We start from the raw sequence: 288358 nt of genomic DNA, 5'->3' as shown, positions 1-288358 counted from the left end.
AGGTATCAAAGGTTTCGGGGAGAGTTTCCAAGATCATATCTATTTTGGTCTCCCCATCAATCTCAGATCCAAGAATCTCCATCTCGTTGAGATAGCTAATGATCAGCATCATATGATCTCTAACGGGAGTTCCAGCCTTCATACGACAGTTCATGAATTGTCGGACCGCTTGTTGCCTAGCTTGACGTCCTTGCCCTCCAAACATCTCATGGAGATTGTAGAGCATATCGGTGGCAGTTTCGAAATCACGATGTTGTTGTTGCAACACATTGTTCATCGATGCCAAAATATAGCATCTCGCAATCTCATCGGATCGAAGCCAGGCCGCCAGGACGTCTTTCTCCTCTTGCGTCGAATCATCATTCGTTTGAGGACAGGGGGTGGTGAGAACCCATTTGTGCTTGTCGACAGTAAGGACTATGTCGAGGTTACGTTTCCAGTCGACGTAATTGTCGCCTTCGAGTTTATTCGAGGAAAGAATTGTTGAGAGAGGGTTGAGAGACATATTGCCTATAACAGTTGAAACAAGTTTATGATTAGTCTTTGGTTTAGGATTTAAGTTTTATTAAGACTTTTGTAAAACCCAAAGGTGTTATAAACCAAACGATAATTTACTCCCTCAAGAGAAGGCCGCAAAAAATCTCCTTTTATAAGTAAATGACACATCATTAATGCTAAGCCAAGATGTCAGTACATCATTTCGACTAGCCACCTTGTAAATTGGTTTGATCACTCATATCCTTTCGCAGAGCCTTAAGGAAGGATACTAGGGATTGAGCCTAAGTGTGCAACCAACCACTTAGTCCAAAAGATCAGCTTTGAAAAACAATCCCCCAAGGGGAGGCCTTGCCATCATTGCATCACTCTCGGACGTAGCTCATTGAGCAATGATCGAAGCAATAACGCCTTGGAGTACTCACATTTAAGTGAGGGTCGCAAGAGCGGCTCTTAGTCCCACGTTATTGCATCTTTCACTAGTGTTGGGGATCGCGGGTTACAAACAACGAGTATAACCCTCCCACTTAGTTTTTGGAGTTGGTTCATCGACTCTTTTAAGTTCGGAAACAGATTTCCCAGTTAGAGAGCGACGGAGCGGACAACTAGAAGAGAATCCTAGATCGACATGTTCAGAGCAGTATTAGTGCATAAAGGCACAAGGGACATACTCGATCTTTTCCTATTTTCTATTTCGGGAAAGTGCGTGAGGGAAGTGTGAACTTCAACTCACTCGAACACTTGAAAGTTTGAGATTACACATCTTTTTATTTTTCGGTTTTGTCTACAAAGAGACCTCCCACTCAAAATTTCAAGAGCATATAGATTTTGAACATATGTGATATAGATATAGTTTTGAAAACATTTTGAAAATTTATTTGATTTGGATGACAAAATATTTTCAAGTTTGAAAGTGAAAACGGTTTTTCAAAATTCAAACTAGTTTTGTAAAAATTCAATTTCAATTAATCTTTCAAAAAAAAACAAAACTTTTAATCTTTACACATCATGTTTATAATCATATGAAAAACATTTTTGCTCAAGAAAGTTTTCTCATTAGAGTTCTATAACTCATGGTAGTGGGGTTTGAAAATCCGGATTTCTAAAAAAAACTGGAGTTTCAGACAGCCGCGCACCTCGGAGTAAAATCGCCATAACTGGCGGCTCCGATGTCCTTTTGAGCCGAAACCGGTGGCATTGGACAGAGGACAGACAGAGCTTTAATTTGATTCAAGAATCATTAAATTTCGATTTCTGAGCAGAGAGTTATGCCGCTTTTAATGCGGGTTTACATTCCAGCTCGAAGAAAAAGAAATAAATTAAAGCTTTGTCCTTTTAGGTGCGAAAAAGAATCGAGTGTAACGGAACGTTTTATGAGGTTGTTTAAAGCTTTTATTTGTGTTTTATTAGCAGGGTAATAACATAGAATAAAAGAAATAACAACATGCATAAAACGATTCAAGTAAATAAACGAAACTAGCAAGAAAATAAAACTAGTCACAAAATTTTACTCGAAAATTCTCAAACCTTTAAAACACGTTTTTCAATATAAAAAATTAAAAACTTTTAGAACTGATTCTAATGTGTTTTAACATCATCCCAAACTCATAGAAAATCAACATGGTTTTTAATTTAAAGGCAAGAGCAATAAATTAAAAAAAATCTAAGATTACAATTCTAACTTGTCACAAAATTAGTAAACTTTCGAAAACGATTTTCAAGCTCATAATTTTAAAAACATGTACATGCTAATCTTTGACCATAGCTCTGATACCATTTGTTGGAATCGATCTAGGGTTTAAGAAAAAGATTAAACGCTTCGCAAAGCGGCGGAATTTTAAAAATTTTCTTTTTAAGTAAAACTAGTTTTTACTAACCTAGACAAGAGCATATGCATGTAAATAAAAACTAATATGAGCTATAAAAGTTACTAACCTTTTGATGCTTGAACGTTGATGAGCCTTTGGAAGGTTGGCAACGTTCGTCTCCCCTCGCAGCACGTCTCTCTTTTCTTTCCTCGGCACCTCGAGCAACCACGAAAGTTTCTATCACTAAATCACTCGAAAAGAAGGAATTAGTGAGTGGGCACTTTTAAACACTACGACTTGAGAACGAGTCTCGAAGTCGCAGAGCTAAAGACTAGGTCGAGTGAGGACCTAGGTGCCAAGACAAGAGAAAACCGAAAATAAACTAGAGAGAGAGAGAAGAGGACTTCGGCCAAGTTCTAGAGAGAGAGTCTCTCAAATCTCTTAAACTTGGATGAATGAATTGTGAGGAAATGGGGCTCCTATTTATAGGAGAGGTCTCACCTTCAATAAGGTAGTTTCCTCTTCTATAGAATATCACATATTCATGAGCAAAAATCCTTCATTTCCCATTCCTTGTTGGGCGCCCAAGGCTGCCTCCTAGAGGCAAGGATTTGTTTCCTTTTTTGTTCCTTGGCTTTCCCTTTTCTCACTTGGCCGAATTTCCCATTGCATGTGTGGGAAATTTGTTTCCTCTTTTTCTTTTGGCAAGTATCTAAATACATTTATGCACAAAATAAACTCTCTTTCCTTGGGTATTATGGGCGCCCATTTCACTTCTAGAAGGAGCTTCTAGAAGCTTCTTCATTTATTCATGAGAACATGAAAAAGGCCCATTAAGAGTTTTCAATAAAATTCTTATGAAATGAAATTAATTCACAAGGCCCAATTAATCATATTATGGCCGAGTGACATTAAGTCATCAAATGAACTTGTCAAAATTTATTGACATCCATTTCATCCTTATGTCTCAAAAGACAAAAATACCCTTTTAACTATTTTCGTTCTTGTTTTGGCTTAGCTTCCAGTTTAACTATTCCTATCGATGTGATTCGTGACAGTGACCTCATGGACCCAAATGAACAAAGCTTTAGCTAAACACTTGGACTCAAAAGTTCACAAACCTTTTCCAAGTTTAGCTTAATGCCAACTGACTCCACTAAAGAGCTGACACTGAAAATCTCTCGGTTCAAATGAATTTATTTTCTACTCAAGAATTCGACCTAATTATGATGAGCGGATCCACTGAATATTATCTATGTTTACCCTTCATGAATGTCATCAGCTAGTCGGGATTTACTAAATTACCATTTTACCCTTCTAGCTGTTATTTCCTCAACTCCTTTGTCGCTTGTGAATAAGTTAGAAACAATGTATTGACGAGGAGCTAACAAGTCACATTGTTTCATCCAAAAGAGTCAGGACTCAATTTGGACACTGGCCAGTTCATTTATTCACACTCCAAGGAACAAAGCATGAGGTGACATACATTGCATTTCAGCAATCTTGTACATGAATTCCATATCTATGAGAACTTCACAAAGTTACTCATGACAGACTCACAACTTAGTACTTCACCAATAGGCCTTGTTCGGAATCACATAGTGAGTCCGAACTTTGACTTTCTCAAATGAGAATACTAAGGTGTGAAATGGCATGTCTCATTTCAGGATTAAGGTAAGCATGATGCAATTCATACATAGTGACTTCGAGACATAAGAGGTTAAATGGTTTGTTCTTATCTTGTCTCTAGAAGTGCACTGGTCAATTCAGTACCTTCGGAAGGTACCTAGAAGAACTATAGAGTTCCTAACTCTCAATGCCTCATAACCAGACATCATAGATTCTTCTAACAATCATACTGAGGTCAATAGTCCTTTGACCCTAAGATTGCGAATATATCGTTTTAAGCAAACTACGAAGAGTTTGTTCATGCAAATCTACATTTGTCTCTTCGTAAGTTGTTAAGTTTGTTTATGGACTAAAAGACTATGGTTTTATCATAAAGCTTCAGACAAGGAAGATTGAATGAACGTTTCAACTTTATTAATGAATGAATAGGCAATTACAAGCAAGAGTCTTCATGAGACTTTATTACATCAAATGTTCAAAATAAAGACTACAACCCTTCTTGTGGGCACCATTGACAACAGACCGGACGGGCCTTGGCCGGCCGGGAGGTGGCGTTGTGATTTTGCCATTGTCGATCGTTGACGGGCCGACAACATTAGCCCCCTGAGTTTCCGGTCGAGCGTGGCTCGAGTGGAAACTCAAGAATCACGTTGACGCGTGGACTTTAGACGAACACTCTCGAGTTCGCGAGTGCGTCGCAGAAAGGCTTTTAACGCATCGCGAGGGATGGCTTTGGTGCGTCACGAGGGACGACTTTGGTGCGTCGTGAGGGACGGTTTTTGTGCGTCACGAGGGACGGCTTTTGCGCGTCGCGAGGGGCGGCTTTTGCGCGTTGCGAGGGACGGCGTTGCGTGTCGCGAGGGAGGCTTTTGTGCGTCGCGAGGGACGGCCTTTGTGCGTCGCGAGGGATGACTTTTATGCGTCGCGAGGGACGACTTTGGTGCGTCGCGAGGGACAGCTTTTGTTGTCTTTCTTTTTACGTGCCTTATGTTCTCGACATACTATCGTAATCGATTCGCACGGTTTTGTCGGTGCGCGTTTTATTTTCTTTACTTGCCGACGAGGGCGTAATCGATTTGCGTGGCTTGGCAGTGCGCACCTTATTGTCTCGATTCACCAATGAAGGCGTAATCGATTCGCACGTCTTGGGGGCGCGTGGCTTATTTTCTCGACTTACCAACGAAGGCGTAATCAATTTGCACGTCTTGAGGGTGCGTGGCTTATTTTCTCGACCTACCAATGAAGGCATGATCGATTTGCACGGCTTTATTGTGCGTGGCTTATTTTCTCGACCTACCAATGATGGCGTGATCGATTTGCACGGCTTTATTGTGCGTGGCTTATTTTCTCGACCTACCAATGATGGCGTGATGGATTTGCACGGCTTTATTGTGCGTGGCTTATTTTCTCGACCTACCAATGACGGCATGATCGATTTGCACGACTTTATTGTGTGTGGCTTATTTTCTCGACCTACCAATGACGGCGTGATCGATTTGCACGGCTTCATTGTGCGTGGCTTATTTTCTCGACCTACCAATGATGGTGTGATCGATTTGCACGGCTTTATTGTGCGTGGCTTATTTTCTCGACCTACCAATGACGGCGTGATTGATTTGCACGGCTTTATTGTGCGTGGCTTATTTTCTCGACCTACCAATGATGGCGTGATCGATTTACACGGCTTGGGCCCCGGGGGACCTTGGTGTCACATTCGTGTGACCAGGTTTTCCGTGGACGCTGGCTAGACCAGTTTCGTCTGGTGGGCGCAGGCCTCTGAAACCCATATGTGACGGCCTTTCGGCGCGCGAGCTGGGCGGCGAGCGTGACCATACCATCTTATGAGCGTGGCACCCTTGGGTGCGCGTGTCATGTGATAGGCGGGGTTAGGTGTAGACTTGATCCCCCGGCGAGTGTGGCACCTTAGTGCACTGGTCGCGTTTTCGGGTTGAGTCTCTTAGGTCGAGTCTTGTGCCCTTGTGAGCGTGACGCCGTGGCGCGCGTGTCACGTTTGGGAACACAATTGGCCCATTCTTTCTCTCACGAGAGCGTCGTGGAGCGAATTTTGGTGCACCGTTAGGGGCGACTTGAGCACGTCGTCAGGGATGATTTTTGCTACTTGTGGGAGAGCATTTAGATTTATTATTGAGTCTTGTGAGTCTCCGGCTGGATGGTGACTCAGGAAGTTATGTGTTTTCGACACGAGGACTTTCAAGTCGATTCGTGGGTTTTAGGGCTCAACTTAAGGAATAGGCTCGACTTGAGGAGTCATGTGTAGCGTCGCCAAGAGGACTTATCAGTCGACTCGTGGACTCGGAACTCAGTTCGAGGAGTGAAATTAACTCGAGGAGTTACGTGTGGAGTCGGTGCGAGGACTTATCGGTTGACTCGCGGACTCGAGACTCGACTCGAGGAGCAAATTCAACTCGAGGAGTCATACTTGTAGAGTCAATACGAGGAGTCATCAGTCGACTCGTGGACTCGGACTTCAACTCGAGGAATGAACTCAACTCGAGGAGTCATGTGGAGTCGGCAGGAGGAGTAGTTAGTCGACTCGTGGACTCAGACTTCAACTCGAGGAATGGACTCAACTCAAGGAGTCATGTTATGAGTCGGCGGGAGGACTTATCGGTCAACTTGGGGACTCGAGACTCAACTCGAGGAGCGAATTCAACTCGAGGAGTCATGTGTGTAGAGTCAATACGAGGAGTCATCAGTCGACTCGTGGACACGGACTTCAACTCGAGGAATGAAGTAAACTCGAGGACTCATGTGGAGTCGGCAGGAGGAGTAGTTAATCGACTCGTGGACTCGGACTTCAAGTCGAGGAATGGACGCAACTCGAGGAGTCATATCTAGAGTCAGCACGAGGACTAGTTAGGAAGCTCGTGGACTCTTGACTCAACTCGACGAGTGAACTCAACTCGAGGAGTCATGTGGAGTCAGCACGAGGACTTATCGGTCGAATCATGGACTCGGGACTCAACTCAGGGAGTGAACTCAACTCGAGGAGTCATGCAGAGTCGGCACGAGGATTTATCGGTGGACTCGTAGACTCGGTACTCAACTCGAGGAGTGAGCTCAGCTCGAGGAGTCATGTGTAGAATCAGCACGAGGACTAATTAGTCGACTCGTGGACTCGGGACTCAATTCGAGGAGTAATGTAGAGGCGGCACGAGGACTTATCGGTCGACTCGTGGACTCGGGACTCAACTCAAGGAGTGAACTCAACTCGAGGAGTCATGTGTAGAATTGGCACGAGGACTTAGCGGTCGACTCGTGGACTCGGGACTCAACTCGAGGAGTGAACTCAACTCGAGGAGTCATGTAGAGTCGGCACGAGGACTTATTGGTCGACTCGTGGACTCAGGACTCAACTCGAGGAGTGAACTCAACTCCAGGAGTCATATATAATCGGCACGAGGACTTATCGGTCGACTCGCGGACTCGGGACTCAACTCGAGGAGTGAACTCAACTCAAGGAGTCATGTGTAGAGTCAGCACGAGGACTAGTTAGTCGACTCGTGGACTCGGTACTCAACTCGAGGAGTCATATAGAGTCGGCACGAGGACTTATCGGTCGACTCGTGGACTCGGGACTTAACTCGAGGAGTTATGTAGAGTAGGCAGGAGGACTTATCGGTCGACTCATGGACTCGGGACTCAACTAGAGGAGTCATGTAGAGTCGGCACGAAGACTTATCGGTCGACTCGTGGATTCGGGACTCAACTCGTGGAGTGAGCTCACTTGAGGAGTCATGTAGAGTCGGCAGGAGGACTTATCGGTCGACTCGTGGACTCGAGACTCAACTCGAGGAGTGAACTCAACTCGAGGAGTCATGTGTAGAGTCAGCACGAGGACTAGTTAGTCAACTCGTGGACACGGGACTCAACTCGAGGAGTGAACTCAACTCGAGGAGTCACGTAGAGTCGGTACGAGGACTTATCGGTCGCCTCGTGGACTAGGGACTCAACTCGAGGAGTGAACTTAACTCGAGGAGTCATGTGTAGAGTCAGCATGAGGAGTAGTTAGTCGACTCGTGGACTCGGGACTCAACTCCAGAAGTGAACTCAAATCGAAGAGTCATGTAGAATCGACACGAGGACTTATCAGTCGACTCGTGGACTCGGAACTCAACTCGAGGAGTGAACTCAACTCGAGGAGTCATGTAGAGTCGGCACGAGGACTTATCGTCGACTCGTGGACTCGGGACTCAACTCGAGGAGTAAGCTCACCTCGAGGAGTCATGTAGAGTCTGCACGACGACTTATCGGTCGACTCGTGGACTCGGGACTCAACTCGAGGAGTGAACTTAACTCGAGGAGTCATGTGTAGACTCAGAACGAGGACTAGTTAGTCGACTCCTGGACTTGGGACTCAACTCCAGGAGTGAATCAACTCGAGGAGTCATGTAGAGTCGGCACGAGGACTTATCAGTCTACTCGTGGACTCGGGACTCAACTCGAGGAGTCATGTAGAGTGGGCACTAGGACTTATCGGTCGACTCGTGGACTCGGGACTCAACTCGAGGAGTGAACTCAACTCGAGGAGTCATGTAGAGTCGACACGAGGATTTATCGTCGACTCATGGACTTAGGACTCAACTCGAGGAGTGAGCTCGACTCGAGGAGTCATGTAGAGTCTGCACGAGGACTTATCGGTCGAATCGTGGACCCGAGACTCAACTCGAGGAGTGAACTCAACTCGAAGAGTCATGTGTAGAGTCAGCACGAGGACTAGTTAGTCGACTCGTGGACTCGGGACTCAAGTCGAGGAGTGAACTCAACTCAAGGAGTCATGTAGAGTCGGCACGAGGACTTAATGGTCGACTCGAGGACTCGGGACTCAACTCGAGGAGTCATGTGTAGAGTCAGCATGAGGGCTAGTTAGTCGACTCGTGGACTCGGGACTCAACTCGAGGAGTCATGTAGAGTCGGCACGAGGACTTATCGGTCGACTCATGGACTCGGGACTCAACTTGAGGAGTGAACTCAACTCGAGGAGTCATGTTGAGTCGGCACGAGGACTTATTGGTCGACTCGTGGACTCGGGACTCAACTCAAGGAGTGAGCTCAACACGAGGAGTCACGTAGAGTCGGCACGAGGACTTATCAGTCAACTCGTGGACTCGGGAATCAACTCGAGGAGTCATGTGTAGAGTCAGTACGAGGACTAGTTAGTCGACTCGTGGACTCGGGACTCAACTCGAGGATTCATGTAGAGTCGGCACGAGGACTTATCGGTCGACTCGTGGACTCGGAACTCAACTCGACGAGTCATGTAGAGTCGGCACACGGATTTATAGGTCGACTCGTAGACTCGGGACTCAACTCGAGGAGTGAACTCAACTCGAGGAGTCATGTGTAGAGTCAGCACGAGGACTAGTTAGTCGACTCGTGGACTCGGGACTCAACTCGAGGAGTAATGTAGAAGCGGCACGAGGACTTATCGGTCGACTCGTGGACTCGAGACTCAACTCAAGGAGTGAACTCAGCTCGAGGAGTCATGTGTAGAATCGGCACGAGGACTTATCGGTCGACTCGTGGACTCGGGACGCAACTCGAGGAGTGAACTCAACTCGAGGTGTCATGTAGAGTCGGCACGAGGACTTATCGGTCGACTCGTGGACTCGGGACTCAACACGAGGAGTGAACTCAACTTGAGGAGTCATGTAGAGTCGGCACGAGGACTTATCGGCCAACTCGTGGACTCGAGACTCAACTCGAGGAGTGAACTCAACTCAAGGAGTTAAGTGTAGAGTCAGCACGAGGACTAGTTAGTCGACTCGTGGACTCGGGACTCAACGCGAGGAGTGAACTCAACTCGAGGAGTCATGTAGAGTCGGCACGAAGACTTATCGGTCGATTCGTGGAGTCGGGACTCAACTCGAGGAGTGAACTCAACACGAGAGTCATGTGTAGAGTCAGCACGACGACTAGTGAGTCGACTCGTGGACTCGGGACTCAACTCGAGGAGTGAACTCAACTCGAGGAGTCATGTAGAGTCGGCACGAGGACTTATCGATCAACTCGTGGACTCGGGACTCAACACGAGGAGTGAACTCAACTCGAGGAGTCATGTAGAGTCAGCAAGAGGACTTATCGGTCGACTCGTGGACTCGGGACTCAACTCAAGGAGTCATGTAGAGTCGGCACGAGGACTTATCGGTCGACTTGTAGATTCGGGACTCAACTCGTTGAGTGAGCTCAACTCGAGGAGTCATGTAGAGTCGGCAGGAGGACTTATCGGTCGACTCGTGGACTCGGGACTCAACTCGAGGAGTCATGTCTAGAGTCAGCACGAGGACTAGTTAGTCGACTCGTGGACTCGGGACTCAACTCGAGGAGTGAACTCAACTCGAGGAGTCACGTAGAGTCGGTACGAGGACTTATCGGTCGCCTCGTGGACTCGGGACTCAACTCGAGGAGTGAACTTAACTCGAGGAGTCATGTGTAGAGTCAGAACGAGGACTAGTTAGTCGACTCCTGGACTTGGGACTCAACTCCAGGAGTGAACTCAACTCGAGGAGTCATGTAGAGTCGGCGCGAGGACTTATCGGTCTACTCGTGGACTCGGGACTCAACTCGAGGAGTCATGTAGAGTGGGCACTAGGACTTATCGGTCGACTCGTGGACTCGGGACTCAACTCAAGGAGTGAACTCAACTCGAGGAGTCATGTAGAGTCGGCACGAGGACTTATCGTCGACTCATGGACTTAGGACTCAACTCGAGGAGTGAGCTCGACTCGAGGAGTCATGTAGAGTCTGCACGAGGACTTATCGGTCGACTCGTGGACCCGAGACTCATCTCGAGGAGTGAACTCAACTCCAAGAGTCATGTGTAGAGTCAGCACGAGGACTAGTTAGTCGACTCGTGGACTCGGGACTCAAGTCGAGGAGTGAACTCAAGTCGAGGAGTCATGTAGAGTCGGCACGAGGACTTAACGGTCGACTCGAGGACTCGGGACTCAACTCGAGGAGTCATGTGTAGAGTCAGCCTGAGGACTAGTTAGTCGACTCGTGGACTCGGGACTCAACTCGAGGAGTCATGTAGAGTCGGCATGAGGACTTATCGGTCGACTCGTGGACTCGGGACTCAACTTGAGGAGTGAACTCAACTCGAGGAGTCATGTTGAGTCGGCACGAGGACTTATTGGTCGACTCGTGGACTCGGGACTCAACTCAAGGAGTGAGCTCAACTCGAGGAGTCACGTAGAGTCGGCACGAGGACTTATCAGTCGACTCGTGGACTCGGGGCTCAACTCAAGGAGTGAACTCAACTCGAGGAGTCATGTGTAGAGTCAGTACGAGGACTAGTTAGTCGACTCGTGGACTCGGGACTCAACTCGAGGATTCATGTAGAGTCGGCACGAGGACTTATCGGTCGACTCGTGAACTCGGAACTCAACTCGACGAGTCATGTAGAGTCGGCACGAGGATTTATCGGTCGACTCGTAGACTCGGGACTCAACTCGAGGAGTGAACTCAACTCGAGGAGTCATGTGTAGAGTCACCACGAGGACTAGTTAGTCGACTCGTGGACTCGGGACTCAACTCAAGGAGTGAATTCAACTCGAGGAGTCATGTGTAGAATCGGCACGAGGACTTATTGGTCGACTCGTGGACTCGGGACTCAACTCGAGGAGTGAACTCAACTCGAGGAGTCATGTAGAGTCGGCACTAGGAATATCGGTCGACTCGTGGACTCGGGACTCAACTCGAAGAGTGAACTCAACTCGAGGAGTCATGTAGAGTCGGCACGAGTACTTATCGGCCAACTCGTGGACTCGAGACTCAACTCGAGGAGTGAACTCAACTCAAGGAGTCAAGTGTAGAGTCAGCACGAGGACTAGTTAGTCGACTCGTGGACTCGGGACTCAACGCGAGGAGTGAACTCAACTCGAGGAGTCATGTAGAGTCGGCACGAAGACTTATCGGTCGATTCGTGGAGTCGGGACTCAACTCGAGGAGTGAGCTCAACTCGAGAGTCATGTGTCGAGTCAGCACGAGGACTAGTGAGTCGACTCGTGGACTCGGGACTCAACTCGAGGAGTGAACTCAACTCGAGGAGTCATGTAGAGTCGGCACGAGGACTTATCGGTCGACTCGTGAACTCGGGACTCAACTCGAGGAGTGAACTCAACTCGAGGAGTCATGTAGAGTCGGCACGAGGACTAATCGGTCGACACGTGGACTCGGGACTCAACTCAAGGAGTCATGTAGAGTCGGCACGAGGACTTATCGGTCGACTTGTAGATTCGGGACTCAACTCGAGGAGTGAGCTCAACTCGAGAGTCATGTGTCGAGTCAGCACGAGGACTAGTGAGTCGACTCGTGGACTCGGGACTCAACTCGAGGAGTGAACTCAACTCGAGGAGTCATGTAGAGTCGGCACGAGGACTTATCGGTCAACTCGTGGACGTGGGACTCAACACGAGGAGTGAACTCAACTCGAGGAGTCATGTAGAGTCGGCAAGAGGACTTATCGGTCGACTCGTGGACTCGGGACTCAACTCAAGGAGTCATGTAGAGTCGGAACGAGGACTTATCGGTCGACTTGTAGATTCGGGACTCAACTCGTTGAGTGAGCTCAACTCGAGGAGTCATGTAGAGTCGGCAGGAGGACTTATCGGTCGACTCGTGGACTCAGGACTCAACTCGAGGAGTCATGTCTAGAGTCAGCACGAGGACTAGTTAGTCGACTCGTTGACTCGGGACTAAACTCGAGGAGTGAACTCAACTCGAGGAGTCACGTAGAGTCGGTACGAGGACTTATCGGTGGACTCGTGGACTCGGGACTTAACTCGAGGAGTGAACTTAACTCGAGGAGTAATGTGTAGAGTCAGCACGAGGACTAGTTAGTCGACTCGTGGACTCGGGACTCAACTGCAGGAGTGAACTCAAATCGAAGAGTCATGTAGAATCGGCACGAGGACTTATCGGGCGACTCGTGGACTCGGAACTCAACTCGAGGAGTGAACTCAACTCGACGAGTCATGTAGAGTCGGCACGAGGACTTATCGTCGAGTCGTGGATTCGGGACTCAACTCGAGGAGTGAGATCAACTTGAGGAGTCACGTAGAGTCTGCACGACGACTTATCGGTCGACTCGTGGACTCGGGACTCAACTCGAGGAGTGAACTTAACTCGAGGAGTCATGTGTAGAGTCAGAACGAGGACTAGTTAGTCGACTCGTGGACTTGGGACTCAACTCCAGGAGTGAACTCAACTCGAGGAGTCATGTAGAGTCGGCACGAGGACTTATCGGTCGACTCGTGGACTCGGGACTCAACTCGAGGAGTCATGTAGAGTGGGCACTAGGACTTGTCGGTCGACTCGTGAACTCGGGACTCAACTCGAGGAGTCATGTAGAGTCGGCACGAGGACTTATCGTCGACTCATGGACTCAATGACTCAACTCGAGGAGTGAGCTCGACTCGAGGAGTCATGTAGAGTCTGCACGAGGACTTATCGGTCGACTCGTGGACCCGGGACACAACTCGAGGAGTGAAGTCAACTCGAGGAGTCATGTGTAGAGTCAGCACGAGGACTAGTTAGTCGACTCGTGGACTCGGGACTCAAGTCCAGGAGTAAACTCAACTCGAGGAGTCATGTACAGTCGGCACGAGGACTTAACGGTCTACTTGTGGACTCGGGACTCAACTAGAGGAGTCATGTGTAGAGTCAAAATGAGGACTAGTTAGTCGACTCGTGGACTCGGGACTCAACTCGAGGAGTCATGTAGAGTTGGCACGAGGACTTATCGGTCGACTCGTGGACTCGGGACTCAACTCGAGGAGTGAACTCAACTTGAGGAGTCATGTAGAGTCGGCACGAGGACTTATCGTCGACTCGTGGACTCGGGACTCAACTCGAGGAGTGAGCTCAACTCGAGGAGTCACGTAGAGTCGGCACGAGGACTTATCGGTCGACCCGTGGACTCGAGACTCAACTCGAGGAGTCATGTAGAGTTGGCACGAGGACTTATCGGTCGACTCGTGGATTCGGGACTCAACTCGAGGAGTCATGTAGAGTTGGCACGAGGACTTATCGGTCGACTCGTGGACTCGGGACTCAACTCGAGGAGTGAACTCAAATCGAGGAGTCATGTAGAGTCGGCACGAGGACTTATCGGTCGACCCGTGGACTCGGGACTCAACTCGAGGAGTGAGCTCAACTCGAGGAGTCACGTAGAGTCGGCACGAGGACTTATCGGTCGACTGGTGGACTCGGGACTCAACTCAAGGAGTGAACTCAACTCGAGGAGTCACGTGTAGAGTCAGCACGAGGACTAGTTAGTCGACTCGTGGACTCGGGACTCAACTCGAGGAGTGAACTCAACTTGAGGAGTCATGTAGAGTCGGCACGAGGACTTATCGGTCGACTCGTGGACTCGGGACTCAACTCGAGGAGTCATGTAGAGTGGGCACTAGGACTTATCGGTCGACTCGTGGACTCGAGACTCAACTCGAGGAGTGAACTCAACTCGAGCAGTCATGTAGAGTAAGCACGAGGACTTATAGTCGACTCGTGGACTCGAGACTCAACTCGAGGAGTGAACTCAACTCGAGGAGTCATGTGTAGAGTCAGCACGAGGAGTAGTTAGTCGACTCGTGGACTCGGGACTCAACTCGAGGAGTGAACTCAACTCGAGGAGTCATGTAGAGTCTGCACGAGGACTTATCGGTCGACTCGTGGACCCGAGACTCAACTCGAGGAGTGAACTCAACTCGAGGAGTCATGTGTAGAGTCAGCACGAGGACTAGTTAGTCGACTCGTGGACTCGGGACTCAATTCGAGGAGTGAACTCAACTCGAGGAGTCATGCGTTGAGTCGGCATGAGGACTAGTTAGTCGACTCGTGGACTCGGGACTCAACTCGAGGAGTCATGTGTAGAGTCAGCATGAGAACTAGTTAGTCGACTCGTGGACTCGGGACTCAAATCGAGGAGTCATGTAGAGTCGGCACGAGGACTTATCCGGCGACTCGTGGACTCGGGACTCAACTCGAGGAGTGAACTCAACTCGAGGAGTCATGTAGAGTCGGCACGAGGACTTATCGGTCGACTCGTGGACTCGGGACTCAACTCGAGGAGTCACGTAGAGTCGGCACGAGGACTTATGGGTCGACTCGTGGACTCGGGACTCAACTCAAGGAGTGAACTCAACTCGAGGAGTCATGTGTAGAGTCAGCACGAGGACTGGTTAGTCGACTCGTGGACTCGGGACTCAACTCGAGGATTCATGTAGAGTCGGCACAAGGACTTATCGGTCGACTCGTGGACTCGGAACTCAACTCGACGAGTCATGTAGAGTCGGCACGAGGATTTATCGGTCGACTCGTAGACTCGGGACTCAACTCGAAGAGTGAACTCAACTCGAGGAGTCATGTGTAGAGTCAGCACGAGGACTAGTTAGCCGACTCGTGGACTCGGGACTTAACTCGAGGAGTAATGTAGAAGCGGCACGAGGACTTATCGGTCGACTCGTGGACTCGGGACTCAACTCAAGGAGTGAACTCAACTCGAGGAGTCATGTGTAGAATCGGCATAAAAGGGATTATCGGTCGACTTGTGGACTCGGGACTCAACTCGAGGAGTTAAGTCAACTCGAGGAGTCATGTAGAGTCGGCACGACGACTTATCGGTCGACTCGTGGACTCGGGACTCAACTCGAGGAGTGAACTCAACTCGAGGAGTCATGTAGAGTCGGTACAAGGACTTATCGGTCGACTCGTGGACTCGGGACTCAACTCGAGGAGTGAACTCAACTCAAGGAGTCAAGTGTAGAGTCAGCACGAGGACTAGTTAGTCGACTCGTGGACCCGGGACTCAACTCGAGGAGTCATGTAGAGTCGGCACGAGGACTAATCGGTCGACACGTGGACTCGGGACTCAACTCAAGGAGTCATGTAGAGTCGGCACGAGGACTTATCGGTCGACTTGTAGATTCGGGACTCAACTCGAGGAGTGAGCTCAACTCGAGAGTCATGTGTCGAGTCAGCACGAGGACTAGTGAGTCGACTCGTGGACTCGGGACTCAACTCGAGGAGTGAACTCAACTCGAGGAGTCATGTAGAGTCGGCACGAGGACTTATCGGTCAACTCGTGGACTTGGGACTCAACACGAGGAGTGAACTCAACTCGAGGAGTCATGTAGAGTCGGCAAGAGGACTTATCGGTCGACTCGTGGACTCGGGACTCAACTCAAGGAGTCATGTAGAGTCGGAACGAGGACTTATCGGTCGACTTGTAGATTCGGGACTCAACTCGTTGAGTGAGCTCAACTCGAGGAGTCATGTAGAGTCGGCAGGAGGACTTATCGGTCGACTCGTGGACTCAGGACTCAACTCGAGGAGTCATGTCTAGAGTCAGCACGAGGACTAGTTAGTCGACTCGTTGACTCGGGACTCAACTCGAGGAGTGAACTCAACTCGAGGAGTCACGTAGAGTCGGTACGAGGACTTATCGGTGGACTCGTGGACTCGGGACTTAACTCGAGGAGTGAACTTAACTCGAGGAGTAATGTGTAGAGTCAGCACGAGGACTAGTTAGTCGACTCGTGGACTCGGGACTCAACTGCAGGAGTGAACTCAAATCGAAGAGTCATGTAGAATCGGCACGAGGACTTATCGGGCGACTCGTGGACTCGGAACTCAACTCGAGGAGTGAACTCAACTCGACGAGTCATGTAGAGTCGGCACGAGGACTTATCGTCGAGTCGTGGATTCGGAACTCAACTCGAGGAGTGAGATCAACTTGAGGAGTCACGTAGAGTCTGCACGACGACTTATCGGTCGACTCGTGGACTCGGGACTCAACTCGAGGAGTGAACTTAACTCGAGGAGTCATGTGTAGAGTCAGAACGAGGACTAGTTAGTCGACTCGTGGACTTGGGACTCAACTCCAGGAGTGAACTCAACTCGAGGAGTCATGTAGAGTCGGCACGAGGACTTATCGGTCGACTCGTGGACTCGGGACTCAACTCGAGGAGTCATGTAGAGTGGGCACTAGGACTTGTCGGTCGACTCGTGAACTCGGGACTCAACTCGAGGAGTCATGTAGAGTCGGCACGAGGACTTATCGTCGACTCATGGACTCAATGACTCAACTCGAGGAGTGAGCTCGACTCGAGGAGTCATGTAGAGTCTGCACGAGGACTTATCGGTCGACTCGTGGACCCGGGACACAACTCGAGGAGTGAAGTCAACTCGAGGAGTCATGTGTAGAGTCAGCACGAGGACTAGTTAGTCGACTCGTGGACTCGGGACTCAAGTCCAGGAGTAAACTCAACTCGAGGAGTCATGTACAGTCGGCACGAGGACTTAACGGTCTACTTGTGGACTCGGGACTCAACTAGAGGAGTCATGTGTAGAGTCAAAATGAGGACTAGTTAGTCGACTCGTGGACTCGGGACTCAACTCGAGGAGTCATGTAGAGTTGGCACGAGGACTTATCGGTCGACTCGTGGACTCGGGACTCAACTCGAGGAGTGAACTCAACTTGAGGAGTCATGTAGAGTCGGCACGAGGACTTATCGTCGACTCGTGGACTCGGGACTCAACTCGAGGAGTGAGCTCAACTCGAGGAGTCACGTAGAGTCGGCACGAGGACTTATCGGTCGACCCGTGGACTCGAGACTCAACTCGAGGAGTCATGTAGAGTTGGCACGAGGACTTATCGGTCGACTCGTGGACTCGGGACTCAACTCGAGGAGTCATGTAGAGTTGGCACGAGGACTTATCGGTCGACTCGTGGACTCGGGACTCAACTCGAGGAGTGAACTCAAATCGAGGAGTCATGTAGAGTCGGCACGAGGACTTATCGGTCGACCCGTGGACTCGGGACTCAACTCGAGGAGTGAGCTCAACTCGAGGAGTCACGTAGAGTCGGCACGAGGACTTATCGGTCGACTGGTGGACTCGGGACTCAACTCAAGGAGTGAACTCAACTCGAGGAGTCACGTGTAGAGTCAGCACGATGACTAGTTAGTCGACTCGTGGACTCGGGACTCAACTCGAGGAGTGAACTCAACTTGAGGAGTCATGTAGAGTCGGCACGAGGACTTATCGGTCGACTCGTGGACTCGGGACTCAACTCGAGGAGTCATGTAGAGTTGGCACGAGGACTTATCGGTCGACTCGTGGACTCGGGACTCAACTCGAGGAGTCACGTAGAGTCGGCACGAGGACTTATGGGTCGACTCGTGGACTCGGGACTCAACTCAAGGAGTGAACTCAACTCGAGGAGTCATGTGTAGAGTCAGCACGAGGACTGGTTAGTCGACTCGTGGACTCGGGACTCAACTCGAGGATTCATGTAGAGTCGGCACAAGGACTTATCGGTCGACTCGTGGACTCGGAACTCAACTCGACGAGTCATGTAGAGTCGGCACGAGGATTTATCGGTCGACTCGTAGACTCGGGACTCAACTCGAAGAGTGAACTCAACTCGAGGAGTCATGTGTAGAGTCAGCACGAGGACTAGTTAGCCGACTCGTGGACTCGGGACTTAACTCGAGGAGTAATGTAGAAGCGGCACGAGGACTTATCGGTCGACTCGTGGACTCGGGACTCAACTCAAGGAGTGAACTCAACTCGAGGAGTCATGTGTAGAATCGGCATAAAAGGGATTATCGGTCGACTTGTGGACTCGGGACTCAACTCGAGGAGTTAAGTCAACTCGAGGAGTCATGTAGAGTCGGCACGACGACTTATCGGTCGACTCGTGGACTCGGGACTCAACTCGAGGAGTGAACTCAACTCGAGGAGTCATGTAGAGTCGGTACAAGGACTTATCGGTCGACTCGTGGACTCGGGACTCAACTCGAGGAGTGAACTCAACTCAAGGAGTCAAGTGTAGAGTCAGCACGAGGACTAGTTAGTCGACTCGTGGACCCGGGACTCAACTCGAGGAGTCATGTAGAGTCGGCACGAGGACTTATCGGTCGACTCGTGGACTCGGGACTCAACTCGAGGAGTGAGCTCAACTCGAGAGTCATGTGTCGAGTCAGCACGAGGACTAGTGAGTCGACTCGTGGACTCGGGACTCAACTCGAGGAGTCATGTAGAGTCGGTAGGAGGACTTATCGGTCGACTCGTGGACTCGGGACTCAACTCGAGGAATGAACTCAACTGGAGGAGTCATGTGTAGAGTCAGCACGAGGACTAGTTAGTCGACTCGTGGAGTCGGGACTCAACTCGAGGAGTGAACTCAACTCGAGGAGTCACGTAGAGTCGTTACGAGGACTTATCGGTCGACTCGTGGACTCGGGACTCAACTTGAGAAGTGAACTTAACTCGAGGAGTCATGTGTAGAGTCAGCATGAGGACTAGTTAGTCGACTCGTGGACTCGAGACTCAACTCGAGGAGTCATGTAATGTCGGCACGAGGCCTTATCGATCGACTCGTGGACTCGGGACTCAACTCGAGGAGTGAACTCAACTTGAGGAGTCATGTAGAGTCGGCACGAGGACTTATCGTCGACTCGTGGACTCGGGACTCAACTCGAGGAGTGAGCTCAACTCGAGAAGTCATGTAGAGTCTGCACGACGACTTATCGGTCGACTCGTGGACTCGGGACTCAACTCGAGGAGTGAACTTAACTCGAGGAGTCATGTGTAGAGTCAGAACGAGGACTAGTTAGTCGACTCGTGGACTTGGGACTCAACTCCAGGAGTGAACTCAACTCGAGGAGTCATGTAGAGTCGGCACGAGGACTTATCAGTCGACTCGTGGACACGGGACTCAACTCGATGAGTCATGTAGAGTGGGCACTAGGACTTATCGGTCGAGTCGTGGGCTCGGGACTCAACTCGAGGAGTGAACTCAACTCAAGGAGTCATGTAGAGTCGGCACAAGGACTTATCGTCGACTCATGGACTCAGGACTCAACTCGAGGAGTGAGCTCGACTCGAGGAGTCATGTAGAGTCTGCACGAGGACTTATCGGTCGACTCGTGGACCTGGGACTCAACTCGAGGAGTCATGTATAGAGTCAGCACGAGGACTAGTTAGTCGACTCGTGGACTCGGGACTTAAGTCGAGGAGTGAACTAACCTCGAGGAGTCATGCGTAGAGTCGACTCGTGGACTCGGGACTCAACTCGAGGAGTCATGTAGAGTCGGCACGAGGACTTATCGGTCGACTCGTGGACTCGGGACTCAACTCGAGGAGTGAACTCAACTGGAGGAGTCATGTAGAGTCGGCACGAGGACTTTTCGGTCGACTCGTGGACTCGGGACTCAACTCGAGGAGTGAGCTCAACTCGAGGAGTCACGTAGAGTCGACACGAGGACTTATCGGTCGACTCGTGGACTCGGGACTCAACTCGAGGAGTCATGTAGAGTCGGCACGAGGACTTTTCGGTCGACTCGTGGACTCGGGACTCAACTCGAGGAGTGAGCTCAACTCGAGGAGTCACGTAGAGTCGACACGAGGACTTATCGGTCGACTCGTGGACTCGGAACTCAACTCGAGGAGTCATGTGAAGAGTCAACACGAGAACTAGTTAGTCGACTCGTGGACTCGGGACTCAACTCGAGGATTCATGTAGAGTCGGCAGGAGGACTTATCGGTCGACTCGTGGACTCGAAACTCAACTCGACGAGTCATGTAGAGTCGGCACGAGGATTTATCGGTCGACTCGTGGACTCGGGACTTAACTCAAGGAGTGAACTCACCTCGTGGAGTCATGTGTAGAATCGGCACGAGGGATTATCGGTCGACTCGTGGACTCGGGACTCAACTCGAGGAGTGAAGTCAACTCGAGGAGTCATGTAGAGTCGGCACGACGACTTATCGGTCGACTCGTGGACTCGGGACTCAACTCGAGGAGTGACCTCAACTCGAGGAGTCATGTAGAGTCGGCACGAGGACTTATCGGTCGACTCGTGGACTCGGGACTCAACTCGAGGAGTGAACTCAACTCAAGGAGTCAAGTGTAGAGTCAGCACGAGGACTAGTTAGTCGACTCGTGGACTCGGGACTCAACTCGAGGAGTCACGTAGAGTCGGTACGAGGACTTATCGGTCGACTCGTGGACTCGGGACTCAACTCGAGGAGTGAACTTAACTCGAGGAGTCATGTGTATTGTCAGCACGAGGACTAGTTAGTCGACTTGTGGACTCGGGACTCAACTCCAGGAGTGAACTCAAATCGAAGAGTCATGTAGAGTCGGCACGAGGACTTATCGGTCGACTCGTGGACTCGGAACTCAACTCGAGGAGTGAACTCAACTCGAGGAGTCATGTAGAGTCGGCACGAGGACTTATCGTCGACTCGTGGACTCGGAACTCAACTCGAGGAGTGAGCTCAACTCGAGGAGTCATGTAGAGTCTGCACGAGGACTTATCGGTCGACTCGTGGACTCGGGACTCAACTCGAGGAGTGAACTTAACTCGAGGAGTCATGCGTAGAGTCAGAACGAGGACTAGTTAGTCGACTCGTGGACTGGGGACTCAACTCCAGGAGTGAACTCAACTCGAGGAGTCATGTAGAGTCGGCACGAGGACTTATCGGTCGATTCGTGGACTCGTGACTCAACTCGAGGAGTCATGTAGAGTGGGCACTAGGACATATCGGTCGACTCGTGGACTCGGAACTCAACTCGAGGAGTGAACTCAACTCGACGAGTGAACTCAACTTGAGGAGTCATGTAGAGTCGGCACGAGGACTTATCGTCGACTCGTGGACTCAGGACTCAACTCAAGGAGTAAGCTCAACTCGAGGAGTCATGTAGAGTCTGCACGAGGACTTATCGGTCGACTCGTGGACCCGGGACACAACTCGAGGAGTGAACTCAACTCGAGGAGTCATGTGTAGATTCAGCACGAGGACGAGTTAGTCGACTCGTGGACTCGGGACTCAAGTCGAGGAGTGAACTCAACTCGAGGAGTCATGTAGAGTCGGCACGAGGACTTATCGGTCGACTCGTGGACTCGAGACTCAACTCGAGGATGTTGTCAATGATGCCCACAAGAAGAGTAGTAGTGTCTATTTATGTACATTTGATGTCATATAGTCTTACGAAGACTCTTGCTTGTAATTGCTTATTCATTAATAAAGTTGAAACGTTCATTCATTCTTTCTTTGTTTGAAGCTTTATGATAAAACCTTAGTCTTTTAGTCCATAAACAAACTTAACAACTTACGAAGAGACAAATGTAGATTTGCATGAACAAACTCTTCGTAGTTTGCTTAAAACGATATATTCGCAATCTTAGGGTCAAAGGACTATTGACCTCAGTATGATTGTTAGAAGAATCTATGATGTCTGGTTATGAGGCATTGAGAGTTGGGGACTCTATAGTTCTTCTAGGTATCTTCCGAAGGTACTGAATTGACCAGTGCACTTCTAGAGACAATATAAGAACAAACCATTTAACCTCTTATGTCTCGAAGTCACTATGTATGAATTGTATCATGCTTACCTTAATCCTGAAATGAGACATGCCATTTCACACCTTAGTATTCTCATTTGAGAAAGTCAGAGTTCGGACTCACTATGTCATTCCGAACAGGGCCTATTGGTGAAATACTAAGTTGTGAGTATGTCATGAGTAACTTTGTGAAGTTCTCATAGATATGGAATTCATGTACAAGATTGCTGAAATGCAATGCATGTCACCTCATGCTTTGTTCCTTGGAGTGTGAATAAATGAACTGGCCAGTGTCCAAATTGAGTCCTGACTCTTTTGGATGAAACAATGTGACTTGTTAGCTCCTCGTCAATACATTGTTTCTAACTTATTCACAAGCGACAAAAGAGTTGAGGAAATAACAGCTAGAAGGGTAAAATGGTAATTTAGTAAATCCCGACTAGTTGATGACATTCATGAAGGGTAAACATAGATAATATTCAGTGGATCCGCTCATCATAATTAGGTCGAATTCTTGAGTAGAAAATAAATTCATTTGAACCGAGAGATTTTCAGTGTCAGCTCTTTAGTGGAGTCAGTTGACATTAAGCTAAACTTTGAAAAGGTTTGTGAACTTTTGAGTCCAAGTGTTTAGCTCAAGCTTTGTTCATTTGGGTCCATGAGGTCACTGTCACGAATCACATCGATAGGAATAGTTAAACTGGAAGCTAAGTCAAAACAAGAACGAAAATTGTCGAAAGGGTATTTTTGTCTTTTGAGACATAAGGATGAAATGGATGTCAATAAATTTTGACAAGTTCATTTGATGACTTAATGTCACTCGGCCATAATATGATTAACTGGGCCTTGTGAATTAATTTCATTTCATGAGAATTTTATTGAAAATTCTTAATGGGCTTTTCTTATGTTGTCTTGAACAAGTGAAGAAAATTCTAGAAGCCTTTTTCTAGACATGTTGGGCGCCCATAATACCCAAGGAAAGAGAAAATATTTTGTGCATAAATGTATCAAGATACTTGCCAAAAGAAAAAGAGGAAACAAATTTGCATGTAGATGCACTAGAGTAATCGGCCAAGTAAGAGAAAGGCAAGGCAAGGAACCAAAAAGGAAACAAATCCAAGCCTTCTAGAAGGCTGCCTTGGCCGTGTGGAATAAGAGGGAAATGGGCAATATTTGCTCATGAATATGTGATATTCTATAGAAGAGGAAACTACCTTATTGAAGGTGAGACCTCTCCTATAAATAGGAGCCTCATTCCTCACATTTCATTCATCCAAGTTTAAGAGATTTGAGAGACTCTCTCTCTAGAACTTGGCCGAAGTCCTCTTCTCTCTCTCTCTAGTTTATTTTCGATTTTCTCTTGTCTTGGCACCTAGGTCCTCACTCGACCTAGTCTTTAGCTCTGCGACTTTGAGACTCGTTCTTAAGTCGTAGTGTTTAAAAGTGCCCACTCACTAATTCCTTCTTTTCGAGTGATTTAGTGATAGAAACTTTCGTGGTTGCTCGAGGAGCCGAGGAAAGAAAGAGAGACGTGCTGCGAGGGGAGACGAGCGTTGCAACTTTCCAAAAGCTTCTACAAGGTTCAAGCTTCAAGAAAGGTTAGTAAACTTCTAGCTCATATTGGTTTTTAATTACATGTACTTGCACTTGTCTAGGTTAGTAAAAACTGTTTTACTTGTAAAAGAAAATTTTTAAAATTCCGCCGCTTATCGAAGCGTTAATTATTTTCTCAAACCCTAGATCGATTCCAACAGAGGAGTCATGTGTAGAGTCAGCATGAGGACCAGTTACTCGACTCGTGGACTCGAGACTCAACTCGAGGAGTCATGTAGAGTCGACACGAAGACTTATCTATCGACTCGTGGACTCGGGACTCAACTCGAGGAGTCATGTAGAGTCGGCACGAGGACTTATCGGTCAACTCGTGGACTCGGGACTCAACTCGAGGAGTGAGCTCAACTCGAGGAGTCACGTAGAGTCGGCACGAGGGCTTATCGTTCGACTCGTGGACTCAGGACTCAACTCAAGGAGTGAACTCAACTCGAGGAGTCATGTGTAGAGTCAGCACGAGGACTAGTTAGTCGACTCGTGGACTCCGGACTCAACTCGAGGATTCATGTAGAGTCGGCACGAGGACTTATCGGTCGACTCGTGGACTCGGAACTCAACTCGAGGAGTGAACTCAACTAGAGGAGTCATGTAGAGTCGGCACGAGGACTTATCGGTCGACTCGTGGACTCGGGAGTCAACTCGAGGAGTCATGTAGAGTCGGCACGAGGACATATCGGTCGACTCGTGGATTCAGGACTCAACTCGTGGAGTGAGCTCAACTCGAGGAGTCATGTAGAGTCGGTAGGAGGACTTATCGGTCGACTCGTGGACTCGGGACTCAACTCGAGGAATGAACTCAACTCGAGGAGTCATGTGTAGAGTCAGCACGAGGACTAGTTAGTCGACTCGTGGACTCGGGACTCAAATCGAGGAGTGAACTCAAATTGAAGAGTCATGTAGAGTCGGCACGAGGATTTATCGGTCGACTCGTGGAATCGGAACTCAACTCGAGGAGTGAACTCAACTCGAGGAGTCATGTAGACTCGGCAGGAGGTCTTATCGTCGACTCGTGGACTCGGGACTCAACCCGAGGAGTGAGCTCAACTCGAGGAGTCATGTAGAGTCTGCACGAGGACTTATTGGTCGACTCGTGGACTCGGGACTCAACTCGAGGAGTGAACTTAACACGAGGAGTCATGTAGAGTCGGCACGAGGACTTATCGGTCGACTCGTGGACTCGGGACTCAACTCGATGAGTCATGTAGAGTGGGCACTAGGACTTATCGGTCGACTCGTGGACTCAGGACTCAACTCGAGGAGTGAACTCAACTCGAGGAGTCATGTAGAGTCGGCACAAGGACTTATCGTTGACTCATGGACTCAGGACTCAACTCGAGGAGTGAGCTCGACTCGAGGAGTCATGTAGAGTCTGCACGAGGACTTATCGGTCGACTCGTGGACCCGAGACTCAACTCGAGGAGTGAACTCAACACGAGGAGTCATGTGTAGAGTCAGCACGAGGACTAGTTAGTCGACTCGTGGACTCGGGAGTCAAGTCGAGGAGTGAACTCAAATCGAGGAGTCATGCGTAGAGTCGGCATGAGGACTAGTTAGTCGACTCGTGGACTCGGGACTCAACTCGAGGAGTCATGTGTAGAGTCAGCATGAGAACTAGTTAGTCGACTCGTGGACTCGGGACTCAACTCGAGGAGTCATGTAGAGTCGGCACGAGGACTTATCCGGCGACTCGTGGACTCGGGACTCAACTCGAGGAGTGAGCTCAACTCGAGGAGTCACGTAGAGTCAGCACGAGGACTTATGGGTCGACTCGTGGACTCGGGACTCAACTCAAGGAGTGAACTCAACTCGAGGAGTCATGTGTAGAGTCACCACGAGGACTGGTTAGTCGACTCGTGGACTCGGGACTCAACTCGAGGATTCATGTAGAGTCGGCACAAGAACTTATCGGTCGACTCGTGGACTCGGAACTCAACTCGACGAGTCATGTAGAGTCGGGACGAGGATTTATCGGTCGACTCGTAGACTCGGGACTCAACTCGAGGAGTGAACTCAACTCGAGGAGTCATGTGTAGAGTCAGCACGAGGACTAGTTAGCCGACTCGTGGACTCGGGACTTAACTCGAGGAGTAATGTAGAAGCGGCACGAGGACTTATCGGTCGACTCGTGGACTCGGGACTCAACTCAAGGAGTGAACTCAACTCGAGGAGTCATGTGTAGAATCGGCATACAAGGGATTATCGGTCGACTTGTGGACTCGGGACTCAACTCGAGGAGTTAAGTCAACTCGAGGAGTCATGTAGAGTCGGCACGACGACTTATCGGTCGACTCGTGGACTCGGGACTCAACTCGAGGAGTGAACTCAACTCGAGGAGTCATGTAGAGTCGGCACAAGGACTTATCGGTCGACTCGTGGACTCGGGACTCAACTCGAGGAGTGAACTCAACTCAAGGAGTCAAGTGTAGAGTCAGCACGAGGACTAGTTAGTCGACTCGTGGACCCGGGACTCAACTCGAGGAGTCATGTAGAGTCGGCACGAGGACTTATCGGTCGACTCGTGGACTCGGGACTCAACTCGAGGAGTGAGCTCAACTCGAGAGTCATGTGTCGAGTCAGCACGAGGACTAGTTAGTCGACTCGTGGACTCGGGACTCAACTCGAGGAGTGAACTCAACTCGAGGAGTCATGTAGAGTCGGCACGAGGACTTATCGGTCGACTCGTAAACTCGGGACTCAAATCGAGGAGTGAACTCAACTCGAGGAGTCATGTAGAGTCGGCACGAGGACTAATCGGTCGACTCGTGGACTCGGGACTCAACTCGAGGAGTCATGTAGAGTCGGCACGAGGACTTATCGGTCGACTTGTGGATTTGGGACTCAACTCGTGGAGTGAGCTCAACTCGAGGAGTCATGTAGAGTCGGCAGGAGGACTTATCGGTCGACTCGTGGACTCCGGACTGAACTCGAGGAATGAACTCAACTCGAGGAGTCATGTGTAGAGTCAGCACGAGGACTAGTTAGTCGACTCGTGGAGTCGGGACTCAACTCGAGGAGTGAACTCAACTCGAGGAGTCATGTGTAGAGTCAGCATGAGGACTTATCGGTCAACTCGAGAAGTGAACTTAACTCGAGGAGTCATGTGTAGAGTCAGCATGAGGACTAGTTAGTCGACTCGTGGACTCGAGACTCAACTCGAGGAGTCATGTAGAGTCGGCACGAGGACTTATCGTCGACTCGTGGACTCGGTACTCAACTCGAGGAGTGAGCTCAACTCGAGAAGTCATGTAGAGTCTGCACGACAACTTATCGGTCGACTCGTGGACTCGGGACTCAACTCGTGGAATGAACTTAACTCGAGGAGTCATGTGTAGAGTCAGAACGAGGACTAGTTAGTCGACTCGTGGATTGGGACTCAACTCCAGGAGTGAACTCAACTCGAGGAGTCATGTAGAGTCGGCACGAGGACTTATCAGTCGACTCGTGGACACAGGACTCAACTCGATGAGTCATGTAGAGTGGGCACTAGGACTTATCGGTCGAGTCGTGGACTCGGGACTCAACTCGAGGAGTGAACTCAACTCAAGGAGTCATGTAGAGTCGGCACAAGGACTTATCGTCGACTCATGGACTCAGGACTCAACTCGAGGAGTGAGCTCGACTCGAGGAGTCATGTAGAGTCTGCACGAGGACTTATCGGTCGACTCGTGGACCCGGGACTCAACTCGAGGAGTCCTGTATAGAGTCAGCACGAGGACTAGTTAGTCGACTCATGGACTCGGGACTCAAGTCGAGGAGTGAACTCAACTCGAGGAGTCATGCGTAGAGTCGGCATGAGGACTAGTTAGTCGACTCGTTGACTCGGGACTCAACTCGAGGAGTCATGTGTAGAGTCAGCATGAGGACTAGTTAGTCGACTCGTGGACTCGGGACTGAACTCGAGGAGTCATGTAGAGTCGGCACGAGGACTTATCGGTCGACTCGTGGACTCGGGACTCAACTCGAGGAGTGAACTCAACTGGAGGAGTCATGTAGAGTCGGCACGAGGACTTTTCGGTCGACTCGTGGACTCGGGACTCAACTCGAGGAGTCATGTAGAGTCGGCACGAGGACTTTTCGGTCGACTCGTGGACTCGGGACTCAACTCGAGGAGTCATGTAGAGTTGGCACGATGACTTTTCGGTCGACTCGTGGACTCGGGACTCAACTCGAGGAGTCATGTAGAGTCGGCACGAGGACTTTTCGGTCGACTCGTGGACTCGGGACTCAACTCGAGGAGTCATGTAGAGTCAACACGAGGACTTATCGGTCGACTCGTGGACTCGGGACTCAACTCGAGGAGTCATGTAGAGTTGGCACGATGACTTTTCGGTCGACTCGTGGACTCGGGACTCAACTCGAGGAGTGAGCTCAACTCGAGGAGTCACGTAGAGTCGACACGAGGACTTATCGGTCGACTCGTGGACTCAGGACTCAACTCAAGGAGTGAACTCAACTCGAGGAGTCATGTGAAGAGTCAACACGAGGACTAGTTAGTCGACTCGTGGACTCGGGACTCAACTCGAGGATTCATGTAGAGTCGGTAGGAGGACTTATCGGTCGACTCGTGGACTCGAAACTCAACTCGACGAGTCATGTAGAGTCGGCACGAGGATTTATCGGTCGACACGTAGACTCGAGACTCAACTCGAGGAATGAACTGAAGTCGAGGAGTCATGTGTAGAGTCAGCACGAGGACTAGTTAGTCGACTCGTGGACTCGGGACTCAACTCGAGGAGTTATGTAGAAGCGACACGAGGACTTATCGGTCGACTCGTGGACTCGGGACTCAACTCGAGGAGTGAAGTGAACTCGAGGAGTCATGTAGAGTCGGCACGACGACTTATCGGTCGACTCGTGGACTGGGGACTCAACTCGAGGAGTGAACTCAACTCGAGGAGTCATGTAGAGTCGGCACGAGGACTTATCGGTCGACTCGTGGACTCGGGACTTAACTCGAGGAGTGAACTCAACTCAAGGAGTCAGCACGAGGACTAGTTAGTCGACTCGTGGACTCGGGACTCAACTCGAGGAGTGAACTCAACTCGAGGAGTCACATAGAGTCGGTACGAGGACTTATCGGTCGACTCGTGGACTCGGGACTCAACTCGAGGAGTGAACTTAACTCGAGGAGTCATGTGTATTGTCAGCACGAGGACTAGTTAGTCGACTTGTGGACTCGGGACTCAAGTCGAGGAGTGAACTCAAATCAAAGAGTCATGTAGAGTCGGCACGAGGACTTATCGGTCGACTCGTGGACTCGGAACTCAACTCGAGGAGTGAACTCAACTCGAGGAGTCATGTAGAGTCGGCACGAGGACTTATCGTCGACTCGTGGACTCGGGACTCAACTCGAGGAGTGAGCTCAACTCGAGGAGTCATGTAGAGTCTGCACGAGGACTTATCGGTCGACTCGTGGACTCGGGACTCAACTCGAGGAGTGAACTTAACTCGAGGAGTCATGCGTAGAGTCAGAACGAGGACTAGTTAGTCGACTCGTGGACTGGGGACTCAACTTCAGGAGTGAACTCAACTCGAGGAGTCATGTAGAGTCGGCACGAGGACTTATCGGTCGACTCGTGGACTCGTGACTCAACTCGAGGAGTCATGTAGAGTGGGCACTAGGACTTATCGGTCGACTCGTGGACTCGGAACTCAACTCGAGGAGTGAACTCAACTCGAGGAGTGAACTCAACTCGAGGAGTCATGTAGAGTCGGCACGAGGACTTATCGTCGACTCGTGGACTCAGGACTCAACTCAAGGAGTTAGCTCAACTCGAGGACTCATGTAGAGTCTGCACGAGGACTTATCGGTCGACTCGTGGACCCGGGACACAACTCGAGGAGTGAACTCAACTCGAGGAGTCATGTGTAGATTCAGCACGAGGACGAGTTAGTCGACTTGTGGACTCGGGACTCAAGTCGAGGAGTGCACTCAACTCGAGGAGTCATGTAGAGTCGGCACGAGGACTTATCGGTCGACTCGTGGACTCGAGACTCAACTCGAGGAGTCATGTGTAGAGTCAGCATGAGGACCAGTTACTCGACTCGTGGACTCGAGACTCAACTCGAGGAGTCATGTAGAGTCGACACGAAGACTTATCTGTCGACTCATGGACTCGGGACTCAACTCGAAGAGTCATGTAGAGTCGGCACGAGGACTTATCGGTCAACTCGTGGACTCGGGACTCCATTCGAGGAGTGAGCTCAACTCAAGGAGTCACGTAGAGTCGGCACGAGGGCTTATCGGTCGACTCGTGGACTCAGGACTCAACTCAAGGAGTGAACTCAACTCGAGGAGTCATGTGTAGAGTCAGCACGAGGACTAGTTAGTCGACTCGTGGACTCCGGACTCAACTCGAGGATTCATGTGGAGTCGGCACGAGGACTTATCGGTCGACTCGTGGACTTGGAACTCAACTCGAGGAGTGAACTCAACTCGAGGAGTCATGTAGAGTCGGCACGAGGACTTATCGGTCGACTCGTGGACTCGCGAGTGAACTCGAGGAGTCATGTAGAGTCGGCACGAGGACTTATCGGTCGACTCGTGGATTCGGGACTCAACTCGTGGAGTGAGCTCAACTCGAGGAGTCATGTAGAGTCGGTAGGAGGACTTATCGGTCGACTCGTGGACTCGGGACTCAACTCGAGGAATGAACTCAACTCGAGGAGTCATGTGTAGAGTCAGCACGAGGACTAGTTAGTCGACTCGTGGACTCGGGACTCAAATCGAGGAGTGAACTCAAATTGAAGAGTCATGTAGAGTCGGCACGAGGATTTATCGGTTGACTCGTGGAATCGGAACTCAACTCGAGGAGTGAACTCAACTCGAGGAGTCATGTAGACTCAGCACGAGGTCTTATCGTCGACTCGTGGACTCGGGACTCAACCCGAGGAGTGAGCTCAACTCGAGGAGTCATGTAGAGTCTGCACGAGGACTTATCGGTCGACTCGTGGACTCGTGACTCAACTCGAGGAGTGAACTTAACACGAGGAGACATGTGTAGAGTCAGAACGAGAACTAGTTAGTCGACTCGTGGACTCAGAACTCAACTCCAGGAGTGAACTCAACTCGAGGAGTCATGTAGAGTCGGCACGAGGACTTATCGGTCGACTCGTGGACTCGGGATTCAACTCGAGGAGTGATCTCAACTCGAGGAGTCATGTAGAGTCTGCACGAGGACTTATCGGTCGACTCGTGGACCCGGGACTCAACTCGAGGAGTGAACTCAACTCGAGGAGTCATGTGTAGAGTCAGCACGAGGACTAGTTAGTCGACTCGTGGACTCGGGACTCAAGTCGAGGAGTGAACTCAACTCGAGGAGTCATGTAGAGTCGGCACGAGGACTTATCGGTCGACTCGTGGACTCGGGACTCAACTCGAGGAGTCATGCATAGAGTCAGCATAAGGACTAGTTAGTCGACTCGTGGACTCGGGTCTCAACTCGAGGAGTCATGTAGAGTCGGCACGAGGACGTATCGGTCGACTCGTGGACTCGGGACTCAACTCGAGGAGTGAACTCAACTCGAGCAGTCATGTAGAGTCAGCACGAGGACTAGTTAGTCGACTCGTGGACTCGGGACTCAACTCGAGGATTCATGTAGAGTCGGCACGAGGACTTATCGGTCGACTCGTGGACTCGGAACTCAACTCTAGGATTGAACTCAACTCGAGGAGTCATGTAGAGTCGGCGTGACGACTTATCGGTCGACTCGTGGACTCGAGACTCAACTCGAGGAGTCATGTGTATGTTGGAATTGATCTAGGGTTTAAGAAAAAGATTAAATGCTTCGTGAAGCGGCGGAATTTTAAAAAATTTCTTTTCAAGTAAAAACAGTTTTTACTAACCTAGACAAAGAAGCAAGTACATGTAATTAAAAATCAATATGAGCTAAGAGTTTACTAACCTTTCTTGAAGCTTGAACTTTGAAGAAGCTTTTGGAAAGTTCGCAATGCTCGTCTCCCCTCGTAGCACGTCTCTCTTTCTTTCCTCGGCACCTCGAGCAACCACGAAAGTTTTTATCACTAAATCACTCGAAAAGAAGGAATCAGTGAGTGGGCACTTTTAAACACTACGACTTAAGAACGAGTCTCGAAGTCGCAGAGCTAAACACTAGGTCTAATGAGGACCTAGGTGCCAAGACAAGAAAAAATCGAAAATAAACTAGAGAGAGAGAGAGAGTGGATTTTCGGCCACACTGTCTAGAGAGAGAGTCTCTCAATCTCTAACTTATGTGGAATGAATAAAATGAAGGGAATGAGGGTCCTATTTATAGGAGAGGGGTTGGCCTTGGAAAGAAGTAGTTTCCTTTTATTTCCAAGCCTTTATGAGCAATCTTTTATTACCCATTCCTATCAATATAGGCACCCACCTCATATAATCCACAAGGGATTAGTTTCCTCTTTTGTTTCCCTTCTTGGTTGCCTTGGCCGATTCTCCTTGTTTCCTCATAGAGGAAATTTGTTTCCTCTTTTTCTGTTGGCAAGTATCTTGATACATTTATGCACAAAATATTCTCTTTCTCTTGGGTATTTTGGGCGCCCATCTCTCATCTAGAAGGAGCTTCTAGAAGCTTCTTCATTTGTTCATGACAACATGAGAAAAGCCCATTAAGAATTTTCAATAAAATTCTTATGAAATGAAATTAATTCACAAGGCCAAATGATCAAGTCATGGCCGAGTGACATTAAGTCATCAAATGAACTTGTCAAAAAATTTATTTACATTCATTTCATCCTTTGTCTCAAAAGACAAAAATACCCTTTTGACTATTTTCGTTCTTGTTTTGACTTAGCTTCCAGTTTAACTATTCTTATCGATGTGATTTGTGACAGTGACCTCATGGACCCAAATGAACAAAGCTTTAGCTAAACACTTGGACTCAAAAGTTCACAAACCTTTTCCAAGTTTAGCTTAATGCCAACTGACTCCACTAAAGAGCTGACACTGAAAATCTCTCGGTTCAAATGAATTTATTTTCTACTCAAGAATTCACCTAATTGTAATGAGCGGATCCACTGAATATTATCTATGTTTACCCTTCATGAATGTCATCAGCTAGTCGGGATTTACTAAATTACCATTTTACCATTCTAGCTGTTATTTCCTCAACTCCTTTGTCGCTTGTGAATAAGTTAGAAACAATGTATTGACGAGGAGCTAACAAGTCACATTGTTTCATCCAAAAGAGTCAGGACTCAATTTGGACACTGGCCAGTTCATTTATTCACACTCCAAGGAACAAAGCATGAGGTGATATACATTGCATTTCAGCAATCTTGTACATGAATTCCATATCTATGAGAACTTCACAAAGTTACTCATGACAGACTCACAACTTAGTACTTCACCAATAGGCCTTGTTCGGAATCACATAGTGAGTCCGAACTTTGACTTTCTCAAATGAGAATACTAAGGTGTGAAATGGCATGTCTCATTTCAGGATTAAGGTAAGCATGATGCAATTCATACATAGTGACTTCGAGACATAAGAGGTTAAATGGTTTGTTCTTATATTGTCTCTAGAAGTGCACTGGTCGATTCAGTACCTTCGGAAGATACCTAGAAGAACTATAGAGTCCCCAACTCTCAATGCCTCATAACCAGACATCATAGATTCTTCTAACAATCATACTGAGGTCAATAGTCCTTTGACCCTAAGATTGCGAATATATCGTTTTAAGCAAACTACGAAGAGTTTGTTCATGCAAATCTACATTTGTCTCTTCGTAAGTTGTTAAGTTTGTTTATGGACTAAAAGACTAAGGTTTTATCATAAAGCTTCAAACAAAGAAAGAATGAAAGAACGTTTCAACTTTATTATTAATGAATAAGCAATTACAAGCAAGAGTCTTCGTAAGACTATATGACATCAAATGTACATAAATAGACACTACTACTCTTCTTGTGGGCACCATTGACAACAAACTCCCACTTGACTCAAAGAAGATGTGAGTAGTCCTACATGCCTAATCCCTCTCGAAGTTGGTCGAAGACCATGTTCGCTAGGGCCTTGGTGAATAGATCTGCCAGAGATTTACTTCACCTCCACGTCTCCGCGTTGCGCGATCTCTCGAATCAAATGGTATTTCCTCTCAATATGCTTAGAGCGCTTATGGCTTCTAGGTTCCTTTGAGTTAGCGACAGCCCCACTATTATCACAATAAAGGGTCATGGGCTCGTCGACATTTGGAACAAGTTCCAAATATTTAAGGAATTTTCTAAGCCATACAGCCTCTTTGGATGCTTCACAAGCAGCCACATATTCTGCTTCCATTGTGGAGTCAGCAATGCAAGATTGCTTAATACTCCTCCACACAACAGCTCCACCATTAATGATGAACACAGATCCCGAAGTGGATTTCCTGGAATCCTTATCCGCTTGAAAATCGGAGTCAGTATATCCCGTCATAGTCAGGTCAGTACCTGAGTATGTAAGCATCAAGTTCCTAGTTCTTCGAAGATACTTAAGAACATGCTTATCAGCAATCCAGTGCTCGGGTCCAGGGTTGGATTGGAAATGGCTAACTACGCCAACGGCGAAACATATATCAGGTCTAGTGCAAAGCATAGCATACATGAGGCTTCCTACGGCAGAGGCGTAAGGAATTTTCCTCATGTCTTCAATCTCTTGTGCAGTCTTGGGAGACTGGTCCTTAGAGAGTGAAACTCCATGCCTAAAGGGTGTTTGGCCCTTCTTGGAGTCTTGCATCGAGAAGCGATCCATCACCTTATCAATATAAGATGCTTGAGAGAGCGACAGATTCTGGTTTTTCCTATCTCGAAAGATTTGGATTCCCAGAATGTATGCGGCTTCTCCTAGATCCTTCATATCGAATTGCTTTGCCAGTCAGACCTTAACCTCAGATAACTTACCCACGTCATTACCAATGAGTAGTATATCATCGACATATAGTACCAGAAACACAACTTTGCCTTCGTGTATTAACTTGTAAACACAAGGCTCATCTATTGACTGTTCAAAGCCGAAGCTCTTTACAGTTTCATCGAATCTAATATTCCATGACCTAGATGCTTGCTTTAGTCCATAAATGGATTTAAGCAACTCACAAACCTTGGTCTCTTGACCTTTATCCACGAAACCGTCTGGTTGAGCCATGTAAATGCGCTCGTCAAGATTGCCATTCAGAAAGGCTGTCTTGACATCCATTTGCCAGATCTCATAGTCGAGAGCTGCAGCTATGGATAGGAGTATGCGGATGGATTTAAGCATCGTGACTGGCGAGAAGGTTTCTTCATAGTCAATCCCTTCTTGTTGGGTAAAACCCTTCGCCACAAGTCATGCTTTGAGCGTCTCAACGTTCCCATCAGGACCCTTTTTCATCTTGTATATCCACTTACACCCTACGGGTTTAATCCCTTCAGGAAGGTCTACAAGTTTCCAGACATTGTTGATATACATCGAGTGCATTTCAACTTTCATGGCGTCAAGCCAAAGGTTTGATTCAGAACAAGCCATCGCTTGGCTATAGGAAACAGGATCATCCATGTCAGAGACGGCTACAAGAGAGTCTCCATAAGACATGTACCTGTCAGGCTTTTGAGTAGCCCTCCCACTACGTCTAAGTACTACTTGACGAGATTCTGATGAGTTAGGTTGTGTTTCAGTTGGGGTAAGAACAGTTCTTACAGATGAGGTAGAAGCTTCCTCACCCAACTTTTCTTCAAGCACAATTTTGCTTCTAGGTTTTGCATCCTTCATGAAGTCCTCCTCAAGGAAACGAGCATTCGTGCTAACGAAAGTCTTATCGTCCTCGGGACTATAGAAAATGAAACCTTTGGTTTCCTTTGGATATCCTACAAACAGGCACAATTCTGACCTACTAGCCAACTTGCTAGTCTTTTGCCTCAGCACGTGTGCAGGGCAACCCCAAATTCGGATGCGGCCAAGATTCACTTTACGGCCAGTCCATCGTTCATAAGGAGTACCAGGAACCGTTTTAGACGGAACTTGGTTCAGAATCTAAGCGGCTGTTTCGAGGGCATATCCCCAAAGGGAAAGCGGGAGTGATGAGTAACTCATCATTGATCTAACCATCTCCATCAGAGTTCGGTTTCTTCTCTCTGACACTCCGTTTTGTTGAGGTGTACCAGGTGCGGTAAGCTGAGAAGCGATACCTTCTTTTTTAAGAAAGTCATCGAACTCTCCAGACATATACTCACCACCTCGATCAGATCGAAGGGTTTTGATCACTTTGCCAGTATGCTTTTCCACTAAAGCCCTAAAGACCTTAAATACGTTAAAGGTCTCGGATTTGTGTTTAAGCAAATAGACAAACCCATATCTTGAGTAATCATCAGTGAAGGTAACGAAGTATTCGTATCCTCCACGTGCCTGTTGGCTGAGTGGACCACATACATCAGAATGTATTAGTTCCAGCAACTCAGTGGCTCTTCGACCCTTATCAGAGAAAGGTCGCTTACTCATTTTTCCTTCTATGCAGGATTCACAAGTAGGTAGTGAACCTATTGCAGAGGCTTGGAGTGGACCATCCTTCACAAGTCTCTTAATCCTATCTAGACTGATATGACCAAGTCTTAAGTGCCAGAGGTATGTTGATTTTGTTAGATCGGAGGATTCAGAAAGTTTGATCCTCTTTGGCTCCCTAATTAGATCGTTATCTATTTCGGTGTCTAAAAGAGAAGGTTGAGTGGGATAGATGTAGAAAAGAGCATTCTTCATACATGCATCAGTGACTAAAGAATTATCAGGAAACGAAATACGAATTCCATTCTTTATGAACTTTAAACAATAATCTTGCTCGAGAAGACGAGCAACGGATATTAAGTTCTTCCCAAAGGTAGGAACAAAATAAACATTATTCAAGTTTAAAGTGCGGTCTTCAAAAGACAGCGTCACGGATCCCACAGCCTTCGCAGACACCAGGCTCCCATCACTCCATTTAAAACAGAACTCGCCTTACTCTAAGCTTTTGGTTTTCTTAAAACCATTTAAGGAACAACTAATATGGTTAGTAGCAGCGGAGTCAAGAATCCACGTTGATACATTATCAGCTTCTAAGCATGCTTCGGTAACTAGTACAATACTATGTTCCTTTGCTTTGAGATTGGCAGGACAGTTCTTTTTATCGGCCTTGTGAGGTCTCTTCACAGTTCCAGAGGCGGAGGCTTTTTGCTCAGTAGCATGTGCCTCTCCTTGATTCCTCTTTCTCTTAGTGAGACCTACAGCAGTGTGAAGTTCCTCCATAAGCTTGGTAACAGTTTACTCTAGCTTGTTAATGGAGTAGTTCATCTTGAAGGTATCAAGAGATGCGGGGAGAGTTTCTAAGATCACATCTATGACATTCTTCCCATCAATCTCAGATCCTAGGATTTCCATTTTACTCAGATGACTAATGATCAATATCATAAAGTCTCCAACAGGAGTCCTAGCCTTCATGTGGCAGTTCATAAACTGTCGGACTGCTTGTAGCCTTGTTTGACGCCTTTGCCCTCCAAACATCTCAAGGAGATTGTAGAGCATGTCAGCGGCAGTCTCGAAGTCACGATGTTGCTCTTTCAGCATATTGTTCATAGATGCCAAGATATAGCACCTCACAATCTCATCGGATCGAAGCCAGGCCGCTAAGGCGTCATTGTCCTCTTGAGTTGAATCATCATTCGTCAGAGGAGGACATGGGGTGGTGAGTACCCATTTGTGCTTGTTAACGGTAGGTATTATGTCGAGGTTACGTTTCGAATCTACATAGTTTTCGTTTTCGAGTTTGATCAAGGAAAGAAAGATAGAGAGATGGTTGAGAGACATATTGCCTATATATGTTGAAACAAGTTTATGATTAGTCTTTGGTTTAGGATTTAAGTTTTATTAAGACTTTTATAAAATCCAAAGGTGTTATAAACCAAACGATAATTTACTCCCTCAAGAGAAGGCCGCAAAAAATCTCCTTTTATAAGTAAATGACACATCATTAATGCTAAGCCAAGATGTCAATACATCTATTTTGACTAGCCACCTTGTAAATTGGTTTGATCACTCACATCCTTTCGCAGGGCCTCGAGGGAGGATTACTAGGGATTGAGCCTAAGTGTGCAACCAACCACTTAGTCCAAAAGATCAACTTTGAAAAACAATCCCCCAAGGGGAGGCCTTGCCATCATCGTCTCACTCTCGGACGTAGCTCAATGAGCAATGATCAGAGCAAAGCGCCCTTGAGTACTCTCATTTAAGAGAGGGCCACGAGGGTGACTCTTAGTCCGGTGACACTTGCACTTTTCATTAGTGTTGGGGATCGTGGGTTACAAACAACAAGTATAACCCTCCCACTTAGTTTTTGGAGTTGGTTCATCGACTCTTATAAGTTCGGAAACAGATTTCCTAGTTAGAGAGCGACATAGCGGACAACTAGAAGAGAATCCTAGATCGACATGTTCAGAGCAGTATTAGTGCATAAAGGCACAAGGTACATACTCGATCTTTTCCTATTTTCTATTTTGGGAAAGTGCGTGAGGGAAGTGTCAACTTCAACTCACTCGAACACTTGAAAGTTTGAGATTACACATCTTTTTATTTTTCGGCTTGTCTACAAGGAGACCTCCCACTCAAATTTTCAAGAGCATATAGATTTTGAACATATGTGATATAGATATAGTTTTGAAAACATTTTGAAAATTTATTTGATTTGGATGACAAAATATTTTCAAGTTTGAAAGTGAAAACGGTTTTTCAAAAATCAAACTAGTTTTGTAAAAATTCAATTTCAATTAAACTTTAAAAAATCAAAACATTTTAATCTTACACATCATGTTTATAATCATATGAAAAACATTTTTGCTCAAGAAAGTTTTCTCATTAGAGTTCTATAACTCATGGTAGTGGGGTTTGAAAATCCGGATTTCTATAAAAAACTAGCGTTTCAGACAGCCGCGCACCTCGGAGTAAAATCGCCATATCTGGCGGCTCCGATGTCCTTTTGAGCCGAAACCGGTGGCATTGGACAGAGGACAGACAGAGATTTAATCTGATTCAAGAATCATTAAATTTCGATTTATGAGCAGAGAGTTATGCCACTTTTAATGCGGGTTTACTCCAGCTCGAAGAAAAAGAAATAAATTAAAGCTTGGTCCTTTTTAGGTGCGAAAAAGAATCAAGTGTAACAGAACGTTTTAAGATGTTGTTTAAAGCTTTTATTTGAAAAAAGAAACTAAAAAGACAAAGTAACTAGTCACAAAAATTACCGAAATTTCTCAACCTTTAAAACACGTTTTTCAATATTAAAAACTTTTAGAACTGATTCTAATGTGTTTTAAAAAACATCCCAAACTCATAGAAAATCAACATGCTTTTTAATTTAAAGACATGAGCAATAAATTAAAAAAAATCTAAGATTACAATTCTAACTTGTCACAAAATTAGTAAACTTTCGAAAACGATTTTCAAGCTCATAATTTTAAAAACATGTACATGCATATCTTTGACCATAGCTCTGATACCATTTGTTGGAATTGATCTAGGGTTTAAGAAAAAGATTAAACGCTTCGGGAAGCGGCGGAATTTTAAAAAATTTCTTTTCAAGTAAAAACAGTTTTTACTAACCTAGACAAAGAAGCAAGTACATGTAATTAAAAATCAATATGAGCTAAGAGTTTACTAACCTTTCTTGAAGCTTGAACTTTGAAGAAGCTTTTGGAAAGTTCGCAACGCTCGTCTCCCCTCGCAGCACGTCTCTCTTTCTTTCCTCGGCACCTCGAGCAACCACGAAAGTTTCTATAACTAAATCACTCGAAAAGAAGGAATCAGTGAGTGGGCACTTTTAAACACTACGACTTAAGAACGAGTCTCGAAGTCGCAGAGCTAAACACTAGGTCTAATGAGGACCTAGGTGCCAAGACAAGAAAAAATCGAAAATAAACGAGAGAGAGAGAGAGGATTTTCGGCCACAATGTCCAGAGAGAGAGTCTCTCAATCTCTAACTTATGTGGAATGAATAAAATGAAGGGAATGAAGGTCCTATTTATAGGAGAGGGGTTGGCCTTGGAAAGAAGTAGTTTCCTTTTATTTCCAAGCCTTTATGAGCAATCTTTTATTACCCATTCCTATCAATATAGGCGCCCATCTCATATAATCCACAAGGGATTAGTTTCCTCTTTTGTTTCCCTTCTTGGTTGCCTTGGCCGATTCTCCTTGTTTCCTCATAGAGGAAATTTGTTTCCTCTTTTTCTTTTGGCACTTATCTTGATACATTTATGCACAAAATATTCTCTTTCTCTTGGGTATTTTGGGCGCCCATCTCTCATCTAGAAGGAGCTTCTAGAAGCTTCTTCATTTGTTCATGACAACATGAGAAAAGCCCATTAAGAATTTTCAATAAAATTCTTATGAAATGAAATTAATTCACAAGGCCCAATGATCAAGTCATGGCCGAGTGACATTAAGTCATCAAATGAACTTGTCAAAAAATTTATTGACATTCATTTCATCCTTTGTCTCAAAAGACAAAAATACCCTTTTGACTATTTTCGTTCTTGTTTTGACTTAGCTTCCAGTTTAACTATTCCTATCGATGTGATTTGTGACAGTGACCTCATGGACCCAAATGAACAAAGCTTTAGCTAAACACTTGGACTCAAAAGTTCACAAACCTTTTCCAAGTTTAGCTTAATGCCAACTGACTCCACTAAAGAGCTGACACTGAAAATCTCTCGGTTCAAATGAATTTATTTTCTACTCAAGAATTCACCTAATTGTAATGAGCGGATCCACTGAATATTATCTATGTTTACCCTTCATGAATGTCATCAGCTAGTCGGGATTTACTAAATTACCATTTTACCCTTCTAGCTGTTATTTCCTCAACTCCTTTGTCACTTGTGAATAAGTTAGAAACAATGTATTGACGAGGAGCTAACAAGTCACATTGTTTCATCCAAAAGAGTCAGGACTCAATTTGGACACTGGCCAGTTCATTTATTCACACTCCAAGGAACAAAGCATGAGGTGACATACATTGCATTTCAGCAATCTTGTACATGAATTCCATATCTATGAGAACTTCACAAAGTTACTCATGACAGACTCACAACTTAGTACTTCACCAATAGGCCTTGTTCGGAATCACATAGTGAGTCCGAACTTTGACTTTATCAAATGAGAATACTAAGGTGTGAAATGGCATGTCTCATTTCAGGATTAAGGTAAGCATGATGCAATTCATACATAGTGACTTCGAGACATAAGAGGTTAAATGGTTTGTTCTTATATTGTCTCTAGAAGTGCACTGGTCAATTCAGTACCTTCGGAAGATACCTAGAAGAACTATAGAGTCCCCAACTCTCAATGCCTCATAACCAGACATCATAAATTCTTCTAACAATCATACTGAAGTCAATAGTCCTTTGACACTAAGATTGCGAATATATCGTTTTAAGCAAACTACGAAGAGTTTGTTCATGCAAATCTACATTTGTCTCTTCGTAAGTTGTTAAGTTTCTTTATGGACACAAAGAAAGAATGAAAGAACGTTTCAACTTTATTATTAATGAATAAGCAATTACAAGCAAGAGTCTTCGTAAGACTATATGACATTAAATGTACATAAATAGACACTACTACTCTTCTTGTGGGCACCATTGACAACAGCGTAGAGTAAGCATGATGACTAGTTAGTCGACTCGTGGACTCGGGACTAAACTCGAGGAGTCATGTAGAGTCGTCACGAGGACTTATCGGTCGACTCGTGGACTCGGGACTCAACTCGAGGAGTGAACTCAACTCGAGGAGTCATGTAGAGTCGGCACGAGGACTTATCGGTCGACTTGTTGACTCGGGACTCAACTCGAGGAGTGAGCTCAACTCGAGGAGTCACGTAGAGTCGGCACGAGGACATATCGGTCGACTCGTGGACTCGGGACTCAACTCAAGGAGTGAACTCAACTCGAGGAGTCATGTGTAGAGTCAGCACGAGGACTAGTTAGTCGACTCGTGGACTCGGGACTCAACTCGAGGATTCATGTAGATTCGGCACGAGGACTTATCGGTCGACTCATGGACTCGGAACTCAACTCGGGGAGTGAACTCAACTCGAGGAGTCATGTAGAGTCGGCACGAGGACTTATCGGTCGACTCGTGGATTCGGGACTCAACTCGTGGAGTGAGCTCAACTCGAGGAGTCATGTAGAGTCGGCAGGAGGACTTATCGGTCGACTCGTGGACTCGGGACTCAACTCGAGGAATGAACTTAACTCGAGGAGTCATGTGTAGAGTCCGCACGAGGACTAGTTAGTCGACTCGTGGACTCGGGACTCAACTCGAGGAGTGAACTCCAATCGAAGAGTCATGTAGAGTCGGCACGAGGACTTATCGGTCGACTCGTGGACTATGAACTCAACTCGAGGAGTCATGTAGACTCGGTACGAGGGTTTATCGTCGACTCGTGGACTCGGGACTCAACTCGAGGAGTGAGCTCAACTCGAGGAGTCATGTAGAGTCTGCACGAGGACTTATCGGTCGACTCGTGGACTCGGGACTCAACTCAAGGAGTGAACTCAACTGGAGGAGTCATGTGTAGAGTCAGTACGAGGACTAGTTAGTCGACTCGTGGACTCGGGACTCAACTCGAGGATTCATGTAGAGTCGGCACGAGCACTTATCGGTCGACTCGTGGACTCGGAACTCAACTCGAGGAGTCATGTAGAGTCGACACGAGGACTTATCGGTCGACTCTTGGACTCGAGACTCAACTCGAGGAGTCATGTGTAGAGTCAGCATAAGGACTAGTTAGTCGACTCGTGGACTCGGGACTCAACTCGAGGAGTCATGTAGAGTCGGCACGAGGACTTATCGGTCGACTCGTTGACTCGGTACTCAACTCGAGGAGTGAACTCAACTCGAGGAGTCATGTAGAGTCGGCACGAGGACTTATCGGTCGACTCGTGGACTCGGGACTCAACTCGAGGAGTGAGCTCAACTCGAGGAGTCACGTAGTGTCGGAACGAGGACTTATCGGTCGACTCGTGGACTCGGGACTCAACTCAAGGAGTGAACTCAACTCAAGGAGTCATGTGTAGTGTCAGCACGAGGACTAGTTAGTCGACTCGTGGACTTGGGACTCAACTCGAGGATTCATGTAGAGTCACCACGAGGACTTATCGGTCGACTCGTGGACTCGGGACTCAACTCGAGGAGTCATGTAGAGTCGGCACGAGGACTTAGCGGTCGACTCGTGGACTCGAGACTCAACTCAAGGAGTTAGCTCAACTCGAGGAGTCATGTAGAGTGGGCACAAGGACTTATCTGTCGACTCATGGACTCGGAACTCAACTCGAGTAGTCATTTGTAGAGTCAGCATGAGGACTAGTTAGTCGACTCGTGGACTCGGGTCTTAACTCGAGGAGTCATGTAGAGTCGGCACGAAGACTTATCAGTCGACTCGTGGACTCGGGACTCAACTCGAGGAGTGAACTCAACTCGAGCAGTCATGTAGAGTCAGCACGAGGACTAGTTAGTCGACTCGTGGACTCGGGACTCAACTCGAGGATTCATGTAGAGTCTGCACGAGGACTTATCGGTCGACTCGTGGACTCGGGACTCAACTCAAGGAGTGAACTCAACTCGAGGAGTCATGTGTAGAGTCAGTACGAGGACTAGTTAGTCGACTCGTGGACTCGGGACTCAACTCGAGGATTCATGTAGAGTCGGCACGAGGACTTATCGGTCGACTCGTGGACTCGGAACTCAACTCGAGGAGTCATGTAGAGTCGGCACGAGGACTTATCGGTCGACTCTTGGACTCGATACTCAACTCGAGGAGTCATGTGTAGAGTCAGCATAAGGACTAGTTAGTAGACTCGTGGACTCGGGACTCAACTCGAGGAGTCATGTAGAGTCGGCACGAGGACTTATCGGTCGACTCGTTGACTCGGTACTCAACTCGAGGAGTGAACTCAACTCGAGGAGTCATGTAGAGTCGGCACGAGGACTTATCGGTCGACTCGTGGACTCGGGACTCAACTCGAGGAGTGAGCTCAACTCGAGGAGTCACGTAGTGTCGGAACGAGGACTTATCGGTCGACTCGTGGACTCGGGACTCAACTCAAGGAGTGAACTCAACTCGAGGAGTCATGTGTAGAGTCAGCACGAGGACTAGTTAGTCGACTCGTGGACTTGGGACTCAACTCGAGGATTCATGTAGAGTCACCACGAGGACTTATTGGTCGACTCGTGGACTCGGGACTCAACTCGAGGAGTCATGTAGAGTCGGCACGAGGACTTAGCGGTCGACTCGTGGACTCGAGACTCAACTCAAGGAGTTAGCTCAACTCGAGGAGTCATGTAGAGTGGGCACAAGGACTTATCTGTCGACTCGTGGACTCGGGACTCAACTCGAGTAGTCATTTGTAGAGTCAGCATGAGGACTAGTTAGTCGACTCGTAGACTCGGGTCTCAACTCGAGGAGTCATGTGTAGAGTCAGCATAAGGACTAGTTAGTCGACTCGTGGACTCGGGTCTCAACTCGAGGAGTCATGTAGAGTCGGCACGAAGACTTATCAGTCGACTCGTGGACTCGGGACTCAACTCGAGGAGTGAACTCAACTCGAGCAGTCATGTAGAGTCAGCACGAGGACTAGTTAGTCGACTCGTGGACTCGGGACTCAACTCGAGGATTCATGTAGAGTCGGCACGAGGACTTATCGGTCGACTCGTGGACTCGGAACTCAACTCTAGGAGTGAACTCAACTCGAGGAGTCATGTAGAGTCGGCACGAGGACTTATCGGTCGACTCGTGGACTCGAGACTCAACTCGAGGAGTCATGTGTAGAGTAAGCATGAGGACTAGTTAGTCGACTCGTGGACTCGGGACTAAACTCGAGGAGTCATGTAGAGTCATCACGAGGACTTATCGGTCGACTCGTGGACTCGGGACTCAACTCGAGGAGTGAACTCAACTCGAGGAGTCATGTAGAGTCAGCACGAGGACTTATCGGTCGACTCGTGGACTCGGGACTCAACTCGAGGAGTGAGCTCAACTCGAGGAGTCACGTACAGTCGGCACGAGGACTTATCGGTCGACTCGTGGACTCGGGGCTCAACTCGAGGAGTCATGTAGAGTCGGCACGAGGACTTATCGGTCGACTCGTGACTCGAGACTCAACTCGAGGAGTCATGTGTAGAGTAAACATGAGGACTAGTTAGTCGACTCGTGGACTCGGGACTAAACTCGAGGAGTCATGTAGAGTCGTCACGAGGACTTATCGGTCGACTCGTGGACTCGGGACTGAACTCGAGGAGTGAACTCAACTCGAGGAGTCATGTAGAGTCAGCACGAGGACTTATCGGTCGACTCGTGGACTCGCGACTCAACTCGAGGAGTGAGCTTAACTTGAGGAGTCACGTAGAGTCGGCCCGAGGACTTATCGGTCGACTCGTGGACTCGGGACTCAACTCAAGGAGTGAACTCAACTCGAGGAGTCATGTGTAGAGTCAGCACGAGGACTAGTTAGTCGACTCGTGGACTTGGGACTCAACTCGAGGATTCATGTAGAGTCGGCACGAGGACTTATCGGTCGACTCGTGGACTCGGAACTCAACTCGAGGAGTGAACTCAACTCGAGGAGTCATGTAGAGTCGGCACGAGGACTTATCGGTCGACTCGTGGATTCGGGACTCAACTCGTGGAGTGAGCTCAACTCGAGGAGTCATGTAGAATCAGCACGAGGACTTATCGGTCGACTCTTGGATTCGGGACTCAACTCGAGGAATGAGCTTAACTCGAGGAGTCACGTAGAGTCGGCCCGAGGACTTATCGGTCGACTCGTGGACTCGGGACTCAACTCAAGGAGTGAACTCAACTCGAGGAGTCATGTGTAGAGTCAGCACGAGGACTAGTTAGTCGACTCGTGGACTCGGGACTCAACTCGAGGATTCATGTAGAGTCGGCACGAGGACTTATCGGTCGACTCGTGGACTCGGAACTCAACTCGAGGAGTCATGTAGAGTCGGCACGAGGACTTATCGGTCGACTCGTGGATTCGGGACTCAACTCGTGGAGTGAGCTCAACTCGAGGAGTCATGTAGAATCAGCACGAGGACTTATCGGTCGACTCGTGGATTCGGGACTCAACTCGTGGAGTGAGCTCAACTCGAGGAGTCATGTAGAGTCGGCAAGAGGACTTATCGGTCGACTCGTGGACTCAAGACTCAACTCGAGGAATGAACTTAACTCGAGGAGTCATGTGTAGAGTCAGCACGTGGACTAGTTAGTCGACTCGTGGACTCGGGACTCAACTCGAGGAGTGAACTCAAATCGAAGAGTCATGTAGAGTCGGCACGAGGACTTATCGGTCGACTCGTGGACTCGTAACTCAACTCGAGGAGTGAACTCAACTCGAGGAGTCATGTAGACTCGGCACGAGGGCTTATCGTCGACTCGTGGACTCGGGACTCAAGTCGAGGAGTGAGCTCAACTGGAGGAGTCATGTAGAGTCTGCACGAGGACTTATCGGTCGACTCGTGGACTCGGGACTCAACTCGAGGAGTGAACTTAACACGAGGAGACATGTGTAGAGTCAGAACAAGAACTAGTTAGTCGACTCGTGGACTCGGGACTCAACTCCAGGAGTGAACTCAACTCGAGGAGTCATGTAGAGTCGGCACGAGGACTTATCAGTCGACTCGTGGACTCGGGACTCAACTCGAGGAGTGAGCTCAACTCGAGGAGTCATGTATAGTCTGCACTAGGACTTATTGGTCGACTAGTGGACCCGGGATTCAACTCGAGGAGTGAACTCAACTCGAGGAGTCATGTGTAGAGTCAGCACGAGGACTAGTTAGTCGACTCGTGGATTCGGGACTCAAGTCGAGGAGTGAACTCAACTCGAGTAGTCATGTAGAGTCGGCACGAGGACTTATTGGTCGACTCGTGGACTCGGGACTCAACTCGAGGAGTCATGTGTAGAGTCAGCATGAGGAGTAGTTAGTCGACTCGTGGACTCGGGTCTCAACTCGAGGAGTCATGTAGAGTCGGCACGAGGACTTATCGGTCGACTCGTGGAGTCGGGACTCAACTCGAGGAGTGAACTCAACTCGAGGAGTTATGTAGAGTCAGCACGAGGACTAGTTAGTCGACTCGTGGACTCGGGACTCAACTCGAGAGTTCATGTAGAGTCGACACGAGGACTTATCGGTCGACTCGTGGACTCGGAACTCAACTCGAGGAGTGAACTCAACTCAAAGAGTCATGTAGAGTCGGCACGAGGACTTATCGGTCGACTCGTGGACTCGAGACTCAACTCGAGGAGTCATGTGTAGAGTCAGCATGAGGACTAGTTAGTCGACTCGTGGACTCGGGACTCAACTCGAGGAGTCATGTAGAGCCGGCAAGAGGACTTATCGGTCGACTCGTGGACTCAGGGCTCAACTCGAGGAGTGAACTCAACTCGAGGAGTCATGTAGAGTCGGCACGAGGAATCGGTACTCAACTCGAGGAGTGAGCTCAACTCGAGGAGTCACGTAGTGTCGGAACGAGGACTTATCGGTCGACTCGTGGACTCGGGACTCAACTCAAGGAGTGAACTCAACTCGAGGAGTCATGTGTAGAGTCAGCACGAGGAGTAGTTAGTCGACTCGTGGACTCGGGACTCAACTCGAGGATTCATGTAGAGTCGGCACGAGGACTTATCGGTCGACTCGTGGACTCGGAACTCAACTCGAGGAGTCATGTAGAGTCGGCACGAGGACTTATCGGTCGACTCGTGGACTCGAGACTCAACTCGAGGAGTCATGTGTAGAGTAAGCATGAGGACTAGTTAGTCGACTCGTGGACTCGGGACTAAACTCGAGGAGTCATGTAGAGTCATCACGAGGACTTATCGGTCGACTCGTGGACTCGGGACTCAACTCGAGGAGTGAACTCAACACGAGGAGTCATGTAGAGTCAGCACGAGGACTTATCGGTCGACTCGTGGACTCGGGACTCAACTCGAGGAGTGAGCTCAACTCGAGGAGTCACGTAGAGTCGGCACGAGGACTTATCGGTCGACTCGTGGACTCGGGGCTCAACTCGAGGAGTCATGTAGAGTCGGCACGAGGACTTATCGGTCGACTCGTGGACTCGAGACTCAACTCGAGGAGTCATGTGTAGAGTAAACATGAGGACTAGTCAGTCGACTCGTGGACTCGAGACTAAACTCGAGGAGTCATGTAGGGTCGTCACGAGGACTTATCGGTCGACTCGTGGACTCGGGACTCAACTCGAGGAGTGAACTCAACTCGAGGAGTCATGTAGAGTCAGCACGAGGACTTATCGGTGGACTCGTGGACTCAGGACTCAACTCGAGGAGTGAGTTTAACTCGAGGAGTCACGTAGAGTCGGCCCGAGGACTTATCGGTCGACACGTGGACTCGGGACTCAACTCAAGGAGTGAACTCAACTCGAGGAGTCATGTGTAGAGTCAGCACGAGGACTAGTTAGTCGACTCGTGGACTCGGGACTCAACTCGAGGATTCATGTAGAGTCGGCACGAGGACTTATCGGTCGACTCGTGGACTCGGAACTCAACTCGAGGAGTCATGTAGAGTCGGCACGAGGACTTATCGGTCGAGTCGTGGATTCGGGACTCAACTCGTGGAGTGAGCTCAACTCGAGGAGTCATGTAGAATCAGCACGAGGACTTATCGGTCGACTCGTGGATTCGGGACTCAACTCGTGGAGTGAGCTCAACTCGAGGAGTCATGTAGAGTCGGCAAGAGGACTTATCGGTCGACTCGTGGACTCAAGACTCAACTCGAGGAATGAACTTAACTCGAGGAGTCATGTGTAGAGTCAGCACGTGGACTAGTTAGTCGACTCGTGGACTCGGGACTCAACTCGAGGAGTGAACTCAAATCGAAGAGTCATGTAGAGTCGGCACGAGGACTTATCGGTCGACTCGTGGACTCGGAACTCAACTCGAGGAGTGAACTCAACTCGAGGAGTCATGTAGACTCGGCACGAGGGCTTATCGTCGACTCGTGGACTCGGGACTCAAGTCGAGGAGTGAGCTCAACTCGAGGAGTCATGTAGAGTCTGCACGAGGACTTATCGGTCGACTCGTGGACTCGGGACTCAACTCGAGGAGTGAACTTAACACGAGGAGACATGTGTAGAGTCAGAACAAGAACTAGTTAGTCGACTCGTGGACTCGGGACTCAACTCCAGGAGTGAACTCAACTCGAGGAGTCATGTAGAGTCGGCACGAGGACTTATCGGTCGACTCGTGGACTCGGGACTCAACTCGAGGAGTGAGCTCATCTCGAGGAGTCATTTATAGTCTGCACTAGGACTTATCGGTCGACTCGTGGACCCGGGATTCAACTCGAGGAGTGAACTCAACTCGAGGAGTCATGTGTAGAGTCAGCACGAGGACTAGTTAGTCGACTCGTGGACTCGGGACTCAACTCGAGGATTCATGTAGAGTCGGCACGAGGACTTATCGGTCGACTCGTGGACTCGGGACTCAACTCGAGGAGTGAACTCAACTCGAGGAGTCATGTAGAGTCAGCACGAGGACTTATCGGTGGACTCGTGGACTCAGGACTCAACTCGAGGAGTGAGCTTAACTCGAGGAGTCACGTAGAGTCGGCCCGAGGACTTATCGGTCGACTCGTGGACTCGGGACTGAACTCAAGGAGTGAACTCAACTCGAGGAGTCATGTGTAGAGTCAGCACGAGGACTAGTTAATCGACTCGTGGACTCGGGACTCAACTCGAGGATTCATGTAGAGTCGGCACGAGGACTTATCGGTCGACTCGTGGACTCGGAACTCAACTCGAGGAGTGAACTCAACTCGAGGAGTCATGTAGAGTCGGCACGAGGACTTATCGGTCGACTCGTGGATTCGGGACTCAACTCTTGGAGTGAGCTCAACTCGAGGAGTCATGTAGAATCAGCACGAGGACTTATCGGTCGACTCGTGGATTCGGGACTCAACTCGTGGAGTGAGCTCAACTCGAGGAGTCATGTAGAGTCGGCAAGAGGACTTATCGGTCGACTCGTGGACTCAAGACTAAACTCGAGGAATGAACTTAACTCGAGGAGTCATGTGTAGAGTCAGCACGTGGACTAGTTAGTCGACTCGTGGACTCGGGACTCAACTCGAGGAGTGAACTCAAATCAAAGAGTCATGTAGAGTCGGCACGAGGACTTATCGGTCGACTCGTGGACTCGGAACTCAACTCGAGGAGTGAACTCAACTCGAGGAGTCATGTAGACTCGGCACGAGGGCTTATCGTCGACTCGTGGACTCGGGACTCAAGTCGAGGAGTGAGCTCAACTCGAGGAGTCATGTAGAGTCTGCACGAGGACTTATCGGTCGACTCGTGGACTCGGGACTCAACTCGAGGAGTGAACTTAACACGAGGAGACATGTGTAGAGTCAGAACAAGAACTAGTTAGTCGACTCGTGGACTCGGGACTCAACTCCAGGAGTGAACTCAACTCGAGGAGTCATGTAGAGTCGGCACGAGGACTTATCAGTCGACTCGTGGACTCGGGACTCAACTCGAGGAGTGAGCTCAACTCGAGGAGTCATGTATAGTCTGCACTAGGACTTATTGGTCGACTCGTGGACCCGGGATTCAACTCGAGGAGTGAACTCAACTCGAGGAGTCATGTGTAGAGTCAGCACGAGGACTAGTTAGTCGACTCGTGGACTCGGGACTCAACTCGAGGATTCATGTAGAGTCGGCACGAGGACTTATCTGTCGACTCGTGGACTCGGAACTCAACTCGAGGAGTCATGTAGAGTCGGCACGAGGACTTATCGGTCGACTCGTGGACTCGAGACTAAACTCGAGGAGTCATGTGTAGAGTAAGCATGAGGACTAGTTAGTCGACTCGTGGACTCGGGACTTAACTCGAGGAGTCATGTAGAGTCATCACGAGGACTTATCGGTCGACTCGTGGACTCGGGACTCAACTCGAGGAGTGAACTCAACACGAGGAGTCATGTAGAGTCAGCACGAGGACTTATCGGTCGACTCGTGGACTCGGGACTCAACTCGAGGAGTGAGCTCAACTCGAGGAGTCACATAGAGTCGGCACGAGGACTTATCGGTCGAGTCGTGGACTCGGGGCTCAACTCGAGGAGTCATGTAGAGTCGGCACGAGGACTTATCGGTCGACTCGTGGACTCGAGACTCAACTCGAGGAGTCATGTGTAGAGTAAACATGAGGACTAGTCAGTCGACTCGTGGACTCGAGACTAAACTCGAGGAGTCATGTAGAGTCGTCACGAGGACTTATCGGTCGACTCGTGGACTCGGGACTCAACTCGAGGAGTGAACTCAACTCGAGGAGTCATGTAGAGTCAGCACGAGGACTTATCGGTGGACTCGTGGACGCAGGACTCAACTCGAGGAGTGAGCTTAACTCGAGGAGTCACGTAGAGTCGGCCCGAGGACTTATCGGTCGACTCGTGGACTCGGGACTCAACTCAAGGAGTGAACTCAACTCGAGGAGTCATGTGTAGAGTCAGCACGAGGACTAGTTAGTCGACTCGTGGACTCGGGACTCAACTCGAGGATTCATGTAGAGTCGGCACGAGGACTTATCGGTCGACTCGTGGACTCGGAACTCAACTCGAGGAGTCATGTAGAGTCGGCACGAGGACTTATCGGTCGACTCGTGGATTCGGGACTCAACTCGTGGAGTGAGCTCAACTCGAGGAGTCATGTAGAATCAGCACGAGGACTTATCGGTCGACTCGTGGATTCGGGACTCAACTCGTGGAGTGAGCTCAACTCGAGGAGTCATGTAGAGTCGGCAAGAGGACTTATGGGTCGACTCGTGGACTCAAGACTCAACTCGAGGAATGAACTTAACTCGAGGAGTCATGTGTAGAGTCAGCACGTGGACTAGTTAGTCGACTCGTGGACTCGGGACTCAACTCGAGGAGTGAACTCAAATCGAAGAGTCATGTAGAGTCGGCACGAGGACTTATCGGTCGACTCGTGGACTCGGAACTCAACTCGAGGAGTGAACTCAACTCGAGGAGTCATGTAGACTCGGCACGAGGGCTTATCGTCGACTCGTGGACTCGGGACTCAAGTCGAGGAGTGAGCTCAACTCGAGGAGTCATGTAGAGTCTGCACGAGGACTTATCGGTCGACTCGTGGACTCGGGACTCAACTCGAGGAGTGAACTTAACACGAGGAGACATGTGTAGAGTCAGAACAAGAACTAGTTAGTCGACTCGTGGACTCGGGACTCAACTCCAGGAGTGAACTCAACTCGAGGAGTCATGTAGAGTCGGCACGAGGACTTATCGGTCGACTCGTGGACTCGGGACTCAACTCGAGGAGTGAGCTCAACTCGAGGAGTCATGTATAGTCTGCACTAGGACTTATTGGTCGACTCGTGGACCCGGGATTCAACTCGAGGAGTGAACTCAACTCGAGGAGTCATGTGTAGAGTCAGCACGAGGACTAGTTAGTCGACTCGTGGACTCGGGACTCAACTCGAGGATTCATGTAGAGTCGGCACGAGGACTTATCGGTCGACTCGTGGACTCGGAACTCAACTCGAGGAGTCATGTAGAGTCGGCACGAGGACTTATCGGTCGACTCGTGGACTCGAGACTCAGCTCGAGGAGTCATGTGTAGAGTAAGCATGAGGACTAGTTAGTCGACTCGTGGACTCGGGACTAAACTCGAGGAGTCATGTAGAGTCATCACGAGGACTTATCGGTCGACTCGTGGACTCGGGACTCAACTCGAGGAGTGAACTCAACACGAGGAGTCATGTAGAGTCAGCACGAGGACTTATCGGTCGACTCGTGGACTCGGGACTCAACTCGAGGAGTGAGCTCAACTCGAGGAGTCACGTAGTGTCGGCACGAGGACTTATCGGTCGAGTCGTGGACTCGGGGCTCAACTCGAGGAGTCATGTAGAGTCGGCACGAGGACTTATCGGTCGACTCGTGGACTCGAGACTCAACTCGAGGAGTCATGTGTAGAGTAAACATGAGGACTAGTTAGTCGACTCGTGGACTCGAGACTAAACTCGAGGAGTCATGTAGAGTCGTCACGAGGACTTATCGGTCGACTCGTGGACTCGGGACTCAACTCGAGGAGTAAACTCAACTCGAGGAGTCATGTAGAGTCAGCACGAGGACTTATCGGTGGACTCGTGGACTCAGGACTCAACTCGAGGAGTGAGCTTAACTCGAGGAGTCACGTAGAGTCGGCCCGAGGACTTATCGGTCGACTCGTGGACTCGGGACTCAACTCAAGGAGTGAACTCAACTCGAGGAGTCATGTGTAGAGTCAGCACGAGGACTAGTTAGTCGACTCGTGGACTCGGGACTCAACTCGAGGATTCATGTAGAGTCGGCACGAGGACTTATCGGTCGACTCGTGGACTCGGAACTCAACTCGAGGAGTCATGTAGAATCGGCACGAGGACTTATCGGTCGACTCGTGGATTCGGGACTCAACTCGTGGAGTGAGCTCAACTCGAGGAGTCATGTAGAATCAGCACGAGGACTTATCGGTCGACTCGTGGATTCGGGACTCAACTCGTGGAGTGAGCTCAACTCGAGGAGTCATGTAGAGTCGGCAAGAGGACTTATCGGTCGACTCGTGGACTCAAGACTCAACTCGAGGAATGAACTTAACTCGAGGAGTCATGTGTAGAGTCAGCACGTGGACTAGTTAGTCGACTCGTGGACTCGGGACTCAACTTGAGGAGTGAACTCAAATCGAAGAGTCATGTAGAGTCGGCACGAGGACTTATCGGTCGACTCGTGGACTCGGAACTCAACTCGAGGAGTGAACTCAACTCGAGGAGTCATGTAGACTCGGCACGAGGGCTTATCGTCGACTCGTGGACTCGGGACTCAAGTCGAGGAGTGAGCTCAACTCGAGGAGTCATGTAGAGTCTGCACGAGGACTTATCGGTCGACTCGTGGACTCGGGACTCAACTCGAGGAGTGAACTTAACACGAGGAGACATGTGTAGAGTCAGAACAAGAACTAGTTAGTCGACTCGTGGACTCGGGACTCAACTCCAGGAGTGAACTCAACTCGAGGAGTCATGTAGAGTCGGCACGAGGACTTATCGGTCGACTCGTGGACTCGGGACTCAACTCGAGGAGTGAGCTCAACTCGAGGAGTCATGTATAGTCTGCACTAGGACTTATTGGTCGACTCGTGGACCCGGGATTCAACTCGAGGAGTGAACTCAACTCGAGGAGTCATGTGTAGAGTCAGCACGAGGACTAGTTAGTCGACTCGTGGATTCGGGACTCAAGTCGAGGAGTGAACTCAACTCGAGTAGTCATGTAGAGTCGGCACGAGGACTTATTGGTCGAATCGTGGACTCGGGACTCAACTCGAGGAGTCATGTGTAGAGTCAGCATGAGGAGTAGTTAGTCGACTCGTGGACTCGGGTCTCAACTCGAGGAGTCATGTAGAGTCGGCACGAGGACTTATCGGTCGACTCGTGGAGTCGGGACTCAACTCGAGGAGTGAACTCAACTCGAGGAGTCATGTAGAGTCAGCACGAGGACTAGTTAGTCGACTCGTGGACTCGGGACTCAACTCGAGAGTTCAGGTAGAGTCGACACGAGGACTTATCGGTTGACTCGTGGACTCGGAACTCAACTCGAGGAGTGAACTCAACTCAAAGAGTTATGTAGAGTCGGCACGAGGACTTATCGGTCGACTCGTGGACTCGGGACTCAACTCGAGGAGTGAGCTCAACTCGAGGAGTCATGTATAGTCTGCACTAGGACTTATTGGTCGACTCGTGGACCCGGGATTCAACTCGAGGAGTGAACTCAACTCGAGGAGTCATGTGTAGAGTCAGCACGAGGACTAGTTAGTCGACTCGTGGACTCGGGACTCAACTCGAGGATTCATGTAGAGTCGGCACGAGGACTTATCGGTCGACTCGTGGACTCGGAACTCAACTCGAGGAGTCATGTAGAGTCGGCACGAGGACTTATCGGTCGACTCGTGGACTCGAGACTCAGCTCGAGGAGTCATGTGTAGAGTAAGCATGAGGACTAGTTAGTCGACTCGTGGACTCGAGACTAAACTCGAGGAGTCATGTAGAGTCATCACGAGGACTTATCGGTCGACTCGTGGACTCGGGACTCAACTCGAGGAGTGAACTCAACACGAGGAGTCATGTAGAGTCAGCACGAGGACTTATCGGTCGACTCGTGGACTCGGGACTCAACTCGAGGAGTGAGCTCAACTCGAGGAGTCACGTAGTGTCGGCACGAGGACTTATCGGTCGAGTCGTGGACTCGGGGCTCAACTCGAGGAGTCATGTAGAGTCGGCACGAGGACTTATCGGTCGACTCGTGGACTCGAGACTCAACTCGAGGAGTCATGTGTAGAGTAAACATGAGGACTAGTTAGTCGACTCGTGGACTCGAGACTAAACTCGAGGAGTCATGTAGAGTCGTCACGAGGACTTATCGGTCGACTCGTGGACTCGGGACTCAACTCGAGGAGTAAACTCAACTCGAGGAGTCATGTAGAGTCAGCACGAGGACTTATCGGTGGACTCGTGGACTCAGGACTCAACTCGAGGAGTGAGCTTAACTCGAGGAGTCACGTAGAGTCGGCCCGAGGACTTATCGGTCGACTCGTGGACTCGGGACTCAACTCAAGGAGTGAACTCAACTCGAGGAGTCATGTGTAGAGTCAGCACGAGGACTAGTTAGTCGACTCGTGGACTCGGGACTCAACTCGAGGATTCATGTAGAGTCGGCACGAGGACTTATCGGTCGACTCGTGGACTCGGAACTCAACTCGAGGAGTCATGTAGAATCGGCACGAGGACTTATCGGTCGACTCGTGGATTCGGGACTCAACTCGTGGAGTGAGCTCAACTCGAGGAGTCATGTAGAATCAGCACGAGGACTTATCGGTCGACTCGTGGATTCGGGACTCAACTCGTGGAGTGAGCTCAACTCGAGGAGTCATGTAGAGTCGGCAAGAGGACTTATCGGTCGACTCGTGGACTCAAGACTCAACTCGAGGAATGAACTTAACTCGAGGAGTCATGTGTAGAGTCAGCACGTGGACTAGTTAGTCGACTCGTGGACTCGGGACTCAACTTGAGGAGTGAACTCAAATCGAAGAGTCATGTAGAGTCGGCACGAGGACTTATCGGTCGACTCGTGGACTCGGAACTCAACTCGAGGAGTGAACTCAACTCGAGGAGTCATGTAGACTCGGCACGAGGGCTTATCGTCGACTCGTGGACTCGGGACTCAAGTCGAGGAGTGAGCTCAACTCGAGGAGTCATGTAGAGTCTGCACGAGGACTTATCGGTCGACTCGTGGACTCGGGACTCAACTCGAGGAGTGAACTTAACACGAGGAGACATGTGTAGAGTCAGAACAAGAACTAGTTAGTCGACTCGTGGACTCGGGACTCAACTCCAGGAGTGAACTCAACTCGAGGAGTCATGTAGAGTCGGCACGAGGACTTATCGGTCGACTCGTGGACTCGGGACTCAACTCGAGGAGTGAGCTCAACTCGAGGAGTCATGTATAGTCTGCACTAGGACTTATTGGTCGACTCGTGGACCCGGGATTCAACTCGAGGAGTGAACTCAACTCGAGGAGTCATGTGTAGAGTCAGCACGAGGACTAGTTAGTCGACTCGTGGATTCGGGACTCAAGTCGAGGAGTGAACTCAACTCGAGTAGTCATGTAGAGTCGGCACGAGGACTTATTGGTCGAATCGTGGACTCGGGACTCAACTCGAGGAGTCATGTGTAGAGTCAGCATGAGGAGTAGTTAGTCGACTCGTGGACTCGGGTCTCAACTCGAGGAGTCATGTAGAGTCGGCACGAGGACTTATCGGTCGACTCGTGGAGTCGGGACTCAACTCGAGGAGTGAACTCAACTCGAGGAGTCATGTAGAGTCAGCACGAGGACTAGTTAGTCGACTCGTGGACTCGGGACTCAACTCGAGAGTTCAGGTAGAGTCGACACGAGGACTTATCGGTTGACTCGTGGACTCGGAACTCAACTCGAGGAGTGAACTCAACTCAAAGAGTTATGTAGAGTCGGCACGAGGACTTATCGGTCGACTCGTGGACTCGAGACTCAACTCGAGGAGTCATGTGTAGAGTCAGCATGAGGACTAGTTAGTCGACTCGTGGACTCGGGACTCAACTCGAGGAGTCATGTAGAGCCAGCAAGAGGACTTATCGGTCGACTCGTGGACTCAGGGCTCAACTTGAGGAGTGAACTCAACTCGAGGAGTCATGTAGAGTCGGCACGAGGACTTATCGGTCGACTCGTGGAATCGGGACTCAACTCGAGGAGTGAGCTCAACTCGAGGAGTCACGTAGTGTCGGAACGAGGACTTATTGGTCGAATCGTGGACTCGGGACTCAACTCGAGGAGCCATGTGTAGAGTCAGCATGAGGACTAGTTAGTCGACTCGTGGACTCGGGTCTCAACTCGAGGAGTCATGTAGAGTCGACACGAGGACTTATCGGTCGACTCGTGGACTCGGGACTCAACTCGAGGAGTCGTGCATAGAGTCAGCATAAGGACTAGTTAGTCGACTCGTGGACTCGGGTCTCAACTCGAGGAGTCATGTAGAGTTGGCACGAGGACTTATCGGTCGACTCGTGGACTCGGGACTCAATTCGAGGAGTGAACTCAACTCGAGCAGTCATGTAGAGTCAGCACGAGGACTAGTTAGTCGACTCGTGGACTCGGGACTCAACTCGAGGATTCATGTAGAGTTGGCACGAGGACTTATCGGTCGACTCGTGGACTCGGAACTCAACTCTAGAAGCGAACTCAACTCGAGGAGTATTGTAGAGTCGGCACGAGGACTTATCGGTCGACTCGTGGACTCGAGACTCAACTCGAGGAGTCATGTGTAGAGTAAGCATGAGGACTAGTTAGTCGACTCGTGGACTCAGGACTAAACTCGAGGAGTCATGTAGAGTCGTCACGAGGACTTATCGGTCGACTCGTGGACAATGGACTCAACTCGAGGAGTCACGTAGAGTCGGCACGAGGACTTATAGGTCGACTCGTGGACTCGGGACTCAACTCGAGGAGTCATGTGTAGAGTCAGCACGAGGACTAGTTAGTCGACTCGTGGACTCGGGACTCAACTCGAGGAATCATGTAGAGTCGGCACGAGGACTTATCGGTCGACTCGTGGACTCGGAACTCAACTCGAGGAGTGAACTCAACTCGAGGAGTCATGTAGAGTCGGCACGAGAAGTTATCGGTCGACTCGTGGATTCGGGACTCAACTCGTGGAGTGAGCTCAACTCGAGGAGTCATGTAGAGTCGGCAGGAGGACTTATCGGTCGACTCGTGGACTCGGGACTCAACTCGAGGAATGAACTTAACTCGAGGAGTCATGTGTAGAGTCAGCACGAGGACTAGTTATTCGACTCGTGGACTCGGGACTCAACTCGAGGAGTGAACTCAAATCGAAGAGTCATGTAGAGTCGGAACGAGGACTTATCGGTCGACTCGTGGACTCGGAACTCAACTCGAGGAGTGAACTCAACTCGAGGAGTCATGTAGACTCGACACGAGGGCTTATCGTCGACTCGTGGACTCGGGACTCAACTCGAGGAGTGAGCTCAACTCGAGGAGTCATGTAGAGTCTGCACGAGGACTTATCGGTCGACTCGTGTGTTGTCAATGGTGCCCACAAGAAGAGTAGTAGTGTCTATTTATGTACATTTGATGTCATATAGTCTTACGAAGACTCTTGCTTGTAATTGCCTATCTATTCATTAATAAAGTTGAAACGTTCATTCATTCTTTCTTTGTTTGAAGCTTTATGATAAAACCTTAGTCTTTTAGTCCATAAACAAACTTAACAACTTACGAAGAGACAAATGTAGATTTGCATGAACAAACTCTTCGTAGTTTGCTTAAAACGATATATTCGCAATCTTAGGGTCAAAGGACTATTGACCTCAGTATGATTGTTAGAAGAATCTATGATGTCTGGTTATGAGGCATTGAGAGTTGGGGACTCTATAGTTCTTCTAGGTATCTTGCGAAGGTACTGAATTGACCAGTGCACTTCTAGAGACAATATAAGAACAAACCATTTAACCTCTTATGTCTCGAAGTCACTATGTATGAATTGCATCATGCTTACCTTAATCCTGAAATGAGACATGCCATTTCACACCTTAGTATTCTCATTTGAGAAAGTCAAAGTTCGGACTCACTATGTGATTCCGAACAAGGCCTATTGGTGAAGTACTAAGTTGTGAGTCTGTCATGAGTAACTTTGTGAAGTTCTCATAGATATGGAATTCATGTACAAGATTGCTGAAATGCAATGTATGTCACATCATGCTTTGTTCCTTGGAGTGTGAATAAATGAATTTGCCAGTGTCCAAATTGAGTCCTGACTCTTTTGGATGAAACAATGTGACTTGTTAGCTCCTCGTCAATACATTGTTTCTAACTTATTCACAAGCGACAAAGGAGTTGAGGAAATAATAGCTAGAAGGGTAAAATGGTAATTTAGTAAATCCCGACTAGTTGATGACATTCATGAAGGGTAAACATAGATAATATTCAGTGGATCCGCTCATTATAATTAGGTGAATTCTTGAGTAGAAAATAAATTCATTTGAACCGAGAGATTTTCAGTGTCAACTCTTTAGTAGAGTCAGTTGGCATTAAGCTAAACTTGGAAAAGGTTTGTGAACTTTTGAGTCCAAGTGTTTAGCTCAAGCTTTGTTCATTTGGGTCCATGAGGTCACTGTCACGAATCACATCGAGTAGGAATAGTTAAACTGAAAGCTAAGTCAAAACAAGAACAAGACAGTTTTACGAAAATTGTCAAAAGGGTATGTTTGTCTTTTTGGACATAGGACGAAAAAAATGTCAATAAATTTTTTTGACATTGTCATATGATGACAAATGAAATAAATATTACTCAGCCATATTAGTGTAATTGGGCTTTGAGGATTAATTTCATTTCATAGAATTTTACTTGAAAATTCTTAATGGGCTTTTCTTATGTTGTCATGAACAAATGAAGAAACATCTAGAAGCTCCTTCTAGAAGCTCAAATTTCGTCCAACCCAAGGAAAATAAGGCTGAATTTCGTTCATGCCATAGTGGGAAAGAGAGAGTTTATTTTGTGCATTGATGTATGAAGATACTTGCCAAAAGAAAAAGGGGAAACAAATTTCCTTAAGAAGGAAAGTGCATTTTCGGCCAACTAAGAGGAAATCAAATGAGGAAACAAATCCTAAGCCTTCATGAGGCATGTTGGACGTGCAAGGCAATAGGAAAAGAGGAAACTACCTTTTGAAGGTAATCCTCCTCCTATAAATAGGAGCCTCATTCCTCACATTTCATTCATCCAAGTTTAAGAGATTTGAGAGACTCTCTCTCTAGAACTTTGGCCGAACTCCTCTCTATCTCTCTAGTTTATTTTCGATTTTGTTTTGGCACCTAGGTCCTCATTTGACCTAGAGTTTAGCTCTGCGACTTCAAGACTCGTTCTTAAGTCGTAGTGTTTAAAAGTGCCCACTCACTGATTCCTTTTATTTCGAGTGATTTAGTGATAGAAACTATCGTGGTTGCTCGAGGTGCCGAGGAAAGAAAGAGAGACGTGCTGCGAGAGGAGACGAGCGTTGCAAACTTTCCACAAGCTTCTTCAAAGTTCAAGCTTCAAGAAAGGTTAGTAAACTTCTAGCTCATATTGGTTTTTAATTACATGTACTTGCACTTGTCTAGGTTAGTAAAAACTGTTTTACTTGTAAAAGAAAATTTTTAAAATTCCGCCGCTTACCGAAGCGTTAATTATTTTCTCAAACCCTAGATCGATTCCAACAAATGGTATCAGAGCTATGGTCAAAGATTAGCATGTACATGTATTTAAAAATATGAGCTTGAAAATCGTTTTCGAAAGTTTACTAATTTTGTGACAAGTTAGAATTGTTATCTTAGATTTTTTTTTTAATTTATTGCTCTTGCCTTTAAATTAAAAACCATGTTGATTTTCTATGAGTTTGGGATGTTATTAAAACACATTAGAATCAGTTCTAAAAGTTTTTAATTTTTTATATTAAAAAACGTGTTTTAAAGGTTTGAGAAATTTCGAGTAAAATTTTGTGACTAGTTTTGATATCTTGCTAGTTTCTTATTTTTACTTGAATCGTTTTATGCATGTTGTTATTTCTTTTATTCTATGTTATTACCCTGCTAATAAAACACAAATAAAAGCTTTGAACAACATCTTAAAACGTTCCGTTACACTCGATTCTTTTTCGCACCTAAAAAGGACCAAGCTTTAATTTTTTTCTTTTCTTCGAGCTGGAGTAGACCCGCATTAAAAGTGGCATAACTCTCTGCTCAGAAATCTAAATTTAATGATTCTTGAATCAAATTAAAGCTCTATCTGTCCTCTGTCCAATGCCACCGGTTTCGGCTCAAAAGGACATCGGAGCCGCCAGATATGGTAATTTTACTCCGAGGTGCGCGGCTGTTTGAAACTCCAGTTTTTTAGAAATCCGGATTTTCAAACCCCACTACCATGAGTTATAGAACTCTAATGAGAAAATTTTCTTGAGCAAAAATGTTTTTCATATGATTATAAACATGATGTGTAAGATTAAAATGTTTTGTTTTTTTGAAAGTTTAATTGAAATTGAATCTTTACAAAACTAGTTTGAATTTTGAAAAACCGTTTTCACTTTCAAACTTGAAAATATTTTGTCATCCAAATCAAATAAATTTTCAAAATGTTTTCAAAACTATATCTATATCACATATGTTCAAAATCTATATGCTCTTGAAAATTTGAGTGGGAGGTCTCCTTGTAGACAAGCCGAAAAATAAAAAGATGTGTAATCTCAAACTTTCAAGTGTTCGAGTGAGTTGAAGTTCACACTTCCCTCACGCACTTTCCCGAAATAGAAAATAGGAAAAGATCGAGTATGTACCTTGTGCCTTTATGCACTAATACTGCTCTGAACATGTCGATCTAGGATTCTCTTCTAGTTGTCCGCTCTGTCGCTCTCTAACTAGGAAATTTGTTTCCGAACTTATAAGAGTCGATGAACCAACTCCAAAAACTAAGTGGGAGGGTTATATTCGTTGTTTGTAACCCACGATCCCCAACACTAATGAAAAGTGCAAGTGTCGCCGGACTAAGAGTCACCCTCGTGGCCCTCTCTTAAATGAGAGTACTCAAGGGCGCTTTGCTCTGATCATTGCTCAATGAGCTACGTCCGAGAGTGAGACGATGATGGCAAGGCCTCCCCTCGGTGGATTGTTTTTCAAAGTCGATCTCTTGGACTAAGTGGTTGGTTACACACTTAGACTCAATCCCTAGTAATCCTCCCTCGAGGCCCTGCGAAAGGATGTGAGTGATCAAACCAATTTACAAGGTGGCTAGTCAATGTTGATGTATTGACATCTTGGCTAAGCATTAATGATGTGTCATTTACTTATAAATGGAGATTTTTTGCGGCCTTCCCTCGAAGGAGTAAATTATCGTTTGGTTTATAACACCTTTGGATTTTATAAAGTCTTAAACAAACTTAAATCCTAAACCAAAGACTAATCATAAACTTGTTTCAACTTAAATAGGCAACATGTCTCTCAACCTTCTCTCGTTCATCCTTTCCTCGAACAAACTCGAAAACGAAAACTACATAGATTCGAAACATAACCTCGACATAATACCTACCGTTAACAAGCACAAATGGGTACTCACCACCCCGTGTCCTCCTCTGTCGAATGATGATTCAACTCAAGAGGACAATGACGCCTTAGCGGCCTGGCTTCGATCCGATGAGATTGTGAGGTGCTGTATATTGGCATCTATGAACAATATGCTGAAAGAGCAACATCGTGACATCGAGACTGCCGCCGAAATGCTCTACAATCTCCTTGAGATATTTAGAGGGCAAAGGCGTCAAGCAAGGCAACAAGCAGTCCGACAGTTTATGAACTGTCATATGAAGGCTAGGACTCCTGTTAGAGACTTTATGATACTGATCATTAGTTTTCTAAATAAGATGGAAATCCTAGGATCTGAGAATGATGGGAAGAATGTCATAGATATGATCTTAGAAACTCTCCCCGCATCTCTTGATACCTCCAAGATGAACTACTCAATAAACAAGCTAGAGTACACTGTTACCAAGCTTATGGAGGAACTTCACACTGCTGTAGGTCTCACTAAGAGAAAGAGGAATCAAGGAGAGGCACATGCTACTGAGCAAAAAGCCTCCGCCTCTGGAACTGTGAAGAGACCTTACAAGGCCGATAAAAAGAACTGTCCCGCCTATCTCAAAGCAAAGGAACATAGTATTGTACTAGTTACCGAAGCATGCTTAGTAGCTGATAATGTATCATCGTGGATTCTTGACTCCGCTGCTACTAACCATATTTGCTGTTCCTTGAATGGTTTCAAGAAAACCAAAAGCTTAGAGGAAGGCGAGTTCTGTTTCAAATGGGGTGATGGGAGCCTGGTGTCTGCGAAGGCTGTGGGATCCGTGACATTGTCTTTTGAAGACCGCACTATAAACTTGAATAATGTTTATTTTGTTCCTACCTTTGGTAAGAACTTAATATCCGTTGCTCGTCTTTTTGAGCAAGATTATTGTTTAAAGTTCATTAAGAATGGAATTCGTATTTCGTTTCCTGATAATTCTTTTGTCACTGATGCATGTATGAAGAATGCTCTTTTCTACATCTATCCCACTCAACCTTCTCTTTTAGACACCGAAATAGATAACGATCTAATTAGGGAGCCAAAGAGGATCAAACTTTCTGAATCCTCCGATCTAACAAAATCAACATACCTCTGGCACTTAAGACTTGGTCATATCAGTCTAGATAGGATTAAGAGACTTGTGAGGGATGGTCCACTCCAAGCCTCTGCAATAGGTTCACTACCTACTTGTGAATCCTGCATAGAAGGAAAAATGACTAAGCGACCTTTCTCCGATAAGGGTCGAAGAGCCACTGAGTTGCTGGAACTAATACATTCTGATGTATGTGGTCCGCTCAACCAACAGGCACGTGGAGGATACGAATACTTCGTTACCTTCACTGATGATTACTCAAGATATGGGTTTGTCTATTTGCTTAAACACAAATCCGAGACCTTTAACGTATTTAAGGTCTTTAGGGCTTTAGTGGAAAAGCAAACTGGCAAAGTGATCAAAACCCTTCGATCTGATCGAGGTGGTGAGTATATGTCTGGAGAGTTCGATGACTTTCTTAAAGAAGAAGGTATCGCGTCTCAGCTTACCGCACCTGGCACACCTCAACAAAACGGAGTGTCAGAGAGAAGAAACCGAACTCTTATGGAGATGGTTAGATCAATGATGAGTTACTCATCACTCCCGCTTTCCTTTTGAGGATATGCCCTCGAAACAGCCGCCTACATTCTGAACCAAGTTCCGTCCAAAATGGTTCCTGGTACTCCTTATGAACGATGGACTGGCCGTAAAGGGAATCTTGGCCGCATCCGAATTTGGGGTTGCCCTGCACACGTGCTGAGGCAAAAGACTAGCAAGTTGGCTAGTAGGTCAGAATTGTGCCTGTTTCTAGGATATCCGAAGGAAACCAAAGGTTTTACTTTCTATAGTCCCGAGGACGATAAGACTTTCGTTAGCACGAATGCTCGTTTCCTCGAGGAGGACTTTATGAAAGATGCGAAACCTAGAAGCAAAATTGTGCTTGAAGAAAAGTTGGGTGAGGAAGCTTCTACCTCATCTGTAAGAACTGTTCTTACCCCAACGGAAACACAACCTAACTCATCAGAATCTCGTCAAGTAGTACTTCGACGTAGTGGGAGGGCTACTCAAAAGCCTAACAGGTACATGTCTTATGGAGACTCTCTTGTAGCCGTCTCCGACATGGATGATCCTGTTTCCTATAGCCAAGCAATGGCTTGTTCTGAATCAAACCTTTGGCTTGACGCCATGAAAGTTGAGATGCACTCGATGTATGTCAACAAAGTCTGGAAACTTGTAGACCTTCCTGAAGGGATTAAACCCGTAGGGTGTAAGTGGATATACAAGAAGAAAAGGGGTCCTGATGGGAACGTCGAGACGTTCAAAGCACGACTTGTGGCAAAGGGTTATACCCAACAAGAAGGGATTGACTATGAAGAAACCTTCTCGCCAGTCGCGATGCTTAAATCCATCCGCATACTCCTATCCATAGCTGCAGCTCTCGACTATGAGATCTGGCAAATGGATGTCAAGACAGCCTTTCTGAATGGCAATCTTGACGAGCGCATTTACATGGCTCAACCAGACGGTTTCGTGGATAAAGGTCAAGAGACCAAGGTTTGTGAGTTGCTTAAATCCATTTATGGACTAAAGCAAGCATCTAGGTCATGGAATATTAGATTCGATGAAACTGTAAAGAGCTTCGGCTTTGAACAGTCAATAGATGAGCCTTGTGTTTACAAGTTAATACACGAAGTCAAAGTTGTGTTTCTGGTACTATATGTCGATGATATACTACTCATTGGTAATGACATGGGTAAGTTATCTGAGGTTAAGGTCTGGCTAGCAAAGCAATTCGATATGAAGGATCTAGGAGAAGCCGCGTACATTCTGGGAATCCAAATCTTTCGAGATAGGAAAAAACGGACCCTGTCGCTCTCTCAAGCATCTTATATTGATAAGGTGATGGATCGCTTCTCGATGCAAGACTGCAAGAGGGGTCAAACACCCTTTAGGCATGGTGTTTCACTCTCTAAGGACCAGTCTCCCAAGACTGCACAAGAGATTGAAGACATGAGGAAAATTCCTTACGCCTCTGCCGTAGGAAGCCTCATGTATGCTATGCTTTGCACCCGACCTGATATATGTTTCGCCGTTGGCGTAGTTAGTCGTTTCCAATCCAACCCTGGACCCGAGCACTGGATTGCTGTTAAGCATGTTCTTAAGTATCTTCGAAGAACTAGGAACTTGATGCTTACATACTCAGGTACTGACCTGACTATGACGGGATATACCGACTCCGATTTTCAAGCGGATAAGGATTCCAGGAAATCCACTTCGGGATCTGTGTTCATCCTTAATGGTGGAGCTGTTGTGTGGAGAAGTATTAAGCAATCTTACATTGCTGACTCCACAATGGAAGCAGAATATGTGGCTGCTTGTGAAGCATCCAAAGAGGCTGTATGGCTTAGAAAATTCCTTAAGTATTTGGAAGTTGTTCCAAACGTCGACGAGCCCATGACCCTTTATTGTGATAATAGTGGGGTTGTCGCTAACTCAAAGGAACCTAGAAGCCATAAGCGCTCTAAACATATTGAGAGGAAATACCATTTGATTCGAGAGATCGCGCAACGCGGAGACGTGGAGGTGAAGTAGATCTCTGGAAGATCCATTCACCAAGGCCCTAGCGAACATGGTCTTCGATCATCTTCGAGAGGGATTAGGCATGTAGGACTACTCACATCTTCTTTGAGTCAAGTGGGAGTTTGTTGTCAATGGTGCCCACAAGAAGAGTAGTAGTGTCTATTTATGTACATTTGATGTCATATAGTCTTACGAAGACTCTTGCTTGTAATTGCCTATCTATTCATTAATAAAGTTGAAACGTTCATTCATTCTTTCTTTGTTTGAAGCTTTATGATAAAACCTTAGTCTTTTAGTCCATAAACAAACTTAACAACTTACGAAGAGACAAATGTAGATTTGCATGAACAAACTCTTCGTAGTTTGCTTAAAACGATATATTCGCAATCTTAGGGTCAAAGGACTATTGACCTCAGTATGATTGTTAGAAGAATCTATGATGTCTGGTTATGAGGCATTGAGAGTTGGGGACTCTATAGTTCTTCTAGGTATCTTGCGAAGGTACTGAATTGACCAGTGCACTTCTAGAGACAATATAAGAACAAACCATTTAACCTCTTATGTCTCGAAGTCACTATGTATGAATTGCATCATGCTTACCTTAATCCTGAAATGAGACATGCCATTTCACACCTTAGTATTCTCATTTGAGAAAGTCAAAGTTCGGACTCACTATGTGATTCCGAACAAGGCCTATTGGTGAAGTACTAAGTTGTGAGTCTGTCATGAGTAACTTTGTGAAGTTCTCATAGATATGGAATTCATGTACAAGATTGCTGAAATGCAATGTATGTCACATCATGCTTTGTTCCTTGGAGTGTGAATAAATGAACTGGCCAGTGTCCAAATTGAGTCCTGACTCTTTTGGATGAAACAATGTGACTTGTTAGCTCCTCGTCAATACATTGTTTCTAACTTATTCACAAGCGACAAAGGAGTTGAGGAAATAATAGCTAGAAGGGTAAAATGGTAATTTAGTAAATCCCGACTAGTTGATGACATTCATGAAGGGTAAACATAGATAATATTCAGTGGATCCGCTCATTATAATTAGGTGAATTCTTGAGTAGAAAATAAATTCATTTGAACCGAGAGATTTTCAGTGTCAACTCTTTAGTGGAGTCAGTTGGCATTAAGCTAAACTTGGAAAAGGTTTGTGAACTTTTGAGTCCAAGTGTTTAGCTCAAGCTTTGTTCATTTGGGTCCATGAGGTCACTGTCACGAATCACATCGAGTAGGAATAGTTAAACTGAAAGCTAAGTCAAAACAAGAACGAGACAGTTTTACGAAAATTGTCAAAAGGGTATTTTTGTCTTTTTGGACATAGGACGAAAAAAATGTCAATAAATTTTTTTGACATTGTCATATGATGACAAATGAAATAAATATTACTCAGCCATATTAGTGTAATTGGGCTTTGAGGATTAATTTCATTTCATAGAATTTTACTTGAAAATTCTTAATGGGCTTTTCTTATGTTGTCATGAACAAATGAAGAAACATCTAGAAGCTCCTTCTAGAAGCTCAAATTTCGTCCAACCCAAGGAAAATAAGGCTGAATTTCGTTCATGCCATAGTGGGAAAGAGAGAGTTTATTTTGTGCATTGATGTATGAAGATACTTGCCAAAAGAAAAAGGGGAAACAAATTTCCTTAAGAAGGAAAGTGCATTTTCGGCCAACTAAGAGGAAATCAAATGAGGAAACAAATCCTAAGCCTTCATGAGGCATGTTGGACGTGCAAGGCAATAGGAAAAGAGGAAACTACCTTTTGAAGGTAATCCTCCTCCTATAAATAGGAGCCTCATTCCTCACATTTCATTCATCCAAGTTTAAGAGATTTGAGAGACTCTCTCTCTAGAACTTTGGCCGAACTCCTCTCTATCTCTCTAGTTTATTTTCGATTTTGTTTTGGCACCTAGGTCCTCATTTGACCTAGAGTTTAGCTCTGCGACTTCAAGACTCGTTCTTAAGTCGTAGTGTTTAAAAGTGCCCACTCACTGATTCCTTTTATTTCGAGTGATTTAGTGATAGAAACTATCGTGGTTGCTCGAGGTGCCGAGGAAAGAAAGAGAGACGTGCTGCGAGAGGAGACGAGCGTTGCAAACTTTCCACAAGCTTCTTCAAAGTTCAAGCTTCAAGAAAGGTTAGTAAACTTCTAGCTCATATTGGTTTTTAATTACATGTACTTGCACTTGTCTAGGTTAGTAAAAACTGTTTTACTTGTAAAAGAAAATTTTTAAAATTCCGCCGCTTACCGAAGCGTTAATTATTTTCTCAAACCCTAGATCGATTCCAACATCGTGGACTCGGGACTCAACTCGAGAAGTGAACTTAACACGAGGAGACATGTGTAGAGTCAGAACGAGAACGAGTTAGTCGACTCGTGGACTCGGGACTTAACTCCAAGAGTGAACTCAACTCGAGGAGTCATGTAGAGTCAGCACGAGGACTTATCGGTCGACTCGTGGACTCGGGACTCAACTCGAGGAGTGAGTTCAACTCGAGGAGTCATGTAGAGTCTGCACGAGGACTTATTGGTCGACTCGTGGACCCGGGATTCAACTCGAGGAGTGAACTCAACTCGAGGAGTCATGTGTAGAGTCAGCACGAGGACTAGTTAGTCGACTCGTGGACTCGGGACTCAAGTCGAGGAGTGAACTCAACTCGAGGAGTCATGTAGAGTCGGCACGAGGACTTATCGATCGACTCATGGACTCGGGACTAAACTCGAGGAGTCATGTGTAGAGTCAGCATGAGGACCAGTTAGTCGACTCGTGGACTCGGGTCTCAACTCGAGGAGTCATGTAGAGTCGGCACGAGAACTTATCGGTCGACTCCTGGACTCGGGACTCAACTCGAGGAGTGAACTCAACTCGAGGAGTCATGTAGAGTCAGCACGAGGACTAGTTAGTCGACTCGTGGACTCGGGACTCAACTCGAGGGTTCATGTAGAGTCGACACGAGGACTTATCGGTCGACTCGTGGACTCGGAACTCAATTGGAGGAGTGAACTCAACTCGAAGACTCATGTAGAGTCGGCACGAGGACTTATCGCTCGACTCGTGGACTCGAGACTCAACTCGAGGAGTCATGTGTAGAGTCAGCATGAGGACTAGTTAGTCGACTCGTGGACTCGGGACTCAACTCCAGGAGTCATGTAGAGTCGGCAAGAGGACTTATCGGTCGACTCGTGGACTCGGGGCTCAACTCGAGGAGTGAACTCAACTCGAGGAGTCATGTAGAGTCGGCACGAGGACTTATCGGTCGACTCGTGGACTCGGGACTCAACTCGAGGAGTGAGCTCAACTTGAGGAGTCACGTAGAGTCGGCACGAGGACTTATCGGTCGACTCGTGGACTCAGGACTCAACTCAAGGAGTGAACTCAACTCGAGGAGTCATGTGTAGAGTCAGCACGAGGACTAGTTAGTCGACTCGTGGACTTGGGACTCAACTCGAGGATTCATGTAGAGTTGGCACGAGGACTTATCTGGTTACTCGTGGACTCGGGACTCAACTCGAGGAGTGAACTCAACTCGAGGAGTCATGTAGAGTCGGCACGAGGACTTAGCGGTTGACTCGTGGACTCGAGACTCAACTCGAGGAGTTAGCTCAACTCGAGGAGTCATGTAGAGTGGGCACAAGGACTTATCTGTCGACTCGTGGACTCAGTGTTGTCAATAGTGCCCACAAGAAGAGTAGTAGTGTCTATTTATGTACATTTGATGTCATATAGTCTTACGAAGACTTTTGCTTGTAATTGCTTATTCATTTAATAAAAAGTTGAAACGTTCATTCAATCTTCCTTGTCTGAAGCTTTATGATAAAACCTTAGTCTTTTAGTCCATAAACAAACTTAACAACTTATGTCTCGAAGTCACTATGTATGAATTGCATCATGCTTACCTTAATCCTGAAATGAGACATGCCATTTCACACCTTAGTATTCTCATTTGAGAAAGTCAAAGTTCGGACTCACTATGTGATTCCGAACAAGGCCTATTGGTGAAGTACTAAGTTGTGAGTATGTCATGAGTAACTTTGTGAAGTTCTCATAGATATGGAATTCATGTACAAGATTGCTGAAATGCAATGTATGTCACCTCATGCTTTGTTCCTTGGAGTGTGAATAAATGAACTGGCCAGTGTCCAAATTGAGTCCTGACTCTTTTGGATGAAACAATGTGACTTGTTAGCTCCTCGTCAATACATTGTTTCTAACTTATTCACAAGCGACAAAGGAGTTGAGGAAATAACAGCTAGAAGGGTAAAATGGTAATTTAGTAAATCCCGACTAGCTGATGACATTCATGAAGTGTAAACATAGATAATATTCAGTGGATCCGCTCATCATAATTAGGTCGAATTCTTGAGTAGAAAACAAATTCATTTGAACCGAGAGATTTTCAGTGTCAGCTCTTTAGTGGAGTCAGTTGGCATTAAGCTAAACTTGGAAAAGGTTTGTGAACTTTTGAGTCCAAGTGTTTAGCTCAAGCTTTGTTCATTTGGGTCCATGAGGTCACTGTCACGAATCACATCGATAGGAATAGTTAAACTGGAAGCTAAGTCAAAACAAGAACGAGACAGTTTTACGAAAATTGTCAAAAGGGTATTTTTGTCTTTTTGGACATAGGACGAAAAGAATGTCAATAAATTTTTTTGACATTGTCATATGATGACAAATGAAATAAATATTACTCAGCCATATTAGTGTAATTGGGCCTTGAGGATTAATTTCATTTCATAGAATTTTACTTGAAAATTCTTAATGGGCTTTTCTTATGTTGTCATGAACAAATGAAGAAACATCTAGAAGCTCCTTCTAGAAGCTCAAATTTCGTCCAACCCAAGGAAAATAAGGCTGAATTTCGTTCATGCCATAGTGGGAAAGAGAGTTTATTTTGTGCATTGATGTATGAAGATACTTGCCAAAAGAAAAAGGGGAAACAAATTTCCTTAAGAAGGAAAGTGCATTTTCGGCCAACTAAGAGGAAATCAAATGAGGAAACAAATCCTAAGCCTTCATGAGGCATGTTGGACGTGCAAGGCAATAGGAAAAGAGGAAACTACCTTTTGAAGGTAATCCTCCTCCTATAAATAGGAGCCTCATTCCTCACATTTCATTAATCCAAGTTTAAGAGATTTGAGAGACTCTCTCTCTAGAACTTTGGCCGAACTCCTCTCTCTCTCTAGTTTATTTTCGATTTTGTTTTGGCACCTAGGTCCTCATTTGACCTAGAGTTTAGCTCTGCGACTTCAAGACTCGTTCTTAAGTCGTAGTGTTTAAAAGTGCCCACTCACTGATTCCTTTTATTTCGAGTGATTTAGTGATAGAAACTATCCTGGTTGCTCGAGGTGCCGAGGAAAGAAAGAGAGACGTGCTGCGAGGAGACTAGCGTTGCAAACTTTCCAAAAGCTTCTACAAAGTTCAAGCTTCAAGAGAGGTTAGTAAACTTCTATACTCATAATAGGTTTTAATTACATGTACTTGCTCTTTGTCTAGGTTAGTAAAAACTGTTTTTACTTGAAAAGAAATTTTTTAAAATTCCGCCGCTTCCCGAAGCGTTTAATATTTTTCTTAAACCCTAGATCAATTCCAACACTCGGGACTCAACTCGAGGAGTCATGTGTAGAGTCAGCATGAGGACTAGTTAGTCGACTCGTGGACTCGGGTCTCAACTCGAGGAGTTATGTAGAGTTGGCACGAGGACTTATCGGTCGACTCGTGGACTCGGGACTCAACTCGAGGAGTCATGCGTAGAGTCAGCACAAGGACTAGTTAGTGGACTCGTGGACTCGGGTCTCAACTCGAGGAGTCATGTAGAGTTGGCACCAGGACTTATCGGTCGACTCGTGGACTCGGGACTCAATTCGAGGAGTGAACTCAACTCCACCAGTCATGTAGAGTCAGCACGAGGACTAGTTAGTCGACTCGTGGACTCGGGACTCAAGTCGAGGAGTGAACTCAACTCGAGGAGTCATGTAGAGTCGGCACGAGGACTTATCGGTCGACTCATGGACTCGGGACTAAACTCGAGGAGTCATGTGTAGAGTCAGCATGAGGACTAGTTTGTCGACTCGTGGACTCGGGTCTCAACTCGAGGAGTCATGTAGAGTCGGCACGCGGACTTATCGGTCGACTCCTGGGCTCGGGACTCAACTCGAGGAGTGAACTCAACTCGAGGAGTCATGTAGAGTCAGCACGAGGACTAGTTAGTCGACTCGTGGACTCGGGACTCAACTCGAGGATTCATGTAGAGTCGGCACGAGGACATATCGGTCGACTCATGGACTCGGAACTCAACTCTAGGAGTGAACTCAACTCGAGGAGTCATGTAGAGTCGGCACGAGGACTTATCGGTCGACTCGTGGACTCGAGACTCAACTCGAGGAGTCATGTGTAGAGTAAGCATGAGGACTAGTTAGTCGACTCGTGGACTCAGGACTAAACTTGAGGAGTCATGTAGAGTCGTCACGAGGACTTATCGGTCGACTCGTGGACTCGGGACTCAACTCGAGGAGTGAACTCATCTCGAGGAGTCATGTAGAGTCGGCACGAGGACTTATCGGTCGACTCGTGGACTCGAGACTCAACTCGAGGAGTCACGTAGAGTCGGCACGAGGACTTATCGGTCGACTCGTGGACTCGGGACTCAACTCAAGGAGTGAACTCAACTCGAGGAGTCATGTGTAGGGTCATCACGAGGACTAGTTAGTCGACTCGTGGACTCGGGACTCAACTCGAGGATTCATGTAGAGTCGGCACGAGGACTTATCAGTCGACTCGTGGACTCGGAACTCAACTCGAGGAGTGAACTCAACTCGAGGAGTCATGTAGAGTCGGCACGAGGACTTATCGGTCGACTCGTGGATTCGGGACTCAACTCGTGGAGTGAGCTCAACTCGAGGAGTCATGTAAAGTCGGCAGGAGGACTTATCGGTCGACTCGTGGACTCGGGACTCAACTCGAGGAATGAACTTACCTCGACGAGTCATGTGTAGAGTCAGCACGAGGACTAGTTAGTCGACTCGTAGACTCGGGACTCAACTCGTGGAGTGAACTCAAATCGAAGAGTCATGTAGAGTCGGCACGAGGACTTATCGGTCGACTCGTGGACTCGGAACTCAACTCGAGGAGTGAACTCAACTCGAGGAGTCATGTAGACTCGACACGAGGGCTTATCGGTCGACTCGTGGACTCGGGACTCAACTCGAGGAGTGAGCTCAACTCGAGGAGTCATGTAGAGTCTGCACGAGGACTTATTGGTCGACTCGTGGACCCGGGATTCAACTCGAGGAGTGAACTCAACTCGAGGAGTCATGTGTAGAGTCAGCACGAGGACTAGTTAGTCGACTCGTGGACTCGGGACTCAAGTCGAGGAGTGAACTCAACTCGAGGAGTCATGTAGACTCGGCACGAGGACTTATCGGTCGACTCGTGGACTCGGGACTCAACTCGAGGAGTGAACTCAACTCGAGGAGTCATGTAGAGTCAGCACGAGGACTAGTTAGTCGACTCGTGGACTCGGGACTCAACTCGAGGATTCATGTAGAGTCGACACGAGGACTTATCGGTCGATTCGTGGACTCGGAACTCAACTCGAGGAGTGAACTCAACTCGAAGAGTCATGTAGAGTCGGCACGAGGACTTATCGGTCGACTCGTGGACTCGAGACTCAACTCGAGGAGTCATGTGTAGAGTCAGCATGAGGACTAGTTAGTCGACTCGTGGACTCGGGACTCAACTCGAGGAGTCATGTAGAGTCGGCAAGAGGACTTATCGGTCGACTCGTGGACTCGGGGCTCAACTCGAGGAGTGAACTCAACTCGAGGAGTCATGTAGAGTCGGCACGAGGACTTATCGGTCGACTCGTGGACTCGGGACTCAACTCGAGGAGTGAGCTCAACTCGAGGAGTCACGTAGAGTCGGCACGAGGACTTATCGGTCGACTCGTGGACTCGGGACTCAACTCAAGGAGTGAACTCAACTCGAGGAGTCATGTGTAGAGTCAGCACGAGGACTAGTTAGTCGACTCGTGAACTCGGGACTCAACTCGAGGATTCATGTAGAGTCGGCACGAGGACTTATCGGTCGACTCGTGGACTCGGAACTCAACTCGAGGAGTGAACTCAACTCGAGGAGTCATGTAGAGTCGGCACGAGGACTTATCGGTCGACTCGTGGATTCGGGACTCAACACGTGGAGTGAGCTCAACTCGAGGAGTCATGTAGAGTCGGCAGGAGGACTTATCGGTCGACTCGTGGACTCGGGACTCAACTCGAGCAATGAACTTAACTCGAGGAGTCATGTGTAGAGTCAGCACGAGAACTAGTTAGTCGACTCGTGGACTCGGGACTCAACTCGAGGAGTGAACTCAAATCGAAGAGTCATGTAGAGTCGGCACGAGGACTTATCGGTCGACTCGTGGACTCGTAACTTAACTCGAGGAGTGAACTCAACTCGAGGAGTCATGTAGACTCGACACGAGGGCTTATCGTCGACTCGTGGACTCGGGACTCAACTCGAGGAGTGAGCTCAATTCGATGAGTCATTTAGAGTCTGCACGAGGACTTATCGGTTGACTCGTGGACTCGGGACTCAACTCGAGGAGTGAACTTAACACGAGGAGACATGTGTAGAGTCAGAACGAGAACTAGTTAGTCGACTCGTGGACTCGGGTCTCAACTCCAGGAGTGAACTCAACTCGAGGAGTCATGTAGAGTCGGCACGAGGACTTATCGGTCGACTCGTGGACTCGGGACTCAACTCGAGGAGTGAGCTCAACTCGAGGAGTCATGTAGAGTCTGCACGAGGACTTATTGGTCGACTCGTGGACCCGGGATTCAACTCGAGGAGTCATGTGTAGAGTCAGCACGAGGATTAGTTAGTCGACTCGTGGACTCGGGACTCAAGTCGAGGAGTGAACTCAACTCGAGGAGTCATGTAGAATCGGCACGAGGACTTATCGGTCGACTCGTGGACTCAGGACTCAACTCGAGGAGTCATGTGTAGAGTCAGCATGAGCACTAGTTAGTCGACTCGTGGACTCGGGTCTCAACTCGAGGAGTTATGTAGATTCGGCACGAGGACTTATCGGTCAACTCGTGCACTCGGGACTCAACTCGAGGAGTGAACTCAACTCGAAGAGTGATGTAGAGTCGGCACGAGGACTTGTTAGTCGACTCGTGGACTCGGGACTCAACTCGAGGAGTGAATTCAACTCGAGGAGTCATGTAGAGTCAGCACGAGGACTAGTTAGTCGACTCGTGGACTCGGGACTCAACTCGAGGATTCATGTAGAGTCGACACGAGAACTTATCGGTCGACTCGTGGACTCGGAACTCAACTCGAGGAGTGAACTCAACTCGAAGAGTGATGTAGAGTCGGCACGAGGACTTGTTAGTCGACTCGTGGACTCGGGACTCAAGACTCAACTCGAGGAGTCATGTGTAGAGTCAGCATGAGGACTTGTTAGCCAACTCGTGGACTCGGGACTCAACTCGAGGAGTCATGTAGAGTCGGCAAGAGGACTTATCGGTCGACTCGTTGACTCTGGGCTCAACTCGAGGAGTCATGTAGAGTCGGCACGAGGACTTATCGGTTGACTCGTGGACTCGGGACTCAACTCGAGGAGTGAACTCAACGCGAGGAGTCACGTAGAGTCGGCACGAGGACTTAACGGTCGACTCGTGGACTCGGGACTCAACTCAAGGAGTGAACTCAACTCGAGGAGTTATGTGTAGAGTCAGCACGAGGACTAGTTAGTCGACTCGTGGACTAGGGACTCAACTCGAGGATTCATGTAGAGTCGGCACGAGGACTTATCGGTCGACTCGTGGACTCGGGACTCAACTCGAGGAGTGAACTCAACTCGAGGTGTCATGTAGAATCGGCACGAGGACTTAGCGGTCGACTCGTGGACTCGAGAATCAACTCGAGGAGTTAGCTCAACTCGAGGAGTCATGTAGAGTGGGCACAAGGACTTATCTGTCGACTCGTGGACTCGGGACTCAACTCGAGGAGTCATGTAGAGTCTGCACGAGGACTTATCGGTCGACTCGTGGACTCGGGACTCAACTCGAGGAGTGAACTTAACACGAGTAGACATGTGTAGAGTCAGAACGAGAACTAGTTAGTCGACTCGTGGACTCGGGACTCAACTCCAAGAGTGAACTCAACTCGAGGAGTCATGTAGACTCGACACGAGGGCTTATCGTCGACTCGTGGACTCGGGACTCAACTCGAGGAGTGAGCTCAACTCGAGGTGTCATGTAGAGTCTGCACGAGGGCTTATCGGTCGACTCGTGGACTCGGGACTCAACTCGAGGAATGAGCTCAACTCCAGGTCTCAAGTAGAGTCTGCACGAGGACTTATTGGTCGACTCGTGGACCCGGGATTCAACTCGAGGAGTGAACTCAACTCGAGGAGTCATGTGTAAAGTCAGCACGAGGACTACTTAGTCGACTCGTGGACTCGGGACTCAAGTCGAGGAGTGAACTAAACTCGAGGAGTCATGTAGATTCGGCACGAGGACTTATCGGTCGACTCGTGGACTCGGGACTCATCTCAAGGAGTGAACTCAACTCGAGGAGTCATGTGTAGAGTCAGCACGAGGACTAGTTAGTCGACTCGTGGACTCGGGACTCAACTCGAGGATTCATGTAGAGTCCGCACGAGGACTTATCGGTCGACTCGTGGACTCGGAACTCAACTCGAGGAGTGAACTCAACTCGAGGAGTCATGTAGAGTCGGCACGAGGACTTATCGGTTGACTCGTGGATTCGGGACTCAACACGTGGAGTGAGCTCAACTCGAGCAGTCATGTAGAGTCGGCAGGAGGACTTATCGGTCGACTCGTGGACAAGGGACTCAACTCGTGGAATGAACTTAACTCGAGGAGTCATGTGTAGAGTCAGCACGAGAACTAGTTAGTCGACTCGTGGACTCGGGACTTAACTCGAGGAGTGAACTCAAATCGAAGAGTCATGTAGAGTCGGCACGAGGACTTATCGGTCGACTCATGGACTCGTAACTCAACTTGAGGAGTGAACTCAACTCGGGGAGTCATGTAGACTCGACACGAGGGCTTATCGTCGACTCGTGGACTCGGGACTCAACTCGAGGAGTGAGCTCAACTCGAGGAGTCATGTAGAATCTGCACGAGGACTTATCGGTCGACTCGTGGACTCGGGACTCAACTCGAGGAGTGAACTTAACACGAGGAGACATGTGTAGAGTCAGAACGAGAACTAGTTAGTCGACTCGTGGACTCGGGTCTCAACTCCAGGAGTGAACTCAACTCGAGGAGTCATGTAGAGTCGGCACGAGGACTTACCGGTCGACTCGTGGACTCAGGACTCAACTCGAGGAGTGAGCTCAACTCGAGGAGTCATGTAGAGTCTGCACGAGGACTTATTGGTCGACTCGTGGACCCGGGATTCAACTCGAGGAGTGAACTAAACTCGAGGAGTCATGTGTAGAGTCAGCACGAGGACTAGTTAGTCGACTCGTGGACTCGGGACTCAAGTCGAGGAGTGAACTCAACTCGAGGAGTCATGTAGAGTCGGCACGAGGACTTATCGGTCGACTCGTGGACACGGGACTCAACTCGAGGAGTCGTGTGTAGAGTCAGCATGAGGACTAGTTAGTCGACTCGTGGAGTCGGGTCTCAACTCGAGGAGTCATGTAGATTCGGCACGAGGACTTATCGGTCGACTCTTGGACTCGGGACTCAACTCAAGGAGTGAACTCAACTCAAGGAGTCATGTGTAGAGTCAGCACGAGGACTAGTTAGTCGACTCGTGGACTCGGGACTCAACTCGAGGATTCATGTAGAGTCCGCACGAGGACTTATCGGTCGACTCGTGGACTCGGAACTCAACTCGAGGAGTGAACTCAACTCGAGGAGTCATGTAGAGTCGGCACGAGGACTTATCGGTTGACTCGTGGATTCGGGACTCAACACGTGGAGTGAGCTCAACTCGAGGAGTCATGTAGAGTCGGCAGGAGGACTTATCGGTCGACTCGTGGACTCGGGACTCAACTCGTGGAATGAACTTAACTCGAGGAGTCATGTGTAGAGTCAGCACGAGAACTAGTTAGTCGACTCGTGGACTCGGGACTCAACTCGAGGAGTGAACTCAAATCGAAGAGTCATGTAGAGTCGGCACGAGGACTTATCGGTCGACTCGTGGACTCGTAACTCAACTTGAGGAGTGAACTCAACTCGAGGAGTCATGTAGACTCGACACGAGGGCTTATCGTCGACTCGTGGACTCGGGACTCAACTCGAGGAGTGAGCTCAACTCGAGGAGTCATGTAGAGTCTGCACGAGGACTTATCGGTCGACTCGTGGACTCGGGACTCAACTCGAGGAGTGAACTTAACACGAGGAGACATGTGTAGAGTCAGAACGAGAACTAGTTAGTCGACTCGTGGACTCGGGTCTCAACTCCAGGAGTGAACTCAACTCGAGGAGTCATGTAGAGTCGGCACGAGGACTTACCGGTCGACTCGTGGACTCGGGACTCAACTCGAGGAGTGAGCTCAACTCGAGGAGTCATGTAGAGTCTGCACGAGGACTTATTGGTCGACTCGTGAACCCGGGATTCAACTCGAGGAGTGAACTAAACTCGAGGAGTCATGTGTAGAGTCAGCACGAGGACTAGTTAGTCGACTCGTGGACTCGGGACTCAAGTCGAGGAGTGAACTCAACTCGAGGAGTCATGTAGAGTCGGCACGAGGACTTATCGGTCGACTCGTGGACTCGGGACTCAACTCGAGGAGTCGTGTGTAGAGTCAGCATGAGGACTAGTTAGTCGACTCGTCGACTCGTGGACTCAGGACTCAACTTGAGGAGTGAGCTCAACTCGAGGAGTCACGTAGAGTCGGCACGAGGACTTATCGGTCGACTCGTGGACTCGGGACTCAACTTAAGGAGTGAACTCAACTCGAGGAGTTATATGTAGAGTCAGCACGAGGACTAGTTAGTCGACTCATGGACTTGGGACTCAACTCGAGGATTCATGTAGAGTCGGCACGAGGACTTACCGGTCGACTCGTGGACTCGGGACTCAACTCGAGGAGTGAGCTCAACTCGAGGAGTCATGTAGAGTCTGCACGAGGACTTATTGGTCGACTCGTGGACCCGGGATTCAACTCGAGGAGTGAACTAAACTCGAGGAGTCATGTGTAGAGTCAGCACGAGGACTAGTTAGTCGACTCGTGGACTCGGGACTCAAGTCGAGGAGTGAACTCAACTCGAGGAGTCATGTAGAGTCGGCACGAGGACTTATCGGTCGACTCGTGGACTCGGGACTCAACTCGAGGAGTCGTGTGTAGAGTCAGCATGAGGACTAGTTAGTCGACTCGTGGAGTCGGGTCTCAACTCGAGGAGTCATGTAGATTCGGCACGAGGACTTATCGGTCGACTCGTGGACTCGGGACTCAACTCAAGGAGTGAACTCAACTCAAGGAGTCATGTGTAGAGTCAGCACGAGGACTAGTTAGTCGACTCGTGGACTCGGGACTCAACTCGAGGATTCATGTAGAGTCCGCACGAGGACTCATCGGTCGACTCGTGGACTCGGAACTCAACTCGAGGAGTGAACTCAACTCGAGGAGTCATGTAGAGTCGGCACGAGGACTTATCGGTTGACTCGTGGATTCGGGACTCAACACGTGGAGTGAGCTCAACTCGAGGAGTCATGTATAGTCGGCAGGAGGACTTATCGGTCGACTCGTGGACTCGGGACTCAACTCGTGGAATGAACTTAACTCGAGGAGTCATGTGTAGAGTCAGCACGAGAACTAGTTAGTCGACTCGTGGACTCGGGACTCAACTCGAGGAGTGAACTCAAATCGAAGAGTCATGTAGAGTCGGCACGAGGACTTATCGGTCGACTCGTGGACTCGTAACTCAACTTGAGGAGTGAACTCAACTCGAGGAGTCATGTAGACTCGACACGAGGGCTTATCGTCGACTCGTGGACTCGGGACTCAACTCGAGGAGTGAGCTCAACTCGAGGAGTCATGTAGACTCTGCACGAGGACTTATCGGTCGACTCGTGGACTCGGGACTCAACTCGAGGAGTGAACTTAACACGAGGAGACATGTGTAGAGTCAGAACGAGAACTAGTTAGTCGACTCGTGGACTCGGGTCTCAACTCCAGGAGTGAACTCAACTCGAGGAGTCATGTAGAGTCGGCACGAGGACTTACCGGTCGACTCGTGGACTCGGGACTCAACTCGAGGAGTGAGCTCAACTCGAGGAGTCATGTAGAGTCTGCACGAGGACTTATTGGTCGACTCGTGGACCCGGGATTCAACTCGAGGAGTGAACTAAACTCGAGGAGTCATGTGTAGAGTCAGCACGAGGACTAGTTAGTCGACTCGTGGATTCGGGACTCAACACGTGGAGTGAGCTCAACTCGAGGAGTCATGTATAGTCGGCAGGAGGACTTATCGGTCGACTCGTGGACTCGGGACTCAACTCGTGGAATGAACTTAACTCGAGGAGTCATGTGTAGAGTCAGCACGAGAACTAGTTAGTCGACTCGTGGACTCGGGACTCAACTCGAGGAGTGAACTCAAATCGAAGAGTCATGTAGAGTCGGCACGAGGACTTATCGGTCGACTCGTGGACTCGTAACTCAACTTGAGGAGTGAACTCAACTCGAGGAGTCATGTAGACTCGACACGAGGGCTTATCGTCGACTCGTGGACTCGGGACTCAACTCGAGGAGTGAGCTCAACTCGAGGAGTCATGTAGACTCTGCACGAGGACTTATCGGTCGACTCGTGGACTCGGGACTCAACTCGAGGAGTGAACTTAACACGAGGAGACATGTGTAGAGTCAGAACGAGAACTAGTTAGTCGACTCGTGGACTCGGGTCTCAACTCCAGGAGTGAACTCAACTCGAGGAGTCATGTAGAGTCGGCACGAGGACTTACCGGTCGACTCGTGGACTCGGGACTCAACTCGAGGAGTGAGCTCAACTCGAGGAGTCATGTAGAGTCTGCACGAGGACTTATTGGTCGACTCGTGGACCCGGGATTCAACTCGAGGAGTGAACTAAACTCGAGGAGTCATGTGTAGAGTCAGCACGAGGACTAGTTAGTCGACTCGTGGATTCGGGACTCAAGTCGAGGAGTGAACTCAACTCGAGGAGTCATGTAGAGTCGGCACGAGGACTTATCGGTCGACTCGTGGACTCGGGACTCAACTCGAGGAGTCGTGTGTAGAGTCAGCATGAGGACTAGTTAGTCAACTAGTCGACTCGTGGACTCGGGACTCAACTTGAGGAGTGAGCTCAACTCGAGGAGTCACGTAGAGTCGGCACGAGGACTTATCGGCCGACTCGTGGACTCGGGACTCAACTTAAGGAGTGAACTCAACTCGAGGAGTTATGTGTAGAGTCAGCACGAGGACTAGTTAGTCGACTCATGGACTTGGGACTCAACTCGAGGATTCATGTAGAGTCGGCACGAGGACTTATCGGTCGACTCGTGGACTCGGGACTCAACTCGAGGCGTGAACTCAACTCGAGGTGTCATGTAGAGTCGGCACGAGGACTTAGCGGTCGACTCGTGGACTCGAGACTCAACTCGAGGAGTCATGTAGAGTGGGCACAAGGACTTATCTGTCGACTCGTGGACTCGAGACTCAACTCGAGGAGTCATGTAGAGTCTGCACGAGGACTTATCGGTCGACTCGTGGACTCGGGACTAAACTCGAGGAGTGAACTTAACACGAGGAGACATGTGTAGAGTCAGAACGAGAACTAGTTAGTCGACTCGTGGGCTCGGGACTCAACTCCAAGAGTGAACTCAACTCGAGGAGTCATGTAGAGTCGGCACGAGGACTTATCGGTCGACTCGTGGACTGGGGACTCAACTCGAGGAGTGAGCTCAACTCGAGGAGTCATGTAGAGTCTGCACGAGGACTTATCGGTCGACTCGTGGACTCGGGACTCAACTCGAGGAGTGAACTTAACACGAGGAGACATGTGTAGAGTCAGAACGAGAACTAGTTAGTCGACTCGTGGGCTCGGGACTCAACTCCAAGAGTGAACTCAACTCGAGGAGTCATGTAGAGTCGGCACGAGGACTTATCGGTCGACTCGTGGACTGGGGACTCAACTCGAGGAGTGAACTCAACTCGAGGAGTCATGTAGAGTCGGCACGAGGACTTATCGGTTGACTCGTGGATTCGGGACTCAACACGTGGAGTGAGCTCAACTCGAGCAGTCATGTAGAGTCGGCAGGAGGACTTATCGGTCGACTCGTGGACTCGGGACTCAACTCGTGGAATGAACTTAACTCGAGGAGTCATGTGTAGAGTCAGCACGAGAACTAGTTAGTCGACTCGTGGACTCGGGACTTAACTCGAGGAGTGAACTCAAATCGAAGAGTCATGTAGAGTCGGCACGAGGACTTATCGGTCGACTCATGGACTCGTAACTCAACTTGAGGAGTGAACTCAACTCGGGGAGTCATGTAGACTCGACACGAGGGCTTATCGTCGACTCGTGGACTCGGGACTCAACTCGAGGAGTGAGCTCAACTCGAGGAGTCATGTAGAGTCTGCACGAGGACTTATCGGTCGACTCGTGGACTCGGGACTCAACTCGAGGAGTGAACTTAACACGAGGAGACATGTGTAGAGTCAGAACGAGAACTAGTTAGTCGACTCGTGGACTCGGGTCTCAACTCCAGGAGTGAACTCAACTCGAGGAGTCATGTAGAGTCGGCACGAGGACTTACCGGTCGACTCGTGGACTCGGGACTCAACTCGAGGAGTGAGCTCAACTCGAGGAGTCATGTAGAGTCTGCACGAGGACTTATTGGTCGACTCGTGGACCCGGGATTCAACTCGAGGAGTGAACTAAACTCGAGGAGTCATGTGTAGAGTCAGCACGAGGACTAGTTAGTCGACTCGTGGACTCGGGACTCAAGTCGAGGAGTGAACTCAACTCGAGGAGTCATGTAGAGTCGGCACGAGGACTTATCGGTCGACTCGTGGACTCGGGACTCAACTCGAGGAGTCGTGTGTAGAGTCAGCATGAGGACTAGTTAGTCGACTCGTGGAGTCGGGTCTCAACTCGAGGAGTCATGTAGATTCGGCACGAGGACTTATCGGTCGACTCGTGGACTCGGGACTCAACTCAAGGAGTGAACTCAACTCAAGGAGTCATGTGTAGAGTCAGCACGAGGACTAGTTAGTCGACTCGTGGACTCGGGACTCAACTCGAGGATTCATGTAGAGTCCGCACGAGGACTTATCGGTCGACTCGTGGACTCGGAACTCAACTCGAGGAGTGAACTCAACTCGAGGAGTCATGTAGAGTCGGCACGAGGACTTATCGGTTGACTCGTGGATTCGGGACTCAACACGTGGAGTGAGCTCAACTCGAGGAGTCATGTAGAGTCGGCAGGAGGACTTATCGGTCGACTCTTGGACTCGGGACTCAACTCGTGGAATGAACTTAACTCGAGGAGTCATGTGTAGAGTCAGCACGAGAACTAGTTAGTCGACTCGTGGACTCGGGACTCAACTCGAGGAGTGAACTCAAATCGAAGAGTCATGTAGAGTCGGCACGAGGACTTATCGGTCGACTCGTGGACTCGTAACTCAACTTGAGGAGTGAACTCAACTCGAGGAGTCATGTAGACTCGACACGAGGGCTTATCGTCGACTCGTGGACTCGGGACTCAACTCGAGGAGTGAGCTGAACTCGAGGAGTCATGTAGAGTCTGCACGAGGACTTATCGGTCGACTCGTGGACTCGGGACTCAACTCGAGGAGTGAACTTAACACGAGGAGACATGTGTAGAGTCAGAACGAGAACTAGTTAGTCGACTCGTGGACTCGGGTCTCAACTCCAGGAGTGAACTCAACTCGAGGAGTCATGTAGAGTCGGCACGAGGACTTACCGGTCGACTCGTGGACTCGGGACTCAACTCGAGGAGTGAGCTCAACTCGAGGAGTCATGTAGAGTCTGCACGAGGACTTATTGGTCGACTCGTGGACCCGGGATTCAACTCGAGGAGTGAACTAAACTCGAGGAGTCATGTGTAGAGTCAGCACGAGGACTAGTTAGTCGACTCGTGGACTCGGGACTCAAGTCGAGGAGTGAACTCAACTCGAGGAGTCATGTAGAGTCGGCACGAGGACTTATCGGTCGACTCGTGGACTCGGGACTCAACTCGAGGAGTCGTGTGTAGAGTCAGCATGAGGACTAGTTAGTCGACTCGTCGACTCGTGGACTCGGGACTCAACTTGAGGAGTGAGCTCAACTCGAGGAGTCACGTAGAGTCGGCACGAGGACTTATCGGTCGACTCGTGGACTCGGGACTCAACTTAAGGAGTGAACTCAACTCGAGGAGTTATGTGTAGAGTCAGCACGAGGACTAGTTAGTCGACTCATGGACTTGGGACTCAACTCGAGGATTCATGTAGAGTCGGCACGAGGACTTACCGTCGACTTGTGGACTCGGGACTCAACTCAAGGAGTGAGCTCAACTCGAGGAGTCATGTAGAGTCTGCACGAGGACTTATTGGTCGACTCGTGGACCCGGGATTCAACTCGAGGAGTGAACTAAACTCGAGGAGTCATGTGTAGAGTCAGCACGAGGACTAGTTAGTCGACTCGTGGACTCGGGACTCAAGTCGAGGAGTGAGCTCAACTCGAGGAGTCATGTAGAGTCTGCACGAGGACTTATCGGTCGACTCGTGGACTCGGGACTCAACTCGAGGAGTGAACTTAACACGAGGAGACATGTGTAGAGTCAGAACGAGAACTAGTTAGTCGACTCGTGGACTCGGGTCTCAACTCCAGGAGTGAACTCAACTCGAGGAGTCATGTAGAGTCGGCACGAGGACTTACCGGTCGACTCGTGGACTCGGGACTCAACTCGAGGAGTGAGCTCAACTCGAGGAGTCATGTAGAGTCTGCACGAGGACTTATTGGTCGACTCGTGGACCCGGGATTCAACTCGAGGAGTGAACTAAACTCGAGGAGTCATGTGTAGAGTCAGCACGAGGACTAGTTAGTCGACTCGTGGACTCGGGACTCAAGTCGAGGAGTGAACTCAACTCGAGGAGTCATGTAGAGTCGGCACGAGGACTTATCGGTCGACTCGTGGACTCGGGACTCAACTCGAGGAGTCGTGTGTAGAGTCAGCATGAGGACTAGTTAGTCGACTCGTGGAGTCGGGTCTCAACTCGAGGAGTCATGTAGATTCGGCACGAGGACTTATCGGTCGACTCGTGGACTCGGGACTCAACTCAAGGAGTGAACTCAACTCAAGGAGTCATGTGTAGAGTCAGCACGAGGACTAGTTAGTCGACTCGTGGACTCGGGACTCAACTCGAGGATTCATGTAGAGTCCGCACGAGGACTTATCGGTCGACTCGTGGACTCGGAACTCAACTCGAGGAGTGAACTCAACTCGAGGAGTCATGTAGAGTCGGCACGAGGACTTATCGGTTGACTCGTGGATTCGGGACTCAACACGTGGAGTGAGCTCAACTCGAGGAGTCATGTAGAGTCGGCAGGAGGACTTATCGGTCGACTCTTGGACTCGGGACTCAACTCGTGGAATGAACTTAACTCGAGGAGTCATGTGTAGAGTCAGCACGAGAACTAGTTAGTCGACTCGTGGACTCGGGACTCAACTCGAGGAGTGAACTCAAATCGAAGAGTCATGTAGAGTCGGCACGAGGACTTATCGGTCGACTCGTGGACTCGTAACTCAACTTGAGGAGTGAACTCAACTCGAGGAGTCATGTAGACTCGACACGAGGGCTTATCGTCGACTCGTGGACTCGGGACTCAACTCGAGGAGTGAGCTGAACTCGAGGAGTCATGTAGAGTCTGCACGAGGACTTATCGGTCGACTCGTGGACTCGGGACTCAACTCGAGGAGTGAACTTAACACGAGGAGACATGTGTAGAGTCAGAACGAGAACTAGTTAGTCGACTCGTGGACTCGGGTCTCAACTCCAGGAGTGAACTCAACTCGAGGAGTCATGTAGAGTCGGCACGAGGACTTACCGGTCGACTCGTGGACTCGGGACTCAACTCGAGGAGTGAGCTCAACTCGAGGAGTCATGTAGAGTCTGCACGAGGACTTATTGGTCGACTCGTGGACCCGGGATTCAACTCGAGGAGTGAACTAAACTCGAGGAGTCATGTGTAGAGTCAGCACGAGGACTAGTTAGTCGACTCGTGGACTCGGGACTCAAGTCGAGGAGTGAACTCAACTCGAGGAGTCATGTAGAGTCGGCACGAGGACTTATCGGTCGACTCGTGGACTCGGGACTCAACTCGAGGAGTCGTGTGTAGAGTCAGCATGAGGACTAGTTAGTCGACTCGTCGACTCGTGGACTCGGGACTCAACTTGAGGAGTGAGCTCAACTCGAGGAGTCACGTAGAGTCGGCACGAGGACTTATCGGTCGACTCGTGGACTCGGGACTCAACTTAAGGAGTGAACTCAACTCGAGGAGTTATGTGTAGAGTCAGCACGAGGACTAGTTAGTCGACTCATGGACTTGGGACTCAACTCGAGGATTCATGTAGAGTCGGCACGAGGACTTACCGTCGACTTGTGGACTCGGGACTCAACTCAAGGAGTGAGCTCAACTCGAGGAGTCATGTAGAGTCTGCACGAGGACTTATTGGTCGACTCGTGGACCCGGGATTCAACTCGAGGAGTGAACTAAACTCGAGGAGTCATGTGTAGAGTCAGCACGAGGACTAGTTAGTCGACTCGTGGACTCGGGACTCAAGTCGAGGAGTGAACTCAACTCGAGGAGTCATGTAGAGTCGGCACGAGGACTATCGGTCGACTCGTGGACTCGGGACTCAACTCGAGGAGTCGTGTGTAGAGTCAGCATGAGGACTAGTTAGTCGACTCGTGGAGTCGGGTCTCAACTCGACGAGTCATGTAGATTCGGCACGAGGACTTATCGGTCGACTCGTGGACTCGGGACTCAACTCAAGGAGTGAACTCAACTCAAGGAGTCATGTGTAGAGTCAGCACGAGGACTAGTTAGTCGACTCGTGGACTCGGGACTCAACTCGAGGATTCATGTAGAGTCCGCACGAGGACTTATCGGTCGACTCGTGGACTCGGAACTCAACTCGAGGAGTCATGTAGAGTCGGCACGAGGACTTATCGATTGACTCGTGGATTCGGGACTCAACACGTGGAGTGAGATCAACTCGAGGAGTCATGTAGAGTCGGCAGGAGGACTTATCGGTCGACTCGTGGACTCGGGACTCAACTCGTGGAATGAACTTAACTCGAGGAGTCATGTGTAGAGTCAGCACGAGAACTAGTTAGTCGACTCGTGGACTCGGGACTCAACTCGAGGAGTGAACTCAAATCGAAGAGTCATGTAGAGTCGGCACGAGGACTTATCGGTCGACTCGTGGACTCGTAACTCAACTTGAGGAGTGAACTCAACTCGAGGAGTCATGTAGACTCGACACGAGGGCTTATCGTCGACTCGTGGACTCGGGACTCAACTCGAGGAGTGAGCTCAACTCGAGGAGTCATGTAGAGTCTGCACGAGGACTTATCGGTCGACTCGTGGACTCGGGACTCAACTCGAGGAGTGAACTTAACACGAGGAGACATGTGTAGAGTCAGAACGAGAACTAGTTAGTCGACTCGTGGACTCGGGTCTCAACTCCAGGAGTGAACTCAACTCGAGGAGTCATGTAGAGTCGGCACGAGGACTTACCGGTCGACTCGTGGACTCGGGACTCAACTCGAGGAGTGAGCTCAACTCGAGGAGTCATGTAGAGTCTGCACGAGGACGTATTGGTCGACTCGTGGACCCGGGATTCAACTCGAGGAGTGAACTAAACTCGAGGAGTCATGTGTAGAGTCAGCACGAGGACTAGTTAGTCGACTCGTGGGCTCGGGACTCAAGTCGAGGAGTGAACTCAACTCGAGGAGTCATGTAGAGTCGGCACGAGGACTTATCTGTCGACTCGTGGACTCGGGACTCAACTTGAGGAGTGAACTCAACTCGAGGAGTCATGTAGACTCGACACGAGGGCTTATCGTCGACTCGTGGACTCGGGACTCAACTCGAGGAGTGAGCTCAACTCGAGGAGTCATGTAGAGTCTGCACGAGGACTTATCGGTCGACTCGTGGACTCGGGACTCAACTCGAGGAGTGAACTTAACACGAGGAGACATGTGTAGAGTCAGAACGAGAACTAGTTAGTCGACTCGTGGACTCGGGTCTCAACTCCAGGAGTGAAGTCAATTCGAGGAGTCATGTAGAGTCGGCACGAGGACTTACCGGTCGACTCGTGGACTCGGGACTCAACTCGAGGAGTGAGCTCAACTCGAGGAGTCATGTAGAGTCTGCACGAGGACGTATTGGTCGACTCGTGGACCCGGGATTCAACTCGAGGAGTGAACTAAACTCGAGGAGTCATGTGTAGAGTCAGCACGAGGACTAGTTAGTCGACTCGTGGGCTCGGGACTCAAGTCGAGGAGTGAACTCAACTCGAGGAGTCATGTAGAGTCGGCACGAGGACTTATCGGTCGACTCGTGGACTCGGGACTCAACTCGAGGAGTCGTGTGTAGAGTCAGCATGAGGACTAGTTAGTCGACTCGTCGACTCGTGGACTCGGGACTCAACTTGAGGAGTGAGCTCAACTCGAGGAGTCACGTAGAGTCGGCACGAGGACTTATCGGTCGACTCGTGGACTCGGGACTCAACTTAAGGAGTGAACTCAACTCGAGGAGTTATGTGTAGAGTCAGCACGAGGACTAGTTAGTCGACTCATGGACTTGGGACTCAACTCGAGGATTCATGTAGAGTCGGCACGAGGACTTATCGGTCGACTCGTGGACTCGGGACTCAACTCGAGGAGTGAACTCAACTCGAGGTGTCATGTAGAGTCGGCACGAGGACTTAGCGGTCGACTCGTGGACTCGAGACTCAACTCGAGGAGTCATGTAGAGTGGGCACAAGGACTTATCTGTCGACTCGTGGACTCGGGACTCAACTCGAGGAGTCATGTAGAGTCTGCACGAGGACTTATCGGTCGACTCGTGGACTCGGGACTCAACTCGAGGAGTGAACTTAACACGAGGAGACATGTGTAGAGTCAGAACGAGAACTAGTTAGTCGACTCGTGGGCTCGGGTCTCAACTCCAAGAGTGAACTCAACTCGAGGAGTCATGTAGAGTCGGCACGAGGACTTATCGGTCGACTCGTGGACTGGGGACTCAACTCGAGGAGTGAGCTCAACTCGAGGAGTCATGTAGAGTCTGCACGAGGACTTATCGGTCGACTCGTGGACTCGGGACTCAACTCGAGGAGTGAGCTCAACTCGAGGAGTCACGTAGAGTCGGCACGAGGACTTATCGGTCGACTCGTGGACTCGGGACTCAACTCAAGGAGTGAACTCAACTCGAGGAGTCATGTGTAGAGTCAGCACGAGGACTAGTTAGTCGACTCGTGGACTCTGGACTCAACTTGAGGATTCATGTAGAGTCGGCACGAGGACTTATCGGTCGACTCGTGGACTCGGAACTCAACTCGAGGAGTGAACTCAACTCGAGGAGTCATGTAGAGTCGGCACGAGGAATTATCGGTCGACTCGTGGACTCGAGACTCAACTCGAGGAGTCATGTGTAGAGTAAGCATGAGGACTAGTTAGTCGACTCGTGGACTCGAGACTAAACTGGAGGAGTCATGTAGAGTCGTCACGAGGACTTATCGGTCGACTCGTGGACTCGGGACTCAACTCGAGGAGTGAACTCAACTCGAGGAGTCATGTAGAGTCAGCACGAGGACTTATCGGTCGACTCGTGGACTCGGGACTCAACTCGAGGAGTGAGCTCAACTCGAGGAGTCACGTAGAGTCGGCACGAGGACTTATCGGTCCACTCGTGGACTCGGGACTCAACTCAAGGAGTGAACTCAACTCGAGGAGTCATGTGTAGAGTCAGCACGAGGACTAGTTAGTCGACTCGTGGACTCGGGACTCAACTCGAGGATTCATGTAGAGTCGGCACGAGGACTTATCGGTCGACTCGTGGACTCGGAACTCAACTCGAGGAGTGAACTCAACTCGAGGAGTCATATAGAGTCGGCACGAGGACTTATCGGTCGACTCGTGGATTCGGGACTCAACTCGTGGAGTGAGCTCAACTCGAGGAGTCATGTAGAGTCGGCAGGAGGACTTATCGGTTGACTCGTGGACTCAGGACTCAACTCGAGGAATGAACTTAACTCGAGGAGTCATGTGTAGAGTCAGCACGTGGACTAGTTAGTCGACTCGTGGACTCGGGACTCAACTCGAGGAGTGAACTAAAATCGAAGAGTCATGTAGAGTCGGCACGAGGACTTATCGGTCGTCTCGTGGACTCGGAACTCAACTCGAGGAGTGAACTCAACTCGAGGAGTCATGTAGAGTCGGCACGAGGACTTATCGGTCGACTCGTGGACTCGGGACTCAACTCGAGGAGTCATGTGTAGAGTCAGCATGAGGACTAGTTAGTCGACTCGTGGACTCGGGTCTCAACTCGAGGAGTCATGTAGAGTCGGCACGAGGACTTATCGATCGACTCGTGGACTCGGGACTCAACTCGAGGAGTGAATTCAACTCGAGGACTCATGTAGAGTCAGCACGAGGACTAGTTAGTCGACTCGTGGACTCGGGACTCAACTCGAGGGTTCATGTAGAGTCGACACGAGGACTTATCGGTCGACTCGTGGACTCAGAACTCAACTCGAGGAGTGAACTCAATTCGAATAATCATGTAGGGTCGGCACGAGGACTTATCGGTCGACTCGTGGACTCGAGACTCAACTCGAGGAGTCATGTGTAGAGTCAGCATGAGGACTAGTTAGTCGACTCGTGGACTCGGGACTAAACTCGAGGAGTACTCATGTAGAGTCGGAAAGAGGACTTATCGGTCGACTCGTAGACTCAGGGCTCAACTCGATGAGTGAACTCAACTTGAGGAGTCATGTAGAGTCGGCACGAGGACTTATTGGTCGACTCGTGGAATCGGGACTCAACTCGAGGAGTGAGCTCAACTCGAGGAGTCACGTAGTGTCTGAACGAGGACTTATCGGTCGACTCGTGGACTCGGGACTCAACTCAAGGAGTGAACTCAACTCGAGGAGTCATGTGTAGAGTCAGCACGAGGACTAGTCAGTCGACTCGTGGACTTGGGACTCAACTCGAGGATTCATGTAGAGTCGCCACGAGGACTTATCGGTCGACTCGTGGACTCGATACTCAACTCAAGGAGTTAGCTCAACTTGAGCAGTCATGTAGAGTGGGCACAAGGACTTATCTGTCGACTCGTGGAATCGGGACTCAACTCGAGGAGTCATGTGTAGAGTCAGCATGAGGACTAGTACTCGACTCGTGGACTCGGGTTTTAACTCGAGGAGTCATGTAGAGTCGGCACGAGGACTTATCGGTCGACTCGTGGACTCGGGACTCAACTCGAGGAGTCATGCGTAGAGTCAGCATAAGGACTAGTTAGTCGACTCGTGGACTCGGGTCTCAACTCGAGGAGTCATGTAGAGTCGTCACGAGGACTTATCGGTCGACTCGTGGACTCGGGACTCAACTCGAGGAGTGAACTCAACTCGAGGAGTCATGTAGAGTCAGCACGAGGACTTATCGGTCGACTCGTGGACTCGGGACTCAACTCGAGGAGTGAGCTCAACTCGAGGAGTCACGTAGAGTCGGCACGAGGACTTATCTGTCGACTCGTGGAATCGGGACTCAACTCGAGGAGTGAGCTCAACTCGAGGAGTCACGTAGTGTCTGAACGAGGACTTATCGGTCGACTCGTGGACTCGGGACTCAACTCAAGGAGTGAACTCAACTCGAGGAGTCATGTGTAGAGTCAGCACGAGGACTAGTCAGTCGACTCGTGGACTTGGGACTCAACTCGAGGATTCATGTAGAGTCGCCACGAGGACTTATCGGTCGACTCGTGGACTCGATACTCAACTCAAGGAGTTAGCTCAACTCGAGGAGTCATGTAGAGTGGGCACAAGGACTTATCTGTCGACTCGTGGAATCGGGACTCAACTCGAGGAGTCATGTGTAGAGTCAGCATGAGGACTAGTTAGTCGACTCGTGGACTCGGGTTTTAACTCGAGGAGTCATGTAGAGTCGGCACGAGGACTTATCGGTCGACTCGTGGACTCGGGACTCAACTCGAGGAGTCATGCGTAGAGTCAGCATAAGGACTAGTTAGTCGACTCGTGGACTCGGGTCTCAACTCGAGGAGTCATGTAGAGTCGTCACGAGGACTTATCGGTCGACTCGTGGACTCGGGACTCAACTCGAGGAGTGAACTCAACTCGAGGAGTCATGTAGAGTCAGCACGAGGACTTATCGGTCGACTCGTGGACTCGGGACTCAACTCGAGGAGTGAGCTCAACTCGAGGAGTCACGTAGAGTCGGCACGAGGACTTATCGGTCCACTCGTGGACTCGGGACTCAACTCAAGGAGTGAACTCAACTTGAGGAGTCGTGTGTAGAGTCAGCACGAGGACTAGTTAGTCGACTCGTGGACTCGGGACTCAACTCGAGGATTCATGTAGAGTCGGCACGAGGACTTATCGGTCGACTCATGGACTCGGAACTCAACTCGAGGAGTGAACTCAACTCGAGGAGTCATGTAGAGTCGGCACGAGGACTTATCCGTCGACTCGTGGACTCGGGAGTCAACTCGAGGAGTCATGTAGAGTCGGCACGAGGACATATCGGTCGACTCGTGGATTCAGGACTCAACTCGTGGAGTGAGCTCAACTCGAGGAGTCATGTAGAGTCGGTAGGAGGACTTATCGGTCGACTCGTGGACTCGGGACTCAACTCGAGGAATGAACTCAACTCGAGGAGTCATGTAGAGTCGGCACGAGGACTTATCGGTCGTCTCGTGGACTCGGAACTCAACTCGTGGAGTGAACTCAACTCGAGGAGTCATGTAGACTCGGCACGAGGGCTTATCGTAGACTCGTGGACTCGGGACTCAAGTCGAGGAGTGAGCTTAACTCGAGGAGTGAACTCAAATCGAAGAGTCATGTAGAGTCGGCACGAGGACTTATCGGTCGTCTCGTGGACTCGGAACTCAACTCGAGGAGTGAACTCAACTCGAGGAGTCATGTAGACTCGGCACGAGGGCTTATCATCGACTCGTGGACTCGGGAATCAAGTCGAGGAGTGAGCTCAACTCGAGGAGTCATGTAGAGTCTGCACGAGGACTTATCGGTCTACTCGTGGACTCGGGACTCAACTCGAGGATTGAACTTAACACGAGGAGACATGTGTAGAGTCAGAACAAGAACTAGTTAGTCGACTCGTGGACTCGGGACTCAACTCCAGGAGTGAACTCAACTCGAGGAGTCATGTAGAGTCGGCACGAGGACTTATCGGTCGACTCGTGGACTCAGGACTCAACTCGAGGAGTGAGCTCAACTCGAGGAGTCATGTAGAGTCTGCACTAGGACTTATTGGTCGACTCGTGGACCCGGGATTCAACTCGAGGAGTGAACTCAACTCGAGGAGTCATGTGTAGAGTCAGCACGAGGACTAGTTAGTCGACTCGTGGATTCAGGACTCAAGTTGAGGAGTGAACTCAACTCGAGGAGTAATGTAGAGTCAGCACGAGGACTAGTTAGTCGACTCGTGGACTCGGGACTCAACTCGAAGGTTCATGTAGAGTCGACAGGAGGACTTATCGGTCGACTCGTGGACTCGGAACTCAACTCGAATAGTCATGTAGAGTCGGCACGAGGACTTATCGGTCGACTCGTGGACTCGAGACTCAACTCGAGGAGTCATGTGTAGAGTCAGCATGAGGACTAGTTAGTCGACTCGTGGACTCGGGACTAAACTCGAGGAGTCATGTAGAGTCGGCAAGAGGACTTATCGGTCGAGTCGTAGACTCAGGGCTCAACTCGAGGAGTGAACTCAACTCGAGGAGTCATGTAGAGTCGGCACGAGGACTTATCGGTCGACTCGTGGACTCGGGACTCAACTCAAGGAGTGAACTTAACTCGAGGAGTCATGTGTAGGGTCAGCACGAGGACTAGTTAGTCGACTCGTGGACTTGGGACTCAACTTGAGGATTCATGTAAAGTCACCACGAGGACTTATCGGTCGACTCATGGACTCGATACTCAACTCAAGGAGTTAGCTCAACTCGAGGAGTCATGTAGAGTGGGCACAAGGACTTATCTGTCGACTCGTGGACTCGGGACTCAACTCGAGGAGTCATGTGTAGAGTCAGCATGAGGACTAGTTAGTCGAATCGTGGACTCGGGTTTTAACTCGAGGAGTCATGTAGAGTCGGCACGAGGACTTATCGGTCGACTCGTGGACTCGGGACTCAACTCGAGGAGTCATGCGTAGAGTCAGCATAAGGACTAGTTAGTCGACTCGTGGACTCGGGTCTCAACTCGAGGAGTCATGTAGAGTTGGTACGAGGACTTATCGGTCGACTCGTGGACTCGGGACTCAACTCGAGGAGTGAACTCAACTCGAGCAGTCATGTAGATTCAGCACGAGGACTAGTTAGTCGACTCGTGGACTCGGGACTCAACTAGAGGATTCATGTAGAGTCGGCACGAGGACTTATCGGTCGACTCGTGGACTCGGAACTAAACTCTAGGAGTGAAATCAACTCGAGGAGTCATGTAGAGTCGGCACGAGGACTTATCGGTCGACTCGTGAATTCGAGATTCAACTCGAGGAGTCATGTGTAGAGTAAGGATGAGGACTAGTTAGTCGACTCGTGGACTCGGGACTAAACTCGAGGAGTCATGTAGAGTCGTCACAAGGACTTATCGGTCGACTCGTGGACTCGGGACTCAACTCGAGGAGTCATGTAGAATCAGCACGAGGACTTATCGGTCGACTCGTGGACTCGGGACTCAACTCGTGGAGTGAGCTCAACTCGAGGAGTCACGTAGAGTCGGCACGAGGACTTATCGGTCGACTCGTGGACTCGAGACTCAACTCGAGGAGTCATGTGTAGAGTAAGCATGATGACTAGTTAGTCGACTCGTGGACTCGGGACTAAACTCGAGGAGTCATGTAGAGTCGTCACGAGGACTTATCGGTCGACTCGTGGACTCGGGACTCAACTCGAGGAGTCATGTAGAGTCAGCACGAGGATTTATCGGTCGACTCGTGGACTCGGGACTCAACTCGAGGAGTGAGCTCAACTCGAGGAGTCACGTAGAGTCGGCACGAGGACTTATCGGTCGACTCGTGGACTCGAGACTCAACTCAAGGAGTGAACTCAACTCGAGGAGTCATGTGTAGAGTCAGCACGAGGACTAGTTAATCGACTCGTAGACTCGGGACTCAACTCGAGGATTCATGTAGAGTCGGCACGAGGACTTATCGGTCGACTCGTAGACTCGGAACTCAACTCGAGGAGTGAACTCAACTCGAGGAGTCATGTGTAGAGTCAGCACGAGGACTAGTTAGTCGACTCATGGACTCGGGACTCAACTCAAGGAGTGAACTCAACTCGAGGAGTTATGTGTAGAGTCAGCACGAGGACTAGTTAGTCGACTCGTGGACTTGGGACTCAACTCGAGGATTCATGTAGAGTCGCCACGAGGACTTATCGGTCGACTCGTGGACTCGATACTCAACTCGAGGATTCATGTAGAGTCGCCACGAGGACTTATCGGTCGACTCGTGGACTCGATACTCAACTCGAGGAGTGAACTCAACTCGAGGAGTCATGTAGACTCGGCACGAGGGCTTATCGTCGACTCGTGGACTCGGGAATCAAGTCGAGGAGTGAGCTCAACTCGAGGAGTCATGTAGAGTCTGCACGAGGACTTATCGGTCAACTCGTGGACTCGGGACTCAACTCGAGGAGTGAACTTAACACGAGGAGACATGTGTAGAGTCAGAACAAGAACTAGTTAGTCGACTCGTGGACTCGGGACTCAACTCCAGGAGTGAACTCAACTCGAGGAGTCATGTAGAGTCGGCACGAGGACTTATCGGTCGACTCGTGGACTCAGGACTCAACTCGAGGAGTGAGCTCAACTCGAGGAGTCATGTAGAGTCAGCACGAGGACTAGTTAGTCGACTCATGGACTCGGGACTCAACTCGAAGGTTCATGTAGAGTCGACACGAGGACTTATCGGTCGACTCGTGGACTCGGAACTCAACTCGAATAGTCATGTAGAGTCGGCACGAGGACTTATCGGTCGACTCGTGGACTCGAGACTCAACTCGAGGAGTCATGTGTAGAGTCAGCATGAGGACTAGTTAGTCGACTCGTGGACTCGGGACTAAACTCGAGGAGTAATGTAGAGTCGGCAAGAGGACTTATCGGTCGAGTCGTAGACTCAGGGCACAACTCGAGGAGTGAACTCAACTCGAGGAGTCATGTAGAGTCTGCACGAGGACTTATCGGTCGACTCGTGGAATCGGGACTCAACTCGAGGAGTGAGCTCAACTCAAGGAGTCACGTAGTGTCGGAACGAGGACTTATCGGTCGACTCGTGGACTTGGGACTCAACTCAAGGAGTGAACTCAACTCGAGGATTCATGTAGAGTCGGCACGAGGACATATCGGTCGACTCGTGGACTCGGAACTCAACTCGAGGAGTGAACTCAACTCGAGGAGTCATGTGTAGAGTCAGCACGAGGACTAGTTAGTCTACTCATGGACTCGGGACTCAACTCAAGGAGTGAACTCAACTCGAGGAGTTATGTGTAGAGTCAGCACGAGGACTAGTTAGTCGACTCGTGGACTTGGGACTCAACTCGAGGATTCATGTAGAGTCGCCACGAGGACTTATCGGTCGACTCGTGGACTCGATACTCAACTCAAGGAGTTAGCTCAACTCGAGGATTCATGTAGAGTCGCCACGAGGACTTATCGGTCGACTCGTGGACTCGATACTCAACTCGAGGAGTGAACTCAACTCGAGGAGTCATGTAGACTCGGCACGAGGGCTTATCGTCGACTCGTGGACTCGGGAATCAAGTCGAGGAGTGAGCTCAACTCGAGGAGTCATGTAGAGTCTGCACGAGGACTTATCGGTCAACTCGTGGACTCGGGACTCAACTCGAGGAGTGAACTTAACACGAGGAGACATGTGTAGAGTCAGAACAAGAACTAGTTAGTCGACTCGTGGACTCGGAACTCAACTCCAGGAGTGAACTCAACTCGAGGAGTCATGTAGAGTCTGCACTAGGACTTATTGGTCGACTCGTGGACCCGGGATTCAACTCGAGGAGTGAGCTCAACTCGAGGAGTCACGTAGAGTCGGCACGAGGACTTATCGGTCGACTCGTGGACTCGAGACTCAACTCGAGGAGTCATGTGTAGAGTAAGCATGATGACTAGTTAGTCGACTCGTGGACTCGGGACTAAACTCGAGGAGTCATGTAGAGTCGTCACGAGGACTTATCGGTCGACTCGTGGACTCGGGACTCAACTCGAGGAGTGAACTCAACTCGAGGAGTCATGTAGAGTCAGCACGAGGATTTATCGGTCGACTCATGGACTCGGGACTCAACTCGAGGAGTGAGCTCAACTCGAGGAGTCACGTAGAGTCGGCACGAGGACTTATCGGTCGACTCGTGGACTCGAGACTCAACTCAAGGAGTGAACTCAACTCGAGGAGTCATGTGTAGAGTCAGGGCGAGGACTAGTTAATTGACTCGTAGACTCGGGACTCAACTCGAGGATTCATGTAGAGTCGGCACGAGGACTTATCGGTCGACTCGTGGACTCGGAACTCAACTCGAGGAGTGAACTCAACTCGAGGAGTCATGTGTAGAGTCAGCACGAGGACTAGTTAGTCGACTCATGGACTCGGGACTCAACTCAAGGAGTGAACTCAACTCGAGGAGTCATGTGTAGAGTCAGCACGAGGACTAGTTAGTCGACTCGTGGACTTGGGACTCAACTCGAGGATTCATGTAGAGTCGCCACGAGGACTTATCGGTCGACTCGTGGACTCGATACTCAACTCAAGGAGTTAGCTCAACTCGAGGAGTCATGTAGAGTGGGCACAAGGACTTATCTGTCGACTCGTGGACTCGGGACTCAACTCGAGGACTCATGTGTAGAGTCAGCATAAGGACTAGTTAGTCGACTCGTGGACTCGGGTTTTAACTCGAGGAGTCATGTAGAGTCGGCACGAGGACTTATCGGTCGACTCGTGGACTCGGGACTCAACTCGAGGAGTCAGCATAAGGACTAGTTAGTCGACTCGTGCACTCGGGTCTCAACTCGAGGAGTCATGTAGAGTTGGTACGAGGACTTATCGGTCGACTCGTGGACTCGGGATTCAACTCGAGGAGTGAACTCAACTCGAGCAGTCATGTAGATTCAGCACGAGGACTAGTTAGTCGACTCGTGGACTCGGGACTCAACTAGAGGATTCATGTAGAGTCGGCACGAGAACTTATCGGTCGACTCGTGGACTCGGAACTAAACTCTAGGAGTGAAATCAACTCGAGGAGTCATGTAGAGTCGGCACGAGGACTTATCGGTCGACTCGTGGACTCGAGACTCAACTCGAGGAGTCATGTGTAGAGTAAGGATGAGGACTAGTTAGTCGACTCGTGGACTCGGGACTAAACTCGAGGAGTCATGTAGAGTCGTCACAAGGACTTATCGGTCAACTCGTGGACTCGGGACTCAACTCGAGGAGTCATGTAGAATCAGCACGAGGACTTATCGGTCGACTCGTGGACTCGGGACTCAACTCGTGGAGTGAGCTCAACTCGAGGAGTCACGTAGAGTCGGCACGAGGACTTATCGGTCGACTCGTGGACTCGAGACTCAACTCGAGGAGTCATGTGTAGAGTCAGCATGAGGACTAGTTAGTCGACTCGTGGACTCGGGACTAAACTCGAGGAGTAATGTAGAGTCGGCAAGAGGACTTATCGGTCGAGTCGTAGACTCAGGGCTCAACTCGAGGAGTGAACTCAACTCGAGGAGTCATGTAGAGTCGGCACGAGGACTTATCGGTCGACTCGTGGAATCGGGACTCAACTCGAGGAGTGAGCTCAACTCGAGGAGTCACGTAGTGTCGGAACGAGGACTTATCGGTCGACTCGTGGACTCGGGACTCAACTCAAGGAGTGAACTCAACTCGAGGATTCATGTAGAGTCGGCACGAGGACATATCGGTCGACTCGTGGACTCGGAACTCAACTCGAGGAGTGAACTCAACTCGAGGAGTCATGTGTAGAGTCAGCACGAGGACTAGTTAGTCGACTCATAGACTCGGGACTCAACTCAAGGAGTGAACTCAACTCGAGGAGTTATGTGTAGAGTCAGCACGAGGACTAGTTAGTCGACTCGTGGACTTGGGACTCAACTCGAGGATTCATGTAGAGTCGCCACGAGGACTTATCGGTCGACTCGTGGACTCGATACTCAACTCAAGGAGTTAGCTCAACTCGAGGATTCATGTAGAGTCGCCACGAGGACTTATCGGTCGACTCGTGGACTCGATACTCAACTCGAGGAGTGAACTCAACTCGAGGAGTCATGTAGACTCGGCACGAGGGCTTATCGTCGACTCGTGGACTCGGGAATCAAGTCGAGGAGTGAGCTCAACTCGAGGAGTCATGTAGAGTCTGCACGAGGACTTATCGGTCAACTCGTGGACTCGGGACTCAACTCGAGGAGTGAACTTAACACGAGGAGACATGTGTAGAGTCAGAACAAGAACTAGTTAGTCGACTCGTGGACTCGGGACTCAATTCCAGGAGTGAACTCAACTCGAGGAGTCATGTAGAGTCGGCACGAGGACTTATCGGTCGACTCGTGGACTCAGGACTCAACTCGAGGAGTGAGCTCAACTCGAGGAGTCATGTAGAGTCTGCACTAGGACTTATTGGTCGACTCGTGGACCCGGGATTCAACTCGAGGAGTGAGCTCAACTCGAGGAGTCACGTAGAGTCGGCACGAGGACTTATCGGTCGACTCGTGGACTCGAGACTCAACTCGAGGAGTCATGTGTAGAGTAAGCATGATGACTAGTTAGTCGACTCGTGGACTCGGGACTAAACTCGAGGAGTCATGTAGAGTCGTCACGAGGACTTATCGGTCGACTCGTGGACTCGGGACTCAACTCGAGGAGTGAACTCAACTCGAGGAGTCATGTAGAGTCAGCACGAGGATTTATCGGTCGACTCGTGGACTCGGGACTCAACTCGAGGAGTGAGCTCAACTCGAGGAGTCACGTAGAGTCGGCACGAGGACTTATCGGTCGACTCGTGGACTCGAGACTCAACTCAAGGAGTGAACTCAACTCGAGGAGTCATGTGTAGAGTCAGCACGAGGACTAGTTAATCGACTCGTAGACTCGGGACTCAACTCGAGGATTCATGTAGAGTCGGCACGAGGACTTATCGGTCGACTCGTGGACTCGGAACTCAACTCGAGGAGTGAACTCAACTCGAGGAGTCATGTGTAGAGTCAGCACGAGGACTAGTTAGTCGACTCATGGACTCGGGACTCAACTCAAGGAGTGAACTCAACTCGAGGAGTCATGTGTAGAGTCAGCACGAGGACTAGTTAGTCGACTCGTGGACTTGGGACTCAACTCGAGGATTCATGTAGAGTCGCCACGAGGACTTATCGGTCGACTCGTGGACTCGATACTCAACTCAAGGAGTTAGCTCAACTCGAGGAGTCATGTAGAGTGGGCACAAGGACTTATCTGTCGACTCGTGGACTCGGGACTCAACTCGAGGACTCATGTGTAGAGTCAGCATAAGGACTAGTTAGTCGACTCGTGCACTCGGGTCTCAACTCGAGGAGTCATGTAGAGTTGGTACGAGGACTTATCGGTCGACTCGTGGACTCGGGACTCAACTCGAGGAGTGAACTCAACTCGAGCAGTCATGTAGATTCAGCACGAGGACTAGTTAGTCGACTCGTGGACTCGGGACTCAACTAGAGGATTCATGTAGAGTCGGCACGAGGACTTATCGGTCGACTCGTGGACTCGGAACTAAACTCTAGGAGTGAAATCAACTCGAGGAGTCATGTAGAGTCGGCACGAGGACTTATCGGTCGACTCGTGGACTCGAGACTCAACTCGAGGAGTCATGTGTAGAGTAAGGATGAGGACTAGTTAGTCGACTCGTGGACTCGGGACTAAACTCGAGGAGTCATGTAGAGTCGTCACAAGGACTTATCGGTCAACTCGTGGACTCGGGACTCAACTCGAGGAGTCATGTAGAATCAGCACGAGGACTTATCGGTCGACTCGTGGACTCGGGACTCAACTCGTGGAGTGAGCTCAACTCGAGGAGTCACGTAGAGTCGGCACGAGGACTTATCGGTCGACTCGTGGACTCGAGACTCAACTCGAGGAGTCATGTGTAGAGTAAGCATGATGACTAGTTAGTCGACTCGTGGACTCGGGACTGAACTCGAGGAGTCATGTAGAGTCGTCACGAGGACTTATCGGTCGACTCGTGGACTCGGGACTCAACTCGAGGAGTGAACTCAACTCGAGGAGTCATGTAGAGTCAGCACGAGGATTTATCGGTCGACTCGTGGACTCGGGACTCAACTCGAGGAGTGAGCTCAACTCGAGGAGTCACGTAGAGTCGGCACGAGGACTTATCGGTCGACTCGTGGACTCGAGACTCAACTCAAGGAGTGAACTCAACTCGAGGAGTCATGTGTAGAGTCAGCACGAGGACTAGTTAATCGACTCGTAGACTCGGGACTCAACTCGAGGATTCATGTAGAGTCGGCACGAGGACTTATCGGTCGACTCGTGGACTCGGAACTCAACTCGAGGAGTGAACTCAACTCGAGGAGTCATGTGTAGAGTCAGCACGAGGACTAGTTAGTCGACTCATGGACTCGGGACTCAACTCAAGGAGTGAACTCAACTCGAGGAGTCATGTGTAGAGTCAGCACGAGGACTAGTTAGTCGACTCGTGGACTTGGGACTCAACTCGAGGATTCATGTAGAGTCGCCACGAGGACTTATCGGTCGACTCGTGGACTCGATACTCAACTCAAGGAGTTAGCTCAACTCGAGGAGTCATGTAGAGTGGGCACAAGGACTTATCTGTCGACTCGTGGACTCGGGACTCAACTCGAGGACTCATGTGTAGAGTCAGCATGAGGACTAGTTAGTCGACTCGTGGACTCGGGTTTTAACTCGAGGAGTCATGTAGAGTCGGCACGAGGACTTATCGGTCGACTCGTGGACTCGGGACTCAACTCGAGGAGTCATGCGTAGAGTCAGCATAAGGACTAGTTAGTCGACTCGTGGACTCGGGTCTCAACTTGAGGAGTCATGTAGAGTTGGCACGAGGACTTGTCGGTCGACTCGTTGACTCGGGACTCAACTCGAGGAGTGAACTCAACTCGAGCAGTCATGTAGAGTCAGCACGAGGACTAGTTAGTCGACTCGTGGACTCGGGACTCAACTAGAGGATTCATGTAGAGTCGGCACGAGGACTTATCGGTCGACTCGTGGACTCGGAACTAAACTCTAGGAGTGAACTCAACTCGAGGAGTCATGTAGAGTCGGCACGAGGACTTATCGGTCGACTCGTGGACTCGAGACTCAACTCGAGGAGTCATGTGTAGAGTAAGGATGAGGACTAGTTAGTCGACTAGTGGACTCGGGGACTAAACTCGAGGAGTCATGTAGAGTCGTCACAAGGACTTATCGGTCGACTCGTGGACTCGGGACTCAACTCGAGGAGTCATGTAGAATCAGCACGAGGACTTATCGGTCGACTCGTGGACTCGGGACTCAACTCGAGGAGTGAGCTCAACTCGAGGAGTCACGTAGAGTCGGCACGAGGACTTATCGGTCGACTCGTGGACTCGAGACTCACCTCGAGGAGTCATGTGTAGAGTAAGCATGAGGACTAGTTAGTCGACTCGTGGACTCGGGACTAAACTCGAGGAGTCATATAGAGTCGTCACGAGGACTTATCGGTCGACTCGTGGACTCGGGACTCAACTCGAGGAGTGAACTCAGCTCGAGGAGTCATGTAGAGTCAGCACGAGGATTTATCGGTCGACTCGTGGACTCGGGACTCAACTCGAGGAGTGAGCTCAACTCGAGGAGTCACGTAGAGTTGGCACGAGGACTTATCGGTCGACTCGTGGACTCGGGACTCAACTCAAGGAGTGAACTCAACTCGAGGAGTCATGTGTAGAGTCAGCACGAGGACTAGTTAGTCGACTCGTAGACTCGGGACTCAACTCGAGGATTCATGTAGAGTCGGCACGAGGACTTATCGGTCGACTCGTGGACTCGGAACTCAACTCGAGGAGTGAACTCAACTCAAGGAGTCATGTTGAGTCGGCACGAGGACTTATCGGTCGACTCATGGATTCGGGACTCAACTCGTGGAGTGAGCTCAACTCGAGGAGTCATGTAGAGTCGGCAGGAGGACTTATCGGTCGAGTCGTGGACTCAGGACTCAACTCGAGGAATGAACTTAACTCGAGGAGTCATGTGTAGAGTCAGCACGTGGACTAGTTAGTCGACTCATGGACTCGGGACTCAACTCGAGGAGTGAACTCAAATCGAAGAGTCATGTAGAGTCGGCACGAGGACTTATCGGTCGACTCGTGGACTCGGAACTCAACTCGAGGAGTCATGTAGACTCGGCACGAGGGCTTATCATCCACTCGTGGACTCAGGACTCAACTCGAGGAGTGAGCTCAACTCGAGGAGTCATTTAGAGTCTGCACGAGGACTTATCGGTCGACTCGTGGACTCGGGACTCAACTCGAGGAGTGAACTTAACACGAGGAGACATGTGTAGAGTCAGAACGAGAACTAGTTAGTCGACTCGAGGACTCGGGACTCAACTCCAGGAGTGAACTCAACTCGAGGAGTCATGTAGAGTCAGCACGAGGACTTATCGATCGACTCGTGGACTCGGGACTCAACTCGAGGAGTGAGCTCAACTCGAGGAGTCATGTAGAGTCTGCACGAGGACTTATTGATCGACTCGTGGACCCGGGATTCAAATCGAGGAGTGAACTCAACTCGAGGAGTCATGTGTAGAGTCAGCACGAGGACTAGTTAGTTGACTCATGGACTCGGGACTCAAGTCGAGGAGTGAACTCAACTCGAGGAGGCATGTAGAGTCGGCACGAGGACTTATCGGTCTACTCATAGACTCGGGACTTAACTCGAGGAGTCATGTGTAGAGTCAGCATGAGGACTAGTTAGTCGACTCGTGGACTCGGGTCTCAACTCGAGGAGTCATGTAGAGTTGGCACGAGGACTTATCGGTCGACTCCTGGACTCGGGACTCAACTCGAGGAGTGAGCTCAACTCGAGGAGTCATGTAGAGTAGGCACGAGGACTAGTTAGTCGACTCGTGGACTCGGGACTCAACTCGAGGATTCATGTAGAGTCGGCACGAGGACTTATCGGTCGACTCGTGGACTCGGAACTCAACTCGAGGAGTGAACTCAACTCGAGGAGTCATGTAGAGTCGGCACGAGGACTTATCGGTCGACTCGTGGATTCGGGACTCAACTCGTGGAGTGAGCTCAACTCGAGGAGTCATGTAGAGTCGGCAGGAGGACTTATCGGTTGACTCGTGGACTCAGGGCTCAACTCGAGGAATGAACTTAACTCGAGCAGTCATGTGTAGAGTCAGCACGTGGACTAGTTAGTCGACTCGTGGACTCGGAACTAAACTCTAGGAGTGAAATCAACTCGAGGAGTCATGTAGAGTCGGCACGAGGACTTATCGGTCGACTCGTGGACTCGAGACTCAACTCGAGGAGTCATGTGTAGAGTAAGGATGAGGACTAGTTAGTCGACTCGTGGACTCGGGACTAAACTCGAGGAGTCATGTAGAGTCGTCACAAGGACTTATCGGTCAACTCGTGGACTCGGGACTCAACTCGAGGAGTCATGTAGAATCAGCACGAGGACTTATCGGTCGACTCGTGGACTCGGGACTCAACTCGTGGAGTGAGCTCAACTCGAGGAGTCACGTAGAGTCGGCACGAGGACTTATCGGTCGACTCGTGGACTCGAGACTCAACTCGAGGAGTCATGTGTAGAGTAAGCATGATGACTAGTTAGTCGACTCGTGGACTCGGGACTGAACTCGAGGAGTCATGTAGAGTCGTCACGAGGACTTATCGGTCGACTCGTGGACTCGGGACTCAACTCGAGGAGTGAACTCAACTCGAGGAGTCATGTAGAGTCAGCACGAGGATTTATCGGTCGACTCGTGGACTCGGGACTCAACTCGAGGAGTGAGCTCAACTCGAGGAGTCACGTAGAGTCGGCACGAGGACTTATCGGTCGACTCGTGGACTCGAGACTCAACTCAAGGAGTGAACTCAACTCGAGGAGTCATGTGTAGAGTCAGCACGAGGACTAGTTAATCGACTCGTAGACTCGGGACTCAACTCGAGGATTCATGTAGAGTCGGCACGAGGACTTATCGGTCGACTCGTGGACTCGGAACTCAACTCGAGGAGTGAACTCAACTCGAGGAGTCATGTGTAGAGTCAGCACGAGGACTAGTTAGTCGACTCATGGACTCGGGACTCAACTCAAGGAGTGAACTCAACTCGAGGAGTCATGTGTAGAGTCAGCACGAGGACTAGTTAGTCGACTCGTGGACTTGGGACTCAACTCGAGGATTCATGTAGAGTCGCCACGAGGACTTATCGGTCGACTCGTGGACTCGATACTCAACTCAAGGAGTTAGCTCAACTCGAGGAGTCATGTAGAGTGGGCACAAGGACTTATCTGTCGACTCGTGGACTCGGGACTCAACTCGAGGACTCATGTGTAGAGTCAGCATGAGGACTAGTTAGTCGACTCGTGGACTCGGGTTTTAACTCGAGGAGTCATGTAGAGTCGGCACGAGGACTTATCGGTCGACTCGTGGACTCGGGACTCAACTCGAGGAGTCATGCGTAGAGTCAGCATAAGGACTAGTTAGTCGACTCGTGGACTCGGGTCTCAACTTGAGGAGTCATGTAGAGTTGGCACGAGGACTTGTCGGTCGACTCGTTGACTCGGGACTCAACTCGAGGAGTGAACTCAACTCGAGCAGTCATGTAGAGTCAGCACGAGGACTAGTTAGTCGACTCGTGGACTCGGGACTCAACTAGAGGATTCATGTAGAGTCGGCACGAGGACTTATCGGTCGACTCGTGGACTCGGAACTAAACTCTAGGAGTGAACTCAACTCGAGGAGTCATGTAGAGTCGGCACGAGGACTTATCGGTCGACTCGTGGACTCGAGACTCAACTCGAGGAGTCATGTGTAGAGTAAGGATGAGGACTAGTTAGTCGACTAGTGGACTCGGGGACTAAACTCGAGGAGTCATGTAGAGTCGTCACAAGGACTTATCGGTCGACTCGTGGACTCGGGACTCAACTCGAGGAGTCATGTAGAATCAGCACGAGGACTTATCGGTCGACTCGTGGACTCGGGACTCAACTCGAGGAGTGAGCTCAACTCGAGGAGTCACGTAGAGTCGGCACGAGGACTTATCGGTCGACTCGTGGACTCGAGACTCACCTCGAGGAGTCATGTGTAGAGTAAGCATGAGGACTAGTTAGTCGACTCGTGGACTCGGGACTAAACTCGAGGAGTCATATAGAGTCGTCACGAGGACTTATCGGTCGACTCGTGGACTCGGGACTCAACTCGAGGAGTGAACTCAGCTCGAGGAGTCATGTAGAGTCAGCACGAGGATTTATCGGTCGACTCGTGGACTCGGGACTCAACTCGAGGAGTGAGCTCAACTCGAGGAGTCACGTAGAGTTGGCACGAGGACTTATCGGTCGACTCGTGGACTCGGGACTCAACTCAAGGAGTGAACTCAACTCGAGGAGTCATGTGTAGAGTCAGCACGAGGACTAGTTAGTCGACTCGTAGACTCGGGACTCAACTCGAGGATTCATGTAGAGTCGGCACGAGGACTTATCGGTCGACTCGTGGACTCGGAACTCAACTCGAGGAGTGAACTCAACTCAAGGAGTCATGTTGAGTCGGCACGAGGACTTATCGGTCGACTCATGGATTCGGGACTCAACTCGTGGAGTGAGCTCAACTCGAGGAGTCATGTAGAGTCGGCAGGAGGACTTATCGGTCGAGTCGTGGACTCAGGACTCAACTCGAGGAATGAACTTAACTCGAGGAGTCATGTGTAGAGTCAGCACGTGGACTAGTTAGTCGACTCATGGACTCGGGACTCAACTCGAGGAGTGAACTCAAATCGAAGAGTCATGTAGAGTCGGCACGAGGACTTATCGGTCGACTCGTGGACTCGGAACTCAACTCGAGGAGTCATGTAGACTCGGCACGAGGGCTTATCATCCACTCGTGGACTCAGGACTCAACTCGAGGAGTGAGCTCAACTCGAGGAGTCATTTAGAGTCTGCACGAGGACTTATCGGTCGACTCGTGGACTCGGGACTCAACTCGAGGAGTGAACTTAACACGAGGAGACATGTGTAGAGTCAGAACGAGAACTAGTTAGTCGACTCGAGGACTCGGGACTCAACTCCAGGAGTGAACTCAACTCGAGGAGTCATGTAGAGTCAGCACGAGGACTTATCGATCGACTCGTGGACTCGGGACTCAACTCGAGGAGTGAGCTCAACTCGAGGAGTCATGTAGAGTCTGCACGAGGACTTATTGATCGACTCGTGGACCCGGGATTCAAATCGAGGAGTGAACTCAACTCGAGGAGTCATGTGTAGAGTCAGCACGAGGACTAGTTAGTTGACTCATGGACTCGGGACTCAAGTCGAGGAGTGAACTCAACTCGAGGAGGCATGTAGAGTCGGCACGAGGACTTATCGGTCTACTCATAGACTCGGGACTTAACTCGAGGAGTCATGTGTAGAGTCAGCATGAGGACTAGTTAGTCGACTCGTGGACTCGGGTCTCAACTCGAGGAGTCATGTAGAGTTGGCACGAGGACTTATCGGTCGACTCCTGGACTCGGGACTCAACTCGAGGAGTGAGCTCAACTCGAGGAGTCATGTAGAGTAGGCACGAGGACTAGTTAGTCGACTCGTGGACTCGGGACTCAACTCGAGGATTCATGTAGAGTCGGCACGAGGACTTATCGGTCGACTCGTGGACTCGGAACTCAACTCGAGGAGTGAACTCAACTCGAGGAGTCATGTAGAGTCGGCACGAGGACTTATCGGTCGACTCGTGGATTCGGGACTCAACTCGTGGAGTGAGCTCAACTCGAGGAGTCATGTAGAGTCGGCAGGAGGACTTATCGGTTGACTCGTGGACTCAGGGCTCAACTCGAGGAATGAACTTAACTCGAGCAGTCATGTGTAGAGTCAGCACGTGGACTAGTTAGTCGACTCGTGGACTCGGGACTCAACTCGAGGAGTGAACTCAAATCGAAGTGTCATGTAGAGTCGGCACGAGGACTTATCGGTCGTCTCGTGGACTCGGAACTCAACTCGAGGAGTGAACTCAACTCGAGGAGTGAACTTAACACGAGGAGACATGTGTAGAGTCAGAACAAGAACTAGTTAGTCGACTCGTGGACTCGGGACTCAACTCCAGGAGTGAACTCAACTCGAGGAGTCATGTAGAGTCGGCACGAGACTTATCGGTCGACTCGTGGACTCGAGACTCAACTCGAGGAGTCATGTAGAGTCTGCACTAGGACTTATTGGTCGACTCGTGGACCCGGGATTCAACTCGAGGAGTGAACTCAACTCGAGGAGTCATGTGTAGAGTCAGCACGAGGACTAGTTAGTCGACTCGTGGATTCGGGACTCAAGTCGAGGAGTGAACTCAACTCGAGGAGTCATGTAGAGTCGGCACGAGGACTTATCGGTCGACTCGTGGACTCGGGACTCAACTCGAGGAGTCATGTGTAGAGTCAGCATGAGGACTAGTTAGTCGACTCGTGGACTCGGGTCTCAACTCGAGGAGTCATGTAGAGTTGGCACGAGGACTTATCGGTCGACTCGTGGACTCGGGACTCAACTCGAGGACTGAACTCAACTCGAGGAGTCATGTAGAGTCAGCACGAGGACTAGTTATTCGACTCGTGGACTCAGGACTCAACTCGAGGGTTCATGTAGAGTCGACACGAGGACTTATCGGTCGACTCGTGGACTCGGAACTCAACTCGAGGAGTGAACTCAACTCGAATAGTCATGTAGAGTCGGCACGAGGACTTATCGGTCGACTCGTGGACTCGAGACTCAACTCGAGGATTCATGTGTAGAGTCAGCATGAGGACTAGTTAGTCGACTCGTGGACTCGGGACTCAACTCGAGGAGTCATGTAGAGTCGGCAAGAGGACTTATCGGTCGACTCATGGACTCAGGGCTCAACTCGAGGAGTGAACTCAACTCGAGGAGTCATGTAGAGTCGGCACGAGGACTTATCGAACTCAACTCGAGGAGTGAACTCAACTCGAATAGTCATGTAGAGTCGGCACGAGGACTTATCGGTCGACTCGTGGACTCGGGACTCAACTCGAGGAGTCATGTGTAGAGTCAGCATGAGGACTAGTTAGTCGACTCGTGGACTCGGGACTCAACTCGAGGAGTCATGTAGAGTCGGCAAGAGGACTTATCGGTCGACTCGTGGACTCAGGGCTCAACTCGAGGAGTCATGTAGAGTCGGCACGAGGACTTATCGGTCGACTCGTGGAATCGGGACTCAACTCGAGGAGTGAGCTCAACTCGAGGAGTCACGTAGTGTCGGAACGAGGACTTGTCGGTCGACTCGTGGACTCGGGACTCAACTCAAGGAGTGAACTCAACTCGAGGAGTCATGTGTAGAGTCAGCACGAGGACTAGTTAGTCGACTCGTGGACTTGGGACTCAACTCGAGGATTCATGTAGAGTCGCCACGAGGACTTATCGGTCGACTCGCGGACTCGATACTCAACTCAAGGAGTTAGCTCAACTCGAGGAGTCATGTAGAGTGGGCACAAGGACTTATCTGTCGACTCGTGGACTCGGTACTCAACTCGAGGAGTCATGTGTAGAGTCAGCATGAGGACTAGTTAGTCGACTCGTGGACTCGGGTTTTAACTCGAGGAGTCATGTAGAGTCGGCACGAGGACTTATCGGTCGACTCGTGGACTCGGGACTCAACTCGAGGAGTCATGCGTAGAGTCAGCATAAGGACTAGTTAGTCGACTCGTGGACTCGGGTCTCAACTTGAGGAGTCATGTAGAGTTGGCACGAGGACTTGTCGGTCGACTCATTGACTCGGGACTCAACTCGAGGAGTGAACTCAACTCGAGCAGTCATGTAGAGTCAGCACGAGGACTAGTTAGTCGACTCGTGGACTCGGGACTCAACTAGAGGATTCATGTAGAGTCGGCACGAGGACTTATCGGTCGACTCGTGGACTCGGAACTAAACTCTAGGAGTGAACTCAACTCGAGGAGTCATGTAGAGTCGGCACGAGGACTTATCGGTCGACTCGTGGACTCGAGACTCAACTCGAGGAGTCATGTGTAGAGTAAGGATGAGGACTAGTTAGTCGACTAGTGGACTCGGGGACTAAACTCGAGGAGTCATGTAGAGTCGTCACAAGGACTTATCGGTCGACTCGTGGACTCGGGACTAAACTCGAGGAGTCATGTAGAATCAGCACGAGGACTTATCGGTCGACTCGTGGACTCGGGACTCAACTCGAGGAGTGAGCTCAACTCGAGGAGTCACGTAGAGTCGGCACGAGGACTTATCGGTCGACTCGTGGACTCGAGACTCACCTCGAGGAGTCATGTGTAGAGTAAGCATGAGGACTAGTTAGTCGACTCGTGGACTCGGGACTAAACTCGAGGAGTCATGTAGAGTCGTCACGAGGACTTATCGGTCGACTCGTGGACTCGGGACTCAACTCGAGGAGTGAACTCAGCTCGAGGAGTCATGTAGAGTCAGCACGAGGATTTATCGGTCGACTCGTGGACTCGGGACTCAACTCGAGGAGTGAGCTCAACTCGAGGAGTCACGTAGAGTTGGCACGAGGACTTATCGGTCGACTCGTGGACTCGGGACTCAACTCAAGGAGTGAACTCAACTCGAGGAGTCATGTGTAGAGTCAGCACGAGGACTAGTTAGTCGACTCGTAGACTCGGGACTCAACTCGAGGATTCATGTAGAGTCGGCACGAGGACTTATCGGTCGACTCGTGGACTCGGAACTCAACTCGAGGAGTGAACTCAACTCAAGGAGTCATGTAGAGTCAGCACGAGGACTTATCGGTAGACTCATGGATTCGGGACTCAACTCGTGGAGTGAGCTCAACTCGAGGAGTCATGTAGAGTCGGCAGGAGGACTTATCGGTCGAGTCGTGGACTCAGGACTCAACTCGAGGAATGAACTTAACTCGAGGAGTCATGTGTAGAGTCAACACGTGGACTAGTTAGTCGACTCATGGACTCGGGACTCAACTCGAGGAGTGAACTCAAATCGAAGAGTCATGTAGAGTCGGCACGAGGACTTATCGGTCGACTCGTGGACTCGGAACTCAACTCGAGGAGTCATGTAGACTCGGCACGAGGGCTTATCATCCACTCGTGGACTCAGGACTCAACTCGAGGAGTGAGCTCAACTCGAGGAGTCATTTAGAGTCTGCACGAGGACTTATCGGTCGACTCGTGGACTCGGGACTCAACTCGAGGAGTGAACTTAACACGAGGAGACATGTGTAGAGTCAGAACGAGAACTAGTTAGTCGACTCGAGGACTCGGGACTCAACTCCAGAAGTGAACTCAACTCGAGGAGTCATGTAGAGTCAGCACGAGGACTTATCGATCGACTCGTGGACTCGGGACTCAACTCGAGGAGTGAGCTCAACTCGAGGAGTCATGTAGAGTCTGCACGAGGACTTATTGGTCGACTCGTGGACCCGGGATTCAAATCGAGGAGTGAACTCAAGTCGAGGAGTCATGTGTAGAGTCAGCACGAGGACTAGTTAGTTGACTCATGGACTCGGGACTCAAGTCGAGGAGTGAACTCAACTCGAGGAGCATGTAGAGTCGGCACGAGGACTTATCGGTCTACTCATAGACTCGGGACTTAACTCGAGGAGTCATGTGTAGAGTCAGCATGAGGACTAGTTAGTCGACTCGTGGACTCGGGTCTCAACTCGAGGAGTCATGTAGAGTTGGCACGAGGACTTATCGGTCGACTCCTGGACTCGGGACTCAACTCGAGGAGTGAGCTCAACTCGAGGAGTCATGTAGAGTAGGCACGAGGACTAGTTAGTCGACTCGTGGACTCGGGACTCAACTCGAGGATTCATGTAGAGTCGGCACGAGGACTTATCGGTCGACTCGTGGACTCGGAACTCAACTCGAGGAGTCATGTAGACTCGGCACGAGGGCTTATCATCCACTCGTGGACTCAGGACTCAACTCGAGGAGTGAGCTCAACTCGAGGAGTCATTTAGAGTCTGCACGAGGACTTATCGGTCGACTCGTGGACTCGGGACTCAACTCGAGGAGTGAACTTAACACGAGGAGACATGTGTAGAGTCAGAACGAGAACTAGTTAGTCGACTCGAGGACTCGGGACTCAACTCCAGAAGTGAACTCAACTCGAGGAGTCATGTAGAGTCAGCACGAGGACTTATCGATCGACTCGTGGACTCGGGACTCAACTCGAGGAGTGAGCTCAACTCGAGGAGTCATGTAGAGTCTGCACGAGGACTTATTGGTCGACTCGTGGACCCGGGATTCAAATCGAGGAGTGAACTCAAGTCGAGGAGTCATGTGTAGAGTCAGCACGAGGACTAGTTAGTTGACTCATGGACTCGGGACTCAAGTCGAGGAGTGAACTCAACTCGAGGAGCATGTAGAGTCGGCACGAGGACTTATCGGTCTACTCATAGACTCGGGACTTAACTCGAGGAGTCATGTGTAGAGTCAGCATGAGGACTAGTTAGTCGACTCGTGGACTCGGGTCTCAACTCGAGGAGTCATGTAGAGTTGGCACGAGGACTTATCGGTCGACTCCTGGACTCGGGACTCAACTCGAGGAGTGAGCTCAACTCGAGGAGTCATGTAGAGTAGGCACGAGGACTAGTTAGTCGACTCGTGGACTCGGGACTCAACTCGAGGATTCATGTAGAGTCGGCACGAGGACTTATCGGTCGACTCGTGGACTCGGAACTCAACTCGAGGAGTGAACTCAACTCGAGGAGTCATGTAGAGTCGGCACGAGGACTTATCGGTCGACTCGTGGATTCGGGACTCAACTCGTGGAGTGAGCTCAACTCGAGGAGTCATGTAGAGTCGGCAGGAGGACTTATCGGTTGACTCGTGGACTCAGGACTCAACTCGAGGAATGAACTTAACTCGAGCAGTCATGTGTAGAGTCAGCACGTGGACTAGTTAGTCGACTCGTGGACTCGGGACTCAACTCGAGGAGTGAACTCAAATCGAAGTGTCATGTAGAGTCGGCACGAGGACTTATCGGTCGTCTCGTGGACTCGGAACTCAACTCGAGGAGTGAACTCAACTCGAGGAGTGAACTTAACACGAGGAGACATGTGTAGAGTCAGAACAAGAACTAGTTAGTCGACTCGTGGACTCGGGACTCAACTCCAGGAGTGAACTCAACTCGAGGAGTCATGTAGAGTCGGCACGATACTTATCGGTCGACTCGTGGACTCGAGACTCAACTCGAGGAGTCATGTAGAGTCTGCACTAGGACTTATTGGTCGACTCGTGGACCCGGGATTCAACTCGAGGAGTGAACTCAACTCGAGGAGTCATGTGTAGAGTCAGCACGAGGACTAGTTAGTCGACTCGTGGATTCGGGACTCAAGTCGAGGAGTGAACTCAACTCGAGGAGTCATGTAGAGTCGGCACGAGGACTTATCGGTCGACTCGTGGACTCGGGACTCAACTCGAGGAGTCATGTGTAGAGTCAGCATGAGGACTAGTTAGTCGACTCGTGGACTCGGGTCTCAACTCGAGGAGTCATGTAGAGTTGGCACGAGGACTTATCGGTCGACTCGTGGACTCGGGACTCAACTCGAGGAGTGAACTCAACTCGAGGAGTCATGTAGAGTCAGCACGAGCACTAGTTATTCGACTCGTGGACTCAGGACTCAACTCGAGGGTTCATGTAGAGTCGACACGAGGACTTATCGGTCGACTCGTGGACTCGGAACTCAACTCGAGGAGTGAACTCAACTCGAATAGTCATGTAGAGTCGGCACGAGGACTTATCGGTCGACTCGTGGACTCGAGACTCAACTCGAGGATTCATGTGTAGAGTCAGCATGAGGACTAGTTAGTCGACTCGTGGACTCGGGACTCAATTCGAGGAGTCATGTAGAGTCGGCAAGAGGACTTATCGGTCGACTCATGGACTCAGGGCTCAACTCGAGGAGTGAACTCAACTCGAGGAGTCATGTAGAGTCGGCACGAGGACTTATCGAACTCAACTCGAGGAGTGAACTCAACTCGAATAGTCATGTAGAGTCGGCACGAGGACTTATCGGTCGACTCGTGGACTCGGGACTCAACTCGAGGAGTCATGTGTAGAGTCAGCATGAGGACTAGTTAGTCGACTCGTGGACTCGGGACTCAACTCGAGGAGTCATGTAGAGTCGGCAAGAGGACTTTTCGGTCGACTCGTGGACTCAGGGCTCAACTCGAGGAGTCATGTAGAGTCGGCACGAGGACTTATCGGTCGACTCGTGGAATCGGGACTCAACTCGAGGAGTGAGCTCAACTCGAGGAGTCACGTAGTGTCGGAACGAGGACTTGTCGGTCGACTCGTGGACTCGGGACTCAACTCAAGGAGTGAACTCAACTCGAGGAGTCATGTGTAGAGTCAGCACGAGGACTAGTTAGTCGACTCGTGGACTTGGGACTCAACTCGAGGATTCATGTAGAGTCGCCACGAGGACTTATCGGTCAACTCGCGGACTCGATACTCAACTCAAGGAGTTAGCTCAACTCGAGGAGTTATGTAGAGTGGGCACAAGGACTTATCTGTCGACTCGTGGACTCGGGACTCAACTCGAGGAGTCATGTGTAGAGTCAGCATGAGGACTAGTTAGTCGACTCGTGGACTCGGGTTTTAACTCGAGGAGTCATGTAGAGTCGGCACGAGGACTTATCGGTCGACTCGTGGACTCGGGACTCAACTCGAGGAGTCATGCGTAGAGTCAGCATAAGGACTAGTTAGTCGACTCGTGGACTTGGGTCTCAACTCGAGGAGTCATGTAGAGTTGGCACGAGGACTTATCGGTCGACTCGTGGACTCGGGACTCAACTCGAGGAGGGAACTCAACTCGAGCAGTCATGTAGAGTCAGCACGAGGACTAGTTAGTCGACTCGTGGACTCGGGACTCAACTAGAGGATTCATGTAGAGTCGGCACGAGGACTTATCGGTCAACTCGTGGACTCGAGACTCAACTCGAAGAGTCATGTGTAGTGTAAGCATGAGGACTAGTTAGTCGACTCGTGGACTCGGGACTAAACTCGAGGAGTCATGTAGAGTCGTCACGAGGACTTATCGGTCGACTCGTGGACTCGGGACTCAACTCGAGGAGTGAACTCAACTCGAGGAGTCATGTAGAGTCAGCACGAGGATTTATCGGTCGACTCGTGGACTCGGGACTCAACTCGAGGAGTGAGCTCAACTCGAGGAGTCACGTAGAGTCGGCACGAGGACTTATCGGTCGACTCGTGGACTCGAGACTCAACTCAAGGAGTGAACTCAACTCGAGGAGTCATGTGTAGAGTCAGCACGAGGACTAGTTAATCGACTCGTAGACTCGGGACTCAACTCGAGGATTCATGTAGAGTCGGCACGAGGACTTATCGGTCGACTCGTGGACTCGGAACTCAACTCGAGGAGTGAACTCAACTCGAGGAGTCATGTGTAGAGTCAGCACGAGGACTAGTTAGTCGACTCATGGACTCGGGACTCAACTCAAGGAGTGAACTCAACTCGAGGAGTCATGTGTAGAGTCAGCACGAGGACTAGTTAGTCGACTCGTGGACTTGGGACTCAACTCGAGGATTCATGTAGAGTCGCCACGAGGACTTATCGGTCGACTCGTGGACTCGATACTCAACTCAAGGAGTTAGCTCAACTCGAGGAGTCATGTAGAGTGGGCACAAGGACTTATCTGTCGACTCGTGGACTCGGGACTCAACTCGAGGACTCATGTGTAGAGTCAGCATGAGGACTAGTTAGTCGACTCGTGGACTCGGGTTTTAACTCGAGGAGTCATGTAGAGTCGGCACGAGGACTTATCGGTCGACTCGTGGACTCGGGACTCAACTCGAGGAGTCATGCGTAGAATCAGCATAAGGACTAGTTAGTCGACTCGTGGACTCGGGTCTCAACTTGAGGAGTCATGTAGAGTTGGCACGAGGACTTGTCGGTCGACTCGTTGACTCGGGACTCAACTCGAGGAGTGAACTCAACTCGAGCAGTCATGTAGAGTCAGCACGAGGACTAGTTAGTCGACTCGTGGACTCGGGACTCAACTAGAGGATTCATGTAGAGTCGGCACGAGGACTTATCGGTCGACTCGTGGACTCGGAACTAAACTCTAGGAGTGAACTCAACTCGAGGAGTCATGTAGAGTCGGCACGAGGACTTATCGGTCGACTCGTGGACTCGAGACTCAACTCGAGGAGTCATGTGTAGAGTAAGGATGAGGACTAGTTAGTCGACTAGTGGACTCGGGGACTAAACTCGAGGAGTCATGTAGAGTCGTCACAAGGACTTATCGGTCGACTCGTGGACTCGGGACTCAACTCGAGGAGTCATGTAGAATCAGCACGAGGACTTATCGGTCGACTCGTGGACTCGGGACTCAACTCGAGGAGTGAGCTCAACTCGAGGAGTCACGTAGAGTCGGCACGATGACTTATCGGTCGACTCGTGGACTCGAGACTCACCTCGAGGAGTCATGTGTAGAGTAAGCATGAGGACTAGTTAGTCGACTCGTGGACTCGGGACTAAACTCGAGGAGTCATGTAGAGTCGTCACGAGGACTTATCGGTCGACTCGTGGACTCGGGACTCAACTCGAGGAGTGAACTCAGCTCGAGGAGTCATGTAGAGTCAGCACGAGGATTTATCGGTCGACTCGTGGACTCGGGACTCAACTCGAGGAGTGAGCTCAACTCGAGGAGTCACGTAGAGTTGGCACGAGGACTTATCGGTCGACTCATGGACTCGGGACTCAACTCAAGGAGTGAACTCAACTCGAGGAGTCATGTGTAGAGTCAGCACGAGGACTAGTTAGTCGACTCGTAGACTCGGGACTCAACTCGAGGATTCATGTAGAGTCGGCACGAGGACTTATCGGTCGACTCGTGGACTCGGAACTCAACTCGAGGAGTGAACTCAACTCAAGGAGTCATGTAGAGTCGGCACGAGGACTTATCGGTCGACTCGTGGACTCGGGACTCAACTCGAGGAGTGAACTCAACTCGAGGAGTCATGTAGAGTCAGCACGAGGATTTATCGGTCGACTCGTGGACTCGGGACTCAACTCGAGGAGTGAGCTCAACTCGAGGAGTCACGTAGAGTCGGCACGAGGACTAATCGGTCGACTCGTGGACTCGAGACTCAACTCAAGGAGTGAACTCAACTCGAGGAGTCATGTGTAGAGTCAGCACGAGGACTAGTTAATCGACTCGTAGACTCGGGACTCAACTCGAGGATTCATGTAGAGTCGGCACGAGGACTTATCGGTCGACTCGTGGACTCGGAACTCAACTCGAGGAGTGAACTCAACTCGAGGAGTCATGTGTAGAGTCAGCACGAGGACTAGTTAGTCGACTCATGGACTCGGGACTCAACTCAAGGAGTGAACTCAACTCGAGGAGTCATGTGTAGAGTCAGCACGAGGACTAGTTAGTCGACTCGTGGACTTGGGACTCAACTCGAGGATTCATGTAGAGTCGCCACGAGGACTTATCGGTCGACTCGTGGACTCGATACTCAACTCAAGGAGTTAGCTCAACTCGAGGAGTCATGTAGAGTGGGCACAAGGACTTATCTGTCGAGTCGTGGACTCGGGACTCAACTCGAGGACTCATGTGTAGAGTCAGCATGAGGACTAGTTAGTCGACTCGTGGACTCGGGTTTTAACTCGAGGAGTCAGGTAGAGTCGGCACGAGGACTTATCGGTCGACTCATGGACTCGGGACTCAACTCGAGGAGTCATGCGTAGAGTCAGCATAAGGACTAGTTAGTCGACTCGTGGACTCGGGTCTCAACTTGAGGAGTCATGTAGAGTTGGCACGAGGACTTGTCGGTCGACTCGTTGACTCGGGACTCAACTCGAGGAGTGAACTCAACTCGAGCAGTCATGTAGAGTCAGCACGAGGACTAGTTAGTCGACTCGTGGACTCGGGACTCAACTAGAGGATTCATGTAGAGTCGGCACGAGGACTTATCGGTCGACTCGTGGACTCGGAACTAAACTCTAGGAGTGAACTCAACTCGAGGAGTCATGTAGAGTCGGCACGAGGACTTATCGGTCGACTCGTGGACTCGAGACTCAACTCGAGGAGTCATGTGTAGAGTAAGGGTGAGGACTAGTTAGTCGACTAGTGGACTCGGGGACTAAACTCGAGGAGTCATGTAGAGTCGTCACAAGGACTTATCGGTCGACTCGTGGACTCGGGACTCAACTCGAGGAGTCATGTAGAATCAGCACGAGGACTTATCGGTCGACTCGTGGACTCGGGACTCAACTCGAGGAGTGAGCTCAACTCGAGGAGTCACGTAGAGTCGGCACGAGGACTTATCGGTCGACTCGTGGACTCGAGACTCACCTCCAGGAGTCATGTGTAGAGTAAGCATGAGGACTAGTTAGTCGACTCGTGGACTCGGGACTAAACTCGAGGAGTCATGTAGAGTCGTCACGAGGACTTATCGGTCGACTCGTGGACTCGGGACTCAACTCGAGGAGTGAACTCAGCTCGAGGAGTCATGTAGAGTCAGCACGAGGATTTATCGGTCGACTCGTGGACTCGGGACTCAACTCGAGGAGTGAGCTCAACTCGAGGAGTCACGTAGAGTTGGCACGAGGACTTATCGGTCGACTCGTGGACTCGGGACTCAACTCAAGGAGTGAACTCAACTCGAGGAGTCATGTGTAGAGTCAGCACGAGGACTAGTTAGTCGACTCGTAGACTCGGGACTCAACTCGAGGATTCATGTAGAGTCGGCACGAGGACTTATCGGTCGACTCGTGGACTCGGAACTCAACTCGAGGAGTGAACTCAACTCAAGGAGTCATGTAGAGTCGGCACGAGGACTTATCGGTCGACTCATGGATTCGGGACTCAACTCGTGGAGTGAGCTCAACTCGAGGAGTCATGTAGAGTCGGCAGGAGGACTTATCGGTCGAGTCGTGGACTCAGGACTCAACTCGAGGAATGAACTTAACTCGAGGAGTCATGTGTAGAGTCAGCACGTGGACTAGTTAGTCGACTCATGGACTCGGGACTCAAGTCGAGGAGTGAACTCAAATCGAAGAGTCATGTAGAGTCGGCACGAGGACTTATCGGTCGACTCGTGGACTCGGAACTCAACTCGAGGAGTCATGTAGACTCGGCACGAGGGCTTATCATCCACTCGTGGACTCAGGACTCAACTCGAGGAGTGAGCTCAACTCGAGGAGTCATTTAGAGTCTGCACGAGGACTTATCGGTCGACTCGTGGACTCGGGACTCAACTCGAGGAGTGAACTTAACACGAGGAGACATGTGTAGAGTCAGAACGAGAACTAGTTAGTCGACTCGAGGACTCGGGACTCAACTCCAGGAGTGAACTCAACTCGAGGAGTCATGTAGAGTCAGCACGAGGACTTATCGATCGACTCGTGGACTCGGGACTCAACTCGAGGAGTGAGCTCAACTCGAGGAGTCATGTAGAGTCTGCACGAGGACTTATTGGTCGACTCGTGGACCCGGGATTCAAATCGAGGAGTGAACTCAACTCGAGGAGTCATGTGTAGAGTCAGCACGAGGACTAGTTAGTTGACTCATGGACTCGGGACTCAAGTCGAGGAGTGAACTCAACTCGAGGAGGCATGTAGAGTCGGCACGAGGACTTATCGGTCTACTCATAGACTCGGGACTTAACTCGAGGAGTCATGTGTAGAGTCAGCATGAGGACTAGTTAGTCGACTCGTGGACTCGGGTCTCAACTCGAGGAGTCATGTAGAGTTGGCACGAGGACTTATCGGTCGACTCCTGGACTCGGGACTCAACTCGAGGAGTGAGCTCAACTCGAGGAGTCATGTAGAGTAGGCACGAGGACTAGTTAGTCGACTCGTGGACTCGGGACTCAACTCGAGGATTCATGTAGAGTCGGCACGAGGACTTATCGGTCGACTCGTGGACTCGGAACTCAACTCGAGGAATGAACTCAACTCGAGGAGTCATGTAGAGTCGGCACGAGGACTTATCGGTCGACTCGTGGATTCGGGACTCAACTCGTGGAGTGAGCTCAACTCGAGGAGTCATGTAGAGTCGGCAGGAGGACTTATCGGTTGACTCGTGGACTCAGGACTCAACTCGAGGAATGAACTTAACTCGAGCAGTCATGTGTAGAGTCAGCACGTGGACTAGTTAGTCGACTCTTGGACTCGGGACTCAACTCGAGGAGTGAACTCAAATCGAAGTGTCATGTAGAGTCGGCACGAGGACTTATCGGTCGTCTCGTGGACTCGGAACTCAACTCGAGGAGTGAACTCAACTCGAGGAGTGAACTTAACACGAGGAGACATGTGTAGAGTCAGAACAAGAACTAGTTAGTCGACTCGTGGACTCGGGACTCAACTCCAGGAGTGAACTCAACTCGAGGAGTCATGTAGAGTCGGCACGAGACTTATCGGTCGACTCGTGGACTCGAGACTCAACTCGAGGAGTCATGTAGAGTCTGCACTAGGACTTATTGGTCGACTCGTGGACCCGGGATTCAACTCGAGGAGTGAACTCAACTCGAGGAGTCATGTGTAGAGTCAGCACGAGGACTAGTTAGTCGACTCGTGGATTCGGGACTCAAGTCGAGGAGTGAACTCAACTCGAGGAGTCATGTAGAGTCGGCACGAGGACTTATCGGTCGACTCGTGGACTCGGGACTCAACTCGAGGAGTCATGTGTAGAGTCAGCATGAGGACTAGTTAGTCGACTCGTGGACTCGGGTCTCAACTCGACGAGTCATTTAGAGTTGGCACGAGGACTTATCGGTCGACTCGTGGACTCGGGACTCAAGTCGAGGAGTGAACTCAACTCGAGGAGGCATGTAGAGTCGGCACGAGGACTTATCGGTCTACTCATAGACTCGGGACTTAACTCGAGGAGTCATGTGTAGAGTCAGCATGAGGACTAGTTAGTCGACTCGTGGACTCGGGTCTCAACTCGAGGAGTCATGTAGAGTTGGCACGAGGACTTATCGGTCGACTCTTGGACTCGGGACTCAACTCGAGGAGTGAGCTCAACTCGAGGAGTCATGTAGAGTAGGCACGAGGACTAGTTAGTCGACTCGTGGACTCGGGACTCAACTCGAGGATTCATGTAGAGTCGGCACGAGGACTTATCGGTCGACTCGTGGACTCGGAACTCAACTCGAGGAGTGAACTCAACTCGAGGAGTCATGTAGAGTCGGCACGAGGACTTATCGGTCGACTCGTGGATTCGGGACTCAACTCGTGGAGTGAGCTCAACTCGAGGAGTCATGTAGAGTCGGCAGGAGGACTTATCGGTTGACTCGTGGACTCAGGACTCAACTCGAGGAATGAACTTAACTCGAGCAGTCATGTGTAGAGTCAGCACGTGGACTAGTTAGTCGACTCTTGGACTCGGGACTCAACTCGAGGAGTGAACTCAAATCGAAGTGTCATGTAGAGTCGGCACGAGGACTTATCGGTCGTCTCGTGGACTCGGAACTCAACTCGAGGAGTGAACTCAACTCGAGGAGTGAACTTAACACGAGGAGACATGTGTAGAGTCAGAACAAGAACTAGTTAGTCGACTCGTGGACTCGGGACTCAACTCCAGGAGTGAACTCAACTCGAGGAGTCATGTAGAGTCGGCACGAGACTTATCGGTCGACTCGTGGACTCGAGACTCAACTCGAGGAGTCATGTAGAGTCTGCACTAGGACTTATTGGTCGACTCGTGGACCCGGGATTCAACTCGAGGAGTGAACTCAACTCGAGGAGTCATGTGTAGAGTCAGCACGAGGACTAGTTAGTCGACTCGTGGATTCGGGACTCAAGTCGAGGAGTGAACTCAACTCGAGGAGTCATGTAGAGTCGGCACGAGGACTTATCGGTCGACTCGTGGACTCGGGACTCAACTCGAGGAGTCATGTGTAGAGTCAGCATGAGGACTAGTTAGTCGACTCGTGGACTCGGGTCTCAACTCGAGGAGTCATGTAGAGTTGGCACGAGGACTTATCGGTCGACTCGTGGACTCGGGACTCAACTCGAGGAGTGAACTCAACTCGAGGAGGCATGTAGAGTCGGCACGAGGACTTATCGGTCTACTCATAGACTCGGGACTTAACTCGAGGAGTCATGTGTAGAGTCAGCATGAGGACTAGTTAGTCGACTCGTGGACTCGGGTCTCAACTCGAGGAGTCATGTAGAGTTGGCACGAGGACTTATCGGTCGACTCCTGGACTCGGGACTCAACTCGAGGAGTGAGCTCAACTCGAGGAGTCATGTAGAGTAGGCACGAGGACTAGTTAGTCGACTCGTGGACTCGGGACTCAACTCGAGGATTCATGTAGAGTCGGCACGAGGACTTATCGGTCGACTCGTGGACTCGGAACTCAACTCGAGGAGTGAACTCAACTCGAGGAGTCATGTAGAGTCGGCACGAGGACTTTTCGGTCGACTCGTGGATTCGGGACTCAACTCGTGGAGTGAGCTCAACTCGAGGAGTCATGTAGAGTCGGCAGGAGGACTTATCGGTTGACTCGTGGACTCAGGACTCAACTCGAGGAATGAACTTAACTCGAGCAGTCATGTGTAGAGTCAGCACGTGGACTAGTTAGTCGACTCTTGGACTCGGGACTCAACTCGAGGAGTGAACTCAAATCGAAGTGTCATGTAGAGTCGGCACGAGGACTTATCGGTCGTCTCGTGGACTCGGAACTCAACTCGAGGAGTGAACTCAACTCGAGGAGTGAACTTAACACGAGGAGACATGTGTAGAGTCAGAACAAGAACTAGTTAGTCGACTCGTGGACTCGGGACTCAACTCCAGGAGTGAACTCAACTCGAGGAGTCATGTAGAGTCGGCACGAGACTTATCGGTCGACTCGTGGACTCGAGACTCAACTCGAGGAGTCATGTAGAGTCTGCACTAGGACTTATTGGTCGACTCGTGGACCCGGGATTCAACTCGAGGAGTGAACTCAACTCGAGGAGTCATGTGTAGAGTCAGCACGAGGACTAATTAGTCGACTCGTGGATTCGGGACTCAAGTCGAGGAGTGAACTCAACTCGAGGAGTCATGTAGAGTCGGCACGAGGACTTATCGGTCGACTCGTGGACTCGGGACTCAACTCGAGGAGTCATGTGTAGAGTCAGCATGAGGACTAGTTAGTCGACTCGTGGACTCGGGTCTCAACTCGAGGAGTCATGTAGAGTTGGCACGAGGACTTATCGGTCGACTCGTGGACTCGGGACTCAACTCGAGGAGTGAACTCAACTCGAGGAGGCATGTAGAGTCGGCACGAGGACTTATCGGTCTACTCATAGACTCGGGACTTAACTCGAGGAGTCATGTGTAGAGTCAGCATGAGGACTAGTTAGTCGACTCGTGGACTCGGGTCTCAACTCGAGGAGTCATGTAGAGTTGGCACGAGGACTTATCGGTCGACTCCTGGACTCGGGACTCAACTCGAGGAGTGAGCTCAACTCGAGGAGTCATGTAGAGTAGGCACGAGGACTAGTTAGTCGACTCGTGGACTCGGGACTCAACTCGAGGATTCATGTAGAGTCGGCACGAGGACTTATCGGTCGACTCGTGGACTCGGAACTCAACTCGAGGAGTGAACTCAACTCGAGGAGTCATGTAGAGTCGGCACGAGGACTTATCGGTCGACTCGTGGATTCGGGACTCAACTCGTGGAGTGAGCTCAACTCGAGGAGTCATGTAGAGTCGGCAGGAGGACTTATCGGTTGACTCGTGGACTCAGGACTCAACTCGAGGAATGAACTTAACTCGAGCAGTCATGTGTAGAGTCAGCACGTGGACTAGTTAGTCGACTCTTGGACTCGGGACTCAACTCGAGGAGTGAACTCAAATCGAAGTGTCATGTAGAGTCGGCACGAGGACTTATCGGTCGTCTCGTGGACTCGGAACTCAACTCGAGGAGTGAACTCAACTCGAGGAGTGAACTTAACACGAGGAGACATGTGTAGAGTCAGAACAAGAACTAGTTAGTCGACTCGTGGACTCGGGACTCAACTCCAGGAGTGAACTCAACTCGAGGAGTCATGTAGAGTCGGCACGAGACTTATCGGTCGACTCGTGGACTCGAGACTCAACTCGAGGAGTCATGTAGAGTCTGCACTAGGACTTATTGGTCGACTCGTGGACCCGGGATTCAACTCGAGGAGTGAACTCAACTCGAGGAGTCATGTGTAGAGTCAGCACGAGGACTAGTTAGTCGACTCGTGGATTCGGGACTCAAGTCGAGGAGTGAACTCAACTCGAGGAGTCATGTAGAGTCGGCACGAGGACTTATCGGTCGACTCGTGGACTCGGGACTCAACTCGAGGAGTCATGTGTAGAGTCAGCATGAGGACTAGTTAGTCGACTCGTGGACTCGGGTCTCAACTCGAGGAGTCATGTAGAGTTGGCACGAGGACTTATCGGTCGACTCGTGGACTCGGGACTCAACTCGAGGAGTGAACTCAACTCGAGGAGGCATGTAGAGTCGGCACGAGGACTTATCGGTCTACTCATAGACTCGGGACTTAACTCGAGGAGTCATGTGTAGAGTCAGCATGAGGACTAGTTAGTCGACTCGTGGACTCGGGTCTCAACTCGAGGAGTCATGTAGAGTTGGCACGAGGACTTATCGGTCGACTCCTGGACTCGGGACTCAACTCGAGGAGTGAGCTCAACTCGAGGAGTCATGTAGAGTAGGCACGAGGACTAGTTAGTCGACTCGTGGACTCGGGACTCAACTCGAGGATTCATGTAGAGTCGGCACGAGGACTTATCGGTCGACTCGTGGACTCGGAACTCAACTCGAGGAGTGAACTCAACTCGAGGAGTCATGTAGAGTCGGCACGAGGACTTTTCGGTCGACTCGTGGATTCGGGACTCAACTCGTGGAGTGAGCTCAACTCGAGGAGTCATGTAGAGTCGGCAGGAGGACTTATCGGTTGACTCGTGGACTCAGGACTCAACTCGAGGAATGAACTTAACTCGAGCAGTCATGTGTAGAGTCAGCACGTGGACTAGTTAGTCGACTCTTGGACTCGGGACTCAACTCGAGGAGTGAACTCAAATCGAAGTGTCATGTAGAGTCGGCACGAGGACTTATCGGTCGTCTCGTGGACTCGGAACTCAACTCGAGGAGTGAACTCAACTCGAGGAGTGAACTTAACACGAGGAGACATGTGTAGAGTCAGAACAAGAACTAGTTAGTCGACTCGTGGACTCGGGACTCAACTCCAGGAGTGAACTCAACTCGAGGAGTCATGTAGAGTCGGCACGAGACTTATCGGTCGACTCGTGGACTCGAGACTCAACTCGAGGAGTCATGTAGAGTCTGCACTAGGACTTATTGGTCGACTCGTGGACCCGGGATTCAACTCGAGGAGTGAACTCAACTCGAGGAGTCATGTGTAGAGTCAGCACGAGGACTAGTTAGTCGACTCGTGGATTCGGGACTCAAGTCGAGGAGTGAACTCAACTCGAGGAGTCATGTAGAGTCGGCACGAGGACTTATCGGTCGACTCGTGGACTCGGGACTCAACTCGAGGAGTCATGTGTAGAGTCAGCATGAGGACTAGTTAGTCGACTCGTGGACTCGGGTCTCAACTCGAGGAGTCATGTAGAGTTGGCACGAGGACTTATCGGTCGACTCGTGGACTCGGGACTCAACTCGAGGAGTGAACTCAACTCGAGGAGGCATGTAGAGTCGGCACGAGGACTTATCGGTCTACTCATAGACTCGGGACTTAACTCGAGGAGTCATGTGTAGAGTCAGCATGAGGACTAGTTAGTCGACTCGTGGACTCGGGTCTCAACTCGAGGAGTCATGTAGAGTTGGCACGAGGACTTATCGGTCGACTCCTGGACTCGGGACTCAACTCGAGGAGTGAGCTCAACTCGAGGAGTCATGTAGAGTAGGCACGAGGACTAGTTAGTCGACTCGTGGACTCGGGACTCAACTCGAGGATTCATGTAGAGTCGGCACGAGGACTTATCGGTCGACTCGTGGACTCGGAACTCAACTCGAGGAGTGAACTCAACTCGAGGAGTCATGTAGAGTCGGCACGAGGACTTATCGGTCGACTCGTGGATTCGGGACTCAACTCGTGGAGTGAGCTCAACTCGAGGAGTCATGTAGAGTCGGCAGGAGGACTTATCGGTTGACTCGTGGACTCAGGACTCAACTCGAGGAATGAACTTAACTCGAGCAGTCATGTGTAGAGTCAGCACGTGGACTAGTTAGTCGACTCTTGGACTCGGGACTCAACTCGAGGAGTGAACTCAAATCGAAGTGTCATGTAGAGTCGGCACGAGGACTTATCGGTCGTCTCGTGGACTCGGAACTCAACTCGAGGAGTGAACTCAACTCGAGGAGTGAACTTAACACGAGGAGACATGTGTAGAGTCAGAACAAGAACTAGTTAGTCGACTCGTGGACTCGGGACTCAACTCCAGGAGTGAACTCAACTCGAGGAGTCATGTAGAGTCGGCACGAGACTTATCGGTCGACTCGTGGACTCGAGACTCAACTCGAGGAGTCATGTAGAGTCTGCACTAGGACTTATTGGTCGACTCGTGGACCCGGGATTCAACTCGAGGAGTGAACTCAACTCGAGGAGTCATGTGTAGAGTCAGGACGAGGACTAGTTAGTCGACTCGTGGATTCGGGACTCAAGTCGAGGAGTGAACTCAACTCGAGGAGTCATGTAGAGTCGGAACGAGGACTTATCGGTCGACTCGTGGACTCGGGACTCAACTCGAGGAGTCATGTGTAGAGTCAGCATGAGGACTAGTTAGTCGACTCGTGGACTCGGGTCTCAACTCGAGGAGTCATGTAGAGTTGGCACGAGGACTTATCGGTCGACTCGTGGACTCGGGACTCAACTCGAGGAGTGAACTCAACTCGAGGAGTCATGTAGAGTCAGCACGAGGACTAGTTATTCGACTCGTGGACTCAGGACTCAACTCGAGGGTTCATGTAGAGTCGACACGAGGACTTATCGGTCGACTCGTGGACTCGGAACTCAACTCGAGGAGTGAACTCAACTCGAATAGTCATGTAGAGTCGGCACGAGGACTTATCGGTCGACTCGTGGACTCGAGACTCAACTCGAGGATTCATGTGTAGAGTCAGCATGAGGACTAGTTAGTCGACTCGTGGACTCGGGACTCAACTCGAGGAGTCATGTAGAGTCGGCAAGAGGACTTATCGGTCGACTCATGGACTCAGGGCTCAACTCGAGGAGTGAACTCAACTCGAGGAGTCATGTAGAGTCGGCACGAGGACTTATCGAACTCAACTCGAGGAGTGAACTCAACTCGAATAGTCATGTAGAGTCGGCACGAGGACTTATCGGTCGCCTCGTGGACTCGGGACTCAACTCGAGGAGTCATGTGCAGTGTCAGCATGAGGACTAGTTAGTCGACTCGTGGACTCGGGACTCAACTCGAGGAGTCATGTAGAGTCGGCAAGAGGACTTATCCGTCGACTCGTGGACTCAGGGCTCAACTCGAGGAGTCATGTAGAGTCGGCACGAGGACTTATCGGTCGACTCGTGGAATCGGGACTCAACTCGAGGAGTGAGCTCAACTCGAGGAGTCACGTAGTGTCGGAACGAGGACTTGTCGGTCGACTCGTGGACTCGGGACTCAACTCAAGGAGTGAACTCAACTCGAGGAGTCATGTGTAGAGTCAGCACGAGGACTAGTTAGTCGACTCGTGCACTTGGGACTCAACTCGAGGATTCATGTAGAGTCGCCACGAGGACTTATCGGTCGACTCGCGGACTCGATACTCAACTCAAGGAGTTAGCTCAACTCGAGGAGTCATGTAGAGTGGGCACAAGGACTTATCTGTCGACTCGTGGACTCGGGACTCAACTCGAGGAGTCATGTGTAGAGTCAGCATGAGGACTAGTTAGTCGACTCGTGGACTCGGGTTTTAACTCGAGGAGTCATGTAGAGTCGGCACGAGGACTTATCGGTCGACTCGTGGACTCGGGACTCAACTCGAGGAGTCATGCGTAGAGTCAGCATAAGGACTAGTTAGTCGACTCGTGGACTTGGGTCTCAACTCGAGGAGTCATGTAGAGTTGGCACGAGGACTTATCGGTCGACTCGTGGACTCGGGACTCAAGTCGAGGAGGGAACTCAACTCGAGCAGTCATGTAGAGTCAGCACGAGGACTAGTTAGTCGACTCGTGGACTCGGGACTCAACTAGAGGATTCATGTAGAGTCGGCACGAGGACTTATCGGTCGACTCGTGGACTCGGAACTAAACTCTAGGAGTGAACTCAACTCGAGGAGTCATGTAGAGTCGGCACGAGGAGTTATCGGTCGACTCGTGGACTCGAGACTCAACTCGAAGAGTCATGTGTAGTGTAAGCATGAGGACTAGTTAGTCGACTCGTGGACTCGGGACTAAACTAGAGGAGTCATGTAGAGTCGTCACGAGGACTTATCGGTCGACTCGTGGACTCGGGAATCAACTCGAGGAGTGAACTCAACTCGAGGAGTCATGTAGAATCAGCACGAGGACTTATCGGTCGACTCGTGGACTCGGGACTCAACTCGAGGAGTGAGCTCAACTCGAGGAGTCACGTAGAGTCGGCACGAGGACTTATCGGTCGACTCGTGGACTCGGGACTCAACTCAAGGAGTGAACTCAACTCGAGGAGTCATGTGTAGAGTCAGCACGTGGACTAGTTAGTCGACTCATGGACTCGGGACTCAACTCGAGGAGTGAACTCAAATCGAAGAGTCATGTAGAGTCGGCACGAGGACTTATCGGTTGACTCGTGGACTCGGAACTCAACACGAGGAGTGAACTCAACTCGAGGAGTCATGTAGACTCGGCACGAGGGCTATCCACTCGTGGACTCAGGACTCAACTCGAGGAGTGAGCTCAACTCGAGGAGTCATTTAGAGTCTGCACGAGGAATTATCGGTCGACTCGTGGACTCGGGACTCAACTCGAGGAGTGAACTTAACACGAGGAGACATGTGTAGAGTCAGAACGAGAACTAGTTACTCGACTCGTGGACTCGGGACTCAACTCGAGTAGTCATATAGAGTCGGCACGAGGACTTATCGGTCGACTCGTGGACTCGGGACTCAACTCGAGGAGTGAGCTCAACTCGAGGAGTCATGTAGAGTCTGCACGAGGACTTATTGGTCGACTCGTGGACCCGGGATTCAACTCGAGGAGTGAACTCAACTCGAGGAGTCATGTGTAGAGTCAGCACGAGGACTAGTTAGTCGACTCATGGACTCGGAACTCAAGTCGAGGAGTGAACTCAACTCGAGGAGTCATGTAGAGTCGGCACGAGGATTATCGGTCGACTCATGGACTCGGGACTAAACTCGAGGAGTCATGTGTAGAGTCAGCATGAGGACTAGTTAGTCGACTCGTGGACTCGGGTCTCAACTCGAGGAGTCATGTAGAGTTGGCACGAGGACTTATCGGTCGACTCCTGGACTCGGGACTCAACTCGAGGAGTGAGCTCAACTCGAGGAGTCATGTAGAGTAGGCACGAGGACTAGTTAGTCGACTCGTGGACTCGGGACTCAACTCGAGGATTCATGTAGAGTCGGCACGAGGACTTATCGGTCGACTCGTGGACTCGGAACTCAACTCGAGGAGTGAACTCAACTCGAGGAGTCATGTAGAGTCGGCATGAGGACTTATCGGTCGACTCGTGGATTCGGGACTCAACTCGTGGAGTGAGCTCAACTCGAGGAGTCATGTAGAGTCGGCAGGAGGACTTATCGGTTGACTCGTGGACTCAGGACTCAACTCGAGGAATGAACTTAACTCGAGGAGTCATGTGTAGAGTCAGCACGTGGACTAGTTAGTCGACTCGTGGACTCGGGACTCAACTCGAGGAGTGAACTCAAATCGAAGAGTCATGTAGAGTCGGCACGAGGACTTATCGGTCGTCTCGTGGACTCGGAACTCAACTCGAGGAGTGAACTCAACTCGAGGAGTCATGTAGACTCGGCACGAGGGCTTATCGTAGACTCGTGGACTCGGGACTCAGGTCGAGGAGTGAGCTCAACTCGAGGAGTGAACTCAAATCGAAGAGTCATGTAGAGTCGGCACGAGGACTTATCGGTCGTCTCGTGGACTCGGAACTCAACTCGAGGAGTGAACTCAACTCGAGGAGTCATGTAGACTCGGCACGAGGGCTTATCGTCGACTCGTGGACTCGGGAATCAAGTCGAGGAGTGAGCTCAACTCGAGGAGTCATGTAGAGTCTGCACGAGGACTTATCGGTCGACTCGTGGACTCGGGACTCAACTCGAGGAGTGAACTTAACACGAGGAGACATGTGTAGAGTCAGAACAAGAACTATATAGTCGACTCGTGGACTCGGGACTCAACTCCAGGAGTGAACTCAACTCGAGGAGTCATGTAGAGTCGGCACGAGGACTTATCGGTCAACTCGTGGACTCGGGACTCAACTCGAGGAGTGAGCTCAACTCGAGGAGTCATGTAGAGTCTGCACTAGGACTTATTGGTCGGCTCGAGGACCCGGGATTCAACTCGAGGAGTGAACTCAACTCGAGGATTCATGTAGAGTCGCCACGAGGACTTATCGGTTGACTCGTTGACTCGATACTCAACTCAAGGAGTTAGCTCAACTCGAGGAGTCATGTAGAGTGGGCACAAGGACTTATCTGTCGACTCGTGGACTCGGGACTGAACTCGAGGACTCATGTGTAGAGTCAGCATGAGGACTAGTTAGTCGACTTGTGGACTCGGGTTTTAACTCGAGGAGTCATGTAGAGTCGGCACGAGGACTTATCGGTCGACTCGTGGACTCGGGACTCAACTCGAGGAGTCATGCGTAGAGTCAGCATAAGGACTAGTTAGTCGACTCGTGGACTCGGGTCTCAACTCGAGGAGTCATGTAGAGTTGGCACGAGGACTTATCGGTCGACTCGTTGACTCGGGACTCAACTCGAGGAGTGAACTCAACTCGAGCAGTCATGTAGAGTCAGCACGAGGACTAGTTAGTCGACTCGTGGACTCGGGACTTAACTAGAGGATTCATGTAGAGTCGGCACGAGGACTTATCGGTCGACTCGTGGACTCGGAACTAAACTCTAGGAGTGAACTCAACTCGAGGAGTCATGTAGAGTCGGCACGAGGACTTATCGGTCGACTCGTGGACTCGAGACTCAACTCGAGGAGTCATGTGTAGAGTAAGGATGAGGACTAGTTAGTCGACTCGTGGACTCGGGACTAAACTCGAGGAGTCATGTAGAGTCGTCACAAGGACTTATCGGTCGACTCGTGGACTCGGGACTCAACTCGAGGAGTCATGTAGAATCAGCACGAGGACTTATCGGTCGACTCGTGGACTCGGGACTCAACTCGAGGAGTGAGCTCAACTCGAGGAGTCACGTAGAGTCGGCACGAGGACTTATCGGTCGACTCGTGGACTCGAGACTCACCTCGAGGAGTCATGTGTAGAGTAAGCATGAGGACTAGTTAGTCGACTCGTGGACTCGGGACTAAACTCGAGGAGTCATGTAGAGTCGTCACGAGGACTTATCGGTCGACTCGTGGACTCGGGACTCAACTCGAGGAGTCATGTAGAGTCAGCACGAGGATTTATCGGTCGACTCGTGGACTCGGGACTCAACTCGAGGAGTGAGCTCAACTCGAGGAGTCACGTAGAGTTGGCACGAGGACTTATCGGTCGACTCGTGGACTCGGGACTCAACTCAAGGAGTGAACTCAACTCGAGGAGTCATGTGTAGAGTCAGCACGAGGACTAGTTAGTCGACTCGTAGACTCGGGACTCAACTCGAGGATTCATGTAGAGTCGGCACGAGGACTTATCGGTCGACTCGTGGACTCGGAACTCAACTCGAGGAGTGAACTCAACTCAAGGAGTCATGTAGAGTCGGCACGAGGACTTATCGGTCGACTCATGGATTCGGGACTCAACTCGTGGAGTGAGCTCAACTGGAGGAGTCATGTAGAGTCGGCAGGAGGACTTATCGGTCGAGTCGTGGACTCAGGACTCAACTCGAGGAATGAACTTAACTCGAGGAGTCATGTGTAGAGTCAGCACGTGGACTAGTTAGTCGACTCATGGACTCGGGACTCAACTCGAGGAGTGAACTCAAATCGAAGAGTCATGTAGAGTCGGCACGAGGACTTATCGGTCGACTCGTGGACTCGGAACTCAACTCGAGGAGTGAACTCAACTCGAGGAGTCATGTAGACTCGGCACGAGGGCTTATCATCCACTCGTGGACTCAGGACTCAACTCGAGGAGTGAGCTCAACTCGAGGAGTCATTTAGAGTCTGCACGAGGACTTATCGGTCGACTCGTGGACTCGGGACTCAACTCGAGGAGTGAACTTAACACGAGGAGACATGTGTAGAGTCAGAACGAGAACTAGTTAGTCGACTCGTGGACTCGGGACTCAACTCCAGGAGTGAACTCAACTCGAGGAGTCATGTAGAGTCAGCACGAGGACTTATCGATCGACTCGTGGACTCGGGACTCAACTCGAGGAGTGAGCTCAACTCGAGGAGTCATGTAGAGTCTGCACGAGGACTTATTGGTCGACTCGTGGACCCGGGATTCAAATCGAGGAGTGAACTCAACTCGAGGAGTCATGTGTAGAGTCAGCACGAGGACTAGTTAGTTGACTCATGGACTCGGGACTCAAGTCGAGGAGTGAACTCAACTCGAGGAGTCATGTAGAGTCGGCACGAGGACTTATCGGTCTACTCATAGACTCGGGACTAAACTCGAGGAGTCATGTGTAGAGTCAGCATGAGGACTAGTTAGTCGACTCGTGGACTCGGGTCTCAACTCGAGGAGTCATGTAGAGTTGGCACGAGGACTTATCGGTCGACTCCTGGACTCGGGACTCAACTCGAGGAGTGAGCTCAACTCGAGGAGTCATGTAGAGTAGGCACGAGGACTAGTTAGTCGACTCGTGGACTCGGGACTCAACTCGAGGATTCATGTAGAGTCGGCACGAGGACTTATCGGTCGACTCGTGGACTCGGAACTCAACTCGAGGAGTCATGTAGAGTCGGCACGAGGACTTATCGGTCGACTCGTGGATTCGGGACTCAACTCGTGGAGTGAGCTCAACTCGAGGAGTCATGTAGAGTCGGCAGGAGGACTTATCGATTGACTCGTGGACTCAGGACTCAACTCGAGGAATGAACTTAACTCGAGGAGTCATGTGTAGAGTCAGCACGTGGACTAGTTAGTCGACTCGTGGACTCGGGACTCAACTCGAGGAGTGAACTCAAATCGAAGAGTCATGTAGAGTCGGCACGAGGACTTATCGGTCGTCTCGTGGACTCGGAACTCAACTCGAGGAGTGAACTCAACTCGAGGAGTGAACTCAACTCGAGGAGTGAACTTAACACGAGGAGACATGTGTAGAGTCAGAACAAGAACTAGTTAGTCGACTCGTGGACTCGGGACTCAACTCCAGGAGTGAACTCAACTCGAGGAGTCATGTAGAGTCGGCACGAGGACTTATCGGTCGACTCGTGGACTCGTGACTCAACTCGAGGAGTCATGTAGAGTCTGCACTAGGACTTATTGGTCGACTCGTGGACCCGGGATTCAACTCGAGGAGTGAACTCAACTCGAGGAGTCATGTGTAGAGTCAGCACGAGGACTAGTTAGTCGACTCGTGGATTCGGGACTCAAGTCGAGGAGTGAACTCAACTCGAGGTAGAGTCGGCACGAGGACTTATCGGTCGACTCGTGGACTTGGGACTCAACTCGAGGAGTCATGTGTAGAGTCAGCATAAGGACTAGTTAGTCGACTCGTGGACTCGGGTCTCAACTCGAGGAGTCATGTAGAGTTGGCACGAGGACTTATCGGTCGACTCGTGGACTCGGGACTCAACTCGAGGAGTGAACTCAACTCGAGGAGTCATGTAGAGTCAGCACGAGGACTAGTTATTCGACTCGTGGACTCGGGACTCAACTCGAGGGTTCATGTAGAGTCGACACGAGGACTTATCGGTCGACTCGTGGACTCGGAACTCAACTCGAGGAGTGAACTCAACTCGAATAGTCATGTAGAGTCGGCACGAGGACTTATCGGTCGACTCGTGGACTCGAGACTCAACTCGAGGAGTCATGTGTAGAGTCAGCATGAGGACTAGTTAGTCGACTCGTGGACTCGGGACTCAACTCGAGGAGTCATGTAGAGTCGGCAAGAGGACTTATCGGTCGACTCGTGGACTCAGGGCTCAACTCGAGGAGTCATGTAGAGTCGGCACGAGGACTTATCGGTCGACTCGTGGAATCGGGACTCAACTCGAGGAGTGAGCTCAACTCGAGGAGTCACGTAGTGTCGGAACGAGGACTTATCGGTCGACTCGTGGACTCGGGACTCAACTCAAGGAGTGAACTCAACTCGAGGAGTCATGTGTAGAGTCAGCACGAGGACTAGTTAGTCGACTCGTGGACTTGGGACTCAACTCGACGATTCATGTAGAGTCGCCACGAGGACTTATCGGTCGACTCGCGGACTCGATACTCAACTCAAGGAGTTAGCTCAACTCGAGGAGTCATGTAGAGTGGGCACAAGGACTTATCTGTCGACTCGTGGACTCGGGACTCAACTCGAGGAGTCATGTGTAGAGTCAGCATGAGGAGTAGTTAGTCGACTCGTGGACTCGGGTTTTAACTCGAGGAGTCATGTAGAGTCGGCACGAGGACTTATCGGTCGACTCGTGGACTCGGGACTCAACTCGAGGAGTCATGCGTAGAGTCAGCATAAGGACTAGTTAGTCGACTCGTGGACTCGGGTCTCAACTCGAGGAGTCATGTAGAGTTGGCACGAGGACTTATCGGTCGACTCGTGGACTCGGGATTCAACTCGAGGAGGGAACTCAACTCGAGCAGTCATGTAGAGTCAGCACGAGGACTAGTTAGTCGACTCGTGGACTCGGGACTCAACTAGAGGATTCATGTAGAGTCGGCACGAGGACTTATCGGTCGACTCGTGGACTCGGAACTAAACTCTAGGAGTGAACTCAACTCGAGGAGTCATGTAGAGTCGGCACGAGGACTTATCGGTCGACTCGTGGACTCGAGACTCAACTCGAGGAGTCATGTGTAGTGTAAGCATGAGGACTAGTTAGTCGACTCGTGGACTCGGGACTCAACTCGAGGAGTCATGTAGAGTTGGCACGAGGACTTATCGGTCGACTCCTGGACTCGGGACTCAACTCGAGGAGTGAGCTCAACTCGAGGAGTCATGTAGAGTAGGCACGAGGACTAGTTAGTCGACTCGTGGACTCGGGACTCAACTCGAGGATTCATGTAGAGTCGGCACGAGGACTTATCGGTCGACTCGTGGACTCGGAACTCAACTCGAGGAGTCATGTAGAGTCGTCACGAGGACTTATCGGTCGACTCGTGGACTCGGGAATCAACTCGAGGAGTGAACTCAACTCGAGGAGTCATGTAGAATCAGCACGAGGACTTATCGGTCGACTCGTGGACTCGGGACTCAACTCGAGGAGTGAGCTCAACTCGAGGAGTCACGTAGAGTCGGCACGAGGACTTATCGGTCGACTCGTGGACTCGGGACTCAACTCAAGGAGTGAACTCAACTCGAGGAGTCATGTGTAGAGTCAGCACGTGGACTAGTTAGTCGACTCATGGACTCGGGACTCAACTCGAGGAGTGAACTCAAATCGAAGAGTCATGTAGAGTCGGCACGAGGACTTATCGGTCGACTCGTGGACTCGGAACTCAACTCGAGGAGTGAACTCAACTCGAGGAGTCATGTAGACTCGGCACGAGGGCTATCCACTCGTGGACTCAGGACTCAACTCGAGGAGTCATTTAGAGTCTGCACGAGGAATTATCGGTCGACTCGTGGACTCGGAACTCAACTCGAGGAGTCATGTAGAGTCGGCACGAGGACTTATCGGTCGACTCGTGGATTCGGGACTCAACTCGTGGAGTGAGCTCAACTCGAGGAGTCATGTAGAGTCGGCAGGAGGACTTATCGGTTGACTCGTGGACTCAGGACTCAACTCGAGGAATGAACTTAACTCGAAGAGTCATGTGTAGAGTCAGCACGTGGACTAGTTAGTCGACTCGTGGACTCGGGACTCAACTCGAGGAGTGAACTCAAATCGAAGAGTCATGTAGAGTCGGCACGAGGACTTATCGGTCGTCTCGTGGACTCGGAACTCAACTCGAGGAGTGAACTCAACTCGAGGAGTCATGTAGACTCGGCACGAGGGCTTATCGTAGACTCGTGGACTCGGGACTCAAGTCGAGGAGTGAGCTCAACTCGAGGAGTGAACTCAAATCGAAGAGTCATGTAGAGTCGGCACGAGGACTTATCGGTCGTCTCGTGGACTCGGAACTCAACTCGAGGAGTCATGTAGACTCGGCACGAGGGCTTATCGTCGACTCGTGGACTCGGGAATCAAGTCGAGGAGTGAGCTCAACTCGAGGAGTCATGTAGAGTCTGCACGAGGACTTATCGGTCGACTCGTGGACTCGGGACTCAACTCGAGGAGTGAACTTAACACGAGGAGACATGTGTAGAGTCAGAACAAGAACTAGTTAGTCGACTCGTGGACTCGGGACTCAACTCCAGGAGTGAACTCAACTCGAGGAGTCATGTAGAGTCGGCACGAGGACTTATCGGTCGACTCGTGGACTCGGGACTCAACTCGAGGAGTGAGCTCAACTCGAGGAGTCATGTAGAGTCTGCACTAGGACTTATTGGTCGACTCGAGGACCCGGGATTCAAGTCGAGGAGTGAACTCAACTCGAGGAGTCATGTGTAGAGTCAGCACGAGGACTAGTTAGTCGACTCATGGACTCGGAACTCAAGTCGAGGAGTGAACTCAACTCGAGGAGTCATGTAGAGTCGGCACGAGGACTTATCGGTCGACTCATGGACTCGGGACTAAACTCGAGGAGTCATGTGTAGAGTCAGCATGAGGACTAGTTAGTCGACTCGTGGACTCGGGTCTCAACTCGAGGAGTCATGTAGAGTTGGCACGAGGACTTATCGGTCGACTCCTGGACTCGGGACTCAACTCGAGGAGTGAGCTCAACTCGAGGAGTCATGTAGAGTAGGCACGAGGACTAGTTAGTCGACTCGTGGACTCGGGACTCAACTCGAGGATTCATGTAGAGTCGGCACGAGGACTTATCGGTCGACTCGTGGACTCGGAACTCAACTCGAGGAGTCATGTAGAGTCGGCACGAGGACTTATCGGTCGACTCGTGGAGTGAGCTCAACTCGAGGAGTGAGCTCAACTCGAGGAGTCATGTAGAGTCGGCAGGAGGACTTATCGGTTGACTCGTGGACTCAGGACTCAACTCGAGGAATGAATTTAACTCGAGGAGTCATGTGTAGAGTCAGCACGTGGACTAGTTAGTCGACTCGTGGACTCGGGACTCAACTCGAGGAGTGAACTCAAATCGAAGAGTCATGTAGAGTCGGCACGAGGACTTATCGGTCGTCTCGTGGACTCGGAACTCAACTCGAGGAGTGAACTCAACTCGAGGAGTCATGTAGACTCGGCACGAGGGCTTATCGTAGACTCGTGGACTCGGGACTCAAGTCGAGGAGTGAGCTCAACTCGAGGAGTGAACTCAAATCAAAGAGTCATGTAGAGTCGGCACGAGGACTTATCGGTCGTCTCGTGGACTCGGAACTCAACTCGAGGAGTGAACTCAACTCGAGGAGTCATGTAGACTCGGCACGAGGGCTTATCGTCGACTCGTGGACTCGGGAATCAAGTCGAGGAGTGAGCTCAACTCGAGGAGTCATGTAGAGTCTGCACGAGGACTTATCGGTCGACTCGTGGACTCGGGACTCAACTCGAGGAGTGAACTTAACACGAGGAGACATGTGTAGAGTCAGAACAAGAACTAGTTAGTCGACTCGTGGACTCGGGACTCAACTCCAGGAGTGAACTCAACTCGAGGAGTCATGTAGAGTCGGCACGAGGACTTATCGGTCGACTCGTGGACTCGGGACTCAACTCGAGGAGTGAGCTCAACTCGAGGAGTCATGTAGAGTCTGCACTAGGACTTATTGGTCGACTCGAGGACCCGGGATTCAACTCGAGGAGTGAACTCAACTCGAGGAGTCATGTGTAGAGTCAGCACGAGGACTAGTTAGTCGACTCGTGGATTCGGGACTCAAGTCGAGGAGTGAACTCAACTCGAGGAGTCATGTAGAGTCGGCACGAGGACTTATCGGTCGACTCGTGGACTCGGGACTTAACTCGAGGAGTCATGTGTAGAGTCAGCATGAGGACTAGTTAGTCGACTCGTGGACTCGGGTCTCAACTCGAGGAGTCATGTAGAGTCGGCACGAGGACTTATCGGTCGACTCGTGGACTCGGGACTCAACTCGAGGAGTGAACTCAACTCGAGGAGTCATGTAGAGTCAGCACGAGGACTAGTTAGTCGACTCGTGGACTCGGGTCTCAACTCGAGGAGTCATGTAGAGTCGACACGAGGACTTATCGGTCGACTCGTGGACTCGGAACTCAACTCGAGGAGTGAACTCAACTCGAATAGTCATGTAGAGTCGGCACGAGGACTTATCGATCGACTCGTGGACTCGAGACTCAACTCGAGGAGTCATGTAGAGTCTGCAAGAGGACTTATCGGTCGACTCGTGGACTCAAGGCTCAACTCGAGGAGTGAACTCAACTCGAGGAGTCATGTAGAGTCGGCACGAGGACTTATCAGTCGACTCGTGGAATCGGGACTCAACTCGAGGAGTGAGCTCAACTCGAGGAGTCACGTAGTGTCGGAACGAGGACTTATCGGTCGACTCGTGGACACGGGACTCAACTCAAGGAGTGAACTCAACTCGAGGAGTCATGTGTAGAGTCAGCACGAGGACTAGTTAGTCGACTCGTGGACTTGGGACTCAACTCGAGGATTCATGTAGAGTCGCCACGAGGACTTATCGGTCGACTCGTGGACTCGATACTCAACTCAAGGAGTTAGCTCAACTCGAGGAGTCATGTAGAGTGGGCACAAGGACTTATCTGTCGACTCGTGGACTCGGGACTCAACTCCAGGGGTCATGTGTAGAGTCAGCATGAGGACTAGTTAGTCGACTCGTGGACTCGGGTTTTAACTCGAGGAGTCATGTAGAGTCGGCACGAGGACTTATCGGTCGACTCGTGGACTCGGGACTCAACTCGAGGAGTCATGCGTAGAGTCAGCATAAGGACTAGTTAGTCGACTCGTGGACTCGGGTCTCAACTCGAGGAGTCATGTAGAGTTGGCACGAGGACTTATCGGTCGACTCGTGGACTCGGGACTCAACTCGAGGAGTGAACTCAACTCGAGGAGTGAGCTCAACTCGAGGAGTCATGTAGAGTCGGCAGGAGGACTTATCGGTTGACTCGTGGACTCAGGACTCAACTCGAGGAATGAATTTAACTCGAGGAGTCATGTGTAGAGTCAGCACGTGGACTAGTTAGTCGACTCGTGGACTCGGGACTCAACTCGAGGAGTGAACTCAAATCGAAGAGTCATGTAGAGTCGGCACGAGGACTTATCGGTCGTCTCGTGGACTCGGAACTCAACTCGAGGAGTGAACTCAACTCGAGGAGTCATGTAGACTCGGCACGAGGGCTTATCGTAGACTCGTGGACTCGGGACTCAAGTCGAGGAGTGAGCTCAACTCGAGGAGTGAACTCAAATCGAAGAGTCATGTAGAGTCGGCACGAGGACTTATCGGTCGTCTCGTGGACTCGGAACTCAACTCGAGGAGTGAACTCAACTCGAGGAGTCATGTAGACTCGGCACGAGGGCTTATCGTCGACTCGTGGACTCGGGAATCAAGTCGAGGAGTGAGCTCAACTCGAGGAGTCATGTAGAGTCTGCACGAGGACTTATCGGTCGACTCGTGGACTCGGGACTCAACTCGAGGAGTGAACTTAACACGAGGAGACATGTGTAGAGTCAGAACAAGAACTAGTTAGTCGACTCGTGGACTCGGGACTCAACTCCAGGAGTGAACTCAACTCGAGGAGTCATGTAGAGTCGGCACGAGGACTTATCGGTCGACTCGTAGACTCGGGACTCAACTCGAGGAGTGAGCTCAACTCGAGGAGTCATGTAGAGTCTGCACTAGGACTTATTGGTCGACTCGAGGACCCGGGATTCAACTCGAGGAGTGAACTCAACTCGAGGAGTCATGTGTAGAGTCAGCACGAGGACTAGTTAGTCGACTCGTGGATTCGGGACTCAAGTCGAGGAGTGAACTCAACTCGAGGAGTCATGTAGAGTCGGCACGAGGACTTATCGGTCGACTCGTGGACTCGGGACTTAACTCGAGGAGTCATGTGTAGAGTCAGCATGAGGACTAGTTAGTCGACTCGTGGACTCGGGTCTCAACTCGAGGAGTCATGTAGAGTCGGCACGAGGACTTATCGGTCGACTCGTGGACTCGGGACTCAACTCGAGGAGTGAACTCAACTCGAGGAGTCATGTAGAGTCAGCACGAGGACTAGTTAGTCGACTCGTGGACTCGGGTCTCAACTCGAGGAGTCATGTAGAGTCGACACGAGGACTTATCGGTCGACTCGTGGACTCGGAACTCAACTCGAGGAGTGAACTCAACTCGAATAGTCATGTAGAGTCGGCACGAGGACTTATCGATCGACTCGTGGACTCGAGACTCAACTCGAGGAGTCATGTAGAGTCGGCAAGAGGACTTATCGGTCGACTCGTGGACTCAAGGCTCAACTCGAGGAGTGAACTCAACTCGAGGAGTCATGTAGAGTCGGCACGAGGACTTATCAGTCGACTCGTGGAATCGGGACTCAACTCGAGGAGTGAGCTCAACTCGAGGAGTCACGTAGTGTCGGAACGAGGACTTATCGGTCGACTCGTGGACTCGGGACTCAACTCAAGGAGTGAACTCAACTCGAGGAGTCATCTGTAGAGTCAGCACGAGGACTAGTTAGTCGACTCGTGGACTTGGGACTCAACTCGAGGATTCATGTAGAGTCGCCACGAGGACTTATCGGTCGACTCGTGGACTCGATACTCAACTCAAGGAGTTAGCTCAACTCGAGGAGTCATGTAGAGTGGGCACAAGGACTTATCTGTCGACTCGTGGACTCGGGACTCAACTCCAGGGGTCATGTGTAGAGTCAGCATGAGGACTAGTTAGTCGACTCGTGGACTCGGGTTTTAACTCGAGGAGTCATGTAGAGTCGGCACGAGGACTTATCGGTCGACTCGTGGACTCGGGACTCAACTCGAGGAGTCATGCGTAGAGTCAGCATAAGGACTAGTTAGTCGACTCGTGGACTCGGGTCTCAACTCGAGGAGTCATGTAGAGTTGGCACGAGGACTTATCGGTCGACTCGTGGACTCGGGACTCAACTCGAGGAGTGAACTCAACTCGAGCAGTCATGTAGAGTCAGCACGAGGACTAGTTAGTCGACTCGTGGACTCGGGACTCAACTAGAGGATTCATGTAGAGTCGGCACGAGGACTTATCGGTCGTCTCGTGGACTCGGAACTCAACTCGAGGAGTGAACTCAACTCGAGGAGTCATGTAGACTCGGCACGAGGGCTTATCGTAGACTCGTGGACTCGGGACTCAAGTCGAGGAGTGAGCTCAACTCGAGGAGTGAACTCAAATCGAAGAGTCATGTAGAGTCGGCACGAGGACTTATCGTTCGTCTCGTGGACTCGGAACTCAACTCGAGGAGTGAACTCAACTCGAGGAGTCATGTAGACTCGGCACGAGGGCTTATCGTCGACTCGTGGACTCGGGAATCAAGTCGAGGAGTGAGCTCAACTCGAGGAGTCATGTAGAGTCTGCACGAGGACTTATCGGTCGACTCGTGGACTCGGGACTCAACTCGAGGAGTGAACTTAACACGAGGAGACATGTGTAGAGTCAGAACAAGAACTAGTTAGTCGACTCGTGGACTCGGGACTCAACTCCAGGAGTGAACTCAACTCGAGGAGTCATGTAGAGTCGGCACGAGGACTTATCGGTCGACTCGTGGACTTGGGACTCAACTCGAGGAGTGAGCTCAACTCGAGGAGTCATGTAGAGTCTGCACTAGGACTTATTGGTCGACTCGAGGACCCGGGATTCAACTCGAGGAGTCATGTGTAGAGTCAGCACGAGGACTAGTTAGTCGACTCGTGGATTCGGGACTCAAGTCGAGGAGTGAACTCAACTCGAGGAGTCATGTAGAGTCGGCACGAGTACTTATCGGTCGACTCGTGGACTCGGGACTTAACTCGAGGAGTCATGTGTAGAGTCAGCATGAGGACTAGTTAGTCGACTCGTGGACTCGGGTCTCAACTCGAGGAGTCATGTAGAGTCGGCACGAGGACTTATCGGTCGACTCGTGGACTCGGGACTCAACTCGAGGAGTGAACTCAACTCGAGGAGTCATGTAGAGTCAGCACGAGGACTAGTTAGTCGACTCGTGGACTCGGGTCTCAACTCGACGAGTCATGTAGAGTCGACACGAGGACTTATCGGTCGACTCGTGGACTCGGAACTCAACTCGAGGAGTGAACTCAACTCGAATAGTCATGTAGAGTCGGCACGAGGACTTATCGGTCGACTCGTGGACTCGAGACTCAACTCGAGGAGTCATGTAGAGTCGGCAAGAGGACTTATCGGTCGACTCGTGGACTCAGGGCTCAACTCGAGGAGTGAACTCAACTCGAGGAGTCATGTAGAGTCGGCACGAGGACTTATCGGTCGACTCGTGGAATCGGGACTCAACTCGAGGAGTGAGCTCAACTCGAGGAGTCACGTAGTGTCGGAACGAGGACTTATCGGTCGACTCGTGGACTCGGGACTCAACTCGAGGAGTGAGCTCAACTCGAGGAGTCATGTGTAGAGTCAGCACGAGGACTAGTTAGTCGACTCGTGGATTCGGGACTCAGGTCGAGGAGTGAACTCAACTCGAGGAGTCATGTAGAGTCGGCACGACGACTTATCGGTCGACTCGTGGACTCGAGACTCAACTCGAGGAGTCATGTAGAGTCGGCAAGAGGACTTATCGGTCGACTCGTGGACTCAGGGCTCAACTCGAGGAGTGAACTCAACTCGAGGAGTCATGTAGAGTCGGCACGAGGACTTATCGGTCGACTCGTGGACTCGGGACTCAACTCGAGGAGTGAGCTCAACTCGAGGAGTCATGTAGAGTCTGCACTAGGACTTATTGGTCGACTCGAGGACTCAGGGCTCAACTCGAGGAGTGAACTCAACTCGAGGAGTCATGTAGAGTCGGCACGAGGACTTATCGGTCGACTCGTGGAATCGGGACTCAACTCGAGGAGTGAGCTCAACTCGAGGAGTCACGTAGTGTCGGAACGAGGACTTATCGGTCGACTCGTGGACTCGGGACTCAACTCAAGGAGTGAACTCAACTCGAGGAGTCATGTGTAGAGTCAGCACGAGGAGTAGTTAGTCGACTCGTGGACTTGGGACTCAACTCGAGGATTCATGTAGAGTCGCCACGAGGACTTATCGGTCGACTCGTGGACTCGATACTCAACTCAAGGAGTTAGCTCAACTCGAGGAGTCATGTAGAGTGGGCACAAGGACTTATCTGTCGACTCGTGGACTCGGGACTCAACTCCAGGAGTCATGTGTAGAGTCAGCATGAGGACTAGTTAGTCGACTCGTGGACTCGGGTTTTAACTCGAGGAGTCATGTAGAGTCGGCACGAGGACTTATCGGTCGACTCGTGGACTTGGGACTCAACTCGAGGAGTCATGCGTAGAGTCAGCATAAGGACTAGTTAGTCGACTCGTGGACTCGGGTCTCAACTCGAGGAGTCATGTAGAGTTGGCACGAGGACTTATCGGTCGACTCGTGGACTCGGGACTCAACTCGAGGAGTGAACTCAACTCGAGCAGTCATGTAGAGTCAGCACGAGGACTAGTTAGTCGACTCGTGGACTCGGGACTCAACTAGAGGATTCATGTAGAGTCGGCACGAGGACTTATCGGTCGACTCGTGGACTCGGAACTAAACTCTAGGAGTGAACTCAACTCGAGGAGTCATGTAGAGTCGGCACGAGGACTTATCGGTCGACTCGTGGACTCGAGACTCAACTCGAGGAGTCATGTGTAGAGTAAGCATGAGGACTAGTTAGTCGACTCGTGGACTCGGGACTAAACTCGAGGAGTCATGTAGAGTCGTCACGAGGACTTATCGGTCGACTCGTGGACTCGGGACTCAACTCGAGGAGTGAACTCAACTCGAGGAGTCATGTAGAATCAGCACGAGGACTTATCGGTCGACTCGTGGACTCGGGGCTCAACTCGAGGAGTAAACTCAACTCGAGGAGTCATGTAGAGTCGGCACGAGGACTTATCGGTCGACTCGTGGACTCGAGACTCAACTCGAGGAGTCATGTGTAGAGTAAGCATGAGGACTAGTTAGTCGACTCGTGGACTCGGGACTAAACTCGAGGAGTCATGTAGAGTCGTCACGAGGACTTATCGGTCGACTCGTGGACTCGGGACTCAACTCGAGGAGTCATGTGTAGAGTCAGCATGAGGACTAGTTAGTCGACTCGTGGACTCGGGTCTCAACTCGAGGAGTCATGTAGAGTCGGCACGAGGACTTATCGGTCGACTCGTGGACTCGGGACTCAACTCGAGGAGTGAACTCAACTCGAGGAGTCATGTAGAGTCAGCACGAGGACTAGTTAGTCGACTCGTGGACTCGGGTCTCAACTCGAGGAGTCATGTAGAGTCGACACGAGGACTTATCAGTCGACTCGTGGACTCGGAACTCAACTCGAGGAGTGAACTCAACTCGAATAGTCATGTAGAGTTGGCACGAGGACTTATCGATCGACTCGTGGACTCGAGACTCAACTCGAGGAGGCATGTAGAGTCGGCAAGAGGACTTATCGGTCGACTCGTGGACTCAGGGCTCAACTCGAGGAGTGAACTCAACTCGAGGAGTCATGTAGAGTCGGCACGAGGACTTATCGGTCGACTCGTGGAATCGGGACTCAACTCGAGGAGTGAGCTCAACTCGAGGAGTCACGTAGTGTCGGAACGAGGACTTATCGGTCGACTCGTGGACTCGGGACTCAACTCAAGGAGTGAACTCAACTCGAGGAGTCATGTGTAGAGTCAGCACGAGGACTAGTTAGTCGACTCGTGGACTTGGGACTCAACTCGAGGATTCATGTAGAGTCGCCACGAGGACTTATCGGTCGACTCGTGGACTCGATACTTGTTGTCGGTCCGTCTCGGACCGACGAGAACTAAGGCATCGCTTAGATCCACGCGACCGGTGCAAGGACCGCACAGCGGCTCCCGGCCGGCCAAGTGCCGTCCGGCCAGCTCCCGGCCGGCGGCCGCCCGGCGTATGACCGGCCCAAGACCGGCGCTGGCCAAGGCCGGCTCTCCAAGGCCGGCCCTCCTCGGCCGGCGCTCCAAGGCCGGCCCCCCTCGGCCGGCGCTCCAAGACCGGCCCTCCTCGGCCGGCGCTCCAAGGCCGGCCCTCCTCGGCCGGCGCTCCAAGGCCGGCCCCCCCTCGGCCGGCGCTCCAAGGCCGGCCCCCCTCGGCCGGCCCTCCAAGGCCGGCCCTCCTCCATGGCCGGCCGGCGCTCCAAGACCGGCCCTCCTCGGCCGGCGCTCCAAGGCCGGCCTTCCTCCATGGCCGGCCCTCCAAGGCCGGCCCTCCTCCATGGCCGGCCGGCGCTCCAAGACCGGCCCTCCTCGGCCGGCGCTCCAAGGCCGGCCTCCCTCCATGGCCGGCGCTCCAAGGCCGGCCTTCCTCCATGGCCGGCCCTCCAAGACCGGCCCTCCTCGGCCGGCCCTCCAAGACCGGCCCTCCTCGGCCGGCCCTCCAAGACCGGCCCTCCTCGGCCGGCGCTCCAAGGCCGGCCCTCCTCGGCCGGCCCTCCAAGACCGGCCCTCCTCGGCCGGCGCTCCAGGACTGGCCCTCCTCGGCCGGCGCTCCAAGACCGGCCTTCCACGGCCGGCACTCCAAGGCCGGCCCCCTCCAAGGCCGGCCCAACCTTGCTCACTCGGCCAAGGGGTCTCCAAGCCACCCCTTGGCTGCCTATAAATACAAGGGTCCTTCCCTTGACCCAGGTAATCCATTCTTGAGTACTGAAACGCTGCCGAACTCGTACCTCGCTCGTTTCTCTCAAGTTTTGGCCTCTAAACACCCCTAAAACCTCTATACTCCACCTCAATCACACTAATGTTGAGCGTCGGAGAGGTAAACAGGGGCACCCCCCCTGTTTCCCCTTTGTAGTTCACATGCTCTCTACTCCTTTTCAGGTACTTTGACGAACTCAAGGGACATCCACAGCTAAGGGACGACTTGAGATATCAAGTCCGACACGCTCGAGCCGGAGTGAGACCACTTGGTCCGGCCTTGGGTCTAACCATTTCCAGTTCCTAAATCGTTGTCCGAAAAACAGCGACAACATTTTGGCGCTAGAAGGAGGGGGGCGTCTCTCGACCTTGACGACGCATTCCCTCTACCAGTTTTCTCCCTTCGTTCTCACGACTCTCGAGAGATGAGTCATCTACCCACTACCTCCGCGGGTACCCGAGCGACGAGCTCGAGGTACGACCTCCGAAACCTCGCGCACCGTCTTGAAGGGCAACCTCGCGATAGCGAGAGCCAGCCCCAAGACCCGGTGAACGACCCCGAGGCCGAGCTCCGAGAGGACACGGCCCGGCGGCTCGCGGAGCTCCTTGACCGTCCCGGCGTTGACAGCTCCCTCATCGCCGGTCTCCTCGGCTACGACGTCGAGGGTCGATCAGCTCAAGATTACTCCGACCCCGAGTACGTGGAGGAGTCGAGGACCGACGAGGCCACCCCTAGCCTCGCTCAAGCGCGACCCGAGAGGGCCAACGGTGCGTTGGCCGATCCTTTGTGCCCGGCGCGACAACAGGCACGGTCACAGTCCCGGGGACTCGCCCCCTCGGTCTCAAGAGGTGGCCGGACACGGCCCCTCGCCGAGGAGAGAGCGACTCTGGTCGACGATGGAGCCGATAGCCGAAGCGCTCGCCGGACGACCCGGCCAAGGGCGACCTCGCCTCGTCACGCACCAAGCGTGGACCTTAGAGAGCGCTTGATGGCGCAGAGAAACTCCCGAGGGGAGGATCTCCGCCAAAGGCTAAATTCTCGAAGGGACGCGCTCCCCGCCGCAACTCTTGGCCGACCTCAGGCCAATGTCGTGGACCAAGCGTCCAATGAACGCCGACCGGTGACCCCCGTGGCCCCGACGATTGGCCCTGCCAACGGGCTTGATATGGTCACAATGATCCAGAGCCTCCAAAACCAAATCATCGAGATGAGGGAATCAGGGAGGCAAAGGCCGTACGGAGGGATCGAGGAATCATACTCTCCCTTCGCCGCACAGGTCCTCGCGCAGCCATGCGTGGGAAACTTTAAGTTACCGTCCATTCCCCCCTATGATGGACGCACGGACCCCCACTACCACGTCCAACACTATGAGACGTGGATGACGATGCAAGGGCAGACGGACGCCACCCTCTGCCAAGCCTTCAGCCTGACCCTCACAGGGTCAGGCTTTGAGTGGTTCCAAAGTTTGAGGCCTGGAAGCATCCCGTCCTTCCGGGCCTTGCGAGAGGCTTTCCTCGCTCGCCTTGCCACGCTTGTGGCACAAAAAAAATCGAAGACCCACCTCCTCTCCATTCGACAGGGGAGAGATGAGACGTTGAGACAATACCTCGCCCGCTTCACCGAGGAGTCTCACAAAGTCGAGGGCTTCGACGACAGGGACGCCATCACGGCGATTACCGAGGGAGTTCGCACGAGCGACTTCCTCAAGTCCATTGTCGGGCAAGTCCCGCGAGACATGGCGGAGCTGATGACGAGAGCCCGCACACATATGGGAATCGAGGACTATCTCGATGGCCGCGATGGCCGGAAGTCAGGAGGACAAGGTGGTCGCCACCGCGAAGAACGGGACGAAGATCGCCCCGACCCTCAAAGCAAGAGGAGCAAGGGAGGCCGTGCCCCTAACGGTCGCCCCCTCTCCGGTCCGAGATCGTCGCACGTTGATAACTTCCAAGCGTTATCGACGTACACCCCGCTGAACACTCCGCAAGAGCGGATCCTAGCTCTGCACCGCGACAAGCTAGGAAGTCCGGCTCCTCTAGCGAAGGATCCCGCGAAGAGGGATCGGAACAAGTTCTGTGAGTACCACCAGGATCACGGGCATCTGACGTCCGAGTGCTATCATCTTAGGCGTCAGATCGAGGCCCTGATTCAAGTCGGGAAATTAAAAGAGTATGTCCTAAGAACGGTCGGGGCGGCCACGGTGCACGAAGGCCGTCCACGGCGGGGAAGAAAGGGTCCGGCGACGGTGACTGACATGAACCAGGCAGCGATTGAACAACCGGAGAGCTCACAGCTGCATGTCGTGGGCTAAGCCCGTCCCCTTTTCTCATTATGTCATTTTATTTCCGGTTTTAAGACAATCTCGAATTTCAATAAGGCCGATGGCCCAGGGATGTAATTTTTGACTATTTCCGTATGGTAATTAGATTACATTTCACCTTGTTGCATTATAATTTCTAGTCTCCTCTACGAGTACACAAGAAACTCGGGGGGCTAATGGGAAACAATGCTCAACGAAACTAAAGCTCACTCGTTCAACAAGAAAAAAAACAACAACAAAGACGTGCTAATCGATTATGCCTTCGGTGGCAAATCGAGAAAAGTAAGACGCGCACAAAACAAAAAAGACGTGCTAATCGATTATGCCTTCGTTGGCAAGTCGAGAAAAGTAAGACGCGCACAAAACAAAAAAGACGTGCTAATCGATTATGCCTTCGTTGGCAAATCGAGAAAAGTAAGATGCGCACTAAACAACAAAGACGTGCTAATCGATTATGCCTTCGGTGGCAAATCGAGAAAAGTAAGACGCGCACAAAAACGACAAAGACGTGCAAATCGATTATGCCTTCGTTGGCAAGTCGAGAAAAGTAAGACGCGCACAAAACCAAAAAGACGTGCAAATCGATTATGCCTTCGTTGGCAAATCGAGAAAAGTAAGACGCGCACTAAACAACAAAGACGTGCTAATCGATTATGCCTTCGTTGGCAAATCGAGAAAAGTAAGACGCGCACAAAAATGACAAAGACGTGCAAATCGATTATGCCTTCGTTGGCAAGTCGAGAAAAGTAAGACGCGCACAAAACAAAAAAGACGTGCTAATCGATTATGCCTTCGTTGGCAAGTCGAGAAAAGTAAGACGCGCACAATACGACGAAGACGTGCTAATCGATTATGCCTTCGTTGGCAAATCGAGAAAAGTAAGACGCGCACAATACGACGAAGACGTGCTAATCGATTATGCCTTCGTTGGCAAATCGAGAAAAGTAAGACGCGCACTAAAACGATGAAGACGTGCTAATCGATTATGCCTTCGTTGGCAAATCGAGAAAAGTAAGACGCGCACAATACAGCAAAGACGTGCTAATCGATTATGCCCTCGTTGACAAGTCGAGAAAATAAGACGCGCACGACACAATAAAGTCGTGCTAATCGATCACGCCCTCATTGGCAGATCGAGAAAATAAGCCACGCACGATTAACCCGAAACAAAGGCCGTCCCTTGAGACGCACAAAGGCCGTCCCTCGCGACGCACAAAGGCCGTCCCTCGCGACGCGCGAAGGCCATTCCTCATGACACGAACCCGAGAGCGTTCATCCCGCATCTGTATGAAGGCGTAGATTTTGAGTTTCCACTCGATCTACGCTCGACCGGAAACTCGGGGGGCTAATGTTGTCGGTCCGTCTCGGACCGACGAGAACTAAGGGATCGCTTAGATCCACGCGACCGGTGCAAGGACCGCACAGCGGCTCCCGGCCGGCCAAGTGCCGTCCGGCCAGCTCCCGGCCGGCGGCCGCCCGGCGTATGACCGGCCCAAGACCGGCGCTGGCCAAGGCCGGCTCTCCAAGGCCGGCCCTCCTCGGCCGGCGCTCCAAGGCCGGCCCCCCTCGGCCGGCGCTCCAAGACCGGCCCTCCTCGGCCGGCGCTCCAAGGCCGGCCCTCCTCGGCCGGCGCTCCAAGGCCGGCCCCCCCTCGGCCGGCGCTCCAAGGCCGGCCCCCCTCGGCCGGCCCTCCAAGGCCGGCCCTCCTCCATGGCCGGCCGGCGCTCCAAGACCGGCCCTCCTCGGCCGGCGCTCCAAGGCCGGCCTTCCTCCATGGCCGGCCCTCCAAGGCCGGCCCTCCTCCATGGCCGGCCGACGCTCCAAGACCGGCCCTCCTCGGCCGGCGCTCCAAGGCCGGCCTCCCTCCATGGCCGGCGCTCCAAGGCCGGCCTTCCTCCATGGCCGGCCCTCCAAGGCCGGCCCTCCTCCTCGGCCGGCGCTCCAAGGCCGGCCCTCCTCCATGGCCGGCCGGCCCTCCAAGACCGGCCCTCCTCGGCCGGCCCTCCAAGACCGGCCCTCCTCGGCCGGCGCTCCAAGGCCGGCCCCCCTCGGCCGGCGCTCCAAGACCGGCCCTCCTCGGCCGGCGCTCCAAGGCCGGCCCTCCTCGGCCGGCGCTCCAAGGCCGGCCCCCCCTCGGCCGGCGCTCCAAGGCCGGCCCCCCTCGGCCGGCCCTCCAAGGCCGGCCCTCCTCCATGGCCGGCCGGCGCTCCAAGACCGGCCATCCTCGGCCGGCGCTCCAAGGCCGGCCTTCCTCCATGGCCGGCCCTACAAGGCCGGCCCTCCTCCATGGCCGGCCGGCGCTCCAAGACCGGCCCTCCTCGGCCGGCGCTCCAAGGCCGGCCTCCCTCCATGGCCGGCGCTCCAAGGCCGGCCTTCCTCCATGGCCGGCCCTCCAAGGCCGGCCCTCCTCCTCGGCCGGCGCTCCAAGGCCGGCCCTCCTCCATGGCCGGCCGGCCCTCCAAGACCGGCCCTCCTCGGCCGGCCCTCCAAGACCGGCCCTCCTCGGCCGGCGCTCCAGGACCGGCCCTCCTCGGCCGGCGCTCCAAGACCGGCCTTCCACGGCCGGCACTCCAAGGCCGGCCCCCTCCAAGGCCGGCCCAACCTTGCTCACTCGGCCAAGGGGTCTCCAAGCCACCCCTTGGCTGCCTATAAATACAAGGGTCCTTCCCTTGACCCAGGTAATCCATTCTTGAGTACTGAAACGCTGCCGAACTCGTACCTCGCTCGTTTCTCTCAAGCTTTGGCCTCTAAACACCCCTAAAACCTCTATACTCCACCTCAATCACACTAATGTTGAGCGTCGGAGAGGTAAACAGGGGCACCCCCCCTGTTTCCCCTTTGTAGTTCACATGCTCTCTACTCCTTTTCAGGTACTTTGACGAACTCAAGGGACATCCACAGCTAAGGGACGACTTGAGATATCAAGTCCGACACGCTCGAGCCGGAGTGAGACCACTTGGTCCGGCCTTGGGTCTAACCATTTCCGGTTCCTAAATCGTTGTCCGAAAAACAGCGACAACAATACTCAACTCAAGGAGTTAGCTCAACTCGAGGAGTCATGTAGAGTGGGCACAAGGACTTATCTGTCGACTCGTGGACTCGGGACTCAACTCCAGGAGTCATGTGTAGAGTCAGCATGAGGACTAGCTAGTCGACTCGTGGACTCGGGTTTTAACTCGAGGAGTCATGTAGAGTCGGCACGAGGACTTATCGGTCGACTCGTGGACTCGGGACTCAACTCGAGGAGTCATGCGTAGAGTCAGCATAAGGACTAGTTAGTCGACTCGTGGACTCGGGTCTCAACTCGAGGAGTCATGTAGAGTTGGCACGAGGACTTATCGGTCGACTCGTGGACTCGGGACTCAACTCGAGGAGTGAACTCAACTCGAACAGTCATGTAGAGTCAGCACGAGGACTAGTTAGTCGACTCGTGGACTCGAGACTCAACTAGAGGATTCATGTAGAGTCGGCACGAGGACTTATCGGTCGACTCGTGGACTCGGAACTAAACTCTAGGAGTGAACTCAACTTGAGGAGTCATGTAGAGTCGGCACGAGGACTTATCGGTCGACTCGTGGACTCGAGACTCAACTCGAGGAGTCATGTGTAGAGTAAGCATGAGGACTAGTTAGTCGACTCGTGGACTCGGGACTAAACTCGAGGAGTCATGTAGAGTCGTCACGAGGACTTATCGGTCGACTCGTGGACTCGGGACTCAACTCGAGGAGTGAACTCAACTCGAGGAGTCATGTAGAATCAGCACGAGGACTTATCGGTCGACTCGTGGACTCGGGGCTCAACTCGAGGAGTAAACTCAACTCGAGGAGTCATGTAGAGTCGGCACGAGGACTTATCGGTCGACTCGTGGACTCGAGACTCAACTCGAGAAGTCATGTGTAGAGTAAGCATGAGGACTAGTTAGTCGACTCGTGGACTCGGGACTAAACTCGAGGAGTCATGTAGAGTCGTCACGAGGACTTATCGGTCGACTCGTGGACTCGGGACTCAACTCGAGGAGTCATGTGTAGAGTCAGCATGAGGACTAGTTAGTCGACTCGTGGACTCGGGTCTCAACTCGAGGAGTCATGTAGAGTCGGCACGAGGACTTATCGGTCGACTCGTGGACTCGGGACTCAACTCGAGGAGTGAACTCAACTTGAGGAGTCATGTAGAGTCAGCACGAGGACTAGTTAGTCGACTCGTGGACTCGGGTCTCAACTCGAGGAGTCATGTAGAGTCGACACGAGGACTTATCGGTCGACTCGTGGACTCGGAACTCAACTCGAGGAGTGAACTCAACTCGAATAGTCATGTAGAGTCGGCACGAGGACTTATCGGTCAACTCGTGGACTCGAGACTCAACTCGAGGAGGCATGTAGAGTCGGCAAGAGGACTTATCGGTCGACTCGTGGACTCAGGGCTCAACTCGAGGAGTGAACTCAACTCGAGGAGTCATGTAGAGTCGGCACGAGGACTTATCGGTCGACTCGTGGAATCGGGACTCAACTCGAGGAGTGAGCTCAACTCGAGGAGTCACGTAGTGTCGGAACGAGGACTTATCGGTCGACTCGTGGACTCGGGACTCAACTCAAGGAGTGAACTCAACTCGAGGAGTCATGTGTAGAGTCAGCACGAGGACTAGTTAGTCGACTCGTGGACTTGGGACTCAACTCGAGGATTCATGTAGAGTCGCCACGAGGACTTATCGGTCGACTCGTGGACTCGATACTCAACTCAAGGAGTTAGCTCAACTCGAGGAGTCATGTAGAGTGGGCACAAGGACTTATCTGTCGACTCGTGGACTCGGCACTCAACTCCAGGAGTCATGTGTAGAGTCAGCATGAGGACTAGCTAGTCGACTCGTGGACTCGGGTTTTAACTCGAGGAGTCATGTAGAGTCGGCACGAGGACTTATCGGTCGACTCATGGACTCGGGACTCAACTCGAGGAGTCATGCGTAGAGTCAGCATAAGGACTAGTTAGTCGACTCGTGGACTCGGGTCTCAACTCGAGGAGTCATGTAGAGTTGGCACGAGGACTTATCGGTCGACTCGTGGACTCGGGACTCAACTCGAGGAGTGAACTCAACTCGAGCAGTCATGTAGAGTCAGCACGAGGACTAGTTAGTCGACTCGTGGACTCGGGACTCAACTAGAGGATTCATGTAGAGTCGGCACGAGGACTTATCGGTCGACTCGTGGACTCGGAACTAAACTCTAGGAGTGAACTCAACTCGAGGAGTCATGTAGAGTCGGCACGAGGACTTATCGGTCGACTCGTGGACTCGAGACTCAACTCGAGGAGTCATGTGTAGAGTAAGCATGAGGACTAGTTAGTCGACTCGTGGACTCGGGACTAAACTCGAGGAGTCATGTAGAGTCGTCACGAGGACTTATCGGTCGACTCGTGGACTCGGGACTCAACTCGAGGGGTGAACTCAACTCGAGGAGTCATGTAGAATCAGCACGAGGACTTATCGGTCGACTCGTTGACTCGGGGCTAAACTCGAGGAGTAAACTCAACTCGAGGAGTCATGTAGAGGCGGCACGAGGACTTATCGGTCGACTCGTGGACTTGAGACTCAACTCGAGGAGTCATGTGTAGAGTAAGCATGAGGACTAGTTAGTCGACTCGTGGACTCGGGACTAAACTCGAGGAGTCATGTAGAGTCGTCACGAGGACTTATCGGTCGACTCGTGGACTCGGGACTCAACTCGAGGAGTCATGTGTAGAGTCAGCATGAGGACTAGTTAGTCGACTCGTGGACTCGGGTCTCAACTCGAGGAGTCATGTAGAGTCGGCACGAGGACTTATCGGTCGACTCGTGGACTCGGGACTCAACTCGAGGAGTGAACCCAACTCGAATAGTCATGTAGAGTCAGCACGAGGACTTATCGGTCGACTCGTGGACTCGAGACTCAACTCGAGGAGTCATGTAGAGTCGGCAAGAGGACTTATCGGTCGACTCGTGGACTCAGGGCTCAACTCGAGGAGTGAACTCAACTCGAGGAGTCATGTAGAGTCGGCACGAGGACTTATCGGTCGACTCGTGGAATCGGGACTCAACTCGAGGAGTGAGCTCAACTCGAGGAGTCACGTAGTGTCGGAACGAGGACTTATCGGTCGACTCGTGGAATCGGGACTCAACTCGAGGAGTGAGCTCAACTCGAGGAGTCACGTAGTGTCGGAACGAGGACTTATCGGTCGACTCGTGGACTCGGGACTCAACTCAAGGAGTGAACTCAACTCGAGGAGTCATGTAGAGTCAGCACGAGGACTAGTTAGTCGACTCGTGGACTCTGGTCTCAACTCGAGGAGTCATGTAGAGTCGACACGAGGACTTATCGGTCGACTCGTGGACTCGGAACTCAACTCGAGGAGTGAACTCAACTCGAATAGTCATGTAGAGTCAGCACGAGGACTTATCGGTCGACTCGTGGACTCGAGACTCAACTCGAGGAGTCATGTAGAGTCGGCAAGAGGACTTATCGGTCGACTCGTGGACTCAGGGCTCAACTCGAGGAGTGAACTCAACTCGAGGAGTCATGTAGAGTCGGCACGAGGACTTATCGGTCGACTCGTGGAATCGGGACTCAACTCGAGGAGTGAGCTCAACTCGAGGAGTCACGTAGTGTCGGAACGAGGACTTATCGGTCGACTCGTGGACTCGGGACTCAACTCAAGGAGTGAACTCAACTCGAGGAGTCATGTGTAGAGTCAGCACGAGGACTAGTTAGTCGACTCGTGGACTTGGGACTCAACTCGAGGATTCATGTAGAGTCGCCACGAGGACTTATCGGTCGACTCGTGGACTCGATACTCAACTCAAGGAGTTAGCTCAACTCGAGGAGTCATGTAGAGTGGGCACAAGGACTTATCTGTCGACTCGTGGACTCGGGACTCAACTCCAGGAGTCATGTGTAGAGTCAGCATGAGGACTAGCTAGTCGACTCGTGGACTCGGGTTTTAACTCGAGGAGTCATGTAGAGTCGGCACGAGGACTTATCGGTCGACTCATGGACTCGGGACTCAACTCGAGGAGTCATGCGTAGAGTCAGCATAAGGACTAGTTAGTCGACTCGTGGACTCGGGTCTCAACTCGAGGAGTCATGTAGAGTTGGCACGAGGACTTATCGGTCGACTCGTGGACTCGGGACTCAACTCGAGGAGTGAACTCAACTCGAGCAGTCATGTAGAGTCAGCACGAGGACTAGTTAGTCGACTCGTGGACTCGGGACTCAACTAGAGGATTCATGTAGAGTCGGCACGAGGACTTATCGGTCGACTCGTGGACTCGGAACTAAACTCTAGGAGTGAACTCAACTCGAGGAGTCATGTAGAGTCGGCACGAGGACTTATCGGTCGACTCGTGGACTCGAGACTCAACTCGAGGAGTCATGTGTAGAGTAAGCATGAGGACTAGTTAGTCGACTCGTGGACTCGGGACTAAACTCGAGGAGTCATGTAGAGTCGTCACGAGGACTTATCGGTCGACTCGTGGACTCGGGACTCAACTCGAGGGGTGAACTCAACTCGAGGAGTCATGTAGAATCAGCACGAGGACTTATCGGTCGACTCGTTGACTCGGGGCTAAACTCGAGGAGTAAACTCAACTCGAGGAGTCATGTAGAGGCGGCACGAGGACTTATCGGTCGACTCGTGGACTTGAGACTCAACTCGAGGAGTCATGTGTAGAGTAAGCATGAGGACTAGTTAGTCGACTCGTGGACTCGGGACTAAACTCGAGGAGTCATGTAGAGTCGTCACGAGGACTTATCGGTCGACTCGTGGACTCGGGACTCAACTCGAGGAGTCATGTGTAGAGTCAGCATGAGGACTAGTTAGTCGACTCGTGGACTCGGGTCTCAACTCGAGGAGTCATGTAGAGTCGGCACGAGGACTTATCGGTCGACTCGTGGACTCGGGACTCAACTCGAGGAGTGAACTCAACTCGAATAGTCATGTAGAGTCAGCACGAGGACTTATCGGTCGACTCGTGGACTCGAGACTCAACTCGAGGAGTCATGTAGAGTCGGCAAGAGGACTTATCGGTCGACTCGTGGACTCAGGGCTCAACTCGAGGAGTGAACTCAACTCGAGGAGTCATGTAGAGTCGGCACGAGGACTTATCGGTCGACTCGTGGAATCGGGACTCAACTCGAGGAGTGAGCTCAACTCAAGGAGTCACGTAGTGTCGGAACGAGGACTTATCGGTCGACTCGTGGAATCGGGACTCAACTCGAGGAGTGAGCTCAACTCGAGGAGTCACGTAGTGTCGGAACGAGGACTTATCGGTCGACTCGTGGACTCGGGACTCAACTCAAGGAGTGAACTCAACTCGAGGAGTCATGTAGAGTCAGCACGAGGACTAGTTAGTCGACTCGTGGACTCTGGTCTCAACTCGAGGAGTCATGTAGAGTCGACACGAGGACTTATCGGTCGACTCGTGGACTCGGAACTCAACTCGAGGAGTGAACTCAACTCGAATAGTCATGTAGAGTCAGCACGAGGACTTATCGGTCGACTCGTGGACTCGAGACTCAACTCGAGGAGTCATGTAGAGTCGGCAAGAGGACTTATCGGTCGACTCGTGGACTCAGGGCTCAACTCGAGGAGTGAACTCAACTCGAGGAGTCATGTAGAGTCGGCACGAGGACTTATCGGTCGACTCGTGGAATCGGGACTCAACTCGAGGAGTGAGCTCAACTCGAGGAGTCACGTAGTGTCGGAACGAGGACTTATCGGTCGACTCGTGGACTCGGGACTCAACTCAAGGAGTGAACTCAACTCGAGGAGTCATGTGTAGAGTCAGCACGAGGACTAGTTAGTCGACTCGTGGACTTGGGACTCAACTCGAGGATTCATGTAGAGTCGCCACGAGGACTTATCGGTCGACTCGTGGACTCGATACTCAACTCAAGGAGTTAGCTCAACTCGAGGAGTCATGTAGAGTGGGCACAAGGACTTATCTGTCGACTCGTGGACTCGGGACTCAACTCGAGGAGTCATGTGTAGAGTCAGCATGAGGACTAGTTAGTCGACTCGTGGACTCGGGTTTTAACTCGAGGAGTCATGTAGAGTCGGCACGAGGACTTATCGGTCGACTCGTGGACTCGGGACTCAACTCGAGGAGTCATGCGTAGAGTCAGCATAAGGACTAGTTAGTCGACTCGTGGACTCGGGTCTCAACTCGAGGAGTCATGTAGAGTTGGCACGAGGACTTATCGGTCGACTCGTGGACTCGGGACTCAACTCGAGGAGTGAACTCAACTCGAGCAGTCATGTAGAGTCAGCACGAGGACTAGTTAGTCGACTCGTGGACTCGGGACTCAACTAGAGGATTCATGTAGAGTCGGCACGAGGACTTATCGGTCGACTCGTGGACTCGGAACTAAACTCTAGGAGTGAACTCAACTCGAGGAGTCATGTAGAGTCGGCACGAGGACTTATCGGTCGACTCGTGGACTCGAGACTCAACTCGAGGAGTCATGTGTAGAGTAAGCATGAGGACTAGTTAGTCGACTCGTGGTATCGGGACTAAACTCGAGGAGTCATGTAGAGTCGTCACGAGGACTTATCGGTCGACTCGTGGACTCGGGACTAAACTCGAGGAGTGAACTCAACTCGAGGAGTCATGTAGAATCAGCACGAGGACTTATCGGTCGACTCGTGGACTCGGGGCTCAACTCGAGGAGTAAACTCAACTCGAGGAGTCATGTAGAGTCGGCACGAGGACTTATCGGTCGACTCGTGGACTCGAGACTCAACTCGAGGAGTCATGTGTAGAGTAAGCATGAGGACTAGTTAGTCGACTCGTGGACTCGGGACTAAACTCGAGGAGTCATGTAGAGTCGTCACGAGGACTTATCGGTCGACTCGTGGACTCGGGACTCAACTCGAGGAGTCATGTGTAGAGTCAGCATGAGGACTAGTTAGTCGACTCGTGGACTCGGGTCTCAACTCGAGGAGTCATGTAGAGTCGGCACGAGGACTTATGGGTCGACTCGTGGACTCGGGACTCAACTCGAGGAGTGAACTCAACTCGAGGAGTCATGTAGAGTCAGCACGAGGACTAGTTAGTCGACTCGTGGACTCTGGTCTCAACTCGAGGAGTCATGTAGAGTCGACACGAGGACTTATCGGTCGACTCGTGGACTCGGAACTCAACTCGAGGAGTGAACTCAACTCGAATAGTCATGTAGAGTCGGCACGAGGACTTATCGGTCGACTCGTGGACTCGAGACTCAACTCGAGGAGTCATGTAGAGTCGGCAAGAGGACTTATCGGTCGACTCGTGGACTCAGGGCTCAACTCGAGGAGTGAACTCAACTCGAGGAGTCATGTATAGTCGGCACGAGGACTTATCGGTCGACTCGTGGAATCGGGACTCAACTCGTGGAGTGAGCTCAACTCGAGGAGTCACGTAGTGTCGGAACGAGGACTTATCGGTCGACTCGTGGACTCGGGACTCAACTCAAGGAGTGAACTCAACTCGAGGAGTCATGTGTAGAGTCAGCACGAGGACTAGTTAGTCGACTCGTGGACTTGGGACTCAACTCGAGGATTCATGTAGAGTCGCCACGAGGACTTATCGGTCGACTCGTGGACTCGATACTCAACTCAAGAAGTTAGCTCAACTCGAGGAGTCATGTAGAGTGGGCGCAAGGACTTATCTGTCGACTCGTGGACTCGGGACTCAACTCGAGGAGTCATGTGTAGAGTCAGCATGAGGACTAGTTAGTCGACTCGTGGACTCGGGTCTCAACTCGAGGAGTCATGTAGAGTCGGCACGAGGACTTATCGGTCGACTCGTGGACTCGGGACTCAACTCGAGGAGTGAACTCAACTCGAGGAGTCATGTAGAGTCAGCACGAGGACTAGTTAGTCGACTCGTGGACTCGGGTCTCAACTCGAGGAGTCATGTAGAGTCGACACGAGGACTTATCGGTCGACTCGTGGACTCGGAACTCAACTCGAGGAGTGAACTCAACTCGAATAGTCATGTAGAGTCAGCACGAGGACTTATCGGTCGACTCGTGGACTCGAGACTCAACTCGAGGAGTCATGTAGAGTCGGCAAGAGGACTTATCGGTCGACTCGTGGACTCAGGGCTCAACTCGAGGAGTGAACTCAACTCGAGGAGTCATGTAGAGTCGGCACGAGGACTTATCGGTCGACTCGCGGAATCGGGACTCAACTCGAGGAGTGAGCTCAACTCGAGGAGTCACGTAGTGTCGGAACGAGGACTTATCGGTCGACTCGTGGACTCGGGACTCAACTCAAGGAGTGAACTCAACTCGAGGAGTCATGTGTAGAGTCAGCACGAGGACTAGTTAGTCGACTCGTGGACTTGGGACTCAACTCGAGGATTCATGTAGAGTCGCCACGAGGACTTATCGGTCGACTCGTGGACTCGATACTCAACTCAAGGAGTTAGCTCAACTCGAGGAGTCATGTAGAGTGGGCACAAGGACTTATCTGTCGACTCGTGGACTCGGGACTCAACTCGAGGAGTCATGTGTAGAGTCAGCATGAGGACTAGTTAGTCGACTCGTGGACTCGGGTTTTAACTCGAGGAGTCATGTAGAGTCGGCACGAGGACTTATCGGTCGACTCGTGGACTCGGGACTCAACTCGAGGAGTCATGCGTAGAGTCAGCATAAGGACTAGTTACTCGACTCGTGGACTCGGGTCTCAACTCGAGGAGTCATGTAGAGTTGGCACGAGGACTTATCGGTCGACTCGTGGACTCGGGACTCAACTCGAGGAGTGAACTCAACTCGAGCAGTCATGTAGAGTCAGCACGAGGACTAGTTAGTCGAGTCGTGGACTCGGGACTCAACTAGAGGATTCATGTAGAGTCGGCACGAGGACTTATCGGTCGACTCGTGGACTCGGAACTAAACTCTAGGAGTGAACTCAACTCGAGGAGTCATGTAGAGTCGGCACGAGGACTTATCGGTCGACTCGTGGACTCGAGACTCAACTCGAGGAGTCATGTGTAGAGTAAGCATGAGGACTAGTTAGTCGACTCGTGGACTCGGGACTAAACTCGAGGAGTCATGTAGAGTCGTCACGAGGACTTATCGGTCGACTCGTGGACTCGGGACTCAACTCGAGGAGTCATGTGTAGAGTCAGCATGAGGACTAGTTAGTCGACTCGTGGACTCGGGTTTTAACTCGAGGAGTCATGTAGAGTCGGCACGAGGACTTATCGGTCGACTCGTGGACTCGGGACTCAACTCGAGGAGTCATGCGTAGAGTCAGCATAAGGACTAGTTAGTCGACTCGTGGACTCGGGTCTCAACTCGAGGAGTCATGTAGAGTTGGCACGAGGACTTATCGGTCGACTCGTGGACTCGGGACTCAACTCGAGGAGTGAACTCAACTCGAGCAGTCATGTAGAGTCAGCACGAGGACTAGTTAGTCGACTCGTGGACTCGGGACTCAACTAGAGGATTCATGTAGAGTCGGCACGAGGACTTATCGGTCGACTCGTGGACTCGGAACTAAACTCTAGGAGTGAACTCAACTCGAGGAGTCATGTAGAGTCGGCACGAGGACTTATCGGTCGACTCGTGGACTCGAGACTCAACTCGAGGAGTCATGTGTAGAGTAAGCATGAGGACTAGTTAGTCGACTCGTGGTATCGGGACTAAACTCGAGGAGTCATGTAGAGTCGTCACGAGGACTTATCGGTCGACTCGTGGACTCGGGACTAAACTCGAGGAGTGAACTCAACTCGAGGAGTCATGTAGAATCAGCACGAGGACTTATCGGTCGACTCGTGGACTCGGGGCTCAACTCGAGGAGTAAACTCAACTCGAGGAGTCATGTAGAGTCGGCACGAGGACTTATCGGTCGACTCGTGGACTCGAGACTAAACTCGAGGAGTCATGTGTAGAGTAAGCATGAGGACTAGTTAGTCGACTCGTGGACTCGGGACTAAACTCGAGGAGTCATGTAGAGTCGTCACGAGGACTTATCGGTCGACTCGTGGACTCGGGACTCAACTCGAGGAGTCATGTGTAGAGTCAGCATGAGGACTAGTTAGTCGACTCGTGGACTCGGGTCTCAACTCGAGGAGTCATGTAGAGTCGGCACGAGGACTTATCGGTCGACTCGTGGACTCGGGACTCAACTCGAGGAGTGAACTCAACTCGAGGAGTCATGTAGAGTCAGCACGAGGACTAGTTAGTCGACTCGTGGACTCTGGTCTCAACTCGAGGAGTCATGTAGAGTCGACACGAGGACTTATCGGTCGACTCGTGGACTCGGAACTCAACTCGAGGAGTGAACTCAACTCGAATAGTCATGTAGAGTCGGCACGAGGACTTATCGGTCGACTCGTGGACTCGAGACTCAACTCGAGGAGTCATGTAGAGTCGGCAAGAGGACTTATCGGTCGACTCGTGGACTCAGGGCTCAACTCGAGGAGTGAACTCAACTCGAGGAGTCATGTAGAGTCGGCACGAGGACTTATCAGTCGACTCGTGGAATCGGGACTCAACTCGTGGAGTGAGCTCAACTCGAGGAGTCACGTAGTGTCGGAACGAGGACTTATCGGTCGACTCGTGGACTCGGGACTCAACTCAAGGAGTGAACTCAACTCGAGGAGTCATGTGTAGAGTCAGCACGAGGACTAGTTAGTCGACTCGTGGACTTGGGACTCAACTCGAGGATTCATGTAGAGTCGCCACGAGGACTTATCGGTCGACTCGTGGACTCGATACTCAACTCAAGAAGTTAGCTCAACTCGAGGAGTCATGTAGAGTGGGCACAAGGACTTATCTGTCGACTCGTGAACTCGGGACTCAACTCGAGGAGTCATGTGTAGAGTCAGCATGAGGACTAGTTAGTCGACTCGTGGACTCGGGTCTCAACTCGAGGAGTCATGTAGAGTCGGCACGAGGACTTATCGGTCGACTCGTGGACTCGGGACTCAACTCGAGGAGTGAACTCAACTCGAGGAGTCATGTAGAGTCAGCACGAGGACTAGTTAGTCGACTCGTGGACTCGGGTCTCAACTCGAGGAGTCATGTAGAGTCGACACGAGGACTTATCGGTCGACTCGTGGACTCGGAACTCAACTCGAGGAGTGAACTCAACTCGAATAGTCATGTAGAGTCAGCACGAGGACTTATCGGTCGACTCGTGGACTCGAGACTCAACTCGAGGAGTCATGTAGAGTCGGCAAGAGGACTTATCGGTCGACTCGTGGACTCAGGGCTCAACTCGAGGAGTGAACTCAACTCGAGGAGTCATGTAGAGTCGGCACGAGGACTTATCGGTCGACTCGCGGAATCGGGACTCAACTCGAGGAGTGAGCTCAACTCGAGGAGTCACGTAGTGTCGGAACGAGGACTTATCGGTCGACTCGTGGACTCGGGACTCAACTCAAGGAGTGAACTCAACTCGAGGAGTCATGTGTAGAGTCAGCACGAGGACTAGTTAGTCGACTCGTGGACTTGGGACTCAACTCGAGGATTCATGTAGAGTCGCCACGAGGACTTATCGGTCGACTCGTGGACTCGATACTCAACTCAAGGAGTTAGCTCAACTCGAGGAGTCATGTAGAGTGGGCACAAGGACTTATCTGTCGACTCGTGGACTCGGGACTCAACTCGAGGAGTCATGTGTAGAGTAAGCATGAGGACTAGTTAGTCGACTCGTGGTATCGGGACTAAACTCGAGGAGTGAACTCAACTCGAGGAGTCATGTAGAATCAGCACGAGGACTTATCGGTCGACTCGTGGACTCGGGGCTCAACTCGAGGAGTAAACTCAACTCGAGGAGTCATGTAGAGTCGGCACGAGGACTTATCGGTCGACTCGTGGACTCGAGACTCAACTCGAGGAGTCATGTGTAGAGTAAGCATGAGGACTAGTTAGTCGACTCGTGGACTCGGGACTAAACTCGAGGAGTCATGTAGAGTCGTCACGAGGACTTATCGGTCGACTCGTGGACTCGGGACTCAACTCGAGGAGTCATGTGTAGAGTCAGCATGAGGACTAGTTAGTCGACTCGTGGACTCGGGTCTCAACTCGAGGAGTCATGTAGAGTCGGCACGAGGACTTATCGGTCGACTCGTGGACTCGGGACTCAACTCGAGGAGTGAACTCAACTCGAGGAGTCATGTAGAGTCAGCACGAGGACTAGTTAGTCGACTCGTGGACTCTGGTCTCAACTCGAGGAGTCATGTAGAGTCGACACGAGGACTTATCGGTCGACTCGTGGACTCGGAACTCAACTCGAGGAGTGAACTCAACTCGAATAGTCATGTAGAGTCGGCACGAGGACTTATCGGTCGACTCGTGGACTCGAGACTCAACTCGAGGAGTCATGTAGAGTCGGCAAGAGGACTTATCGGTCGACTCGTGGACTCAGGGCTCAACTCGAGGAGTGAACTCAACTCGAGGAGTCATGTAGAGTCGGCACGAGGACTTATCGGTCGACTCGTGGAATCGGGACTCAACTCGTGGAGTGAGCTCAACTCGAGGAGTCACGTAGTGTCGGAACGAGGACTTATCGGTCGACTCGTGGACTCGGGACTCAACTCAAGGAGTGAACTCAACTCGAGGAGTCATGTGTAGAGTCAGCACGAGGACTAGTTAGTCGACTCGTGGACTTGGGACTCAACTCGAGGATTCATGTAGAGTCGCCACGAGGACTTATCGGTCGACTCGTGGACTCGATACTCAACTCAAGAAGTTAGCTCAACTCGAGGAGTCATGTAGAGTGGGCACAAGGACTTATCTGTCGACTCGTGAACTCGGGACTCAACTCGAGGAGTCATGTGTAGAGTCAGCATGAGGACTAGTTAGTCGACTCGTGGACTCGGGTCTCAACTCGAGGAGTCATGTAGAGTCGGCACGAGGACTTATCGGTCGACTCGTGGACTCGGGACTCAACTCGAGGAGTGAACTCAACTCGAGGAGTCATGTAGAGTCAGCACGAGGACTAGTTAGTCGACTCGTGGACTCGGGTCTCAACTCGAGGAGTCATGTAGAGTCGACACGAGGACTTATCGGTCGACTCGTGGACTCGGAACTCAACTCGAGGAGTGAACTCAACTCGAATAGTCATGTAGAGTCAGCACGAGGACTTATCGGTCGACTCGTGGACTCGAGACTCAACTCGAGGAGTCATGTAGAGTCGGCAAGAGGACTTATCGGTCGACTCGTGGACTCAGGGCTCAACTCGAGGAGTGAACTCAACTCGAGGAGTCATGTAGAGTCGGCACGAGGACTTATCGGTCGACTCGCGGAATCGGGACTCAACTCGAGGAGTGAGCTCAACTCGAGGAGTCACGTAGTGTCGGAACGAGGACTTATCGGTCGACTCGTGGACTCGGGACTCAACTCAAGGAGTGAACTCAACTCGAGGAGTCATGTGTAGAGTCAGCACGAGGACTAGTTAGTCGACTCGTGGACTTGGGACTCAACTCGAGGATTCATGTAGAGTCGCCACGAGGACTTATCGGTCGACTCGTGGACTCGATACTCAACTCAAGGAGTTAGCTCAACTCGAGGAGTCATGTAGAGTGGGCACAAGGACTTATCTGTCGACTCGTGGACTCGGGACTCAACTCGAGGAGTCATGTGTAGAGTCAGCATGAGGACTAGTTAGTCGACTCGTGGACTCGGGTTTTAACTCGAGGAGTCATGTAGAGTCGGCACGAGGACTTATCGGTCGACTCGTGGACTCGGGACTCAACTCGAGGAGTCATGCGTAGAGTCAGCATAAGGACTAGTTAGTCGACTCGTGGACTCGGGACTCAACTCGAGGAGTGAACTCAACTCGAGGAGTCATGTAGAATCAGCACGAGGACTTATCGGTCGACTCGTGGACTCGGGGCTCAACTCGAGGAGTAAACTCAACTCGAGGAGTCATGTAGAGTCGGCACGAGGACTTATCGGTCGACTCGTGGACTCGAGACTCAACTCGAGGAGTCATGTGTAGAGTAAGCATGAGGACTAGTTAGTCGACTCGTGGACTCGGGACTAAACTTTAGGACTCATGTAGAGTCGTCACGAGGACTTATCGGTCGACTCGTGGACTCGGGACTCAACTCGAGGAGTGAACTCAACTCGAGGAGTCATGTAGAGTCAGCACGAGGATTTATCGGTCGACTCGTGGACTCGGGACTCAACTCGAGGAGTGAGCTCAACTCGAGGAGTCACGTAGAGTCGGCACGAGGACTTATCGGTCGACTCGTGGACTCGAGACTCAACTCAAGAAGTGAACTCAACTCGAGGAGTCATGTGTAGAGTCAGCACGAGGACTAGTTAGTCGACTCGTAGACTCGGGACTCAACTCGAGGATTCATGTAGAGTCGGCACGAGGACTTATCAGTCGACTCGTGGACTCGGAACTCAACTCGAGGAGTGAACTCAACTCGAGGAGTCATGTAGAGTCGGCACGAGGACTTATCGGTCGACTCATGGATTCGGGACTCAACTCGTGGAGTGAACTCAACTCGAGGAGTCATGTAGAGTCGGCACGAGGACTTATCGGTCGACTCGTGGAATCGGGACTCAACTCGTGGAGTGAGCTCAACTCGAGGAGTCACGTAGTGTCGGAACGAGGACTTATCGGTCGACTCGTGGACTCGGGACTCAACTCAAGGAGTGAACTCAACTCGAGGAGTCATGTGTAGAGTCAGCACGAGGACTAGTTAGTCGACTCGTGGACTTGGGACTCAACTCGAGGATTCATGTAGAGTCGCCACGAGGACTTATCGGTCGACTCGTGGACTCGATACTCAACTCAAGAAGTTAGCTCAACTCGAGGAGTCATGTAGAGTGGGCACAAGGACTTATCTGTCGACTCGTGAACTCGGGACTCAACTCGAGGAGTCATGTGTAGAGTCAGCATGAGGACTAGTTAGTCGACTCGTGGACTCGGGTCTCAACTCGAGGAGTCATGTAGAGTCGGCACGAGGACTTATCGGTCGACTCGTGGACTCGGGACTCAACTCGAGGAGTGAACTCAACTCGAGGAGTCATGTAGAGTCAGCACGAGGACTAGTTAGTCGACTCGTGGACTCGGGTCTCAACTCGAGGAGTCATGTAGAGTCGACACGAGGACTTATCGGTCGACTCGTGGACTCGGAACTCAACTCGAGGAGTGAACTCAACTCGAATAGTCATGTAGAGTCAGCACGAGGACTTATCGGTCGACTCGTGGACTCGAGACTCAACTCGAGGAGTCATGTAGAGTCGGCAAGAGGACTTATCGGTCGACTCGTGGACTCAGGGCTCAACTCGAGGAGTGAACTCAACTCGAGGAGTCATGTAGAGTCGGCACGAGGACTTATCGGTCGACTCGCGGAATCGGGACTCAACTCGAGGAGTGAGCTCAACTCGAGGAGTCACGTAGTGTCGGAACGAGGACTTATCGGTCGACTCGTGGACTCGGGACTCAACTCAAGGAGTGAACTCAACTCGAGGAGTCATGTGTAGAGTCAGCACGAGGACTAGTTAGTCGACTCGTGGACTTGGGACTCAACTCGAGGATTCATGTAGAGTCGCCACGAGGACTTATCGGTCGACTCGTGGACTCGATACTCAACTCAAGGAGTTAGCTCAACTCGAGGAGTCATGTAGAGTGGGCACAAGGACTTATCTGTCGACTCGTGGACTCGGGACTCAACTCGAGGAGTCATGTGTAGAGTCAGCATGAGGACTAGTTAGTCGACTCGTAGACTCGGGTTTTAACTCGAGGAGTCATGTAGAGTCGGCACGAGGACTTATCGGTCGACTCGTGGACTCGGGACTCAACTCGAGGAGTCATGCGTAGAGTCAGCATAAGGACTAGTTACTCGACTCGTGGACTCGGGTCTCAACTCGAGGAGTCATGTAGAGTTGGCACGAGGACTTATCGGTCGACTCGTGGACTCGGGACTCAACTCGAGGAGTGAACTCAACTCGAGCAGTCATGTAGAGTCAGCACGAGGACTAGTTAGTCGACTCGTGGACTCGGGACTCAACTAGAGGATTCATGTAGAGTCGGCACGAGGACTTATCGGTCGACTCGTGGACTCGGAACTAAACTCTAGGAGTGAACTCAACTCGAGGAGTCATGTAGAGTCGGCACGAGGACTTATCGGTCGACTCGTGGACTCGAGACTCAACTCGAGGAGTCATGTGTAGAGTAAGCATGAGGACTAGTTAGTCGACTCGTGGACTCGGGACTAAACTCGAGGAGTCATGTAGAGTCGTCACGAGGACTTATCGGTTGACTCGTGGACTCGGGACTCAACTCGAGGAGTCATGTGTAGAGTCAGCATGAGGACTAGTTAGTCGACTCGTGGACTCGGGTTTTAACTCGAGGAGTCATGTAGAGTCGGCACGAGGACTTATCGGTCGACTCGTGGACTCGGGACTCAACTCGAGCAGTCATGCCTAGAGTCAGCATAAGGACTAGTTAGTCGACTCGTGGACTCGGGTCTCAACTCGAGGAGTCATGTAGAGTTGGCACGAGGACTTATCGGTCGACTCGTGGACTCGGGACTCAACTCGAGGAGTGAACTCAACTCGAGCAGTCATGTAGAGTCAGCACGAGGACTAGTTAGTCGACTCGTGGACTCGGGACTCAACTAGAGGATTCATGTAGAGTCGGCACGAGGACTTATCGGTCGACTCGTGGACTCGGAACTAAACTCTAGGAGTGAACTCAACTCGAGGAGTCATGTAGAGTCGGCACGAGGACTTATCGGTCGACTCGTGGACTCGAGACGCAACTCGAGGAGTCATGTGTAGAGTAAGCATGAGGACTAGTTAGTCGACTCGTGGTATCGGGACTAAACTCGAGGAGTCATGTAGAGTCGTCACGAGGACTTATCGGTCGACTCGTGGACTCGGGACTAAACTCGAGGAGTGAACTCAACTCGAGGAGTCATGTAGAATCAGCACGAGGACTTATCGGTCGACTCGTGGACTCGGGGCTCAACTCGAGGAGTAAACTCAACTCGAGGAGTCATGTAGAGTCGGCACGAGGACTTATCGGTCGACTCGTGGACTCGAGACTCAACTCGAGGAGTCATGTGTAGAGTAAGCATGAGGACTAGTTAGTCGACTCGTGGACTCGGGACTAAACTCGAGGAGTCATGTAGAGTCGTCACGAGGACTTATCGGTCGACTCGTGGACTCGGGACTCAACTCGAGGAGTCATGTGTAGAGTCAGCATGAGGACTAGTTAGTCGACTCGTGGACTCGGGTCTCAACTCGAGGAGTCATGTAGAGTCGGCACGAGGACTTATCGGTCGACTCGTGGACTCGGGACTCAACTCGAGGAGTGAACTCAACTCGAGGAGTCATGTAGAGTCAGCACGAGTACTAGTTAGTCGACTCGTGGACTCTGGTCTCAACTCGAGGAGTCATGTAGAGTCGACACGAGGACTTATCGGTCGACTCGTGGACTCGGAACTCAACTCGAGGAGTGAACTCAACTCTAATAGTCATGTAGAGTCGGCACGAGGACTTATCGGTCGACTCGTGGACTCGAGACTCAACTCGAGGAGTCATGTAGAGTCGGCAAGAGGACTTATCGGTCGACTCGTGGACTCAGGGCTCAACTCGAGGAGTGAACTCAACTCGAGGAGTCATGTAGAGTCGGCACGAGGACTTATCGGTCGACTCGTGGAATCGGGACTCAACTCGTGGAGTGAGCTCAACTCGAGGAGTCACGTAGTGTCGGAACGAGGACTTATCGGTCGACTCGTGGACTCGGGACTCAACTCAAGGAGTGAACTCAACTCGAGGAGTCATGTGTAGAGTCAGCACGAGGACTAGTTAGTCGACTCGTGGACTTGGGACTCAACTCGAGGATTCATGTAGAGTCGCCACGAGGACTTATCAGTCGACTCGTGGACTCGATACTCAACTCAAGAAGTTAGCTCAACTCGAGGAGTCATGTAGAGTGGGCACAAGGACTTATCTGTCGACTCGTGAACTCGGGACTCAACTCGAGGAGTCATGTGTAGAGTCAGCATGAGGACTAGTTAGTCGACTCGTGGACTCGGGTCTCAACTCGAGGAGTCATGTAGAGTCGGCACGAGGACTTATCGGTCGACTCGTGGACTCGGGACTCAACTCGAGGAGTGAACTCAACTCGAGGAGTCATGTAGAGTCAGCACGAGGACTAGTTAGTCGACTCGTGGACTCGGGTCTCAACTCGAGGAGTCATGTAGAGTCGACACGAGGACTTATCGGTCGACTCGTGGACTCGGAACTCAACTCGAGGAGTGAACTCAACTCGAATAGTCATGTAGAGTCAGCACGAGGACTTATCGGTCGACTCGTGGACTCGAGACTCAACTCGAGGAGTCATGTAGAGTCGGCAAGAGGACTTATCGGTCGACTCGTGGACTCAGGGCACAACTCGAGGAGTGAACTCAACTCGAGGAGTCATGTAGAGTCGGCACGAGGACTTATCGGTCGACTCGCGGAATCGGGACTCAACTCGAGGAGTGAGCTCAACTCGAGGAGTCACGTAGTGTCGGAACGAGGACTTATCGGTCGACTCGTGGACTCGGGACTCAACTCAAGGAGTGAACTCAACTCGAGGAGTCATGTGTAGAGTCAGCACGAGGACTAGTTAGTCGACTCGTGGACTTGGGACTCAACTCGAGGATTCATGTAGAGTCGCCACGAGGACTTATCGGTCGACTCGTGGACTCGATACTCAACTCAAGGAGTTAGCTCAACTCGAGGAGTCATGTAGAGTGGGCACAAGGACTTATCTGTCGACTCGTGGACTCGGGACTCAACTCGAGGAGTCATGTGTAGAGTAAGCATGAGGACTAGTTAGTCGACTCGTGGTATCGGGACTAAACTCGAGGAGTCATGTAGAGTCGTCACGAGGACTTATCGGTCGACTCGTGGACTCGGGACTAAACTCGAGGAGTGAACTCAACTCGAGGAGTCATGTAGAATCAGCACGAGGACTTATCGGTCGACTCGTGGACTCGGGGCTCAACTCGAGGAGTAAACTCAACTCGAGGAGTCATGTAGAGTCGGCACGAGGACTTATCGGTCGACTCGTGGACTCGAGACTCAACTCGAGGAGTCATGTGTAGAGTAAGCATGAGGACTAGTTAGTCGACTCGTGGACTCGGGACTAAACTCGAGGAGTCATGTAGAGTCGTCACGAGGACTTATCGGTCGACTCGTGGACTCGGGACTCAACTCGAGGAGTCATGTGTAGAGTCAGCATGAGGACTAGTTAGTCGGCTCGTGGACTCGGGTCTCAACTCGAGGAGTCATGTAGAGTCGGCACGAGGACTTATCGGTCGACTCGTGGACTCGGGACTCAACTCGAGGAGTGAACTCAACTCGAGGAGTCATGTAGAGTCAGCACGAGGACTAGTTAGTCGACTCGTGGACTCTGGTCTCAACTCGAGGAGTCATGTAGAGTCGACACGAGGACTTATCGGTCGACTCGTGGACTCGGAACTCAACTCGAGGAGTGAACTCAACTCGAATAGTCATGTAGAGTCGGCACGAGGACTTATCGGTCGACTCGTGGACTCGAGACTCAACTCGAGGACTCATGTAGAGTCGGCAAGAGGACTTATCGGTCGACTCGTGGACTCAGGGCTCAACTCGAGGAGTGAACTCAACTCGAGGAGTCATGTAGAGTCGGCACGAGGACTTATCGGTCGACTCGTGGAATCGGGACTCAACTCGTGGAGTGAGCTCAACTCGAGGAGTCACGTAGTGTCGGAACGAGGACTTATCGGTCGACTCGTGGACTCGGGACTCAACTCAAGGAGTGAACTCAACTCGAGGAGTCATGTGTAGAGTCAGCACGAGGACTAGTTAGTCGACTCGTGGACTTGGGACTCAACTCGAGGATTCATGTAGAGTCGCCACGAGGACTTATCGGTCGACTCGTGGACTCGATACTCAACTCAAGAAGTTAGCTCAACTCGAGGAGTCATGTAGAGTGGGCACAAGGACTTATCTGTCGACTCGTGAACTCGGGACTCAACTCGAGGAGTCATGTGTAGAGTCAGCATGAGGACTAGTTAGTCGACTCGTGGACTCGGGTCTCAACTGGAGGAGTCATGTAGAGTCGGCACGAGGACTTATCGGTCGACTCGTGGACTCGGGACTCAACTCGAGGAGTGAACTCAACTCGAGGAGTCATGTAGAGTCAGCACGATGACTAGTTAGTCGACTCGTGGACTCGGGTCTCAACTCGAGGAGTCATGTAGAGTCGACACGAGGACTTATCGGTCGACTCGTGGACTCGGAACTCAACTCGAGGAGTGAACTCAACTCGAATAGTCATGTAGAGTCAGCACGAGGACTTATCGGTCGACTCGTGGACTCGAGACTCAACTCGAGGAGTCATGTAGAGTCGGCAAGAGGACTTATCGGTCGACTCGTGGACTCAGGGCTCAACTCGAGGAGTGAACTCAACTCGAGGAGTCATGTAGAGTCGGCACGAGGACTTATCGGTCGACTCGCGGAATCGGGACTCAACTCGAGGAGTGAGCTCAACTCGAGGAGTCACGTAGTGTCGGAACGAGGACTTATCGGTCGACTCGTGGACTCGGGACTCAACTCAAGGAGTGAACTCAACTCGAGGAGTCATGTGTAGAGTCAGCACGAGGACTAGTTAGTCGACTCGTGGACTTGGGACTCAACTCGAGGATTCATGTAGAGTCGCCACGAGGACTTATCGGTCGACTCGTGGACTCGATACTCAACTCAAGGAGTTAGCTCAACTCGAGGAGTCATGTAGAGTGGGCACAAGGACTTATCTGTCGACTCGTGGACTCGGGACTCAACTCGAGGAGTCATGTGTAGAGTCAGCATGAGGACTAGTTACTCGACTCGTGGACTCGGGTTTTAACTCGAGGAGTCATGTAGAGTCGGCACGAGGACTTATCGGTCGACTCGTGGACTCGGGACTCAACTCGAGGAGTCATGCGTAGAGTCAGCATAAGGACTAGTTACTCGACTCGTGGACTCGGGTCTCAACTCGAGGAGTCATGTAGAGTTGGCACGAGGACTTATCGGTCGACTCGTGGACTCGGGACTCAACTCGAGGAGTGAACTCAACTCGAGCAGTCATGTAGAGTCAGCACGAGGACTAGTTAGTCGACTCGTGGACTCGGGACTCAACTAGAGGATTCATGTAGAGTCGGCACGAGGACTTATCGGTCGACTCGTGGACTCGGAACTAAACTCTAGGAGTGAACTCAACTCGAGGAGTCATGTAGAGTCGGCACGAGGACTTATTGGTCGACTCGTGGACTCGAGACTCAACTCGAGGAGTCATGTGTAGAGTAAGCATGAGGACTAGTTAGTCGACTCGTGGACTCGGGACTAAACTCGAGGAGTCATGTAGAGTCGTCACGAGGACTTATCGGTCGACTCGTGGACTCGGGACTCAACTCGAGGAGTGAACTCAACTCGAATAGTCATGTAGAGTCAGCACGAGGACTTATCGGTCGACTCGTGGACTCGAGACTCAACTCGAGGAGTCATGTAGAGTCGGCAAGAGGACTTATCGGTCGACTCGTGGACTCAGGGCTCAACTCGAGGAGTGAACTCAACTCGAGGAGTCATGTAGAGTCGGCACGAGGACTTATCGGTCGACTCGTGGACTCGAGACTCAACTCGAGGAGTCATGTGTAGAGTAAGCATGAGGACTAGTTAGTCGACTCGTGGACTCGGGACTAAACTCGAGGAGTCATGTAGAGTCGACACGAGGACTTATCGGTCGACTCGTGGACTCGGAACTCAACTCGAGGAGTGAACTCAACTCGAATAGTCATGTAGAGTCAGCACGAGGACTTATCGGTCGACTCGTGGACTCGAGACTCAACTCGAGGAGTCATGTAGAGTCGGCAAGAGGACTTATCGGTCGACTCGTGGACTCAGGGCTCAACTCGAGGAGTGAACTCAACTCGAGGAGTCATGTAGAGTCGGCACGAGGACTTATCGGTCGACTCGCGGAATCGGGACTCAACTCGAGGAGTGAGCTCAACTCGAGGAGTCACGTAGTGTCGGAACGAGGACTTATCGGTCGACTCGTGGACTCGGGACTCAACTCAAGGAGTGAACTCAACTCGAGGAGTCATGTGTAGAGTCAGCACGAGGACTAGTTAGTCGACTCGTGGACTTGGGACTCAACTCGAGGATTCATGTAGAGTCGCCACGAGGACTTATCGGTCGACTCGTGGACTCGATACTCAACTCAAGGAGTTAGCTCAACTCGAGGAGTCATGTAGAGTGGGCACAAGGACTTATCTGTCGACTCGTGGACTCGGGACTCAACTCGAGGAGTCATGTGTAGAGTCAGCATGAGGACTAGTTACTCGACTCGTGGACTCGGGTTTTAACTCGAGGAGTCATGTAGAGTCGGCACGAGGACTTATCGGTCGACTCGTGGACTCGGGACTCAACTCGAGGAGTCATGCGTAGAGTCAGCATAAGGACTAGTTACTCGACTCGTGGACTCGGGTCTCAACTCGAGGAGTCATGTAGAGTTGGCACGAGGACTTATCGGTCGACTCGTGGACTCGGGACTCAACTCGAGGAGTGAACTCAACTCGAGCAGTCATGTAGAGTCAGCACGAGGACTAGTTAGTCGACTCGTGGACTCGGGACTCAACTAGAGGATTCATGTAGAGTCGGCACGAGGACTTATCGGTCGACTCGTGGACTCGGAACTAAACTCTAGGAGTGAACTCAACTCGAGGAGTCATGTAGAGTCGGCACGAGGACTTATTGGTCGACTCGTGGACTCGAGACTCAACTCGAGGAGTCATGTGTAGAGTAAGCATGAGGACTAGTTAGTCGACTCGTGGACTCGGGACTAAACTCGAGGAGTCATGTAGAGTCGTCACGAGGACTTATCGGTCGACTCGTGGACTCGGGACTCAACTCGAGGAGTGAACTCAACTCGAGGAGTCATGTAGAATCAGCACGAGGACTTATCGGTCGACTCGTGGACTCGGGGCTCAACTCGAGGAGTAAACTCAACTCGAGGAGTCATGTAGAGTCGGCACGAGGACTTATCGGTCGACTCGTGGACTCGAGACTCAACTCGAGGAGTCATGTGTAGAGTAAGCATGAGGACTAGTTAGTCGACTCGTGGACTCGAGACTAAACTCGAGGAGTCATGTAGAGTCGTCACGAGCACTTATCGGTCGACTCGTGGACTCGGGACTAAACTCGAGGAGTGAACTCAACTCGAGGAGTCATGTAGAGTCAGCACGAGGATTTATCGGTCGACTCGTGGACTCGGGACTCAACTCGAGGAGTGAGCTCAACTCGAGGAGTCACGTAGAGTCGGCACGAGGACTTATCGGTCGACTCGTGGACTCGGGACTCAAGTCGAGGAGTCATGTGTAGAGTCAGCATGAGGACTAGTTAGTCGACTCGTGGACTCGGGTCTTAACTCGAGGAGTCATGTAGAGTCGGCACGAGGACTTATCGGTCGACTCGTGGACTCGGGACTCAACTCGAGGAGTCATGCGTAGAGTCAGCATAAGGACTAGTTAGTCGACTCGTGGACTCGGGACTCAACTCGAGGAGTGAACTCAACTCGAGGAGTCATGTAGAATCAGCACGAGGACTTATCGGTCGACTCGTGGACTCGGGGCTCAACTCGAGGAGTAAACTCAACTCGAGGAGTCATGTAGAGTCGGCACGAGGACTTATCGGTCGACTCGTGGACTCGAGACTCAACTCGAGGAGTCATGTGTAGAGTAAGCATGAGGACTAGTTAGTCGACTCGTGGACTCGGGACTAAACTCGAGGAGTCATGTAGAGTCGTCACGAGGACTTATCGGTCGACTCGTGGACTCGGGACTCAACTCGAGGAGTGAACTCAACTCGAGGAGTCATGTAGAGTCAGCACGAGGATTTATCGGTCGACTCGTGGACTCGGGACTCAACTCGAGGAGTGAGCTCAACTCGAGGAGTCACGTAGAGTCGGCACGAGGACTTATCGGTCGACTCGTGGACTCGAGACTCAACTCAAGAAGTGAACTCAACTCGAGGAGTCATGTGTAGAGTCAGCACGAGGACTAGTTAGTCGACTCGTAGACTCGGGACTCAACTCGAGGATTCATGTAGAGTCGGCACGAGGACTTATCAGTCGACTCGTGGACTCGGAACTCAACTCGAGGAGTGAACTCAACTCGAGGAGTCATGTAGAGTCGGCACGAGGACTTATCGGTCGACTCATGGATTCGGGACTCAACTCGTGGAGTTAGCTCAACTCGAGGAGTCATGTAGAGTCGGCAGGAGGACTTATCGGTCGACTCGTGGACTTAGGACTCAACTCGAGGAATGAACTTAACTCGAGGAGTCATGTGTAGAGTCAGCACGTGGACTAGTTAGTCGACTCATGGACTCGGAACTCAAGTCGAGGAGTGAACTCAACTCGAGGAGTGAACTCAAATCGAAGAGTCATGTAGAGTCGGCACGAGGACTTATCGGTCGACTCGTGGACTCGGAACTCAACTCGAGGAGTGAACTCAACTCGAGGAGTCATGTAGACTCGGCACGAGGGCTTATCATCCACTCGTGGACTCAGGACTGAACTCGAGGAGTGAGCTCAACTCGAGGAGTCATTTAGAGTCTGCACGAGGACTTATCGGTCGACTCGTGGACTCGGGACTCAACTCGAGGAGTGAACTTAACACGAGGAAACATGTGTAGAGTCAGAACGAGAACTAGTTAGTCGACTCGTGGACTCGGGACTCAACTCCAGGAGTGAACTCAACTCGAGGAGTCATGTAGAGTCGGCACGAGGACTTATCGGTCGACTCGTGGACTCGGGACTCAACTCGAGGAGTGAGCTCAACTCAAGGAGTCATGTAGAGTCTGCACGAGGACTTATTGGTCGACTCGTGGACCCGGGATTCAACTCGAGGAGTGAACTCAACTCGAGGAGTCATGTGTAGAGTCAGCACGAGGACTAGTTAGTCGACTCATGGACTCGGAACTCAAGTCGAGGAGTGAACTCAACTCGAGGAGTCATGTAGAGTCGGCACGAGGACTTATCGGTCGACTCATGGACTCGGGACTAAACTCGAGGAGTCATGTGTAGAGTCAGCATGAGGACTAGTTAGTCGACTCGTGGACTCTGGTCTCAACTCGAGGAGTCATGTAGAGTTGGCACGAGGACTTATCGGTCGACTCCTGGACTCGGGACTCAACTCGAGGAGTGAGCTCAACTCGAGGAGTCATGTAGAGTAGGCACGAGGACTAGTTAGTCGACTCGTGGACTCGGGACTCAACTCGAGGATTCATGTAGAGTCGGCACGAGGACTTATCGGTCGTCTCGTGGACTCGGAACTCAACTCGAGGAGTGAACTCAACTCGAGGAGTCATGTAGACTCGGCACGAGGGCTTATCGTCGACTCGTGGACTCGGGAATCAAGTCGAGGAGTGAGCTCAACTCGAGGAGTCATGTACAGTCTGCACGAGGACTTATCGGTCGACTCGTGGACTCGGGAGTCAACTCGAGGAGTGAACTTAACACGAGGAGACATGTGTAGAGTCAGAACAAGAACTAGTTAGTCGACTCGTGGACTCGGGACTCAACTCCAGGAGTGAACTCAACTCGAGGAGTCATGTAGAGTCGGCACGAGGACTTATCGGTCGACTCGTGGACTCGGGACTCAACTCGAGGAGTGAACTCAACTCGAGGAGTCATGTGTAGAGTCAGCACGAGGACTAGTTAGTCGACTCATGGACTCGGAACTCAAGTCGAGGAGTGAACTCAACTCGAGGAGTCATGTAGAGTCGGCACGAGGACTTATCGGTCGACTCATGGACTCGGGACTAAACTCGAGGAGTCATGTGTAGAGTCAGCATGAGGACTAGTTAGTCGACTCGTGGACTCGGGTCTCAACTCGAGGAGTCATGTAGAGTTGGCACGAGGACTTATCGGTCGACTCCTGGACTCGGGACTCAACTCGAGGAGTGAGCTCAACTCGAGGAGTCATGTAGAGTAGGCACGAGGACTAGTTAGTCGACTCGTGGACTCGGGACTCAACTCGAGGATTCATGTAGAGTCGGCACGAGGACTTATCGGTCGTCTCGTGGACTCGGAACTCAACTCGAGGAGTGAACTCAACTCGAGGAGTCATGTAGACTCGGCACGAGGGCTTATCGTCGACTCGTGGACTCGGGAATCAAGTCGAGGAGTGAGCTCAACTCGAGGAGTCATGTACAGTCTGCACGAGGACTTATCGGTCGACTCGTGGACTCGGGAGTCAACTCGAGGAGTGAACTTAAAACGAGGAGACATGTGTAGAGTCAGAACAAGAACTAGTTAGTCGACTCGTGGACTCGGGACTCAACTCCAGGAGTGAACTCAACTCGAGGAGTCATGTAGAGTCGGCACGAGGACTTATCGGTCGACTCGTGGACTCGGGACTCAACTCGAGGAGTGAACTCAACTCGAGGAGTCATGTAGAGTCAGCACGAGGACTAGTTATTCGACTCGTGGACTCGGGACTCATCTCGAGGAGTCATGTAGAGTCAGCATGAGGACTAGTTAGTCGACTCGTGGACTCGGGACTCATCTCGAGGAGTCATGTAGAGTCGGCAAGAGGACTTATCGGTCGACTCGTGGACTCATGGCTCAACTCGAGGAGTGAACTCAACTCGAGGAGTCATGTAGAGTCGGCACGAGGACTTATCGGTCGACTCGTGGAATCGGGACTCAACTCGAGGAGTGAGCTCAACTCGAGGAGTCACGTAGTGTCGGAACGAGGACTTATCGGTCGACTCGTGGACTCGGGACTCAACTCAAGGAGTGAACTCAACTCGAGAAGTCATGTGTAGAGTCAGCACGAGGACTAGTTAGTCGACTCGTGGACTTGGGACTCAACTCGAGGATTCATGTAGAGTCGCCACGAGGACTTATCGGTCGACTCGTGGACTCGATACTCAACTCGAGGAGTCATGTAGAGTGGGCACAAGGACTTATCTGTCGACTCGTGGACTCGGGACTCAACTCGAGGAGTCATGTGTAGAGTCAGCATGAGGACTAGTTAGTCGACTCGTGGACTCGGGTTTTAACTCGAGGAGTCATGTAGAGTCGGCACGAGGACTTATCGGTCGACTCGTGGACTCGGGACTCAACTCGAGGAGTCATGCGTAGAGTCAGCATAAGGACTAGTTAGTCGACTCGTGGACTCGGGTCTCAACTCGAGGAGTCATGTAGAGTTGGCACGAGGACTTATCGGTCGACTCGTGGACTCGGGACTCAACTCGAGGAGTGAACTCAACTCGAGCAGTCATGTAGAGTCAGCACGAGGACTAGTTAGTCGACTCGTGGACTCGGGACTCAACTAGAGGATTCATGTAGAGTCGGCACGAGGACTTATCGGTCGACTCGTGGACTCGGAACTAAACTCTAGGAGTGAACTCAACTCGAGGAGTCATGTAGAGTCGGCACGAGGACTTATCGGTCGACTCGTGGACTCGAGACTCAACTCGAGGAGTCATGTGTAGAGTAAGCATGAGGACTAGTTAGTCGACTCGTGGACTCGGGACTAAACTCGAGGAGTCATGTAGAGTCGTCACGAGGACTTATCGGTCGACTCGTGGACTCGGGACTCAACTCGAGGAGTCATGTAGAATCAGCACGAGGACTTATTGGTCGACTCGTGGACTCGGGACTCAACTCGAGGAGTGAGCTCAACTCGAGGAGTCACGTAGAGTCGGCACGAGGACTTATCGGTCGACTCGTGGACTCGGGGCTCAACTCGAGGAGTAAACCCAACTCGAGGAGTCATGTAGAGTCGGCACGAGGACTTATCGGTCGACTCGTGGACTCGAGACTCAACTCGAGGAGTCATGTGTAGAGTAAGCATGAGGACTAGTTAGTCGACTCGTGGACTCGGGACTAAACTCGAGGAGTCATGTAGAGTCGTCACGAGGACTTATCGGTCGACTCGTGGACTCGGGACTCAACTCGAAGAGTGAACTCAACTCGAGGAGTCATGTAGAGTCAGCACGAGGATTTATCGGTCGACTCGTGGACTCGGGACTCAACTCGAGGAGTGAGCTCAACTCGAGGAGTCATGTAGAGTCGGCACGAGGATTTATCGGTCGACTCGTGGACTCGGGACTCAACTCAAGGAGTGAACTCAACTCGAGGAGTCATGTGTAGAGTCAGCACGAGGACTAGTTAGTCGACTCGTAGACTCGGGACTCAACTCGAGGATTCATGTAGAGTCGGCACGAGGACTTATCGGTCGACTCGTGGACTCGGAACTCAACTCGAGGAGTGAACTCAACTCGAGGAGTCATGTAGAGTCGGCACGAGGACTTATCGCTCGACTCGTGGATTCGGGACTCAACTCGTGGAGTGAGCTCAACTCGAGGAGTCATGTAGAGTCGGCAGGAGGACTTTTCGGTCGACTCGTGGACTCAGGACTCAACTCGAGGAATGAACTTAACTCGAGGAGTCATGTGTAGAGTCAGCACGTGGATTAGTTAGTCGACTCGTGGACTCGGGACTCAACTCGAGGAGTGAACTCAAATCGAAGAGTCATGTAGAGTCGGCACAAGGAGTTATCGGTAGACTCGTGGACTCGGAACTCAACTCGAGGAGTGAACTCAACTCGAGGAGTCATGTAGACTCGGCACGAGGGCTTATCATCCACTCGTGGACTCAGGACTCAACTCGAGGAGTGAGCTCAACTCGAGGAGTCATTTAGAGTCTGCACGAGGACTTATCGGTCGACTCGTGGACTCGGGACTCAACTCGAGGAGTCATGTAGAGTCGGCAGGAGGACTTATCGGTCGACTCGTGGACTCAGGACTCAACTCGAGGAATGAACTTAACTCGAGGAGTCATGTGTAGAGTCAGCACGTGGACTAGTTAGTCGACTCATGGACTCGGGACTCAACTCGAGGAGTGAACTCAAATCGAAGAGTCTTGTAGAGTCGGCACGAGGACTTATCGGTCGACTGGTGGACTCGGAACTCAACTCGAGGAGTGAACTCAACTCGAGGAGTCATGTAGACTCGGCACGAGGGCTTATCATCCACTCGTGGACTCAGGACTCAACTCGAGGAGTGAGCTCAACTCGAGGAGTCATTTAGAGTCTGCACGAGGACTTATCGGTCGACTCGTGGACTCGGGACTCAACTCGAGGAGTGAACTTAACACGAGGAGACATGTGTAGAGTCAGAACGTGAACTAGTTAGTCGACTCGTGGACTCGGGACTCAACTCCAGGAGTGAACTCAACTCGAGGAGTCATGTAGAGTCGGCACGAGGACTTATCGGTCGACTCGTGGACTCGGGACTCAACTCGAGGAGTGAGCTCAACTCAAGGAGTCATGTAGAGTCTGCACGAGGACTTATTGGTCGACTCGTGGACCCGGGATTCAACTCGAGCAGTGAACTCAACTCGAGGAGTCATGTGTAGAGTCAGCACGAGGACTAGTTAGTCGACTCATGGACTCGGGACTCAAGTCGAGGAGTGAACTCAACTCGAGGAGTCATGTAGAGTCGGCACGAGGACTTATCGGTCGACTCGTGGACTCGGGACTCAACTCAAGGAGTGAACTCAACTCGAGGAGTCATGTGTAGAGTCAGCACGAGGACTAGTTAGTCGACTCGTGGACTCGGGACTCAACTCGAGGAATCATGTAGAGAAGGCACGAGGACTTATCGGTCGACTCGTGGACTCGGAACTCAACTCGACGAGTGAACTCAACTTGAGGAGTCATGTAGAGTCGGCACGAGAAGTTATCGGTCGACTCGTGGATTCGGGACTCAACTCGTGGAGTGAGCTCAACTCGAGGAGTCATGTAGAGTCGGCAGGAGGACTTATCGGTCGACTCGTGGACTCGGGACTCAACTCGAGGAATGAACTTAACTCGAGGAGTCTTGTGTAGAGTCAGCACGAGGACTAGTTAGTCGACTCGTGGATTCGGGACTCAACTCGAGGATTCATGTAGAGTCGGCACGAGGACTTAACGGTCGACTCGTGGACTCGGAACTCAACTCGAGGAGTGAACTCAACTCGAGGAGTCATGTAGAGTCGGCACGAGGACTTATCGCTCGACTCGTGGATTCGGGACTCAACTCGTGGAGTGAGCTCAACTCGAGGAGTCATGTAGAGTCGGCAGGAGGACTTTTCGGTCGACTCGTGGACTCAGGACTCAACTCGAGGAATGAACTTAACTCGAGGAGTCATGTGTAGAGTCAGCACGTGGATTAGTTAGTCGACTCGTGGACTCGGGACTCAACTCGAGGAGTGAACTCAAATCGAAGAGTCATGTAGAGTCGGCACAAGGAGTTATCGGTAGACTCGTGGACTCGGAACTCAACTCGAGGAGTGAACTCAACTCGAGGAGTCATGTAGACTCGGCACGAGGGCTTATCATCCACTCGTGGACTCAGGACTCAACTCGAGGAGTGAGCTCAACTCGAGGAGTCATTTAGAGTCTGCACGAGGACTTATCGGTCGACTCGTGGACTCGGGACTCAACTCGAGAAGTGAACTTAACATGAGGAGACATGTGTAGAGTCAGAACGAGAACTAGTTAGTCGACTCGTGGACTCGGGACTCAACTCCAGGAGTGAACTCAACTCGAGGAGTCATGTAGAGTCGGCACGAGGACTTATCGGTCGACTCGTGGACTCGGGACTCAACTCGAGGAGTGAGCTCAACTCGAGGAGTCATGTAGAGTCTGCACGAGGACTTATTGGTCGACTCGTGGACCCGGGATTCAACTCGAGGAGTGAACTCAACTCGAGGAGTCATGTGTAGAGTCAGCACGAGGACTAGTTAGTCGACTCATGGACTCGGGACTCAAGTCGAGGAGTGAACTCAACTCGAGGAGTCATGTAGAGTCGGCACGAGGACTTATCGGTCGACTCATGGACTCGGGACTAAACTCGAGGATTCATGTGTAGAGTCAGCATGAGGACTAGTTAGTCGACTCGTGGACTCGGGTCTCAACTCGAGGAGTCATGTAGAGTTGGCACGAGGACTTATCGGTCGACTCCTGGACTCGGGACTCAACTCGAGGAGTGAACTCAACTCGAGGAGTCATGTAGAGTCAGCACGAGGACTAGTTGGTCGACTCGTGGACTCGGGACTCAACTCGAGGGTTCATGTAGAGTCGACACGAGGACTTATTGGTCGACTCGTGGACTTGGAACTCAACTCGAGGAGTGAACTCAACTCGAAGAGTCATGTAGAGTCGGCACGAGAACTAATCGGTCGACTCGTGGACTCGAGACTCAACTCGAGGACTCATGTGTAGAGTCATCATGAGGACTAGTTAGTCGACTCGTGGACTCGGGACTCAACTCGAGGAGTCATGTAGAGTCGGCAAGAGGACTTATCGGTCGACTCGTGGACTCGGGGCTCAACTCGAGGAGTGAACTCAACTCGAGGAGTCATGTAGAGTCAGCACGAGGACTTATCGGTCGACTCGTGGACTCGGGACTCAACTCGAGGAGTGAGCTCAACTCGAGGAGTCACGTAGAGTCGGCACGAGGACTTATCGGTCGACTCGTGGACTCGGGACTCAACTCAAGGAGTGAACTCAACTCGAGGACTCATGTGTAGAGTCAGCACGAGGACTAGTTAGTCGACTCGTGGACTCGGGACTCAACTCGAGGAATCATGTAGAGTCGGCACGAGGACTTATCGGTCGACTCGTGGACTCGGAACTCAACTCGACGAGTGAACTCAACTTGAGGAGTCATGTAGAGTCGGCACGAGAAGTTATCGATCGACTCGTGGATTCGGGACTCAACTCGTGGAGTGAGCTCAACTCGAGGAGTCATGTAGAGTCGGCAGGAGGACTTATCGGTCGACTCGTGGACTCGGGACTCAACTCGAGGAATGAACTTAACTCGAGGAGTCTTGTGTAGAGTCAGCACGAGGACTAGTTAGTCGACTCGTGGATTCGTGACTCAACTCGAGGATTCATGTAGAGTCGGCACGAGGACTTATCGGTCGACTCGTGGACTCGGAACTCAACTCGAGGAGTCATGTAGAGTCGGCACGAGGACTTATCGGTCGACTCGTAGATTCGGGACTCAACTCGTGGAGTGAGCTCAACTCGAGGAGTCATGTAGAGTCGGCAGGAGGACTTATCGGTCGACTCGTGGACTCAGGACTCAACTCGAGGAATGAACTTAACTCGAGGAGTCATGTGTAGAGTCAGCACGTGGATTAGTTAGTCGACTCGTGGACTCGGGACTCAACTCGAGGAGTGAACTCAAATCGAAGAGTCATGTAGAGTCGGCACGAGGAGTTATCGGTAGACTCGTGGACTCGGAACTCAACTCGAGGAGTGAACTCAACTCGAGGAGTCATGTAGACTCGGCACGAGGGCTTATCATCCACTCGTGGACTCAGGACTCAACTCGAGGAGTGAGCTCAACTCGAGGAGTCATTTAGAGTCTGCACAAGGACTTATTGGTCGACTCGTGGACTCGGGACTCAACTCGAGGAGTGAACTTAACACGAGGAGACATGTGTAGAGTCAGAACGAGAACTAGTTAGTCGACTCGTGGACTCGGGACTCAACTCCAAGAGTGAACTCAACTCGAGGAGTCATGTAGAGTCGGCACGAGGACTTATCGGTCGACTCGTGGACTCGGGACTCAACTCGAGGAGTGAGCTCAACTCGAGGAGTCATGTAGAGTCTGCACGAGGACTTATTGGTCGACTCGTGGACCCGGGATTCAACTCGAGGAGTGAACTCAACTCGAGGAGTCATGCGTAGAGTCAGCACGAGGACTAGTTAGTCGACTCATGGACTCGGGACTAAAGTCGAGGAGTGAACTCAACTCGAGGAGTCATGTAGAGTCGGCACGAGGACTTATCGGTCGACTCGTGGACTCGGGACTAAACTCGAGGAGTCATGTGTAGAGTCAGCATGAGGACTAGTTAGTCGACTCGTGGACTCGGGTCTCAACTCGAGGAGTCATGTAGAGTTGGCACGAGGACTTATCGGTCGACTCCTGGACTCCGGACTCAACTCGAGGAGTGAAGTCAACTCGAGGAGTCATGTAGAGTCAGCACGAGGACTAGTTAGTCGACTCGTGGACTCGGGACTCAACTCGAGGGTTCATGTAGAGTCGATACGAGGACTTATTGGTCGACTCGTGGAGTTGAAACTCAACTCGAGGAGTGAACTCAACTCGAAGAGTCATGTAGAGTCGGCACGAGAACTAATCGGTCGACTCGTGGACTCGAGACTCAACTCGAGGAGTCATGTGTAGAGTCATCATGAGGACTAGTTAGTCGACTCGTGGACTCGGGACTCAACTCGAGGAGTCATGTAGAGTCGGCAAGAGGACTTATCGGTCGACTCGTGGACTCGGTGCTCAACTCGGGGAGTGAACTCAACTCGAGGAGTCATGTAGAGTCAGCACGAGGACTTATCGGTCGACTCGTGGACTCGGGACTCAACTCGAGGAGTGAGCTCAACTCGAGGAGTCACGTAGAGTCGGCACGAGGACTTATCGGTCGACTCGTGGACTCGGGACTCAACTCAAGGAGTGAACTCAACTCGAGGAGTCATGTGTAGAGTCAGCACGAGGACTAGTTAGTCGACTCGTGGACTCGGGACTAAACTCGAGGATTCATGTAGAGTCGGCACGAGGACTTATCGGTCGACTTGTGGACTCGGAACTCAACTCGAGGAGTGAACTCAACTCGAGGAGTCATGTAGAGTCGGCACGAGGACTTATCGGTCGACTCGTGGATTCGGGACTCAACTCGTGGAGTGAGCTCAACTCGAGGAGTCATGTAGAGTCGGCAGGAGGACTTATCGGTCGACTCGTGGACTCAGGACTCAACTCGAGGATTGAACTTAACTCGAGGAGTAATGTGTAGAGTCAGCACGTGGACTAGTTAGTCAACTCGTGGACTCGGGACTCAACTCGAGGAGTGAACTCAAATCGAAGAGTCATGTAGAGTCGGCACGAGGACTTATCGGTCCACTCATGGACTCGGAACTCAACTCGAGGAGTGAACTCAACTCGAGGAGTCATGTAGACTCGGCACGAGGGCTTATCATCCACTCGTGGACTCAGGACTCAACTCGAGGAGTGAGCTCAACTCGAGGAGTCATTTAGAGTCTGCACAAGGACTTATCGGTCGACTCGTGGACTCGGGACTCAACTCGAGGAGTGAACTTAACACGAGGAGACATGTGTAGAGTCAGAACGAGAACTAGTTAGTCGACTCGTGGACTCGGGACTCAACTCCAAGAGTGAACTCAACTCGAGGAGTCATGTAGAGTCGGCACGAGGACTTATCGGTCGACTCGTGGACTCGGGACTCAACTCGAGGAGTGAGCTCAACTCGAGGAGTCATGTAGAGTCTGCACGAGGACTTATTGGTCGACTCGTGGACCCGGGATTCAACTCGAGGAGTGAACTCAACTCGAGGAGTCATGTGTAGAGTCAGCACGAGGACTAGGTAGTCGACTCATGGACTCGGGACTCAAGTCGAGGAGTGAACTCAACTCGAGGAGTCATGTAGAGTCGGCACGAGGACTTATCGGTCGACTCGTGGACTCGGGACTAAACTCGAGGAGTCATGTGTAGAGTCAGCATGAGGACTAGTTAGTCGACTCGTGGACTCGGGTCTCAACTCGAGGAGTCATGTAGAGTTGGCACGAGGACTTATCGGTCGACTCCTGGACTCCGGACTCAACTCGAGGAGTGAAGTCAACTCGAGGAGTCATGTAGAGTCAGCACGAGGACTAGTTTAGTCGACTCGTGGACTCGGGACTCAACTCGAGGGTTCATGTAGAGTCGACACGAGGACTTATTGGTCGACTCGTGGACTTGGAACTCAACTCGAGGAGTGAACTCAACTCGAAGAGTCATGTAGAGTCGGCACGAGAACTAATCGGTCGACTCGTGGACTCGAGACTCAACTCGAGGAGTCATGTGTAGAGTCATCATGAGGACTAGTTAGTCGACTCGTGGACTCGGGACTCAACTCGAGGAGTCATGTAGAGTCGGCAAGAGGACTTATCGGTCGACTCGTGGACTCGGGGCTCAACTCGAGGAGTGAACTCAACTCGAGGAGTCATGTAGAGTCAGCACGAGGACTTATCGGTCGACTCGTGGACTCGGGACTCAACTCGAGGAGTGAGCTCAACTCGAGGAGTCACGTAGAGTCGGCACGAGGACTTATCGGTCGACTCGTGGACTCGGGACTCAACTCAAGGAGTGAACTCAACTCGAGGAGTCATGTCTAGAGTCAGCACGAGGACTAGTTAGTCGACTCGTGGACTCGGGACTCAACTCGAGGATTCATGTAGAGTCGGCACGTGGACTTATCGGTCGACTCGTGGACTCGGAACTCAACTCGAGGAGTGAACTCAACTCGAGGAGTCATGTAGAGTCGGCACGAGGACTTATCGGTCGACTCGTGGATTCGGGACGCAACTCGTGGAGTGAGCTCAACTCGAGGAGTCATGTAGAGTCGGCAGGAGGACTTATCGGTCGACTCGTGGACTCAGGACTCAACTCGAGGATTGAACTTAACTCTAGGAGTCATGTGTAGAGTCAGCACGTGGACTAGTTAGTCGACTCGTGGACTCGGGACTCAACTCGAGGAGTGAACTCAAATCGAAGAGTCATGTAGAGTCGGCACGAGGACTTATCGGTCGACTCGTGGACTCGGAACTCAACTCGAGGAGTGAACTCAACTCGAGGAGTCATGTAGACTCGGCACGAGGGCTTATCATCCACTCCTGGACTCAGGACTCAACTCGAGGAGTGAGCTCAACTCGAGGAGTCATTTAGAGTCTGCACGAGGACTTATCGGTCGACTCGTGGACTCGGGACTCAACTCGAGGAGTGAACTTAACACGAGGAGACATGTGTAGAGTCAGAATGAGAACTAGTTAGTCGACTCGTGGACTCGGGACTCAACTCCAGGAGTGAACTCAACTCGAGGAGTCATGTAGAGTCGGCACGAGGACTTATCGGTCGACTCGTGGACTCGGGACTCAACTCGAGGAGTGAGCTCAACTCGAGGAGTCATGTAGAGTCTGCACGAGGACTTATTGGTCGACTCGTGGACCCGGGATTCAACTCGAGGAGTGAACTCAACTCGAGGAGTCATGTGTAGAGTCAGCACGAGGACTAGTTAGTCGACTCATGGACTCGGGACTCAAGTCGAGGAGTGAACTCAACTCGAGGAGTCATGTAGAGTCGGCACGAGGACTTATCGGTCGACTCGTGGACTCGGGACTAAACTCGAGGAGTCATGTGTAGAGTCAGCATGAGGACTAGTTAGTCGACTCGTGGACTCGGGTCTCAACTCGAGGAGTCATGTAGAGTTGGCACGAGGACTTATCGGTCGACTCCTGGACTCCGGACTCAACTCGAGGAGTGAAGTCAACTCGAGGAGTCATGTAGAGTCAGCACGAGGACTAGTTTAGTCGACTCGTGGACTCGGGACTCAACTCGAGGGTTCATGTAGAGTCGACACGAGGACTTATTGGTCGACTCGTGGACTTGGAACTCAACTCGAGGAGTGAACTCAACTCGAAGAGTCATGTAGAGTCGGCACGAGAACTAATCGGTCGACTCGTGGACTCGAGACTCAACTCGAGGAGTCATGTGTAGAGTCATCATGAGGACTAGTTAGTCGACTCGTGGACTCGGGACTCAACTCGAGGAGTCATGTAGAGTCGGCAAGAGGACTTATCGGTCGACTCGTGGACTCGGGGCTCAACTCGAGGAGTGAACTCAACTCGAGGAGTCATGTAGAGTCAGCACGAGGACTTATCGGTCGACTCGTGGACTCGGGACTCAACTCGAGGAGTGAGCTCAACTCGAGGAGTCACGTAGAGTCGGCACGAGGACTTATCGGTCGACTCGTGGACTCGGGACTCAACTCAAGGAGTGAACTCAACTCGAGGAGTCATGTCTAGAGTCAGCACGAGGACTAGTTAGTCGACTCGTGGACTCGGGACTCAACTCGAGGATTCATGTAGAGTCGGCACGTGGACTTATCGGTCGACTCGTGGACTCGGAACTCAACTCGAGGAGTGAACTCAACTCGAGGAGTCATGTAGAGTCGGCACGAGGACTTATCGGTCGACTCGTGGATTCGGGACGCAACTCGTGGAGTGAGCTCAACTCGAGGAGTCATGTAGAGTCGGCAGGAGGACTTATCGGTCGACTCGTGGACTCAGGACTCAACTCGAGGATTGAACTTAACTCTAGGAGTCATGTGTAGAGTCAGCACGTGGACTAGTTAGTCGACTCGTGGACTCGGGACTCAACTCGAGGAGTGAACTCAAATCGAAGAGTCATGTAGAGTCGGCACGAGGACTTATCGGTCGACTCGTGGACTCGGAACTCAACTCGAGGAGTGAACTCAACTCGAGGAGTCATGTAGACTCGGCACGAGGGCTTATCATCCACTCCTGGACTCAGGACTCAACTCGAGGAGTGAGCTCAACTCGAGGAGTCATTTAGAGTCTGCACGAGGACTTATCGGTCGACTCGTGGACTCGGGACTCAACTCGAGGAGTGAACTTAACACGAGGAGACATGTGTAGAGTCAGAATGAGAACTAGTTAGTCGACTCGTGGACTCGGGACTCAACTCCAGGAGTGAACTCAACTCGAGGAGTCATGTAGAGTCGGCACGAGGACTTATCGGTCGACTCGTGGACTCGGGACTCAACTCGAGGAGTGAGCTCAACTCGAGGAGTCATGTAGAGTCTGCACGAGGACTTATTGGTCGACTCGTGGACCCGGGATTCAACTCGAGGAGTGAACTCAACTCAAGGAGTCATGTGTAGAGTCTGCACGAGGACTAGTTAGTCGACTCATGGACTCGGGACTCAAGTCGAGGAGTGAACTCAACTCGAGGAGTCATGTAGAGTCGGCACGAGGACTTATCGGTCGACTCATGGACTCGGGACTAAACTCGAGGAGTCATGTGTAGAGTCAGCATGAGGACTAGTTAGTCGACTCGTGGACTCGGGTCTCAACTCGAGGAGTCATGTAGAGTTGGCACGAGGACTTATCGGTCGACTCCTGGACTCCGGACTCAACTTGAGGAGTGAAGTCAACCCGAGGAGTCATGTAGAGTCAGCACGAGGACTAGTTAGTCGACTCGTGGACTCGGGACTCAACTCGAGGGTTCATGTAGAGTCGACACGAGGACTTATTGGTCGACTCGTGGACTTGGAACTCAACTCGAGGAGTGAACTCAACTCGAAGAGTCATGTAGAGTCGGCACGAGAACTTATCAGTCGACTCGTGGACTCGAGACTCAACTCGAGGAGTCATGTGTAGAGTCATCATGAGGACTAGTTAGTCGACTCGTGGACTTGGGGCTCAACTCGAGGAGTGAACTCAACTCGAGGAGTCATGTAGAGTCAGCACGAGGACTTATCGGTTAACTCGTGGACTCGGGACTCAACTCGAGGAGTGAGCTCAACTCGAGGAGTCACGTAGAGTCGGCACGAGGACATATCGGTCGACTCGTGGACTCGGGACTCAACTCAAGGAGTGAACTCAACTCGAGGAGTCATGTGTAGAGTAAGCACGAGGACTAGTTTGTCGACTCGTGGACTTGGGACTCAACTCGAGGATTCATGTAGAGTCGGCACGAGGACTTATCGGTCGACTCGTGGACTCGGGACTCAACTCGAGGAGTGAACTCAAGTCGAGGAGTCATGTAGAGTCGGCACAAGGACTTAGCGGTCGACTGGTGGACTCGAGACTCAACTCGAGGAGTTAGCTCAACTCGAGGAGTCATGTAGAGTGGGCACAAGGACTTATCTGTCGACTCGTGGACTCGGGACTCAACTCGAGGAGTCATGTGTAGAGTAAGCATAAGGACTAGTTAGTCGACTCGTGGACTCGGGACTCAACTCGAGGAGGGAACTCAAATCGAAGAGTCATGTAGAGTCGGCACGAGGACTTATCGGTCGACTCGTGGACTCGGAACTCAACTCGAGGAGTGAACTCAACTCGAGGAGTCATGTAGAGTCGGCACGAGGACTTATCGGTCGACTCGTGGATTCGGGACGCAACTCGTGGAGTGAGCTCAACTCGAGGAGTCATGTAGAGTCGGCAGGAGGACTTATCGGTCGACTCGTGGACTCAGGACTCAACTCGAGGATTGAACTTAACTCGAGGAGTCATGTGTAGAGTCAGCACGTGGACTAGTTAGTCGACTCGTGGACTCGGGACTCAACTCGAGGAGTCATGTAGAGTCGGCACGAGGACTTATCGGTCGACTCATGGACTCGGGACTAAACTCGAGGAGTCATGTGTAGAGTCAGCATGAGGACTAGTTAGTCGACTCGTGGACTCGGGTCTCAACTCGAGGAGTCATGTAGAGTTGGCACGAGGACTTATCGGTCGACTCCTGGACTCCGGACTCAACTCGAGGAGTGAAGTCAACTCGAGGAGTCATGTAGAGTCAGCACGAGGACTAGTTAGTCGACTCGTGGACTCGGGACTCAACTCGAGGGTTCATGTAGAGTCGACACGAGGACTTATTGGTCGACTCGTGGACTTGGAACTCAACTCGAGGAGTGAACTCAACTCGAAGAGTCATGTAGAGTCGGCACGAGAACTAATCGGTCGACTCGTGGACTCGAGACTCAACTCGAGGAGTCATGTGTAGAGTCATCATGAGGACTAGTTAGTCGACTCGTGGACTCGGGACTCAACTCGAGGAGTCATGTAGAGTCGGCAAGAGGACTTATCGGTCGACTCGTGGACTCGGGGCTCAACTCGAGGAGTGAACTCAACTCGAGGAGTCATGTAGAGTCAGCACGAGGACTTATCGGTCGACTCGTGGACTCGGGACTCAACTCGAGGAGTGAGCTCAACTCGAGGAGTCACGTAGAGTCGGCACGAGGACTTATCGGTCGACTCGTGGACTCGGGACTCAACTCAAGGAGTGAACTCAACTCGAGGAGTCATGTCTAGAGTCAGCACGAGGACTAGTTAGTCGACTCGTGGACTCGGGACTCAACTCGAGGATTCATGTAGAGTCGGCACGTGGACTTATCGGTCGACTCGTGGACTCGGAACTCAACTCGAGGAGTGAACTCAACTCGAGGAGTCATGTAGAGTCGGCACGAGGACTTATCGGTCGACTCGTGGATTCGGGACGCAACTCGTGGAGTGAGCTCAACTCGAGGAGTCATGTAGAGTCGGCAGGAGGACTTATCGGTCGACTCGTGGACTCAGGACTCAACTCGAGGATTGAACTTAACTCTAGGAGTCATGTGTAGAGTCAGCACGTGGACTAGTTAGTCGACTCGTGGACTCGGGACTCAACTCGAGGAGTGAACTCAAATCGAAGAGTCATGTAGAGTCGGCACGAGGACTTATCGGTCGACTCGTGGACTCGGAACTCAACTCGAGGAGTGAACTCAACTCGAGGAGTCATGTAGACTCGGCACGAGGGCTTATCATCCACTCCTGGACTCAGGACTCAACTCGAGGAGTGAGCTCAACTCGAGGAGTCATTTAGAGTCTGCACGAGGACTTATCGGTCGACTCGTGGACTCGGGACTCAACTCGAGGAGTGAACTTAACACGAGGAGACATGTGTAGAGTCAGAATGAGAACTAGTTAGTCGACTCGTGGACTCGGGACTCAACTCCAGGAGTGAACTCAACTCGAGGAGTCATGTAGAGTCGGCACGAGGACTTATCGGTCGACTCGTGGACTCGGGACTCAACTCGAGGAGTGAGCTCAACTCGAGGAGTCATGTAGAGTCTGCACGAGGACTTATTGGTCGACTCGTGGACCCGGGATTCAACTCGAGGAGTGAACTCAACTCAAGGAGTCATGTGTAGAGTCTGCACGAGGACTAGTTAGTCGACTCATGGACTCGGGACTCAAGTCGAGGAGTGAACTCAACTCGAGAAGTCATGTAGAGTCGGCACGAGGACTTATCGGTCGACTCATGGACTCGGGACTAAACTCGAGGAGTCATGTGTAGAGTCAGCATGAGGACTAGTTAGTCGACTCGTGGACTCGGGTCTCAACTCGAGGAGTCATGTAGAGTTGGCACGAGGACTTATCGGTCGACTCCTGGACTCCGGACTCAACTTGAGGAGTGAAGTCAACCCGAGGAGTCATGTAGAGTCAGCACGAGGACTAGTTAGTCGACTCGTGGACTCGGGACTCAACTCGAGGGTTCATGTAGAGTCGACACGAGGACTTATTGGTCGACTCGTGGACTTGGAACTCAACTCGAGGAGTGAACTCAACTCGAAGAGTCATGTAGAGTCGGCACGAGAACTTATCGGTCGACTCGTGGACTCGGAACTCAACTCGAGGAGTGAACTCAACTCGAGGAGTCATGTAGACTCGGCACGAGGGCTTATCATCCACTCCTGGACTCAGGACTCAACTCGAGGAGTGAGCTCAACTCGAGGAGTCATTTAGAGTCTGCACGAGGACTTATCGGTCGACTCGTGGACTCGGGACTCAACTCGAGGAGTGAACTTAACACGAGGAGACATGTGTAGAGTCAGAATGAGAACTAGTTAGTCGACTCGTGGACTCGGGACTCAACTCCAGGAGTGAACTCAACTCGAGGAGTCATGTAGAGTCGGCACGAGGACTTATCGGTCGACTCGTGGACTCGGGACTCAACTCGAGGAGTGAGCTCAACTCGAGGAGTCATGTAGAGTCTGCACGAGGACTTATTGGTCGACTCGTGGACCCGGGATTCAACTCGAGGAGTGAACTCAACTCAAGGAGTCATGTGTAGAGTCTGCACGAGGACTAGTTAGTCGACTCATGGACTCGGGACTCAAGTCGAGGAGTGAACTCAACTCGAGAAGTCATGTAGAGTCGGCACGAGGACTTATCGGTCGACTCATGGACTCGGGACTAAACTCGAGGAGTCATGTGTAGAGTCAGCATGAGGACTAGTTAGTCGACTCGTGGACTCGGGTCTCAACTCGAGGAGTCATGTAGAGTTGGCACGAGGACTTATCGGTCGACTCCTGGACTCCGGACTCAACTTGAGGAGTGAAGTCAACCCGAGGAGTCATGTAGAGTCAGCACGAGGACTAGTTAGTCGACTCGTGGACTCGGGACTCAACTCGAGGGTTCATGTAGAGTCGACACGAGGACTTATTGGTCGACTCGTGGACTTGGAACTCAACTCGAGGAGTGAACTCAACTCGAAGAGTCATGTAGAGTCGGCACGAGAACTTATCAGTCGACTCGTGGACTCGAGACTCAACTCGAGGAGTCATGTGTAGAGTCATCATGAGGACTAGTTAGTCGACTCGTGGACTTGGGGCTCAACTCGAGGAGTGAACTCAACTCGAGGAGTCATGTAGAGTCAGCACGAGGACTTATCGGTCGACTCGTGGACTCGGGACTCAACTCGAGGAGTGAGCTCAACTCGAGGAGTCACGTAGAGTCGGCACGAGGACATATCGGTCGACTCGTGGACTCGGGACTCAACTCAAGGAGTGAACTCAACTCGAGGAGTCATGTGTAGAGTAAGCACGAGGACTAGTTTGTCGACTCGTGGACTTGGGACTCAACTCGAGGATTCATGTAGAGTCGGCACGAGGACTTATCGGTCGACTCGTGGACTCGGGACTCAACTCGAGGAGTGAACTCAAGTCGAGGAGTCATGTAGAGTCCGCACAAGGACTTAGCGGTCGACTGGTGGACTCGAGACTCAACTCGAGGAGTTAGCTCAACTCGAGGAGTCATGTAGAGTGGGCACAAGGACTTATCTGTCGACTCGTGGACTCGGGACTCAACTCGAGGAGTCATGTGTAGAGTAAGCATAAGGACTAGTTAGTCGACTCGTGGACTCGGGACTCAACTCGAGGAGGGAACTCAAATCGAAGAGTCATGTAGAGTCGGCACGAGGACTTATCGGTCGACTCGTGGACTCGGAACTCAACTCGAGGAGTGAACTCAACTCGAGGAGTCATGTAGAGTCGGCACGAGGACTTATCGGTCGACTCGTGGATTCGGGACGCAACTCGTGGAGTGAGCTCAACTCGAGGAGTCATGTAGAGTCGGCAGGAGGACTTATCGGTCGACTCGTGGACTCAGGACTCAACTCGAGGATTGAACTTAACTCGAGGAGTCATGTGTAGAGTCAGCACGTGGACTAGTTAGTCGACTCGTGGACTCGGGACTCAACTCGAGGAGTCATGTAGAGTCGGCACGAGGACTTATCGGTCGACTCATGGACTCGGGACTAAACTCGAGGAGTCATGTGTAGAGTCAGCATGAGGACTAGTTAGTCGACTCGTGGACTCGGGTCTCAACTCGAGGAGTCATGTAGAGTTGGCACGAGGACTTATCGGTCGACTCCTGGACTCCGGACTCAACTCGAGGAGTGAAGTCAACTCGAGGAGTCATGTAGAGTCAGCACGAGGACTAGTTAGTCGACTCGTGGACTCGGGACTCAACTCGAGGGTTCATGTAGAGTCGACACGAGGACTTATTGGTCGACTCGTGGACTTGGAACTCAACTCGAGGAGTGAAGTCAACTCGAAGAGTCATGTTGAGTCGGCACGAGAACTTATCGGTCGACTCGTGGACTCGAGACTCAACTCGAGGAGTCATGTGTAGAGTCATCATGAGGACTAGTTAGTCGACTCGTGGACTCGGGACTTAACTCGAGGAGTCATGTAGAGTCGGCAAGAGGACTTATCGGTCGACTCGTGGACATGGGGCTCAACTCGAGGAGTGAACTCAACTCGAGGAGTCATGTAGAGTCAGCACGAGGACTTATCGGTCGACTCGTGGAATCGGGACTCAACTCGAGGAGTGAGCTCAACTCGAGGAGTCACGTAGAGTCGGCACGAGGACTTATCGGTCGACTCGTGGACTCGGGACTCAACTCAAGGAGTGAACTCAACTCGAGGAGTGATGTGTAGAGTCAGCACGAGGACTAGTTTGTCGACTCGTGGACTTGGGACTCAACTCGAGGATTCATGTAGAGTCGGCACGAGGACTTATCGGTCGACTCGTGGACTCGGGACTCAACTAGAGGAGTGAACTCAACTCGAGGAGTCATGTAGACTCGGCACGAGGGCTTATCATCCACTCGTGGACTCAGGACTCAACTCGAGGAGTGAGCTCAACTCGAGGAGTCATTTAGAGTCTGCACGAGGACTTATCGGTCGACTCGTGGACTCGGGACTCAACTCGAGGAGTGAACTTAACACGAGGAGACATGTGTAGAGTCAGAACGAGAACTAGTTAGTCGACTCGTGGACTCGGGACTCAACTCCAGGAGTGAACTCAACTCGAGGAGTCATGTAGAGTCGGCACGAGGACTTATCGGTCGACTCGTGGACTCGGGACTCAACTCGAGGAGTGAGCTCAACTCGAGGAGTCATGTAGAGTCTGCACGAGGACTTATTGGTCGATTCGTGGACCCGGGATTCAACTCGAGGAGTGAACTCAACTCGAGGAGTCATGTGTAGAGTCAGCACGAGGACTAGTTAGTCGACTCATGGACTCGGGACTCAAGTCGAGGAGTGAACTCAACTCGAGGAGTCATGTAGAGTCGGCACGAGGAATTATCGGTCGACTCAAGGACTCGGGACTAAACTCGAGGAGTCATGTGTAGAGTCAGCATGAGGACTTGTTAGTCGACTCGTGGACTCGGGTCTCAACTCGAGGAGTCATGTAGAGTTGGCACGAGGACTTATCGGTCGACTCCTGGACTCCGGACTCAACTCGAGGAGTGAACTCAACTCGAGGAGTCATGTAGAGTCAGCACGAGGACTAGTTAGTCGACTCGTGGACTCGGGACTCAACTCGAGGGTTCATGTAGAGTCGACACGAGGACTTATTGGTCGACTCGTGGACTTGGAACTCAACTCGAGGAGTGAACTCAACTCGAAGAGTCATGTAGAGTCGGCACGAGAACATATCGGTCGACTCGTGGACTCGAGACTCAACTCGAGGAGTCATGTGTAGAGTCATCATGAGGACTAGTTAGTCGTATCGTGGACTCGGGACTCAACTCGAGGAGTCATGTAGGGTCGGCAAGAGGACTTATCGGTCGACTCGTGGACTTGGGGCTCAACTCGAGGAGTGAACTCAACTCGAGGAGTCATGTAGAGTCAGCACGAGGACTTATCGGTCGACTCGTGGACTCGGGACTCAACTCGAGGAGTGAGCTCAACTCGAGGAGTCACGTAGAGTCGGCACGAGGACATATCGGTCGACTCGTGGACTCGGGACTCAACTCAAGGAGTGAACTCAACTCGAGGAGTCATGTGTAGAGTAAGCACGAGGACTAGTTTGTCGACTCGTGGACTTGGGACTCAACTCGAGGATTCATGTAGAGTCGGCACGAGGACTTATCGGTCGACTCGTGGACTCGGGACTCAACTCGAGGAGTGAACTCAAGTCGAGGAGTCATGTAGAGTCGGCACAAGGACTTAGCGGTCGACTGGTGGACTCGAGACTCAACTCGAGGAGTTAGCTCAACTCGAGGAGTCATGTAGAGTGGGCACAAGGACTTATCTGTCGACTCGTGGACTCGGGACTCAACTCGAGGAGTCATGTGTAGAGTAAGCATAAGGACTAGTTAGTCGACTCGTGGACTCGGGACTCAACTCGGGGAGGGAACTCAAATCGAAGAGTCATGTAGAGTCGGCACGAGGACTTATCGGTCGACTCGTGGACTCGGAACTCAACTCGAGGAGTGAACTCAACTCGAGGAGTCATGTAGAGTCGGCACGAGGACTTATCGGTCGACTCGTGGATTCGGGACGCAACTCGTGGAGTGAGCTCAACTCGAGGAGTCATGTAGAGTCGGCAGGAGGACTTATCGGTCGACTCGTGGACTCAGGACTCAACTCGAGGATTGAACTTAACTCGAGGAGTCATGTGTAGAGTCAGCACGTGGACTAGTTAGTCGACTCGTGGACTCGGGACTCAACTCAAGGAGTCATGTAGAGTCGGCACGAGGACTTATCGGTCGACTCATGGACTCGGGACTAAACTCGAGGAGTCATGTGTAGAGTCAGCATGAGGACTAGTTAGTCGACTCGTGGACTCGGGTCTCAACTCGAGGAGTCATGTAGAGTTGGCACGAGGACTTATCGGTCGACTCCTGGACTCCGGACTCAACTCGAGGAGTGAAGTCAACTCGAGGAGTCATGTAGAGTCAGCACGAGGACTAGTTAGTCGACTCGTGGACTCGGGACTCAATTCGAGGGTTCATGTAGAGTCGACACGAGGACTTATTGGTCGACTCGTGGACTTGGAACTCAACTCGAGGAGTGAACTCAACTCGAAGAGTCATGTTGAGTCGGCACGAGAACTTATCGGTCGACTCGTGGACTCGAGACTCAACTCGAGGAGTCATGTGTAGAGTCATCATGAGGACTAGTTAGTCGACTCGTGGACTCGGGACTCAACTCGAGGAGTCATGTAGAGTCGGCAAGAGGACTTATCGGTCGACTCGTGGACTTGGGGCTCAACTCGAGGAGTGAACTCAACTCGAGGAGTCATGTAGAGTCAGCACGAGGACTAGTTAGTCGACTCGTGGACTCGGGACTCAACTCGAGGGTTCATGTAGAGTCGACACGAGGACTTATTGGTCGACTCGTGGACTTGGAACTCAACTCGAGGAGTGAACTCAACTCGAAGAGTCATGTAGAGTCGGCACGAGAACATATCGGTCGACTCGTGGACTCGAGACTCAACTCGAGGAGTCATGTGTAGAGTCATCATGAGGACTAGTTAGTCGTATCGTGGACTCGGGACTCAACTCGAGGAGTCATGTAGGGTCGGCAAGAGGACTTATCGGTCGACTCGTGGACTCGGGGCTCAACTCGAGGAGTGAACTCAACTCGAGGAGTCATGTAGAGTCAGCACGAGGACTTATCGGTCGACTCGTGGACTCGGGACTCAACTCGAGGAGTGAGCTCAACTCGAGGAGTCATGTAGAGTCTGCACGAGGACTTATTGGTCGATTCGAGGACCCGGGATTCAACTCGAGGAGTGAACTCAACTCGAGGAGTCATGTGTAGAGTCAGCACGAGGACTAGTTAGTCGACTCATGGACTCGGGACTCAAGTCGAGGAGTGAACTCAACTCGAGGAGTCATGTAGAGTCGGCACGAAGACTTATCGGTCGACTCATGGACTCGGGACTAAACTCGAGGAGTCATGTGTAGAGTCAGCATGAGGACTAGTTAGTCGACTCGTGGACTCGGGTCTCAAGTCGAGGAGTCTTGTAGAGTTGGCACGAGGACTTATCGGTCGACTCCTGGACTCCGGACTCAACTCGAGGAGTGAACTCAACTCGAGGAGTCATGTAGAGTCAGCACGAGGACTAGTTAGTCGACTCGTGGACTCGGGACTCAACTCGAGGGTTCATGTAGAGTCGACACGAGGACTTATTGGTCGACTCGTGGACTTGGAACTCAACTCGAGGAGTGAACTCAACTCGAAGAGTCATGTAGAGTCGGCACGAGAACTTATCGGTCGACTCGTGGACTCGAGACTCAACTCGAGGAGTCATGTGTAGAGTCATCATGAGGACTAGTTAGTCGTATCGTGGACTCGGGACTCAACTCGAGGAGTCATGTAGAGTCGGCAAGAGGACTTATCGGTCGACTCGTGGACTCGGGGCTCAACTCGAGGAGTGAACTCAACTCGAGGAGTCATGTAGAGTCAGCACGAGGACTTATCGGTCGACTCGTGGACTCGAGACTCAACTCGAGGGGTGAGCTCAACTCGAGGAGTCACGTAGAGTCGGCACGAGGACTTATCGGTCGACTCGTGGACTCGGGACTCAACTCAAGGAGTGAACTCAACTCGAGGAGTCATGTGTAGAGTCAGCACGAGGACTAGTTTGTCGACTCGTTGACTTGGGACTCAACTCGAGGATTCATGTAGAGTCGGCACGAGGACTTATGGGTAGACTCGTGGACTTGGGACTCAACTCGAGGAGTGAACTCAACTCGAGGAGTCATGTAGAGTCGGCACGAGGACTTAGCGGTCGACTGGTGGACTCGAGACTCAACTCGAGGAGTTAGCTCAACTCGAGGAGTCATGTAGAGTGGGCACAAGGACTTATCTGTCGACTCGTGGACTCGGGACTCAACTCGAGGAGTCATGTGTAGAGTAAGCATAAGGACTAGTTAGTCGACTCGTGGACTCGGGTCTCAACTCGAGGAGTCATGTAGAGTTGGCACGAGGACTTATCGGTCGACTCGTGGACTCGGGACTCAATTCGAGGAGTGAACTAAACTCGAGCAGTCATGTAGAGTCAGCACGAGGACTAGTTAGTCGACTCGTGGACTCGGGACTCAACTCGAGGATTCATGTAGAGTTGGCACGAGGACTTATCGGTCGACTCGTGGACTCGGAACTCAACTCTATAAGTGAACTCAACTCGAGGAGTATTGTAGAGTCGGCACGAGGACTTATCGGTCGACTCGTGGACTCAGGACTCAACTCGAGGAGTATTGTAGAGTCGGCACGAGGACTTATCGGTCGACTCGTGGACTCAGGACTAAACTCGAGGAGTCATGTAGAGTCGTCACGAGGACTTATCGGTCGACTCGTGGACTCGGGACTCAACTCGAGGAGTCACGTAGAGTCGGCACGAGGACTTATCGGTCGACTCGTGGACTCGGGACTCAACTCAAGGAGTGAACTCAACTCGAGGAGTCATGTGTAGAGTCAGCACGAGGACTGGTTAGTCGACTCGTGGACTCGGGACTCAACTCGAGGAATCATGTAGAGTCGGCACGAGGACTTATCGGTCGACTCGTGGACTCGGAACTCAACTCGAGGAGTGAACTCAACTCGAGGAGTCATGTAGAGTCGGCACGAGAAGTTATCGGTCGACTCGTGGATTCGGGACTCAACTCGTGGAGTGAGCGCAACTCGAGGAGTCATGTAGAGTCGGCAGGAGGACTTATCGGTCGACTCGTGGACTCGGGACTCAACTCGAGGAATGAACTTAACTCGAGGAGTCATGTGTAGAGTCAGCACGAGGACTAGTTAGTCGACTCGTGGACTCGGGACTCAACTCGATTAGTGAACTCAAATCGAAGAGTCATGTAGAGTCGGCACGAGGACTTATCGGTCGACCCGTGGACTCGGAACTCAACTCGAGGAGTGAACTCAACTCGAGGAGTCATGTAGACTCGACACGAGGGCTTATCGTCGACTCGTGGACTCGGGACTCAACTCGAGGAGTGAGGTCAACTCGAGGAGTCATGTAGAGTCTGCACGAGGACTTATCGGTCGACTCGTGGACTCGGGACTCAACTCGAGGAGTGAACTTAACAAGAGGAGACATGTGTAGAGTCAGAACGAGAACTAGTTAGTCGACTCGTGGACTCGGGACTCAACTCCAAGAGTGAACTCAACTCGAGGAGTCATGTAGAGTCGGCACGAGGACTTATCAGTCGACTCGTGGACTCGGGACTCAACTCGAGGAGTGAGTTCAACTCGAGGAGTCATGTAGAGTCTGCACGAGGACTTATTGGTCGACTCGTGGACCCGGGATTCAACTCGAGGAGTGAACTCAACTCAAGGAGTCATGTGTAGAGTCAGCACGAGGACTAGTTAGTCGACTCGTGGACTCGGGACTCAAGTCGAGGAGTGAACTCAACTCGAGGAGTCATGTAGAGTCGGCACGAGGACTTATCGATCGACTCCTGGACTCGGGACTAAACTCGAGGAGTCATGTGTAGAGTCAGCATGAGGACTAGTTAGTCGACTCGTGGACTCGGGTCTCAACTCGAGGAGTCATGTAGAGTCGGCACGAGGACTTATCGGTCGACTACTGGACTCGGGACTCAATTCGAGGAGTGAACTCAACTCGAGGAGTCATGTAGAGTCAGCACGTGGACTAGTTAGTACACTCGTGGACTCGGGACTCAACTCGAGGAATGAACTTAACTCGAGGAGTCATGTAGAGTCGGCACGAGGACTTATCGGTCGACTCCTAGACTCGGGACTCAACTCGAGGAGTGAACTCAACTCGAGGAGTCATGTAGAGTCGGCACGAGGACTTATCGATCGACTCATGGACTCGGGACTAAACTCGAGGAGTCATGTGTAGAGTCAGCATGAGGACTAGTTAGTCGACTAGTGGACTCGGGTCTCAACTCGAGGAGTCATGTGTAGAGTAAGCATGAGGACTAGTTAGTCGACTCGTGGACTCAGGACTAAACTCAAGGAGTCATGTAGAGTCGTCACGAGGACTTATCGGTCGACTCGTGGACTCGGGACTCAACTCGAGGAGTCACGTAGAGTCGGCACGAGGACTTATCGGTCGACTCGTGGACTCGGGACTCAACTCAAGGAGTGAACTCAACTCGAGGAGTCATGTGTAGAGTCAGCACGAGGACTAGTTAGTCGACTCGTGGACTCGGGACTCAACTCGAGGAATCATGTAGAGTCGGCACGAGGACTTATCGGTCGACTAGTGGACTCGGAACTCAACTCGAGGAGTGAACTCAACTCGAGGAGTCATGTAGAGTCGGCACGAGAAGTTATCGGTCGACTCGTGGATTCGGGACTCAACTCGTGGAGTGAGCTCAACTCGAGGAGTCATGTAGAGTCGGCAGGAGGACTTATCGGTCGACTCGTGGACTCGGGACTCAACTCGAGGAATGAACTTAACTCGAGGAGTCATGTGTAGAGTCAGCACGAGGACTAGTTAGTCGACTCGTGGACTCGGGACTCAACTCGAGGAGCGAACTCAAATCGAAGAGTCATGTAGAGTCGGCACGAGGACTTATCGGTCGACTCGTGGACTCGGAACTCAACTCGAGGAGTGAACTCAACTCGAGGAGTCATGTAGACTCGACACGAGGGCTTATCGTCGACTCGTGGACTCTGGACTCAACTCGAGGAGTGAGCTCAACTCGAGGAGTCATGTAGAGTCTGCACGAGGACTTATCGGTCGACTCGTGGACTCGGGACTCAACTCGAGGAGTGAACTTAACACGAGGAGACATGTGTAGAGTCAGAACGAGAACTAGTTAGTCGACTCGTGGACTCGGGACTCAACTCCAAGAGTGAACTCAACTCGAGGAGTCATGTAGACTCGGCACGAGGACTTATCGGTCGCCTCGTGGACTCGGGACTCAACTCGAGGAGTGAGTTCAACTCGAGGAGTCATGTAGAGTCTGCACGAGGACTTATTGGTCGACTCGTGGACCCGGGATTCAACTCGAGGAGTGAACTCAACTCAAGGAGTCATGTGTAGAGTCAGCACGAGGACTAGTTAGTCGACTCGTGGACTCGGGACTCAAGTCGAGGAGTGAACTCAACTCGAGGAGTCATGTAGAGTCGGCACGAGGACTTATCGATCGAATCATGGACTCGGGACTAAACTCGAGGAGTCATGTGTAGAGTCAGCATGAGGACTAGTTAGTCGACTCGTGGACTCGGGTCTCAACTCGAGGAGTCATGTAGAGACGGCACGAGGACTTATCGGTCGACTACTGGACTCGGGACTCAATTCGAGGAGTGAACTCAACTCGAGTAGTCATGTAGAGTCAGCACGTGGACTAGTTACTAGACTCGTGGACTCGGGACTCAACTCGAGGAATGAACTTAACTCGAGGAGTCATGTAGAGTCTGCACGAGGACTTATTGGTCGACTCGTGGACCCGGGATTCAACTCGAGGAGTGAACTCAACTCAAGGAGTCATGTGTAGAGTCAGCACGAGGACTGGTTAGTCGACTCGTGGACTCGGGACTCAAGTCGAGGAGTGAACTCAACTCGAGGAGTCATGTAGAGTCGGCACGAGGACTTATCGATCGACTCATGGACTCGGGACTAAACTCGAGGAGTCATGTGTAGAGTCAGCATGAGGACTAGTTAGTCGACTCGTGGACTCGGGTCTCAACTCGAGGAGTCATGTAGAGTCGGCACGAGGACTTATCGATCGACTACTGGACTCGGGACTCAATCCGAGGAGTGAACTCAACTCGAGTAGTCATGTAGAGTCAGCACGTGGACTAGTTAGTAGACTCGTGGACTCGGGACTCAACTCGAGGAATGAACTTAACTTGAGGAGTCATGTAGAGTCAGCACGAGGACTTATAGGTCGACTCCTAGACTCGGGACTCAACTCGAGGAGTGGACTCAACTCGAGGAGTCATGTAGAGTCGGCACGAGGACTTATCGATCGACTCATGGACTCGGGACTAAACTCGAGGAGTCATGTGTAGAGTCAGCATGAGGACTAGTTAGTCGACTCGTGGACTCGGGTCTCAACTCGAGGAGTCATGTAGAGACGGCACGAGGACTTATCGGTCGACTACTGGACTCGGGACTCAATTCGAGGAGTGAACTCAACTCGAGTAGTCATGTAGAGTCAGCACGTGGACTAGTTAGTAGACTCGTGGACTCGGGACTCAACTCGAGGAATGAACTTAACTCGAGGAGTCACGTAGAGTCGGCACGAGGACTTATCGGTCGACTCGTGGACTCGGGACTCAACTCAAGGAGTGAACTCAACTCGAGGAGTCATGTGTAGAGTCAGCACGAGGACTAGTTTGTCGACTCGTTGACTTGGGACTCAACTCGAGGATTCATGTAGAGTCGGCACGAGGACTTATCGGTAGACTCGTGGACTCGGGACTCAACTCGAGGAGTGAACTCAACTCGAGGAGTCATGTAGAGTCGGCACGAGGACTTAGCGGTCGACTGGTGGACTCGAGACTCAACTCGAGGAGTCAGCTCAACTCGAGGAGTCATGTAGAGTGGGCACAAGGACTTATCTGTCGACTCGTGGACTCGGGACTCAACTCGAGGAGTCATGTGTAGAGTAAGCATAAGGACTAGTTAGTCGACTCGTGGACTCGGGTCTCAACTCGAGGAGTCATGTAGAGTTGGCACGAGGACTTATCGGTCGACTCGTGGACTCGGGACTCAATTCGAGGAGTGAACTAAACTCGAGCAGTCATGTAGAGTCAGCACGAGGACTAGTTAGTCGACTCGTGGACTCGGGACTCAACTCGAGGATTCATGTAGAGTTGGCACGAGGACTTATCGGTCGACTCGTGGACTCGGAACTCAACTCTATAAGTGAACTCAACTCGAGGAGTATTGTAGAGTCGGCACGAGGACTTATCGGTCGACTCGTGGACTCAGGACTCAACTCGAGGAGTCATGTGTAGAGTAAGCATGAGGACTAGTTAGTCGACTCGTGGACTTAGGACTAAACTCGAGGAGTCATGTAGAGTCGTCACGAGGACTTATCGGTCGACTCGTGGACTCGGGACTCAACTCGAGGAGTCACGTAGAGTCGGCACGAGGACTTATCGGTCGACTCGTGGACTCGGGACTCAACTCAAGGAGTGAACTCAACTCGAGGAGTCATGTGTAGAGTCAGCACGAGGACTAGTTAGTCGACTCGTGGACTCGGGACTCAACTCGAGGAATCATGTAGAGTCGGCACGAGGACTTATCGGTCGACTCGTGGACTCGGAACTCAACTCGAGGAGTGAACTCAACTCGAGGAGTCATGTAGAGTCGGCACGAGAAGTTATCGGTCGACTCGTGGATTCGGGACTCAACTCGTGGAGTGAGCGCAACTCGAGGAGTCATGTAGAGTCGGCAGGAGGACTTATCGGTCGACTCGTGGACTCGGGACTCAACTCGAGGAATGAACTTAACTCGAGGAGTCATGTGTAGAGTCAGCACGAGGAGTAGTTAGTCGACTCGTGGACTCGGGACTCAACTCGATTAGTGAACTCAAATCGAAGAGTCATGTAGAGTCGGCACGAGGACTTATCGGTCGACCCGTGGACTCGGAACTCAACTCGAGGAGTGAACTCAACTCGAGGAGTCATGTAGACTCGACACGAGGGCTTATCGTCGACTCGTGGACTCGGGACTCAACTCGAGGAGTGAGGTCAACTCGAGGAGTCATGTAGAGTCTGCACGAGGACTTATCGGTCGACTCGTGGACTCGGGACTCAACTCGAGGAGTGAACTTAACAAGAGGAGACATGTGTAGAGTCAGAACGAGAACTAGTTAGTCGACTCGTGGACTCGGGACTCAACTCCAAGAGTGAACTCAACTCGAGGAGTCATGTAGAGTCGGCACGAGGACTTATCAGTCGACTCGTGGACTCGGGACTCAACTCGAGGAGTGAGTTCAACTCGAGGAGTCATGTAGAGTCTGCACGAGGACTTATTGGTCGACTCGTGGACCCGGGATTCAACTCGAGGAGTGAACTCAACTCAAGGAGTCATGTGTAGAGTCAGCACGAGGACTAGTTAGTCGACTCGTGGACTCGGGACTCAAGTCGAGGAGTGAACTCAACTCGAGGAGTCATGTAGAGTCGGCACGAGGACTTATCGATCGACTCCTGGACTCGGGACTAAACTCGAGGAGTCATGTGTAGAGTCAGCATGAGGACTAGTTAGTCGACTCGTGGACTCGGGTCTCAACTCGAGGAGTCATGTAGAGTCGGCACGAGGACTTATCGGTCGACTACTGGACTCGGGACTCAATTCGAGGAGTGAACTCAACTCGAGGAGTCATGTGTAGAGTAAGCATGAGGACTAGTTAGTCGACTCGTGGACTCAGGACTAAACTCGAGGAGTCATGTAGAGTCGTCACGAGGACTTATCGGTCTACTCGTGGACTCGGGACTCAACTCGAGGAGTCACGTAGAGTCGGCACGAGGACTTATCGGTCGACTCGTGGACTCGGGACTCAACTCAAGGAGTGAACTCAACTCGAGGAGTCATGTGTAGAGTCAGCACGAGGACTAGTTAGTCGACTCGTGGACTCGGGACTCAACTCGAGGAATCATGTAGAGTCGGCACGAGGACTTATCGGTCGACTCGTGGACTCGGAACTCAACTCGAGGAGTGAACTCAACTCGAGGAGTCATGTAGAGTCGGCACGAGAAGTTATCGGTCGACTCGTGGATTCGGGACTCAACTCGTGGAGTGAGCGCAACTCGAGGAGTCATGTAGAGTCGGCAGGAGGACTTATCGGTCGACTCGTGGACTCGGGACTCAACTCGAGGAATGAACTTAACTCGAGGAGTCATGTGTAGAGTCAGCACGAGGACTAGTTAGTCGACTCGTGGACTCGGGACTCAACTCGATTAGTGAACTCAAATCGAAGAGTCATGTAGAGTCGGCACGAGGACTTATCGGTCGACCCGTGGACTCGGAACTCAACTCGAGGAGTGAACTCAACTCGAGGAGTCATGTAGACTCGACACGAGGGCTTATCGTCGACTCGTGGACTCGGGACTCAACTCGAGGAGTGAGGTCAACTCGAGGAGTCATGTAGAGTCTGCACGAGGACTTATCGGTCGACTCGTGGACTCGGGACTCAACTCGAGGAGTGAACTTAACAAGAGGAGACATGTGTAGAGTCAGAACGAGAACTAGTTAGTCGACTCGTGGACTCGGGACTCAACTCCAAGAGTGAACTCAACTCGAGGAGTCATGTAGAGTCGGCACGAGGACTTATCAGTCGACTCGTGGACTCGGGACTCAACTCGAGGAGTGAGTTCAACTCGAGGAGTCATGTAGAGTCTGCACGAGGACTTATTGGTCGACTCGTGGACCCGGGATTCAACTCGAGGAGTGAACTCAACTCAAGGAGTCATGTGTAGAGTCAGCACGAGGACTAGTTAGTCGACTCGTGGACTCGGGACTCAAGTCGAGGAGTGAACTCAACTCGAGGAGTCATGTAGAGTCGGCACGAGGACTTATCGATCGACTCCTGGACTCGGGACTAAACTCGAGGAGTCATGTGTAGAGTCAGCATGAGGACTAGTTAGTCGACTCGTGGACTCGGGTCTCAACTCGAGGAGTCATGTAGAGTCGGCACGAGGACTTATCGGTCGACTACTGGACTCGGGACTCAATTCGAGGAGTGAACTCAACTCGAGGAGTCATGTGTAGAGTAAGCATGAGGACTAGTTAGTCGACTCGTGGACTCAGGACTAAACTCGAGGAGTCATGTAGAGTCGTCACGAGGACTTATCGGTCGACTCGTGGACTCGGGACTCAACTCGAGGAGTCACGTAGAGTCGGCACGAGGACTTATCGGTCGACTCGTGGACTCGGGACTCAACTCAAGGAGTGAACTCAACTCGAGGAGTCATGTGTAGAGTCAGCACGAGGACTAGTTAGTCGACTCGTGGACTCGGGACTCAACTCGAGGAATCATGTAGAGTCGGCACGAGGACTTATCGGTCGACTCGTGGACTCGGAACTCAACTCGAGGAGTGAACTCAACTCGAGGAGTCATGTAGAGTCGGCACGAGAAGTTATCGGTCGACTCGTGGATTCGGGACTCAACTCGTGGAGTGAGCGCAACTCGAGGAGTCATGTAGAGTCGGCAGGAGGACTTATCGGTCGACTCGTGGACTCGGGACTCAACTCGAGGAATGAACTTAACTCGAGGAGTCATGTGTAGAGTCAGCACGAGGACTAGTTAGTCGACTCGTGGACTCGGGACTCAACTCGATTAGTGAACTCAAATCGAAGAGTCATGTAGAGTCGGCACGAGGACTTATCGGTCGACCCGTGGACTCGGAACTCAACTCGAGGAGTGAACTCAACTCGAGGAGTCATGTAGACTCGACACGAGGGCTTATCGTCGACTCGTGGACTCGGGACTCAACTCGAGGAGTGAGGTCAACTCGAGGAGTCATGTAGAGTCTGCACGAGGACTTATCGGTCGACTCGTGGACTCGGGACTCAACTCGAGGAGTGAACTTAACAAGAGGAGACATGTGTAGAGTCAGAACGAGAACTAGTTAGTCGACTCGTGGACTCGGGACTCAACTCCAAGAGTGAACTCAACTCGAGGAGTCATGTAGAGTCGGCACGAGGACTTATCAGTCGACTCGTGGACTCGGGACTCAACTCGAGGAGTGAGTTCAACTCGAGGAGTCATGTAGAGTCTGCACGAGGACTTATTGGTCGACTCGTGGACCCGGGATTCAACTCGAGGAGTGAACTCAACTCAAGGAGTCATGTGTAGAGTCAGCACGAGGACTAGTTAGTCGACTCGTGGACTCGGGACTCAAGTCGAGGAGTGAACTCAACTCGAGGAGTCATGTAGAGTCGGCACGAGGACTTATCGATCGACTCCTGGACTCGGGACTAAACTCGAGGAGTCATGTGTAGAGTCAGCATGAGGACTAGTTAGTCGACTCGTGGACTCGGGTCTCAACTCGAGGAGTCATGTAGAGTCGGCACGAGGACTTATCGGTCGACTACTGGACTCGGGACTCAATTCGAGGAGTGAACTCAACTCGAGGAGTCATGTAGAGTCAGCACGTGGACTAGTTAGTACACTCGTGGACTCGGGACTCAACTCGAGGAATGAACTTAACTCGAGGAGTCATGTAGAGTCGGCACGAGGACTTATCGGTCGACTCCTAGACTCGGGACTCAACTCGAGGAGTGAACTCAACTCGAGGAGTCATGTAGAGTCGGCACGAGGACTTATCGATCGACTCATGGACTCGGGACTAAACTCGAGGAGTCATGTGTAGAGTCAGCATGAGGACTAGTTAGTCGACTAGTGGACTCGGGTCTCAACTCGAGGAGTCATGTGTAGAGTAAGCATGAGGACTAGTTAGTCGACTCGTGGACTCAGGACTAAACTCAAGGAGTCATGTAGAGTCGTCACGAGGACTTATCGGTCGACTCGTGGACTCGGGACTCAACTCGAGGAGTCACGTAGAGTCGGCACGAGGACTTATCGGTCGACTCGTGGACTCGGGACTCAACTCAAGGAGTGAACTCAACTCGAGGAGTCATGTGTAGAGTCAGCACGAGGACTAGTTAGTCGACTCGTGGACTCGGGACTCAACTCGAGGAATCATGTAGAGTCGGCACGAGGACTTATCGGTCGACTAGTGGACTCGGAACTCAACTCGAGGAGTGAACTCAACTCGAGGAGTCATGTAGAGTCGGCACGAGAAGTTATCGGTCGACTCGTGGATTCGGGACTCAACTCGTGGAGTGAGCTCAACTCGAGGAGTCATGTAGAGTCGGCAGGAGGACTTATCGGTCGACTCGTGGACTCGGGACTCAACTCGAGGAATGAACTTAACTCGAGGAGTCATGTGTAGAGTCAGCACGAGGACTAGTTAGTCGACTCGTGGACTCGGGACTCAACTCGAGGAGTGAACTCAAATCGAAGAGTCATGTAGAGTCGGCACGAGGACTTATCGGTCGACTCGTGGACTCGGAACTCAACTCGAGGAGTGAACTCAACTCGAGGAGTCATGTAGACTCGACACGAGGGCTTATCGTCGACTCGTGGACTCTGGACTCAACTCGAGGAGTGAGCTCAACTCGAGGAGTCATGTAGAGTCTGCACGAGGACTTATCGGTCGACTCGTGGACTCGGGACTCAACTCGAGGAGTGAACTTAACACGAGGAGACATGTGTAGAGTCAGAACGAGAACTAGTTAGTCGACTCGTGGACTCGGGACTCAACTCCAAGAGTGAACTCAACTCGAGGAGTCATGTAGACTCGGCACGAGGACTTATCGGTCGCCTCGTGGACTCGGGACTCAACTCGAGGAGTGAGTTCAACTCGAGGAGTCATGTAGAGTCTGCACGAGGACTTATTGGTCGACTCGTGGACCCGGGATTCAACTCGAGGAGTGAACTCAACTCAAGGAGTCATGTGTAGAGTCAGCACGAGGACTAGTTAGTCGACTCGTGGACTCGGGACTTAAGTCGAGGAGTGAACTCAACTCGAGGAGTCATGTAGAGTCGGCACGAGGACTTATCGATCGACTCATGGACTCGGGACTAAACTCGAGGAGTCATGTGTAGAGTCAGCATGAGGACTAGTTAGTCGACTCGTGGACTCGGGTCTCAACTCGAGGAGTCATGTAGAGACGGCACGAGGACTTATCGGTCGACTACTGGACTCGGGACTCAATTCGAGGAGTGAACTCAACTCGAGTAGTCATGTAGAGTCAGCACGTGGACTAGTTACTAGACTCGTGGACTCGGGACTCAACTCGAGGAATGAACTTAACTCGAGGAGTCATGTAGAGTCTGCACGAGGACTTATTGGTCGACTCGTCGACCCGGGATTCAACTCGAGGAGTGAACTCAACTCAAGGAGTCATGTGTAGAGTCAGCACGAGGACTGGTTAGTCGACTCGTGGACTCGGGACTCAAGTCGAGGAGTGAACTCAACTCGAGGAGTCATGTAGAGTCGGCACGAGGACTTATCGATCGACTCATGGACTCGGGACTAACCTCGAGGAGTCATGTGTAGAGTCAGCATGAGGACTAGTTAGTCGACTCGTGGACTCGGGTCTCAACTCGAGGAGTCATGTAGAGTCGGCACGAGGACTTATCGATCGACTACTGGACTCGGGACTCAATCCGAGGAGTGAACTCAACTCGAGTAGTCATGTAGAGTCAGCACGTGGACTAGTTAGTAGACTCGTGGACTCGGGACTCAACTCGAGGAATGAACTTAACTTGAGGAGTCATGTAGAGTCAGCACGAGGACTTATAGGTCGACTCCTAGACTCGGGACTCAACTCGAGGAGTGGACTCAACTCGAGGAGTCATGTAGAGTCGGCACGAGGACTTATCGATCGACTCATGGACTCGGGACTAAACTCGAGGAGTCATGTGTAGAGTCAGCATGAGGACTAGTTAGTCGACTCGTGGACTCGGGTCTCAACTCGAGGAGTCATGTAGAGACGGCACGAGGACTTATCGGTCGACTACTGGACTCGGGACTCAATTCGAGGAGTGAACTCAACTCGAGTAGTCATGTAGAGTCAGCACGTGGACTAGTTAGTAGACTCGTGGACTCGGGACTCAACTCGAGGAATGAACTTAACTCGAGGAGTCATGTAGAGTCGGCACGAGGACTTATCGGTCGACTCCTAGACTCGGGACTCAACTCGAGGAGTGAACTCAACTCGAGGAGTCATGTAGAGTCGGCACGAGGACTTATCGATCGACTCATGGACTCGGGACTATACTCGAGGAGTCATGTGTAGAGTCAGCATGAGGACTAGCTAGTCGACTCGTGGACTCGGGTCTCAACTCGAGGAGTCATGTAGAGTCGGCACGAGGACTTATCGGTCGACTACTGGACTCGGGACTCAATTTGAGGAGTGAACTCAACTCGAGGAGTCATGTAGAGTCAGCACGTGGACTAGTTAGTAGACTCGTGGACTCGGGACTCAACTCGAGGAATGAACTTAACTCGAGGAGTCATGTAGAGTCAGCACGAGGACTTATCGGTCGACTCCTAGACTCGGGACTCAACTCGAGGAGTGAACTCAACTCGAGGAGTCATGTAGAGTCGGCACGAGGACTTATCGATCGACTCATGGACTCGGGACTAAACTCGAGGAGTCATGTGTAGAGTCAGCATGAGGACTAGTTAGTCGACTCGTGGACTCGGGTCTCAACTCGAGGAGTCATGTGTAGAGTAAGCATGAGGACTAGTTAGTCGACTCGTGGACTCAGGACTAAACTCGAGGAGTCATGTAGAGTCGTCACGAGGACTTATCGGTCGACTCGTGGACTCGGGACTCAACTCTAGGAGTCACGTAGAGTCGGCACGAGGACTTATCGGTTGACTCGTGGACTCGGGACTCAACTCAAGGACTGAACTCAACTCGAGGAGTCATGTGTAGAGTCAGTACGAGGACAAGTTAGTCGACTCGTGGACTCGGGACTCAACTCGAGGAATCATGTAGAGTCGGCACGAGGACTTATCGGTCGACTCGTGGACTCGGAACTCAACTCGAGGAGTGAACTCAACTCGAGGAGTCATGTAGAGTCGGCACGAGAAGTTATCGGTCGACTCGTGGATTCGGGACTCAACTCGTGGAGTGAGCTCAACTCGAGGAGTCATGTAGAGTCGGCAGGAGGACTTATCGGTCGACTCGTGGACTCGGGACTCAACTCGAGGAATGAACTTAACTCGAGGAGTCATGTGTGGAGTCAGCACGAGGACTAGTTAGTCGACTCGTGGACTCGGGACTCAACTCGAGGAGTGAACTCAAATCGAAGAGTCATGTAGAGTCGGCACGAGGACTTATCGGTCGACTCGTGGACTCGGAACTCAACTCGAGGAGTGAACTCAACTCGAGGAGTCATGTAGACTCGACACGAGGGCTTATCGTCGACTTGTGGACTCGGGACTCAACTCGAGGAGTGAGGTAAACTCGAGGAGTCATGTAGAGTCTGCACGAGGACTTATCGGTCGACTCGTGGACTCGGGACTCAACTCGAGGAGTGAACTTAACACGAGGAGACATGTGTAGAGTCAGAACGAGAACTAGTTAGTCGACTCGTGGACTCGGGACTCAACTCCAAGAGTGAACTCAACTCGAGGAGTCATGTAGAGTCGGCACGAGGACTTTCGGTCGACTCGTGGACTCAGGACTCAACTCGAGGAGTGAGTTCAAATCGAGGAGTCATGTAGAGTCTGCACGAGGACTTATTGGTCGACTCGTGGACCCGGGATTCAACTCGAGGAGTGAACTCAACTCAAGCAGTCATGTGTAGAGTCAGCACGAGGACTGGTTAGTCGACTCGTGGACTCGGGACTCAAGTCGAGGAGTGAACTCAACTCGAGGAGTCATGTAGAGTCGGCACGAGGACTTATCGATCGACTCATGGACTCGGGACTAAACTCGAGGAGTCATGTGTAGAGTCAGCATGAGGACTAGTTAGTCGACTCGTCGACTCGGGTCTCAACTCGAGGAGTCATGTAGAGTCGGCACGAGGACTTATCGGTCGACTACTGGACTCGGGACTCAATCCGAGGAGTGAACTCAACTCGAGTAGTCATGTAGAGTCAGCACGTGGACTAGTTAGTAGACTCGTGGACTCGGGACTCAACTCGAGGAATGAACTTAACTTGAGGAGTCATGTAGAGTCAGCACGAGGACTTATAGGTCGACTCCTAGACTCGGGACTCAACTCGAGGAGTGGACTCAACTCGAGGAGTCATGTAGAGTCGGCACGAGGACTTATCGATCGACTCATGGACTCGGGACTAAACTCGAGGAGTCATGTGTAGAGTCAGCATGAGGACTAGTTAGTCGACTCGTGGACTCGGGTCTCAACTCGAGGAGTCATGTAGAGTCGGCACGAGGACTTATCGGTCTACTACTGGACTCGGGACTCAATTCGAGGAGTGAACTCAACTCGAGGAGTCATGTAGAGTCAGCACGTGGACTAGTTAGTAGACTCGTGGACTCGGGACTCAACTCGAGGAATGAACTTAACTCGAGGAGTCATGTGTAGAGTCAGCACGTGGACTAGTTAGTCCACTCGTGGACTCGGGACTCAACTCGAGGAGTGAACTCAAATCGAAGAGTCATGTAGAGTTGGCACGAGGACTTATCGGTCGACTCGTGGACTCGGAACTCAACTCGAGGAGTGAACTCAACTCGAGGAGTCATGTAGACTCGGCACGAGGGCTTATCATTGACTCGTGGATTCGGGACTCAACTCTAGGAGTGAGCTCAACTCGAGGAGTCATTTAGAGTCTGCACGAGGACTTATCGGTCGACTCGTGGACTCGGGACTCAACTCGAGGAGTGAACTTAACACGAGGAGACATGTGTAGAGTCAGAACGAGAACTAGTTAGTCGACTCGTGGACTCGGGACTCAACTCCAGGAGTGAACTCAACTCGAGGAGTCATGTAGAGTCGGCACGAGGACTTATCGGTTGACTCGTGGACTCGGGACTCAACTCGAGGAGTGAGCTCAACTCGAGGAGTCATGTAGAGTCTGCACGAGGACTTATTGGTCGACTCGTGGACCCGGGATTCAACTCGAGGAGTGAACTCAACTCGAGGAGTCATGTGTAGAGTCAGCACGAGGACTAGTTAGTCGACTCGTGGACTCGGGACTCAAGTCGAGGAGTGAACTCAACTCGAGGAGTCATGTAGAGTCGGCACGAGGACTTATCGGTCGACTCATGGACTCGGGACTAAACTCGAGGAGTCATGTGTAGAGTCAGCATGAGGACTAGTTAGTCAACTCGTGGACTCGGGTCTCAACTCGAGGAGTCATGTAGAGTCGGCACGAGGACTTATCGGTCGACTCCTAGACTCGGGACTCAACTCGAGGAGTGAACTCAACTCGAGGAGTCATGTAGAGTCAGCACGAGGACTAGTTAGTCGACTCGTGGACTCGGGACTCAACTCGAGGGTTCATGTAGAGTCGACACGAGGACTTATTGGTCGACTCGTGGACTCGGAACTCAACTCGAGGAGTGAACTCAACTCGAAGAGTCATGTAGAGTCGGCACGAGGACTTATCGGTCGACTCGTGGACTCGAGACTCAACTCGAGGAGTCATGTGTAGAGTCAGCATGAGGACTAGTTAGTCGACTCGTGGACTCGGGACTCAACTCGAGGAGTCATGTAGAGTCGGCAAGAGGACTTATCGGTCGACTCGTGGACTCGGGGCTCAACTCGAGGAGTGAACTCAACTCGAGGAGTCATGTAGAGTCGGCACGAGGAGTTATCGGTCGACTCGTGGACTCGGGGCTCAACTCAAGGAGTGAACTCAACTCGAGGAGTCATGTGTAGAGTCAGCACGAGGACTAGTTAGTCGACTCGTGGACTTGGGACTCAACTCGATGATTCATGTAGAGTCGGCACGAGGACTTATCGGTCGACTCGTGGACTCGGGACTCAACTCGAGAAGTGAACTCAACTCGAGGAGTCATGTAGAGTCGGCACGAGGACTTAACGGTCGACTCGTGGACTCGAGACTCAACTCGAGGAGTCATGTGTAGAGTCAGCATGAGGACTAGTTAGTCGACTCGTGGACTCGGGTCTCAACTCGAGGAGTCATGTAGAGTCGGCACGAGGACTTATCGGTCGAGTCATGGACTCGGGACTCAACTCGAGGAGTCATGCGTAGAGTCAGCATAAGGACTAGTTAGTCGACTCGTGGACTCGGGTCTCAACTCGAGGAGTCATGTAGAGTTGGCACGAGGACTTATCGGTCGACTCGTGGACTCGGGACTCAATTCGAGGAGTGAACTCAACTCGAGCAGTCATGTAGAGTCGGTACGAGGACTAGTTAGTCGACTCGTGGACTCGGGAGTCAACTCGAGGATTCATGTAGAGTTGGCACGAGGAGTTATCGGTCGACTCGTGGACTCGGAACTCAACTCTAGAAGTGAACTCACCTCGAGGAGTCATGTAGAGTCGGCACGAGGACGTATCGGTCGACTCGTGGACTCGAGACTCAACTCGAGGAGTCATGTGTAGAGTAAGCATGAGGACTAGTTAGTCGACTCGTGGACTCAGGACTAAACTCGAGGAGTCATGTAGAGTCGTCACGAGGACTTATCGGTCGACTCGTGGACTCAGGACTCAACTCGAGGAGTCACGTAGAGTCAGCACGAGGACTTATCGGTCGACTCGTGGACTCGGGAATCAACTCAAGGAGTGAACTCAACTCGAGGAGTCATGTGTAGAGTCAGCACGAGGATTAGTTAGTCGACTCGTGGACTCGGGACTCAACTCGAGGAATCATGTAGAGTCGGCACGAGGACTTATCGGTCGACTCGTGGACTCGGAACTCAACTCGAGGAGTGAACTCAACTCGAGGAGTCATGTAGAGTCGGCACGAGAAGTTATCGGTCGACTCGTGGATTCGGGACTCAACTCGTGGAGTGAGCTCAACTCGAGGAGTCATGTAGAGTCGGCAGGAGGACTTATCGGTCGACTCGTGGACTCGGGACTCAACTCGAGGAATGAACTTAACTCGAGGAGTCATGTGTGGAGTCAGCACGAGGACTAGTTAGTCGACTCGTGGACTCGGGACTCAACTCGAGGAGTGAACTCAAATCGAAGAGTCATGTAGAGTCGGCACGAGGACTTATCGGTCGACTCGTGGACTCGGAACTCAACTCGAGGAGTGAACTCAACTCGAGGAGTCATGTAGACTCGACACGAGGGCTTATCGTCGACTCGTGGACTCGGGACTCAACTCGAGGAGTGAGGTAAACTCGAGGAGTCATGTAGAGTCTGCACGAGGACTTATCGGTCGACTCGTGGACTCGGGACTCAACTCGAGGAGTGAACTTAACACGAGGAGACATGTGTAGAGTCAGAACGAGAACTAGTTAGTCGACTCGTGGACTCGGGACTCAACTCCAAGAGTGAACTCAACTCGAGGAGTCATGTAGAGTCGGCACGAGGACTTTCGGTCGACTCGTGGACTCAGGACTCAACTCGAGGAGTGAGTTCAAATCGAGGAGTCATGTAGAGTCTGCACGAGGACTTATTGGTCGACTCGTGGACCCGGGATTCAACTCGAGGAGTGAACTCAACTCAAGGAGTCATGTGTAGAGTCAGCACGAGGACTGGTTAGTCGACTCGTGGACTCGGGACTCAAGTCGAGGAGTGAACTCAACTCGAGGAGTCATGTAGAGTCGGCACGAGGACTTATCGATCGACTCATGGACTCGGGACTAAACTCGAGGAGTCATGTGTAGAGTCAGCATGAGGACTAGTTAGTCGACTCGTCGACTCGGGTCTCAACTCGAGGAGTCATGTAGAGTCGGCACGAGGACTTATCGGTCGACTACTGGACTCGGGACTCAATCCGAGGAGTGAACTCAACTCGAGTAGTCATGTAGAGTCAGCACGTGGACTAGTTAGTAGACTCGTGGACTCGGGACTCAACTCGAGGAATGAACTTAACTTGAGGAGTCATGTAGAGTCAGCACGAGGACTTATAGGTCGACTCCTAGACTCGGGACTCAACTCGAGGAGTGGACTCAACTCGAGGAGTCATGTAGAGTCGGCACGAGGACTTATCGATCGACTCATGGACTCGGGACTAAACTCGAGGAGTCATGTGTAGAGTCAGCATGAGGACTAGTTAGTCGACTCGTGGACTCGGGTCTCAACTCGAGGAGTCATGTAGAGTCGGCACGAGGACTTATCGGTCTACTACTGGACTCGGGACTCAATTCGAGGAGTGAACTTAACTCGAGGAGTCATGTAGAGTCAGCACGTGGACTAGTTAGTAGACTCGTGGACTCGGGACTCAACTCGAGGAATGAACTTAACTCGAGGAGTCATGTGTAGAGTCAGCACGTGGACTAGTTAGTCCACTCGTGGACTCGGGACTCAACTCGAGGAGTGAACTCAAATCGAAGAGTCATGTAGAGTTGGCACGAGGACTTATCGGTCGACTCGTGGACTCGGAACTCAACTCGAGGAGTGAACTCAACTCGAGGAGTCATATAGACTCGGCACGAGGGCTTATCATCGACTCGTGGACTCGGGACTCAACTCGAGGAGTGAGCTCAACTCGAGGAGTCATTTAGAGTCTGCACGAGGACTTATCGGTCGACTCGTGGACTCGGGACTCAACTCGAGGAGTGAACTTAACACGAGGAGACATGTGTAGAGTCAGAACGAGAACTAGTTAGTCGACTCGTGGACTCGGGACTCAACTCCAGGAGTGAACTCAACTCGAGGAGTCATGTAGAGTCGGCACGAGGACTTATCGGTTGACTCGTGGACTCGGGACTCAACTCGAGGAGTGAGCTCAACTCGAGGAGTCATGTAGAGTCTGCACGAGGACTTATTGGTCGACTCGTGGACCCGGGATTCAACTCGAGGAGTGAACTCAACTCGAGGAGTCATGTGTAGAGTCAGCACGAGGACTAGTTAGTCGACTCGTGGACTCGGGACTCAAGTCGAGGAGTGAACTCAACTCGAGGAGTCATGTAGAGTCGGCACGAGGACTTATCGGTCGACTCATGGACTCGGGACTAAACTCGAGGAGTCATGTGTAGAGTCAGCATGAGGACTAGTTAGTCGACTCGTGGACTCGGGTCTCAACTCGAGGAGTCATGTAGAGTCGGCACGAGGACTTATCGGTCGACTCCTAGACTCGGGACTCAACTCGAGGAGTGAACTCAACTCGAGGAGTCATGTAGAGTCAGCACGAGGACTAGTTAGTCGACTCGTGGACTCGGGACTCAACTCGAGGGTTCATGTAGAGTCGACACGAGGACTTATTGGTCGACTCGTGGACTCGGAACTCAACTCGAGGAGTGAACTCAACTCGAAGAGTCATGTAGAGTCGGCACGAGGACTTATCGGTCGACTCGTGGACTCGAGACTCAACTCGAGGAGTCATGTGTAGAGTCAGCATGAGGACTAGTTAGTCGACTCGTGGACTCGGGACTCAACTCGAGGAGTCATGTAGAGTCGGCAAGAGGACTTATCGGTCGACTCGTGGACTCGGGGCTCAACTCGAGGAGTGAACTCAACTCGAGGAGTCATGTAGAGTCGGCACGAGGAGTTATCGGTCGACTCGTGGACTCGGGGCTCAACTCAAGGAGTGAACTCAACTCGAGGAGTCATGTGTAGAGTCAGCACGAGGACTAGTTAGTCGACTCGTGGACTTGGGACTCAACTCGATGATTCATGTAGAGTCGGCACGAGGACTTATCGGTCGACTCGTGGACTCGGGACTCAACTCGAGGAGTGAACTCAACTCGAGGAGTCATGTAGAGTCGGCACGAGGACTTAGCGGTCGACTCGTGGACTCGAGACTCAACTCGAGGAGTTAGCTCAACTCGAGGAGTCATGTAGAGTGGGCACAAGGACTTATCTGTCGACTCGTGGACTCGGGACTCAACTCGAGGAGTCATGTGTAGAGTCAGCATGAGGACTAGTTAGTCGACTCGTGGACTCGGGTCTCAACTCGAGGAGTCATGTAGAGTCGGCACGAGGACTTATCGGTCGAGTCATGGACTCGGGACTCAACTCGAGGAGTCATGCGTAGAGTCAGCATAAGGACTAGTTAGTCGACTCGTGGACTCGGGTCTCAACTCGAGGAGTCATGTAGAGTTGGCACGAGGACTTATCGGTCGACTCGTGGACTCGGGACTCAATTCGAGGAGTGAACTCAACTCGAGCAGTCATGTAGAGTCGGTACGAGGACTAGTTAGTCGACTCGTGGACTCGGGAGTCAACTCGAGGATTCATGTAGAGTTGGCACGAGGAGTTATCGGTCGACTCGTGGACTCGGAACTCAACTCTAGAAGTGAACTCACCTCGAGGAGTCATGTAGAGTCGGCACGAGGACGTATCGGTCGACTCGTGGACTCGAGACTCAACTCGAGGAGTCATGTGTAGAGTAAGCATGAGGACTAGTTAGTCGACTCGTGGACTCAGGACTAAACTCGAGGAGTCATGTAGAGTCGTCACGAGGACTTATCGGTCGACTCGTGGACTCAGGACTCAACTCGAGGAGTCACGTAGAGTCAGCACGAGGACTTATCGGTCGACTCGTGGACTCGGGAATCAACTCAAGGAGTGAACTCAACTCGAGGAGTCATGTGTAGAGTCAGCACGAGGATTAGTTAGTCGACTCGTGGACTCGGGACTCAACTCGAGGAATCATGTAGAGTCGGCACGAGGACTTATCGGTCGACTCGTGGACTCGGAACTCAACTCGAGGAGTGAACTCAACTCGAGGAGTCATGTAGAGTCGGCACGAGAAGTTATCGGTCGACTCGTGGATTCGGGACTCAACTCGTGGAGTGAGCTCAACTCGAGGAGTCATGTAGAGTCGGAAGGAGGACTTATCGGTCGACTCGTGGACTCGGGACTCAACTCGAGGAATGAACTTAACTCGAGGAGTCATGTGTAGAGTCAGCACGAGGACTAGTTAGTCGAGTCGTGGACTCGGGACTCAACTCGAGGACTGAACTCAAATCGAAGAGTCATGTAGAGTCGGCACGAGGACTTATCGGTCGACTCGTGGACTCGGAACTCAACTCGAGGAGTGAACTCAACTCGAGGAGTCATGTAGACTCGACACGAGGGCTTATCATCGACTCGTGGACTCGGGACTCAACTCGAGGAGTGAGCTCAACTCGAGGAGTCATGTAGAGTCTGCACGAGGACTTATCGGTCGACTCGTGGACTCGGGACTCAACTCGAGAAGTGAACTTAACCCGAGGAGACATGTGTTGAGTCAGAACGAGAACTAGTTAGTCGACTCGTGGACTAGGGACTCAACTCCAAGAGTGAACTCAACTCTAGGAGTCATGTAGACTCGGCACGAGGACTTATCGGTCGACTCGTGGACTCGGGACTCAACTCGAGGAGTGAGTTCAACTCGAGGAGTCATGTAGAGTCTGCACGAGGACTTATTGGTCGACTCGTGGACCCGGGATTCAACTCGAGGAGTGAACTCAACTCGAGGAGTCATGTGTAGAGTCAGCACGAGGACTAATTAGTCGACTCGTGGACTTGGGACTCAAGTCGAGGAGTGAACTCAACTCGAGGAGTCATGTAGAGTCGGCACGAGGACTTATCGGTCGACTCATGGACTCGGGACTAAACTCGAGGAGTCATGTGTAGAGTCAGCATGAGGACTAGTTAGTCGACTCGTGGACTCGGGTCTCAACTCGAGGAGTCATGTAGAGTCGGCACGAGGACTTATCGGTCGACTCCTAGACTCGGGACTCAACTCGAGGAGTGAACTCAACTCGAGGAGTCATGTAGAGTCAGCACGAGGACTAGTTAGTCGACTCGTGGACTCGGGACTCAACTCGAGGGTTCATGTAGAGTCGACACGAGGACTTATTGGTCGACTCGTGGACTCGGAACTCAACTCGAGGAGTGAACTCAACTCGAAGAGTCATGTAGAGTCGGCACGAGGACTTATCGGTCGACTCGTGGACTCGAGACTCAACTCGAGGAGTCATGTGTAGAGTCAGCATGAGGACTAGTTAGTCGACTCGTGGACACGGGACTCAACTCGAGAAGTCATGTAGAGTCGGCAAGAGGACTTATCGGTCGACTCGTGGACTCGGGGCTCAACTCGAGGAGTGAACTCAACTCGAGGAGTCATGTAGAGTCGGCACGAGGACTTATCGGTCGACTCGTGGACTCGGGACTCAACTCAAGGAGTGAACTCAACTCGAGGAGTCATGTGTAGAGTCAGCACGAGGACTAGTTAGTCGACTCGTGGACTCGGGACTCAACTCGAGGAGTGAACTCAAATCGAAGAGTCATGTAGAGTCGGCACGAGGACTTATCGGTCGACTCGTGGACTCGGAACTCAACTCGAGGAGTGAACTCAACTCGAGGAGTCATGTAGACTCGACACGAGGGCTTATCGTCGACTCGTGGACTCGGGACTCAACTCGAGGAGTGAGCTCAACTCGAGGAGTCATGTAGAGTCTGCACGAGGACTTATCGGTCGACTCGTGGACTCGGGACTCAACTCGAGTAGTGAACTTAACCCGAGGAGACATGTGCAGAGTCAGAACGAGAACTAGTTAGTCGACTCGTGGACAAGGGACTCAACTCCAAGAGTGAACTCAACTCTAGGAGTCATGTAGACTCGGCACGAGGACTTATCGGTCGACTCGTGGACTCGGGACTCAACTCGAGGAGTGAGTTCAACTCGAGGAGTCATGTAGAGTCTGCACGAGGACTTATTGGTCGACTCGTGGACCCGGGATTCAACTCGAGGAGTGAACTCAACTCGAGGAGTCATGTGTAGAGTCAGCACGAGGACTAGTTAGTCGACTCGTGGACTCGGGACTCAAGTCGAGGAGTGAACTCAACTCGAGGAGTCATGTAGAGTCGGCACGAGGACTTATCGATCGACTCATGGACTCGGGACTAAACTCGAGGAGTCATGTGTAGAGTCAGCATGAGGACTAGTTAGTCGACTCGTGGACTCGGGTCTCAACTCGAGGAGTCATGTAGAGTCGGCACGAGGACTTATCGGTCGACTCCTGGACTCGGGACTCAACTCGAGGAGTGAACTCAACTCGAGGAGTCATGTGTAGAGTCAGCACGAGGACTAGTTAGTCGACTCGTGGACTTGGGACTCAACTCGAGGATTCATGAAGATTCGGCACGAGGACTTATCGGTCGACTCGTGGACTCGGGACTCAACTGGAGGAGTGAACTCAACTCGAGGAGTCATGTAGAGTCGGCACAAGGACTTAGCGGTCGACTCGTGGACTCGAGAATCAACTCGAGGAGTTAGCTCAACTCGAGGAGTCATGTAGAGTGGGCACAAGGACTTATCTGTCGACTCGTGGACTCGGGACTCAACTCGAGGAGTCATGTGTAGAGTCAGCTGGAGGACTAGTTAGTCGACTCGTGGACTCGGGATTCAACTCCAGGAGTCATGTAGAGTCGGCAAGAGGACTTATCGGTCGACTCGTGGACTCGGGGCTCAACTCGAGGAGTGAACTCAACTCGAGGAGTCATGTAGAGTCGGCACGAGGACTTATCGGTCGACTCGTGGACTCGGGACTCAACTCGAGGAGTGAGCTCAACTCGAGGAGTCACGTAGAGTCGGCACGAGGACTTATCGGTCGACTCGGGGACTCGGGACTCAACTCAAGGAGTGAACTCAACTCGAGGAGTCATGTGTAGAGTCAGCACGAGGACTAGTTAGTCGACTCGTGGACTTGGGACTCAACCTGAGGATTCATGTAGAGTCGGCACGAGGACTTATCGGTCGACTCGTGGACTCGGGACTCAACTCGAGGAGTCATGTAGAGTCGGCACGAGGACTTAGCGGTAGACTCGTGGATTCGAGACTCAACTCGAGGAGCTAGCTCAACTCGAGGAGTCAGGTAGAGTGGGCACAAGGACTTATCTGTCGACTTGTGGACTCGGGACTCATCTCGAGGAGTCATGTGTAGAGTCAGCATGAGGACTAGTTAGTCGACTCATGGACTCGGGTCTCAACTCGAGGAATCATGTAGAGTCGGCACGAGGACTTATCGGTCGACTCGTGGACTCGGGACTCCACTCGAGGAGTCATGCGTAGAGTCAGCATAAAGACTAGTTAGTGGACTCGTGGACTCGGGTCTCAACTCGAGGAGTCATGTAGAGTTGGCACCAGGACTTATCGGTCGACTCCAGGACTCGGGACTCATTTCGAGGAGTGAACTCAACTCGAGCAGTCATGTAGAGTCAGCACGAGGACTAGTTAGTCGACTCGTGGACTCGGGACTCAAGTCGAGGAGTGAACTCAACTCGAGGAGTCATGTAGAGTCGGCACGAGGACTTATCGGTCGACTCATGGACTCGGGACTAAACTCGAGGAGTCATGTGTAGAGTCAGCATGAGGACTAGTTAGTCGACTCGTGGACTCGCGTCTCAACTCGAGGAGTCATGTAGAGTCGGCACGAGCACTTATCGGTCGACTCCTGGACTCGGGACTCAACTCGAGGAGTGAACTCAACTCGAGGAGTCATGTAGAGTCTGCACGAGGACTAGTTAGTCGACTCGTGGACTCGGGACTCAACTCGAGGATTCATGTAGAGTCGGCACGAGGACTTATCGATCGACTCGTGGACTCGGAACTCAACTCTAGGAGTGAACTCAACTTGAGGAGTCATGTAGACTCGGCACGAGGACTTATCGGTCGACTCGTGGACTTGAGACTCAACTCAAGGAGTCACCTAGAGTCTGCATGAGGACTAGTTAGTCGACTCGTGGACTCAGGACTAAACTTGAGGAGTCATGTAGAGTCATCACGAGGACTTATCGGTCGACTCGTTAACTCGGGACTCAACTCGAGGAGTGAACTCAACTCGAGGAGTCATGTAGAGTCGGCACGAGGACTTATCGGTCGACTCGTGGACTCGGGACTCAACTCGAGGAGTCACGTAGAGTCGGCACGAGGACTTATCGGTCGACTCGTGGACACGGGACTCAACTCGAGGAGTCATGTGTAGGGTCAGCACGAGGACTAGTTAGTCGACTCGTGGACTCGGGACTCAACTCGAGGATTTATGTAGAGTCGGCAGGAGGACTTATGTGTCGACTCGTGGACTCGGAACTCAACTCGAGGAGTGAACTGAACTCGAGGAGTCATGTAGAGTCGGCACGAGGACTTATCGGTCGACTCGTGGATTCTGGACTCAACTCGTGGAGTGAGCTCAACTCGAGGAGTCATGTAGACTCGGCAGGAGGACTTATCGGTCGACTCGTGGACTCGGGACTCAACTCGAGGAATGAACTTAACTCCACGAGTCATGTGTAGAGTCAGCACGAGGACTAGTTAGTCCACTCGTGGACTCGGGACTCAACTCGAGGAGTGAACTCAAATCGAAGAGTCATGTAGAGTCGGCACGAGGACTTATCGGTTGACTCGTGGACTCGGAACTCAACTCGAGGAGTCATGTAGACTCGACACGAGGGCTTATCGGTCGACTCGTGGACTCGGGACTCAACTCGAGGAGTGAGCTCAACTCGAGGAGTCATGTAGAGTCTGCACGAGGACTTATTGGTCGACTCGTGGACCCGGGATTCAACTCGAGGAGTGAACTCAACTCGAGGAGTCATGTGTAGAGTCAGCACGAGGACTAGTTAGTCGACTCGTGGACTCGGGACTCAAGTCGAGGAGTGAACTCAACTCGAGGAGTCATGTAGAGTCGGCACGAGGACTTATCGGTCGACTCGTGGACTCGGGACTCAACTCGAGGAGTGAGCTCAACTCGAGGAGTCATGTAGAGTCTGCACGAGGACTTATTGGTCGACTCGTGGACCCGGGATTCAACTCGAGAAGTGAACTCAACTCGAGGAGTCATGTGTAGAGTCAGCACGTGGACTAGTTAGTCGACTCGTGGACTCGGGACTCAAGTCGAGGAGTGAACTCAACTCGAGGAGTCATGTAGAGTCGGCACGAGGACTTATCGGTCGACTCGTGGACTCGGGACTCAACTCGAGGAGTGAACTCAACTCGAGGAGTCATGTAGAGTCACCACGAGGACTAGTTAGTCGACTCGTGGACTCGGGACTCAACTCGAGGATTTATGTAGAGTCGACACGAGGACTTATCGGTCGACTCGTGGACTCGGAACTTAACTCGAGTAGTGAACTCAACTCGAAGAGTCATGTAGAGTCGGCACGAGGACTTATCGGTCGACTCGTGGACTCGAGACTCAACTCGAGGAGTCATGTGTAGAGTCAGCATGAGGACTAGTTAGTCGACTCGTGGACTCGGGACTCAACTCGAGGAGTCATGTAGAGTCGGCAAGAGGACTTATCGGTCGACTCGTGAACTCGGGGCTCAACTCGAGGAGTGAACTCAACTCGAGGAGTCATGTAGAGTCGGCACGAGGACTTATCGATCGACTCGTGGACTCGGGACTCAACTCGAGGAGTGAGCTCAACTCGAGGAGTCACGTAGAGTCGGCACGAGGAGTTATCGGTCGACTCGTTAACTCGGGACTCAACTCGAGGAGTGAACTCAACTCGAGGAGTCATGTAGAGTCGGCACGAGGACTTATCGGTCGACTCGTGGACTCGGAACTTAACTCGAGGAGTGAACTCAACTCGAAGAGTCATGTAGAGTCGGCACGAGGACTTATCGGTCGACTCGTGGACTCGAGACTCAACTCGAGGAGTCATGTGTAGAGTCAGCATGAGGACTAGTTAGTCGACTCGTGGACTCGGGACTCAACTCGAGGAGTCATGTAGAGTCGGCAAGAGGACTTATCGGTCGACTCGTGGACTCGGGGCTCAACTCGAGGAGTGAACTCAACTCGAGGAGTCATGTAGAGTCGGCACGAGGACTTATCGGTCGACTCGTGGACTCAGGACTCAACTCGAGGAGTGAACTCAACTCGAGGAGTCACGTAGAGTCGGCACGAGGAGTTATCGGTCGACTCGTTAACTCGGGACTCAACTCGAGGAGTGAACTCAACTCGAGGAGTCATGTAGAGTCGGCACGAGGACTTATCGGTCGACTCGTGGACTCGGGACTCAACTCGAGGAGTCACGTAGAGTCGGCACGAGGACTTATCGGTCGACTCGTGGACTCGGGACTCAACTCAAGGAGTGAACTCAACTCGAGGAGTCATGTGTAGGGTCAGCACGAGGACTAGTTAGTCGACTCGTGGACTCGGGACTCAACTCGAGGATTCATGTAGAGTCGGCAGGAGGACTTATCTGTGGACTCGTGGACTCGGAACTCAACTCGAGGAGTGAACTCAACTCGAGGAGTCATGTAGAGTCGGCACGAGGACTTATCGGTCGACTCATGGATTCGGGACTCAACTCGTGGAGTGAGCTCAACTCGAGGAGTCATGTAGAGTCGGCAGGAGGACTTATCGGTCGACTCGTGGACTCGGGACTCAACTCGAGGAATGAACTTAACTCCACGAGTCATGTGTAGAGTCAGCACGAGGACTAGTTAGTCCACTCGTGGACTCGGGACTCAACTCGAGGAGTGAACTCAAATCGAAGAGTCATGAAGAGTCGGCACGAGGACTTATCGGTCGACTCGTGGACTCGGAACTCAACTCGAGGAGTGAACTCAACTCGAGGAGTCATGTAGACTCGACACGAGGGCTTATCGGTCGACTCGTGGACTCGGGACTCAACTCGAGGAGTGAGCTCAACTCGAGGAGTCATGTAGAGTCTGCACGAGGACTTATTGGTCGACTCGTGGACCCGGGATTCAACTCGAGGAGTGAACTCAACTCGAGGAGTCATGTGTAGAGTCGGCACGAGGACTAGTTATTCGACTCGTGGACTCGGGACTCAAGTCGAGGAGTGAACTCAACTCGAGGAGTCATGTAGAGTCGGCACGAGGACTTATCGGTCGACTCGTGGACTCGGGACTCAACTCGAGGAGTGAGCTAAACTCGAGGAGTCATGTAGAGTCTGCACGAGGACTTATTGGTCGACTCGTGGACCCGGGATTCAACTCGAGGAGTGAACTCAACTCGAGGAGTCATGTGTAGAGTCAGCACGAGGACTAGTTAGCCGACTCGTGGACTCGGGACTCAAGTCGAGGAGTGAACTCAACTCGAGGAGTCATGTAGAGTCGGCACGAGGACTTATCGGTCGACTCGTGGACTCGGGACTCAACTCGAGGAGTGAACTCAACTCGAGGAGTCATGTAGAGTCACCACGAGGACTAGTTAGTCGACTCGTGGACTCGGGACTCAACTCGAGGATTTATGTAGAGTCGACACGAGGACTTATCGGTCGACTCGTGGACTCGGAACTTAACTCGAGGAGTGAACTCAACTCGAAGAGTCATGTAGAGTCGGCACGAGGACTTATCGGTCGACTCGTGGACTCGAGACTCAACTCGAGGAGTCATGTGTAGAGTCAGCATGAGGACTAGTTAGTCGACTCGTGGTCTCGGGACTCAACTCGAGGAGTCATGTAGAGTCGGCAAGAGGACTTATCGGTCGACTCGTGGACTCGGGGCTCAACTCAAGGAGTGAACTCAACTCGAGGAGTCATGTAGAGTCGGCACGAGGACTTATCGGTCGACTCGTGGACTCGGGACTCAACTCGAGGAGTGAGCTCAACTCGAGGAGTCACGTAGAGTCGGCACGAGGAGTTATCGGTCGACTCGTGGACTCGGGACTCAACTCAAGGAGTGAACTCAACTCGAGGAGTCATGTGTAGAGTCAGCACGAGGACTAGTTAGTCGACTCGTGGACTTGGGACTCAACTCGAGGATTCATGTAGAGTTGGCACGAGGACTTATCGGTCGACTCGTGGACTCGGGACTCAACTCGAGGAGTGACTTCAACTCGAGGAGTCATGTAGATTCGGCACGAGGACTTAGCGGTCGACTCGTGGACTCGAGACTAAATTCGCGGAGTTAGCTCAACTCGAGGAGTCATGTAGAGTGGGCACAAGGACTTATCTGTCGACTCGTGGACTTGGGACTCAACTCGAGGAGTCATGTGTAGAGTCAACATGAGGACTAGTTAGTCGACTCGTGGACTCGGGTCTCAACTCGAGGAGTCATGTAGAGTTGGCACGAGGACTTATCGGTCAACTCGTGGACTCGGGACTCAACTCGAGGAGTGAACTCAACTCGAGGAGTCATGTAGAGTCAGCACGAAGACTAGTTAGTCGACTCGTGGACTCGGGACTCAACTCGAGGATTCATGTAGAGTCGACACGAGGACTTATCGGTCGACTCGTGGACTCGGAACTCAACTTGAGGAGTGAACTCAACTCGAAGAGTCATGTAGAGTCGGCACGAGGACTTATCGGTCGACTCGTGGACTCGAGACTCAACTCGAGGAGTCATGTGTAGTGTCAGCATTAGGACTAGTTAGTCGATTCGTGGACTCGGGACTCAACTCGAGGAGTCATGTAGAGTCGGCAAGAGGACTTATCGGTCGACTCGTGGACTTGGGGCTCAACTCGAGGAGTGAACTCAACTCGAGGAGTCATGTAGAGTCGGCACGAGAACTTATCGGTCGACTCGTAAACTCGGGACTCAAGTCGAGAAGTGAGCTCAACTCGAGGAGTCACGTAGAGTCGGCACGAGGAATTATCGGTCGACTCGTGGACTCGGGACTCAACTCAAGGAGTGAACTCAACTCGGGGAGTCATGTGTAGAGTCAGCACGAGGACTAGTTAGTCGACTCGTGGACTCGGGACTCAATTCGAGGATTCATGTAGAGTCGGCACAAGGACTTATCGGTCGACTCGTGGACTCGGAACTCAACTCGAGGAGTGAGCTCAACTCGAGGAGTCATGTAGAGTCGGCACGAGGACTTATCGGTCGACTCGTGGATTCGGGACTCAACACGTGGAGTGAGCTCAACTCGAGGAGTCATGTAGAGTCGGCAGGAGGACTTATCGGTCGACTCGTGGACTCAGGACTCAACTCGAGGAATGAACTTAACTCGAGGAGTCATGTGTAGAGTCAGCACGAGAACTAGTTAGTCGACTCATGGACTCGGGAATCAACTCGAGGAGTGAACTCAAATAGAAGAGTCATGTAGAGTCGGCACGAGGACTTATCGGTCGACTCGTGGACTCGTAACTCAACTCGAGGAGTGAAGTCAACTCGAGGAGTCATGTTGACTCGACACGAGGGCTTATCGTCGACTCGTGGACTCGGGACTCAACTCGAGGAGTGAGCTCAACTCGAGGAGTCATTTAGAGTCTGCACGAGGACTTATCGGTCGACTCGTGGACTCGGGACTCAACTCGAGGAGTGAACTTAACACGAGGAGACATGTGTAGAGTCAGAACGAGAACTAGTTAGTCGACTCGTGGACTCGGCTCTCAACTCCAGGAGTGAACTCAACTCGAGGAGTCATGTAGAGTCGGCACGAGGACTTATCGGTCGACTCGTGGACTCGGGACTCAACTCGAGGAGTGAGCTCAACTCGAGGAGTCATGTAGAGTCTGCACGAGGACTTATTGGTCGACTAGTGGACCCGGGATTCAACTCGAGGAGTCATGTGTAGAGTCAGCACGAGGACTAGTTAGTCGACTCGTGGACTCGGGACTCAAGTCGAGGAGTGAACTCAACTCGAGGAGTCATGTAGAGTCGGCACGAGGACTTATCGGTCGACTCGTGGACTCGGGACTCAACTCGAGGTGTCATGTGTAGAGTCAGCATGAGGACTAGTTAGTCGACTCGTGGACTCGGGTCTCAACTCGAGGAGTCATGTAGATTCGGCACGAGGACTTATCGGTCGACTCGTGGACTCGGGACTCAACTCGAGGAGTGAACTTAACTCGAGGAGTCATGTAGAGTCAGCACGAGGACTAGTTAGTCGACTCGTGGACTCGGGACTCAACTCGAGGATTCATGTAGAGTCGACACGAGACCTTATCGGTCGACTCGTGGACTCGGAACTCAACTCGAAGAGTCATGTAGAGTCGGCACGAGGACTTATCGGTAGACTCGTGGACTCGAGACCCAACTCGAGGAGTCATGTGTAGAGTCAGCATGAGGACTTGTTAGTCGACTCGTGGACTCGGGACTCAACTCCAGGAGTCATGTAGAGTCGGCAAGAGGACTTATCGGTCGACTCGTGGACTCGGGGCTCAACTCGAGGAGTGAACTCAACTCGAGGAGTCATGTAGAGTCGGCACGAGGACTTATCGGTTGACTCGTGGACTCGGGACTCAACTCGAGGAGTGAGCTCAACTCGAGGAGTCACGTAGAGTCGGCACGAGAAATTATCGGTCGACTCGTGGACTCGGGACTCAACTCAAGGAGTGAACTCAACTCGAGGAGTTATGTGTAGAGTCAGCACGAGGACTAGTTAGTCGACTCGTGGACTTGGGACTCAACTCGAGGATTCATGTAGAGTCGGCACGAGGACTTATCGGTCGACTCGTGGACTCGGGACTCAACTCGAGGAGTGAACTCAACTCGAGGTGTCATGTAGAATCGGCACGAGGACTTAGCGGTCGACTCGTGGACTCGAGACTCAACTCGAGGAGTTAGCTCAACTCGAGGAGTCATGTCGAGTGGGCACAAGGACTTATCTTTCGACTCGTGGACTCGGGACTCAACTCGAGGAGTCATGTAGAGTCTGCACGAGGACTTATCGGTCGACTCGTGGACTCGGGACTCAACTCGAGCAGTGAACTTAACACGAGGAGACATGTGTAGAGTCAGAACGAGAACTAGTTAGTCGACTCGTGGACTCGGGACTCAACTCCAAGAGTGAACTCAACTCGAGGAGTTATGTAGAGTCGGCACCAGGATTTATCGGTCGACTCGTGGACTCGGGACTCAACTCGAGGAGTGAGCTCAACTCGAGGAGTCACGTAGAGTCTGCACGAGGACTTATTGGTCGACTCGTGGACCCGGGATTCAACTCGAGGAGTGAACTAAACTCGAGGAGTCATGTGTAGAGTCAGCACGAGGACAAGTTAGTCAACTCGTGGACTCGGGACTCAAGTCGAGGAGTGAACTCAACTCGAGGAGTCATGTAGAGTCGGCACGAGGACTTATCGGTCGACTCGTGGACTCGGGACTCAACTCGAGGAGTGAACTTAACTCGAGGAGTCATGTAGAGTCAGCACGAGGACTAGTTAGTCGACTCGTGGACTCGGGACTCAACTCGAGGATTCATGTAGAGTCGACACGAGAACTTATCGGTCGACTCGTGGACTCGGAACTCAACTCGAGGAGTGAACTCAACTCGAAGAGTCATGTAGAGTCGGCACGAGGACTTATTGGTAGACTCGTGGACTCGAGACTCAACTCGAGGAGTCATGTGTAGAGTCAGCATGAGGACTTGTTAGTCGACTCGTGGACTCGGGACTCAACTCGAGGAGTCATGTAGAGTCGGCAAGAGGACTTATCGGTCGACTCGTGGACTCGGGGCTCAACTCGAGGAGTGAACTCAACTCGAGGAGTCATGTAGAGTCGACACGAGGACTTATCGGTTGACTCGTGGACTCGGGACTCAACTCGAGGAGTGAGCTCAACTCGAGGAGTCACGTAGAGTCGGCACGAGGACTTATCGGTCGACTCGTGGACTCGGGACTCAACTCAAGGAGTGAACTCAACTCGCGGAGTTATGTGTAGAGTCAGCACGAGGACTAGTTAGTCGACTCGTGGACTTGGGACTCAACTCGAGGATTCATGTAGAGTCGGCACGAGGACTTATCGGTCGACTCGTGGACTCGGAACTCAACTCGAGGAGTGAACTCAACTCGAGGTGTCATGTAGAGTCGGCACGAGGACTTAGCGGTCGACTCGTGGACTCGAGACTCAACTCGAGGAGTTAGCTCAACTCGAGTAGTCATGTAGAGTGGGCACAAGGACTTATCTTTCGACTCGTGGACTCGGGACTCAACTCGAGGAGTCATGTAGAGTCTGCACGAGGACTTATCGGTCGACTCGTGGACTCGGGACTCAACTCGAGGAGTGAACTTAACACGAGGAGACATGTGTAGAGTCAGAACGAGAACTAGTTAGTCGACTCGTGGACTCGGGACTCAACTCCAAGAGTGAACTCAACTCGAGGAGTTATGTAGAGTCGGCACCAGGACTTATCGGTCGACTCGTGGACTCGGGACTCAACTCGAGGAGTGAGCTCAACTCGAGGAGTCATGTAGAGTCTGCACGAGGACTTATTGGTCGACTCGTGGACCCGGGATTCAACTCGAGGAGTGAACTAAACTCGAGGAGTCATGTGTAGAGTCAGCACGAGGACTAGTTAGTCGACTCGTGGACTCGGGACTCAAGTCGAGGAGTGAACTCAACTCGAGGAGTCATGTAGAGTCGGCACGAGGACTTATCGGTCGACTCGTGGACTCGGGAGTCAACTCAAGGAGTGAACTCAACTCGAGGAGTCATGTGTAGAGTCAGCACGAGGACTAGTTAGTCGACTCGTGGACTCGGGACTCAACTCGAGGATTTATGTAGAGTCCGCACGAGGACTTATCAGTCGACTCGTGGACTCGGAACTCAACTCGAGGAGTCATGTAGAGTCGGCACGAGGACTTATCGGTCAACTCGTGGATTCGGGACTCAACACGTGGAGTGAGCTCAACTCGAGGAGTCATGTAGAGTCGGCAGGAGGACTTATCGGTCGACTCGTGGACTCGGGACTCAACTCGAGGAATGAACTTAACTCGAGGAGTCATGTGTAGAGTCAGCACGAGAACTAGTTAGTCGACTCGTGGACTCGGGACTCAACTCGAGGAGTGAACTCAAATCGAAGAGTCATGTAGAGTCGGCACGAGGACTTATCGGTCGACTCGTGGACTCGTAACTCAACTCGAGGAGTCATGTAGACTCGACACGAGGGCTTATCGTCGACTCGTGGACTCGGGACTCAACTCGAGGAATGAGCTAAACTCGAGGAGTCATGTAGAATCTGCACGAGGACTTATCGGTCGACTCGTGGACTCGGGACTCAACTCGAGGAGTGATGTAGACTCGACACGAGGGCTTATCGTCGACTCGTGGACTCGGGACTCAACTCGAGGAGTGAGCTCAACTCGAGGAGTCATTTAGAGTCTGCACGAGGACTTATCGGTCGACTCGTGGACTCGGGACTCAACTCGAGGAGTGAACTTAACACGAGGAGACATGTGTAGAGTCAGAACGAGAACTAGTTAGTCGACTCGTGGACTCGGGTCTCAACTCCAGGAGTGAACTCAACTCGAGGAGTCATGTAGAGTCGGCACGAGGACTTATCGGTCGACTCGTGGACTCGGGACTCAACTCGAGGAGTGAGCTCAACTCGAGGAGTCGTGTAGAGTCTGTACAAGGACTTATTGGTCGACTCGTGGACCCGGGATTCAACTCGAGGAGTGAACTAAACTCGAGGAGTCATGTGTAGAGTCAGCACGAGGACTAGTTAGTCGACTCCTGGACTCGGGACTCAAGTCGAGGAGTGAACTCCACTCGAGGAGTCATGTAGAGTCAGCACGAGGACTTATCGGTCGACTCGTGGACTCGGGACTCAACTCGAGGAATCATGTGTAGAGTCAGCATGAGGACTAGTTAGTCGACTCGTGAACTCGGGTCTCAACTCGAGGAGTCATGTAGATTCGGCACGAGGACTTATCGGTCGACTCGTGGACTCGGGACTCAACTCGAGGAGTCATGTAAAGTCAGCACGAGGACTAGTTAGTCGACTCGTGGACTCGGGACTCAACTCGAGGATTCATGTAGAGTCGACAAGAGAACTTATCGGTCGACTTGTGGACTCAGAACTCAACTCGAGGAGTGAACTCAACTCGAAGAGTCATGTAGAGTCGGCACGAGGACTTATCGGTTAACTCGTGGACTCGAGACTCAACTCAAGGAGTCATGTGTAGAGTCAGCATGAGGACTTGTTAGTCGACTCGTGGACTCGGGACTCAACTCGAGGAGTCATGTAGAGTCGGCAAGAGGACTTATCGGTCGACTCGTGGACTCGGGGCTCAACTATAGGAGTGAACTCAACTCGAGGAGTCATGTAGAGTCGGCACGAGGACTTATCGGTTGACTCGTGGACTCGGGACTCAACTCGAGGAGTGAGCTCAACTCGAGGAGTCACGTAGAGTCGGCACGAGGACTTATCGGTCGACTCGTGGACTCGGGACTCAACTCAAGGAGTAAACTCAACTCGAGGAGTTATGTGTAGAGTCAGCACGAGGACTAGTTAGTCGACTCGTGGACTTGGGACTCAACTCGAGGATTCATGTAGAGTAGGCACGAGGACTTAACGGTCGACTCGTGGACTCGGGACTCAACTCGAGGAGTGAACTTAACTCGAGGATTCATGTAGAATCTGCACGAGGACTTATCGGTCGACTCGTGGACTCGGGACTCAACTCGAGGAGTGAACTTAACACGAGGAGACATGTGTAGAGTCAGAACGAGAACTAGTTAGTCGACTCGTGGACTCGGGTCTCAACTCCAGGAGTGAACTCAACTCGAGGGGTCATGTAGAGTCGGCACGAGGACTTATCGGTCGACTCGTGGACTCGGGACTCAACTCGAGGAGTGAGCTCAACTCGAGGAGTCATGTAGAGTCGGCACGAGGACTTATCGGTCGACTCGTGGACTCGGTACTCAACTCGAGGAGTGAACTCAAGTCGAGGAGTCATGTGTAAAGTCAGCACGAGGACTAGTTAGTCGACTCGTGGACTCGGGACTCAACTCGAGGAGTGAACTCAACTCGAGGAGTGAACTCAACTCGAGGAGTCATGTAGAGTCGGCAGTAGGACTTATCGGTCGACTCATGGACTCGGGACTCAACTCGAGGAGTGAGCTCAACTCGAGGAGTCATGTAGAGTGGGCACGACGACCTATCGGTCGACTCGTGGACTCGGGACTCAACTCGAGGACTGAACTCAACTCGAGGAGTCATGTGTAGAGTCAGCACGACGACTAGTTAATCGACTCATGGACTCGGGACTCAACTCGAGGAGTCATGTAGAGTCGGCACAAGGACTTATCGGTCGACTCGTGGACTCGGGTCTCAACTCGAGGAGTGAGCTCAACTCGAGGAGTGATGTAGAGTCGGCAGGAGGACTTATCGGTCGACTCGTGGACTTGGGAATCAACTCGAGGAATGAACTCAACTCGAGGAGTCATGTGTAGAGTCAGCACGAGGACTAGTTAGTCGACTCGTGGACTCGGGACTCCACTCGAGGAGTGATGTAGAGTCGGTACGAGGACTTATCGGTCGACTCGTGGACTCGGGACTCAAATCGAGGAGTGAGCTCAACTCGAGGAGTCACGTAGAGTCGGCACAAGGACTTATCGGTCGACTCGTGGACTCGAGACTCAACTCGAGGAGTGAACTCAACTCAAGGAGTCATGTGTAGAGTCAGCAAGAGGACTAGTTAGTCGACTCGTGAACTCGGGACTCAACTCGATGAGTCATGTAAAGTTGGCACAAGGACTTATCGGTCGACTCGTGGACTCAGGACTCAACTCGAGGAGTGAACTCAACTCGAGGAGTCATGTAGAGTCGGCTCGAGGACTTATCGGTCGACTCGTGGACTCAGGAATTCACTCGAAGAGTGAGCTCAACTCGATGAGTCATGTAGAGTCGACACGAGGACTTATCGGTCGACTCGTGGACTCGGGACTCAACTCGAGGAGTGAACTCAACTCGAGGAGTCATGTGTAGAGTCAGCACGAGGACTAGTTAGTCGACTCGTGGACTCGGGACTCAACTCGAGGAGTGATCTCAACTCGAGGAGTCATGTAGAGTCGGCACGAGGACTTATCGGTCGACTCGTGGACTCGGGACTCAACTCGAGGAGTGAACTCAACTCGAGGAGTCATGTGTAGAGTCAGCACGAGGACTAGTTAGTCGACTCGTGACCTCGGGACTCAACTCGAGGAGTGATCTCAACTCGAGGAGTCATTTAGAGTCGGCACGAGGACTTATCGGTCGACTTGTGGACTCGGGACTCAACTCGAGTAGTGAACTCAACTCGAGGAGTCATGTGTCGAGTCAGCACGAGGACTAGTTAGTCGACTCGTGAACTCGGGACTCAACTCGAGGAGTGAACTCAACTCGAGGAGTCATGTAGAGTCGGCACGAGGACTTATCGGTCGACTCGTGGACTCGGTACTCAACTCGAGGAGTGAACTCAAGTCGAGGAGTCATGTGTAATGTCAGCACGAGGACTAGTTAGTCGACTCGTGGACTCGGGACTCAACTCGAGGAGTGAACTCAACTCGAGGAGTCATGTAGAGTCGGCAGTAGGACTTATCGGTCGACTCATGGACTCGGGACTCAACTCGAGGAGTGAGCTCAACTCGAGGAGTCATGTAGAGTGGGCACGACGACTTATCGGTCGACTCGTGGACTCGGGACTCAACTCGAGGACTGAACTCAACTCGAGGAGTCATGTGTAGAGTCAGCACGACGACTAGTTAATCGACTCATGGACTCGGGACTCAACTCGAGGAGTCATGTAGAGTCGGCACAAGGACTTATCGGTCGACTCGTGGACTCGGGTCTCAACTCGAGTAGTGAACTCAACTCGAGGAGTCATGTGTCGAGTCAGCACGAGGACTAGTTAGTCGACTCGTGAACTCGGGACTCAACTCGAGGAGTGAACTCAACTCGAGGAGTCATGTAGAGTCGGCACGAGGACTTATCGGTCGACTCGTGGACTCGGGACTCAACTCGAGGAGTGAACTCAAGTCGAGGAGTCATGTGTAAAGTCAGCACGAGGACTAGTTAGTCGACTCGTGGACTCGGGACTCAACTCGAGGAGTGAACTCAACTCGAGGAGTCATGTAGAGTCGGCAGTAGGACTTATCGGTCGACTCATGGACTCGGGACTCAACTCGAGGAGTGAGCTCAACTCGAGGAGTCATGTAGAGTGGGCACGAGGACTTATCGGTCGACTCGTGGACTCGGGACTCCACTCGAGGACTGAACTCAACTCGAGGAGTCATGTGTAGAGTCAGCACGAGGACTAGTTAATCGACTCATGGACTCGGGACTCAACTCGAGGAGTCATGTAGAGTCGGCACAAGGACTTATCGGTCGACTCGTGGACTCAGGACTCAACTCGAGGAGTGAGCTCAACTCGAGGAGTGATGTAGAGTCGGCAGGAGGACTTATCGGTCAACTCGTGGACTTGGGACTCAACTCGAGGAATGAACTCAACTCGAGGAGTCATGTGTAGAGTCAGCACGAGGACTAGTTAGTCGACTCGTGGACTCGGGACTCAACTCGATGAGTCATGTAGAGTCAGCACGAGGACTTATCGGTCGACTCGTGGACTCGGGACTAAAATCGAGGAGTGAGCTCAACTCGAGGAGTCACGTAGAGTCGGCACAAGGACTTATCGGTCTACTCGTGGACTCGAGACTCAACTCGAGGAGTGAACTCAACTCAAGGAGTCATGTGTAGAGTCAACAAGAGGACTAGTTAGTCGACTCGTGGACTCGGGACTCAACTCGATGAGTCATGTAAATTTGGCACAAGGACTTATCGGTCGACTCGTGGACTCAGGACTCAACTCGAGGAGTGAACTCAACTCGAGGAGTCATGTAGAGTCGGCACGAGGACTTATCGGTCGACTCGTGGACTCGGGACTAAAATCGAGGAGTGAGCTCAACTCGAGGAGTCACGTAGAGTCGGCACAAGGACTTATCGGTCTACTCGTGGACTCGAGACTCAACTCGAGGAGTGAACTCAACTCAAGGAGTCATGTGTAGAGTCAGCAAGAGGACTAGTTAGTCGACTCGTGGACTCGGGACTCAACTCGATGAGTCATGTAAAGTTGGCACAAGGACTTATCGGTCGACTCGTGGACTCAGGACTCAACTCGAGGAGTGAACTCAACTCGAGGAGTCATGTAGAGTCGGCACGAGGACTTATCGGTCGACTCGTGGACTCAGGAATTCACTCGAAGAGTGAGCTCAACTCGAGGAGTCATGTAGAGTCGACACGAGGACTTATCGGTCGACTCTTGGACTCGGGACTCAACTCGAGGAGTGAACTCAACTCGAGGAGTCATGTGTAGAGTCAGCACGAGGACTAGTTAGTCGACTCGTGGACTCGGGACTCAACTCGAGGAGTGATCTCAACTCCAGGAGTCATGTAGAGTCGGCACGAGGACTTATCGGTCGACTCGTGGACTCGGGACTCAACTCGAGGAGTGAACTCAACTCGAGGAGTCATGTGTAGAGTCAGCACGAGGACTAGTTAGTCGACTCGTGACCTCGGGACTCAACTCGAGGAGTGATCTCAACTCGAGGAGTCATTTAGAGTCGGCACGAGGACTTATCGGTCGACTCGTGGACTCGGGACTCAACTCGAGTAGTGAACTCAACTCGAGGAGTCATGTGTCGAGTCAGCACGAGGACTAGTTAGTCGACTCGTGAACTCGGGACTCAACTCGAGGAGTGAACTCAACTCGAGGAGTCATGTAGAGTCGGCACGAGGACTTATCGGTCGACTCGTGGACTCGGGACTCAACTCGAGGAGTGAACTCAAGTCGAGGAGTCATGTGTAAAGTCAGCACGAGGACTAGTTAGTCGACTCGTGGACTCGGGACTCAACTCGAGGAGTGAACTCAACTCGAGGAGTCATGTAGAGTCGGCAGTAGGACTTATCGGTCGACTCATGGACTCGGGACTCAACTCGAGGAGTGAGCTCAACTCGAGGAGTCATGTAGAGTGGGCACGAGGACTTATCGGTCGACTCGTGGACTCGGGACTCAACTCGAGGACTGAACTCAACTCGAGGAGTCATGTGTAGAGTCAGCACGAGGACTAGTTAATCGACTCATGGACTCGGGACTCAACTCGAGGAGTCATGTAGAGTCGGCACAAGGACTTATCGGTCGACTCGTGGACTCAGGACTCAACTCGAGGAGTGAGCTCAACTCGAGGAGTGATGTAGAGTCGGCAGGAGGACTTATCGGTCAACTCGTGGACTTGGGACTCAACTCGAGGAATGAACTCAACTCGAGGAGTCATGTGTAGAGTCAGCACGAGGACTAGTTAGTCGACTCGTGGACTCGGGACTCAACTCGATGAGTCATGTAGAGTCAGCACGAGGACTTATCGGTCGACTCGTGGACTCGGGACTAAAATCGAGGAGTGAGCTCAACTCGAGGAGTCACGTAGAGTCGGCACAAGGACTTATCGGTCTACTCGTGGACTCGAGACTCAACTCGAGGAGTGAACTCAACTCAAGGAGTCATGTGTAGAGTCAACAAGAGGACTAGTTAGTCGACTCGTGGACTCGGGACTCAACTCGATGAGTCATGTAAAGTTGGCACAAGGACTTATCGGTCGACTCGTGAACTCAGGACTCAACTCGAGGAGTGAACTCAACTCGAGGAGTCATGTTGAGTCGGCACGAGGACTTATCGGTCGACTCGTGGACTCAGGAATTCACTCGAAGAGTGAGCTCAACTCGAGGAGTCATGTAGAGTCGACACGAGGACTTATCGGTCGACTCGTGGATTCGGGACTCAACTCGAGGAGTGAACTCAACTCGAGGAGTCATGTGTAGAGTCAGCACGAGGACTAGTTAGTCGACTCGTGGACTTGGGACTCAACTCGAGGAGTGATCTCAACTCGAGGAGTCATGTAGAGTCGGCACGAGGACTTATCGGTCGACTCGTGGACTCGGGACTCAACTCGAGGAGTGAACTCAACTCGAGGAGTCATGTGTAGAGTCAGCACGAGGACTAGTTAGTCGACTCGTGGACTCGGGACTCAACTCGAGGAGTGAACTCAACTCGAGGAGTCATGTAGAGTCGGCAGTAGGACTTATCGGTCGACTCATGGACTCGGGACTCAACTCGAGGAGTGAGCTCAACTCGAGGAGTCATGTAGAGTGGGCACGAGGACTTATCGGTCGACTCGTGGACTCGGGACTCAACTCGAGGAGTGAACTCAACTCGAGGAGTCATGTAGAGTCGGCACGAGGACTTATCGGTCGACTCGTGGACTCGGGACTCAACTCGAGGAGTGAACTCAAGTCGAGGAGTCATGTGTAAAGTCAGCACGAGGACTAGTTAGTCGACTCGTGGACTCGGGACTCAACTCGAGGAGTGAACTCAACTCGAGGAGTCATGTAGAGTCGGCAGTAGGACTTATCGGTCGACTCATGGACTCGGGACTCAACTCGAGGAGTGAGCTCAACTCGAGGAGTCATGTAGAGTGGGCACGAGGACTTATCGGTCGACTCGTGGACTCGGGACTCAACTCGAGGAGTGAACTCAACTCGAGGAGTCATGTAGAGTCGGCACGAGGACTTATCGGTCGACTCGTGGACTCGGGACTCAACTCGAGGAGTGAACTCAAGTCGAGGAGTCATGTGTAAAGTCAGCACGAGGACTAGTTAGTCGACTCGTGGACTCGGGACTCAACTCGAGGAGTGAACTCAAGTCGAGGAGTCATGTGTAGAGTCAGCAAGAGGACTAGTTAGTCGACTCGTGAACTCGGGACTCAACTCGATGAGTCATGTAAAGTTGGCACAAGGACTTATCGGTCGACTCGTGGACTCAGGACTCAACTCGAGGAGTGAACTCAACTCGAGGAGTCATGTAGAGTCGGCTCGAGGACTTATCGGTCGACTCGTGGACTCAGGAATTCACTCGAAGAGTGAGCTCAACTCGATGAGTCATGTAGAGTCGACACGAGGACTTATCGGTCGACTCGTGGACTCGGGACTCAACTCGAGGAGTGAACTCAACTCGAGGAGTCATGTAGAGTCGGCACGAGGACTTATCGGTCGACTCGTGGACTCGGGACTCAACTCGAGGAGTGAACTCAACTCGAGGAGTCATGTGTAGAGTCAGCACGAGGACTAGTTAGTCGACTCGTGACCTCGGGACTCAACTCGAGGAGTGATCTCAACTCGAGGAGTCATTTAGAGTCGGCACGAGGACTTATCGGTCGACTCGTGGACTCGGGACTCAACTCGAGTAGTGAACTCAACTCGAGGAGTCATGTGTCGAGTCAGCACGAGGACTAGTTAGTCGACTCGTGAACTCGGGACTCAACTCGAGGAGTGAACTCAACTCGAGGAGTCATGTAGAGTCGGCACGAGGACTTATCGGTCGACTCGTGGACTCGGGACTCAACTCGAGGAGTGAACTCAAGTCGAGGAGTCATGTGTAAAGTCAGCACGAGGACTAGTTAGTCGACTCGTGGACTCGGGACTCAACTCGAGGAGTGAACTCAACTCGAGGAGTCATGTAGAGTCGGCAGTAGGACTTATCGGTCGACTCATGGACTCGGGACTCAACTCGAGGAGTGAGCTCAACTCGAGGAGTCATGTAGAGTGGGCACGAGGACTTATCGGTCGACTCGTGGACTCGGGACTCAACTCGAGGACTGAACTCAACTCGAGGAGTCATGTGTAGAGTCAGCACGAGGACTAGTTAATCGACTCATGGACTCGGGACTCAACTCGAGGAGTCATGTAGAGTCGGCACAAGGACTTATCGGTCGACTCGTGGACTCAGGACTCAACTCGAGGAGTGAGCTCAACTCGAGGAGTGATGTAGAGTCGGCAGGAGGACTTATCGGTCAACTCGTGGACTTGGGACTCAACTCGAGGAATGAACTCAACTCGAGGAGTCATGTGTAGAGTCAGCACGAGGACTAGTTAGTCGACTCGTGGACTCGGGACTCAACTCGATGAGTCATGTAGAGTCAGCACGAGGACTTATCGGTCGACTCGTGGACTCGGGACTAAAATCGAGGAGTGAGCTCAACTCGAGGAGTCACGTAGAGTCGGCACAAGGACTTATCGGTCTACTCGTGGACTCGAGACTCAACTCGAGGAGTGAACTCAACTCAAGGAGTCATGTGTAGAGTCAACAAGAGGACTAGTTAGTCGACTCGTGGACTCGGGACTCAACTCGATGAGTCATGTAAAGTTGGCACAAGGACTTATCGGTCGACTCGTGAACTCAGGACTCAACTCGAGGAGTGAACTCAACTCGAGGAGTCATGTTGAGTCGGCACGAGGACTTATCGGTCGACTCGTGGACTCAGGAATTCACTCGAAGAGTGAGCTCAACTCGAGGAGTCATGTAGAGTCGACACGAGGACTTATCGGTCGACTCGTGGATTCGGGACTCAACTCGAGGAGTGAACTCAACTCGAGGAGTCATGTGTAGAGTCAGCACGAGGACTAGTTAGTCGACTCGTGGACTTGGGACTCAACTCGAGGAGTGATCTCAACTCGAGGAGTCATGTAGAGTCGGCACGAGGACTTATCGGTCGACTCATGGACTCGGGACTCAACTCGAGGAGTGAGCTCAACTCGAGGAGTCATGTAGAGTGGGCACGAGGACTTATCGGTCGACTCGTGGACTCGGGACTCAACTCGAGGACTGAACTCAACTCGAGGAGTCATGTGTAGAGTCAGCACGAGGACTAGTTAATCGATTCATGGACTCGGGACTCAACTCGAGGAGTCATGTAGAGTCGGCACGAGGAGTCATGTGTAGAGTCAGCACGAGGAGTAGTTAGTCGACTCGTGGACTCGGGACTCAACTCGAGGAGTGAACTCAACTCGAGGAGTCATGTAGAGTCGGCAGTAGGACTTATCGGTCGACTCATGGACTCGGGACTCAACTCGAGGAGTGAGCTCAACTCGAGGAGTCATGTAGAGTGGGCACGAGGACTTATCGGTCGACTCGTGGACTCGGGACTCAACTCGAGGACTGAACTCAACTCGAGGAGTCATGTGTAGAGTCAGCACGAGGACTAGTTAATCGATTCATGGACTCGGGACTCAACTCGAGGAGTCATGTAGAGTCGGCACAAGGACTTATCGGTCGACTCGTGGACTCAGGACTCAACTCGAGGAGTGAGCTCAACTCGAGGAGTGATGTAGAGTCGGCAGGAGGACTTATCGGTCAACTCGTGGACTTGGGACTCAACTCGAGGAATGAACTCAACTCGAGGAGTCATGTGTAGAGTCAGCACGAGGACTAGTTAGTCGACTCGTGGACTCGGGACTCAACTCGATGAGTCATGTAGAGTCAGCACGAGGACTTATCGGTCGACTCGTGGACTCGGGACTAAAATCGAGGAGTGAGCTCAACTCGAGGAGTCACGTAGAGTCGGCACAAGGACTTATCGGTCTACTCGTGGACTCGAGACTCAACTCGAGGAGTGAACTCAACTCAAGGAGTCATGTGTAGAGTCAGCAAGAGGACTAGTTAGTCGACTCGTGGACTCGGGACTCAACTCGATGAGTCATGTAAAGTTGGCACAAGGACTTATCGGTCGACTCGTGGACTCAGGACTCAACTCGAGGAGTGAACTCAACTCGAGGAGTCATGTAGAGTCGGCACGAGGACTTTTCGGTCGACTCGTGGACTCGGGACTAAAATCGAGGAGTGAGCTCAACTCGAGGAGTCACGTAGAGTCGGCACAAGGACTTATCGGTCTACTCGTGGACTCGAGACTCAACTCGAGGAGTGAACTCAACTCAAGGAGTCATGTGTAGAGTCAGCAAGAGGACTAGTTAGTCGACTCGTGGACTCGGGACTCAACTCGATGAGTCATGTAAAGTTGGCACAAGGACTTATCGGTCGACTCGTGGACTCAGGACTCAACTCGAGGAGTGAACTCAACTCGAGGAGTCATGTAGAGTCGGCACGAGGACTTATCGGTCGACTCGTGGACTCAGGAATTCACTCGAAGAGTGAGCTCAACTCGAGGAGTCATGTAGAGTCGACACGAGGACTTATCGGTCGACTCGTGGACTCGGGACTCAACTCGAGGAGTGAACTCAACTCGAGGAGTCATGTGTAGAGTCAGCACGAGGACTAGTTAGTCGACTCGTGGACTCGGGACTCAACTCGAGGAGTGATCTCAACTCGAGGAGTCATGTAGAGTCGGCACGAGGACTTATCGGTCGACTCGTGGACTCGGGACTCAACTCGAGGAGTGAACTCAACTCGAGGAGTCATGTGTAGAGTCAGCACGAGGACTAGTTAGTCGACTCGTGACCTCGGGACTCAACTCGAGGAGTGATCTCAACTCGAGGAGTCATTTAGAGTCGGCACGAGGACTTATCGGTCGACTCGTGGACTCGGGACTCAACTCGAGTAGTGAACTCAACTCGAGGAGTCATGTGTCGAGTCAGCACGAGGACTAGTTAGTCGACTCGTGAACTCGGGACTCAACTCGAGGAGTGAACTCAACTCGAGGAGTCATGTAGAGTCGGCACGAGGACTTATCGGTCGACTCGTGGACTCGGGACTCAACTCGAGGAGTGAACTCAAGTCGAGGAGTCATGTGTAAAGTCAGCACGAGGACTAGTTAGTCGACTCGTGGACTCGGGACTCAACTCGAGGAGTGAACTCAACTCGAGGAGTCATGTAAAGTCGGCAGTAGGACTTATCGGTCGACTCATGGACTCGGGACTCAACTCGAGGAGTGAGCTCAACTCGAGGAGTCATGTAGAGTGGGCACGAGGACTTATCGGTCGACTCGTGGACTCGGGACTCAACTCGAGGACTGAACTCAACTCGAGGAGTCATGTGTAGAGTCAGCACGAGGACTAGTTAATCGATTCATGGACTCGGGACTCAACTCGAGGAGTCATGTAGAGTCGGCACAAGGACTTATCGGTCGACTCGTGGACTCAGGACTCAACTCGAGGAGTGAGCTCAACTCGAGGAGTGATGTAGAGTCGGCAGGAGGACTTATCGGTCAACTCGTGGACTTGGGACTCAACTCGAGGAATGAACTCAACTCGAGGAGTCATGTGTAGAGTCAGCACGAGGACTAGTTAGTCGACTCGTGGACTCGGGACTCAACTCGATGAGTCATGTAGAGTCAGCACGAGGACTTATCGGTCGACTCGTGGACTCGGGACTAAAATCGAGGAGTGAGCTCAACTCGAGGAGTCACGTAGAGTCGGCACAAGGACTTATCGGTCAACTCGTGGACTCGAGACTCAACTCGAGGAGTGAACTCAACTCAAGGAGTCATGTGTAGAGTCAGCAAGAGGACTAGTTAGTCGACTCGTGGACTCGGGACTCAACTCGATGAGTCATGTAGAGTTGGCACAAGGACTTATCGGTCGACTCGTGGACTTAGGACTCAACTCGAGGAGTGAACTCAACTCGAGGAGTCATGTAGAGTCGGCACGAGGACTTATCGGTCGACTCGTGGACTCAGGAGTTCACTCGAAGAGTGAGCTCAACTCGAGGAGTCATGTAGAGTCGACACGAGGACTTATCGGTCGACTCGTGGACTCGGGACTCAACTCGAGGAGTGAACTCAACTCGAGGAGTCATGTGTAGAGTCAGCACGAGGACTAGTTAGTCGACTCGTGGACTCGGGACTCAACTCGAGGAGTGATCTCAACTCGAGGAGTCATGTAGAGTCGGCACGAGGACTTATCGGTCGACTCGTGGACTCGGGACTCAACTCGAGGAGTGAACTCAACTCGAGGAGTAATGTGTGGAGTCAGCACGAGGACTAGTTAGTCGACTCGTGACCTCGGGACTCAACTCGAGGAGTGATCTCAACTCGAGGAGTCATGTAGAGTCGGCACGAGGACTTATAGGTCGACTCGTGGACTCGGGACTCAACTCGAGTAGTGAACTCAACTCGAGGAGTCATGTGTCGAGTCAGCACGAGGACTAGTTAGTCGACTCGTGAACTCGGGACTCAACTCGAGGAGTGAACTCAACTCGAGGAGTCATGTAGAGTCGGCACGAGGACTTATCGGTCGACTCGTGGACTCGGGACTCAACTCGAGGAGTGAACTCAAGTCGAGGAGTCATGTGTAAAGTAAGCACGAGGACTAGTTAGTCGACTCGTGGACTCGGGACTCAACTCGAGGAGTGAACTCAACTCGAGGAGTCATGTAGAGTCGGCAGTAGGACTTATCGGTCGACTCATGGACTCGGGACTCTACTCGAGGAGTGAGTTCAACTCGAGGAGTCATGTAGAGTGGGCACGAGGACTTATCGGTCGACTCGTGGACTCGGGACTCAACTCGAGGACTGAACTCAACTCGAGGAGTCATGTGTAGAGTCAGCACAAGGACTAGTTAATCGACTCATGGACTCGGGACTCAACTCGAGGAGTCACGTAGAGTCGGCACAAGGACTTATCGGTCTACTCGTGGACTCGAGACTCAACTCGAGGAGTGAACTCAACTCAATGAGTCATGTGTAGAGTCAGCAAGAGGACTAGTTAGTCGACTCGTGGACTCGGGACTCAACTCGATGAGTCATGTAGAGTTGGCACAAGGACTTATCGGTCGACTCGTGGACTCAGGACTCAACTCGAGGAGTGAACTCAACTCGAGGAGTCATGTAGAGTCGGCACGAGGACTTATCGGTCGACTCGTGGACTCAGGAGTTCACTCGAAGAGTGAGCTCAACTCGAGGAGTCATGTAGAGTCGACACGAGGACTTATCGGTCGACTCGTGGACTCGGGACTCAACTCGAGGAGTGAACTCAACTCGAGGAGTCATGTGTAGAGTCAGCACGAGGACTAGTTAGTCGACTCGTGGACTCGGGACTCAACTCGAGGAGTGATCTCAACTCGAGGAGTCATGTAGAGTCGGCACGAGGACTTATCGGTCGACTCGTGGACTCGGGACTCAACTCGAGGAGTCACGTGTAGAGTTAGCACGAGGACTAGTTAGTCGACTCGTGACCTCGGGACTCAACTCGAGGAGTGATCTCAACTCGAGGAGTCATGTAGAGTCGGCACGAGGACTTATCGGTCGACTCGTGGACTCGGGACTCAACTCGAGTAGTGAACTCAACTCGAGGAGTCATGTGTCGAGTCAGCACGAGGACTAGTTAGTCGACTCGTGAACTCGGGACTCAACTCGAGGAGTGAACTCAACTCGAGGAGTCATGTAGAGTCGGCACGAGGACTTATCGGTCGACTCGTGGACTTGGGACTCAACTCGAGGAGTGAACTCAAGTCGAGGAGTCATGTGTAAAGTCAGCACGAGGACTAGTTAGTCGACTCGTGGACTCGGGACTCAACTCGAGGAGTGAACTCAACTCGAGGAGTCATGTAGAGTCGGCAGTAGGACTTATCGGTCGACTCATGGACTCGGGACTCAACTCGAGGAGTGAGCTCAACTCGAGGAGTCATGTAGAGTGGGCACGAGGACTTATCGGTCGACTCGTGGACTCGGGACTCAACTCGAGGACTGAACTCAACTAGAGGAGTCATGTGTAGAGTCAGCACGAGGACTAGTTAATCGACTCATGGACTCGGGACTCAACTCGAGGAGTCATGTAGAGTCGGCACAAGGACTTATCGGTCGACTTGTGGACTCGGGACTCAAATCGAGGAGTGAGCTTAACTCGAGGAGTCACGTAGAGTCGACACAAGGACTTATCGGTCGAGTCGTGGACTCGAGATTCAACTCGAGGAGTGAACTCAACTCAAGGAGTCATGTGTAGAGTCAGCAAGAGGACTAGTTAGTCGACTCGTGGACTCGGGACTCAACTCGATGAGTCATGTAGAGTTGGCACAAGGACTTATCGGTCGACTCGTGGACTCAGGATTCAACTCGAGGAGTGAACTCAACTCGAGGAGTCATGTAGAGTCGGCACGAGGACTTATCGGTCGGCTCGTGGACTCAGGAGTTCACTCGAAGAGTGAGCTCAACTCGAGGAGTCATGTAGACTCGACACGAGGACTTATCGGTCGACTCGTGGACTCGGGAGTCAACTCGAGGAGTGAACTCAACTCGAGGAGTCATGTGTAGAGTCAGCACGAGGACTAGTTAGTCGACTCGTGGTCTCGGGACTCAACTCGAGGAGTGATCTCAACTCGAGGAGTCATGTAGAGTCGGCACGAGGACTTATCGGTCGACTCGTGGACTCGGGACTCAACTCGAGGAGTGAACTCAACTCGAGGAGTCATGTGTAGAGTCAGCACGATGACTAGTTAGTCGACTCGTGAACTTGGGACTCAACTCGAGGAGTGAACTCAAGTCGAGGAGTCATGTAGAGTCGGCACGAGGACTTATCGGTCGACTCGTGGACTCGGGACTCAACTCGAGGAGTGAACTCAAGTCGAGGAGTCATGTGTAAAGTCAGCACGAGGACTAGTTAGTCGACTCGTGGACTCGGGACTCAACTCGAGCTTTCATGTAGAGTCGACACGAGGACTTATTGGTCGACTCGTGGACTCGGAACTCAACTCGAGGAGTGAACTCAACTCGAAGAGTCATGTAGAGTCGGCACGAGGACTTATCGGTCGACTCGTGGACTCGAGACTCAACTCGAGGAGTCATGTGTAGAGTCAGCATGAGGACTAGTTAGTCGACTCGTGGACTCGGGACTCAACTCGAGGAGTCATGTAGAGTCGGCACGAGGACTTATTGGTCGACTCGTGGACCCGGGATTCAACTCGAGGAGTGAACTCAACTCAAGGAGTCATGTGTAGAGTCAGCACGAGGACTGGTTAGTCGACTCGTGGACTCGGGACTCAAGTCGAGGAGTGAACTCAACTCGAGGAGTCATGTAGAGTCGGCACGAGGACTTATCGATCGACTCATGGACTCGGGACTAAACTCGAGGAGTCATGTGTAGAGTCAGCATGAGGACTAGTTAGTCGACTCGTGGACTCGGGTCTCAACTCGAGGAGTCATGTAGAGTCGGCACGAGGACTTATCGGTCGACTACTGGACTCGGGACTCAATCCGAGGAGTGAACTCAACTCGAGTAGTCATGTAGAGTCAGCACGTGGACTAGTTAGTAGACTCGTGGACTCGGGACTCAACTCGAGGAATGAACTTAACTTGAGGAGTCATGTAGAGTCAGCACGAGGACTTATAGGTCGACTCCTAGACTCGGGACTCAACTCGAGGAGTGGACTCAACTCGAGGAGTCATGTAGAGTCGGCACGAGGACTTATCGATCGACTCATGGACTCGGGACTAAACTCGAGGAGTCATGTGTAGAGTCAGCATGAGGACTAGTTAGTCGACTCGTGGACTCGGGTCTCAACTCGAGGAGTCATGTAGAGTCGGCACGAGGACTTATCGGTCTACTACTGGACTCGGGACTCAATTCGAGGAGTGAACTCAACTCGAGGAGTCATGTAGAGTCAGCACGTGGACTAGTTAGTAGACTCGTGGACTCGGGACTCAACTCGAGGAATGAACTTAACTCGAGGAGTCATGTGTAGAGTCAGCACGTGGACTAGTTAGTCCACTCGTGGACTCGGGACTCAACTCGAGGAGTGAACTCAAATCGAAGAGTCATGTAGAGTCGGCACGAGGACTTATCGGTCGACTCGTGGACTCGGAACTCAACTCGAGGAGTGAACTCAACTCGAGGAGTCATGTAGACTCGGCACGAGGGCTTATCATCGACTCGTGGACTCAGGACTCAACTCGAGGAGTGAGCTCAACTCGAGGAGTCATTTAGAGTCTGCACGAGGACTTATCGGTCGACTCGTGGACTCGGGACTCAACTCGAGGAGTGAACTTAACACGAGGAGACATGTGTAGAGTCAGAACGAGAACTAGTTAGTCGACTCGTGGACTCGGGACTCAACTCCAGGAGTGAACTCAACTCGAGGAGTCATGTAGAGTCGGCACGAGGACTTATCGGTTGACTCGTGGACTCGGGACTCAACTCGACGAGTGAGCTCAACTCGAGGAGTCATGTAGAGTCTGCACGAGGACTTATTGGTCGACTCGTGGACCCGGGATTCAACTCGAGGAGTGAACTCAACTCGAGGAGTCATGTGTAGAGTCAGCACGAGGACTAGTTAGTCGACTCGTGGACTCGGGACTCAAGTCGAGGAGTGAACTCAACTCGAGGAGTCATGTAGAGTCGGCACGAGGACTTATCGGTCGACTCATGGACTCGGGACTAAACTCGAGGAGTCATGTGTAGAGTCAGCATGAGGACTAGTTAGACGACTCGTGGACTCGGGTCTCAACTCGAGGAGTCATGTAGAGTCGGCACGAGGACTTATCGGTCGACTCCTAGACTCGGGACTCAACTCGAGGAGTGAACTCAACTCGAGGAGTCATGTAGAGTCAGCACGAGGACTAGTTAGTCGACTCGTGGACTCGGGACTCAACTCGAGGGTTCATGTAGAGTCGACACGAGGACTTATTGGTCGACTCGTGGACTCGGAACTCAACTCGAGGAGTGAACTCAACTCGAAGAGTCATGTAGAGTCGGCACGAGGACTTATCGGTCGACTCGTGGACTCGAGACTCAACTCGAGGAGTCATGTGTAGAGTCAGCATGAGGACTAGTTAGTCGACTCGTGGACTCGGGACTCAACTCGAGGAGTCATGTAGAGTCGGCAAGAGGACTTATCGGTCGACTCGTGGACTCGGGGCTCAACTCGAGGAGTGAACTCAACTCGAGGAGTCATGTAGAGTCGGCACGAGGAGTTATCGGTCGACTCGTGGACTCGGGGCTCAACTCAAGGAGTGAACTCAACTCGAGGAGTCATGTGTAGAGTCAGCACGAGGACTAGTTAGTCGACTCGTGGACTTGGGACTCAACTCGATGATTCATGTAGAGTCGGCACGAGGACTTATCGGTCGACTCGTGGACTCGGGACTCAACTCGAGGAGTGAACTCAACTTGAGGAGTCATGTAGAGTCGGCACGAGGACTTAGCGGTCGACTCGTGGACTCGAGACTCAACTCGAGGAGTTAGCTCAACTCGAGGAGTCATGTAGAGTGGGCACAAGGACTTATCTGTCGACTCGTGGACTCGGGACTCAACTCGAGGAGTCATGTGTAGAGTCAGCATGAGGACTAGTTAGTCGACTCGTGGACTCGGGTCTCAACTCGAGGAGTCATGTAGAGTCGGCACGAGGACTTATCGGTCGAGTCATGGACTCGGGACTCAACTCGAGGAGTCATGCGTAGAGTCAGCATAAGGACTAGTTAGTCGACTTGTGGACTCGGGTCTCAACTCGAGGAGTCATGTAGAGTTGGCACGAGGACTTATCGGTCGACTCGTGGACTCAGGATTCAACTCGAGGAGTGAACTCAACTCGAGGAGTCATGTACAGTCGGCACGAGGACTTATCGGTCGGCTCGTGGACTCAGGAGTTCACTCGAAGAGTGAGCTCAACTCGAGGAGTCATGTAGACTCGACACGAGGACTTATCGGTCGACTCGTGGACTCGGGAGTCAACTCGAGGAGTGAACTCAACTCGAGGAGTCATGTGTAGAGTCAGCACGAGGACTAGTTAGTCGACTCGTGGTCTCGGGACTCAACTCGAGGAGTGATCTCAACTCGAGGAGTCATGTAGAGTCGGCACGAGGACTTATCGGTCGACTCGTGGACTCGGGACTCAACTCGAGGAGTGAACTCAACTCGAGGAGTCATGTGTAGAGTCAGCACGATGACTAGTTAGTCGACTCGTGAACTTGGGACTCAACTCGAGGAGTGAACTCAAGTCGAGGAGTCATGTAGAGTCGGCACGAGGACTTATCGGTCGACTCGTGGACTCGGGACTCAACTCGAGGAGTGAACTCAAGTCGAGGAGTCATGTGTAAAGTCAGCACGAGGACTAGTTAGTCGACTCGTGGACTCGGGACTCAACTCGAGGGTTCATGTAGAGTCGACACGAGGACTTATTGGTCGACTCGTGGACTCGGAACTCAACTCGAGGAGTGAACTCAACTCGAAGAGTCATGTAGAGTCGGCACGAGGACTTATCGATCGACTCGTGGACTCGAGACTCAACTCGAGGAGTCATGTGTAGAGTCAGCATGAGGACTAGTTAGTCGACTCGTGGACTCGGGACTCAACTCGAGGAGTCATGTAGAGTCGGCACGAGGACTTATTGGTCGACTCGTGGACCCGGGATTCAACTCGAGGAGTGAACTCAACTCAAGGAGTCATGTGTAGAGTCAGCACGAGGACTGGTTAGTCGACTCGTGGACTCGGGACTCAAGTCGAGGAGTGAACTCAACTCGAGGAGTCATGTAGAGTCGGCACGAGGACTTATCGATCGACTCATGGACTCGGGACTAAACTCGAGGAGTCATGTGTAGAGTCAGCATGAGGACTAGTTAGTCGACTCGTGGACTCGGGTCTCAACTCGAGGAGTCATGTAGAGTCGGCACGAGGACTTATCGGTCTACTACTGGACTCGGGACTCAATTCGAGGAGTGAACTCAACTCGAGGAGTCATGTAGAGTCAGCACGTGGACTAGTTAGTAGACTCGTGGACTCGGGACTCAACTCGAGGAATGAACTTAACTCGAGGAGTCATGTGTAGAGTCAGCACGTGGACTAGTTAGTCCACTCGTGGACTCGGGACTCAACTCGAGGAGTGAACTCAAATCGAAGAGTCATGTAGAGTCGGCACGAGGACTTATCGGTCGACTCGTGGACTCGGAACTCAACTCGAGGAGTGAACTCAACTCGAGGAGTCATGTAGACTCGGCACGAGGGCTTATCATCGACTCGTGGACTCAGGACTCAACTCGAGGAGTGAGCTCAACTCGAGGAGTCATTTAGAGTCTGCACGAGGACTTATCGGTCGACTCGTGGACTCGGGACTCAACTCGAGGAGTGAACTTAACACGAGGAGACATGTGTAGAGTCAGAACGAGAACTAGTTAGTCGACTCGTGGACTCGGGACTCAACTCCAGGAGTGAACTCAACTCGAGGAGTCATGTAGAGTCGGCACGAGGACTTATCGGTTGACTCGTGGACTCGGGACTCAACTCGACGAGTGAGCTCAACTCGAGGAGTCATGTAGAGTCTGCACGAGGACTTATTGGTCGACTCGTGGACCCGGGATTCAACTCGAGGAGTGAACTCAACTCGAGGAGTCATGTGTAGAGTCAGCACGAGGACTAGTTAGTCGACTCGTGGACTCGGGACTCAAGTCGAGGAGTGAACTCAACTCGAGGAGTCATGTAGAGTCGGCACGAGGACTTATCGGTCGACTCATGGACTCGGGACTAAACTCGAGGAGTCATGTGTAGAGTCAGCATGAGGACTAGTTAGTCGACTCGTGGACTCGGGTCTCAACTCGAGGAGTCATGTAGAGTCGGCACGAGGACTTATCGGTCGACTCCTAGACTCGGGACTCAACTCGAGGAGTGAACTCAACTCGAGGAGTCATGTAGAGTCAGCACGAGGACTAGTTAGTCGACTCGTGGACTCGGGACTCAACTCGAGGGTTCATGTAGAGTCGACACGAGGACTTATTGGTCGACTCGTGGACTCGGAACTCAACTCGAGGAGTGAACTCAACTCGAAGAGTCATGTAGAGTCGGCACGAGGACTTATCGGTCGACTCGTGGACTCGAGACTCAACTCGAGGAGTCATGTGTAGAGTCAGCATGAGGACTAGTTAGTCGACTCGTGGACTCGGGACTCAACTCGAGGAGTCATGTAGAGTCGGCAAGAGGACTTATCGGTCGACTCGTGGACTCGGGGCTCAACTCGAGGAGTGAACTCAACTCGAGGAGTCATGTAGAGTCGGCACGAGGAGTTATCGGTCGACTCGTGGACTCGGGGCTCAACTCAAGGAGTGAACTCAACTCGAGGAGTCATGTGTAGAGTCAGCACGAGGACTAGTTAGTCGACTCGTGGACTTGGGACTCAACTCGATGATTCATGTAGAGTCGGCACGAGGACTTATCGGTCGACTCGTGGACTCGGGACTCAACTCGAGGAGTGAACTCAACTCGAGGAGTCATGTAGAGTCGGCACGAGGACTTAGCGGTCGACTCGTGGACTCGAGACTCAACTCGAGGAGTTAGCTCAACTCGAGGAGTCATGTAGAGTGGGCACAAGGACTTATCTGTCGACTCGTGGACTCGGGACTCAACTCGAGGAGTCATGTGTAGAGTCAGCATGAGGACTAGTTAGTCGACTCGTGGACTCGGGTCTCAACTCGAGGAGTCATGTAGAGTCGGCACGAGGACTTATCGGTCGAGTCATGGACTCGGGACTCAACTCGAGGAGTCATGCGTAGAGTCAGCATAAGGACTAGTTAGTCGACTTGTGGACTCGGGTCTCAACTCGAGGAGTCATGTAGAGTTGGCACGAGGACTTATCGGTCGACTCGTGGACTCAGGATTCAACTCGAGGAGTGAACTCAACTCGAGGAGTCATGTACAGTCGGCACGAGGACTTATCGGTCGGCTCGTGGACTCAGGAGTTCACTCGAAGAGTGAGCTCAACTCGAGGAGTCATGTAGACTCGACACGAGGACTTATCGGTCGACTCGTGGACTCGGGAGTCAACTCGAGGAGTGAACTCAACTCGAGGAGTCATGTGTAGAGTCAGCACGAGGACTAGTTAGTCGACTCGTGGTCTCGGGACTCAACTCGAGGAGTGATCTCAACTCGAGGAGTCATGTAGAGTCGGCACGAGGACTTATCGGTCGACTCGTGGACTCGGGACTCAACTCGAGGAGTGAACTCAACTCGAGGAGTCATGTGTAGAGTCAGCACGATGACTAGTTAGTCGACTCGTGAACTTGGGACTCAACTCGAGGAGTGAACTCAAGTCGAGGAGTCATGTAGAGTCGGCACGAGGACTTATCGGTCGACTCGTGGACTCGGGACTCAACTCGAGGAGTGAACTCAAGTCGAGGAGTCATGTGTAAAGTCAGCACGAGGACTAGTTAGTCGACTCGTGGACTCGGGACTCAACTCGAGGGTTCATGTAGAGTCGACACGAGGACTTATTGGTCGACTCGTGGACTCGGAACTCAACTCGAGGAGTGAACTCAACTCGAAGAGTCATGTAGAGTCGGCACGAGGACTTATCGATCGACTCGTGGACTCGAGACTCAACTCGAGGAGTCATGTGTAGAGTCAGCATGAGGACTAGTTAGTCGACTCGTGGACTCGGGACTCAACTCGAGGAGTCATGTAGAGTCGGCACGAGGACTTATTGGTCGACTCGTGGACCCGGGATTCAACTCGAGGAGTGAACTCAACTCAAGGAGTCATGTGTAGAGTCAGCACGAGGACTGGTTAGTCGACTCGTGGACTCGGGACTCAAGTCGAGGAGTGAACTCAACTCGAGGAGTCATGTAGAGTCGGCACGAGGACTTATCGATCGACTCATGGACTCGGGACTAAACTCGAGGAGTCATGTGTAGAGTCAGCATGAGGACTAGTTAGTCGACTCGTGGACTCGGGTCTCAACTCGAGGAGTCATGTAGAGTCGGCACGAGGACTTATCGGTCGACTACTGGACTCGGGACTCAATCCGAGGAGTGAACTCAACTCGAGTAGTAATGTAGAGTCAGCACCTGGACTAGTTAGTAGACTCGTGGACTCGGGACTCAACTCGAGGAATGAACTTAACTTGAGGAGTCATGTAGAGTCAGCACGAGGACTTATAGGTCGACTCCTAGACTCGGGACTCAACTCGAGGAGTGGACTCAACTCGAGGAGTCATGTAGAGTCGGCACGAGGACTTATCGATCGACTCATGGACTCGGGACTAAACTCGAGGAGTCATGTGTAGAGTCAGCATGAGGACTAGTTAGTCGACTCGTGGACTCGGGTCTCAACTCGAGGAGTCATGTAGAGTCGGCACGAGGACTTATCGGTCTACTACTGGACTCGGGACTCAATTCGAGGAGTGAACTCAACTCGAGGAGTCATGTAGAGTCAGCACGTGGACTAGTTAGTAGACTCGTGGACTCGGGACTCAACTCGAGGAATGAACTTAACTCGAGGAGTCATGTGTAGAGTCAGCACGTGGACTAGTTAGTCCACTCGTGGACTCGGGACTCAACTCGAGGAGTGAACTCAAATCGAAGAGTCATGTAGAGTCGGCACGAGGACTTATCGGTCGACTCGTGGACTCGGAACTCAACTCGAGGAGTGAACTCAACTCGAGGAGTCATGTAGACTCGGCACGAGGGCTTATCATCGACTCGTGGACTCAGGACTCAACTCGAGGAGTGAGCTCAACTCGAGGAGTCATTTAGAGTCTGCACGAGGACTTATCGGTCGACTCGTGGACTCGGGACTCAACTCGAGGAGTGAACTTAACACGAGGAGACATGTGTAGAGTCAGAACGAGAACTAGTTAGTCGACTCGTGGACTCGGGACTCAACTCCAGGAGTGAACTCAACTCGAGGAGTCATGTAGAGTCGGCACGAGGACTTATCGGTTGACTCGTGGACTCGGGACTCAACTCGAGGAGTGAGCTCAACTCGAGGAGTCATGTAGAGTCTGCACGAGGACTTATTGGTCGACTCGTGGACCTTGGATTCAACTCGAGGAGTGAACTCAACTCGAGGAGTCATGTGTAGAGTCAGCACGAGGACTAGTTAGTCGACTCGTGGACTCGGGACTCAAGTCGAGGAGTGAACTCAACTCGAGGAGTCATGTAGAGTCGGCACGAGGACTTATCGGTCGACTCATGGACTCGGGACTAAACTCGAGGAGTCATGTGTAGAGTCAGCATGAGGACTAGTTAGTCGACTCGTGGACTCGGGTCTCAACTCGAGGAGTCATGTAGAGTCGGCACGAGGACTTATCGGTCGACTCCTAGACTCGGGACTCAACTCGAGGAGTGAACTCAACTCGAGGAGTCATGTAGAGTCAGCACGAGGACTAGTTAGTCGACTCGTGGACTCGGGACTCAACTCGAGGGTTCATGTAGAGTCGACACGAGGACTTATTGGTCGACTCGTGGACTCGGAACTCAACTCGAGGAGTGAACTCAACTCGAAGAGTCATGTAGAGTCGGCACGAGGACTTATCGGTCGACTCGTGGACTCGAGACTCAACTCGAGGAGTCGTGTGTAGAGTCAGCATGAGGACTAGTTAGTCGACTCGTGGACTCGGGACTCAACTCGAGGAGTCATGTAGAGTCGGCAAGAGGACTTATCGGTCGACTCGTGGACTCGGGGCTCAACTCGAGGAGTGAACTCAACTCGAGGAGTCATGTAGAGTCGGCACAAGGAGTTATCGGTCGACTCGTGGACTCGGGGCTCAACTCAAGGAGTGAACTCAACTCGAGGAGTCATGTGTAGAGTCAGCACGAGGACTAGTTAGTCGACTCGTGGACTTGGGACTCAACTCGATGATTCATGTAGAGTCGGCACGAGGACTTATCGGTCGACTCGTGGACTCGGGACTCAACTCGAGGAGTGAACTCAACTCGAGGAGTCATGTAGAGTCGGCACGAGGACTTAGCGGTCGACTCGTGGACTCGAGACTCAACTCGAGGAGTTAGCTCAACTCGAGGAGTCATGTAGAGTGGGCACAAGGACTTATCTGTCGACTCGTGGACTCGGGACTCAACTCGAGGAGTCATGTGTAGAGTCAGCATGAGGACTAGTTAGTCGACTCGTGGACTCGGGTCTCAACTCGAGGAGTCATGTAGAGTCGGCACGAGGACTTATCGGTCGAGTCATGGACTCGGGACTCAACTCGAGGAGTCATGCGTAGAGTCAGCATAAGGACTAGTTAGTCGACTCGTGGACTCGGGTCTCAACTCGAGGAGTCATGTAGAGTTGGCACGAGGACTTATCGGTCGACTCGTGGACTCGGGACTCAATTCGAGGAGTGAACTCAACTCGAGCAGTCATGTAGAGTCGGTACGAGGACTAGTTAGTCGACTCGTGGACTCGGGAGTCAACTCGAGGATTCATGTAGAGTTGGCACGAGGAGTTATCGGTCGACTCGTGGACTCGGAACTCAACTCTAGAAGTGAACTCACCTCGAGGAGTCATGTAGAGTCGGCACGAGGACGTATCGGTCGACTCGTGGACTCGAGACTCAACTCGAGGAGTCATGTGTAGAGTAAGCATGAGGACTAGTTAGTCGACTCGTGGACTCAGGACTAAACTCGAGGAGTCATGTAGAGTCGTCACGAGGACTTATCGGTCGACTCGTGGACTCAGGACTCAACTCGAGGAGTCACGTAGAGTCAGCACGAGGACTTATCGGTCGACTCGTGGACTCGGGAATCAACTCAAGGAGTGAACTCAACTCGAGGAGTCATGTGTAGAGTCAGCACGAGGATTAGTTAGTCGACTCGTGGACTCGGGACTCAACTCCAGGAATCATGTAGAGTCGGCACGAGGACTTATCGGTCGACTCGTGGACTCGGAACTCAACTCGAGGAGTGAACTCAACTCGAGGAGTCATGTAGAGTCGGCACGAGAAGTTATCGGTCGACTCGTGGATTCGGGACTCAACTCGTGGAGTGAGCTCAACTCGAGGAGTCATGTAGAGTCGGCAGGAGGACTTATCGGTCGACTCGTGGACTCGGGACTCAACTCGAGGAATGAACTTAACTCAAGGAGTCATGTGTAGAGTCAGCACGAGGACTAGTTAGTCGACTCGTGGACTCGGGACTCAACTCGAGGAGTGAACTCAAATCGAAGAGTCATGTAGAGTCGGCACGAGGACTTATCGGTCGACTCGTGGACTCGGAACTCAACTCGAGGAGTGAACTCAACTCGAGGAGTCATGTAGACTCGACACGAGGGCTTATCGTCGACTCGTGGACTCGGGACTCAACTCGAGGAGTGAGCTCAACTCGAGGAGTCATGTAGAGTCTGCACGAGGACTTATCGGTCGACTCGTGGACTCGGGACTCAACTCGAGAAGTGAACTTAACCCGAGGAGACATGTGTAGAGTCAGAACGAGAACTAGTTAGTCGACTCGTGGACTAGGGACTCAACTCCAAGAGTGAACTCAACTCTAGGAGTCATGTAGACTCGGCACGAGGACTTATCGGTCGACTCGTGGACTCGAGACTTAACTCGAGGAGTGAGTTCAACTCGAGGAGTCATGTAGAGTCTGCACGAGGACTTATTGGTCGACTCGTGGACCCGGGATTCAACTCGAGGAGTGAACTCAACTCGAGGAGTAATGTGTAGAGTCAGCACGAGGACTAGTTAGTCGACTCGTGGACTCGGGACTCAAGTCGAGGAGTGAACTCAACTCGAGGAGTCATGTAGAGTCGGTACGAGGACTTATCGGTCGACTCATGGACTCGGGACTAAACTCGAGGAGTCATGTGTAGAGTCAGCATGAGGACTAGTTAGTCGACTCGTGGACTCGGGTCTCAACTCGAGGAGTCATGTAGAGTCGGCACGAGGACTTATCGGTCGACTCCTAGACTCGGGACTCAACTCGAGGAGTGAACTCAACTCGAGGAGTCATGTAGAGTCGGCACGAGGACTTAGCGGTCGACTCGTGGACTCGAGACTCAACTCGAGGAGTTAGCTCAACTCGAGGAGTCATGTAGAGTGGGCACAAGGACTTATCTGTCGACTCGTGGACTCGGGACTCAACTCGAGGAGTCATGTGTAGAGTCAGCATGAGGACTAGTTAGTCGACTCGTGGACTCGGGTCTCAACTCGAGGAGTCATGTAGAGTCGGCACGAGGACTTATCGGTCGAGTCGTGGACTCGGGACTCAACTCGAGGAGTCATGCGTAGAGTCAGCATAAGGACTAGTTAGTCGACTCGTGGACTCGGGTCTCAACTCGAGGAGTCATGTAGAGTTGGCACGAGGACTTATCGGTCGACTCGTGGACTCGTGACTCAATTCGAGGAGTGAACTCAACTCGAGCAGTCATGTAGAGTCGGTACGAGGACTAGTTAGTCGACTCGTGGACTCGGGAGTCAACTCAAGGATTCATGTAGAGTTGGCACGAGGAGTTATCGGTCGACTCGTGGACTCGGAACTCAACTCTAGAAGTGAACTCACCTCGAGGAGTCATGTAGAGTCGGCACGAGGACGTATCGGTCGACTCGTGGACTCGAGACTCAACTCGAGGAGTCATGTGTAGAGTAGGCATGAGGACTAGTTAGTCGACTCGTGGACTCAGGACTAAACTCGAGGAGTCATGTAGAGTCGTCACGAGGACTTATCGGTCGACTCGTGGACTCAGGACTCAACTCGAGGAGTCACGTAGAGTCAGCACGAGGACTTATCGGTCGACTCGTGGACTCGGGAATCAACTCAAGGAGTGAACTCAACTCGAGGAGTCATGTGTAGAGTCAGCACGAGGATTAGTTAGTCGACTCGTGGACTCGGGACTCAACTCGAGGAATCATGTAGAGTCGGCACGAGGACTTATCGGTCGACTCGTGGACTCGGAACTCAACTCGAGGAGTGAACTCAACTCGAGGAGTCATGTAGAGTCGGCACGAGAAGTTATCGGTCGACTCGTGGATTCGGGACTCAACTCGTGGAGTGAGCTCAACTCGAGGAGTCATGTAGAGTCGGCAGGAGGACTTATCGGTCGACTCGTGGACTCGGGACTCAACTCGAGGAATGAACTTAACTCGAGGAGTCATGTGTAGAGTCAGCACGAGGACTAGTTAGTCGACTCGTGGACTCGGGACTCAACTCGAGGAGTGAACTCAAATCGAAGAGTCATGTAGAGTCGGCACGAGGACTTATCGGTCGACTCGTGGACTCGGAACTCAACTCGAGGAGTGAACTCAACTCGAGGAGTCATGTAGACTCGACACGAGGGCTTATCGTCGACTCGTGGACTCGGGACTCAACTCGAGGAGTGAGCTCAACTCGAGGAGTCATGTAGAGTCTGCACGAGGACTTATCGGTCGACTCGTGGACTCGGGACTCAACTCGAGAAGTGAACTTAACCCGAGGAGACATGTGTTGAGTCAGAACGAGAACTAGTTAGTCGACTCGAGGACTAGGGACTCAACTCCAAGAGTGAACTCAACTCTAGGAGTCATGTAGACTCGGCACGAGGACTTATCGGTCGACTCGTGGACTCGGGACTCAACTCGAGGAGTGAGTTCAACTCGAGGAGTCATGTAGAGTCTGCACGAGGACTTATTGGTCGAATCGTGGACCCGGGATTCAACTCGAGGAGTGAACTCAACTCGAGGAGTCATGTGTAGAGTCAGCACGAGGACTAGTTAGTCGACTCGTGGACTCGGAATCAAGTCGAGGAGTGAACTCAACTCGAGGAGTCATGTAGAGTCGGCACGAGGACTTATCGGTCGACTCATGGACTCGGGACTAAACTCGAGGAGTCATGTGTAGAGTCAGCATGAGGACTAGTTAGTCGACTCGTGGACTCGGGTCTCAACTCGAGGAGTCATGTAGAGTCGGCACGAGGACTTATCGGTCGACTCCTAGACTCGGGACTCAACTCGAGGAGTGAACTCAACTCGAGGAGTCATGTAGAGTCAGCACGAGGACTAGTTAGTCGACTCGTGGACTCGGGACTCAACTCGAGGGTTCATGTAGAGTCGACACGAGGACTTATTGGTCGACTCGTGGACTCGGAACTCAACTCGAGGAGTGAACTCAACTCGAAGAGTCATGTAGAGTCGGCACGAGGACTTATCGGTCGACTCGTGGACTCGAGACTCAACTCGAGGAGTCATGTGTAGAGTCAGCATGAGGACTAGTTAGTCGACTCGTGGACTCGGGACTCAACTCGAGGAGTCATGTAGAGTCGGCAAGAGGACTTATCGGTCGACTCGTGGACTCGGGGCTCAACTCGAGGAGTGAACTCAACTCGAGGAATCATGTAGAGTCGGCACGAGGACTTATCGGTCGACTCGTGGACTCGGGACTCAACTCAAGGAGTGAACTCAACTCGAGGAGTCATGTGTAGAGTCAGCACGAGGACTAGTTAGTCGACTCGTGGACTTGGGACTCAACTCGATGATTCATGTAGAGTCGGCACGAGGACTTATCGGTCGACTCGTGGACTCGGGACTCAACTCGAGGAGTGAACTCAACTCGAGGAGTCATGTAGAGTCGGCACGAGGACTTAGCGGTCGACTCGTGGACTCGAGACTCAACTTGAGGAGTTAGCTCAACTCGAGGAGTCATGTAGAGTGGGCACAAGGACTTATCTGTCGACTCGTGGACTCGGGACTCAACTCGAGGAGTCATGCGTAGAGTCAGCATGAGGACTAGTTAGTCGACTCGTGGACTCGAGTCTCAACTCGAGGAGTCATGTAGAGTCGGCACGAGGACGTATCGGTCGACTCGTGGACTCGAGACTCAACTCGAGGAGTCATGTGTAAAGTAAGCATGAGGACTAGTTAGTCGACTCGTGGACTCAGGACTAAACTCGAGGAGTCATGTAGAGTCGTCACGAGGACTTATCGGTCGACTCGTGGAGTCAGGACTCAACTCGAGGAGTCACGTAGAGTCAGCACGAGGACTTATCGGTCGACTCGTGGACTCGGGAATCAACTCAAGGAGTGAACTCAACTCGAGGAGTCATGTGTAGAGTCAGCACGAGGATTAGTTAGTCGACTCGTGGACTCGGGACTCAACTCGAGGAATCATGTAGAGTCAGCACGAGGACTTATCGGTCGACTCGTGGACTCGGAACTCAACTCGAGGAGTGAATTCAACTCGAGGAGTCATGTAGAGTCGGCACGAGAAGTTATCGGTCGACTCGTGGATTCGGGACTCAACTCGTGGAGTGAGCTCAACTCGAGGAGTCATGTAGAGTCGGCAGGAGGACTTATCGGTCGACTCGTGGACTCGGGACTCAACTCGAGGAATGAACTTAACTCGAGGAGTCATGTGTAGAGTCAGTACGAGGACTAGTTAGTCGACTCGTGGACTCGGGACTCAACTCGAGGAGTGAACTCAAATCGAAGAGTCATGTAGAGTCGGCACGAGGACTTATCGGTCGACTCGTGGACTCGGAACTCAACTCGAGGAGTGAACTTAACTCGAGGAGTCATGTAGACTCGACACGAGGGCTTATCGTCGACTCGTGGACTCGGGACTCAACTCGAGGAGTGAGCTCAACTCGAGGAGTCATGTAGAGTCTGCACGAGGACTTATCGGTCGACTCGTGGACTCGGGACTCAACTCGAGAAGTGAACTTAACCCGAGGAGACATGTGCAGAGTCAGAACGAGAACTAGTTAGTCGACTCGTGGACAAGGGACTCAACTCCAAGAGTGAACTCAACTCTAGGAGTCATGTAGACTCGGCACGAGGACTTATCGGTCGACTCGTGGACTCGGGACTCAACTCGAGGAGTGAGTTCAACTCGAGGAGTCATGTAGAGTCTGCACGAGGACTTATTGGTCGACTCGTGGACCCGGGATTCAACTCGAGGAGTGAACTCAACTCGAGGAGTCATGTGTAGAGTCAGCACGAGGACTAGTTAGTCGACTCGTGGACTCGGGACTCAAGTCGAGGAGTGAACTCAACTCGAGGAGTCATGTAGAGTCGGCACGAGGACTTATCGATCGACTCATGGACTCGGGACTAAACTCGAGGAGTCATGTGTAGAGTCAGCATGAGGACTAGTTAGTCGACTCGTGGACTCGGGTCTCAACTCGAGGAGTCATGTAGAGTCGGCACGAGGACTTATCGGTCGACTCCTGGACTCGGGACTCAACTCGAGGAGTGAACTCAACTCGAGGAGTCATGTGTAGAGTCAGCACGAGGACTAGTTAGTCGACTCGTGGACTTGGGACTCAACTCGAGGATTCATGTAGATTCGGCACGAGGACTTATCGGTCGACTCGTGGACTCGGGACTCAACTGGAGGAGTGAACTCAACTCGAGGAGTCATGTAGAGTCGGCACAAGGACTTAGCGGTCGACTCGTGGACTCGAGAATCAACTCGAGGAGTTAGCTCAACTCGAGGAGTCATGTAGAGTGGGCACAAGGACTTATCTGTCGACTCGTGGACTCGGGACTCAACTCGAGGAGTCATGTGTAGAGTCAGCATGAGGACTAGTTAGTCGACTCGTGGACTTGGGACTCAACTCCAGGAGTCATGTAGAGTCGGCAAGAGGACTTATCGGTCGACTCGTGGACTCGGGGCTCAACTCGAGGAGTGAACTCAACTCGAGGAGTCATGTAGAGTCGGCACGAGGACTTATCGGTCGACTCGTGGACTCGGGACTCAACTCGAGGAGTGAGCTCAACTCGAGGAGTCACGTAGAGTCGGCACGAGGACTTATCGGTCGACTCGTGGACTCGGGACTCAACTCAAGGAGTGAACTCAACTCGAGGAGTCATGTGTAGAGTCAGCACGAGGACTAGTTAGTCGACTCGTGGACTTGGGACTCAACCTGAGGATTCATGTAGAGTCGGCACGAGGACTTATCGGTCGACTCGTGGACTCGGGACTCAACTCGAGGAGTCATGTAGAGTCGGCACGAGGACTTAGCGGTAGACTCGTGGATTCGAGACTCAACTCGAGGAGCTAGCTCAACTCGAGGAGTCAGGTAGAGTGGGCACAAGGAGTTATCTGTCGACTTGTGGACTCGGGACTCATCTCGAGGAGTCATGTGTAGAGTCAGCATGAGGACTAGTTAGTCGACTCATGGACTCGGGTCTCAACTCGAGGAGTCATGTAGAGTCGGCACGAGGACTTATCGGTCGACTCGTGGACTCGGGACTCCACTCGAGGAGTCATGCGTAGAGTCAGCATAAAGACTAGTTAGTGGACTCGTGGACTCGGGTCTCAACTCGAGGAGTCATGTAGAGTTGGCACCAGGACTTATCGGTCGACTCCTGGACTCGGGACTCAATTCGAGGAGTGAACTCAACTCGAGCAGTCATGTAGAGTCAGCACGAGGACTAGTTAGTCGACTCGTGGACTCGGGACTCAAGTCGAGGAGTGAACTCAACTCGAGGAGTCATGTAGAGTCGGCACGAGGACTTATCGGTCGACTCATGGACTCGGGACTAAACTCGAGGAGTCATGTGTAGAGTCAGCATGAGGACTAGTTAGTCGACTCGTGGACTTGGGTCTCAACTCGAGGAGTCATGTAGATTCGGCACGAGCACTTATCGGTCGACTCCTGGACTCGGGACTCAACTCGAGGAGTGAACTCAACTCGAGGAGTCATGTAGAGTCTGCACGAGGACTAGTTAGTCGACTCGTGGACTCGGGACTCAACTCGAGGATTCATGTAGAGTCGGCACGAGGACTTATCGATCGACTCGTGGACTCGGAACTCAACTCTAGGAGTGAACTCAACTCCAGGAGTCATGTAGAGTCGGCACGAGGACTTATCGGTCGACTCGTGGACTCGAGACTCAACTCAAGGAGTCACGTAGAGTCTGCATGAGGACTAGTTAGTCGACTCGTGGACTCAGGACTAAACTTGAGGAGTCATGTAGAGTCATCACGAGGACTTATCGGTCGACTCGTTAACTCGGGACTCAACTCGAGGAGTGAACTCAACTCGAGGAGTCATGTAGAGTCGGCACGAGGACTTATCGGTCGACTCGTGGACTCGGGACTCAACTCGAGGAGTCACGTAGAGTCGGCACGAGGACTTATCGGTCGACTCGTGGACACGGGACTCAACTCGAGGAGTCATGTGTAGGGTCAGCACGAGGACTAGTTAGTCGACTCGTGGACTCGGGACTCAACTCGAGGATTCATGTAGAGTCGGCAGGAGGACTTATGTGTCGACTCGTGGACTCGGAACTCAACTCGAGGAGTGAACTGAACTCGAGGAGTCATGTAGAGTCGGCGCGAGGACTTATCGGTCGACTCGTGGATTCGGGACTCAACTCGTGGAGTGAGCTCAACTCGAGGAGTCATGTAGAGTCGGCAGGAGGACTTATCGGTCGACTCGTGGACTCGGGACTCAACTCGAGGAATGAACTTAACTCCACGAGTCATGTGTAGAGTCAGCACGAGGACTAGTTAGTCCACTCGTGGACTCGGGACTCAACTCGAGGAGTGAACTCAAATCGAAGAGTCATGTAGAGTCGGCACGAGGACTTATCGGTCGACTCGTGGACTCGGAACTCAACTCGAGGAGTCATGTAGACTCGACACGAGGGCTTATCGGTCGACTCGTGGACTCGGGACTCAACTCGAGGAGTGAGCTCAACTCGAGGAGTCATGTAGAGTCTGCACGAGGACTTATTGGTCGACTCGTGGACCCGGGATTCAAGTCGAGGAGTGAACTCAACTCGAGGAGTCATGTGTAGAGTCAGCACGAGGACTAGTTAGTCGACTCGTGGACTCGGGACTCAAGTCGAGGAGTGAACTCAACTCGAGGAGTCATGTAGAGTCGGCACGAGGACTTATCGGTCGACTCGTGGACTCGGGACTCAACTCGAGGAGTGAGCTCAACTCGAGGAGTCATGTAGAGTTTGCACGAGGACTTATTGGTCGACTCGTGGACCCGGGATTCAACTCGAGAAGTGAACTCAACTCGAGGAGTCATGTGTAGAGTCAGCACGTGGACTAGTTAGTCGACTCGTGGACTCGGGACTCAACTCGAGGAGTGAGCTCAACTCGAGGAGTCATGTAGAGTCTGCACGAGGACTTATTGGTCGACTCGTGGACCCGGGATTCAACTCGAGGAGTGAACTCAACTCGAGGAGTCATGTGTAGAGTCAGCACGAGGACTAGTTAGTCGACTCGTGGACTCGGGACTCAAGTCGAGGAGTGAACTCAACTCGAGGAGTCATGTAGAGTCGGCACGAGGACTTATCGGTCGACTCGTGGACTCGGGACTCAACTCGAGGAGTGAGCTCAACTCGAGGAGTCATGTAGAGTTTGCACGAGGACTTATTGGTCGACTCGTGGACCCGGGATTCAACTCGAGAAGTGAACTCAACTCGAGGAGTCATGTGTAGAGTCAGCACGTGGACTAGTTAGTCGACTCGTGGACTCGGGACTCAAGTCGAGGAGTGAACTCAACTCGAGGAGTCATGTAGAGTCGGCACGGGGACTTATCGGTCGACTCGTGGACTCGGGACTCAACTCGAGGAGTGAACTCAACTCGAGGAGTCATGTAGAGTCACCACGAGGACTAGTTAGTCGACTCGTAGACTCGGGACTCAACTCGAGGATTTATGTAGAGTCGACACGAGGTCTTATCGGTCGACTCGTGGACTCGGAACTTAACTCGAGTAGTGAACTCAACTCGAACAGTCATGTAGAGTCGGCACGAGGACTTATCGGTCGACTCGTGGACTCGAGACTCAACTCGAGGAGTCATGTGTAGAGTCAGCATGAGGACTAGTTAGTCGACTCGTGGACTCGAGACTCAACTCGAGGAGTCATGTAGAGTCGGCAAGAGGACTTATCGGTCGACTCGTGAACTCGGGGCTCAACTCGAGGAGTGAACTCAACTCGAGGAGTCATGTAGAGTCGGCACGAGGACTTATCGATCGACTCGTGGACTCGGGACTCAACTCGAGGAGTGAGCTCAACTCGAGGAGTCACGTAGAGTCGGCACGAGGAGTTATCGGTCGACTCGTTAACTCGGGACTCAACTCGAGGAGTCATGTAGAGTCGGCACGAGGACTTATCGGTCGACTCGTGGACTCGGAACTTAACTCGAGGAGTGAACTCAACTCGAAGAGTCATGTAGAGTCGGCACGAGGACTTATCGGTCGACTCGTGGACTCGAGACTCAACTCGAGGAGTCATGTGTAGAGTCAGCATGAGGACTAGTTAGTCGACTCGTGGACTCGGGACTCAACTCGAGGAGTCATGTAGAGTCGGCAAGAGGACTTATCGGTCGACTCGTGGACTCGGGGCTCAACTCGAGGAGTGAACTCAACTCGAGGAGTCATGTAGAGTCGGCACGAGGACTTATCGGTCGACTCGTGGACTCAGGACTCAACTCGAGGAGTGAACTCAACTCGAGGAGTCACGTAGAGTCGGCACGAGGAGTTATCGGTCGACTCGTTAACTCGGGACTCAACTCGAGGAGTTAACTCAACTCGAGGAGTCATGTAGAGTCGGCACGAGGACTTATCGGTCGACTCGTGGACTCGGGACTCAACTCGAGGAGTCACGTAGAGTCGGCACGAGGACTTATCGGTCGACTCGTGGACTCGGGACTCAACTCAAGGAGTGAACTCAACTCGAGGAGTCATGTGTAGGGTCAGCACGAGGACTAGTTAGTCGACTCGTGGACTCGGGACTCAACTCGAGGATTCATGTAGAGTCGGCAGGAGGACTTATCTGTCGACTCGTGGACTCGGAACTAAACTCGAGGAGTGAACTCAACTCGAGGAGTCATGTAGAGTCGGCACGAGGACTTATCGGTCGACTCATGGATTCGGGACTCAACTCGTGGAGTGAGCTCAACTCTAGGAGTCATGTAGAGTCGGCAGGAGGACTTATCGGTCGACTCGTGGACTCGAGACTCAACTCGAGGAATGAACTTAACTCCACGAGTCATGTGTAGAGTCAGCACGAGGACTAGTTAGTCCACTCGTGGACTCGGGACTCAACTCGAGGAGTGAACTCAAATCGAAGAGTCATGAAGAGTCGGCACGACGACTTATCGGTCGACTCGTGGACTCGGAACTCAACTCGAGGAGTGAACTCAACTCGAGGAGTCATGTAGACTCGACACGAGGGCTTATCGGTCGACTCGTGGACTCGGGACTCAACTCGAGGAGTGAGCTCAACTCCAGGAGTCATGTAGAGTCTGCACGAGGACTTATTGGTCGACTCGTGGACCCGGGATTCAACTCGAGGAGTGAACTCAACTCGAGGAGTCATGTGTAGAGTCGGCACGAGGACTAGTTAGTCGACTCGTGGACTCGGGACTCAAGTCGAGGAGTGAACTCAACTCGAGGAGTCATGTAGAGTCGGCACGAGGACTTATCGGTCGACTCGTGGACTCGGGACTCAACTCGAGGAGTGAGCTCAACTCGAGGAGTCATGTAGAGTCTGCACGAGGACTTATTGGTCGACTCGTGGACCCGGGATTCAACTCGAGGAGTGAACTCAACTCGAGGAGTCATGTGTAGAGTCAGCACGAGGACTAGTTAGCCGACTCGTGGACTCGGGACTCAAGTCGAGGAGTGAACTCAACTCGAGGAGTCATGTAGAGTCGGCACGAGGACTTATCGGTCGACTCGTGGACTCGGGACTCAACTCGAGGAGTGAACTCAACTCGAGGAGTCATGTAGAGTCACCACGAGGACTAGTTAGTCGACTCGTGGACTCGGGACTCAACTCGAGGATTTATGTAGAGTCGACACGAGGACTTATCGGTCGACTCGTGGACTCGGAACTTAACTCGAGGAGTGAACTCAACTCGAAGAGTCATGTAGAGTCGGCACGAGGACTTATCGGTCGACTCGTGGACTCGAGACTCAACTCGAGGAGTCATGTGTAGAGTCAGCATGAGGACTAGTTAGTCGACTCGTGGTCTCGGGACTCAACTCGAGGAGTCATGTAGAGTCGGTAAGAGGACTTATCGGTCGACTCGTGGACTCGGGGCTCAACTCAAGGAGTGAACTCAACTCGAGGAGTCATGTAGAGTCGGCACGAGGACTTATCGGTCGACTCGTGGACTCGGGACTCAACTCGAGGAGTGAGCTCAACTCGAGGAGTCACGTAGAGTCGGCACGAGGAGTTATCAGTCGACTCGTGGACTCGGGACTCAACTCAAGGAGTGAACTCAACTCGAGGAGTCATGTGTAGAGTCAGCACGAGGACTAGTTAGTCGACTCGTGGACTTGGGACTCAACTCGAGGATTCATGTAGAGTAGGCACGAGGACTTATCGGTCGACTCGTGGACTCGGGACTCAACTCGAGGAGTGACTTCAACTCGAGGAGTCATGTAGATTCGGCACGAGGACTTAGCGGTCGACTCGTGGACTCGAGACTCAATTCGCGGAGTTAGCTCAACTCGAGGAGTCATGTAGAGTGGGCACAAGGACTTATCTGTCGACTCGTGGACTTGGGACTCAACTCGAGGAGTCATGTGTAGAGTCAACATGAGGACTAGTTAGTCGACTCGTGGACTCGGGTCTCAACTCGAGGAGTCATGTAGAGTTGGCACGAGGACTTATCGGTCGACTCGTGGACTCGGGACTCAACTCGAGGAGTGAACTCAACTCGAGGAGTCATGTAGAGTCAGCACGAAGACTAGTTAGTCGACTCGTGGACTCGGGACTCAACTCGAGGATTCATGTAGAGTCGACACGAGGACTTATCGGTCGACTCGTGGACTCGGAACTCAACTTGAGGAGTGAACTCAACTCGAAGAGTCATGTAGAGTCGGCACGAGGACTTATCGGTAGACTCGTGGACTCGAGACTCAACTCGAGGAGTCATGTGTAGTGTCAGCATTAGGACTAGTTAGTCGATTCGTGGACTCGGGACTCAACTCGAGGAGTCATGTAGAGTCGGCAAGAGGACTTATCGGTCGACTCGTGGACTTGGGGCTCAACTCGAGGAGTGAACTCAACTCGAGGAGTCATGTAGAGTCGGCACGAGGACTTATCGGTCGACTCGTGGACTCGGGACTCAAGTCGAGAAATGAGCTCAACTCGAGGAGTCACGTAGAGTCGGCACGAGGAATTATCGGTCGACTCGTGGACTCAGGACTCAACTCAAGGAGTGAACTCAACTCGGGGAGTCATGTGTAGAGTCAGCACGAGGACTAGTTAGTCGACTCGTGGACTCAGGACTCAATTCGAGGATTCATGTAGAGTCGGCACGAGGACTTATCGGTCGACTCGTGGACTCGGAACTCAACTCGAGGAGTGAACTCAACTCGAGGAGTCATGTAGAGTCGGCACGAGGACTTATCGGTCGACTCGTGGATTCGGGACTCAACACGTGGAGTGAGCTCAACTCGAGGAGTCATGTAGAGTCGGCAGGAGGACTTATCGGTCGACTCGTGGACTCAGGACTCAACTCGAGGAATGAACTTAACTCGAGGAGTCATGTGTAGAGTCAGCACGAGAACTAGTTAGTCGACTCATGGACTCGGGAATCAACTCGAGGAGTGAACTCAAATAGAAGAGTCATGTAGAGTCGGCACGAGGACTTATCGGTCGACTCGTGGACTCGTAACTCAACTCGAGGAGTGAAGTCAACTCGAGGAGTCATGTAGACTCGACACGAGGGCTTATCGTCGACTCGTGGACTCGGGACTCAACTCGAGGAGTGAGCTCAACTCGAGGAGTCATTTAGAGTCTGCACGAGGACTTATCGGTCGACTCGTGGACTCGGGACTCAACTCGAGGAGTGAACTTAACACGAGGAGACATGTGTAGAGTCAGAACGAGAACTAGTTAGTCGACTCGTGGACTCGGCTCTCAACTCCAGGAGTGAACTCAACTCGAGGAGTCATGTAGAGTCGGCACGAGGACTTATCGGTCGACTCGTGGACTCGGGACTCAACTCGAGGAGTGAGCTCAACTCGAGGAGTCATGTAGAGTCTGCACGAGGACTTATTGGTCGACTAGTGGACCCGGGATTCAACTCGAGGAGTCATGTGTAGAGTCAGCACGAGGACTAGTTAGTCGACTCGTGGACTCGGGACTCAAGTCGAGGAGTGAACTCAACTCGAGGAGTCATGTAGAGTCGGCACGAGGACTTATCGGTCGACTCGTGGACTCGGGACTCAACTCGAGGTGTCATGTGTAGAGTCAGCATGAGGACTAGTTAGTCGACTCGTGGACTCGGGTCTCAACTCGAGGAGTCATGTAGATTCGGCACGAGGACTTATCGGTCGACTCGTGGACTCGGGACTCAACTCGAGGAGTGAACTTAACTCGAGGAGTCATGTAGAGTCAGCACGAGGACTAGTTAGTCGACTCGTGGACTCGGGACTCAACTCGAGGATTCATGTAGAGTCGACACGAGAACTTATCGGTCGACTCGTGGACTCGGAACTCAACTCGAAGAGTCATGTAGAGTCGGCACGAGGACTTATCGGTAGACTCGTGGACTCGAGACTCAACTCGAGGAGTCATGTGTAGAGTCAGCATGAGGACTTGTTAGTCGACTCGTGGACTCGGGACTCAACTCCAGGAGTCATGTAGAGTCGGCAAGAGGACTTATCGGTCGACTCGTGGACTCGGGGCTCAACTCGAGGAGTGAACTCAACTCGAGGAGTCATGTAGAGTCGGCACGAGGACTTATCGGTTGACTCGTGGACTCGGGACTCAACTCGAGGAGTGAGCTCAACTCGAGGAGTCACGTAGAGTCGGCACGAGAAATTATCGGTCGACTCGTGGACTCGGGACTCAACTCAAGGAGTGAACTCAACTCGAGGAGTTATGTGTAGAGTCAGCACGAGGACTAGTTAGTCGACTCGTGGACTTGGGACTCAACTCGAGGATTCATGTAGAGTCGGCACGAGGACTTATCGGTCGACTCGTGGACTCGGGACTCAACTCGAGGAGTGAACTCAACTCGAGGTGTCATGTAGAGTCGGCACGAGGACTTAGCGGTCGACTCGTGGACTCGAGACTCAACTCGAGGAGTTAGCTCAACTCGAGGAGTCATGTCGAGTGGGCACAAGGACTTATCTTTCGACTCGTGGACTCGGGACTCAACTCGAGGAGTCATGTAGAGTCTGCACGAGGACTTATCGGTCGACTCGTGGACTCGGGACTCAACTCGAGGAGTGAACTTAACACGAGGAGACATGTGTAGAGTCAGAACGAGAACTAGTTAGTCGACTCGTGGACTCGGGACTCAACTCCAAGAGTGAACTCAACTCGAGGAGTTATGTAGAGTCGGCACCAGGATTTATCGGTCGACTCGTGGACTCGGGACTCAACTCGAGGAGTGAGCTCAACTCGAGGAGTCACGTAGAGTCTGCACGAGGACTTATTGGTCGACTCGTGGACCCGGGATTCAACTCGAGGAGTGAACTAAACTCGAGGAGTCATGTGTAGAGTCAGCACGAGGACTAGTTAGTCAACTCGTGGACTCGGGACTCAAGTCGAGGAGTGAACTCAACTCGAGGAGTCATGTAGAGTCGGCACGAGGACTTATCGGTCGACTCGTGGACTCGGGACTCAACTCGTGGTGTCATGTGTAGAGTCAGCATGAGGACTAGTTAGTCGACTCGTGGACTCGGGTCTCAACTCGAGGAGTCATGTAGATTCGGCACGAGGACTTATCGGTCGACTCGTGGACTCGGGACTCAACTCGAGGAGTGAACTTAACTCGAGGAGTCATGTAGAGTCAGCACGAGGACTAGTTAGTCGACTCGTGGACTCGGGACTCAACTCGAGGATTCATGTAGAGTCGACACGAGAACTTATCGGTCGACTCGTGGACTCGGAACTCAACTCGAGGAGTGAACTCAACTCGAAGAGTCATGTAGAGTCGGCACGAGGACTTATTGGTAGACTCGTGGACTCGAGACTCAACTCGAGGAGTCATGTGTAGAGTCAGCATGAGGACTTGTTAGTCGACTCGTGGACTCGGGACTCAACTCGAGGAGTCATGTAGAGTCGGCAAGAGGACTTATCGGTCGACTCGTGGACTCGGGGCTCAACTCGAGGAGTGAACTCAACTCGAGGAGTCATGTAGAGTCGACACGAGGACTTATCGGTTGACTCGTGGACTCGGGACTCAACTCGAGGAGTGAGCTCAACTCGAGGAGTCACGTAGAGTCGGCACGAGGACTTATCGGTCGACTCGTGGACTCGGGACTCAACTCAAGGAGTGAACTCAACTCGCGGAGTTATGTGTAGAGTCAGCACGAGGACTAGTTAGTCGACTCGTGGACTTGGGACTCAACTCGAGGATTCATGTAGAGTCGGCACGAGGACTTATCGGTCGACTCATGGACTCGGGACTCAACTCGAGGAGTGAACTCAACTCGAGGTGTCATGTAGAGTCGGCACGAGGACTTAGCGGTCGACTCGTGGACTCGAGACTCAACTCGAGGAGTTAGCTCAACTCGAGTAGTCATGTAGAGTGGGCACAAGGACTTATCTTTCGACTCGTGGACTCGGGACTCAAGTCGAGGAGTCATGTAGAGTCTGCACGAGGACTTATCGGTCGACTCGTGGACTCGGGACTCAACTCGAGGAGTGAACTTAACACGAGGAGACATGTGTAGAGTCAGAACGAGAACTAGTTAGTCGACTCGTGGACTCGGGACTCAACTCCAAGAGTGAACTCAACTCGAGGAGTTATGTAGAGTCGGCACCAGGACTTATCGGTCGACTCGTGGACTCGGGACTCAACTCGAGGAGTGAGCTCAACTCGAGGAGTCATGTAGAGTCTGCACGAGGACTTATTGGTCGACTCGTGGACCCGGGATTCAACTCGAGGAGTGAACTAAACTCGAGGAGTCATGTGTAGAGTCAGCACGAGGACTAGTTAGTCGACTCGTGGACTCGGGACTCAAGTCGAGGAGTGAACTCAACTCGAGGAGTCATGTAGAGTCGGCACGAGGACTTATCGGTCGACTCGTGGACTCGGGAGTCAACTCAAGGAGTGAACTCAACTCGAGGAGTCATGTGTAGAGTCAGCACGAGGACTAGTTAGTCGACTCGTGGACTCGGGACTCAACTCGAGGATTTATGTAGAGTCCGCACGAGGACTTATCGGTCGACTCGTGGACTCGGAACTCAACTCGAGGAGTCATGTAGAGTCGGCATGAGGACTTATCGGTCAACTCGTGGATTCGGGACTCAAGTCGTGGTGTCATGTGTAGAGTCAGCATGAGGACTAGTTAGTCGACTCGTGGACTCGGGTCTCAACTCGAGGAGTCATGTAGATTCGGCACGAGGACTTATCGGTCGACTCGTGGACTCGGGACTCAACTCGAGGAGTCATGTAAAGTCAGCACGAGGACTAGTTAGTCGACTCGTGGACTCGGGACTCAACTCGAGGATTCATGTAGAGTCGACAAGAGAACTTATCGGTCGACTTGTGGACTCGGAACTCAACTCGAGGAGTGAACTCAACTCGAAGAGTCATGTAGAGTCGGCACGAGGACTTATCGGTTAACTCGTGGACTCGAGACTCAACTCAAGGAGTCATGTGTAGAGTCAGCATGAGGACTTGTTAGTCGACTCGTGGACTCGGGACTCAACTCGAGGAGTCATGTAGAGTCGGCAAGAGGACTTATCGGTGGACTCGTGGACTCGGGGCTCAACTATAGGAGTGAACTCAACTCGAGGAGTCATGTAGAGTCGGCACGAGGACTTATCGGTTGACTCGTGGACTCGGGACTCAACTCGAGGAGTGAGCTCAACTCGAGGAGTCACGTAGAGTCGGCACGAGGACTTATCGGTCGACTCGTGGACTCGGGACTCAACTCAAGGAGTAAACTCAACTCGAGGAGTTATGTGTAGAGTCAGCACGAGGACTAGTTAGTCGACTCGTGGACTTGGGACTCAAGTCGAGGAGTGAACTCAACTCGAGGAGTCATGTAGAGTCGGCACGAGGACTTATCGGTCGACTCGTGGACTCGGGAGTCAACTCAAGGAGTGAACTCAACTCGAGGAGTCATGTGTAGAGTCAGCACGAGGACTAGTTAGTCGACTCGTGGACTCGGGACTCAACTCGAGGATTTATGTAGAGTCCGCACGAGGACTTATCGGTCGACTCGTGGACTCGGAACTCAACTCGAGGAGTCATGTAGAGTCGGCACGAGGACTTATCGGTCAACTCGTGGATTCGGGACTCAACACGTGGAGTGAGCTCAACTCGAGGAGTCATGTAGAGTCGGCAGGAGGACTTATCGGTCGACTCGTGGACTCGGGACTCAACTCGAGGAATGAACTTAACTCGAGGAGTCATGTGTAGAGTCAGCACGAGAACTAGTTAGTCGACTCGTGGACTCGGGACTCAACTCGAGGAGTGAACTCAAATCGAAGAGTCATGTAGAGTCGGCACGAGGACTTATCGGTCGACTCGTGGACTCGTAACTCAACTCGAGGAGTCATGTAGACTCGACACGAGGGCTTATCGTCGACTCGTGGACTCGGGACTCAACTCGAGGAGTGAGCTAAACTCGAGGAGTCATGTAGAATCTGCACGAGGACTTATCAGTCGACTCGTGGACTCGGGACTCAACTCGAGGAGTGAACTTAACACGAGGAGACATGTGTAGAGTCAGAACGAGAACTAGTTAGTCGACTCGTGGACTCGGGTCTCAACTCCAGGAGTGAACTCAACTCGAGGAGTCATGTAGAGTCGGCACGAGGACTTATCGGTCGACTCGTGGACTCGGGACTCAACTCGAGGAGTGAGCTCAACTCGAGGAGTCGTGTACAGTCTGTACAAGGACTTATTGGTCGACTCGTGGACCCGGGATTCAACTCGAGGAGTGAACTAAACTCGAGGAGTCATGTGTAGAGTCAGCACGAGGACTAGTTAGTCGACTCGTGGACTCGGGACTCAAGTCGAGGAGTGAACTCCACTCGAGGAGTCATGTAGAGTCAGCACGAGGACTTATCGGTCGACTCGTGGACTCGGGACTCAACTCGAGGAATCATGTGTAGAGTCAGCATGAGGACTAGTTAGTCGACTCGTGGACTCGGGTCTCAACTCGAGGAGTCATGTAGATTCGGCACGAGGACTTATCGGTCGACTCGTGGACTCGGGACTCAACTCGAGGAGTCATGTAAAGTCAGCACGAGGACTAGTTAGTCGACTCGTGGACTCGGGACTCAACTCGAGGATTCATGTAGAGTCGACAAGAGAACTTATCGGTCGACTTGTGGACTCGAAACTCAACTCGAGGAGTGAACTCAACTCGAAGAGTCATGTAGAGTCGGCACGAGGACTTATCGGTTAACTCGTGGACTCGAGACTCAACTCAAGGAGTCATGTGTAGAGTCAGCATGAGGACTTGTTAGTCGACTCGTGGACTCGGGACTCAACTCGAGGAGTCATGTAGAGTCGGCAAGAGGACTTATCGGTGGACTCGTGGACTCGGGGCTCAACTATAGGAGTGAACTCAACTCGAGGAGTCATGTAGAGTCGGCACGAGGAATTATCGGTTGACTCGTGGACTTGGGACTCAACTCGAGGAGTGAGCTCAACTCGAGGAGTCACGTAGAGTCGGCACGAGGACTTATCGGTCGACTCGTGGACTCGGGACTCAACTCAAGGAGTAAACTCAACTCGAGGAGTTATGTGTAGAGTCAGCACGAGGACTAGTTAGTCGACTCGTGGACTTGGGACTCAACTCGAGGATTCATGTAGAGTAGGCACGAGGACTTAACGGTCGACTCGTGGACTCGGGACTCAACTCGAGGAGTGAACTTAACTCGAGGATTCATGTAGAATCTGCACGAGGACTTATCGGTCGACTCGTGGACTCGGGACTCAACTCGAGGAGTGAACTTAACACGAGGAGACATGTGTAGAGTCAGAACGAGAACTAGTTAGTCGACTCGTGGACTCGGGTCTCAACTCCAGGAGTGAACTCAACTCGAGGGGTCATGTAGAGTCGGCACGAGGACTTATCGGTCGACTCGTGGACTCGGGACTCAACTCGAGGAGTGAGCTCAACTCGAGGAGTCATGTAGAGTCGGCACGAGGACTTATCGGTCGACTCGTGGACTCGGTACTCAACTCGAGGAGTGAACTCAAGTCGAGGAGTCATGTGTAAAGTCAGCACGAGGACTAGTTAGTCGACTCGTGGACTCGGGACTCAACTCGAGGAGTGAACTGAACTCGAGGAGTGAACTCAACTCGAGGAGTCATGTAGAGTCGGCAGTAGGACTTATCGGTCGACTCATGGACTCGGGACTCAACTCGAGGAGTGAGCTCAACTCGAGGAGTCATGTAGAGTGGGCACGACGACCTATCGGTCGACTCGTGGACTCGGGACTCAACTCGAGGACTGAACTCAACTCGAGGAGTCATGTGTAGAGTCAGCACGACGACTAGTTAATCGACTCATGGACTCGGGACTCAACTCGAGGAGTCATGTAGAGTCGGCACAAGGACTTATCGGTCGACTCGTGGACTCGGGTCTCAACTCGAGGAGTGAGCTCAACTCGAGGAGTGATGTAGAGTCGGCAGGAGGACTTATCGGTCGACTCGTGGACTTGGGAATCAACTCGAGGAATGAACTCAACTCGAGGAGTCATGTGTAGAGTCAGCACGAGGACTAGTTAGTCGACTCGTGGACTCGGGACTCCACTCGAGGAGTGATGTAGAGTCGGTACGAGGACTTATCGGTCGACTCGTGGACTCGGGACTCAAATCGAGGAGTGAGCTCAACTCGAGGAGTCACGTAGAGTCGGCACAAGGACTTATCGGTCGACTCGTGGACTCGAGACTCAACTCGAGGAGTGAACTCAACTCAAGGAGTCATGTGTAGAGTCAGCAAGAGGACTAGTTAGTCGACTCGTGAACTCGGGACTCAACTCGATGAGTCATGTAAAGTTGGCACAACGACTTATCGGTCGACTCGTGGACTCAGGACTCAACTCGAGGAGTGAACTCAACTTGAGGAGTCATGTAGAGTCGGCACGAGGACTTATCGGTCGACTCGTGGACTCAGGAATTCACTCGAAGAGTGAGCTCAACTCGAGGAGTCATGTAGAGTCGACACGAGGACTTATCGGTCGACTCGTGGACTCGGGACTCAACTCGAGGAGTGAACTCAACTCGAGGAGTCATGTGTAGAGTCAGCACGAGGACTAGTTAGTCGACTCGTGGACTCGGGACTCAACTCGAGGAGTGATCTCAACTCGAGGAGTCATGTAGAGTCGGCACGAGGACTTATCGGTCGACTCGTGGACTCGGGACTCAACTCGAGGAGTGAACTCAACTCGAGGAGTCATGTGTAGAGTCAGCACGAGGACTAGTTAGTCGACTCGTGACCTCGGGACTCAACTCGAGGAGTGATCTCAACTCGAGGAGTCATTTAGAGTCGGCACGAGGACTTATCGGTCGACTCGTGGACTCGGGACTCAACTCGAGTAGTGAACTCAACTCGAGGAGTCATGTGTCGAGTCAGCACGAGGACTAGTTAGTCGACTCGTGAACTCGGGACTCAACTCGAGGAGTGAACTCAACTCGAGGAGTCATGTAGAGTCGGCACGAGGACTTATCGGTCGACTCGTGGACTCGGTACTCAACTCGAGGAGTGAACTCAAGTCGAGGAGTCATGTGTAATGTCAGCACGAGGACTAGTTAGTCGACTCGTGGACTCGGGACTCAACTCGAGGAGTGAGCTCAACTCGAGGAGTCACGTAGAGTCGGCACGAGGACTTATCGGTCGACTCGTGGACTCGGGACTCAACTCAAGGAGTAAACTCAACTCGAGGAGTTATGTGTAGAGTCAGCACGAGGACTAGTTAGTCGACTCGTGGACTTGGGACTCAACTCGAGGATTCATGTAGAGTAGGCACGAGGACTTAACGGTCGACTCGTGGACTCGGGACTCAACTCGAGGAGTGAACTTAACTCGAGGATTCATGTAGAATCTGCACGAGGACTTATCGGTCGACTCGTGGACTCGGGACTCAACTCGAGGAGTGAACTTAACACGAGGAGACATGTGTAGAGTCAGAACGAGAACTAGTTAGTCGACTCGTGGACTCGGGTCTCAACTCCAGGAGTGAACTCAACTCGAGGGGTCATGTAGAGTCGGCACGAGGACTTATCGGTCGACTCGTGGACTCGGGACTCAACTCGAGGAGTGAGCTCAACTCGAGGAGTCATGTAGAGTCGGCACGAGGACTTATCGGTCGACTCGTGGACTCGGTACTCAACTCGAGGAGTGAACTCAAGTCGAGGAGTCATGTGTAAAGTCAGCACGAGGACTAGTTAGTCGACTCGTGGACTCGGGACTCAACTCGAGGAGTGAACTGAACTCGAGGAGTGAACTCAACTCGAGGAGTCATGTAGAGTCGGCAGTAGGACTTATCGGTCGACTCATGGACTCGGGACTCAACTCGAGGAGTGAGCTCAACTCGAGGAGTCATGTAGAGTGGGCACGACGACCTATCGGTCGACTCGTGGACTCGGGACTCAACTCGAGGACTGAACTCAACTCGAGGAGTCATGTGTAGAGTCAGCACGACGACTAGTTAATCGACTCATGGACTCGGGACTCAACTCGAGGAGTCATGTAGAGTCGGCACAAGGACTTATCGGTCGACTCGTGGACTCGGGTCTCAACTCGAGGAGTGAGCTCAACTCGAGGAGTGATGTAGAGTCGGCAGGAGGACTTATCGGTCGACTCGTGGACTTGGGAATCAACTCGAGGAATGAACTCAACTCGAGGAGTCATGTGTAGAGTCAGCACGAGGACTAGTTAGTCGACTCGTGGACTCGGGACTCCACTCGAGGAGTGATGTAGAGTCGGTACGAGGACTTATCGGTCGACTCGTGGACTCGGGACTCAAATCGAGGAGTGAGCTCAACTCGAGGAGTCACGTAGAGTCGGCACAAGGACTTATCGGTCGACTCGTGGACTCGAGACTCAACTCGAGGAGTGAACTCAACTCAAGGAGTCATGTGTAGAGTCAGCAAGAGGACTAGTTAGTCGACTCGTGAACTCGGGACTCAACTCGATGAGTCATGTAAAGTTGGCACAACGACTTATCGGTCGACTCGTGGACTCAGGACTCAACTCGAGGAGTGAACTCAACTCGAGGAGTCATGTAGAGTCGGCACGAGGACTTATCGGTCGACTCGTGGACTCAGGAATTCACTCGAAGAGTGAGCTCAACTCGAGGAGTCATGTAGAGTCGACACGAGGACTTATCGGTCGACTCGTGGACTCGGGACTCAACTCGAGGAGTGAACTCAACTCGAGGAGTCATGTGTAGAGTCAGCACGAGGACTAGTTAGTCGACTCGTGGACTCGGGACTCAACTCGAGGAGTGATCTCAACTCGAGGAGTCATGTAGAGTCGGCACGAGGACTTATCGGTCGACTCGTGGACTCGGGACTCAACTCGAGGAGTGAACTCAACTCGAGGAGTCATGTGTAGAGTCAGCACGAGGACTAGTTAGTCGACTCGTGACCTCGGGACTCAACTCGAGGAGTGATCTCAACTCGAGGAGTCATTTAGAGTCGGCACGAGGACTTATCGGTCGACTCGTGGACTCGGGACTCAACTCGAGTAGTGAACTCAACTCGAGGAGTCATGTGTCGAGTCAGCACGAGGACTAGTTAGTCGACTCGTGAACTCGGGACTCAACTCGAGGAGTGAACTCAACTCGAGGAGTCATGTAGAGTCGGCACGAGGACTTATCGGTCGACTCGTGGACTCGGTACTCAACTCGAGGAGTGAACTCAAGTCGAGGAGTCATGTGTAATGTCAGCACGAGGACTAGTTAGTCGACTCGTGGACTCGGGACTCAACTCGAGGAGTGAACTCAACTCGAGGAGTCATGTAGAGTCGGCAGTAGGACTTATCGGTCGACTCATGGACTCGGGACTCAACTCGAGGAGTGAGCTCAACTCGAGGAGTCATGTAGAGTGGGCACGACGACTTATCGGTCGACTCGTGGACTCGGGACTCAACTCGAGGACTGAACTCAACTCGAGGAGTCATGTGTAGAGTCAGCACGACGACTAGTTAATCGACTCATGGACTCGGGACTCAACTCGAGGAGTCATGTAGAGTCGGCACAAGGACTTATCGGTCGACTCGTGGACTCGGGTCTCAACTCGAGTAGTGAACTCAACTCGAGGAGTCATGTGTCGAGTCAGCACGAGGACTAGTTAGTCGACTCGTGAACTCGGGACTCAACTCGAGGAGTGAACTCAACTCGAAGAGTCATGTAGAGTCGGCACGAGGACTTATCGGTCGACTCGTGGACTCGGGACTCAACTCGAGGAGTGAACTCAAGTCGAGGAGTCATGTGTAAAGTCAGCACGAGGACTAGTTAGTCGACTCGTGGACTCGGGACTCAACTCGAGGAGTGAACTCAACTCGAGGAGTCATGTAGAGTCGGCAGTAGGACTTATCGGTCGACTCATGATCTCGGGACTCAACTCGAGGAGTGAGCTCAACTCGAGGAGTCATGTAGAGTGGGCACGAGGACTTATCGGTCGACTCGTGGACTCGGGACTCAACTCGAGGACTGAACTCAACTCGAGGAGTCATGTGTAGAGTCAGCACGAGGACTAGTTAATCGACTCATGGACTCGGGACTCAACTCGAGGAGTCATGTAGAGTCGGCACAAGGACTTATCGGTCGACTCGTGGACTCAGGACTCAACTCGAGGAGTGAGCTCAACTCGAGGAGTGATGTAGAGTCGGCAGGAGGACTTATCGGTCAACTCGTGGACTTGGGACTCAACTCGAGGAATGAACTCAACTCGAGGAGTCATGTGTAGAGTCAGCACGAGGACTAGTTAGTCGACTCGTGGACTCGGGACTCAACTCGATGAGTCATGTAGAGTCAGCACGAGGACTTATCGGTCGACTCGTGGACTCGGGACTAAAATCGAGGAGTGAGCTCAACTCGAGGAGTCACGTAGAGTCGGCACAAGGACTTATCGGTCTACTCGTGGACTCGAGACTCAACTCGAGGAGTGAACTCAACTCAAGGAGTCATGTGTAGAGTCAACAAGAGGACTAGTTAGTCGACTCGTGGACTCGGGACTCAACTCGATGAGTCATGTAAATTTGGCACAAGGACTTATCGGTCGACTCGTGGACTCAGGACTCAACTCGAGGAGTGAACTCAACTCGAGGAGTCGTGTAGAGTCGGCACGAGGACTTATCGGTCGACTCGTGGACTCGGGACTAAAATCGAGGAGTGAGCTCAACTCGAGGAGTCACGTAGAGTCGGCACAAGGACTTATCGGTCTACTCGTGGACTCGAGACTCAACTCGAGGAGTGAACTCAACTCAAGGAGTCATGTGTAGAGTCAGCAAGAGGACTAGTTAGTCGACTCGTGGACTCGGGACTCAACTCGATGAGTCATGTAAAGTTGGCACAAGGACTTATCGGTCGACTCGTGGACTCAGGACTCAACTCGAGGAGTCATGTAGAGTCGGCACGAGGACTTATCGGTCGACTCGTGGACTCAGGAATTCACTCGAAGAGTGAGCTCAACTCGAGGAGTCATGTAGAGTCGACACGAGGACTTATCGGTCGACTCTTGGACTCGGGACTCAACTCGAGGAGTGAACTCAACTCGAGGAGTCATGTGTAGAGTCAGCACGAGGACTAGTTAGTCGACTCGTGGACTCGGGACTCAACTCGAGGAGTGATCTCAACTCGAGGAGTCATGTAGAGTCGGCACGAGGACTTATCGGTCGACTCGTGGACTCGGGACTCAACTCGAGGAGTGAACTCAACTCGAGGAGTCATGTGTAGAGTCAGCACGAGGACTAGTTAATCGACTCATGGACTCGGGACTCAACTCGAGGAGTCGTGTAGAGTCGGCACAAGGACTTATCGGTCGACTCGTGGACTCAGGACTCAACTCGAGGAGTGAGCTCAACTCGAGGAGTGATGTAGAGTCGGCAGGAGGACTTATCGGTCAACTCGTGGACTTGGGACTCAACTCGAGGAATGAACTCAACTCGAGGAGTCATGTGTAGAGTCAGCACGAGGACTAGTTAGTCGACTCGTGGACTCGGGACTCAACTCGATGAGTCATGTAGAGTCAGCACGAGGACTTATCGGTCGACTCGTGGACTCGGGACTAAAATCGAGGAGTGAGCTCAACTCGAGGAGTCACGTAGAGTCGGCACAAGGACTTATCGGTCTACTCGTGGACTCGAGACTCAACTCGAGGAGTGAACTCAACTCAAGGAGTCATGTGTAGAGTCAACAAGAGGACTAGTTAGTCGACTCGTGGACTCGGGACTCAACTCGATGAGTCATGTAAATTTGGCACAAGGACTTATCGGTCGACTCGTGGACTCAGGACTCAACTCGAGGAGTGAACTCAACTCGAGGAGTCGTGTAGAGTCGGCACGAGGACTTATCGGTCGACTCGTGGACTCGGGACTAAAATCGAGGAGTGAGCTCAACTCGAGGAGTCACGTAGAGTCGGCACAAGGACTTATCGGTCTACTCGTGGACTCGAGACTCAACTCGAGGAGTGAACTCAACTCAAGGAGTCATGTGTAGAGTCAGCAAGAGGACTAGTTAGTCGACTCGTGGACTCGGGACTCAACTCGATGAGTCATGTAAAGTTGGCACAAGGACTTATCGGTCGACTCGTGGACTCAGGACTCAACTCGAGGAGTCATGTAGAGTCGGCACGAGGACTTATCGGTCGACTCGTGGACTCAGGAATTCACTCGAAGAGTGAGCTCAACTCGAGGAGTCATGTAGAGTCGACACGAGGACTTATCGGTCGACTCTTGGACTCGGGACTCAACTCGAGGAGTGAACTCAACTCGAGGAGTCATGTGTAGAGTCAGCACGAGGACTAGTTAGTCGACTCGTGGACTCGGGACTCAACTCGAGGAGTGATCTCAACTCGAGGAGTCATGTAGAGTCGGCACGAGGACTTATCGGTCGACTCGTGGACTCGGGACTCAACTCGAGGAGTGAACTCAACTCGAGGAGTCATGTGTAGAGTCAGCACGAGGACTAGTTAATCGACTCATGGACTCGGGACTCAACTCGAGGAGTCGTGTAGAGTCGGCACAAGGACTTATCGGTCGACTCGTGGACTCAGGACTCAACTCGAGGAGTGAGCTCAACTCGAGGAGTGATGTAGAGTCGGCAGGAGGACTTATCGGTCAACTCGTGGACTTGGGACTCAACTCGAGGAATGAACTCAACTCGAGGAGTCATGTGTAGAGTCAGCACGAGGACTAGTTAGTCGACTCGTGGACTCGGGACTCAACTCGATGAGTCATGTAGAGTCAGCACGAGGACTTATCGGTCGACTCGTGGACTCGGGACTAAAATCGAGGAGTGAGCTCAACTCGAGGAGTCACGTAGAGTCGGCACAAGGACTTATCGGTCTACTCGTGGACTCGAGACTCAACTCGAGGAGTGAACTCAACTCAAGGAGTCATGTGTAGAGTCAACAAGAGGACTAGTTAGTCGACTCGTGGACTCGGGACTCAACTCGATGAGTCATGTAAATTTGGCACAAGGACTTATCGGTCGACTCGTGGACTCAGGACTCAACTCGAGGAGTGAACTCAACTCGAGGAGTCGTGTAGAGTCGGCACGAGGACTTATCGGTCGACTCATGGACTCGGGACTAAAATCGAGGAGTGAGCTCAACTCGAGGAGTCACGTAGAGTCGGCACAAGGACTTATCGGTCTACTCGTGGACTCGAGACTCAACTCGAGGAGTGAACTCAACTCAAGGAGTCATGTGTAGAGTCAGCAAGAGGACTAGTTAGTCGACTCGTGGACTCGGGACTCAACTCGATGAGTCATGTAAAGTTGGCACAAGGACTTATCGGTCGACTCGTGGACTCAGGACTCAACTCGAGGAGTGAACTCAACTCGAGGAGTCATGTAGAGTCGGCACGAGGACTTATCGGTCGACTCGTGGACTCAGGAATTCACTCGAAGAGTGAGCTCAACTCGAGGAGTCATGTAGAGTCGACACGAGGACTTATCGGTCGACTCTTGGACTCGGGACTCAACTCGAGGAGTGAACTCAACTCGAGGAGTCATGTGTAGAGTCAGCACGAGGACTAGTTAGTCGACTCGTGGACTCGGGACTCAACTCGAGGAGTGATCTCAACTCGAGGAGTCATGTAGAGTCGGCACGAGGACTTATCGGTCGAGTCGTGGACTCGGGACTCAACTCGAGGAGTGAACTCAACTCGAGGAGTCATGTGTAGAGTCAGCACGAGGACTAGTTAGTCGACTCGTGACCTCGGGACTCAACTCGAGGAGTGATCTCAACTCGAGGAGTCATTTAGAGTCGGCACGAGGACTTATCGGTCGACTCGTGGACTCGGGACTCAACTCGAGTAGTGAACTCAACTCGAGGAGTCATGTGTCGAGTCAGCACGAGGACTAGTTAGTCGACTCGTGAACTCGGGACTCAACTCGAGGAGTGAACTCAACTCGAGGAGTCATGTAGAGTCGGCACGAGGACTTATCGGTCGACTCGTGGACTCGGGACTCAACTCGAGGAGTGAACTCAAGTCGAGGAGTCATGTGTAAAGTCAGCACGAGGACTAGTTAGTCGACTCGTGGACTCGAGACTCAACTCGAGGAGTGAACTCAACTCGAGGAGTCATGTAGAGTCGGCAGTAGGACTTATCGGTCGACTCATGGACTCGGGACTCAACTCGAGGAGTGAGCTCAACTCGAGGAGTCATGTAGAGTGGGCACGAGGACTTATCGGTCGACTCGTGGACTCGGGACTCAACTCGAGGACTGAACTCAACTTGAGGAGTCATGTGTAGAGTCAGCACGAGGACTAGTGAATCGACTCATGGACTCGGGACTCAACTCGAGGAGTCATGTAGAGTCGGCACAAGGACTTATCGGTCGACTCGTGGACTCAGGACTCAACTCGAGGAGTGAGCTCAACTCGAGGAGTGATGTAGAGTCGGCAGGAGGACTTATCGGTCAACTCGTGGACTTGGGACTCAACTCGAGGAATGAACTCAACTCGAGGAGTCATGTGTAGAGTCAGCACGAGGACTAGTTAGTCGACTCGTGGACTCGGGACTCAACTCGATGAGTCATGTAGAGTCAGCACGAGGACTTATCGGTCGACTCGTGGACTCGGGACTAAAATCGAGGAGTGAGCTCAACTCGAGGAGTCACGTAGAGTCGGCACAAGGACTTATCGGTCTACTCGTGGACTCGAGACTCAACTCGAGGAGTGAACTCAACTCAAGGAGTCATGTGTAGAGTCAACAAGAGGACTAGTTAGTCGACTCGTGGACTCGGGACTCAACTCGATGAGTCATGTAAAGTTGGCACAAGGACTTATCGGTCGACTCGTGGACTCAGGACTCAACTCGAGGAGTGAACTCAACTCGAGGAGTCATGTTGAGTCGGCACGAGGACTTATCGGTCGACTCGTGGACTCGGGACTAAAATCGAGGAGTGAGCTCAACTCGAGGAGTCACGTAGAGTCGGCACAAGGACTTATCGGTCTACTCGTGGACTCGAGACTCAACTCGAGGAGTGAACTCAACTCAAGGAGTCATGTGTAGAGTCAGCAAGAGGAATAGTTAGTCGACTCGTGGACTCGGGACTCAACTCGATGAGTCATGTAAAGTTGGCACAAGGACTTATCGGTCGACTCGTGGACTCAGGACTCAACTCGAGGAGTGAACTCAACTCGAGGAGTCATGTTGAGTCGGCACGAGGACTTATCGGTCGACTCGTGGACTCAGGAATTCACTCGAAGAGTGAGCTCAACTCGAGGAGTCATGTAGAGTCGACACGAGGACTTATCGGTCGACTCGTGGACTCGGGACTCAACTCGAGGAGTGAACTCAACTCGAGGAGTCATGTGTAGAGTCAGCACGAGGACTAGTTAGTCGACTCGTGGACTCGTGACTCAACTCGAGGAGTGATCTCAACTCGAGGAGTCATGTAGAGTCGGCACGAGGACTTATCGGTCGACTCGTGGACTCGGGACTCAACTCGAGGAGTGAACTCAACTCGAGGAGTCATGTGTAGAGTCAGCACGAGAACTAGTTAGTCGACTCGTGGACTCGGGACTCAACTCGAGGAGTGAACTCAACTCGAGGAGTCATGTAGAGTCGGCAGTAGGACTTATCGGTCGACTCATGGACTCGGGACTCAACTCGAGGAGTGAGCTCAACTCGAGGAGTCATGTAGAGTTGGCACGAGGACTTATCGGTCGACTCGTGGACTCTGGACTCAACTCGAGGAGTGAACTCAACTCGAGGAGTCATGTAGCGACTGCACGAGGACTTA

This window comes from Urtica dioica, chromosome 4 (assembly GCF_054948205.1).
Source record: "Urtica dioica subsp. dioica isolate 48M chromosome 4, U.dioica_male_clone48M_v1_H2, whole genome shotgun sequence".
Lineage (NCBI taxonomy): Eukaryota > Viridiplantae > Streptophyta > Magnoliopsida > Rosales > Urticaceae > Urtica > Urtica dioica.
The sequence above is the reverse complement of the archived record's forward strand: the minus strand, read 5'-3'. Positions refer to the sequence as shown.